Genomic DNA, 220,356 nt, shown 5'->3' on the forward strand with positions numbered 1-220,356 from the left:
CTTTGTAGCATCGACCAGACGGTAACAGTTCAAAGAGGGAGTGTGCTGGATGTGAGGGGTCCAGAGTGATTTTACCAGCACTTTTGCTCACTCTGGATAAGTACAGTTCTTGGAGAGTGTGAATGTGAATGTCCCACTGCAGGTCCTGAGAGATGAATAAAAAGACATCTCTTGCTTCATCTGATTCGACCCCAGGTAGTCTTTGATGGCATTTTGTTGATTTTTACCATCCATCTGGAGTAAAGCAGGCCCTTTCACCTCCCCACAGAATAACTCATATTCTATAATTTGTCACAAACACAGAGTTATCCTGCAATTCATAGTGAAATGATGGTTGCTCAACCAAGTTACTGTGCAAGGGTACTGTGATCAGTGTATATCATTAAAAATATCATCTGTATGTGAGTGAGTGTTTTTGTGTGTGTGTGTGTGTGGGGTGGTAAGTACATATCTGTGAGTGGGTGAGATGAGTGTTATAAAAAAATTGCACATTAACTCAACATTCATTATATGTTGTAAGAATCAGTGCACTAATAAATATATAGTGCACTGTTTTTTTGTGACAAAATTAACTAACTGAATGTGCAATTTTTTTAATAACCCTTTTTTTATAATAGCTAAATAACACTCTTACCTACTCATATACACACTCTATCCCTCTCACATATGTATTCATCTCTCCCCACACACATGATATTTTAATGACACTGATCACAGTACCCTTCCACAGTATCTTGGTTGAGGAACCACATCATTTCACTTCTTGCTGGATAACACACACACACGCACACACAAACACGCACCCACACAAACAAACAAACACGCATACATATATATATATATATGTTAGTGATATCTAAGTAATAACATGCCTGTGTACAGTTCAAAACACATAAGCATGCTGAACTGTTGTTTACATATGCACACAAACATTCAAGTTGTCAACGTTTTAAGTCTTCCTAAAGACAAAAGATGTTTTTTTTTTTTACTTACCAACACAGCAAACTTCTTTTGCTTCGGTTTGCAAACAATTAGGCTTATCTTCTTGTCAATGCTTTTTCCTGGTGCAAAATAATAGGTATGTGACGTATTTGGACACAGGCGTGGCTTGTGACGTCACGCTTGGATGTGGGCGGGGTTGGATGTCCACCGCAGGCTGCAGCGAGACGCTCTTAGGGCGTTACAATGTGTCATTAATCTTGAAGGAGGGTGGGACGTTCACACTAGCCTTTTTTTTTTTTTCTCAAATATACAGAAGTACTTAACTTCAAGCACAACTCACATCCAAAAAATAAAAAAAACAACAACAAAAATAAGAACATGGGGGATAACAAATATATATGATGTATGGTAAAGTATTACATTTTACAGATAACATTTTTTAATATGAGAGATGTTTTTATACATTTCTTGTTTCTGGTAATTGAAGTCAGTGAGTCATAAAATATATTAAGTTCTTTACAAAAAAACTTAAATGAGGGACTAATAGATGTAATTTTTGCTTTATGTATATGGAACTTCCCAAGAAGAATTATCACCTTTAAAGTGTTATCAACTACATCCGATCCAGTATTACAGTTCAAAAAAAGGATCATAGATTCATCTATTTTAAATATTTTGTAAAATATATCAAAAACCAACATAGAAACCTGCTTCCAAAAGTCTTCAGAATATTTACAGTTACAAAACAAGTGTATAAGTGTTTCATTTTCCAGGTTACAAAATGAACATATTGGTGAGACATCTTTTCTAAACTTGTTAATAAAAGTGTTACAGGGATAGTACCTATGCAATATCTTAAAATGTAATTCCTTTACCTTATTTGGCAATAAAAATTTATTAGTCGCTGACCAAATTTTTCCAGAGGAAGGAATGAAGTAAAATTGTTTCCACTTACTAAGTGCTTTTGGGTAACAGCTGACATCTCGAGTAAGACATTTTCTAATGTGTGAATTATTACACTTAATATCCATTATATTAACACCTCCTATAACAAGGTTTAGAATTTGTCGGACAGCTGAGTTATAACTGAGATGTATTTTCACAAGGTGAAGCAATTTATGAGAAATACTTTTCACAACCAAATTATAATCTCTACAGGAAGATTCAATCCCTGAGAAAGAAAGAAATTGCTTATAAGTATAAATCTCACCATCAGTATTCAATAAATCTGAAAGAAATATAATCCCTTTATCAAACCATTCTTTTTTAAATATACTCTTGTTTTTAGATAACACAAATTGGTTATTCCATAGTATGCATGAATGTGGAGAGAAATTATGTTTAAAGGCTAATTTCCATGCTTCTAGTGATTGCTTATGAAAATTAGATAATTTAATGGGAAGTTTACTGTATTTGAAGTCACACGATAATAGAAAAGATAACCCACCACACTTTTCAAAGAACAAACAGGGGATATGAAACCATATAGATTTACTCTGGGCCAAGCAATGTTTAATCCAATTGATTTTAAAAATATTATTAAGAGTACTAAAATCAAGGACATTAAGACCACCCTCTGAAACAGTTCTAATAACAGTTTTTCTTTTCACATATTCAGTTCTGTTTTTCCAAATAAACTTAAATAAGGGCCTATCTATATCTGAGCACATTTTAGGGCTGACATACAAACCCAGAGCAGGATATACCAGCCTCGAAATTCCCTCAGCCTTGGAGAGCAGAACACGTCCATGGATGGTTAGATTCCTCTGAGACCAGCAATTAAAAACAGTTTTTGCTTTAAGTAAACATTTAGAAAAATTAGATTCAATTCTTTCAGATGAACATTTATTAATTACAATACCAAGATATCTAACTGTTTGTTTTACCTTAATTCCACATACATCTGATATATCAGATTGATGAATTGTCATAATCTCAGATTTAGTCTGGTTAACAGAAAGGCCAGAGGCACGCGAAAACAGTTTTAAGGCTTCTAATATAATAAGGACCTGTCTTTTGTCTTTTAGGAAAATACATGTATCGTCTGCAAGTTGACTAATCAAAATAGTGCGATCTACAATTTGGATGCCCTCAATATTTGAGCAATTCACTGTATAAAGATTAAGAAGCTCTGCAACTAACAAAAACAAGAAGGGGGAAATAGGGCAACCTTGCCTAATTCCTCTCCCAATGGCGAAACGTGGTGACGTTCCAGAAGACAAAGACACATTACTAGTGATGCCTTTATACAGAGTCTGTACAGTTTTCACAAATTTAGGGCCAAAACCGAAATGTCTTAAGGCTTCAAACATAAAGGAATGCTCTACTGTATCAAACGCCTTATAGAAATCTAAAAACAAAATAAGTGCATCATCATTAACCAGCTCAGAGTAATCTAAGAGATCTAAAACAAGACGAATATTATTTGAAATGTGTCGACCCTTCATGAAGCCAGATTGTGTGAGTGAGATAACTTCTTCTAAACAAGGTTTTAGTCTCCTTGCAAATAAAGAAGCTAATAATTTTCACAGCTGTTTATTTTCAGCAATTACAGCCGCTAAGTTAACGTACTTGAACACCCAACTCATCAGTTTTAACTACAGCCCTCTCCGATTGATCGGTAACTGAATCAACTTTTGACAGCAAGTTCAGATATCAGGGTCGAATTAGAAGCTACCGACCTTTCAATTTCCAGTAACTTCTCCATGAAAATATCTTGCTTTTTTCCTAGCCTCTCGATCGCCTCCAGGATAGCCGCGTTTGAGGGCTCGGAAGACTGCCGCCGCACTTTCGTAAGAGGGCTGTTGATCGGGGTGTCTGAAAGTGGCGCACAATCCATACTTGGATCTTCTTCAGGAGTGGATTTAGTATAGTCATGCACACGCTTCCCACTGTCCGCCATTCCTATAGGTTTTCTACAGGTATGTTTCACTCATGTGAGATTCGAATAATGTGCTCAGGAGACCGCCACACACGTTCTTTAGGCAAAAAAGAGGTAAAAATGTTCCGCTCCGGCTTAAAGACGTCACAGAATTCTTCAGAAGGTATTTACATTGGTATCAGTAACGCCAAACATTAAGGAAGGTCAAACAAGATCAAGTTTTGCACGAAGGTTTATAAGAGACAGCAAAAGTACGACTACATAGACGCCATCTTGGCACCTCCCCCTCACGTTCACACTAGCTGTGTCCCAAAGCTTTCTGTACACTTAACCAAGGTGGGCTAAATGTACTTGATTTTGAAACATCCAACACTATTTTTAAAATTAAGTGGATACAAAATTATATCCGTTCAAAAGATGAGCTATGGTATTACATCCCTAATATTATTTTTTTTTTAAAAGTTGCTGGTATTGAATTTCTTCTTAATTGTAATTTTAATATTAGCAAGCTTCCCATAAAACTTTCTAATTTGCACAAACAGGCATTGTTATCATGGATGATTATATACAAGCACAATTTTCCCCTCATAAATGCTTAATTTGGAATAATAAATACATTACACACCAAAATAAATATCTTTTTCTTAGTTAATTGGTTTAGAAATAATATTTTGTTGGTTTCACAACTTTTGAATAGTAGTAATGGTCATGTTCTTACCTATACAGAATTTTAATTTTATATACCTGTTAAGGAATTTATGATGGTAATTAATGCAATTCCTTCAGAACTTAGGAAATTATTGGGAAATGATATAGACAAAAAAACTAATTTAGATTTTAGTCTTAAACTGGAAGGTATAAATATAAAAGAACAAAAATTTAATAATCATTATCTTAGAATGATTTGCCATCTTTTTTTTTACTGTCTATGGTTTAGAAAATACAGGATTGCCATAGACAAACACAGTGAGTATTCTAAAATAAGGCCTGTATATATATATATATATATATATTTATTTATTTATTTTTTCCCATAAAGAACCCAATCAAACAAATGAGAAAAATATTTTCTTTGTCATTTATTTATTCAGGAAAATTATCCCATATTGCAGTTAATTTAAAGGTGAAATTAGAGACCATCTGTGCAGAGGTGTTTTCAGTCAGTGCAGTGCCTAACAAATGTCAGTACGTGACCGGTTTTATTCAAAGAACAGATATCTATCACAGTCTGATCATGTTTGTGGAAGTGAATCATGTCATGATCAAAGGAGATTACTGAGGACCTCGGAAAAAGAGTTGCTCATCAGGCTAGAAAAGGTTACAAAACGAGTTTGACTCCAAAACGCCACAGTCAGACAGACTGTGTACAAATGGAGGAAATTCAAGACCACTCTTACCTTCCCGAGAAGTGGTTGACCAACAAAGATTAATGGATGGATGAAACCAAAATAGAACTTTATTGGTTTATATGAGAAGCTATTATGTTCGGAGAAAAGAACACACTGCATTCCAGCTTAAGAATCTTATCCCATCTGTGAAACATGGTGGTGGTAATACCATGGCTTGGGCCTGTTTTGCTGCATCTTGACCAGGACACCCTGCCATCATTCATGGAACATTGAATTCTGAATTATACCAGCAAATTCTAAAGGAAAACTTCAAGACATCTGTTTAAGAACAGAGTCTCAAGAGAACGTGGGTCATTACCAATGAATGGTTAAAGAAGAACAAATTTAATGTTTTGGAATGGAGACAAAGTCCAGACCTTAATCCAATTAAAATGTTGTGAAAGGACCTAAGTTCATAGATGTGATGTGTGGCCAAGTGCGATGACCCATACTCAGAATTTATATATTTAACCCATCCAAGTGCACACACACACATACTGTACACACACCATGAACACACACCTGGAGCAGTGAGCAGCCATTTATGCTTCGGTGCCCGGGGAACAGTTGAGATTTCTTCGGCAACCATTTTAGTATATCTTCTCAGGGGACAATACTACAGAAATGAAACTTGGATATATTTTAGGAGTAGACAATGTGCAACTTGTATAGCAGAAAAGATTTACTGTCCTCTGAAAATAACTTAACATACAGCCATTATTGTCAAAAAAGCTGGAAACAAAAGTGAGTACACCCTAAGTGATAACACCTATACGTCGTTTAACCATGCAAAGCCACATGTGCTATTCATCATGTTCATGATTTTGTCTGCTTGACAGGACTATACAAATTTGTGAATCTTATATTAGAGCTGTTAAAATTTGGTGCTTTGAGTACAATTCTCTCATACTGACCACTGGATGTTCAACATGGCACCTCATGGCAAAGAACTCTCTGAGGATTTTAGAATTAGAATTGTTGCTCTCCACATAGATGGCCTGGGCCAGGGGTGCCCAACCCTGTTCCTGGTGATCGACTGTCCTGCAAAGTTTAGCTCCAACTCTAATCAAACACACCTGAAGCAACTAATTAAGGTCTTCAGGATCGCGTGAAAATTAAAGGCAGGTGTGTTTGATTAGAGTTGGAGATAAACTTTGCAGGACAGTCGATTGCCAGGAACAGGGTTGGTGACCCCTGGCCTAGGCTATAAGAAGATCAGTAACAACCTAAAACTGAGTTACAGTACAGTGGCATACAGAGGTTTTCTAGGACTGGTTTCACTCGGAACAGGCCTCGCAAGGTCGATCAAAGAAGTTAAGTCCTCGTGCTGTGTATCAGGTGCAGAAGCTGGCTTCAAAAAACAGATACATGAGTGCTGCCAGCATTGCTTTAGAGATTGGAGAAGTGGAAGGTCAGCTTGTCAGTGCTCAGACCATACGCCGCTCACTGCAACAAGTCAGTTTGCATGGCTGTCATCCCAGAAGGAATGCTCTTCTGAAGCTGGCTCACAAGAAAGCCCGCAAACAGTTTGCCGAAGACAATGTGTCCAAGAGCATGAATTACTGGATGTCTGATGAGACTAAGATCAACTTGTTTGGCTCAGATGGTGTCCAGCATGTGTGGTGACGTCCTGGTAAGAAGTACCAAGAAAATTGTGTCTTGCCTACAGTCAAGCATGGTGGTGGTAGCATCATGGTCTGGGGCTGCATGAGTGCTACTGGTACTGGGGAGCTGCGGTTCATTGAGGGAAACATGGATTCCAACATGTATTGTGACATTCTGAAGCAGAACATGACGCCCTCCCTTCAGAAACTGGGCCGAACGGGAGTTTTCCAACATAATAACGACCCCAAACACATCACCAAAATGACAACTGCCTTGCTGATGAAGCTGAAGGTGATGGAGTGGCCAAGTATGTCTCCAGACCTGAACCCTGTTGAGCACATGTGGGGCATCCTCAAGCGAAAGGTGGAGAAGCACCATGTGTCTAACATCCAGCAGCTCCATGATGTCATTATGGAGGAGTGGAAGAGGATGCCAGCAACAATCTGTGAAGCTCTGCTGAATTCCATGCCCAGGAGGATTAAGGCAGTGCTAGGTAACAATGATGCCCCTACAAAATATACAAAATAATAAACCCCTGGTATCACTGTACTGTGCCGGAGGGACGGACACGGAGATGTAGATCAAAGAAACAGTATTTAATTCAATCGACACAAGGAATGGCAGAAGACACATGTACATAACGTTTAAGACCCGACAAACACTAACTGATCAGACAGGGACTTAAATCCATTGATAAACGAGGATAATAGACAAGACACACCTGATAATAAATGACAATCAACGGGAGACAGAAACTAGGTGACGCAGAGCACATGGGGAAAGAACACACACAAACAGTCCTGGGATGTGACATCACCTCCCCCTCCCGGAAGACACGTCCTCACGCCAATTAAATTCCAAATGGGTGGGGGGTGGGCACCCTGGAGGCCTATCAGGACAGGCTTGTAAAGGACGAGAAGCCGTACCGGTTCAGGGAACCATGGTGGAGCAGGCAGTTCAGGGAGTCATGACAGTGCGGACTCTGTGGCCTTGGCCTCAGAACTTGACTCGATCACCATGGCCGGAGACGTATAGCCAAATTGATCTTGGGCTGCGAAGTCATTTTAGGACATTGATCTCTGAATTGAAGTTGGGAACAGAAGCCCTCTCTGGGTTGGACTCGGGGACAGGAGCTATCTCTGGGCTGGACATGGGGACAGAAGCCCTCTCTGGGCTGCATCTCTTGACTCTGGTCAGGGGCTCGAGCCTGCACTGGACTTTGGTCCTCAGTGAACCGTCTCTTCTTCCTCATCCTCCTCTTTTGGGCTGAGGTTAAAGAGAATGCTGAAGCTATCATAGGACCTGAGAGTAGTGGTGTGCGATATATATTGTCTGCGATAATATCGTAATTGTTATTTTAACGATATGTAATTGGACATTGAGTATTTTGCAAAATCCAATCCAAAAAAAATATTAAGAGACTTACGTCTTAGACACCATATTGCCTGTTTTTTCTCCATTTCTGGGGTGTGACACCTGGAGGCTTGTGTTCGTTGCGTCAGCTTTTAAGTGCATCGCCCACATCTCAAAATCCAATCAATATCCAAAGTTAGAACCAAGTGCCCATCCTACACTTTTTCTTTTTGTTTCCCTCAGATGTATGTCACATAACAGAAGAGATGATCTGTCATTACTTACATTTCACTGTGACTTTAAGACAATTTCCATTTGACGAGGTTCATAACAGCTCTCATAACTACAGGGACTAGGATGGTTTGCTTTAACATTTGTAACTAAATTTTTCTGCAATATTTATATCAAACTTGGAAATTATTTTCCCACATTGATCTGTTAAACTGTAAATGAATGTAAAACTCTTCAAACTAAATTTATTTTAGCATTTTAATTTAAAAAGAGGTTAAAATCATTCTAAAGCCCATAACAGACTGTTTGTGCCAGTTTTTCAGGTCATTCTGTTCAATCTGTGTGTTCACAAGAACAAAATGTGTAAAGCTAAGTTACAACCACTGAGAACAGTGGTTACAACTCTCACCATCTGCTCAGATATGACAGTTAAAGATTTTTAACAGTTTTTGTTAAATTTTGAGCAAATGCGACATATTAAATTAAACAAAAAAATCTGATTCACAAGAGAACAAAAGGAGGTGACTCAGGTGATGCCAGTTCAGGTCATTAAAATGCAGTAACATAATCAAAAAAAAAAAAAAATTCTGCCTAAAAGTAGTCCAATAAACCGTCATGTATAATAGTGATGCCATCCCGATTTGTAAAACTACTTACAAATAAAACTATACGCTGACAGAAATTTAGGTTTAATTGAAAAAGAAATGAATATAAAAAGAAATACAAGGCAGATAAACACAAAAAAACAACAACACGTGAATAGATCAGTCAAAAGAGACTTACTGTGTGCTAAAAGCAGTATATACAGGCCCTTCATAATGTTGATGAGAGTGTGAAGGCTATGTTGCGTGTTGAAACACCTTATTGCGAGCTATACAGAGTGAAACAGGATGTAAGGCAGTCATGGACGAACTGTGGTTTTCAAATGGCATTGTAGGGTCTCTCAATATGCTAACATACCGTATGTATACATAAACACAAGCAAACTTTACTACATTTAAAAAAGTGAAAGTGCACTCTTCATGCAAAAACCTAAAAGAATAGGAATTATAATACAGAGTATCTAACCTTTTTTGGTGAGATTAGAAAGTTATGTATATAAAGGAAATTATATACCTGTAATAGAGCATCTTGCCACACAGGAAAAGGTCAAAGACTGCAATTTTAATAAACAGTCACAAGATGAAAGATGTACCTTCCTGGTACCTTTTGTAAAAGCTTTTGATTAATACATGATTAGTAACAGGCCTATATATATTTGTGTGTGTGTGAAATGTAGAAAGACAAAAATTGTATTTTCTTTTCATTTTAAGGTCAAAGACTGCCATTTAACTAAACAGCCACTAGATGGAAGACTTACCTTCCAAGTACCTTTTCCAGTGTAAAAGATTTTGATTGATAAATGATTAGTGATATATGAATATTATATGTATGTGTGTGTGAAATGTAAGTAGAAAGTAAAAATAGTAATTATCTACTAATTTTGTTTAGCTATATCTCTTTCGGTTCACTTATAGTCATGTGATTACATAACAATACACAATAACAAATTATTCATAATTTACTGATTCTCCCTAATTTTTCAATAACTTTTTCATATTTTAAATTTTCTTTTGTAAAATAGCCTACCACTAATACAATTCAGTTTTTTGGGCATTCACACAAAGACACGTCTCTAATCATGTAGCTATCATTATACACAGAAAATTGAGAGGCCACAAAGCATTTGACCACTTGATTTACAAAACTCATTTCAGTTTTAACATGTGTTTTCTCTACATTTCAATATTGCATCAACTACTGGTGATTAATTTTTATTTGAATGATCACTCAGTAGGTTATTTAACCATGGATGTCTTTGGAAGGATTTTGTCTTTCAAACACATAAAATGCACATTCATTTTATTTTTTATTTACATGTAATGCAGAGATTCCCCCCCAAAAATTCATCAGCTGAACCTCTTTTACTTAATATATTTATATGAAATACCCCAGAGATTTTAAGGTAATAAGTCAATAATTAAGTAGCAAATTTGCATGTTCACGGTTCTCTGGCGTTGATTAGTGGTCACATGACATGCAAGTAAACATGATGTTATTTTAATATCATTTGTTTAAATTTGACATTTTTATAATTTATTTATTTGCTTTTCCTTAATCTCACAAACCCCCTGCAGTTCCTTTACAAACCCCAGTTTGGGAAATCGTGATGTAATGTAATGTTTAATGCACTTCATGTTGTCAGTAACCACGAATGGAATATTTTCTTTTTCTTCGCATTTTTATATCAACTTACTAAGATTATCCAATTATTTTAGATGACTTTTCACCTAACTTGTTGACACACACACACACACCTAAAATAATACATTTTAAATAGATACATCTCTTGGTGTGACAAATTCCTGTTTAAAAGTAATTAAGAATTATATAAGAATTACAAAATATGACATTTAAAAAAAAAAAAAAATGTAATTTAAGCATGTCACATTGCAATTGGGACAATTCTGTCACTGCCTGATATGTCAGGTCAAACACCTGAATACATTTATTCCAAGAGTCACACAAGTACAGTATCTTTCCCTGGTCTGACAACATTTACACATTCTCTAAATTCTAGTTCATCCACAACTGTTGAATGTCATCAAACTGGCTTGGCCGCTTTCAGCAATAAAACAAATGACTGACTGTCTCACTATTTTTTTTACATACAAGCGCATACCCACCCACAAAAGCTTCCTGTGTGGGGGTATGGGCTCGAAGACCTTGTGCTACAAAGTGTTGGACAGAAAGAAACAAGCAGGCAGAGAGAAAAAGAGAAGGCCACAGACAGACAACAAACGCATATGCAAAAAGGAAAAAAATGAGAGAAACTGAAGTGAGAGATGGAGGGCGGAGAGGGTCACAGTGATACTTCGAGTTGACCACAGAACCTGTGAAATGTTGCTGCCACTGCTTCCGTGACGCCACATCGCACAGTTCCTCAACTCAGCTACAGACCTACAAGAGACGCACACAGAGAGAAAGTGAAAGATGGACTCTTTTCAGAAGCCCACCGATCTCCACAATCTTTGACATGAGAGAGGAAGCTGCTGTGTCACACATCATGCCATGGACACCCAAGCCCACATTCTGAGGGACCTATTGGCCGAAATCGCCAGCAAGGAAGCAGGAGAGGAAGGGGCAGAGAACGGCTTTGCCGGAGAGTTTTTGGTAAGTTATTAACAAAATTTTTAAAAATGGCAGGGTTTCATTCGAGAAAAAGAACATGCGTTCTCAGATTCATGTCATGTGACAGCGCATAGGTTGCAAAAGATGCCCAACACACACCTGTATGAGGTAGCTGTATGCTAGGCTAAAACAAACCAGCTTTTTTTTTTTTTTACATTATAGGCAATGTTTGTGTGGCTATGTGAAACTTTGTAAATTAATGAACTGTGACTGTAAATATTAGCACTGCATGTGCCAAAAGTAAGCTAAAAATAAAACATGTTTGGGCAGTGAGTTGAGGCAATGGCTTAAATGTTTAAGCGTGGACTTCCTCTTTTTAACACGGTAACTCTTACTTTAGGCTTTTGTACAAGAAGTTTTACCCTTGTGTGGTTATTTATGACCAAACTAATTTATTATTGAAGCAATGGATGATTGTCTACAACAAGGGATTTTTGAACCCCAAAGTAGACATTTGTCTCACTTCTGCTTATATTTGTTTCCAAAATAACCTTCATATGCTATTCCCCTCAAATGTCAACTGTTAGATGTTGCATGTGAACAGTCAGGGTGACTGAGAGGAAGTTACCCATGACCCATCCTGAGCTGGCACTCGCTGACTCAAACTTAGCAATACAAAAGCAAAAAATGCAAAAATGCTCATTCACATAAGATGCTTATTATTATTATTATTTACATTTATTTACTTGCCAGACACTTTCATCCAAATCAGCTTACAGTGCACTCAGTGAAACAGGATGTCAGGCAGTGATGGATGGACTGTGGTTTTCGAATAACACTGTGGTGTCTCTCTGTATGTTGATAAGGACATTATATTTGAATAGAAGTACATAAGCTATTTCTTCACCTAAATTAATCCAATGCAAACTTTTTAAAAAGTATGTCTTATCAGTGTTCACTAGGAATTAAACTCATGGCATTGGTGTCGCTAGCACCGTGTTGTTCCTCTACATTAACGATAGTGGAGCAAATGTGTGCTTCTTAGAGTCTATAAAGTAGCATGGGGGGGGTATTTTTATATACAGTAAACAGTACATTCAGTAACAACAAATTCAAAAATTATATTTTAGCATTACAAAAAAAAAACTGTGACTAAAGAGCTTACATATACTGGTGGATTGGCCATTACAGAAACATACAAATATTTTGGTAATCACTAATACTGTTTGGGTAGCGGCTGATGTGGCACAAACCTTATTTACATTACATTTACATTTATTCATTTAGCTGACGCTTTTATCCAAAGCGACTTACAATTGCTATATATGTCTGGAGCAACTAGGGGTTAAGTGTCTTGCTCAGGGACACATTGGTGTCTCACAGTGGATTCGAACCCGGGTCTCTCACACCAAAGGCATGTGTCTTATCCACTGTGCCATCACCACCCACTACCCACCACTTATGGTGGTCTACTGAAATTGATAAGCACTGGACATAAACATACATATCTGTATGGGCTAGATATGAAACCGTTCCAGTTTCTAATATATTTTATGTATGTCTTTACTTCATATGACAGACATTTTGAATATGTAAATATGATGTATATTACATTAATGTATGGCTGTAAAGGAAAATATTAAGCAAATATATTTTAGGAAGTATATTTCGTGGTTATTTGGGGTCATTAGCATCAAAATGTTTTAAAACCTTGCTGTAAAAGAAGGTTACAACACTGGACATTCATGCAACCACCATCACTCCATTTTTAAGGCTTAAAAATGTATCACCAAGTTACATGTTACTCTTGTATCTATAACTAAAATGCCATCCTTGACGGCTTATCACATCTGTACACATGTGCTAAACCCCGAAGTACCAAACCGATTTAGGCCTGTCTTTGCCACTACAGCTTTATCCTGTCCTACAGAACAAAACATGCTCTTTAGTCCAGCCTGAACGCTACAGAGTGTCTTTTATAGTCATTAGCAGCTGCAAAGTGTTTAGTTTGTGTCTTTATTTTCCTAATGTGAAACCAGGCCATGAGGAAGACCTCGTAGGCACTGTCTGCTTTCTCAAACGCATGAAGTGGTCTCTTCCTACTCTACTTAAAAAAACACTTTCAAACATGCTGCTCTATTATCTGTCAAATCGCTGGCAAAAAAGACTCCTGCCAGAATAGTGATTCAAGTCGCTTACGAATGGAGTGTTTACAGGAAGAGAAACTGTCTATTTGGCAGGAACTGTCTATTAGGCATGGAAACCTAAGTTCACATTACACTAAGAACAGAACTAGTGGTCCTCAATGCTGGACTGCAATTTATGCCCACACAAGGGACATATGTAGAGAAATGTCCAGTCTCACTGTACAAAATTCTTGGACAAAACATGAGGGATTGCAAGGGATGGGCTGGTTCCTCATACGCAGTCCTGACTGTTTCGACTCAGAGAGCCCATGCAAATTACTCAGCTTGTTATATTTGCTCATTGCCTGTTGGGCTCACAAGGTAAGCTCAGCTGTGGTCGGAAAGTGTCTTGGTCTGATCAAGGTGCTTGTGCGCAGAAACACACACTCACACAGGAGAGCAATGGTACATCCCACATGCATATTGTGGCAGCAACACACACTCACGCATACACAGCCAGACTTATCTAGTTTTCACAGATCTTAACCACAGGGCTTCAAACTTTAGTCTGTTAGTCTCAGATCACAGTTGAGATGTAAAATATATGGCAAATAAGAGTTTTGAAACACACAAGGTTTTCTCATTCTGCTTTGTCTTTAAAATAATATCAGTATTAACATCTCTGCCCTGAACTTCTGGCTTAGACTATTTGCAATATAAGCAGAAAATAAAATGCCAAAATACTACAAACGTTTTTATTGCACAAAATGATACAAAATCATAACTGAATCTTATTGGTCAAAACAGAAACTAAAGAGACAGTCTACTAAATATCGTGCAGAGAAGACGTACCCCACCACAGCCGCGGACAAACAAGACAATGTGAAGAAGAACAGATACAAAGACATTGTTCCCTGTGAGTATTACATCTGACTATACACAGTACGGTATACCATAATATACTGTACCGTACCATTTTCGATGAAATATTATACACAATATAGAACACATACATACTGTACATATGGAAAGCTAATAGGCCTATCTGTATAGTAATGTCTGATAAACATGTTTAAAAAGCAGATTTACATTCACTGCAACAATATCCTGTTAAATTTAAGGAAAACAAAAACAACGCAGATATGATTACCAAAAATGTAGCTTAAAAATAAAATATTGGTGCATGTGTATATTTTGAGCGTAATATTGATACATAAATTGAGCGTAGCGTTAGTTCTGGCAGGTCACGTTAGTCAAGCTCGCGTCAGCTGACTCTCAGCTGATCCCCATCTACCTATAGGAATACGACACCTATCTAAGCATCCATATACAGTCAGGTCCATAAATATTGGGACATCGACACAATTCTAACATTTTTGGCTCTATACACCACCACAATGGATATCAAATGAAACGAACAAGATGTGCTTTAACTGCAGACTGTCAGCTTTAATTTGAGGGTATTTACATCCAAATCAGGTGAACGGTGTAGGAATTACAACAGTTTGCATATGTGCCTCCCACTTGTTAAGGGACCAAAAGTAATGGGACAATTGGCTTCTCAGTTGTTCCATGGCCAGGTGTGTGTTATTCCCTCATTATACCAATTACAATGAGCAGATAAAATGTCCAGAGTTCATTTCAAGTGTGCTATTTGCATTTGGAATCTGTTGCTGTCAACTGTCAAGATGAAATCCAAAGAGCTGTCACTATCAGTGAAGCAAGCCATCATTAGGCTGAAAAAACAAAACAACCCCATCAGAGAGATAGCAAAAACATTAGGCGTGGCCAAAACAACTGTTTGGAACATTCTTAAAAAGAAGGAACGCACCGGTGAACTCAGCAACACCAAAAGACCCGGAAGACCACGGAAAACAACTGTGGTGGATGACCGAAGAATTCTTTCCCTGGTGAAGAAAACACCCTTCACAACAGTTGGCCAGATCAAGAACACTCTCCAGGAGGTAGGTGTATGTGTGTCAAAGTCAACAATCAAGAGAATACTTCACCAGAGTGAATACAGAGGGTTCACCACAAGATGTAAACCATTGGTGAGCCTCAAAAACAGGAAGGCCAGATTAGAGCTTGCCAAACGACATCTAAAAAAGCCTTCACAGTTCTGGAACAACATACTATGGACAGATGAGACCAAGATCAACTTGTACTAGAGTGATGGGAAGAGAAGAGTATGGAGAAGGAAAGGAACTGCTCATGATCCTAAGCATACCACCTCATCAGTGAAGCATGGTGGTGGTAGTGTCATGGCGTGGGCATGTATGGCTGCCAGTGGAACTGGTTCTCTTGTATTTATTGATGATGTGACTGCTAACAAAAGCAGCAGGATGAATTATCGTTGCTCTCATCCATGCTAGGCTGCATGGATGCGCAGGGAGTTCTTGCCCAGAACAGAACCATACCGCCAATCCAAACTATATGCTAATTGTCAATCATCTTTGACGATAGTGTTCCTGACAGAACCGTACATTTCATTAAGTTAAAATACCAGTCTGCTTGAAGTACCAAAATCTGCTTATACTGTAAAATATACTGATAACTACCGTAATACAGGTGGCAAAATAGAAAACCATGATGAATCGTAAGTGGCTTGTCCATAATATATGGCTAATGCTTTCACATAAATGGTGCACAGAGTCATACACACAGAGACAAGACACCACCAGTGTAACACATAACACTACAACAATGCCATAAATATTAACCAAACAAAAGAAAATGTAACACAAACACCTTCATGCACTGATAACAAAAATAAGCAATTTTTTAAATGTAAAAGTACATTTATGTGAACAGCAGGACTTGTGGGAATGTCCTTGTACTGCTTTTTACTGCAAATTACACAATTCATAGTTGTTACGTGCCAAAACCATATATTTTACAGTTAAACAATTTAAAATTAACAGTTTTTTTTTTTTACATACAACTGAAAAAAAAAACTTCTGTCCTTTCACCATTTCTTAATCTCTTCCTGTTCTAGCTTGAACTATTCTGAACAGTGGTTAAAACTTTGTGTTGTTAGCACGTCTCACAGTATTACCTCCGCTTGCTGTTTTCCTCATTTGTAAGTTTCTTATAAAAGTGAGAAAATTGTCTGCTAAATGTATAAATGTAAATGTTTTTATGTTAGCATTTTAACAGTATTCTGTAAAAATGACAAGCATTTCATTCAGTGCTCTAAATCATAAAGATGTTCTCTAAATGTCTAGTCAACATCTGACAGGAAACATTGTAGAAGTGTATTGCAATAGAACAAACGCTCTAAAAACATCTAAATGAAAATGCGTACATGTACAGTATGTGTGCTGTCTGAGTATATTATACCATAAAATACTGCACTGTATCACACTAGACCATGCCACAGACAAACATGGATAGCAATGTAGAAGATTAACACAAGCTTTGTGAAAATAGCAGTTATATGAAAACCATGAAATGTGTTGATTGTGAAGATAACAAAATGTGCAAGAGATGTTGATGGCTGTATTTTCTCACAGTTGATCACAGCAGAGTAAAGCTCTCCCTCATCACATCCAAACATGACACAGATTACATCAATGCTAGTTTCATTAAGGTAAGGAAGCGTAGGCCTATATACATTTATACACAAAGAGAACTATACACTTATCAGATTAAACAAAACATGCTTAAACGATAACTGACAAAATCAGGAGGATTGCCATTTGTTCTGTATTTATTTCAGGGAGTGTTGGGCTCTAGGGTGTATATTGCCACACAAGGCCCGCTGCCAAACACTGTGCTTGACTTCTGGAGGATGCTGTGGGAATACAACGTACAGGTGAGAGCTTGATTATGTAGTGTACGACTGCTTCCTGTAGAAAACAGGTTAACCTGCTAGATGAGCTTGGGTCAGATCCAAGGAGAAATATACACACAATGAAATCTAAATGCCTCTAACTCTCTCTCTCTGCAGGTTATTGTGATGGTTTGCCGGGAGTTTGAAATGGGAAGGGTAAGTTGTAACTGAGTGTGTTATAGGGGAAATGTTGACAGTCACTGTGTTTAAAAGAAAACATTTTTATTAACCACATCCTTCTTGCCTCAGAATGGTGAGGCAATGCATCATGCATGACATTTTCTTCAACTTCTTTTTTTTTTATCTTGAGCTCCCACCCTTTCAAAACGTTTGATACGATTGCAGTGCTGCCATGCACTCAGCGTATACATTTTCACAACATAGACAGAAGGGAGCAGTTGAGATTGAATGCTGCTTTTCCTCTTTCTTTCAGAAAAAATGTGAGCGTTACTGGCCGGAGTTAAAGGATGGTGTGTTTGTGTGTGAGCCCTTTACCATATACTATGTGAGAAACACCTCTTCCCTCACTCACACCACACTTCCTGTCCTTTATTTTATTTGCACTCACACACACATGTTCAAGCCTGATTCTCAGTATTCATGTGGTATCTAAGACACAACATCTCGAAGCACTAAGTACGATACAAAAAAAGACATTGCGTTCTTCCACAAGGTCACTATGTTTTCTTAATATGTTGACATTTATAACAAACAAAAATGTTACAGACAAATTATCAGTACTGTCAGGATGCACAGATTATCAGTACTATATTGGTTACTGGTATCAGTCTATATTGAATATTTAATTGTGCCAGCTTATGTACCTTAATTTACCTTTGTCATTTTATAGGACTCATCTGCATTAAGAAACGTTGGTTATGATATGAAGTAATTTTTCGTGTAGGTATATAACGTGTTTCACCCGTATTATGAATTAGGGTTAAAGAAATGTCTATAAACTTATCGGATAATGTCCTGGCAGAAAATTACCAGTAACTTTTCGTTTTTTTAGTGTAAAGTTTATCTTTAAAACCCTAATGTGATAAAACTTCTAAATGTAATCTTTAGCAAATCTCAAAAATGAATATCGTTGTTGTTTCATATTGTAATTTATCATTTTGAGCTGCATGCTTAAATTCACTTGTAGCACTTAAAATTTTTTATTTTTATTTTATTATTTATTTAGACAAAATAGTTATGAGCTTATTGTGTCAACCAGAATTTTATATTGGTGCATCCCTTAAAAACAATAATATCATATTTAAGGGTTGTATATTCTGCATCTTTTATCACTAGCTTAGATCTTTAATCAGTTTTCACTATTGAATAATATTAGCCAAAATATTATCTGCAAATTACTGATCCAATAAGCATTCCATGCACATGTTTGATTTTGTCTAGGAGTCTGATGAGAATAAGGGAGAATATTTGACACGGACGCTGAAGGTGACATTTAAACAAGTAAGTAAAATTTCTTGGATCTTAACCTCACCGCACTGAATAATATTCAAAGCTTACCCTTTATACAAAAAGATTGTACATTTCAATGATTGTATTACTTTTCCCCCGTGCTTTTAAAATAAAACCATTTAAAAAAATGTTTTTTCCCAATGTCCTGATTAATTGTTTGCCAATAAACATCTGCTTTATAAACTGATCGCTGGATGTGTTCACACTTCAGTCAAGTTCAATGAGTTTTAAAAATACTGCTTTAGTGTTATGTTGTGGTGACCTATGACTCGTCCATGCATGTTTTTTTTTCAGTAAAAGTATTCAGTATTCAGGTTTAATAGTCAAAAAGACTGTGCAGACATTGTAGTGGAACAAACATAAAGACAGACAGGTGCTGACATTTCTGCAGATGATTTGTAGTGATGAAAGAAAACCACCAAATGTGGTGGTTTAATGACAAGAAACCAGGTTACCAGAAAAAAACAAACAATCTATATTACACCGGTTATTTCCAGGTGTCTCGAACACTGAAGCAGCTGCACTATGTGAACTGGCCGGATCACGGAGTACCCGACTCCATTCCTGCCATCCTGGAGCTGCTGCAGGACATGCGGATTTACCAGGCTCATGATGACATTCCCATCTGTATTCACTGCAGGTAAACACCTGTATCTGCTGGGATTGACTGTTAGGATTGATTTTGCAATGACTGCATTTGAGAGTAAATCAGATAAGTCTGAGGTTATATTGTGGCCATGGTGGAAATTTTGGTGGAAATGAACGCAAGATACTGATACAAACAGGTTGTTTGTAACGGTAACCATGGAAGATGCCCACCTTCAACTTTTAAACAGAAAATGTGTAGGTGGTGGACCAACAACAAGCAAATACCCCAACAAGCATCTGCACTGAGTTACAATGACTTTACATAACAAACAAAAACAAGTGGATATTCGTTTTTAGATTAGCTAAAGATTACATTCAACAGTGTTATTACATTATTAGTGTTGTAAAGATTAACTTTAACTTTTAAACGTTTTCCCACACAGAATATTCTGAGCACCTTATAGGCAGCTCATTGACTTTATCGCTCCACAGCAGCGTTATGTAGCAAACTGCAACTCAAAGGACAATTAATCTAAGTTGCTCAAAAGTGAGAAGAGAGAATTGCGTTTTCCCTGTGGCTCATTCTCTTGAAACTCTTGAATTTGCAGTGCTGGCTGTGGAAGAACAGGTGCATTGTGTGCCATTGACTTTACCTGGAATCTACTGAAGAGACAGGTAAGAGTTCAAAACATTTTACTGAAGCTTTCATTATACTGACAAAATATCATCTATATTCCACAAGGTGCTGATCTTATTTTCTCTTGTTTAGATTATACCAGCGGATTTCAGTATCTTTGAACTGGTAAAGGACATGCGCACACAGAGGCCCTCTGTGGTTCAGACTAAGGTAACCAACTTAGTTTCTCCTTAAATTTCCAGAACCAATAAAAAGTCTCCATTTTACCTAATGATAATTTCTTCTCCCGCTAGGAACAATATGAACTAGTATACAGGACCATCAAATTGCTGTTTGAGAGATATCTGGCAGCAATGGATGAATCAAACAGAGAGGTTAGATATACCATCATTATTACTCACTCTTTATTTCCCTAAATAAATAAATACATAATTTTATTTATGGTTTTTGCTTTACAGTTAGGACACATTATACAACATAGTCAGAGCAATTTATATGGCATGTAACCTTTTTATTTTTTGCATTGTTCAATGAACAATTTAATTTGATCATCAATCAGGTCCCAGCATCCTCTTCTCCTGTCACCTTAAGTAGTGGGAGTGAGCTCTCGGATTTCAGCGACTCTGAATCAGAGACTGGGACATACTTCAGAGCATTGCTTCGAACTGAGCACAGGTATTAGGGAATATCTATCTTTAATACAATACAGATTTTAAAGGAATAGTTCACCCAAAAATAAACATTCTTTCATCATTTATTTACCCTCCTGCAGGTGAATAAATGTACCTTTTTGGTTGAACTATCACTTTAAAGCTGATGTGTGTAACTTCAGCTCCAATAACATCACTAAAGATAATAATAATAATAATGGGCCTGTCCCAATACCCACATTTGCAGTCTTTGCACTTGAACACTTGCCAACTAACATGACGTATTTCCTGTATTTGACCCAAGTGGTCAAGTGGGTGTGAACAAGTATGTGTAGAACTTGTGTGTGACTTTTGGTGACTCTAATCAAAGGGATAGTTCACCCAAAAATTTAAATGACACTATGATTTACTCACCCTCAAGCCATAGGTGTATATGACTTTCTTGTTTCAGACAAATGCAATTTGAGTTATATCACAAAATGTCTTGGGTCTTCCAAGCTTTATAATGGCAGGGAACAGTGGCTAAGATTTTTAAGTTCAAAAAAAGTGCAACCATCCATCATAAAAAGTGCTCTGGGAACACTTCATTTGAGATTACGGTTTATAAACTTTGAAATATGGATATTTTTCTTACACAAGCACATTGCTTCATTCCAGAATGCCTTTATTAACTTCAAAAAATTGCTTCAAAATCTCGACCACCATTCACTGTTATTATAAAGTTTGGAAGACCCAGGACATTTTTTTTATATAAGTCTGATTGTATTCGTCTGAAAGAAGTCATATACTGTCAAGGTCAGCAGGGAGGGACCCAAATGCAATGTGAGTGAATCAAATAAAAGTTCAGGGATGCACAGGGGTGAACAATCTTGAAACAACTCCAACCAGCAGGAAGAGAACTATGCCTCCAGAGGTAGATGGTCTGGAGAACAGTCCCAGTCGGTGACCAAGCCAGGCAGAATAATGGGGAGAAGGCCAGAGCAGAGAACAGTAGAGGGTGCAATCAGAGTGAAGGGACTGAAAGCAGAGATAGATTCACAGCACCAGGCTTGGTTGGCAGACTGCCTTGGGGAACCGACAGGCAGGGAGTCTCAGGCTGGTAGAGCAGGACTGCACGCGAAAATTTCGGACTCTGTGTGTGCAATGGCCTTGAGTCTGAAATTTTCGCACCTTAAAGGCCATTGCACACTGAGTCCAAAATTTTTGCATGCCTTTTTCTGTTTTTTCATATTCCTCATCCTTCCCTATCAAAATGAATACTATACGGATGTGAAAACGCAGAAAATCGAACCTGATCTGAATTGACCTTAATCCTTGAATTGTTTCATGTCAAAGGGAAATTTCACACTTGGCTGGTTTGGTTTGATTAAAACGTTTGATTGCTCTGTTAGTGTGGTTCATTTGAAAAAGTATGAATGCTGCCATACGAACCTTGATACACACCAAACAAGAGTAGGCCTTACTGAGACTTCCTGAAAAGGTGTGCCTTGGTGCACTTCCAAACAAACTCTGGTGCAGTTTCACTGAAATATGATCGGAACACGGACCAAATAAATAAACAAACCTAAACAAACCAAGAACAAGATGTGTATCCTTATGCCTTTTATGTTGTATCTTTGGGTTCAGTTTAAAAAAAAAATGACAGCATGAATGCTAAGCAAACTAGGACTAAATGTATAATTTTTGTTTTTGGTCCAGACCAGAACCAAGAGAAACAAAAGTTTCTACGATTGCGACGGTGTTTGTGACATTCCTGATCATAACAAAATCTTTCACTGTTTTGATAGGAATAATGAGATGGTCCCTATAAATGAATTCAATCACATCACACACAATGTCACTTCTTGGCCACAGCCTCATTCAGAACCATTCAGTCAAGAGGTCATCTCCACAAAACTCAATTCTGCAGACATGCTCAGTACAATGAGTGAATGGACCCAGATTACAGATCAGAGGTCATTCATAGCAGCAACTCCTCAAACTGACTTTACAAGCTCTGTATCTCAAAGAACTGAGCCATCCACCAGCTTTAACACTGATCTCACCCATGCTGCATGCTCAAACTATCCCATCAGCCTATTACAGGAACCGAGGCCAAGTAAGAAGCATCTGGAGTGTGCAGAAAACCAAGATGTCAGTCCTGCTGCCACAGACCACAACCCTATCATCCCCAGCACAGTGTGCTACACTGTGGAAGATCCTTATTTTGGTCCTGAGTCTCCACCAGTTAGCGACAATCACAGTCTTATGGACTCTGTAATTCATGAAGCACGGATGGAGAACCCCTCTTTCACAATACCTAGTTTAACGCTTAATAATCAGCTGTTAGAACTGCCAAAACATGACTGCAATGACAAAGGTATGAAAACTTATGGCTATTTTAGCAATTGATTTCTTAAAACTATTAATGATGAATCACTTATGATAATTTCCTGTGTTATAATTTGTATAAAGGTGCAAATAAACCTTCATCTGATGAAGACACTCCTCCTCCTTTGCCAGAGCGAACCCCAGAGTCATTTATACTGGCAGATGAAATTAATGGTTAGTCCAACTTAAGGTCTAAATGTCTATCCTCCCCATGCTATTTTAGTTGTATTTTATATACATTACTATTATATTAATTTATTAATATCTCGAATTGACTTTTATTTTTATATTTCAGTTTTCATTTTTATATTAGTTGAATAGCTGCATATATTATGTGCTCTTGTCATTTTTATTAGATCTCATTTTTAATGTTTCTGTTTAGCTTTAATTTATTTTATTTCAGTTTTAGCTTTTACTCAATCATATATAATGCATCATTAAGGTATTCATAATGAATTTAAATGCATTTAATCTTTACATACATAATTGTAAACAAAATTATAATATTTGCAGATTCCACTGTTTATCATGCGTTTTAATGCATCATACTTTCTAAAAGTCTTAAAATTATGTTTTATAACTGTGGTTACAATTATATATGAAATCATGCATCATGCAATGCATTATATAGGCTTCATGGAAAGTGTTATCGAAATTTTAGCACTTATTTCTAATATTTAAATCTGTTATTTTAACTTTATTTCAGTCACTGAAAATCGTTTAAATAATAGATTTGTGTTTATTTATTAGTTATAGTAACAATAACAACACTGATTCTCACTTACATAAACTGACATTTCAAGCCATACAGCATATACAAATTAGTCCAGTACATTTTCTATTAACTTAAAGCAAAAGATTTTTTAAATCTATATCACAATATATGGTCTTATTTCCAGATATCAGTGAAAACACTGAGATGTTGACATTGGTGATCCCAACCAGCTCAGAATCTGAGAGCATCAATAAAGGTGAATATTATGCACACTTGAAAATCTGTGTATAGATTTGATGGACATCACCTGTAAATGTTCCCGTTTTCTCTAAAAAGACAGCCCCCCTTCACCTGTGCCCGCACTGCCTGAGAGAACTCCAGAGTCTTTTGAAATGGCCACAGATGAGGGTATGACAATGATGGGCAGGGATGAATCTATAACAAATTTCATGTCCTTACTTCTTTGTACCTTATCAAACTGTAATCTAATTTTCAACAGATTTGGTACAAAACATAACACAGGAAAAGCCACAGGATATTGTAATGAGAGTTGGGAAATCACTAGAATGGTCTGGGCAATCAAATGAAGCTCAGATAGACATGAAACAATCTTGGTCCAGAAGCAAGGTGAGAGGACGCAGTCTAATGAATCATATCGGCATATTAATAGAACACACCAATCTAAACAATGTAATCATAAATAAAATTATTTTCTTTATTTCAGAGCTTAAAACTTAGAATGTCACTTCCTGGTAAGTCAGTCATATATATTTAAGATTTCAACGTCATAGATAAGTAGAGCAAGATATTACTTTTGGCAACAATGTTGACTTCCTCTCTTTTTTTTTTTTTAGCTGCAGCATCATATGCTCCATTCTGCCCTATTTCGATCACAAGTCACAGTCCTCCTCCCCTACTGTACAAACAACCTCAGGGTAAGACTTAGCAGGAATAGTGTATAGTACAATTTTAACTTTGAATATATTCTGCAGAAACTCACAGTTATATACTGGTGTTAAAGCTAGGTGACTATTTACACATGCATATTTGAGGAAATTTTCAAATGCGCCTACTTTCAACAGTGGCTACAAAAATGCAAACAAAATATCATAAAAATCTAGAATTTTGGGAGTCGATTCACTTGTGAAAGGAAGCTAGGCGACGAAACCTTATGTACAACATTAATAAACAAGTCAAAACATTGTTTTGAGCTGAATGCTAGCTGTGGTTGCTCAAAATGAATACATATTTCATGATTAATGACTGTTCTTGTGTTCACTTACCTCTTGTTTCAATTATTGTTTAGCCGCGTTTGTATAGAAGCATGTTGTGATCTGAGCACATCTTTTTGGTGGACTTACCTAGACACTTATTGGTTGCCACCTACTGGTAATAATATAACTGACAGAAAAAGTCACCAAATTAATCAGTAAACGAATCCAAACGAGTCTTTTTTATTGAATAACATTCACAAGAATGCAATTGTTTTCCAGCGTGGATTCGTCTTCAGTTTTACAATCCTAAAGCCTCGTTCTGGATGAATTCATACTTCCTGGGATCCCAGATCTCTGCAGAATAATTTTTGGTTGCAAATTGTATATTTTAATTTTAGTCTCAGGTCTAAAGTTTTGGTTATCAAGTTATCAATCTAAAACGGATTGACAGAAACATTTAAAGCATCAAATATATCCACACATAGGCTAATTCATAATTGATTCTTATGACATTTTAAATGTATAGAAATTCAAGTGGCTTAAAGGTTTGTGGCAACACAGAGGATACATGTTTGTAACTTCCTTTCCATACTATATACTTGTTCTAAAACAACTAGGAGTTTAAGGAAGTTCTGTCAGTGTCATTCTGGTTGATTGTTTTAATATAAACTATGTTTTCATTTAGAATCTCTACTACACATCCCAACACCACGTGAGCAGGCATTGAACTCAGTTCCTGGGACAGGTACTGTGTATCACATACTGTCCAGTGTAACCGTTCAATTTACAGTCTTCAGCATACAACATATTTGCGCTGATTCAATAATAGTCTACGCAACTCACACTAAGTTTTGTGGTTTTGTTTCATAAAGAAAGTGTAACTCCACCACTTCCTGAAAGAACTCCAGAATCTTTCATTTTTCACGCGGAGAAAGGTGCAGTACACAGAACTTACAGTATACTGAAAATCGTGACCTACATTTACTAACAAAACTGAGAAATCTTTTAATTTTATTTTATTTTTTGTTAAAGTGGCCGACAGCAGCGTCCCCTGTCAGCCAGCTGAGGCAGAGCAGCAGAGACTGAGACTGGGCACCTCTTCTGAATGGTCAGGCAGCTCCCAGCCCAGATCATTCCTGGATCATTCTTGGAGCCGAAGCAAGGTTTCGTTGCATTTACCTTTATACTATTACTACATACTTTATACTCACTATATACTAAAAGCTAATTTTGGCAACGTTTAGGAGTAAAGCATATAGACATGGACTAGAAGAAACAAACCTCTAATTTAATTTAAACAGAAATGCTGGGTTATGATTTTCCAGTTGTATGATCAATGCTTGACTCATTCTTGCCAAAATGTGTCATTTTCTAACAGAGCGTCAGGGCAAAAAGTTCAAAACAAGGTAGGCAGGTGTTTCCATTGTGTCCTCCTATACCCTCCTCACTAGTGTCATTACATCATAACATGTACAAGCAAATTTGCCCTCTCGAGTGCACTGAAGTGTAGTGTTTGTTTCTGCGCGACAGATAAAGAGGCCGCACTATTATTGGATCTATGTGTGCACAGCTGTGTTTAATTTTACAGAGTCTCTGTCTGTGGCTCCGCTGACTCTGCCTGTCCCTGTAACCATAGCAACTGGAGGCCGAGGTGAGTGACAGCATGAATCCCTTAACGGTGATTGATGTCAGTTCATGAAACTGCATAAGCATTACTGCATGACCTTAGTTTACCTTGCCCTGTGGCTAATACAGTAGAGCACCAGACGGCACCCAGTGGCCAGCCGGCAGCAATGGGACCAACAGAGAACCAGTCGAACAAGGGGGGAGAGAAAACTTCACTGGTCAGCAAAGCCAGGACCAAGGTTCACCTTCTAAAGTTTCTGTAATTGGTACATGTAAAGTGCATGGCATAATAAGCATGTAAAATTTAGGTTACTGATTATACAAATTTATTTTGTATTATATGTTTCCCTCTGAACCCACATACTGAAAATAACCTGCCTTTAATGCACTTTAAAGGGGCTGTTCACACACAGCGTGTTGTTGTATTCCATTGCACAGCTTTCCATTGTTTTGTTTTTTTCAAACGCCATGTCAAGTTAAGGAAGCTTAACTTTTTAAAACATGCACCCTATCTCGCATTTTTAAACACCAAAACTGATTAGAGGCAGAACACATAGAACACGTTTTTGCATTCAACCACGCTTACTAAGCAGACATGGTTGTGCGCTCATATCTTTTGCCTTTTGCAGTGTCTCATGCATGGCATTCTAAAAACGTTGAGCTGAAGTTAAAAGAAGTTCCTGCATTCTTTTCTATTCTGCATTTCGCATTTTTAAATGGCAGAATGACTTAAGGGCTGTTCACACAGAACATAGTTTTAAATTCCACTGTGCTGCTTCTCCATCATCTTTATATGTACACATGTGCTAGGTGGGTTTAATGTGTAACTGAAGTTAAAAGAAGTTTAACTTTTAAATAACATGTCTTAAGACAGTTTTCTCACTGTAAAAAACACATTCTGTGTGAATGGCCCCAAATGGCTTTTCACACAGAACATGTTTTTACATCCCACTGCATAGGTTTTCAATGTAGGAGTGCTAGACAGATGTTTTTGACCATTCTCCCATGTCCCATGTGCCTCGTGCATGAGCATTTAAGATGCCATGTCAAATAAAAGAAATACTTTGGTGCCGATGGCCTCGTGTGCAGTGCACCAACATGTAGCGCTGTTGCGCTTCGGCCGTTCCGAGTTCGAGTCCCAGCTTGTGGACCTTTCCCAATCCCATCCCCCTCTCTCCCTGTCCCACTTCACTTCCTGTCCACCTACTGTCCTAAATCTAAAGGCATACAAAGTCAAAAATAAATCTTAAAAAAAGAAAAAATTAAATACAAACAAAAAAACACTACTGTGCTACAACTCACTAAATAGACTTGATTGTTTGATTGTTGTGCTTGCATCTTTTGCTGCATCTCCCGCAAAACGTTTTTTTAAAAACACACCTCAATACCTTATTATTTTTTCATTCCACTACCCTGCCTTTGATATTTTTCAGTGTAAAATCACATCTATGTGAATGGTCTCTCTCATGTGAACAGTCTCTGTTGCTTTGGATAAAAGCAAATATTATAAATCTCAATATGTATTTTCTTTTCTTACAGAGTATTAGGTTTTTGAAAGGAAAACAGAAGAGTATGTATTATAACCACTTACTACTAACTCTATTAAAATAAACATGTAAGTCAAAGGACAAATAAGTAGCTGTGTGTGGCTTGAATATCATGTAACTGTCATTTGCAGCAAAAACGGCCCCACCTCCAATCCCACCCCCAGCCCCACCTTCAGGCCAGTCTCCAGCCCCGCCTCAGTCTGCTCCACCACCCACTGTTGGATTCTTTTTTTGTAAGATATTGCCCCCTTTATTATTTAATATTAATACTTTTAAATACAGTACGATTCCAAACTGATGTTCTGAGAGTTTAAAAGCTGCCACAAGATGGAGCTATTCTTCAGTTCTTGTTGATTCCTGGCCTGTACATGACATAGTGACCCTTTTCTTACTCCACAGCTTTTGGATCTCGTTTTGGAAAGCCAAAAGGCCCACGAAATAAGCCAGGAACATGGGTGTAGTTCATGCTGAAGGCGAAAACAGCCTCACAGGACAGTTCAAAAGAGGATTTACTGAGCAAAGTAAAGTTTCTTTCGCCGTGTTTTTTGAAGGATAGAAGCACAACAACTGACCTCACTCAATAGATGGACATATATAAAGATTGGGCTTTTGTAAATGGCTTGAAGGTACTGTAAAGGTATTATGCAAGCAAATTGCCTCTTTAGACTTTAAATACTGAAGCGTGTTGCAACTTTATGCAACTAAAATGTATATAAAATGATTACAAATGTGGAACTAAAGACAAGATAATAAAGGGGGATGAATGTACTGAAAAGTAGACACTTCTGTAATTGCATAGGTAACATTTTAATGTATTTTATAATATATAGCAGTGCAGGCAACCATGGTCAATCATGCTTTTCTATGTCACATAATGCTGGACTTAGTAACTGCGCATTTGGTGTCATGTCTATCTGAAAGGGATGAAAATGACAGAAGATTGGGAATATCTATTGTCAAGTTTGTTTTGTGTCAGCATTCACTCTGCCTTTTCTTATTTGTATATTTTCAATTTCTGATGCAGTGAAACGCTTGGTACACTCATAAAATTGTTTATTTAAAAAAATACAGAAAAAAAGTCTATGCATTCCATTGCATTTTTACACAATTGAAAAGATCCACATGACAGTTCTATTAAATGTAACTTAGCATTTACAAAACATTACTTTGACTATGTTCATAATTGACCATCTAATTAGTCCTTAAAAATCAATGAAATCGAAAACCTTTATACAAATATCAAACAGAGCAACTAATGAATCGAACACACAGAGCATGCCTTGATCCCTAAGTGGATTTTTCCTATATTACAAACGACCATCAAAACCTGATCAACACAAAAAAAGAAGACTAGCTGCCAAAATTCAGGAGAAACATAGAACACTAAACATGTTTATTACAATATAACATGGAACCGTAAGGTATAAAAGCATAATTGTGTGATGCTGAGCAGAAAACATGTCTGAAACTGTATATATGGGAAGATTCATCTTAATGGATTAGTGTTAAGGACACCAATAAAGACATCTTAAAAAAGAAATTTAAGTACTCTTTGAGTGAAAGAATGAAATTATCTTTTCTTACATTAGGCAAAACTATTAATCTGCAGAACCTGTAAATGAGGAAATGCTATTGAATAGTATAGTGAAAATTATTTTTGTTTAGGCTTTCACACCTGCCTATATAATCCTAACCCTAATTTAAAAACACTGGGAAATATAGGAAGCAGATTTGATTCTTATTGCACGATTTTGAATTCTCTATAGGTCGTTTACCACCAATTTTTCTTTATTTTGTTGGCTGTGGTGGCCAATAAAACTGTCTCCTTTAGTTGCTTTTGGATAAGTAGAATTTGTATCACAGAGTAAGCATGATTTTTTTTAATGATAATACATACCCAATCTTTACTTATTGCCAGACTTTATGAAATTCCATCACAATTAATGCTTTGTACAACTTGAATAACATCAATTAGCTTAATAGCAGACAATTAAAGACTCAATAAAAGGCACTCATTTATAGAGGATGCATTTGATTAGGGAAAGCCATTAGATCATTTTGTTGAAACCATAATCAATGTAGACTGTGCCAATGCGATTGGCTTGCTGGTGTGAAATTACATTCAAATCAGTCATTAGCAATACTTGGCATCAACAGAGAAGCACAACTACTGCCCATAACCCTTTCAAAAACACTAAATGCCTGCTTTAAGACTTAATCCCATTCAAAAGAAACACGTCAACATGCGCAAAAACATTACTGACACGCAACTACACTCAGCAAGTGAAAGCTAAATTGCAGTCATCCAAATCTTGGAAAGTCACCCTAGAATGCTTATCATAAATTACTATGGACAACTTCAGTTCAAACACAGGAAACAAGTGTTATGCAATAGCACTGGACATGTGCCTTCTGCTACTATACTTATAAATAATATCAAATGCTTTTTTGAAGGAGAAATATTTGGGTAGCAGATTATGGGAAGAGTAACATATAATAACAGTTTTCTTGTACACGAAAAACAGGAGTTTATTCATGCCTTGTTAATGTATATTACTGAGTTAATTGATATTTGCACTGACTGATTTTCAGAAAAAAAAAATCTAAATCAACAAATGCTTAAAACGGCCAAAGCAACAAGATTAGCTATTTGGGACATTTTTTAAAAGTGCTGACAATGACAGACAAAAACAAAAGAATGATATAAAAAGATCTTTCCATTGTGACTCTAAAACTACTCTGATAGTATGAGCAGAATTGTGTAAAATCTGAATGGAAGCTCGTTTAGATGGTCCATCTAAATCAAGAGACCGTTTTCTTTCCATGAAGCTCATATGAACACATGCCAGAATTATAGATTCAATCAAAACCCAAAAATCTGAATGTATGGATTAGATTGCTATAGAAATTTAAAATAAAGTAGAAGGAGACTTGACCAAATGAAAAGGCATCAGAATGTTGCCCCTGAGCGTAGGTTTGGTTATTTACATTTCCATCTAGTTTTCTGCTAACATCCGGACTTGATGGACTGTGTCTTCCTAGTCAAAAATAAAAACAAAGCACAAAGGCTTCTGCACACAATACAAACAGAAAACATGTCAAATGAATTCATGACCATGATGATCTTAAAAGACTGACTACTCTGGACAAAAATAAATAATTAATATGAACAAACAAATGAACAACCCTCTTGTGGAGGCCAAATCCTATTTCCTGCATACATGAGAGGTAATGCACAAGTTCCTCTTTGATAATTACTGCTATTAGTCATTCAAAAAATAATTAATTTTCCTTCAAGCGAATCCGACAAAAAGATCAAAGAAAAAGCAAATATCTCTCACTTTAAATCGATACCTACTCACTAGTCTAGCTTAAATGCGTCAAATATTTCAGTGACATTACACCATGGGAAAAAAAAAATAAGACTATTGTTCTCTTTTAAGATATGATTGCTGCTCTCCACTTGTGACAGGCACTTTTTTTTTACTTGTTTTTGTTTGTAGAAACCAATTAGCAGATCAACATAATGCAAATGATGGCCTGGGAAACAACATGAAAAGTCCCTCTTGAGAGATAGTTTGTTTCATTTATAATAATAATAATAATATTATATAAACAAATATAAAACAATGCTGAGTAATCAGCAAAAATATATTTCAAATTAAATACTTTGGCTGAGAAAAACCTAAAAAGTACTCACGGGGTCATTTCCTTAACCAAAAGCTAAAAAATAAAAATATAGTCTTCATTTTTAGGCAAAGTCCAGATATTCCTTTTTTTTTTTTTTTACACTGTGGAATGTCAGTCAAGTCTGTTAGGCAAAATAAAACCCCATCCTTCTGCAAAAGAAAGGATTTGGAAGTTATTTGGGGAAATCCGTGGACCTGCTGCCGTCGAGTGAGGAGTCTGATGCAGGCTCGGTGGGAGCCTGTGGAAGCATTTGCTCTGGTGTGGGCGAGGACAGAGGGCAGGGTGCACCGGCGGAAACCGTGTGGGCGGATTTAGCCGGCTGCGGAGGTGCGGGCTGCAGCTCTCTGGGTGGCGTTGCAGGCCTCTGGAAAACCAGTTCGCCCATTTTGGCCACTCCGCCTTGTGCCGTGTCTGCTTGTAGCCGGGCACAAGAGGTGACTTTGGTGTCTGGGTGAACAGGGGATGAAGAGGGGGGAGGACATGTTGTGGAGCACAGGTCCTTTGTCTTAACGTCCTTCGATTCCTCTTCCTCGGAGTAGTACTGCTTTAGACGGATGTGCCAGGCGAGGCTGCACACGGCCGAGACGGTTTTGAACTGGTGGATCACGTTGCGAGGGATGAAGTAGATGTCGTCGTCACAGAGCTGCACGCGAACGTAGCGGATGCCTTCTCGCCGTAACTGGTTGAGTTTGGCTTCATCCACCCACTGGACACACTGAAGAGAGAGGGGCATTATGGGAATGCTGACCTATTTTATACCCGTCTACCTCTATATCACCACTACTATATCTCCACACCTGTTCAGGATCATGAATTTACTGCTTACCCAAAACCACATGGCATTATCAGATCAGATTGTGATCTCAAACTAAACATAAATTATGCATTAGAAAAAAAACGTATTCATTATAAAAAAAAAAGTAGCCCCACATTTTGGTTTTTCCGACAATGTTTTTAACACTTGTTTTGACTTCCTCTGAAACTATCATGCCAGTTCTTATACTTCAATTTAGCTGACAAATAAGTCTTTTTGAAAGAACTGAAATAAGTTAAAAAGTAAAGCTGCTGACTACACAAGTGTTGTCACAACACCCTAAAAACTGTATCAATGTTCAATATTATTTTTGATATCATGGGAAGAAATTGCCACAACATTGACAGCATAAAATTGGAACGGTATCAAAGTTAACTTAATTTTGACCATAGTCAAAAGATTTTTTATCAGCTAAAACTAGCTGAGATTCCCCAGGAATGCTAGCACTAAGTAGCATAACAATAATAATAATAATGATACTAATAACTTAATTATTACTATTAGTATTATTAGCATTAAAATTATTTCTAAGAAATATATTATTCCAATATAACAAATCTAAAATAAAAAATTAATAGTATATCAAAAAATGAGTAGTATAGCAATTATATTTTTCAAATAAAAACACAATGACTGAATTTCTTCACTGCAAGAATTAAACCCTCAAGCTTTTAACTGCAACTGGACCTTTAAGTGTCTGTGACAACAGGTTTACAAATGCTTCTCGTTACAAATCTGTGTGAAATGCTGTAATCATCTGTCTACAAAAATATGGGATATTATGCAAACAAAGAGTTAATGGCTCCGATTTCAATCCCAAAATGCATGGTAAACTCCACAGCACATGCAGGGATGACGTTTACATTTACTGTGAGCGGAGCCACTTAAAACACTGGATCATGAGCTGCGCATGTAAATTATCACAGTGACGCACTTTGCTCTGAAACATGCAGACTATATAGGCCTAGTTATATACTTAAAATACACACTGCTGTGCATCAGTGACAGTGTAATAAAACCAAAAAATTAATACTGAATGTAATACCTAAGAAACTATATTGTAATCCCATAAAAAAGTTCTGCTCAGTACAAAAAAAAGCAAGTTCACTCATAAGTTGTGTTTACACCACTTAACTTGCCATGCTAACCATGACTAATATAAACACACAAGCCCACAGACTGTCCTGAAACAATCTGTTTAGCAGTAACACAAATCCTACCTGGGACACAGGTGGCTCATACAAGTCTAGCTGAAGCCTTTGAACGACGTCATTGAAGTCCTCAGCGTGAAAACAGATCGCATCTTTGGTTATCCGTGGCCGGTCACTCCTTTGGGAGATGAGAACATCAAAGGTCACTTTATCTATGGTTAATTACACGTGGCTTTTTGCGTGCACTAGCATGTGCATATGTCTCTGCGTGGCAGATGGCTGCACTCACCATTCCCCAAACTGCACTGCTTTCAGGACACCCACAGCTGCTGTACTCTGCCAGTCGAAACTCTGGCCAACGTGATCAGCGTGGGCTCGCGTCCGATCCTCAAAGAGGACCTCACGTGGCTCACTGGCTCTCGGTAGGTAATGCAAGTTCTTGACCTCATTCATTGATCTACAAACAAAATGAAAGTGTTTTGTGAGGCGCTACAAACAGCTTCAAACTGTTTTAATCTTTAAAAATTTTTTTTCAAGTGTTCAATTTGCGGTTGAATCAATACCTTCGTCTCTTGAATGGAGATTTGGGCATATCGGCTGTGGGGACCATCTGCTCTCCTGGTCTCACCCACATGATGGGACCATCGTCACTCTGAGACCTGCAGTCAAGCTTTAGGGTAGACAGGCTGCCCCATGGCAAAGTCATCTGCATAAATTAAACATATGCTGGGAAGTTAAAACAATGACGTAGTCTTGCCTTGACCATTGTCTGAAAGTGTGAATGCAATAAATGACTGGATGAAGGGTTTTCTTTTCTGAGCTGACAGATTTCTTATTTATCATGTGACACTGAAGACTGGAGTAATGACTGCTGAAAATTCAGCTTTGCCATTGCAGGAATAAACTACATTTTAAAACATATTAAAATAGAGTTATTATAAATTGTAATAATATTTGATATTCTACTGCATTTTTATCAAATAAATGCATTCTTGGTGAGTATAAGAGACTTAATTTCAAAAACATAAAAAAAAATCTTTCAGGCCTCCAAAATTTGGATGGTATACACATCTCAGCACATAAACATGGACTAAAAAGTCACAAATCTCCTATTTTGATGTTATGGAGTTTTTAAAAGTAAAGAGATGCAAACAAAATCCTTTACATAAGTGTGCAAGACGACACCACACCATTCATCTAGGTCCAAATCGTAAGATACTCTGCTGGCACATAGTGAATTGAAACACACCATTTGCACTAAAAAACACCGTCAGCACAAAGCCTTTCAAACTCACTCATCTGTGAGAGATTATGTCCTAACTCCTAACCTTCAGAAATGGAGACTCCTCAAGCATGTCCAAGAACTCTGGGAAGTAATCGCCCACCTCCTCATCTACTGCACCGACCAGACTGATTTGCCTCATGGGACCAGCTCTATATGTCCCAGAGCAATACGTTCGGCTCACCTGCAACACAAAAGCACTTCAGATCCAGCAAACATCCTAACACAAACCCTTTATCTTAGTGTGCATTTAAAAAAAAAAAAAAAAATACTAAAATGAACCTAAATGAAAACTTCAGCACATGTCTTTTATTTTTAGAACTTCGGTATATACTACTTTTTAGTTTCATGATACAAAAAAAAAAGTTTAAAGGCCCATTTATGCAGAGAAAGATAACTATATTATTGTTCACACCAACGAAACAATAATGATGCGTTTATTAAAAGCACAAGCTGCTGCTTTAAATGATCAAGCTCTTTCAAGTCAGGTGGATTCTGATTGGCTGTCAATGTTTTTATCATCTGGAAGAAATCAATCTGAAAGTGATTCACATTATATTTTTCATCTGTGTCATTATTGTTATAGTTCACATAGAATTAGAACAATTATTAAAACAATACTTATCATTACAGTTATTGTCTATTGTACTTGCCTTAAGGCAAGATTTAGTTATATGGTTTTTAGACTGCCATAAAACTGAAATAACTTCCAGAAACTGTGATTCTCCTGCTTGTTATAAGAATGAACGCAATCATTTCAGTTTGTTTAATCTCAGCAGAAAAAAAGCCTGACCGGCTGCGGGTAAATTTGGTCTACATCACTCAAGACTGTTATTGTACTTTGAACGGCCACCTTTTAACCACCTGACTTGAGCAAATAATAAATGCACCTGCTTTAAAAGTCCTTTAAAAGTGGGAAAGGCTAAATGAATTGTATAGACTTCGTTTAGTGAGCTACACATGATGTATCCTGCCATGGATTGTTACCTGGGAGTGGAAGTTGGCAATCGTGGTGGTCTCAATGTCCTTTTTACCAAGGATTTCCATCTTGACAGGTGTATTTGGGAAATTGAAGGCAAAGTAGTCCAAGAAATCGGGCAGGTAGGCAGCCGCTCCGTGCACCACAGCGAGAGCATAACGTGCGGCTCCTTTAGGGTGTTCAGCAAAGGCGAGATCCAGAAACTCCTGGGCGAATCTTTCAGTGTCCTCCGGTCGCAGTAAAGACAGCTCATCTGCGTAAGCGTGTAGTACAGACGCCCCTCCATTGGCCTGCTTTTCCTCATGGATCAGTCTGCTGAAGGAGGTGTTGGTCTGAAGCCACGAGCTGCGGATGTAGTGGTCTCGGTGTGAGATGAACGGCTTCTTCTCAGCTTTGGGAGCGCAGTGCTCACCTAAGCTCGGACATGGCTTTTCATCTTTGATGTACGCATGCAACACAGGGTCTTCAGAAGATGGCAGAGCATCTCCTGTCAATCCTGTACACAGCGTCTGGACCTCTTTGCTGTGCACGCGTAACTTCTTGCCACGCTCATCTTCACGATGCCGCTTCTTCTTCTTCTTTTTCTTTAGGAGGTATTCCTCCAGGTTCTGGGTTTTGCCATTCTCATTATGGGGCTCTGAAAAGATCAACAGAGATGGTAGAACTTAATAAAACTACTGACTGCTCATAACATCTAGGTCTTTACCCATGTAAAATTGTAAACATGAAAAACTTCACAAAAATTATTTTGTGGCTAATTGAAAAGTTGTTAGATACTACTTGGTAATCAAGTCCAGCAATTCTGGTTATTTGGTCGTCCTGAAAGACGTTATCGCTGTAATACGCTCCTACTTCATATCTAATCCTACATTTACACCAATTTACAGTGGCAACTACTGACCACAGTTTTGAGAACAATACCATAATTACTACAGTTGTTGCTATTACCCAAAAGTTTGGTGGTTCCATGTTACAATGATAGTGACAGATGGTAATACTATGGTACTGTGTTTTAAGGGGAGACACTGTAGGCAAAAACTAAGTTTTTTCATGCACCCGTCAAATTTGAAATTTTGGGCTTTTTGGTTTTTCATAAAGTATTTTTTCAGACTAGTGGAAAGAAAACATCCAAAAGACACTGTTAAGTGTTTCTTTTATAGCACCGTATCTATTTGTGTCAATAGATTTCAATTACAATACATATTTTTAAAGGCCGTTTTCTCAAAACGAGTTCTCTCTCCTACATTGATAAATGTATACAGTAATAAACAAGCTACAGATAGTCCAAAATGCAGCGGCTAGAGTTCTTACCAGATCAAGAAAATATGATCATATTACCCCAATTTTACAGTCTCTGCACTGGCTACCTATTCAGTTCCGTATCATTTACAAAATATTATTACTGGCCTATAAGGCCCTAAATGGTTTAGCTCCTGCGTACCTAACTTGTCTTCTACCACGCTACAATCCAACCCGCTCCTTAAGGTCGCAAAACTCTGGACTTTTGGTAGTGCCTAGGATAGCAAAGTCCACTAAAGGAGGTAGAGCTTTTTCACATTTGGCTCCTAAACTTTGGAATAGCCGTCCTGATAACGTTCGGGGTTCAGACACACTCTCTATGTTTAAATCTAGATTAAAGACACATCTCTTTAGCCAAGCATTCACATAACGCATTTTATAATCTTGTACTGTAGTATATCTGATCAAATGTACATTATTATTATTCTTTAGCTTGGGATGAACAAATTTTTTTTATTTTTTTATTTTTTTTGGCTTAGATGGAACAGCAGCTACGCTAATTATGTTTCTATTTGTCTCTGTTTCTGCCACGGGATTAACATCCCGTGGTAATTAGGAATGACAGAAGCTTCAGTCTGGATCCAACCCCTAAATGATCTGAGATGACCGAACACCTGAGAAAAGATAATGCCAACCCCTCAGAGGACCTCAGAGGATGCCAACGCTCAGACAACATACAGAATTACCAAATGACCACTGGAACTAGTTGAGACCTTACAATCTGACTTTGCTGCAGTTAAATTGAACTGCTGGTTTGTTGGCCAGAGGATTTTGATTTTGATATTGTGCAGTTGCTTTGACACAATTTACATTGTTAAAAGCGCTATATAAATAAAGGTGACTTGACTTGACTTGAGCCATACATCTCCACTTCAGTAGCACTTACACACACCAAACTTTACATCTTTATTCCTGTCTATATCCTCAAGGTTTTTACAGAGGGATTTGTTCATATATAATTTGCTTGATTATATACAACATTTTATTCCCCCCAAAATTGTGAAAATGTATTGTTTTCTGTCTGTTCTAAGTATTTTCTGAATTATGGAGTGACAAAATGAGATAGCCAAAATTCCCTCTGTAAAAACTTTTTACTCTTATATGTCAATAAAATGAAATAAGAATTTTGAAAGCAACTTCATCCAGTGTTTGGATTTTTGTTCTAGAAATGTATGCAAATTAGCTCATATTTCATTAAATGCATATTTAAACCTAACATTTTAGAAAGCTTGCAATAGAAAAACTGTTTGCAATTATCAATGTAATCAATCAACTAGGTATTTTGTTTTTACCCTATTCACCTGCAGTGTCTCGCCTTAAATCTTTACACAGCCGAGTTCAGGCCTGGTCTGTGCCTGTTCAAAACATAATGGCGCATAAAAGCCAGGCTAAATTAAGCCTGCTCTGACCCACATTAGCCCCCAGTATCTAAGCATACAGTAGTATTAGCTGTGTGAATGCACTCATTCTGTGTAAAGACGGCTAAAAACCACTTCAGAAGCACTCCTGTATCAACTTTGAAGCGTCAATTTGGCATAATACAGTATGGTACCGCAAAACACTTGAAATTGTTATGATATCGTGTTAATAAAAAGCCATAGAAGTATCGAGTTACTTAGTTTTGTGAAATTACAGATTAGCGTAGTTACAGCGAGTTTAGTAAACAGTAAACATGACAGCTGTAAAGAGAACGGCTCTAATACTAAGCAGAGAAAAAGTATTTAGTTGCATTTCGGCTGCGGTGAAAAGTTTCTTTCTCAATAAAATGTAGCAATTCTGCTGATCTACACGTACACGGAGCTCTTGTGAATGGGGGCGTGCTCGCGCATGGGTTAGCAGCGGAGGCTAACGGCACTTTCTCCGCTCACTTCTCAAGTTGGAAGCCAGCCAGAAATATAAAATCGTTTGGCTTGAGTCTAAACGCTATTAAAGTTACCTTTCTTCTTCTTACATTCCCCCACTTTAACATTCGCCTCGGCGTTTTCCTTCTTGGGCTTGAGTTTGGCGTCCTTCTCGATGTGTTTGGGCTTGTTATTGGGGGTCTCGGCCTTCGCTACTTTGAGCGGCGTGAAAGTGAAGAGCGGGGAAGGCGGCAGGACCGTCTTCTGCGGGACGTGAGCCGCTGCTGGTGTCACTTTGCGCGGCGGCCATCCGGGAGGTAATTCTTTCTTGACGCTGTGATGGTGATGATTGTTGTGATGGCGGTGTTGCACAGGTGCCTGCTCTTTGCTGAAGTTGCGCGCTTGGTTGTTCTGTTGTTGCTGCGGTGGATGCGCTCGTTGTTGGGCATGTTGTTGGTGGTGATGTAGCTTTATTTTCTTCGCTTCCTTCTCCGCTCTCTCACGCTTGTCATCGGACGGCGAACATTCCCGTTTTTTCTTTTTTTTCTTCTCTTTGGTGGCTTTGTCAAAGCTGTCCCTGCTCTTCTCCTCTACTTTGACGCGCAGTAGATCGACCTGTGCAGCCATTTTGCACGTAAATTTAAAAGGCTTTAAGAGGGATTTATTTTTTTGCGCATGTCTACTGGGAGATGTAGTTCTTTCGTCCGTAGCCAATCGGAGCTCACGCGATTGTAGTTTTCCCACTCGTAGCGCGCATGCGCACAATCGGTAGCTGTGTGGGTGGTGATGGTTCAGGGCTGCGTGCGCTGCTGCACGCACCGCGGCCAGTGACTGACGTAATGCTGTAGCAGCTTCAGGGGTTGGGCGGTTCCGTTTCGTTGAGAGGAGATAACAACCTCCGACAAAAGAGCAGCACACAATATCCTGGAGATAATAGTTGCACGGTGTTGGATTTCTTTGGTGGGCGTTCACACGGGACGCTTTCTTACTAATTGGGCTATTTTTGGTTGGTCTGTGTATACAACATGAGTCAGACGGACGTCTTCGGATATTGCGTCGCATCTGCCTGTTTGTTATTGGCGGCACGAGCGTTGCGTTTTTTAAATCGGCGTGTCAAATTAAAAATAACCATGTCTGATTCGTAAATGAATCGTTCATGTGAGTCGGATCTTTTCAAGAAACCTGTTTACAGAACTGGGCTGCGTTTCCCAGAAGCATCGTGAGCTGAAGCACATCGAAAAGCACATTGAAACCAATGGAGCTACGATCAATTTGGGCTTACGATGCTTTTGGGAAACGCAGCCCTGGCCTAAACGATTTGTTCACGAATCGGACGGAATCATTTTGTGATTCTTTCGATTCAACAGCTCACCGACTCTTGAAACAAGAACCGATGGTAAGAGCATTTTGTGCAATGGAAAAATGTTAAATAAAAATACTGGAAATGCGTTGCTTGTTTGTATTTATGACTAGTTTTAAATAGGTTTAGCATTTTAATGTAAATTATATTTAGGTAATACATTTAATCGCAACAGACTGTGACAATAGGTTAGAAAATAACATGTTTTTATTACAGAATCAATATGTTGGGATGGGACCACTTACAAAAGAATCGCTGAATCGATTTACGATCTGGGTCTTTGATATGAACTTCCCATCACTTTTGTGTGAACACCCCCTTAAATGCAATCAAACGTACACTTTCACTCATGTTTAATAACGTAGGAAATCAGAAACTTAAAAGCAATCAAGAGGCATCTTTTCAGTAAATCTTTATTCATCAGTGCATGAACAGAAGGCCATGACCAGATTAATTTTAACCACTCTCTCTCTATATATGCATATACTCTTAATTACTTAAAAAAATAATGGAGCGATTTATAGATTTTTTTTCCCTTCACGAAGGCAAGTTTTATACAGGTGCTGTACATTGTATTTTTTTATAAACATTTACAACTACCACAATGTAGAGACCACAAGGCTTTTTTGTGTAAGATAAAGCAATGCAAGGCCACAGTATCATACATACAACCTCATGAGATGCACTAGAGAAACAAGCTACAAAAGGGTTGAGGTTAATGATCACGAAGCAATCATAAGCCGTATTAGAAAGTATTCACATTTTTCATCATGACAAAACAGAGAAACGCTGTAGCATATGCAATGTTTTACTGATGTCTGCTCTGTCCGTATGGAAAATCAATATTTATGGAATTTCAAAAATACTGTTACGAAAAAAGGTATTAGACATTGTTATATCTTGCATCTGAATCTGTGCCAATTGTTTGAGGCTTTAAGAAGGCCATGATATAACATCTAACATGTTCGGTACATAATTCAGAGCTACATTTCCCTTGGATATAAGACAGCATCTTGACATTTAATCTGAAAGATACAGATGCACAAAGACACTTTAAATTAATACGAATTCCCAATATTGGGAAAACAATGCAGTATGAATCATTTGATGTGCTAAAAAGAATAAGAAAAAATATATGTTAGATTGGATAGTTTGCAAAAATATATCTGAATTTCTCCCAGTTCTGCTTCACCTGCTAATGATACGAGTGAACATTTGATTCCAAATGTACACACCTTGCAAATGCTCCACCGAGATTAACTGTAAAAGCTATAGCACTGTGAAAAAATATGTTTGTTAGGAAGCTGAAAGTCGTATCGGCAAGCTGGAACACTAATAAGTGACCTGGCTCAGAATGGATACAAATATCTATACCTCTATACATGTATGCGTTTATATCATCATATTCATTTCAATAAATTACATATGCGTCTTCATCAACACACAAGTAGTAAACAATATACTTAACCACAAGTTTCTGGTCTTTTAAAGATGGATATGTGAAAATTCACCGCAAAAAGCTGAATAATGCACAGCCTACACAGCGTCACTTCTCAGGACTGGATCTCGAGGACAGTTGCATCACTGGAAAAGTCTTTGTAAGGACATGCGGCGAATCAGAGATGGAGAATTAGGGATAGTTTACTCCCAAAAAATCTATTTTGTCATCATTCACTCATCCTCATGTTGTTTCAACCCTGTATTTCTGTCTGTCTTCAGTGGAAGATAAAAGATTTTATGGTCCATACACAATATAAGCCAATGGTCATCAAATTGACTTTGTTACCAACATTCTTCAAAATATCTTCTTTTGTGTTCTGCAGAGTCATACCAGTAAATGCTGACAGAATTTTCATTTTTGGGTCAACTATCCCCTTTTTTTTTTATATTAACAGACATTTTAAACCTTCACTGAAAAGCATCCTTCATGTTATGGTCACAGGAGCAAAGAGACATGGATGAGTCTTTAGCTGCAGTCTGATTGGCACAAAACAAAACTGAGGCTCATACTGTAGGTGGACATAAGCAAACGCTGCATGTTATCAGTGTAGATGGTGATAGTCATACAAAGAAAAGACAAAATCCACAGTGATTCACATCAATAACTACTCCCAAATGCATTAGACTCCATGCACCGGAGGCTGAACCCTTGTGGAGCTGGGCACCTTCCAGGGGCCTGGCGTTATAGGGGCTCTCTTGATGGTAGGGTTCCCATTGTGGGGAGTCTCTTGAGGGACGCCCTCAATGTCCTCTGGCCTGTCTCGTCCTCTATGGTCCTTCCGGTTGAGGGTATCGCTTTCAGACCTCTGAGGTTCTGCTGTCTTGTCCCTCTGGTATCTGTCATTGCCACCTCTTGAGACCTCAGGTCTGGTTTCTCCCGTTTCCCTGTCCTGCTTGTGCATAGTGTCCTCGTCTTTGTATCTCCTTCCCGAGTTAGGCTTCAATCCGTCAGTGGCCTTTTGAGGCATTTCCTGTCTGATCCCAATGTTTTCCTTCTTGGTCTTCCTGGGGCTTGCGGATCGAGCTTCTCGTTCACTAGGGTCGTTCCTGTTGTCCATGTTTAGAGTCTTTTTTGGACTCCGTGAGCGTTCTTTCCCATCCTGTCTTCGAGGGAGTGTAAAATTGTCATTGTTGTCACGAGGCATGCTTGGGTCGCTCTTTCTGGTTTGCTGTTTGGCATCTCTGTAATGTTGGTGAAGTTGTCCGTGCGATGGGTCGAAGAAGAGCTCCTCGGGTGGACAGGGTTTGACCTCAGGGGAGTGAGAGACGAAGGATGGAGATGCTGGTGTTGACGGCTCAATGGATGCAGAATACCTTGGAGAGTTTGCAGATGGACCTGTCATCATATCCTTAACATCTGAAATGCAAAACATGATAATAATTAGCATCGGAAGAACATTAAAACCATTTATTTTAAAAGTGCACTGAGTCTGTTTTGTAACATGTAAAAGAGCAAATCAGACTTTTTGGTTAGTAAGATGTTTTTTTTTAAATAAAATGTATTATTTTATTTAGCAAGGATGCGTTATGTTGATAAAAAGTGACAGTAAAGACATTTATAATGTCATTTTTTTATTTGAAATAAATGCTGTTCTAATAATACTTTTTATTCCTAATAATCCTGAAAAAAAATGTTTCATGGTTTCCACAAAAAACATTAGCCTAAGCATCACAATTGTTTTCAACATTGATATAATAAGAAATGTTTCTTGAGAAAGCACCAAACTTGTTTTACCAAATCAGCATATAAGAATGATTTCTGAAGGATCATGTGACACTGAAGACTGGAGTTATGATGCTGAAAATTCAGCTTTGCCATCACAAAAAAAAGTACATTTTAAAATATATTAAAATAGGGAAAATGTTATTTTAAATTATATAGTGCTATTTCATATTACAGTTTTTTCCCCCACAGTATTTGTGACTGAATAAATGCAGTCTTGGTGAGCAAAAGACATTTCTTTCAAAAACATTAAAAGAAGATTTCACTGACTGTGTTTGTTTATTTATTTATTCTTATTCTTTTCTCAGTAATAACCTGTCAAACTCTTTTTAGTCAACCTCATATTCCGTTACACTGAAACCTAGTGGTGTGGATGCAGCATCATATCATGATTAATTTACTTTTAAATATATTTTTCAAATGTGCTGTTCATTTCTCTGTGTAAAACTTTTTTAAGGAAGAAAAAATGACAGAGTGCACGTTTAAACATTGCGAATTGGATTTGGCAAAATCTGCAGAATACAACTGATAGACTGAACATAATTAACCCGTCTTCTGAAATGCATTTCAGCAGAGACATTCTCAATTTAACTGTCACAGTTTTCAGTCTTCAGTGGCTTTGGCCTCCAGATACAGTGACACATATCAAGCAGCTGAAAACGGCTATGAGAAAGAGTCAGACCCAGAATGGCAAAAGAAAGCTGCAATTTTCTATAAAATGATCAAATGTCACGCCACAAGACGTGAAGCAACAAGAACCAAAAATTAAAACCAAGCCGGTAGCTCCTGTCATGGGTTTCAATTTCTTTCTCATTTAACTGTCTGGTAAGAAATATATTTAGTCACATATTTAGTCTCTAAGATTTACCCAGGATGCAACATTCTAGAGCAGTATTCCCAACTAAGAGCATGTGAACTCCAGGGGGTTCTTGAAAAGATTTCAGTTTTGATTAAATTATAACATGTCAGATTACAGTTTACAAATAAAAGGGCTGTCACTGATTAAAATATCTAATCATGATCAGTGTTATCCCAGGTTAAAAATTACACTTCCACAATGTACTTAAAGTGCTCTATTTTCGCACATAAAGTACTTTGTACTTATTATACAAAAAATTATTATTTAGTACTTCTTAAGATAAACTAAAGATCAACTGTATACTTAAGTGTGCTATTGTGGGACACCATGAATATGAACCATAATGTGCTTTTAACATGCTATGTATTTAAAAAAAAATAATTTTAGCTACCACTTGTAGTACACTTGAACCCATCTTTCATAGTACACTCAAGTGTACTACAAGTGGTGACTAAATGCATTTTTAAATACAGGAATAGTATGTTAAAAGCACATTTTAGTTCATATTCAAGGTGTCCCAAACACTTAGTTGATCTTGAGTTTATCTTAAAATAAACTTTTTTTTTACTAAAATAAAGCTGAAATAAAACAAAACACAAATACTGGATGAAAAACAAAAAAAGTTATTAATCTTGCACTGGCAACTAAGTTTCAGATGAAGTACTTCATCTTATATACTTACTTGAAAGCAACAATTTATGCGATAATTGTTTTATAAAATCAAACAAAAATGAAAACAAAACCGGGAACTGCTCTCGAGAATGGCCAATAATCACTGCATGTTTATATAGAAATCAGGAAATTTGATCTGCACCACTTTCATTTCCTTCTTTTCTTTTGAGACCTTCAGAAGCAGAAGGTTCATTTTAAGGCTAATGAAGGGGAAAGAAAGGTAGGGCTGCACATACACAAAATAAGCATAGAGGAGGAAAGCAAAGTTTACCAAAGTTATTAGGGACAGACCAAGAAAAGCAGAGAAGCCTTTAGTGATGCTCTGGTTTCATGTGGAAGCACAGCGTGGAGGAGGAAGAGTTCAGACCTAAACCAGGAAGAGAGAGAGAAAGAAGTGCATAGAACAGTGCCCGGACAGAGAGAAAGAAACCAGCAAAAATTGAGACAGGAAGCAAGAGTGACAGCAATGCATGAAGATAGGAAGATCTGACATAACATGCATATGACCCACATACCCAAATCACCTAATAGGCCTCATTCACTAATAATTGAGTACTTGTGTGCGTACTTATCTATTTTTGCAATTGGTGTCGATCCATATGCATGCGATGTTTAGGCAATATAAAGGTAAGTGTGATGATGAGTGTAATATTTCAGTAAATCCACCGTGGTTATACTCTATATAAGTCTATTTTGTAATAATGTCCTGAACAAGAGTACCCATGTTGCATGAAGTACCTTTAGAAAACACTCTGTTGAGAAAAGATAACCGTCACAATACATTTTCAACGGCTTTTGAAACAGCAGAAGAAAACAAACCAATCTTCAGAAATTTATTTGTTTCTCAGAGGGGAACATGCCGGCTTCAGGGAACTGATTTTTCTCGGTTCATGAAGCAGACGGAATTCAAATGAGCGCTTCTGCACTTCTGAACAAACCTAAAGAGGTGGTTTGCTATGGAGAACGCTTCTCTCAGCTATGCCGGTTCATTGGTCTGTATTGTTTGAGAGGTCAGGTTAAATAGACTCACTATGATCAGGCACCAGGCCCAGTCCGGGCCTCAAAAGCAGCAGCACTTTATTGCCCCCGGCCTGGATGAGCTCAATGGCCCGTGTGTGTGTAATGCCCTGCGTGGGTTCACCGTTGATCTCCACGATCTGATCTCCCACCTGCGAGGTCACAAACACAGATTCTCTGATTCCTCTGTCATTTTAACAAGAACCACTGACAATATCAATAAACTGTATCATAAAATGTTTCATGTTAGAAAACATTTAAAAAATTGTGTATCCTTTTGTATTTTATTAGTTGCATAATTTAATTTGAATGAATAACTGTATTATGTATAATAATGATAATACTAATAATGGTTACATATTTATTGGATTTTATTATTCATTTTTTTATTTTATCTAAAATATACACTACTGTTTAAAAGCATACGGTCAAGCTTAGAGTCAGTAAGACTTTTTAAAAGAAATTTAATGAACTTTTATTCAGCATTAAATTGACCAAAAGTGACAGTAAAGACATTTATAATGTCCGTTTCAAACAAATGCTGTTATTATCTATTGCTATATATAATCTACTCAGAAAATCATGAAAAGTGCATCACAGTTTTTAAATATTTAGACAATTTAAACAATTTCTGAAGAATTGTGCGACACTGAAAACTGAAGAAATGGCTGCTAAAAACTGAGCTTTGCCATCACAGAAAGAAATTACATTTTAAAATTTATTAAAATAGAATACAGTTCTTTTAAATTGTAATAATGTTTCACAATATTACTGTTTTCACTGTATTTTAAATAAACAAATATTAATAATGGGAATAGTTAATAATAAATTTAAAATAATTAATAATAATATATGCATAAAAAATACAGCCTTGGTAAGCATAAGAGAAAAACACACTTTAAAAATCTTACCAACCCCAAACTTTTGAATGGTAATGTATTATTCTATTTTATGAAACATTATGTTCCATTTCTTAATATGACATGTTTCATTTTTCATTTATTATTGTAAGAATGTCTTAAGTTACGGTTCTTTATGTATTATGTGTTAATGTCATGAGAGCTCACATGTATTCTGCCATCTTTCAGTGCAGGACCGTCCTCAGCTAGTCTAAGGATGAAGAGGCCCATATTATACTCCTTCCCTCCTCGCAGACTGAAGCCAAAACCTCTCTGTCCTCTCTCCAACTCCACAGGATAACAGCCCTGAAAAAGAGAGATATCAGTTACATTTTTGATCAAAATAAACAGCTCAACACTGCCCGAATTCAACCTTAGACCAATCACATTACATTTAATTGCACTGTAGATTCGTTAAACTATGCAAATATATTATCACACATTTCTTGCCTTCACCTAAAACACTAAATATAAATCATAACATTCTGTTCTGACTGCAAAAACAAACGGCTCTACCACACCTGTCAGTGCTAATGAGAAACGACACTTTATTTGCATATCTACATTCTGTCATTAGCATTAAATTTGACTTATATTTTGCAAACATTTCCTCCATTTCATAGCTCATAAAATCACTGTAGCCTATAGTATTAATCCTTAAGGTGACAAATTCTTCCATCTCAAAGTTTTACATTTAATTTAAACTTCATAAAACGTGCGCTGCATGAAAATTAAGTACTTAAGTCAGTTGCATAATAAAGTGTGAACTCTATTACTACACAAATTATTACTCGAAGTGCCGTCGTCCCATTTACATCTCACCTGCTTTGGTCCTGAGGTGTTGACAGTCCCCATCTCACCCTGCGGCTGGGATTTGTACTCCGCTCGGGCCATAGCGTCCTTCCTCTCCTCCGTTTCTACACCATTCCTAAATGACACACAATTAAACGCTACTTTAGGGCATTTAATGAACTGCTGCACAAAATGAAAGCATCTCCCTTCTTCCAACGTCATGTTATCCAGCGCAGCTAAGAGCGTTTTTGTTCATGAGAACGTGCAGTTCAAAATCGTAATTTGCACAAAGAGGCTGAGAGTCTCTCTTCTGGACCTCAATGGTCTGCGGAGCTCATTACATCCTTTTGTTGGTCTTAAGTGTGGGCAAAAGCTTCGACAGTGGCTGCCCCTCTTATCTGAGCCTTGACTGTTGAGCGACTTCACAACAAGTCTGCTCAGTTTTATGCTGGAAAGAATGACCTGGACCATGTGCTTGGGATTGAAATGAAAGGAGAGGTCGTGAGCGTTCTTGACAGAGGAGAAAATGGAAAGAGGTAATTGAAATTGGAAAGATGGAGAGGGCAGGGTGTCATGAAGCGTAACATATCATATTTGCAGGGGTCTAGGGCCCTGTCCTTGCAGGTATAAAAAAAAACCTAACTATTTTAGCAATAGTATTTATTATTTGCTAACAGTATATTTGGGTCTCTTAAACCACACATCCTCAATATGTGTAATTTATCTACTAAGAATGTCCAGCCATTGAATGTACACAACCATTCAAGCATTTGGGGTTACTAAGATTTTTTTTTTTTTTAAGTCTCCTATATTAAATACATACATACATATATACACATATATATATATATATATATATATACATACATACATACATACATATATATATATATACATACATACATACATACATACATACACACACATATATATAAAATACATATATAAATACACATATATATAAAATACATATATAAATACACACATATATACACACATATATACATATATATATATATATATATATATATATATATATATATATATATATATATATATATATATATATATATATATATATATACATACATACATACATACATACATACATACATACATACATATATATATATATATACATACATACATACATACATATACATACATACATACATACATATATATATATATATATATAAATAAATACACATACATGCATGTATATATTTCAGAAGAATATGTTGTTTATATATTAAATACATTTATTTATAATATAAATTATGAGATTATAAATATAGACATGTAAATATTTTTTAAATATATACCGTATGTGTGTGTATTTAGATATACATAATAAACAAACAGAGAACACTCACATATATTATGCAAACAAAAACGTTCATTTTGTATGCAATTAATCGCGATTAATCGTTTGACAGCACTTAACGAGTGCACATGACGATGAATGACATGAAATACGCTGTGTTTTGCGCCAACTGGCAACCCGACGTGCTGAAATACAATTGGGTAAACTGGCAGTGGGCGTGTTTCACAAACCGAGACCGACATTCCGGCCCGGAATGCATTTTCAAAGGAGAATAACTGACTGTAGCATTGTTTTTCAGATAAACAAGTACGTTAACTTAACATGTTTCTTAAATATCTGCAAACATATTGTGGTATTTTTATGCTTTAGTAGAGTCAAAATCCTACATATAGCACCTTTAAAGTAAAAGTCAACAGCAAAAAACTGAGATTTGTTTTTTTAAATGAGACAGTAAAATATTTGTATGTTGACTGTAAAGACTGTGACTGTGCGTTGTGATTGAACTGGCCGTCAGGATGGATCTTGTACCTGTCATCTCGGCTGGCAGGCTGCTGTCCCTCGGCTCTGTGCTGGGTGGCTGGGCTCTGCTTGGCTGAACTAGTGCCTGATGGAGGGCCGCTGTGTTCTGAAAAGTAAACAGGATTATCAGTGTGGCAGAAACACATATACACACACACAACACCATCCCAAGTTTCACTTTCAATCCTCAAAGTCAAATGGTTTAATAACCTGTTTGTTACAGAAGAAAAATCAATATGCATTCTCCTGCTTCCTTCTATCAGCTCACTGTTCACTAGAATAATGAAGAGAAATTATATAGTTTCCTCAAAAGCTTACCCTCCTCAGGCACCACTGTGAGGGTAACAGCATTCCCAGCTTCTTTGATGAGCTGCACAATATCATTGTGGGACAGCTCAACAATTGACTGGCCATTCACAGCAGAGATGCGGTCACCCACTTTCAGCCGACCGCAGCGGTCTGTGGGACTGCCGTCTATGATGCGACCAATCTTATGCGGGATAACTGAGGACAGACAGAGATCAATGCTTATTTCATTTATACATCTAGAAGCACCACAATATTTGAGATAGTGATAACTGATACTTATTATTATTATTATTAAATACATTTGATTATTCTCAAAAGGTTTACAGTTGTGTTACATGATCAGGAAAAACACAGTGCTTTACATGGTACATACACTATGAAATGAACACACAAAAAAAATCACTAAATATGTTTCCACAAAAATAAAAGTTTTTAGCATTGATAATAATATGACGTTTTCAAAACAGCATATTTTTGAAGGATCATGTGACACTGAAGACTAGAGTAATGGTGGCTGAAAATTCAGCTTTGCATCACAGGAATAAATGACATTTTAAAAAACTAATATTTCACAATATTACTATCTGGACTGTATTTTTTTTGATCAAATACAGCCTAGATATCACAAGGAAAATACACCCTTCAGCTTCAAACTATATTTTCAACTTTACAGCATAATTTCACAAATAAATCCTACAAAATGTTCACATTCTGAGCTAATGTAACAGCCATTATATCTGAATAAGGCTTTTTGTTACAGCCCTGGGTTTATTACTGTAATACTTCACAGTTAATCTAGCTTTGATTGTATTATTGTAATTGCATTGTACAGTATGTCGCCCCTTCAAGAGACTGGATGAAAGACTTAATGTAGATTTCAGCCACATTTTCAACAATGTTATGAGTCTGTAGCTGCACATCTAACGCAGCAGAACAAGGTGTGCTTTCAGAAGCTGACAGAAAAGTATCAAAAAGCTTGAAAATTAGGGTGGGGTGGGGTGAGATGAAGAGACAGACACAGACACACAAGGAGAGACTAATGGAAAAAAGCTTTGAAAGTCATTTCTAACCTCCAGGAGGAGGCTTGTTTTTAGAGGTGAGGATGACGAATCCGAAGCCCTCGTTGTCCTTGCGCTGAAGAGTGACGTCGTAGGGCTGAGGGTGGCTGTGGCTGGACACCTCGACGTGGGGTGGTTTGGGTGAGCCGTTGACCAGCACTGGAGCATGTGGGGCCTGAGGTTGACCCCCATCATCTTCCTCTCTTTCTGCTAAAGCATATGCAATATTCAGTGTATAAATGAACAAAGATACTGTACAGGTGTACTATTTTTGTACTATTTATACACATGACAAAAGCACAAAATGATTACAAGACTTAAAACAAAACCTGAAAATTTGAAACTTAGATTAGCTGAAGGATTAAGACACATCTGATGTATTTTTTAATATATTCTATTTATTTGTTTTATATTTTATTTATATATTTTTATCCCATATTTATTTTTTATTTTATTTCAGCTTTATAGTATCTAAATGATATTTTATACATTTATAAAATAGTTTTATAAATTCAATAATTATAAGTTAATTCTCCATATCACAATGGGATCGTTTATGTATCAGTGAGGTGAGGTTCATTTTTATTGTTCTGGCAGTTACTTTAAGTGTTTGGTCATTGGCAAGTAATACTGTTTTATACGTAATAATCAAAGCCAAATTTTGCTTTAATAGTGCTAATTTTAGACATCCACCTATTGTATTGCTTTTTAAATAGTTTGCCCGATTCAATCTGGGTCTGATGATTCATGAAGAAAACAATTGGCAAACATCTCTACCAATGCTCAACATGAAGTAAAACAAATGAACAAAATCCCAGTGTGCTTTAACAAAACTGAATGGGAACATTATGAAAGTGTTGAAAAAAACTGCTACGAGGCATAAAGCCAAATTTCATAATGGCTTCATAATTGAAGTTTTTTTTTCCAAATTACCCAGTGTGTGTTGTCTTGAGGCGTCTTTCTTTTATAGTTACTCAGCGCACTGAGTCTTTGTTTTGTTAACACATAAACAGTCTTCTGCTTTGACTGAAAACAGTGGTCATTAAATTTAGATTTTGTGGTTATTATTTTATAGCTCAAGTTGGCCCTTTACTCAGAACTAATGGAGCGAAACGCTCACTTCTCACAGGGAGTGGATCTTTTTTCAGACATCTTTGTGCAATACGACTGAAACCTCCGGAGGATGTCTACAGCTGTCAGAACATAAATGGAAGCATGCAGTTATCCCATACGGATACACAGCAGCAGGGTACGAACCTGGATAGGTGAGCTTTCTGCGCACAGTCAACATCACTTGCCCGTTGCGGGCAGCATTAGTCATGAGCTCCAGAACTTGTTTGTGAGATTTGCCTTTGACGGGAACGCCGTCAATACAGATAAGCTCATCCCCAGCCCGCAGACGCCCGTCCTTCTCTGCGGCACCCAGAGGAACAATTGCACCAATGTACACCTAAAGAGAGATGACATGGTTACAGGTTACATCATTTTCCGTTGTGACAATATGGTGACGAATCGAAGCATGTCAGCACTCACTGGCTGATCTGGTCCCTCTCCACCCAGCACTCTGAACCCAAATCCAGTCTCCTGGTTCCTCCTGATAAACACGTCCAGTTCTTTAGTGTTGGCGGCTGGAAAACCCCCCCATCCCCAGTAAAATTAGCTGTCAGCTACAAATATTTTGGTGTAAATGATAAAACTGTTTCACATATCCACTCCTAGCTCTCTAGAACTCACGTTTGCTGTCCAGCATGGCTTTAGACTTGAGGTAGAGCTCAGACGGGTCCAGTTTTGGGGAGTTGGAGCGGATGGCATGAGGAGGGAAGGGGAGGGACTGGAGCCCAGGTTCAGCCGGACTGGGAGTTTCAGTACTGATGGAACTGGTGGCAATGTCCTGCTTCTGGGCACTGGGAATAGCTGGAGTGATCTAAATGAAGAGACGGACAAACACAGCAATAAACATTACCAAAAATTCATCAACATTACAGCACTTCAGTGAATAACACTATCCTAAGTACTATTTCTGTCATCATTTACTCATCCTCATGCCATTCCAAACCTATATGCATTTCTTTCTTCTGCTGAACACAAGCGAATGTTGATAACTAATGAGTTTTATTTCCCATTGACTTCCGTTGTATTTTTAGTCCATTCAATGAAAGTCAATGGGAACCAAAACTGTTCAGTATAAAATATCTTCTTTTATGTTCTACAGAAGAAAGAAAGTCATACAGGTTTGGAATGACATGAGGATAAATAAATTCTGAAAGAATGATCAATTTTGGGTGAATTACCCCTTTAAATAGGCCATCATGTCAAATGCGTCTTTTTTGACTATTAACTGAAAACATTACATATTGATTAGAAGATCTGCTTAATCATGTACTAATCAAGCAGAAATTATTTTTAATGCAGTCACTCAGAGCGTGTCCTTATGACTCACATTGTTTATATCCGTGTTGAATGCAATGCTATACAAACTGCTCTGAGAGATAATCAACATTAGAGACTGTATGAGAAAGACTTGTGAGAGAAGCCCAATAGGGGCCTGTTGACTCAGCAGCGATGTTTGCTGCAGAAGCTCGTTTTTGTCTTGAAGTGATTCACCACATCGCGCTCTTAAAATAACATTATAGCATTTGGCACTTGCTCCGTGAATAATGTACGACTGCAAGGAACGTGCGTCGCTGAAGAACCCAGAACCAGGCTGATAAATATTTAATCCTGTTTCATCTTCATTTCATCAAAATTCCCTAGTGTGTCTAAATTAAATCCTAAAAACTGAGTAATTAAAAGACATTTAGCTGAACTTACAGGTTTCAGAGACTTCACGGGAGATGTCTGACCTGCAGGCACAAACAGATATAAAGAGGGAAATGAGAATGAGCAAGTACAGTTGAAGAGGTACGTTCCAAGTCTATTTAATAAATCAGAGCCATGTATTGTAGGAGAAAGGCAATTCATCAGTTCATTTAGTAAATTTAAAACCATTAAAAGTGAAGTGTGCCAGTTTTGCATCACTAACGACACCAAATGAAATGAGTATTTCAAACAGGTTTACAGAACTCTCTGCCTCTATCCGTCATTGGTCAGATAAACAGATAGCCCCGCCCCAAACTCATGGCATTGGCTGAGCCAAAGTTAGGCCAAAACAGAATGTTTAAAACAACAGAGATCAACCTATAAATGACTTTCTGTAAACATTGTACAAGCTGGAGAAAGTATTTTAGCATTCACTGTTTTTCTGCACATTTCACTTTTAATACCAATATGAAGATCTTTGCAAAATATTAATCAAGTCAAAATTCTGTCTCAGTGTGAAAAACATAGCACACACTACTGTTCCCAAGTCTGGGGTCAGAATGTTTTTGTTCTTGACAGAAATTAAAAATAATTTTCTAGCAAGGATGCAAATTGATCAAAAGAGACCAATAAAGACATTCATGATGTTACAAAAGATATTTATTTCAAATAAACTTTCTATTCATCAAAGAATCCTGAAAAAAACGATCAGTTTCCACACATAAATTAAGAATTATTCCAGCAGATTAGAATGATTTTTGAAGAAATACGTTTTTAAATATTAAAACTTACAATAATAAAAAAATTATAAAATAATAAAATAAAGTTAAAAAATATTAAATTGAAATAATATTTCACAAAATTACTGTATTTTTGGTCAAATAAATGCAGCCTTGGTGAGCATAAGAGACTTCTTTCAAAAACAAACAAACAAAAAAATCTTACATGCCCCAAACTTTTGCACGGTAGTGCAGAGGAACACACACACACACACACACACACACACACACACACACACACAAAACATTATTGAAATCCAAAATGTTTCAATCTTGAAGCTGAATTTCAGGCTCTAGTACTGTATATATTAATACAATGGAAAACCTTAAAAAAAATCAACACTAGCCACTAAGGGGCAGTGTAACCCACAATGCATTTACTTATACTGGAGAAATAGATGAGAAGACATAATATATACACAATGTTAACTCTGAATACTAACAAGGCCTAGCTGTCTCTATTAAAAAAACAAAAAAACAAACCCAATAACTATGTAGAACATCCACATCTGTGGTATGCTGCTCTTTGTGCAGAATTTGAGCATATAATGGTGTTTGTATAAGTCAGAGAAGAAAAGCTTGCTTATGAATTCGCTTGACCTTTTGTAGCCACAATCCGCTGTCTGCGCTGTGACAGCCGAAACTTGGAAGTCAGTAAGTGAACACAGAACCTCATATTTTCACTTGGGCTCCAGACAAACCACAGACTAGATGCAATATAGATCTGTGTGTATAGCCGGTATGCGCCCGCTGCTGTGCATGCAAATACAAGATTCAGTTCAATTAAAACATTGTCAGGGGTTTTTCTCTACGGGAGTTCAGGAGATGGTATTTATTAGTCTCATGCATATAAACTATTGATAAAGTGTCCACAAACCACAGCAGCACAAACTGAAGTTGTAGAGACTTTATTTCGATTACTTCACAAATGAACTTTAATCACCCCAGTAACCTGCTGTACTGAGATTGTGCAATCCATTTTCGGTGTTACAGAGTGTAAGCGTTAATGTTTTTTCCTTCAGGCGTTAACAGCATTATAGTGATATACGATGATCAGTCTCACTAAAATGTGAGGATCTTTCACTTTCAGCTCTCATCCTTCCTGCTATGTCTCTCACTCTATTCTTCTTCACACATCTTCAGCTTACATAAATCATTTTCATCACAACTTTAAATCAGAGATCTTCTTTACAGGGATGGTTCACCAAAAATGAAAACTCTGTCATCATTATTTACCCAGGCTCATGTCATTCCAAATATGTTTGACTGACTGACTGACTGACTGACTTTCTTGCATGGAATGCAAAATGTTCCAAACTAAATGGGGACCAAACAACATTTGACTTTCTTTGACCCCTTTGACTTTGACTGTATGGAAAAAAACTGCCATTTTCCAATGAAGAAAGTCATTCAGGTTTGAAATGTCATGAGGGTGAGTAAATGTTATTATTATTGTTAACAAAAACTAAAACTATGAGAATCATTTGCATTAATTGCAATAAAAATAATTTTATTATATAATAAATTATACAAAAAATATTAGATGAAAAGTAAGTTTGGTTTTAGTTATTTTTTGTTATATAAATTGGGGATAAACTTTAATAAGCTTCAACGAAAATTAGAAACGTTCCCTTTGCAACTAACTGAAATAAGTGGCACGGGTATATTTGTAGCAATAGCCAACAATACATTGTATGGATCAAAATTATCGATTTTTCTTTAAATCATTAGGATATTAAGTAAAGATCGTGTTCCATGAAGATGTTTTGTAAATTTCCTACCGTAAATATATCAAAACTTCCTTATTTATTAGTAATATGCACTGCTAATGACATCATTTGGACAGATTTAAAGGCGATTTTTTCAATATTTGGATTTTTTTGCCCCCTCAGATTCCAGATTTTCAAATAGTTGTATCTCGGGCAAATATTGTCCTATCCTAACAGACCATACATCAATGGAAAGATGTATAAATCTAAATATAAAAAAAAAATTACCCTTATATTTGTGGTCCAGGGTGACAAATGGAAATAAAACTCAACTAAACCTAAATATAAATATTAAAAATCTGCTATAATGTATTGCGATATTTGCCACTTTTATTAATAATAGTTTAAGCATTTCTATTCAGCTTTATTTTTATTTAAGTTTAGTTTTAGTAATTTCAACTTATTATATTTCAGTTAGTTTCCCAAGCAACATTACTAATTTTCATTTAAGCTTATTAAAGTTTACACATAATTTATATAATAAAACTACTAAAACAAAAATTTAAATGAAAACTGAAAATATAAAAATAAAAGCTAATTCAAAATATAAATAAATACTACAATAGCATATAAATAGCCTTGTGGGCAGTGTGCCAACATACAGTGCCGTTGCACTACGGGCGTCCCGAGTTCGAATCCCAACTCAAGGAACTTTCGCGATCCCGCCCCCCTATCTCTCTCCCACTTCGCTTGTCAGTTCAGATCCGTCTTATCATAATAAAAGGCAAAATGCCAAAAATAAATCTTCAAATATAAATAAATAAATAATACTAAAACAACACTGGAAAATAATTAAAGAATATTAGCTTTTGGATGAACTATCCCTTTAACTGTCACTAGAGCCAGATGAGGCCTGCAATGGGATGTAGTCAAAATAAATAGGAGGCAATTGGACCCCATCACTCACCTCCTCTGAGCACCAGAACGTTGACCTCACTGCCCATGGGCTGGTCTTTGAGGATGTCCACCACCTGTGCATGGGTGAGGGTTTGCACGTTCTGCCTGTTAATTTCCTTTATCACATCCCCCTTCAGCAGACCTCGGCACCACTGCGCATCCAGAATCATCTTCACCTTCTGGCCCAGCGGACAGTCTGCGATTGCAAAGCCGAATCCACTCGGCCCCTTTACCAGAGGCACGCTGACCAGCTCAGGCTGCAGCAGGGTGGTCTCCCCCACCTCTGGGTAGCGTCCGTTGGGCATTGCTGCTGGTGCAGCTGGATGTCTGCCATCGGTGGTCATGTAATGGAGGTCCTGCACGGAGGGGGTCCCATCTGAATGTATGGGCTGCCCGTCCATTCCCGGCATAGCAGTTATTATGTCGCCCGTGCCCTCTTCACTGGAGTTTGTGTCCTCTGGCAACGGGTATCCACGGCATAGGACCATATCCACATACTGATTCACAGGAATGGACTGGAACATCTGGACCACATCTGCATGGGTCTTACCCAGCACGCATGTACCATTTATGTCCACTATAACATCACCTAAACGAGAGACAAAGAATAAGTATGAATGAAGCATCTGTTCCAAACCCTTGCCTTGCAAAAGATCTTGTTTTGGCCATCATCACATGAAAAATTACATTTATTTGGTACTGACAAATTGTTCAGTCTGATTAAAGTCCATAAATTACCTCAATATTTGTATGTAATATGCATTTTGAGTTTTAACTTAGAAGCATTTTAACATTAGATTCAATGGTAATCATTAGTCAAGTTTCTCATGCACTCCTTGACAGCCTGTTTCAAACAGTTGGATACCTTGTTATGGCCAAAACGGCCAAAGGCAGCATTGAATTTCTCCTTCACACATAAGGCGTTCCCAGAATGCAATGTGACAAGCTCAGTGAAAATTACATTCATTCAGTACTGAAATGTTCTCAATAAGTTTTGTGTTATTTTACTATTATTCATATACTATTGGAGTATTTGTTAATATTTTAAAATAATGTTTGTTCTCATATTTTCAGTTTCATTAGAATTTATATCAGTTTCAGTACTTTTAACATTTAACTTATATTTTAGTTTGCTGCTACAGGCAACACTTCTAATTTTCATTTACATTTTTTTTCCAAGTGTTAAATGATCTATTATTTTAATTCTTACGTTAATAATTTAATTTAATTTAATTGAAATTAAATTGAATTTTATTTAATTTCAATTCATGAAAATTATTTTTAACAGTTTTGTGTCACAACAACACTGTTTTTGCACTTAATAGAATATAATGTTTTAGCATTTGAAGTGTTTCCTATGCATTCCTGATGAAAAGGCTGTTTAAAACAGTAAAATAGCTATTTCTGGACAAAATATAAGGCAAAATTGTATGCATCTATAAAGCACTTCCATAATACATTTGCATTAACTATTTTTTTTTTCCAGTACTGAAAAAAAGTTATGATTAAAACAATTACATCCGATATCTGTGCGTTATGAAATTCAGCAACATGCTAACATTTGAAGCATGCACTTTTGAAGTCTGCTGTTTGTGTGGGATGTGAATGACCATTATAAGTCTCTAATAAGATTCAATTTTAGTAAGCATAGTGTCTTCGAAGCTGTATATTGCTGCGAATCCGACTGTGTAGAAAGACAATAGACAGCAAGGCAAACTCACTTGGACCTGGAACATGACCACCGTGTCAATTTGAGCACAAATACAAATCCTGCCAGTGTGTTTAAACTGTTCATTTTGATTCGAGCAAAGAGAGCCGTCTTGGCTCCTTCTGTTCTGTTCACGGGGGAGTGTGTATGAGTATGATATGCAGTGATAAAGAACAGTGCCCACATAACCATTACTCCAGCTAAAGTCAATGATCCGCTCAGTTGGTGCAGTCTATCTAATGGGAAGTGTGTCTATTGATCAATGCAGAGGACGTTGGGGGATTCCTGCATCCTTTTCTACTCCTGACCAATCAATGGCATCCTTCCAGGTTCGCTTCACTTCTTGAAAGTCGCTGTTCTGACCAAGACATCCTGCTGCTTATATAGTAATATTGGCACGGAGCACACAACCTGTCAAAGCGTTGCGAGAGTCAATGTTTCATTCAGCTGATGAAGTAACTGGGCCCGGACTACTGTTAGCCATGAGGTTTTAGTGTGAGTTTAGATATTCTGTTAACAAAACAAGCAAAATACTTCTCACTGACCTCCAGATAAATATAGTGCACATAAAAACGACAAGCACTGACTGAAATCCTCGGTTCCAATCTGTTTGCCTGACTTTAAGTCTGGGGTCAGTAAGAATTTTTTTTTTTTTTTAAAAGAAGTAAATACTTTCAATCTGCAAGGATGCATTAAATTAATCAAAAGTGACAGTAAAGACATTTATAATATTACAGAAAGATTTCCATTTCAAACAAATGCTGTTCTTCTGAATTATTCAAAGAAAGTTGAAAAATAATCTCAGTTTCCACGAAAATATTAAACAGCGCAAATGTTTTCAAAACTGATAATAATCAGAAATGTTTTCGAGCAGCAGAATGATTTCTGAAGGATCAAGTGACGCTTAAGATTGGAGTAATGGCTGCTGAAATTTCAGTGTTGCTATCACAGAAATAAATTATATTTTAAAATATAAAGCACTTATTTGAAATTCTAATAATATTTTACAATACTGTGTTTATTTTATGATCAAACAAATGCAGCTCATCTGAATTTTGCCCATGACAATCTATTATTGCCATTTCAACTTCAATTAATCCTGCCCCCCATAAAAATAAAACAAACTGCTGTTGGCCGCTTTCCATGTCAATCAGATAGTCTCTTGCTAAGTGAGCTATTCTTGGCCAGAATAATCATAAATGAGGACAAAACTTTATGCTAAGTCAAAAGTCTGGTGAATACCAAATGAACAAAAGTAAATAGTGCAAACCCACAATTACGATTAATGTTTTGCCAGGACAAAAAGAGGCTCATAAACAGCCCTCTATGGCTTTTTTGACAGCTTGTTGATCAAACATAAGATTTTGCCTAAAGAAATTGGATGCAGATGAATCTACCCTTCAGCATGCCTCTTTGAGCCAGCTGAAGCATGTTTATTGCACTGCACTCGAATCCAGAATTAAATGTATATCTCGGTTAAACTGTTTTACAATTCTTTGTACAGCCCGATGTCTCCAGGGAGTTGAAGTATAAAAGGAGTTGCTTCTTCACATTGTAATGGAGGGTAGTGGGTGTTCGTGTAAGTGCCGCAATTATCACCAAACGTAACTCTGCGGGAAAGCCAGCTCCCGTGATGCTCACCCACTGATTCTGATTTATTTTATCTACGCGATCCCACTGTGGGCACTTTCACAGGATTATTTACTTGGAATCTAGTAACCCGGCAATGATCCAAGATATGGATGTGGCATCCAGCAATGCGCCACATATGGTACCATTCAAGACTGCAGCGATAAACACCAATGGTCCTGGGTGTTAATGTGCATAACAATCCTTATATCAAATTAAACACCTGATGGCTTATCAACATTCATAAAATAAGCAACAAGTTGCCTCACAAGTTAATGAACAGAAGCCGAGTGGATTTACCCGAAGCAATTTTTTTATTGTGTGCGGCGGGTCCATCTCTCAGGACGTTCTTCACTTGAAGGAATTCATCTAGTCGGTCTCCACCGATGATGGTGAAACCAAAGCCCTGAGGACTCTTCTTCAGAGTTGTGCGCAAGATAGCACCCTGCAGCTGAGATGGGTCCCGTGTGAATCCCCTTAAACCAGTTTCATCTAAAAGAGGAGAGATAGAGTGAGTATGTGAGACTAACAATTCAAAGCTTGTTTACAAAGCAAGACAAAGAGTATGTACTTCTAAATGAGCTGTTTGTATAGAAATTTCTCTAGTTTGTCAAAATGAGCAACATTTACTTTTAAAGTCAGAATGACAGAATCTACTGTGACATATATTCAGTGAAATGAGGAAAAAGTAGGCCGGGACTTAATTCGGTCCATGGGGAATTGATTGGATTGTTGTCGTTTGCCATCGCTGGACAGGATGTCCTGTCCTCATCCAGGTAAACATGCCATTAGAGAAGAGATTTCATTGCAAGGGAATAGGTGCAGTTACTTTGATGATAATTTATTTGCAAATAATGATGCGCATGGATAAATTATTTATACTAAACACTGCAATATTCCATAAAAAAAAACAAGAATTTTACTTTAATCTGAACTGTTCCTGCAGTGCTTCTTACTGTACTACTGAAACCAACACAAAACAGGCTGCGAAAGAAACAGCAGCACAGAGAGAACAAGAGGGAGGTCTGGACTCCATTAGTCATTTATATTGAATAATGCAACAGAGAGAGCAATAGAGAGAGTAAAAGATACATTACTAAACGAGTGAATGATAGTGGGATTGTTCTGTATATATCCACATACACTTCAATTAATTAATTATTGCAGTCCATTCATTACACTCTTCTTCAATTACTCCTAAACCATTTACCCTCACATCAGCACATTTATAAGAGTGTTCTGGTTAGGAACTCCTAACTGATAATGACTAAGAAAATGCTCAAGCAACATTTGGCGATGTTTTCATCTGATAAAATGTCCTCGGATGGGCTGATAATCATCCCTTTTTTGCTCTAAATGTGTTAAAATATAAATAAAAAATTTTTTATAAAAAAAAAAAAAAAAAAGAAAACACAAAAGCCACAAGCTCTGATTTAACAGCCTAATTGCTGTGGGAAGAAAGCTATTCAACAGCCGAATGGTTCTAGTTTTTATACTACAGTATCTTTTCCCTGAGTGCATCAATGAAAAGAATACATAAAATGGATGTGTGCAGTCCTTCAGGATGCTACCAGCTCTCCGCACACAGTGCTCTGTGTAGATGTCTTGTAGCTGTGGCAGTGAGACACCAATAATTTTCTCTGTTGTTCTCACAATCCGGCTGAGATTGTGTCTCTCCTCTGATGCACAGCTACCGAACCAGGACGAGATACAGTAGGTCAGCAGACTCTCTACTGTCCCTCTATAAAACAGGGTCATGGCTGAGATAGGAAGTTCCCCCTTCTTCAGCCTACGAAGAAAGTGAAGGCGTTGTTGGGCCTTCTTGATAACAGCTGAGGTGTTATCTCTGGTAGTCAGCTTGTCTGTCAGATGGATCCCCAGAAACTTGGTGCTTTGGACCCTCTCCACCTCAGAGCTGTTTATAGTCAGAGGGAGATGGTGATGATGGCTAGCCCTCCTGAAGTCTATAACCATCTCCTTTGTCTTATTGGTGTTCAGGGCCAGATTGTGCATGGTGCACCAAGCTGTGAGTTTCTCCACCTCTTTCCTGTATGCCGATTCATCATTGTTGGTAATAAGGCCGGCAACAGTGGTATCGTCTGCAAACTTGATGACATGATTGCTATTAAAACTGGCAGTGCAGTCATATGTCAGCAGCGTGAACAATAAAGGACTCAGAACGCACCCTTGTAGCGTACCTGTGGTCAGTTATTGTTTTAGATGTTAAACTGCCAACTCTGACTGTCTGTCGTCTCTCTGTCAGAAAGTTCATAATCCACCTACACACTCCTGAATCCAGACCCAGCAGCAACAACTTTTCCACCAGTTGTTGAGGCAACATTGTATTAAATGCTGAGCTGAAGTCCATTAGTAAGATCCTGGCGTAGGTGTTCTTGTTCTCCAGGTGTGCCAGTGTGAGGTGGAACAGGCTGGAGATGGCGTCCTCGCGGTTCGCTCTATTCGCAAACTGAAGCAGGTCCAGATTTGTTGGAAGACAAGACCTGATATGACTCATCACTAGACACTCAAAACACTTCATAGCAATGGAGGTCAAGGCTACTGGACGATAGTCATTCATTGAGGATGGATTGGACTTTTTTGGAAGTAGAATAATAATAGAGCTTTTTAGACAAAGACATCCTTTAATTGCTCCGCACAACCTTTTAGCACGCAACCTGGGATATGGTCAGGCCCAGAAGCTTTCCGTGGGTTGATCTTAGTGAAGACCCTCTTGACGCTGTCTACTGTCAGCTGCAATGTCCACGGCTTATTAGTAGAGTACACCTTGATAGATTTTTTAACAGTCACATCATCAGTGCACTTGTTCATAAAACCCAGCACAGCTCCTGTATATTCCTCCAGGTTTATACAGTCACCAGATGCTGCGGTGTATGCTTTTGTGATGTTAGTGTAAAGATGGTCCAGTGTATTTTCCCCTCTTATTGCACATGTAACATGTTGATGGAAATTAGGTAGAGCAGACTTAAGATTAGCCTTATTAAAATCCCCAGCAATGATGAAAATTTCATCGGGATAAGAAGTCTGTAATTGACTGACTCTATTATAAAGTTCTCCCATTGCCTGTTTGACCTCAGAACTTGGAGGGACATACACTGCTATGATGATAATAGCTGTCAGTTCACGTGGTAAGTAAAAGGGTCTGCACTTGACAACCATTTGCTCTGCATCTGGAGAACAGGATTTCAGAATCCAAATTTTCCCAGCTGATCTGTTAAATACCGATCTACCGGCCGACCACCACGCTCTCTGATATCATCATAAAATCACGACTGTAAACAAACTTTCGCCCATATGATTAACAGAGTAATAACTGTTGCACTGAAAAGCCGGTGTCCGCAAAAGCCGCCGCAAGCGTCGGTCGCGCCACAATGTTGATGGATTCTTTTGTGTTTTGTGTTTATATTAAATTATATTACTTTACTGCTTATTCCTGGAAAGTCATTTTATCATGTCAACAATCACAGACATTTTATAGGGAGATCTGAGTTTATACTTTTAAAGTAAATAATAAAATATGTCTTTAAAGTGAGATATACATTACAATTCACAATTTATTTTAATTTTTTTTGAAAGAAGTGTTTTATGCTCACTAAGGCTTATTTTGTTCAAAAATACAGTAAAATAGTAATATTCTGAAATATTATTACAATTTAAAATTATTATTTCCTATTTGAATATTTTAAAATATCATTTATTCCTGTGATGTCAAAGCTGAATTTTTAGCATCCATTACTCCAGTCTTCAGTGTCACATGATCCTTCAGAAATCATTAAAATATGCTGATCTGCTGCTTAGGAAACATTTCTTATTGTTATTATCAATGCTGAAAACAATTGGAACAGTGGAACAGAAAGTTGCTAGACAGAAAGTTCAAAAGAACAGCATTTATTTGGAACTGTCACTTTTGATCAATTTAATGCATCATTGCTTTATAAAAATATTAATTTCTTTCAAAGCAAAAAACTTACTGACCCCACACTTTTGAACTTAACCAGTGATGATGCTTTCCAATTATTGAGAGGAATATTGCACATTTCCAAATTCCATTCTAAAATTACAGGATATTACAAAAACCCCTGGAGGACTGTGGAAATGGTGTAGAAAGTATCCATTAAATAAAAGAGCCAGTTTCATACTGCTCAACAAGTTATGTGAAGCGTAACAGCACTGAGCACTTACATCAGATAATCACACAGAGTTATGAAACAATAGAGACCGCAAGTAGCACTTTACAGTTTCACCTGTTTGATAAATAATAATAAAGCGAAAAGGATGGCTGCATTTTCAGTCTTTCTAAACTCTGCATAAGCTTAATTTATTAAATTTTTTACACATGGTTTGTGTGTCTGAATATATGCTTCTTCCAGTTTTCTTAATTCTGTCATCACTTATGTCATTCCGAATGACTTTTGGGTGAACTATCCCTTTAAGAGGAAGGTGTTCAACACTGACTCTGAATCAGCTCTAAACGGCAGATCATACACTAATTACAGTCATTTCTAACCCAGCCAGCAGTTTTATTTTTTTCTTGTCTCATTTGAGAGTGCCAACAGCATCAGATGAGGCCACATCAATCTCATTAGGAGAGCAGGGATGGATATCTCACCATGTGTGGTGGGAACTGGATTTGCATAACAGCCACATTGATGAGTTGGACTGGCCCTATGAAATGGATTATGGTGATTGTAATAACCATGGCACACATTTGAACTGTGAGTGTGAATTGGTTGCTGGACACAGGTACAAACAAACCCATCCTTGCATATTATTAGATTTATCCCTCCTGTACTGCTGTTTTCACATTCAGCTGGTGTGGGAATTCTGTGAAAAGGGGGAAGGTTGATGTTTATGTTTACCTTATTATGCTTCTTATGCATAAAGGGCCACTGTGTCTCTCATAGGGCGAGCAGATTATGAAACGTCAGAGTTTAATTAAAGGTGTAGTATACATACATATATGTGTGTGTGTGTGTGTGTGTGTGTGTGTGTGTTTTACAAAATTACCTAAATGCACAAGCCAAGCGGCAAGAGCTAAAATGGTTTTATAATTGTTTGAATATATGAATAAAACAAATAAAATGCATCAGTTTTGTCATAACTATCATAACTGCTGGTAGAATTGTATAGTTATGGTTATAATTTTTGATTATTCTCTGAAAACACTGCTTGACTGCATTATATTTTTGTGCACTCGTCCCTGTCCTGTTCTCAGCTAGGTATCACCATCCACTCATTAAAGTGTCTTGGCCAGCTAACAGAGCATAGCTTGGGGGGGCTGCATTCGCTTTCACTAATGAGACAGAACAGACGTCCACTGCCAGCCTTCCACAGGGGATAGGAAGACAAAATCAACGCTCAGAGGACAGAGGAACACACAGGAGACAGTGACTCTCAGGGAGGCCAAACAACAGACAGCCTGGTTTAACCTTAAATTACCTAAAACCGAACTCAGTCATGTGTTGGCCAAACTCTATTGTTCAGTGCAATCATTCAACAGGATGGAATTGCTGGATACTGGGCCAGGCAGTGGAAGATAAAGCAGCATCAATCATTAAATACTATTAAAGACACTAAAAATTTGAAATTACAAATTTAGACAACCAGAATTGTTATTAAGAAACCTCATCAATTAAATGATGATAATAAAATGATCTATCCATCCATCCATCCATCTAGTCAGCATGCAGATTGGGACAAAACAAGTACATGTACACCAGGTGTAAACTCGTGCTTTGAAACCTGAGATGTAAGCAAACACCTATTGAAAACAAGAAAAAAGGTCAGAGAAAAAGAGCAAATGAAAGAGACCGAGCTACTGCTTAGTGTCACATTAGAAGACAGAACAAGGATGTGTAATGTTAAATCATTAGTGAAACACAAACAACAAAATGGAACGCGTGCATAAATATACAAAAGTTGGCGCAGGTGAGCGTAACTAAACAAGAACATGGTCACACATAAATACACACACAGATGGTAAAACACACGCTAGCTGACAGAATTGCTGCATATGACGAAAGAAGCTCTGAGCCTCTGGGATTATCAGAGATCATATTAACCACAGATGTTGATTATGCTCTTCTGATGGAAATGATCTGCCTCTGCTTACACTAACACCTGAGCAGCTCATGCATCTCTTATTTTATAAGCTCAGTTGTCACTTAAACCATGTCTGAACCAGGTGTGGTGTGACAAAGCATCAAGAAATAAATCATATCTGTTCCAAGTTAATCTGAGTTTTTGTCCCAACAAGTCAGGACTTGGCAAGATATTCTGACGTTTGTTTGGTTTCTATGACTGAGAATCACACTGGTGCAAAATCATGTTGTTCCTTCACTTATAGCGAGGACAGAAAAACTACTGGCAAAGCAATTGAAAACATTGGCACTTGTTACTTCCTGATCTCTGTGGCAATTATCACTTCCTAATCTCATGCTCACTGAATTGTTTCCTATCACCATTGCTGAAAAAAAAAAATCAGCCTTATGTGTTTAGGTTGGACTGTTCTGATGGGGGTTGTATGTACATATTACCTGGACAGGCAACTAAAAACGTAAAGACCTTTTTGAAAATGCATTAAATTGATCAAAAGTGACCGTACATTTACATTGTTACAAACAAAAAAATTAAGCAACACAAAGTTCTTTTTCTGACGAATCATGTGACACTGAAGACTGGAGTAATGGCTGCTGATCACAGGAATACAATTTTTAAATGCTTTAGAAAAGACTAAAGTGGTAAAATAAAACAAAAACTGAGGTAATAGGAAATGGGGAATAAAGCAGAAAAAATGTAGAGATTTACTTAAGGGCGTTGGTACTGCTCCTGCTGCTATTGGCTGACTGGTTGGAGACGCGTCCTGGCTGAGTTTCTTCTTGGCTTCCTGCACTGGATTCTCAAACTGAGTCTTCTGGTTGATGTGGCTGAAGGAAAGCGTGAGATAGTCAGTGCAAAAGACCGGAGAGGGCAGATACAATGACACACACGTTTGCACAAATATTAGCAATGCTTATCTGTTTATGAAAACACAGTCTTTGTAAAGGACAAAACCGTATCAGAGCCAAAAGGTAAGGAACTGTGCGCATGCGTCTCTTCCTGTTCGCCGTCTGCTAACCAGGCAGTCACTTTTTCCTTTACCACAGACATTTGGTAAATGAACAGAAAAATAAACAACGTACTGAGACAGAAACTTGGAAAAATGACACAAACTGCTTTGACTTGGGAAGCACGCAAGCCTTTCAACCACACAACTTTGAGAAGCCTATCAAAGACTTTAATTAAATACTGGAAAAGTATTTGAAAAATATGGCTTTAATCAGTATTTGAAAGTAATAATTTTAGTATGATTTTAAAATAAAACCTCCTTGGAATAAGATGAATTTACCTAAAAAGCGAAAAGGTTTAAGATATCAATAAGATCAATAAGATTTCATAGAGTATATTTTTTGTTTTGTTAGTTTTAAAATACACCTCACTAAATATCGCTAGAAATTTAAAAAAAAAAAATTACCATGAATTTAACTTTGGATAAATTCTCGGAAAACATATTTTGAAGTTAATGCGAACTGTTCTTACTTCCACAATGTGACATATTCAAATAAAATGGGATATTCAACAAGATATTAAAAATACAATAGGACTTTTTTATTCATTGAGAATTGATTGGATTCTGTTACAGAGAAAGCTACTACATTTTGATTAAAGACTACAAAGACGAATTATGAAGACAAACATTTCTTTGGTAAAAACCATGCAGAGATTAATAGTTTGCAATAAAACTAGAAGAGTACATTAAGAAAGTCAACAGGGTCAATTTCATTCTGACTTTAGAATTGCTGTTGTTTTAATAATGATGTTTCTACTGAAAAATAAGACAAAAACCTTAATAAAGATTTTTTGTTGTTGTTGCATTGAATCTTTTCATGACCTTCTGAAATGATCAAATAGCAATGCACAAACACACTTGATCAAAAGTGCCACAGAACAGGCATATTTCAAAGCCATATGTAATCGCTGCACGCATACACTCTTGTTTGTTAGCTGCCGAAATGAATCAATATTACCTTGGCAAGCCTTTCCAGAGACATGTGATTCCTCTGTAGAGGTTCAGGCTCAGTGCTGGAGTGTGCTGTTCTATCTCTCCTACCCTACAGGTTCACATAAAGTGAAAAAAGCTGCTCGTCTGCATTGTGTTACTTGGCTTTAACTGTTGTACCTGCCGGTTGTGACTGCACCTCAGGAAGGCTTTTAACAGCCACGGATCTCTCACAAAACCAGTCGGCGTGCTGCGAATTTGTAGAAGAAAGGTACTGTTTGTGCTTTTTCTGTGGGTGACTCATGCTGAGACTTATCCACCCAATCCACAGAGAGCGAGAGACTGAGTGCTCTCAGCTGAACTTCCCCCTTTTGATAAATCAGGCAGAGAATAATGAGGCACTGTGCCAAGCCATATTTAAATAAAAAATAAAACTGTTTTGTTGACTTCCTTGCATAAATATCCTGGCACAGCAGGGATTGACCTTACAAAAAAAAAAAGCCACTAAAATCAAATCCTGTCTCCACTTCCGAAAGCCCTCGAGTCGGCTGTCCTGTCAACAACTTCAATATCCCACAATGCTTCGAGAGCAGAATATTAGCAAATCCAGCCAATTTGATAAAATTGAGTCATTTAAATTTGAGTCAATATGATGATCGATAGGTCACACTGATCAGTCTTCAATTTCAGAAAAACATTAATAAACAATATATTTTTTAAATAATCAGGACAGGTGTTCAGAAATTAGACATTTTGTGCATTTTGTAAAAATTATATACATCTAAAAGTAAAACAATGTGAGTGGATTTAAAAAAAATTGTCTTTGTGTCCAGATCATTCATTATATTGTCATTCATTATAGATTGTTATATATAAAATTTATAATATACTATATACAGTACATACTGTAGCATTAATATAATTACTGTTTAATTACAATATAATATATAGACTTTATTAAACTACATTGCCAAATTAGGTCAACAAATATTGAATACTTTTTTCCTAATTTTTAATTTATTATTTTATTCTCTTACTAGCAAAATAGACGAATGTGGTCATGTTTGGCAAAACTTTGTGTTTATGTCAAGGTTTTTTTAAAATCAAATATTTTTTATTTGATCAAGTTCACAATTTTTAAAAAATGGTTCATTTCCAAGTTAAAAATAACCATTTTGGTGTTTTTGGACACAGAGATGCAAGTATTAAAATATTTAAAAATGATGCTTTATGCAGTGATTTTCATTCTGACATCATTTACATAAATAAATCAACTCATATAAAGTTGCATTATTTTCATAACTTAAGTACAAACCCGATTCCAAAAAAGTTGGGACACTGTACAAATTACGAATAAAAAAGGAATGCAATAATTTACAAATCTCATAAACTTATATTTTATTCACAATAGAATATAGATAACATATCAAATGTTGAAAGTGAGACATTTTGAAATGTCATGCCAAATATTGGCTCATTTTGGATTTCATGAGAGCTACACATTCCAAAAAAGTTGGGACAGGTAGCAATAAGAGGCCGGAAAAGTTAAATGTACATATAAGGAACAGCTGGAGGACCAATTTGCAACTTATTAGGTCAATTGGCAACATGATTGGGTATAAAAAGAGCCTCTCAGAGTGGCAGTGTCTCTCAGAAGTCAAGATGGCAAGAGGATCACCAATTCCCCCAATGCTGTGGCGAAAAATAGTGGAGCAATATCAGAAAGGAGTTTCTCAGAGAAAAATTGCAAAGAGTTTGAAGTTATCATCATCTACAGAGCATAATATCATCCAAAGATTCAGAGAATCTGGAACAATCTCTGTGCGTAAGGGTCAAGGCCAGAAAACCATACTGGATGCCCGTGATCTTCGGGCCCTTAGACGGCACTGCATCACATACAGGAATGCTACTGTAATGGAAATCACAACATGGGCTCAGGAATACTTCCAGAAAACATTGTCGGTGAACACAATCCACCGTGCCATTCGCCGTTGCCGGCTAAAAAAGAAGCCATATCTAAACATGATCCAGAAGCGCAGGCGTTTTCTCTGGGCCCAGGCTTATTTAAAATGGACTGTGGCAAAGTAGAAAACTGTTCTGTGGTCAGACGAATCAAAATTTGAAGTTCTTTTTGGAAAATTGGGACACAATGTCATCCGGACTAAAGAGGACAAGGACAACCCAAGTTGTTATCAGCGCTCAGTTCAGAAGCCTGCATCTCTGATGGTATGGGGTTGCATGAGTGCGTGTGGCATGGGCAGCTTACACATCTGGAAAGGCACCATCAATGCTGAAAGGTATATCCAAGTTCTAGAACAACATATGCTCCCATCCAGATGTTGTCTCTTTCAGGGAAGACCTTGCATGACAATGCCAGACCACATACTGCATCAATTACAACATCATGGCTGCGTAGGAGGAGGATCCGGGTACTGAAATGGCCAGCCTGCAGTCCAGATCTTTCACCCATAGAAAACATTTAGCGCATCATAAAGAGGAAGATGCGACAAAGAAGACCTAAGACAGTTGAGCAACTAGAAGCCTGTATTAGACAAGAATGGGACAACATTCCTATTCCTAAACTTGAGCAACTTGTCTCCTCAGTCCCCAGACTTTTGCAGACTGTTATAAAAAGAAGAGGGGATGCCACACAGTGGTAAACATGGCCTTGTCCCAACTTTTTTGAGATGTGTTGATGCCATGAAATTTAAAATAAACTTATTTTTCCCTTAAAATGATACATTTTCTCAGTTTAAACATTTGATATGTCATCTGTTGTATTCTGAATAAAATATAGAAATTTGAAACTTCCACATCATTGCATTCTGTTTTTATTCACAATTTGTACAGTGTCCCAACTTTTTTGGAATCGGGTTTGTAACTTAAGTGATTGTTTTCGTTGAGGATCAATGTTACACACCCTTTATGCTTTTCTTGTTGTTTTAATCTGAAAAACAGGATAAAAAAAAAAAACTAAAAGAGGAGAAAAGTAAAAGAAAAGGCCAAGGCCAAAACTTCAATGTATAGCAAACCAAGATGCTGTGGACAAAAATGTGCCATCCATCATTCTTACTAGACGATAAATGATATGAGCATACTCACTCCACATAATAAGTCCCATACTGCGGGTCCTCAATCTTCTCCCAGCCATATGGAAGCTCTGCGGAGAATCAGACAGACATATCAGAGACAGCTAGAACAGATGCAAATCACCCATGTGCTTGACACCAGGGGGTCTGATTTTTTGACAGTGTATTTCTGAGAAGCCAAACACCAGGTAGGTCAAGAAATCTGGCTGTATTTACACGCGTGTTTGGGCAGAGAGCAGATCAGAAGGCTGAGCGGCGAGGAAACGCAGGGGGGTGCGGGTATTAGTAAGCTGTACGGAAAATGACTTGTTATCTTTCCCTGTGATGTGAGAGGTGTGGGGAGCCACGAGCCTGACACGGACGTACATTCCCATTGCAGAAAGTGGTGCTGGAATTGCTTGTGTGAGATGACACTCTGATGGGCTCTCAGCATGTCTCCTGTGAGCCATTAGTCAGGCGGGCCGCAGAGAGGCAGGCTAATGTCTCACAGCACGGCTCGGGTCTGTTTACTGTGTGATTCTGTTTTGTGTGTGATTCATGAACCAACTCGGTCTTACCTCCATCCTCGCATTTTTCAGGAGGCTTGGCTTTCTTTGCCAGTCGTGGGTCGAGCCAGGTCGTGGTCTTGGTATTATGACTACAAAGAGAGGGAAAGAAGCATTAGTAAACAAACACCTGAAAGCCTTTCTGAGAATGGACCGTCATTATACTGGAACGCATCTGTAGCTTAACAGTGTAACACTCATAAAACAACAGAAATATGACTAGAGCTCACTGTAACAATGTAAAAATGACAATCAATCAATAAAGCTGCTCAATGATCGTTAAAACCAGATGGCAAACTGTTTTTTCATATTTTCAAAGCAGTGATTTTCAACCATGTGTACACGTGTCAAATGATAAAAATAATCATACTTATACATCATATTATAAAAGCTAATAAACATTCATGTTCTAGTTTTCACCCAATTATAGGTTTTTGATGTGACTTATTAATAATAAAATATTTAAATTAAAACGAAACTCCTTTTTTCAATAATTCAATAATAAGGGTTCCAAAAATGCCACTGATCACATTAAATCATAAGCAAGACTTTTCAAAAACCACTTTAGTTGTCTCTTTTGGGTAGGGGAGAGGACTCTACTCCAAAAGCAAATGTGTTTAAAATCTGAAATATTCATGACAAGGTGCAGCTCGTCCTCCGAGACTCATGCAGGCAGACACGCGTGTGGAAGCAAGGCCCGCTGGGAAGGCTCCATTTAGCCGATTGTTTGCATTGTTCGGAGAATGAAGTATTGATTCGCTGGCTCTCTCTTCCTCTGTGTGGAAAGCAGAGATGCTTGGTTAAGAGCTGCGACCACAGGCACAGGTAATGGACACTGAAAGGAAGAGGCTGGCAAAACTGTAAGCTAGCCTCAGCATCAGCATGCAAGAGAAGAGCCGTTTCAATTCCCAGCGGTCTCTCGAGCTTGATGTGTCTGCAGGAGTACCGGAGTTCCTGTTTACTGAGCGAGCCTTTAGCTGGAGAGCTTCTGTCTACATCTGGGCTCTGTTACAGTAAATCATAGGAGAAATTTGTAAAAGTGGAGCCACAAATTTTTCTTTGCTATACAGCACAACTTCTGCATGGTCCATAAACTTCCCTTCTATTCAGTACACTAAAAGTGACAGTATTTATTAATACACCGTATACATGAAAACAGTAAGTGGAAAAAACCTGGATGACATTCTGCTACCGTCAAGAATCAGTGGTGTGTATCCAACGGACACTTTACTGTCTCATGAGGCCAAGAACGGTGGTGCAGATGACAATGCTAACATGGCAGATGTAGTGGGATCAGACAGTATTCAACCTACACATCTGTATACTTCTAGAACTATAGAATTTATGAACAAAATTGCAAAAGTTTGTGGTTGTTATATTTTTATGTTTGAAAAGTTCTAATGGTCACCAAGGCAGCATTTATTTGATTAAAAATACACTAATGTTGTGAAATATTACAATTTAAAGGGGTGGTTGATTGCAATTTTAGGTTTTTTTAACGTTAGTTAATGTGTAATGTTGCTGTTTGAGCATAAACAATATCTGCAAAGTAGTGGCACTGAAAGTTCAATGCAAACGGAGATATCGTCTTTTAAAATTCTGGCAGTTTAATGCCTACAAAAACACCTCGTAGGGACTACAACGAGTTACTCCCCGGGTCTGTTACGTCACAAACCCAGATAAACCCCGCCCCCGGGAAAATGTAACAAAGGGGCAAGGCCATGCTGCGCTGCTTGAGAGAAGAGGACGAGAAAACTAGGGGTGCACGTAAAAATCTATTCATATATGAACTGTAATTCTGTCTTCTAACGATTCTAATGGATTCACAAGTTTCAAAATCATATGTTCTAAAGTATCGGTTCTCAATCCTGTTCCTCGCGTTGCCCTGCTCTGCATCTCTCTCTCTCTCTATCTCTCATTCAGATTGTCAGCTCAGCTCCAACAAACTGTTCCAATTATACACTTATTTTCACATAGCGATGAGAAGCTGTGGTTTTTAATACATTTCCAATCAATTACCATAGTAATTTTTGAATTATGAATCATAAGTGAACTTTTGCAAACATATTTTTACTTGAATTTTTATTTTGGTAAACAAAATTGACACAATCAAGCAAATCAAATTGCAAATCTGCAAATTGCACTAACATAAAAAAAATCATCGTCCATTCAGTGGACCATTTCTAAATGACATATTTATCATTTTCTCCACATTTAGCTGACCAGATAAGAAGAGCAGTATTTAATCTGCACTGCATTCAAGGGGCACAAAAGAACAGATTTTGCTTATTTCTGCTTATTTATCATTTGAAGATATAAAATGAAATAACTGAAAAAAGTGCTATTTAACACATTAAAATTAGGGATGCTCAGTTCGATCAGCTGGGGATCGGTATCGGCCGATCATCACATTTTATGACTCGATCGGTACTTATACTTTTGGCCGATCTCACAAACCGATCGCAATTTGATGACATCAACGCGTGAGAACGTATGCGTGGGATGCTGCAAGTCATCGCCGGTGTGGAAATGCTATGACGTTTCGAGCTAATTCGTGTACGTTTTGCATGATGATATGATGACTTCTCCATATTGGAGTTTAAATGTTTCTATTTATTTTGTCCTCTCTCTAACACTGGACAATCAAAACATTCTCATCATGAGCAGAAAAGAAAGATAACAGTTTCAAAGTTTAAATTCCAACAGACAAAATTGCTCTGTTGGCTGTGGAGTCAAGACATTTGACAAATATGATTAAAAGATGAATGTGAGACAAAACTACAGAATGTCACATTTTATTATTGGGTGATTCAACACTTCTATGTTTTACCAGCTAAGAAGTTCAGCACTTTTAGAGTTTCATCCATCTATCTGATGTGAGCATAAGTATTGGAACAGTTGCCTCACAGGTCTTTCTAAGTGATCAGCTGTGTCCTGTTGCATTAATTCTTCAGATATTAAAAGCAGGGAATGTGTCGTATCAGTTATATCCATTACTTCTGTATTCTGAATCTTACATTCGATGATGACACACACAAACCAGGATGAAAACGAGGGAGCTGACTTTGAGAGAAAAGCAAGCAATTTGGATGCTAAAAGAAAAGAGGAAGTCAATTAGAGCTCTAGCAAAAACAGGGCATGGAGAAATCAAGAGTTTGGAAGCCACCAGCAACCAACAACGAGCTGATCAGCTGAGAAAACAACAGTAGTTGATGACAGACAAATCATAAAAGCTGTGAAAATGAATCCTAAAAGACGTGTCTATAAAATCACCAACAACTTCCAGAAAGCTGGGGTGATGCTCTGACAATCTACTGTCCTCAGGAGACTTTGACACAGAATTACAGATGCTACACAGCGAGATGCAAACCTCTGACCAGCACCAAAAATAGAAAGGCATGATTAGAGTTTGCAAAAAAGCACAAAGGTGAGCCAGAAGAGTTTTAGAACTGTGTTTATGGACTGACGAGACAAAGATGAACCTTTATCTAAGTGATGGGAAAGCAAAAATGTGGAGAAAAAAAAAGGGAACTGCAATGATCCCAAGCATACAGCCTCATCTGTAAAGCATGGTGGAGGTGATGTCATGGCATGGGCATGCATGGCTGTCTCTGGAACAGGCCCTCACAACTTTACTGATGACTTAATGTATGATGACAGTAGCAGAATGAATTTGGAAGGGTACGAAACCATCTTGCCTACCAATATTCAAGAAAATGCCACCAGATTCATTGGGAAGTGCTTCATATTGCATCAGAACAATGACCCAAAACACCCTGCCAGTTCAGTCAAGGAATTTATAAGGGAAAAGAAATGGAAAGTCTTAGATTGCCCAAATCAATCTCCAGATTTAAATCTGATTGAACATGAATTTCACCAGCTGAAGAGGAGAGTAAAGGCAAAACAAGCAACAATTGGAATTGGCTGCATTAAAGGCTGGGAAAAGTATTTCAAAGGATGAGACCAAGAGTCTGGTGATGTCTATGGGTCACAGACTCACTGCTGTGATTGTGCGCAAGGGATCTGCAACTAAATAATAGCTTTAGCTATATCTGCCTTATGTTCCACCGTCCCAATACTTATGCTCACATCAATGAGTGTGATGAACTCTAAAAGTGCTGTTCTCTTTATTTGGTAAAACATATATGTGTTGAAACGGCTAATAATAAAATGTGACATTCTGTAGTTTTGTCTCATATTCATCTTTTAATCATATTTGTAAATGTCTTGACTCCACAGCCAACAGAGCAATTTTGTATTTACTGTTCCAATACGGTTATAGATAGTAAGAAAATAATTTTGTATTTGCAGCATTGTTGTTTTCTGCTGCATTTTAGTGAAAGTAATCTATAATTTTGCCTCTCACCGTGTTTCTGTTGTTGTTACAAATAACCACGGCAGCTCTTGAACTTGGCGCTGGCGCGCATCCGGAGAGAGAGAGAAAGCGCATATAATATACTTATATTAAGTATCCTGACATACATAATTTTACGCATAAACACCATTTTAAAGGAATATTAAAATGTATAAGGAATAATTTTGGTGATTATTTATATAACATTATTAGGCTACATGTTATATAAAGCTTGAAGCATCAGAATTGGCATTGGTATCGGTACTCGGTATCGGCTGCAAAAATCCTGATCGTAGCATCCCTAATTAAAATAAATAAATAAATGCCTAAACATTTAAACACATGTAACTAACCAATTCCTGTAACAACATTTCTGTCAAATAAACACAGTCCAAATGCCAAACCCTAAAATCTGATAGGCTGACAGGACCGTAGCAAATGTCCTGCTTGGCAATCAAGACTTACTCTATAAAGTAGACCATGCCCGTCTCCGTATAGGCCATCTCCCAGTTCTTGGGCAGAGACTCCTGGCTCTCGTCACGTTGCAGCGTGTTCCAGTTGCGGAAGTCCATGTTGCTGCTGGACTGTGTGTAGCTGGGCACAGCTTTCCTCCACTCCGGTCCCTCCTTGTGTTCTGTGAGTGGAAAGAGCAAAAAGCCAGTGAGACTTTGAGAAAGAGGTGGGGAGAACACACAGGAATGGGGAGTAATACATACTTTAACTCTCTCTAGCACTGCAGAATGGACTTTCCAACCTTCTCAAGAGACGGAGAAAAACAGAGAGAGAGAAACAGAGAGAGAAAGGAGGCAGACAACATGAGCCACTGGATTTGCATGCCAGTACTGATGTTCAGAGAGCCGCCTCTCGGGCAGGGCCAGAGCTGGACAACGCTGAACAGTGAAGCTGATGTGTGTCACATAAACAAATGAGTATGTGAGTGAGACAAACAGTCTGCTTACGCATCAGAACAAGGCAGAGATAGTATAAGAGGGTGAAAATGTAACACTCTAATGTTCCATCCGTCAGTTTAAAGAGACAATTGTCTTTGTTTACTCTAGAGCGCACGTGTTCCTGTAGCTCGACTATAAAATATGGTGCTACTGTAGTCACAAGGCTGATTCCCAGGAAACATTACTTAATAAAATGAATAGACTACATAATTTTTTTATGTATACATAAATATAATTTTATATCTAAACCACCATTCAAAAGTTTGGGGTCAGTAATTATTATTTTTTTTTGGTAGTAATTAATACTTTTATTCAGCAAGGATGTATTAAATTGATCAAAAATACATTTATTAATTGGGGAAAAAAATTCTAAGAAATTATGTTCTTTTGATATTTCTATTCATTAAAGAATTATGTAAAAAAATGTATTATGGTTTCCATAAAAACAATAAGCAGCACAACGGTTTTCATCATTAATAAGAAGAAATAGTTCTTGAGCACCAAATCATCATATTAGAATGATTTATGAAGGATCACGTGACACTGAAAATTAATTCAGGAATAAATTTAATGTGAATGTTTTCAATTTAATAATATTTTCTGTTTTTATATATTTTTGATCAAATGAAAGCAGACACACACATATATATACACATACATATATATATATATATATATATATATATATATATATATATTTATTATTGTATATGTATATATATATATATGTGTGTGTGTGTGTGTGTGTGTGTGTGTGTGTGTGTGTGTGTATGTATATATATACACACACACATATAATGCTTTTGACTGTCTTGCATTACATAAGCTTTTGGTTTGGTTATATATAATGGTAATGTGTGTGTGTGTGTGTGTGTGTGTGTGTGTGTATAGTAATGTATATAGTGTGTATATTATAAAAGGTAAATGCATAATGCAAATGTAGAAGATCTTTTTAAAAGGGTATGTTTACTATAACACTAAATGTAGTGTAGATAATAGCCTTAAAATACAGCCGGATTCAAGCTAAAACTGCTACGTTTAAGCATCCTATTGTTGTGAGACTTACTGCAATATAAATTATTGAAATAATTATTGAAAGTTTTTGGTCTCTCTCAATCAAACAGATAGAAGCTATATACAGTACCTATTAAATACATAAAATAGCTAAAAACATATAAAAAATTGTTGCCAGAGGGTGTTATCAATATGGCCGGGACATTGGGACACTGACAGAGGAAACCATGCCTGTGTTTATGTATGGTTCTGGATATACTGGTTGTACAGTACATGTAAACAGGAGGTGAGATGATGGAAAAAGTATAAGTTGTCATTAAACGGCTTGATATGATTTGCTGACATAGTCATGCTTAAAGCCCGTTCATCGGAATGATTCGAGCCTGCCTCTGGGATGCCAGCATGTGTGGCAGATGAATCAGCACTTGTTGTTCCTTTGCTGTAACCATGGAAGCACCATTCATGACACAGGCAGAAACATAAGCTCCACCATTCAGAAGCAAATATCATAAGAAGCTTGTGCTTGTGGCCTGAAGAAAGAGGCTGAACTCGATGATAAACATAAGGGTAGAATGTGGTGAACATTATTTAAAAAAATAAATACTTCACTGTGTTCACAGGAAATAACGTAACGGGAACAGATGAACACAATGTGTTGCAGATTGAGTGAAACCTAATGGTGAAGGTTTGCTTTCACACGCGGCTATGGAAAAACAACCATTCAGGCCTTACAATTCAGCCTTTCCACAAAGTTATTTAGTGAGAGACTATAAAGTGTATACATTAAATAGTCTGAGGCAGTATCTATCACAACTTGCCTTAAGCATGCAAACACAAACATTATAACCTCACTGCAAAGGCAAGACTAGCCATTTCAGTAATGCAAATTTAATCAATAAAAAACCACAAACACCCTTCTGGGTTACAAAATCGACTCAGTTTGCACTTGGCAAATTCAGTTAGATACTGTTGCCATTTGCATCTCATCCTTACAGTTGTGCCAGAGGGTTTACAAAGCTCTATCCAATCATAATGGAGGACAGCTGTGAGGCATCTTGTCCAACTAGAGACAAACACGGCCAACAAAGCCTCCCTCAGTGCATCCAGAAACCTCTTTTGGCCATATTGGTGAAAAAATTGCATTGCAAAAATTGCATTTCCTCCAGTGACCCTGAAAAACACCTCATGTTTATTGAGGTTACATAAAGCTAGAATTTAAAACTTAAAGCCTAAATAAACTCTTTTCACATTATTAATTCTAAGTAAAAGCCAGTCTGGAGAAATCTTGTTTAAATGCTATCTATTCTGAAGGGGCGATTAGGAAAAGGAAGCCAGATATTGTAGGATATAGGATATCGGTTCTCATGGTGATCAATCATACTAACACAAACAGAACAGTAGTGGACACTGCAGTGGGTTAATGTGCTGTGAATATAAACTTTTTTTGGCAGTCTCTTCCCCAAGCTCACGATCACTGCATGTGAATAATCTGAAGGTGTTCACTGTTCCGTATCCCATTGATTTATGGGAAAGAAAACTTGCTGTGCAGGGAGCATCAGTAAATCCTACCTACTTTCGGCACGCTGCAGTTGAACCTCGACCGAGCTCCCCAGCAGTCTTCCCAAAAACCCGAACTCAAGAAAAAGTACTGTTCTATGAAGTGGGTTAAAATCAAGAGCTAGAAATCTCAAAAAAAGTTATGCATTTTTAAAATTGATCTTATTATTGTAGCTATTTCTCAGGCAATATTGTGGATTTTCAGTATTCTGGAGTGATATGAGGGCTGGCCTACGCATGGCCGCTCTCCGTTCCAATGAAATCACAGAATTAAATTCAAAATGTTTATATTTATACACAAACGCACATTACAGTTGAAAATTTTTGGAAAATACATCCTTTTTTGATTATTTAATTTTTATTTAATAGATTTTAATTTATTTAAATGTATTTATTACTTCTAATAGCAAAGTTGCCTTTTCAGGAGTCATTACTTCAGTCTTCAGTGTCACACGATCCATCAGAAATCATTCTAATATGCTGATTTGGTGCTTAAGAAACATTTCTTAATATATCATAGTTGAAAACAGTTGTGTTGCTTAACATTTTTGTGAAAGTCTTGAAACTTTTTTCATGATCCTCTGATGAATATAAAAAGAAAAGAACAAAATAGCATTTGTTTGAAATATATTTTTGTAACAAAATACCGTATAAGTCTTCACTGTCACTTTTAATCAATTCAATGCAACTCTGAACAGTATTTTATCACCTCAACCTAATCTAGTGTATCATGTCAGTTTAACTGGATAAAAGTGGATGCATGTGTCTCCTGGCAATCAAACCTATGACTTTAGTACTTTAAGTGTCATGCTCTACCAGTAGAGCTTAAAAAAATTAAATAAATCTATACAGCTACAGCGACATCAACCCAGCCCCAGATGGATGGTGGCAGGAATGTACCTTAGGATGGCAATGGGTTGGCTCAAATGTAGTCAATAATGTAAAACCAAAATGACTGTAAAAGACTAATAATAAGCCTGAGGTATCTTTTTAATGAGAAGGTAGAAGACAGAGTGCAGGGGCTGGTACACAACAGTCAGATATAGGTAGCGGCACAGCAGTTACTCTGTGGTGTGCAGAGACTTTTATGCCTCACAGCAAACAGCAGCCTCTTTAACATGCTCATTACTTGAAGTGATACCAGCCATAAACTCATTCATTCCGAGCTCAATATGGTCTATTTATGCCACTGGATAATCACTGAAAAAACTCTGACTGACTGTGCTTTTGGCCTACTTTAAAAGCTCAACTACTGCTCAAGTTTCTGAAACTGCTCTCCTGCAGCTCTTCAGTGGTTAGACTCAAAAACACAAATCATGGCTTTAGCAACAAAATCACATTCTGAGGTAAATAAAGGTAAAAATAATGATGTAAAAATGAACAAGAATATGTAAAAAAAAAAAAAAAAAAAAAAATGTTTTGTGAGTCTATCTGATTTATCAAAAAGAATTGATTCATAAATAGGAGTCATTACTTGCAAATCAGACATCCCCCTTCATGCTGTGGTTGAATAATGAATAAAATACAGTTGGCCTCAACATTAGGGGTTGGCTGATATGTTTATTTCAGGGCCAATACCCATTATTACAGATAAGTAATAAGTAATAGTGATAAGTAGACTGATAACCGATACATATATATCTGGTATAAAAAAGAAAATCAATGTCAAAATTAAGAATAACAAGGGCTCTGACAAAAACTCTTTAAATGCTTTTAAACTATTTTATCGGCAAATCGGTTTTGAAAATGGCTGATACTCATAACCATAAAAATGTTTAATATCGGCGCAGATAATCAGCCAGGCAAATAATCGGTTAACCCCTACTCAACATTCATTACATTGTACTGAACCTAAGGTACAGTAACAGTAATCTGTTCATAAATTTGAACCAAAGAATGACTTCCAGTTGCATGATGGAGTCTGATTTAAACTCAATAACCCCTCAGAGCGATTCATTTTGAGTCCGATTCAAATGTGTACAATCTTTGAGTTTGTGAATCTTACTGACTGATTCATTAATAAGAACCGTCAGTTTATAAGAGTCATTGTTTTGTAATTCAGACACCACCAAATCACAATATGAAATTGGACAAAAATTACTTATGGATCCACACAAAATCGCAATTAGATTTTAAATTGCTGTCAATTTTTTTGGACATCAGCTCTACGAAACCATTACATTATAGCTTCTTAAGGGCAAGCTTTACTGACCGACTGGTCCTGGCCCAATCAACAGAGGATAATTGACTTCCTGCGTGACAGGAAGCAGCATGTGTGGAAAGCAATGCACTAGTCGCACCATCCTTTAGCACCACGGGGCTCTACAGTACTACACCTTCTTTATACAACTGACTGCACATCCAAGGACCCCTCTTGTAAAGCTCTTCATATTGCTCTCACAGGGAACATGATCAAATCTGCCATAACAACTAAAGCTCTATTGACAGCATCTGTGCCCTCCTGTCAATTATCACAGAACGTAAAGTTGCTCAGCTTGCAAAAATGAAGTAAACACACATTTACAGTAATACACTTACAATGAAAGCCTAGCAGGCAGGCAGCCAATACAGTGAATCACACGGTTGGAGAAACTTTGAAACTAGCATGCCAAACTATAAGCTAGTCATAATTTTAAGTATTTAAATCACACTTAAAATATTCCTTTGGAAAAAGTAGTCAGCTACACATATAAAAATAAAATCTTAATACATAAATATACTAATAGATACTTATTGTATACTTATTGTATATATTGTATATTTTTAATATATAAATATTTAAAATAATAAATATATAAATATTCATATAAAAATAAACAAACTAGTATGATGCTTCAGAACAATAGATAGTAGCTTAGCTAAAGGTAATTAGCTAAACGGTAATTAGTGTCTTTGCAAATTTATATCCAATCTTTTAACTTTGCTGAGTTGCATTTGTACAATATTGATTTTTTAATTCTCTTCCATATAATGTATACTAGGCCAAATACGCAGAACATTATAATTCTGCACCAACATACACTACTTTCAGAACCTATATCAACTCACTCAATGCATGCACTCCCAGTCTCACCTGTGAGCCCATTAACCATGGGTGGCCTCTCATCCTCCTCCTCTTCCTCAGGAGCTGCACTGTCCTTTCTATCCATTTTGCTGACAGACGTGGTGCGTTTGCGCTGGACCTCCGCATCAAACTCCTCGTCAAACAGAACCTGGTCCACCAGGTCAGGCTGCACTGGGCTGGGCTCTGCAGGGGGCTTTGGAGTGCCATAGTAATTACCTATGAAAAAACAAAGATACTGTAAAAAGGAAAAACACAGTTTTTTACATTCTGCACAGATCTTTGGAGAAAATGGATTTGAATTAAACAACAATATATTACATTTGAGGAGATTTAAAAACTCAGAATTGCTCAGAGTTAAACTCAGAGTTATAAACTAACAATTGTGAATTTACATCACATTTTTTGACTTTTTTTTTTTAAATTGCGAGATATTAACCAGTCACATTTGATATATAATCTTGCAATTGTGAGAAATCAGTCAGAAAATCACAATTACCTTATTTATGTATTTTGCATATATTTTTTTATTCTAGGACAGAAACAGACAAACAGAATTGCGAGATGTAAACTCAGAATTGCTTGATGTAAACTTAGAATTAAGAGAAAAAAAGTCATAATTGTATGTTATCATCTCACAATTCTGGATCGCAATTATATCTCACGGGGAAAAAAAAAATCAGAATTATTTTTCCTTAGCAGAAACGGATTTCCATATTAAGTTGATATATACCTCTAGTAACTCTATTGTAATTAAAATAAATAAACTAAAAAAGACAACATGAATTTTAATGTTGTAAGGCTTTATTTTTTAATGTTTTAGCATTTTAATTAAAGCTAGATTAGTAAAGTTCAAAAACAAACTTTGAAGTTGGCTTGAAAGCCAGACAAGAAAGTTAGAAAAAGTTTTAAAAGCTTGAAGTTTGAAAGTATTTTTAAGTTTAAAATAGTTTTAAAGATTAAAGTTTGAATGTTTTGAAGGCAATAGAGTCTATTAGAAAAACAGATAGATAAGCAAACTTATTTCATATTTAGTCTGTAGGAGTTTTGAAGGGTGCTCCAATAGTGCTGCGTTTTCGAGGCTTGGCCAGTCAGAACAGAAACTGTAACGACATTGAACCCACAATATATCCTACTGCCTGACGCTTCAGTAAGGCTATAAGTCTTGTTTGTTGTTTGTCAACACTGCAGCTCGGCTCCCCGCAGCGCTCCTCTGGAGCAAGACGCAGCCCTCTCGCACTTTATTGTTATTTATTGGCAACAGTCCTCCACTAGAAACTAAGACTAGCTGTGTGGCGGCTTCTACTTCCAAGAGAGGCAGGAGGTCTATCTTATAAGCTTTACTGTGCTGTCTCATCTGAATAGACTTATTGGGGTGAGAATGGTATCAGTACAACATATGGGAAAGTGCACTTGCTGGCCTACTTTGTCGACAACTCAACAAAATATCGGCTGCAAAACTTGAGATTTGGGAAGACATGACAAGAGTTTGCTATCACAATCTACTCCATTTTACAAGCGCTGTAACATTATAGACACGTAGGACATGAAATTGAAGAAGAGAGCTATTGGTTTAAATTAAACGCGGATCGGATTTACTGCTTGTAAGATGGCAAATGAAAACAGTGACAGGCACTTTTTCTTTGAAATAATAAAATGATACCCCTTCATAACTTCACTGGCTGACTGCAACCTTAAGCGCATCACTCTAAAGACTTCATTAAGCTTATTTACACTCTCGTTTGACATGTTGCATCATTATTCTTCACTATGTGGAACACAAAAATAAATATGGGTTTAAAAAACTCCCCACACAGAGTTTGCTTTAATGTATTCCTAAAAGAAACTGTTCATTTGAATTAATTACATCTTTATTGTGTTAATAATTCACTTGCAGCTGTGAGTGTTATACCTAACAGTGAATTTGTCTATGCAGACCTATTAATTACAGCCTTAACTTTAAAGTGATGATAAGGGAATGAGAGACTTCACATTAAATGATGAATTTGATGAATAAATATTTACATACAGTGGGGATTTAAAGGTTCAAAAATTAGGGTGCTTTCATTTTGCACTTTTAAACAATTTTTGTTTCTTTTCAAATGATGTTAAAAAAGGTACATTGATCAATTATTAATTATTAAGTTTTTTTAAGAAATACTTGAGTATTTGAAATACATGCAAAAAGTTTAAAGGAATACTTTTATTCAGCAAGAACTCATTGAATCAATCAAAAGTGACAGCAAAGACACTTATTATGTTACAAAACATTTTCACATATTTTCACATAAATTATATTCTTTTGAATGTTCTATTCATCAAAGAATCCTGAAAAAAATGTGTGTTCTTGTTAAGTATTTATTTCAGCACACCTATTTTCAACATTGTTTAATAATAAGAAATGTTTTTGACCACCAAATCAGCATATCAGAATGATTTCTGAAGGATCATGACAATGAGGACTGAAGTAATGATGCTGAAAATTCAGCTTTGCCATCACAGGAATAAATTACATTTTAAAATATATTAAAAACAAGCTTTTTAAAATTGTAATAATATTTCACAGTTTTTCTGTAGTATTGATCAAATGTATGCAGCCTTGATATATAATAGTGATATAGTGTCTGTATATATATTCAAAACCCTAGAAGTTCCTGTTTATTTCAAGTCTAAATTAGACTCTGAATCACAGATCTTCAATATGGGCTCAGACTTTTGGACCCTACTGTATCTAATGGAAACATGTTATCGCTGTAGTCTGCAACACAGAAACTATCCTCCAATCACTTGCTGTGGACTTCATGTGGCTGTACAGGAGATGGACAGTGCTTTAACAGAAGTGTGCACTGTCAACAGCCGTTATCATCTTCATCAACAGGCACTACGCCATGCATGAAATAAACCTGCTTACTTCAAACAGTTCTGCTGAGTGTCCTCTCCAGATTTCATAAATGCATAGAAATCTATGTGACTGGAATAACTGAAGTGTCCACAATGGCAAAGGGTTTTAGAGAATGCAGTTATGCAGCGGTAAGTAGAAATAAAAGGATCTATTATGTAACATAACATGCACTGTGGACACTCAATACAAGCGGTATCCCAGGAGTCCATGGGATGAATATCAAGTTACACAGCCTGTACTGTATGCAGAGACTCCCTATGCAGTTTTAATGGTTGTGTACAGTGTCTATTGTGACTTACCATAAATGGCTAGCTGTGAATTTGACCTAAGATATAAATCCCCCCTTTGACACATCAACTATAGTTTATGGAAAATATTTAGGGTTGCAAACAAAGGTAAGAACAGTTTAAATTTTTTAAGAAACACGTAATGGTTGTTTTATTAATGGTTCTCACTCATAAGTTTCTGCCAATGTGAATGTACTAACATAAAATTCTCAACGGCCTACTCAACACAGCAACAACGCTATTGAATTTAGTGCTGTCCGATTACTAAATGAATAACTCTTATGAGCCAGTTATTTATAGTGAATCAAAACATACAGAGGAACCAGTGTGTTCCCATTACTGAACAAATGACTCTTATGAGCCAATTCTTTATGATAAATACAAAAACATATTCTGAAAACGGAACTGTGCACTAGCATGCAGTACTCCTCTTACAATTTTCTCCAAGATGTGGTAAAATATGATGATGCTCTATGCTTTTACTATTTCTAAATTCCTCCGTGTTTGCTTAAATTATTTTGAAACTTTGTATTGCTAGCACTTCTTGTGTTTGTGCCTCAAGATGAACAAGTTGCTTCGGAAGTATGTTACTACATTTTATTTGTCAGATCTCATTGTTTAATATACAGTTAAGGCTAATTTTCGGATTGCGTTCATGTCAAAAACTGATTTAAAAAAATATGCGTTGTGGTACTCTTGTGAATGCACGTCAAAGTCTGACAAGGAAGAGAAAGAATTGTTGAATAAAGTCGTTATTTTTGCTTTCTTTGCGCACAAAATGTATTCTCGTAGTTTCATAAAATTATGGTCACATGGACTATTTTAACGATGTCCTTACTACCTTTCTGGGCCTTGAACTTTGTAGTTGTGTTGCTAACTATGCAGGGTCAGAAAGCTCTTGGATTTCTTCAAAAATAACTTAGTGTTCTGAAAGTTTTACGGGTTTAACATGAGGGCGAGTAATTAATGACAGAATTTTCATTTTTGGGTGAACTATCCCTTTAAGGGCTGAATAACCTTGCTTTAACATTCTCGCCCTGCAATTCCCCCTTATTCAGTAAGGCACTGTAAGACGTGTTTTTCAGGAAATGTCTTGATTATACCTGCGCACGCAGCACAGCAGAAAAGTGTGATCAAATCATGGCCATAATCATGCCATGACACAGCCTCTAGGGTCCCCTGTCAAACAGCGGCCACAGCATGATGGATCGCTCATAAACAGCGCACTGCGTCATCCTTGATTAACGGCCATAAAAAAACACAGCAAGAAGGAGGGAGGGTTGTCCACCGGGGTCTGAGATGATATTTCTTAGCATTAATATGTGGGAGACTGCTAGGTGCTGTCAGAGGAATGGCGATGATTTGAAACCATCTTCCTTTCACCACTGCACACTGAATGGCATACAGGAGGAAAGAGAGACGGGCTGATAGCAGGTAGTTATTTAACATTTGAGTGTTTCATGTCAAATAAATAACACCATGCCTGCACCTGTGTCCCTGATGAACTGATGGAGGACGACAATTCACCCATGACGATCAACGAGTGCAACAAATACAGACTTGCTACTGAAATTTTCCCTGAATGATGTTTACTCTCTCACACACACTCACCCAGAGTTGACTCATCTATAACCTTTCTATAACCTTTACCCACTCGGGCAAAGTTGCAGTGCAATTTAAACATCACTGCACCAAAAATACAAATCAATTCCTGCAGTTTAGTCAGCATCTGCTAAGCTTTGCACAGAATCTTAAACAGTTTAGTATCTTTATTTTTTGTTTTGTACTATAACTGGTGAAAAAGTCCTCAAATATGAACTTGATGCTTTGGTTTGTGGTCAACGTTCAGTTCTACAATGTAATACGCTAAAGAAAAAGTTTGTCACTTGGGAAAAGCACTTCAAAGCCTTGAGTTTCTTCGTGTGGGACACGGAGCAGACTGCTGAAGTATGGACGGATGGAAAACCGCATCGCCCAAAGCCTTTTTGATCCTATTGCGGGATGTTGGGGATATTGTTATGGGCAGTGGGGATGCTGATGTTCAGTGCTCTTGATTCTGCATCTACACAAACAGAAAAGAGCTCTTGCTCTCGTTCAAAGATGAGAAGGGCTGTCAAGCAGTTCTGTGGACATCATTAATGATAAAACTTATCCTGAGGAGAGATCGAAATCAGTGGTGCTCAACCAGAGGGCCTTAGCAAACTTCCGAACACTTTACTATAAGATTCTAACACTAAAAATACTTCTAAAGCATTTTAAGTTCATTTCAACATTTACCAATACAGTATTGAAATCAAAAGTATCTGTTATGTAAAATCAAAAGTATCAACAATGAATAGCTTTTTTTATTTTGTAATCTTTTTTAAAATTATTATTTGATTTCTAGACCTGAAAAAAGCCACACTCTAAAAATATGCTGGGCTATTTATTTATTTTTAACCCAAATGCCGTTTTTTTTTTTTTAAACCAAACGCTGGGTTCAACTTGTTGGGTTATTTTATTGGGTTATTTTTTTCTACCTAACCACTGGGTTGAGCTTGTCTCCGGTGAAACTTCTCAACAATGCAGCTGCTGTGAGCACGGGCTTTTTAAGTCCACAGGAAAGAGTGGTTCTCAGCACCGCCGATTTGGTCTACCTTTTTGGGGAAATAAAGGTTTGTATATATTTTATTTATAAAGTCTTTAATGTGGTGTAAATTAAATTATTTTACGCAATGCAACATAAGAACGAGATGTCAGTCAGCTGCGTTAACAGCGGTCGTTTTGCGCTGGAAACGCCTTTGTCTTGCATAACATAAATGGATTTTATTCATTATAATACTGAGTGTAATTTAGTTTGATGTTAAAATATGTTCTCTAATCTGAGTACTGTTTGTTTTTGGGCAGGTTTAGGAGTCAGTCATGCTATCTCTCAGCTACAAGATACAGAAACGCAAAGCCACGGTCTAAAGTTCGCAGTTCCCCCACGAGTAGCAGCCCTTCACCGGCTCAGATTTCGGCGACACATTTCGGTAAAAAGCGATTACAGGGAACGGTTGAATACACTTAGATTAAAATGCTACTTCTATATGCCTTTTTTATTTCTAAAATGCTTGTTAAACGAGTTTAAATGTAATATTGTAAACTATGCTGTATTCACCCAAATAAATTTAATTTGTCTTCATTTTGTCCATGGGTGTTCTTGCTTAATAATAAATGTTCATCTTTTGTTTATTGCTGTTGCCTCTAGTAATTCTGTGTGTGATTTTTCATTTCCAGCCCATTTTAAGCCAGCAATATAACAATTTTTAAACAATATATTAAACAACCCAGCATGGTGGGTAAAAACGTTTAACCCAACCAGCTGGGTCAAAATAACACAGCATGTGTTCTGTCCAATATTTACCCAGCGCTGAATGCCAAATAACCCAAGTTAGGTTGTTTTTAACCCAGCAGTTTTTAGAGTGCATGTAAATCATTAAAATCTTATAACTCCATGAGCATTTTTATAATGCATATGCAATTTTCTAGTAATGCCAAGCTCTAAAAAATTCTCGCCAAAATCCTTATCCAATAAATCGTGAACAACTGGAAATTCCTAGAGCCTTGGAGTCAAAAAGGTTGAGAACCACTGATCTAAATGATCTCTCCAGGAACATGGCAGAGAGAAAGGGTGATTACCGTAACTGTCGTCATCGCTCACTTCTCATGGAATTGTGGGTGGACGTGTTCTGGTTTATAAACATTGTCTACCTGTGTCACTCTGAGGTGGCCGTCCTTCAATATTCCACACTGAAGCAATCATTAGAAAAGCAAGGACACAAGTAGGAGATTTTCCTCGAGGGATTCAAATGCAAGTTCTCATTATTTTTAATCACTGTTGTAAGACTACGACCCAGTGAAGCATTCAAAGAGGACACTTAGAGTTTACGCTATAAAACTCAAGCATAACCAGTTACCATTGATTACATCACGCTCCGGGCATTTCGAAAAACTGGTCAATTATTTCCTTGGCCTGAAAACAGCAAAACTCAACTCTGGAGAACACATAAAATCGCTCTCTATTGCATACAGACAGCATCATCTTTAGCTTAGAGTTTCTTCTTTAGCATGACCTTGAATTTATATATTTAGGTGTACAAGACTTGTGAATGGTGAAAGCCACTGGAAAGGACATAAAGCCTGAAAATGGACTTCCTGTTTCACACACTACCAGGACAAACCAGTACAAAACCAGGACAGAATCTATTCCTCTGCTTTTAAGGAGATGGAGTTGAACACACTGCAGTCTGTTCAACAATAACAGAACAGGAATGTGCCCACAAAAACCTGTTTTCACAGAAGAACAGAGACCATTCACAAACAAGATCACATATTAGTTTAAGGAATGTTTATGGTCAAAGTCAAGTTACTCAGTGAGGGGTGTTTCTTATATTATATTATATATTATAATAAAAAAAGGAGTCAGCAAGATTTTTAAACGTTTTTAAAAGAAGTCTCTTATCTTCACCAAGGCTGCATGTATTTGATCAAAATACAGTAAAAACAGTAATACTGTGAAATATTATTGTAAATTAAAATAACTTCTCTTTATTAACATATTTTTAAAATTATTTTATTCCTGTGATGGCATAGCTGAATTTTCAGCAGCCTTCAGAAATCATTCTAACGCTGATTTGGTGCTCAAGAAACATTTATCATCAATGTTAAAAACAGCTGAGCTGTTTAATATTTGAGGAAACTGCAATCAATTTTTTTTACAGGATGAATAAAAACTTTTTCAGGATGAAAATAAACTTTTGACCAATTTCATTTGTCCTTGCTGAATAAAAGCATTAATTTCATTTAAAACAAATCTTATTGACCACTAACAGTAGTGACTGAGTAAATGTGAGTAGTTTTAAACAGTAGTGTATATTTATTTAAATATATAATTCAATTATATAACAGATCAAACAAGTCAATAAGTTGCTCTACAGGTACATGGGAAGCATATTTTGAACAAAACAGCAAACAAGTCCACTATTATAAATATATTTATAGGCTCAATAAATCATGCTGCTTTCAGCCATCAAATCCTTGTGCAGCATGTACTGACATTTTTGCCAGATGTCATGGGAAGACAAGAAATCACTAACCAGAATTGGTGAGTGTGAAATTATCTTTCAAGCTAAAATCCTAAGAGTCAAGATATTTCATTGAGATGGAAAGGCCCCAGTAAATGTCACCCACTGTGACATGCGCATCGGACAGATTTACTTCTACACCCTGGAAACTACCACGAGACCTTCCCATTAAAAAAAGGGCACTTAGTGACTCATCGAGGGATCATTAACCAAACCCACCTCCTTCCCACACGGCCAAAGGCTAGGACTTCGCCAAGCATTTACTGGGTTTATCAGTGAGGAACTCACCGGCTTTGAGGCTGTGACATTAATAACTCCTTTAGGCATGTTACAGAGACGGTATGAATCACACAAGGTGAACGCCCTCTGCTCTGAACTATTTCAAGTCAGCAGAGGAGGTATATGCCAAGAGTATGCAGTACAAACATCTAGCACACTTGACTTGTCTCCCTTAATTAACATAAAAAACACGGTGAGTCAGCAACCGATGCTGCAACTACACAGTAATGTAGCCCACATTATTTTTTTTGCTACGGCAATCTAAAGACTTTGAAAGCAATACTTTAAGAGCGAAGGAAACCGATGTTCAACATCAGCTGAGATGACCTAGTTACAGAGCTTGTATTGAAATTCCACTTTCTTCCTTTTCATCTGCAATTAATTCAGCTCGAAAGCTATACAGGCTCCATCCAAACCCCAGACATTTTTCCAAATATCTTCTTTTGTGCTACACAGAAGAAAGTCATATTGGTTTAGAAGGATATGAAGCTGAATAAATGATGAGTATTTATTGAATATTCATTTTTGGGTGAAATATCACTTTAAAATTCGCTTTAAGGGACATTTCTGAGCTGTTGGTCGCTAGTAGGCTTGTCAGTTCAACCTTATTTCCATTAAGTTGAGGTTTGCAGCTCTTTTGCATACTGAATTGGTCTTGTACATCTTTTCACTGTCGTGTCTGGTTATAGGTTTATTCTTATGCACAGTAGATAGAAAACAAGATGCAGAATGCATTACCCTTTCTCACATCTATGAATCTTGCAAACACTAGTAGTTCCTTCTGCAAATATATCAAATTTAGATTGTGTTCTCAACAAGTTGCTGTATAACATGCCCACAAGAAATGATCCTTGACCCTCAGAGCTCCTACACACGGTTTCATACCATCATATGTGCCACTCTCCAGTAGCAGGCCGCTCTCCTCCAGCACACGAAACTCCCCCACGCTGATGAAATTATAGTCCACTCCTGGAACCTCCCCTTCGCGAGGCTGCCTTGTGGTACCTGCCAAAAGCACATAGAAGGATAAGCAACAAATTATTAGAGGAAGAATGCTCTTTTTGTGTAACTTCAACTATGTACATATGTTTTTTTATTTTTGTTACAGGACAATGACATTTTCTTGGGAAAATGTTATAATTTTAAATGCCTTTTAGGTATAGAGTTTTATCAATTACCCTTGTATCTCCCCCATACTTGCAATGAAAACATTAAAGTTATGATGAAATGGAAATGGGGAAGTCGGGGAAGTCGTGGCCTAATGGTTAGAGAGTTGGACTCGTGATCCAAAGGTTGCGGGTTCGAGTCTCCGGCCGGCAGGAATTGTAGGTGGGGGGAGTGAATGTCCAGCGCTCTCTCCACCCTCAATACCACGACTGAGGTGCCCTTGAGCAAGGCACCGAACCCCCAACTGCTCCCCGGGCGCTGCAGCATAAAATGGCTGCCCACTGCTCCGGGTGTATGTTCACGGTGTGTGTGTGTTCACTGCTGTGTGTGTGCACGCGTGATGGGTTAAATGCAGAGCACGAATTCCGAGTATGGGTCACCATACTTGGCTGAATGTCACTTCACTTCAAATAGAGAGAGATCCATTTTTTTACATATTGTGACGTATATCCAAATGCAACAGATTATCAAAAATGACAAAAATTGTAAAGTGGAACTTGGTGTTATGCATTGGTCGTTAAATGAAATTTGAGAAAGTGAGGATTAAAAAAAACAAATTTAAACATGGACTGATGAATTGTTCACTATGTGTGGCCCTGGACCACAAAATCAGTCATAAGGGTCAATTTTGAAATAAGCTTTCCATTGATGTATAGTTTGTTAGGATAGGACAGTATTTGACTGACATACAACTATTTGAAAATCTGGAATCTGAGGGTGCAAAAAATCTAAATATTGAGAAAATCACCTTTAAAGTTGTCCAAATGAAGTTCTTAGCAATGCATATTACTAATCAAAAATTAAGTTTTGATATAATTTAATTTACGGTAGGAAATTTACCAAATATCTTCATGGAACATGATCTTTACTTAATATCCTAATGATATTTGACAAAAGAAAAATCGCTAATTTTGACTCATGCAGTATATTTTTGGCTGTTTCTACAAATATACCCGTGCGACTTATGACTGTTTTTTGTGGTCCAGGGTCACATATATATGACACAATTTAAACACTAATTCCAAAACCCAAAACAAGTACATTTAAAATGTCATCTGAGTTTCACCTCACCTGAAATACACAATGATTTGTAAGATAAATCTTTCCTGTGTATTTAACCTCACTCGTCAAACAACAGCTGACAAAGATTTTAAGATTTTAGACTAAAATTTAAAACTCAACTGCATGAAATCATTAAGCTACATATAAAGAACATGAAATATAAAAATGAGCATTGATCTCTGATCAGTTTGAGTGTTGACCTCATTTTCTCTGCTGTAAGAGGAGCTGCAAACAGAAACTCTCTGCAAACATTCTGTCACTGAACAAAAGACAACATGGCTAACTTTTTTGAGCCTTTATTGTTGTCGTCTATACAAGAGAGAACACAATGAATCATCTGCATCCATATTCTGCTGTAGTGTCTCTTTTTCGATCGTAGCAACAGTTCACACTTTGCTTGCTTCGTCACTAAAGTTTGTCAAACTTGACAGTCACACAGCAGCTACTGTGGGGTGAGAGCCCAGATGCCAGTTTCTGTGCTGAGGAAGATAAACAAACAATTAGCTCTGCAGTTTGCACAAGCTATACACGAAACACCGCCAGATGCTTAAGCACCTTACCATCCACCCCAGCATGATGCCGCACAATCCTGCACTCCTCAGAACGTCACAAAGAAAAGACTGACCCTACTTGGCCCTCTCCTAAAACAATTATTGCTCTTCAAAGACTGCTTTGAAGCACCAAATCTTTCTAAAAATGGAAGTTGGTGTTAGCGTTTCACATATGAATTCTGTATTTTTGTATCATACAGAAGACTGAAGTGTGAGGTGTTTATTTTGTGGCATCAAAGAGGGAATTAATTATATTCAAAACTCATCATGTACTCATGGTTAGCTTTGAGATCCCTTAACAAGTTCTGGAAAACTTTAAAGTCTTAAATCCCCACAACTGTAAAAAAAACAAAAAAACAATCCTTTAAGATTGACCACCTAGGGCACTTTTTTTATTTCTGCATTAATTTTTTTTTTATATCTGCGGATGAGGCAGAGAGGGGTTACCGTTGTGCTATAACGGATATTAATGCCAGCAGGAGGAGGGAGGGAGATGGAGGCTTCAGTCGAGCTTCAAAGATTATGTGGCAATTTGGACTCCAGGCATTCTTCTTTCCACCTTTTTTTGCGAAGGACATGGCTTTAATGACTTTTCTGTCCCCGTGTCCAGAGAGACATGTGCAACAGTTCCATTCCAGAGGTTTTCAGATGAGCAAAGGGTTTGACGGACAGTCAGTGCTTCATGAAGGGAACCGATTTTAGACTACATTTCATAGTGACCACATTAAGTTCTAAAAATAAAGTTGGTCTTCTGAAGCCTAAATCACTATTAAGTTTTTTCTGTGAACTGTAATCAATAAAGTATCAACTCACTGAAATCAGTGAGTCAGTGAGAGAACTGGATCAGTGAACAAATCTTTCTTATGAGCTGATTCTTTTTAATGAAGCAGTTCCATTCATAAACCTGAATGAATGAATCATTCAGACTGACTCGGTCCAATATTTCTATTTTAATTTATTCAACAATTCGGATTCTTCAAAACACACAAAGTGAAAGGGGGTTGAAACTGCATAAATGTGAGTAAATAATGTCAGAATGTTCATATTTAGGTGAAATAATCTTTCAACAGAAAATGTCTAGGCATAGGAATTGTGTGTAATGTGCCGCCACCTTAAGAGAAATAATTCATTCGAAAATGAAAATTCTATCATTATTACGTTGTTACACACCTATAAGTTCTTCTGCACTTTTTATTATATATTTCTTTTTTAACAATAAATAGTTCTTTTAAGAACTTTTTCATGAAAAAACCCTCCCTTTTTTTAAGGATATGTATTTTGAAGAATGCTGGAAACCAAACAACATTGGCATCCATTGACTTTCATTGTATGAACCATAAAATAAAAAGCACAAAGATATTTTTCATATCTTCTGTGTTTCACAGAAGAAATAAAGCCATACAGGTTTGGAACAACATATGGTGAGTAAATGATTTTTCAAATAATTTTCATTTCTGGCTGAACTCTCTCTTTAAAGTTGAGCAATTGAGCAATGTATTATTAAACATTGACTTCTATTAAATGGCAATGCTTCTCCTCGCTGTCCTTCACCTCTACTGTGATTAATAACTTACAATTAAATCATTATTTGATTATTTTACTTGACTGAAGCCTGGAAGATGAACTATGACAGTTCATTCTGACATTACTGCTACTACCGGCGCTATAAAATATAATTAGACCTGTCCATCATCTGGCTCTCAGCCCGATGCTTATGATTATACTGGATGGAAAAGTGTGAATGGAGGACTGTGTGTTGAGTCATGGGCCTGAACAGACCGTAACAATGGCAGTGGATGACATTAGAGATTCCAGGTGGCCCACACACTGAGCCAGTGTCTCATGCAATGTTGAGCCACAGCAAACGAAACATCTGCTCAGGCCTGGTGTCCATTAAAATCCCAAATTACAAAGAGCCACATGCCAGGTGCAAGACTCACTAAATGAAAACAGCACAAACTACATCACATCTCTAAATTAACAGATAGAGACTAAATTTTTACATTTAGAAAAAAAAAAAAAACCTGTAAACCTTGCTGGTGCATAGCTTGCTGACACAACACTGTTTGGCTGTTGAAATGCGGTTGCTACGTGATTAAAGTCATAAAATCCTATTCCCAAGCGTGTGATATTCTGGTCCTTATGGCTCTGGAATTTCTTTGTTGTGTGATGCACATGAGAAAATATTCTGAAGAACATTTTAACAGTTTTTTTGTCCATGAAATGTCCAATGAAGGTCAAAGGGGTCCAAAAAAACAAAACAACAACACATTAGATTACCTTAAATTTCAATACAGGAAAAAAAACAAAAAAACAACAAGAAATATTTTCAGTTCTGTTTCCCAAAAGAAAAAAGTCAAAGAGTTTTGGAATTACAAAAACGGTGAGTATATAATTACAGAACTTTCATTTTCGGGTGAAATATTCCTTACATAGTTAGTATTAAATGTTTTTTGAAATCTCTAACCCTAAGTATGAGCCATATTAATGCTGATAAGTGCCTTAACAAACAGCACTAATTAAAAGATTACACCACAGCCCGAGAGAAAAAAAGGAGTAATTAAGGATGTGTGAGTAATTAAAGCATATGTTTCACTAATTCACTGGTTTGTGGCCAGACCACAGACTGTATTCTGCACAACAAAAGAGCAAAACTCATTCCGTGATTACATACTGGTTTATTGGCATTGATGTTGTTAAGATAAAAGATGGTTGTCTGTTCCAGACAGTCTGTAACTGAAAACTGTTGCCAAGAAATTACTGAGCCAACACTGGCAAGTAATTCTACATTACCCAACAGGTTTAATCGATCATGATTATGTAACATTAGCTCAAATAGTACAGATGTTGGAAGTATAGAATCTGAAATTGGCACAAAAGAAAGCTCTTCAGTAAATTCTATTTGGATGTCAGTGTTTTTAATATTCATCAGCTGGGAAAAAAACATTCTGAAAGTGATTCCAATGACATTGTTTCTCTGTGTTGTTATCATTATAGTTGTGGTATGGAATTCTCTATTCTCATAGAAGTAGAATGAATATTAAAACTCTACAGTTAGAATTATAGTCATCGTCATTGCTGTGAACAGCCTTAAGAATGAAGGAACGCTGTGACTCATGACTCTCAGCTGGGTGAAGAGTCTGTTCTACCAGGTGAGGGCAGAATGGAGAGGAAGAGCATGTGAATAACCCTAGAGAACAGATGCTGAGTCTACTCTCTCTTTCAGCATTCCCTTTAGATGAAATTACTGCGTTCCAACTAGCACTCTTCTGGGTTCTCAAGAGCTGTTTTTGATTAGAGCCTCATTTAAATTCAGCTGAAAATGACCAAAAAGTTCTGTGGGGTTGAAACACCATTTCCAGCTTTGTTTAGTGGATGAGGACAAATATATTTTTTACACAGATCACGGTTCGGATTCCAGTTATCAGATCACATCTGCCCTAATAAAACCAATTTCACCTTTTAAAGGGGTCGTGAACTGAGAAATCAAAATTCCCTTTATCTTTTGATATATAAGATGTCGTTGTGCTATGAAAACATCCTGTAAGTTTCAGAACTCAAAGCTTTCTCGTATTTAAAAAAACAGCTTATATTGAAGGCAGTCTGTCGAAATGTGCCACTTTATGACATAATAGTATGTCTAAACACCGCCTCTGCAGAAGATAATCACACCTGCTTCTACATCACTACCTGTTTAGCCCCGCCCACCGATTCGTGCATGTAGTGTAAATAACAAGAGAGGCAAACGCAGGTCTATGCAGAAACCAAACGATAAACTTTATTTTTAATGAAGCTTCAGTAAGAACTTGGTCCTTTGTTCACTTCAATTTACCGTGGATTCATTTACAAACAAGGCACAATTCGACGCAGGACTTTTAGAAAGATTGAAACTAAAAGACGATGCTGTGACGACTGAGTAACTGAAGAATGTAACCGTAGAATGAGTATCTGTTTTCATTACGTGATCACTATTACTTTGTCTGTTATTACATATCATTTGATATGTACTGAGTATTTATGTTTTTAACCTAAATAAGCATCTATGAAGGATGTAGGCTGTCAAACATACACAACTATTAGCCAATCATAGCAGTGGGCGTTTACTTCCGAGTCTACAATCTGCCAAGACTATTCAAATGGAACATTTAAATGAGGGGGGTCAAAACAGGACAGAAAGTAGTCTATTACTTCTAAATTATGATGTTTTTTTGATGTACGAAGTGGACCTCAGAGAACAGTACAAAATAAAAAAACGAATTATCTACCATGGCATGCATTGGCTATTTAGTGAGCAAAAATGAAGCAACACTCATAATGTGTGTCTTTGAAAAAACTTTTCTTGTGAAAACTTTTCTTGTATTAGAGTCAGCTACAGTGCTGACTCTAATACAACCAGTCTAAAGCCTTCACAGCACCCATCATACCAACCGTTGAAATTATGGACTGAAGACGTGTTACTGACTCCATAATTATTGTCTGAGCATCTGGAGTCATGGCAGAATCATCTGAGTGTGACCTGCACCAACACATTTAATGAGTTCTAAGGATCTGAGCGAGGTCAGACGTGTGAATGTGTGTGGTACTCACAGGGAATGGTGCGCAGGTACAGGTTATCTCTGATCACCTGCTGGAGCTTGTGGTCCAAAGAGCCTTTCTGGAACTGCAGGCTGAGGTAATGACGCAGATCTGTGTTTAACACCTTACCTGCAGAGACACATTGAATTTGGGTAAACTTTGGGTGGTTTGAGTACAAAATCAGCATCTGCGAACTATTTTGCATCCAAAATATTTATGCAAGTTTGTCTTGTGTCACCCATTGATTTTATTCTTCAGAAATTGATCAGATCAAGCTAAACTGCTCTCTATATGTTGAAAAATAGCTTTTTGATAATCTTTGATAATAATGCATTTTTTGTGTTATATTTTTTATATTTGAGTACCAAATCAGCATATTATAATGATTTCTGAATGATCATATAACACTGAAGACTGGAGTAATGGCTACGGAAAATTTAAAACTCAACCAATTATTTTTAAATTCTAATTTTATTTCATAATATTAGTTTTTATTGTATTTTTAATCAAATAAATGCCGCCGTAGTGAGAAGAAGAGACATCTTAAAACCATTCAAATTTTAATTATTATAAACATTTGGTCAGAAACGCAAACATTCTTGTATTGATGATTATTCATTTTCCCAACAACAACAACAAAAAAACGGCTCTTGATGAGAAGAGCATTATTTGCTTAAAAGTTTTGCAAACTGCTATTAAAGTAACTTGTATAATGATATATGTGTAAAATGATGTAAGATTTAAATTTTTATACAGAAATGTGATAATCTGTGACTGAGTTCTGCTCTTAGCAACAGCTGTGCGGGTGACAAACAAAAAGCAAACAATCAAAAGTGAAAAGCTGTCAGTTGCAAATGAGGTGAATATAACTAAATCATTCTAAAATCTGGAAACTGTCCCAGTCTTCCTTCTGATTAAATGACAACCTTGCGATGTGCAGCAGGAGGTCCAGCTGTTTCTAGCGCTACAAAAAAATATTTACTGGCTTCCCTTCACAAGCATCCAGATGTGTGAATGCAAGATGAGCGCTAACTAAACAATGCAGGTTCTATTGCTGTGCTCTTGCAGCAAAAGTGCCAGGAGTTCAGGCGGAGTTCAAGGAAGTGTGGAGGCGGTGCAAGTCATCCTGGAGGAAGGAGGGGAGGAGAAGACCCTATGAATTAGAGAATGAGAGAGTCGGAGCCAAGTTTCCCCTGGCAAATTAAATATGGGAGGGAGGGGAAGAAAGTGAGCAGCTCCAGTCTCCAGCTGTTGGTATTAGCTGATAATCTCTGGGTAGAGAGGATATGCTTTGAAACTGTGCCAGTCACATGACTGCTGCATCAATAAGCATTGTTTCGGACCTCGCAGCTGCTGAACCTGCCTGGCTGTGATCATGGATCCCGACACACTCTGGCATATAATTACAGGTAAAAGAGCCCCTCACTCACGCTACTTCAAAAATGGGTCAAGCTACACCTTTGCAATGTCCTGACATCTGGAATCAGCATGTGCTGTTAATGTGGAGTCTAAAAGTTTGCAGGGCTCAACGCAGGCAAATTTGTTCCTCTGTAGTTCAACATTTTTACTGGACCCACTACAAATGAGTTATTTATTTTATTTTTTAGTATTTTTGTTGTTTAACATTGTTTTTTCTTTGCAAAAATATGCAGCAAGCTGAAGATGAATTGCTGTAATTATATATTATATTTCACAGGCAACCAAACATTTATGTTTGCAAGACATAAATATAAAAGATGTACAAGATCAGTGAATGTAGCAGTTTTTAGAAATGCATTTGAAAAAAAATTGTTTATTAAAATAATTTTCTTTAAAAAAATTAAATGCGAGAAGTTGAAGATATTATTATATTATATTACATTACATTATATTATAGAAAACCAAATGTTGCAAGGGAAAATAGATAAATGAATGAAATTAGATTAATTTGGCAGTGCAGCCGTTTTCAGCAATGCATTTTTATATTTGCTAAAAAAAAATAGTTTATAGTATATCGTAAAAAGTATATCTTTTTTTCTTCATTAAAATGATTTTTTTCCTACAAAAATAAAACATTTTATTATGATATAATATGATATAATACAATATAATATAAGTAGTTTATTTTTGAAAATCATATTAAAAAATCATGTACAAGATCAATGAAAATGCAGCAGTGGACTTGAAACTCTCTCAGACTGGCCCCGGGTCATTGTTAAGTAAACAAAGTGTTCAGATCTTGAAAAGGAACAAACATTTAGAATTTTTCTTCTAACTACTTTATGCTTTGTTGTCATTAAAGCAAAAAGAGGGACAAACCAAATACTAATTCAGTAGGAATGAACGTGAACTTCACTGTAAATTCAATGTTTCAGTCCAACTGAAAAGACGAATACTTCATGTGGCCTTGAGAGAAACGCCATTTGTGCCTCAAGACAGAATAAATACAAACATGTTGTGCTATCTCTGGCTAATTTTGAATGCAAGGTAATCAAAACAAGTCTCTCCCCAAGCAATTCTCTCTCACGGGGAATGAAATGGATGGCCCACTGTGATTGCAGATTAGCCTCATTTCATTGGTCGACTTCGACGCATACTAATTTGCTCCAATCTAAATGTGCTCAAGAGGCCCATCATTTTCATTTAGATTTCTGGAATTAATTCCACCTCTATGGCTGTTTAGCAAGACATTACAGTGTGTGTGATTTTTCATTCTGCAGCGCTCATTTCCAATAGTGTAAAACATGATTTATTGCAGCCGTTCATTAAGGAGTGTCTTGGTCCAGCCCGAGTGCGTACTGAGCTGCAGTGTGAAGTGCTGAACTATGCTGAATGAGGCCAGTTGGGACCGCTAGGGAGGCTCTGTGAATCATACTGTGAGACCTCAAAGGAGAGGCAGGACGAGTGGAGAGAAGCCCCCCAGACTCCTCTTACACTGACATCACCGGCTCCAGCCACCCACACCTGGAAATAATCAGCAGCTCGAGAGCATGAAACGCACTGGGAATGTGGTCAGTATCACACAGGAGGTTATAAATCACACAAGGAGGCGAAGCAAATGAATCATATTTTGAATCGTAGTAATAAACTGTATTTTAGAATGCTTGATCAAAATGTTGATTCTGACCAAGTGGTTTTCAATCTTTTTTGGACTCCAAGGCCCCACTTTGTCCAGGCCCTCCTAAGCTAACTCTATTGCAATAAAAACAAACCACAAAATATGATTTCAGTTTGTTCATTTTCATTTGAGTGTGTTTTATATCATTTTAATTAGGATTGTGTTAATAGAACTACATTTAAAACAAAATTTAGGATGTATTGGGGCCCAACAGCAATTTTGCTAAGGCTCTTTAGAGAACCACTGTTCTAACCCTAATAAAAACACACTAACTTATACTTACTTTACTACTACTTGTAACATAATTTATGATTAGATTGTTGCAACATACTTTTAATATTCTTTTGAGACATTTACTCATATTTTTGTCATTTAAATAAAAACTATATAAAAAAAAGAAACTCAGACGTGAGGAATATATCTACAGAACACTACAAATGTCTACCTTAAAATGAACCAATTAATTTGAAAAACAAAAACAATAACTTTTGCTGTATAGTCATTACATATGTTTTGCAGAAAGCTTTATGCGTGGTATCGAATTTGTATGATGATTAAGGCGGCAAATTCATAGGAATTTGTATGAAAGACCACACATAAGCCCACCCCTAAACTTACTCCTCACAGAAATCATACAAGTGCGGTCGTACGAATTCATACAATTTAGCCACTTTGTAAAATATGTACGAATTAGTCGCGAGATAGCGTTGGCACTTGAGCGTAGAACAGGATATATATTAAAGGCTCATTATGGTTTAGGTCCCCACCCCAATTAATATAAACATTTGATTAGTTGACTAACGGCACATTTACTTTTTTGAAAACCTTGTCCGTTAAAGATGTGTCAGAAAAACTGATGGCAGAAATACACCTTCACATAATTCAGATCAGCTACGTTTACATGGCTTCCATATTCTCCCATATATGAAAATCTTCATAATTTAAGATGATACAAATATAGATGTTCTGAAAAATGTTGTTAACTTGAGGGTGAGTAAATGACAACAGAATTCTAATTTTTGGGTGAAAATGAGAGGGTTCGGGTTAGGGTATTTCTTGAAATGTTTAACATATAGAAACTGAGATCAGTGACAGTCATTTTAAATATGGCATTCAAAATGCACTTCTTGTACAAAAAGTATAATTTGCATTCACTCATAAATAAAAACCATGTCAAACAAGGGCTTTTTATGTGGGGAAGGCTTTCAAAACTAGTGATGGTTTTCACATTAAGTTGTACAACAAGGTCCAAGAGCTGCACTGTGTAATTCTTTGGACATTGTAAAAACGGGAGGAATTTAGGTCAGGCCACAATAGCTTTGCTTCATCCTTTATCAAGTATTGTACAGTAGCACGCAGGAATGTGCTCCATGTTCCCTAGAAAAATTCTGCGTGCTTGCAGTTCATACAAACCTGGCTATACGACGCTGTGCCAAAAGCCTTTACCCCAGATACGGCTGAAGATCTTTCATGAAAGAGTTACAAAATGTCTGTAGCTCTCATTGTTGTGTGTCCTCATACATGCAGAGGAGCAGGAGACATCAGGACATTAGCCAATCATATACATGGACGTGTCCATTGTTATTTTGATTACATTCTCACACACTAACACTCACTGAAACCCCCCACACAGTCATTCTATATCAGCCTAGGTCTTTGTTTACAGAACAAGGCGCTCTTTGTGGCTACGCTGTCAGGTAGCGTTAGCGAGCTGTGTCATATCTCTGGGGTGCCTCCCACTAGACCGCACCAAGTTCCAGTCACTGTACTGCCAGGCTGCCCATGGGAGAGACACAGGATACAAAAGCTCCTTTTGTGCCTCATCATCCAGGCATTAGAGCCATTTTTATCAAGGTGGAGGGGGGGTCAGGCATGGACACAGAAAGAATCCATGACGCAATACCATAGTGCTGCTATTCTTTACAAAAGCTAACTCTTTTTATGTGATTTACAATAGTTATGCTCTTATCCTCTTGACCAAATGACAGTAGTGATCGGAAAAGGTGATTTTTTTCCTCAGACATGCTACAGTAAAATGTCAGGGAGTGGGAGTGTGGAATGGAAGTATACAGACTTTACTTGGACTAGATGCCATATTCAATCTGACCAGGGGCGTAGGAGTGATCTGAAAAGTGAGAGGAGTACATTAAAAACCTTATTAACTTGGCTCATGAATATTAATGAAGTCATGTTTGCCCAGTAGATGATTAGCACTTGCACAGTCTTTCAGTCCACCGCCAAAGTCATTGTACGAGTGGCCGCTAATACTTTTTTTGTTTGCACAGCAGCCGAATGTTAAAAAAATTTTATTACACAAACAACTGCATTGGAAAAGTGGAGGACACATTAACATATTTCCAGCTGACTGTCCTGTACCTTCTGGATTTACAAGCCAAACAACACTACAATACATGCAGAGACGATTACATCAAACAAAGCCTGAGCTGAAACGACTCACCAACATTTGCACAAACACTGCGTGATCCCATGAGTCTATTCTTTATGCATGTCGAAGGAAAAGCCAACTGAATGCACCTCACCACCTTTCCAATCCAACACCTTCTAGTATATCTTCAGGCATGACTACTCTATTTACCAACATCAAACAAAAGAAACACAAATAGACTCTCACATGACTATGAGTTCACAGAAGGAGTCTACATAGTCAGCCACTCACCTGTGTGTTGTACAAACACTGTACATACAGGACACTGCTTACACAACACCGTCACCTCAGCCCTGAAAACAATCCCACATGCTGAGACCCCTTCTTTATTCAATTAGGAGAGCAATATAAATGCCACAGATAAACCATCACCAGGAACTAACAAGGCCATGTTATGACAGTGGTCTGGTGGAGATTCACGGGAAGCCCACTGAAGAGCTAATTAGCCGGCAGAAAGAGGCGCTTGGCAACTCGGGTCCTGCTTGCTCTCTGCTTGTTAGATCTGCGGGGTTTTGTTGGCTCACAGGGCCCAAAGCGAACACACAATTCACTCAAAAGTTTGCTGGGGAATTTTATATTTTGTCTGCATTTGTAACCAAGAGAAAAGAAACGTTTTTTTCTTTCTGCATATAGCGGCCTCCCAAAATAAAAGCCAAACATAAAATTCATAAATTTCATGTATTCAAACTATTCAAGAAAAAAAAACTTCTCAAAACTAAACAAATATTACACATAAATAAATATATAAAGTATGCAATTATATATATATAAATTCATAGATGATAGATAGATAGATAGATAGATAGATAGATAGATAGATAGATAGATAGATAGATAGATAGATAGATAGATAGATAGATAGATAGATAGATAGATAGATAGATAGATAGATAGATAGATAGATAGATAGATAGATAGATGGATAGATAGATGCACATCTTAATTCTTTGTGAAAAGTACATTTTCTCTTAAATCAATTCTATTTTGTTGCATTTTTGTTGCCATTTTATCTAACAGATACATCTATGCTATCTTCAAAAACCAAGGTGAAAGCACCTTTCAGACAGGATGTTATGCAGACATTGAATTCATATGTGTGTTAACGCCTTCCTGCCTCTTCACAGTGCTTGTGAAGGTGGCCTTTTTCAGGTTTTGGGACGCAGCCTCTGTTCCGAACTCCCATGAATCGCAGATAAAGGCTAAAAACAACAGCACCCTCAGGCCATAACACGCCACGACAGTTTCACACTCAAATGCCAGTGTCCTCAATCATCAAACCAGCAGTGAGCATGCCCTTCTTGGCACCGGCACAAAACCCAACCACAAGAATGAGACGAAAATCTGGAGGGAGGAATCAAATATTCACAATCTCACCAGCAACATCTCTTCTGCCTTGAGTTCATAACACTCATAAGTGCACCCATGCTATTCATAATCATTCCCCCAGTGTCACAGGAAGCCATAGATGAAAGGAACAATCACACAATGGAGTCAAGAACAGAGAGATCTGTAGAAATCTCGAGCCCGCGGCTGCCTCCTCACTCCGACCATTCGGCTTTGTAGTGTCTGATGCACCACAGAGTTCCAGATCGAAGCGTCTCATCTCCTCCTTTCCCATCAACTCCACGATGGAACCAAAGAACTTCCAGGAGCTTTTGAAGGTCCTGCATGAACCTTCTGGGAGAAAGACTGAAATGGCAGAGATAGGTAGAGTAGAATCAAAGCTGAGCTTTCTATGATCCTCAAACTCTGTCTGGAGATTTTTTAACATGCGTTTGAAATGGAGAAGCAGGCAGCAATCTCTTTCAAGACAGACAGCAGTGACACTTGAGGCATAATCTAAGTTCTTGGAAGAAACATTTATAACCCCAAGTTACATGCCAGCCACTTAGTGTTGTGTGTGGAGCCACGACCTCGGCCGTTCTCCCGGAGTGTTGCTATGCAGCGCTCGTGCTGACTGAAACAAGGCCTTGTCAGTCCACACGCCGGCCGCTTGAAATGAGCCAGGAGAAGCCTGCAGGCCATCTCAAGTGTGTCTCGTTAACACGCAGATTTGCATAAGTGGATCTGTGATCCTGAATACATGTCTGATCCTGTATCACCCACCTATTTTCATATAAAGTGAATGGAAATAATTTTGAATAAAAGCCAATTTTGTACACCGTATGTGCATACATGGATTATTCCTACTAAGCAGTATATTTTCATGTCTCCATCATATATTATATAATATTCTGGGTAAAATATTCTGGAATAAATATTAAACATCCTCCAGGAAGTGACATTATTTTCTGTGTAAATGTGTGTGGTCAGTATGTTTTTTTTTTTAAAGGAAATTGATTCTTTTATAAAGCAAGGGTGCATTCAATTTATCAAAAGTGACAGTATTTTTGATTAATTTAATGTGTCCTTGCTTGATTTTTTTTTTTTAATTTTACAAAATTTTTCCATTTCAAATTAATGCTGTTATTTTGAACTTTTTTATTCGTCAAAGAATCCTACATATGCATGGTTTATCATGGTATGATAAATCTAATAAATATTAAGCAGCAAAACTGTTTGCAACATTGACAATAAGAAAAGCATTTATTGAACACCAAATCAGCATAGTATATTAATTTCTGAAGAATCATGTGACCTCATTCTTTGCATCACAGGAATAAACAGGAATTACATTTTAATATTTTAACATTTGCAAAAACAGATAACTCATGTTTTTGATTGTGCATTCCAATTAATCTCAATCAAACTGCAGTTGGGTTATTTTGATTAGGTTAAAAAATAACTAAAAAATACAGCTAACTAACACAAAGCACAATAAAAACATGATTGATGCGCTATTGTGAGCTGTTTATTACAAGAAATAAAGTCAAAACCGTTTTTAGGTGAGGTGATGTGAGGTGGAAACAGGCTTCCTTAGAAATCAGTTTGATAATATAGATATTTCAAAATAGGGTTAAAAATATGTAAGATCTCAATCTCTTACTGATCAATGGCTAACCGTAGCACTTTTTTTTATTATAAATCAAAAATATAAACTTCAAATGCCTGAGCTTTCATAAAAAATACTTCTTTAAAAACACCTATAGTCATATTCATTTATACAAAAAAAGTTCTAGAACTTAAGATGCATTGCATAGCAGGAATGACTCAGGTGTACTTGTGTGTGACAACCAGAGGATTAATATCAAAACCACACAGTCTTGTCTTCATGGCAAAATGCCATGTCGCTCTCTCTGTGTAGAGGAAGAGGAATGTTTTCCACTGTCAGATTGACCGAATCTTGTGGTCGCAAATCTCCCTGTTCACCTCGGCTAGGATGAGGGAGTTCTCCAAGGGGCCGCTCGCACTCATTAAAGCCATCCATCACCTCTCTGGCACAGTAACTGCCCATAAGAGTAACCAACCAGTTGGCCCCCGTGAAGTCATCAGGGCGACTAAGCAATGGAGTCGATGTCCAGTTCACATCAGTCTTACTCTCCTGGGAATTGCCCAAGTTCAGAGGCCGCTGATCTGAGAGGGAAGAAGCCAAGCGACTCGTTGTTCTCAGGCTGGTGGAAACTGCCATTCGGTTTGTGATTTAGTCTGTTTTCTTTGAAGCAAAACAGAGCAGTCAATAAGGAAATGACAGAAGAAGAGCAGACTGTATTCAAGCCAAGAAACAAAAAGAAGCAAAATGTTAAAAAATTCAGTTTTTTTCAATGTTAAATCCTTTGCAGAGACAACTATAAGCCATGCGTAGAGCGACTTAGCATATAATAAACACAGTGACACACTGAAAATGTCGCTGTGTTTGTTTGAACAACCCGACATGTCAATTTTTGGCTTAACTCTTGGAGTATGACCAGGGCTCAGGGCAAAAATGCAACCGAAAGCGACAAAAATGCCTTGGATGCTTAAAATAGAGGCAGAAAATGCCTCCATCCACCTGAGATGATGATATTGTACTTAAAAGTATGTTTGGAAGAGTTTTTCCAAGTAGCATCTCCAACATCAGTCTGAAGAATGCAGCACATTGCTCATATCATGAGCTCCAGCTGTTCCCAGGGAGAGGCCTGAAATACGCCCATGCCTAAACAGCATCTGTGCCTGTGCCAAGCTTTTCATTATTAGTGAGTCATGTCAAGACTCAGAAAACTTGTTTATATATACAAATCTCTAAGCCTTAGTTTTGATTGCTCATCTTATTAAAGCTTTTGACCAACATCTCACTAAAACCAGTTTTGCAAATCAACCATCAGAAAGATCAACGTCAGTGGAACAAAAAGAGAAATCAGACAGGTTTAGCTTCAAATGACAAAAATACAGTCAATATTATTAAACATTACTGATGTCTTGATGATTTTGTATCTAAATGCAATAACTTTCTTTGCTTTAACTATAGATACATCTTATTTCACTATATTATAATTTCTCTAATGTATGATGATATATTGTGAATGCACTTGAGCATAGACTTTCTATGCATGTATGCAAAAATATCTAGCTAAGTGCACTGTCATCTTGCATTCAAGTCTTTAAAGAATCTGAGCCAAGTCGGGGCAGTAAAGGAAATTTAAGGCAGCAAAAAGCCGTTCTGCCTGAGATATCACTGCAGAGGACTGTACAGGAACCTTAATTAATCCGAGACCTCAAGCCCAAGCCCATGAGGTCTCAGCAGGGCTGTCACACCCAACTAATCAAGGCCGAGATCTAAATTGATAGGAGATTAGCGGTGTATGTTAAAGACAGGACCAACTGCAGGCATCGAGTCCAAGAGAACAACTGGGGAAAGAGGTTGTGCCATTAAACATCTGGATCATTCACGCACAACACAAAGGGGAAGTTCAAAGCAATGTCAATTAATTAATAGGCTTGGAGTGGGCATCCCTAACAAAGGTAAAGTCTCTGAAACATTTCTTGTTCCAATAATTCAAATTACATTTTCATAAATCGACTGAAGGTCAAGCCATTTCATCTTTTCACACATCTGAAAAGAAAGAAATCTCCTTTGATGTTTGCCATTTTGTAATCTACTCTCATAAAATGGTATTACACATTTTCATTTCTAATGTTTATAATAGGATATATTTTATACCGATCTGTTAAATGTCACACAGAGTTGTTGCATTATTCCGCAGTGAGGATGGAACTGAACCTATAGCAAGAAAAAGTCAGATTCCCTAACAAATGACTCTTGTGAACTAGTTCTTTCTAGTGAATTAAAACCATACTTTGCAATTAGTACACTTCCAAACAAACAATTTACTTTTTTTTAGTTAATCAAAAATAAATAGCACAACCGGTACAGTCTGATTCCTGAATGAATGACTATAAGCTTGTTTTCTTCAGTGAATCAAAACCATACAGCAAAACCAAAAGGGAATGACTCAGCTTCACGAAAAGAGTCATTTGTTCACTAAAAAGATCATTAAACACAGTTTTGATAAAATTTTTCTAAAACAAATTAAATGTGTCACCGCGTTTATTTAGTATTTTTATATACATCTTAAAAGGGCAAATTCACGCAAAAAATTTAAACTTCTTGTAACTTCATAACATTACGATTGAACCACTGTTGTCCCATGGACTATTTTAATGATGTCCTTACTACTTTTCTGGGGTTTGAACATGTCAGTTGCATTGCTGTCTATGGAGAGTCAGAAAGCTCTTTGATTTCACCAAAATATCTTAAATTTGTGTTCCAAAGATGAATAAAGATCTTAGGGGTGAGTAATTAATGACAAAATTGACATTTTTGGGTATACTTTCCATTTAAGGCCACTTGCTGGATTACAAAAATATTTGGATACACTTTATTTTGAATAAAGCGGATACACTTGTTACAGTATAATTATAAAAATAAGCACCGAGTAATATTAATTAACATGTACCTACTATATAATTAGGTTATATTTATTAGGTTTGGTTTTGGGAACAGTTGTTTGTAATTATGCATAATTTACTGCTATTACTAAAGTACATGTTATATGTGATCAAGGACACTTATATAAAGTGTTATGAACTGTCCAAACACACCATTTGCAGAAATAATTTTAAATGTATTATTAAAAAGGTAATTTGTCAATGAAACAGCATTTCTTTTTTTCCCCAGATCATTAAAAGAACAGTTAATAGAATGGGAATTAAGAAGATTTGGAATCGATGGTCTATTACTTTATGAAGCTTCTTTGATGTCTGCACGCTGTCTGACACAAACGCACATAAGCCTCATGATTAGTTGGGATAAGTAACACTAGAACCGCAGGGACACCTTCAATCACACAAGCCGCAGTCTATCCAATGAGATCAAAATTACAGTGCCCTTTTCATCTGCCCATTACATGGTAATATCTGGGCTGTAATGCGAAGAGCCACAAAATTAATGTGAGTGCATTTCCATGCACATACTACCTCATTAAAGAGTCCTCGTCTATCAAGCCTTGCAGTTTGTCAAGAGGAGAGGACATCTTTCTGCTGCAAGACCAGGGTGACACTTGAGAAGTCCACTGTGAAAGTGCCAGCCAGAGAAAGAGAAAGAGCGCCGTTCCCTCAAACACAAAGACACTTCTGTCTCTCAACATTATCAACCTGACCGAAAAAAGGCAATCTAGCTGTCAAGAGCAGGAAACAATGGTTTGTGTGAAGATACATGTTTTCATAGTGGAGCAGGGGGCAAGAAAGTTGTTGCACAACACTCACATATACACTGATGTATTGTGGGGTACAAAAGTTTGAGAAGGAAGTGAATTCCTTGTTTTTGTCTTTCGTTCCTAAAATAAAATCTCATTTCAAATAATTTAATCAAAATAAAAAAGTGAAAATTTGAATAAAAAAGTAAAAAATATAATGTAATACACACACACGATATATAGTCTCTTATGCTCATCAAGACTGTATTTACTTGATCAAAAATACAGAAAAAAAAACAGTAATATTGTGAAATATTCTTTCAATTTCTAATATTGGTTTATAACATAATATACTTTAGCCATTTCTCCAGTCTTCAGTGTCACGTGAGCCTTCAGAAATCATTCTAATATGCTGATTTATTATCAGTGTTGAAACTGTTGTGCTGCTTAATATTTTTTTGGAACCTGTGATCCTTTTTTCTTTGATTCTTTGAAGAATAGAAAAAAGTCCAATCCTGAAAAAAAGTATTACAGTTTCCAAAAAATATTAAGCAGCTCAACTGCTGCCAGCCTTGATGAGCATAAGAAACTTCTTTAAAAAAAACAAACAAAAAAACATAAAAATCTTACTGAACGGCAGTGTATATGTGTGTGTGCAGCTTATTTATGATCTTGCACTAACAATCTAATATCAGTACAATCTAATATTTGTTACTTTGTGTCGAAACGTGTTATAAGCTGTAATTGAACGTATCAATTCTAAAACCTTTCTAAAAGTCTTTCTCCTGTCCTTTTTCCTACATTAAAAACAAATTCTCATTTCAAATTCTAACAGGATAAAGCACTGCAACTTTAAATTTAATTTTTTTTCAAAAAAACAAAAATCTATTAAATTGTAAATATCAATATTTGACATCCCAAACTTTTATTGTTGCCTCAGACTTTCAGAAACCAGTTTGTATCTCGTAATATAATAAACAATGTAAAGAAAGAACAGAAAGCATGTAGGCCTACTTGTATGTTGTATTCCACTAGGGCTCTATCCTCCACACTTGACCAACTGCAATATATCTCTAAAACAGTTATTGAAGGGAATATTTTCTGGACGAGGTCCTGAGACTAAGGGTGTGGTGGTCCATACTGGAGACTGAGGAACATGAAATCAATAATTCAATAAAGTAACACATGGGAATGTCTTTGTGAGGAAATACTGACGTTCTTGAAACAGACTGAAAAAGACCATCAAAAAGGCCATATTTTGAATAAATGTTTTACGTTTACACAGCATTATTGGGGCTTCACAATCTTGACTGCGGCTTCTGTTTTCCACATAGTTTAGTTGCTATAAACTGATTTTTTTTCTCTTCATTATCACAGAGAAAATCCTGTTTCAGCGGTTCCTAAAACTTCCAGATGAGGAGAACCCATTTGACTTAATTACAGCACCTTGACTCTTATTTATTGGAGCAAATGTCCTGGTGAGAAGAATGCAAGCTTTTAGGAGAAAATGATGAATTTAATTAAGTGTGAGTGAACTGTGCTGAAATTCATAGCACACTAGAACATAATCCTCTTTTCCCTGAAAATATTTCCAAACAGGATTGGCTGTGGGAGCTGAAGCTGGAGGGAAGGGAATGAAATGGATAAAGGGAGTGATCTTTTCCCCCCTCAAGTGTCTCCATCTCTCTCTCCTCTGGATCCTGTAACCAAGGAGACCGTCTCTACCTCAAAGACCTTGGTATTTGGGGTAGAGAGTAAAGAAGAATACATTTGAGTATTTGTAGTCAGAATTTATATAAACATGTCTTCAGATTGTACATCTACCTGTGCGGTGCATTTTAAATATAAGGTGTCATAAAATAAAATTGACTTTAAAACAAGGCTTAAAGAGATATTTGGAGCCAGTTGTTATTGAAGTGGATTTTGCATTGCGTTTTAATGTTTTGACGCATTTTTATAATAGCACGGTTGGGCAAATGTCTGAATTTTAGAATTGGCCCCTTTGATCATTAGTGTGAATATTAAATTGAATTGACTGAACCCCAAAGGATGCTGAATTAGAGTGACCGAAAGATGCAATTCAAAGAAATTCAACAGTCATTCAGAGAAGCATTTCATTATTTCAACAAGTTTTGGCATAAACCAAATAAATCAAGAAAAAACAATCAATTTGGTTTAATCTGGATATTTATTAAATCAATCAAAATCAGATCTATTGAATTTATATAGATGTATGACTCCTTTTGGAAGAGTTTATGAAAAGTTAGAAAATTCTGTAAAAAAAATGTTTTCCCACCATGTAAGAAAGCAAGCAAGCAAGTAAATAGAGTGTGACTAATCACATCCAAAATAAAAGTTTGTGCAAAAAATATTTATTTTTGAGGTGAATCACGATTAATAGATTTGACAGCCCTAAAGTAAATAACTAAATATAAATACATTTATTATAGGTTGCATTTCAAATATTTCTTATTAATATCATCAAAGTTTCTGGAAATACCCCATTTTTCATTTTCATGGGCAATAATAAATGAAATGCACTTTGAGTTTTCTTTAATTCTATTTTCTGAAATTGAAATTTTATTTACGATTCTGCATTCTGTTGTTTGGAATACAAAGGGCATTCAATTCAATTGTGAATGCTGCACAACCCTGGTACACAAATCAGTCTGGAGTCGACCTGTTGGGTTTAAAGGTGAAAGCTAAAAGGTGAAAGCATTAAAGCTGAGGGCAGCTTTAATGCTAAACAGTGTTACATTTTCCCTTGCAGAAAAAGATAACCTTCTACTTTCAAGCCTTGTTGGGCCTTTTGGACCCCCTCCCAGGGACAGTTCAGATTTATAGTGGCATGAACGGGTGTCTTGAGAAGAATAGCTACTATATCTCCCTTTTTCAGCCACTCTTCCAGGCTCTGGTGGCTGGTTGTGTATTTAAATAGGCCACAAAAGCAGGGTCTTTCTCTCTCAGATCCCACATGAACCATTACGGTAAAAGGCAGTTCTCTGAGAAACAGGTCAACAACACCTCCCCCCTCACTGACATCATAAAATGTAAAGTGGCACTTTCATAGCATTACAGAGACCAAACTACTGCTGATGCAGTGAAAACAAGTCACCAAACTTCAGGGTGATGTGAGTTTGATTTTGCCTTCCAGCTATTTCCCATTATCAGGCTAAAACACAGTGCAGGGATGAATCGCTACCTCTAATCTACAGCAGCACTCATGAATCAGCATGTGTGTATTATTATTTCCACAGTGAACGGCTGTTCTGTGTAGTCACAGGTGGTGGTATCGCTGCAAATGCTGAGAACAGCGTGCTCTCTCAACCCAACCTGTGATTTACAACTACACATCAGATTACTATCAATCAACACACAGCTAATGCCTAATTTGCTACAGTATGTTTTATTAAAATCGAATAAAACCCTTGTTTTAATGGTTAACTGCATCATCACAAATCTTAAATAGAGGGAGGTAAGCTGGATGGGAAATTATTATTTAGCGATGCACCTGTATCAAATATCTGGTTAATAAAAACAACTGATAATTATTTTCATGTAATAGCCAAAACCCATAAATGACCATATTAAAATTCTATACTATTTAAATAAATTCAAAATACACATTAAATAAATAAAATCAGTTGTTTTAAATGCTACAGGTGAATTTAGACAGCAAAGATTATATTATCTATCTATCTATATATATATATATATATCTATATATATATATATCTATATATATATATATATATATATATATATATATATATATATATATATATATATAAACAGAAAATAAAAAATTTATATAATCTATATATACAGGTCCTTTTCAAAAAAATTAGCATATTGTGATAAAGTTCATTATTTTCTGTAATGTACTGATAAACATTAGACTTTCATATATTTTAGATTCATTACAACACAACTGAAGTAGTTCAAGCCTTTTATTGTTTTAATATTGATGATTTTGGCATATAGCTCATGAAAACCCAAAATTCCTATCTCAAAAAATTAGCATATCATGAAAAGGTTCTCTAAACGAGCTATTAACCTAATCATCTGAATCCACTAATTAACTCTAAACACCTGCAAAAGATTCCTGAGGCTTTTCAAAACTCCCAGCCTGGTTCATTACTCAAAACCGCAATCATGGGTAAGACTGCCGACCTGACTGCTGTCCAGAAGGCCATCATTGACACCCTCAAGCAAGAGGGTAAGACACAGAAAGAAATTTCTGAACGAATAGGCTGTTCCCAGCGTGCTGTATCAAGGCACCTCAGTGGGAAGTCTGTGGGAAGGAAAAAGTGTGGCAGAAAACGCAGCACAACGAGAAGAGGTGACCGGACCCTGAGGAAGATTGTGGAGAAGGACCGATTCCAGACATTGGGGGACCTGCGGAAGCAGTGGACTGAGTCTGGAGTAGAAACATCCAGAGCCACCGTGTACAGGCGTGTGCAGGAAATGGGCTACAGGTGCCGCATACCCCAGGTCAAGCCACTTTTGAACCAGAAACAGCGGCAGAAGCGCCTGACCTGGGCTACAGAGAAGCAGCACTGGACTGTTGCTCAGTGGTCCAAAGTACTTTTTTCGGATGAAAGCAAATTTTGCATGTCATTCGGAAATCAAGGTGCCAGAGTCTGGAGGAAGACTGGGGAGAAGGAAATGCCAAAATGCCTGAAGTCCAGTGTCAAGTACCCACAGTCAGTGATGCTGGTGTTGGTCCACTGTGTTTTATCAAGGGCAGAGTCAATGCAGCTAGCTATCAGGAGATTTTGGAGCACTTCATGCTTCCATCTGCTGAAAAGCTTTATGGAGATGAAGATTTCATTTTTCAGCACGACCTGGCACCTGCTCACAGTGCTAAAACCACTGGTAAATGGTTTACTGACCATGGTATTACTGTGCTCAATTGGCCTGCCAACTCTCCTGACCTGAACCCCATAGAGAATCTGTGTGATATTGTGAAGAGAAAGTTGAGAGACGCAAGACCCAACACTCTGGATGAGCTTAAGGCCGCTATCGAAGCATCCTGGGCCTCCATAACACCTCAGCAGTGCCACAGGCTGATTGCCTCCATGCCACGCCGCATTGAAGCAGTCATTTCTGCAAAAGGATTCCCGACCAAGTATTGAGTGCATAACTGAACATAATTATTTGAAGGTTGACTTTTTTTGTATTAAAAACACTTTTCTTTTATTGGTCGGATGAAATATGCTAATTTTTTGAGATAGGAATTTTGGGGTTTCATGAGCTGTATGCCAAAATCATCAATATTAAAACAATAAAAGGCTTGAACTACTTCAGTTGTGTTGTAATGAATCTAAAATATATGAAAGTCTAATGTTTATCAGTACATTACAGAAAATAATGAACTTTATCACAATATGCTAATTTTTTTAAAAGGACCTGTACACACACACTAACACTTATATTAAAGATACTATAGATATAGAGTTAATGAAAGTTAATGAAATAATAATTTCTGTATAAAAATAATGAAATTATTATTATAAATAAAAATAAATAAATACATACATACATAAACACTTAAAACTACTAAAGTAAAATATACAAAATTATTATTGTTCAATTTATAAATTTTTTTTAATTATACCATGTACAGTGGGGCAAATAAGTATTTGATACACTGCCAATTTTTAAAGTTTTCCCACTTACAAAGAATGGAGAGCTCTGTAATTTTCATCCTAGGTACACCTCAACTGTGAGACACAGAATATAAAAAAAATAAAAAATCCAGAAAATCACATTGTATGATTTTTGAATAATTAATTTCCATTTTATTGCATGAAATAAGTATTTGATACAACAGAAAAATAGAACTTAACATTTGGTACAGAAACCTTTGTTTACAGTTACAGAGGTCAGATGTTTCCTGTAGTTCTTGACCAGGTTTGCGCACACTGCAGCAGGGATTTTTGCCCACTCCTCCATACAGGTGTTCTCCAGATCTCTCAGGTTTTGGGGTTTCAGCTCCATCCATAGATTTTCTATTGGGTTCAGGTCTGGAGACTGGCTAGGCCACTCCAGGACCTTGAAATGCTTCTTACGGAGCCACTCCTTAGTTGCCCTTGCTGTGTGTTTGGGGTCATTGTCATGCTGGAAGACCCAGCCACGACCCATCTTCAATGCTCTTACTGAGGGAAGGAGGTTGTTGCCCAAAATCTCGCGATACATGGCCCCATCCATCCTCCCCTCAATACGGTGCAGTCGTACTGTCCCCTTTGCATAAAAGCACCCCCAAAGCATGATGTTTCCACCCCCATGCTTCACGGTTGGGATGGTGTTCTTGGGATTGTACTCATCCTTCTTCTTCCTCCAAACACGGCGAGTGGAGTTTATACCAAAAAGTTCTATTTTGGTCTCATCTGACCACATGACCTTCTCCCATGCCTCCTCTGGATCATCCAGATGGTCTTTGGCAAACTTCAGACGGGCCTGGACATGTGCTGGCTTGAGCAGGGGGACCTTGCACGCTGCAGGATTTTAATCCATGACGGTGTAGTGTGTTACTAATGGTAACTGTTGAGACTGTGGTCCCAGCTCTCTTCAGGTCATTGACCAGGTCCTCCCGTGTAGTTCTAGGCTGATCCCTCATCTTTCTCAGGATCATTGATACTCCACGAGGCGAGATCTTGCATGGAGCCCCAGTCCGAGGGAGATTGACAGTCATCGAGAATTTCTTCCATTTTCTAATAATTGCGTCAACAGTTGTTGCCTTCTCACCAAGCTGTTAGCCTATTGTCCTGTAGCCCATCCCGGCCTTGTGCAGGTCTACAATTTTGTCCCTAGTGTCCTTAGACAGCTCTTTGGTCTTGCCCATAGTGGAGAGGTTGGAGTCTGATTGATTGAGTGTGTGAACAGGTGTCTTTTATACAGGTAACGAGTTCAAACAGATGCAGTTAATACAGGTAATGAGTGGAGGATAGGAGGGCTTCTTAAAGACAAACTAACAGGTCTGTGAGAGCCAGAATTCTTGCTGGTTGGTAGGTGATCAAATACTTATTTTATGCAATAAAATGTAAGTTAATTATTCAAAAATCATACAATGTGATTTTCTGGATTTGTTTTGTAGATTCTGTCTCTCACAGTTGAGGTGTACCTACGATGGGAATTACAGATCTCTCCATTCTTTGTAAGTGGGAAAACTTGAAAAATCAGCAGTATCATCAAATACTTATTTGCCCCACTGTATATACACACACACAGACACACACACCTTAAATGCATCTTAAACAAATTATACAATACTTTCAAATACAATTTAATATATATATATTGTTTATGAAAATGTTTTAATTTATTTTGATAATATATTAAACATTTTATAATTATAACATAACATAATATATGATATATCCAACACTGACCATTTTTTGACATATTTAAAAAAACAAATCCCTAATATTAGCTAATATGTACTGTGCATCCCTAACTAAATGACATGCATTTCTTGCACACTCCTTGCACACTCCAACTGTTAAAACATTATTTTATTAAGCAAACCTTATTGCATTAAAAGATATACAGTCGTCACTGATGGTGTACAGTGCATGCAGTTCTAACAAGAGCCACCCAAAACTGCCTGGCCAAACAGACCTGAAGAGCATCTACAACAGATTAAAGTCTCAGCCAAACATTGCACAGAAGCCTAAGCACCTGTAGAATATAACCAGAGGAGGGAGAATGTGAATTCAATCCCCAGGAGTGGCTGTGATGAGAATCACCAGCAGCACTATTACATGCTGTTCTCAACATCAGAGAGAAAGAAACGATCAGGGGTGATCACAGGTTTAAAGAGATCTGTGAATTCTCCCACATTCACAGAGCCCAGCAGATATGATGTGTGCTGACCTGTGTCTAGTAATCTTACACAACATACTTATCCTGATGACAGCAGCAAAAGCTCTGTGGTTTTGTACGGAGGAAGAATATGGGCCGGTGCCATATTGACGCCTATGATTTTGTATGGCATGTGTACAGATTCCATTTAAAGTGTCCATCATGAGAGAGGCTTTGGCAGAATTCATGTGATCTGTGAATAATGTTGAGCATAAATCTGCAGAGGCTTGTGCCAAACTCCTTTAAAAGCAAGTCAGCCCATCTCGGTACTGTAATACTCCCAGCCAGCTATTTTTGCTCTAGCACAAATAGCCAAAATTACACCTTTAACACGTTCCAAAGCCCCAGGCCTGGGTTTACCTGCTCTGGCTGCCAGGCTACTGCCGTTTATTAAAGCCTTGTCTATAAATCAGCAGGCCTGCAGACATCCCTCCAGCCCCAAACAGGACAGATTCTCTAAAAACCGTGGAGGTGAGCGAGGACTCCCCTTGCCCATTCTGATGAATTGCCATGGAGATGAGCAGGCAGGCGAGGCGGGTGAAAGACCTTGAGAGGCATTTAGCTCAAGACAGCCAATACTCTTAATAGCCATGGTGGGAGACCAGCAACATGGGGCTCAAGAGGAATTCACATATACAGTATTTTAGGCAAATCCTTTCTAGCGTTTTTTAACTTAAAAAAAAAAAAATTCAAAAGGGCCCAACAATGGGATTGTTTTACTGCTGGCCACCAAATTTTTTTTCAATGAAATTAAATTAAAAAGAAAAATTATATTTATATAATATCTCTGTGTGTGTGTGTGTGTGTGTGTGTGTAAACAAATAAATATAATTTATATAGACATAAAAAAAAAAAAGATAAAAACAATAAAATTACAAAAACTTTAAAATTAAAATGAAAACAGATCATATAAAAATATAAATAAATATTAAATTAATTAATATAAAACTATTATAGTAAGAAATTATCCTAAAATTGCAATAATACATTGTAATTCATGTAAACTCTTTAAAGCTCATCAAAAGCAATTTGCATTTTATACAGTAAATATGTAAATATTTCTGATTTATTAAGAGGCTCAACAATAAATATAATATAAATGTTAATTTTATAATATATTTTATATATTTATATTTCAATTCATTATGTTTTTTTTATTGCAATAAAATATGGAAATAACTGCATATTAATAAACTCAAAAATAATGTGCTAAATTAACACATTCAATGGCAGGAATGTGTCCATTACTAAATCAACAGAGCTGTGTCAGCCATCACAGAAAATGCAAACAAACACACATTGCAATTATTCAATGACGTGACAACAAAGTAAAAAAGTTTAACGCACAGCACTCAACACAGGAGTACACGGCATACATTTTTACTTGACTGACAGCCATAATTAATTCGATTTTCTTAACCTTAATGAAGGGAATCAAACTGTAGCGAATATCATTCTAGCATCTCTTTCATCCACAAGCTTTATTGTACTGCGTCTTATTCAAACCGAACACCTTTATTTCCTCTGTGCACAACGGCGGAACACACAGCAATGGGAATGAGAAAACAAACAGCAGCCTACGTCGCTGATAATAGTCCTGTCCTGAAAGATACCTCCGCTTACTGTTATTAATAAACATCTACAGCTGGCATAAACCTTGAAGATACATAAAAAATAAAAATAAAAAACACTCCCATGTCTCCGGTCATTGTGACACGATTACTCATATGAAGAGAGACGGAAAAGGCCATATGACATGCTAGGCTGATGCAGGATTTTCGTCCTCTGTCACACTGATGTGAAGTGAGCACGGGATACTGTGTATTTGTCATGCCTCAGCTGCAGCACAGAAACCAAAGCACTAAATTAATGAGCTGATTCCCTGACCTTTAAGGAAGCAGCATCTGACAATCCCAGCTATTTTGATTTGATTATTCTTGTAATGGCAAAGCTGAATTTTCACCTTCAGTGTCACACGACCCTTCAGAAATCATTCTAATATGCTGATTTACTGCTCAGCTATTATCATTATTATCAATTATTCCTGCTACTCAAGTTTTAATAATGGTTCTTATTATGTTCAGTGTTTAAAACAATTTTCTACTTTGTTTTTGTGGAAAACATGATAGTATTTGTCAAATAATTCTAAAATACAACATTTAGAAATACAGTAGAAATCTTTTGTACCATGATAGATGTCTTTACTGTCACTTTTGATCAATTTAGTGTGTCCTTGCTGAATAAAAGTAGTTACTGAATGGTATGCATCACGATTTCTACAAAAATATTAAGCAGTACAACTGTTTTTAACATTGATAATAATAAGAAATGTTTCTTGAGCAGCAAATCAGCATATTAGAATGAATTCTGAAGGATCATGTGACACTGAAGACTGGAGTAATGATGCTTTGCCATCACAGGAATAAATTAAATTACATTTTAAAATATATTTGTTTTAAAATATATTATGCTTTACTGTATTTTCCCTCAAATAAATGCAGCCTTGGTGAGCACAAGATACTACTTTCAAAAATATTTTAAAATATTAATTATTACCTTCATCTGCATCTTTAAAACTGACTTATTTTAGTTCTGCAATAAATTAATGTTTGTTGCTCAAGCTGCAAATTTGTCTAAACCGCAGCTCAATTATAACTGAAAACAATATTTTTGTTCTGCAGGTCTGCCAATACCAAAGAAAAAGCAACATATGTTTGTTTCAGAAGTGTAAATAAATAAATCAAATATATAACTTGTCCATGAGTAAATGTCATTCTCAAAATGGAAAAGGATTGTATATAGTACTAAAATTATGCTTCATAATTTTCAACCTAATGTAACTGATAATTCTAACACCATCACAAGTCACTCTTGCAAACATAAACCAAATGTTTAAGTTTGCACTGGGCCCAACAAGTCACATGACACTTCTGTCAAGTAGCCTGAAAACTGTCTCACAATGGCTGCGGGACATCCTTACTGTTGAGCTCTGCTAAATCATCCCTTTAAGTCCAGACTGCATTTCAAAGTAGACAACGTTCTGGATGTTCTGGAGTGTGACACCGACTGCATCTTAATGCCCATCACAAAATCAGTATACAGGTCTTTTAGCTCAGAGCCACTACACATTAAAAAAAATAATATTACAGTCATCACACTTGGCTCAAGACAAGCAATCACTTGCTGCTATGATTAACTGAAAGGAATTTCAACTGATCAACAATGATGAACAATGATCATTTGTTTGAAACGGTGATTGCATATGCAATTAAAACACTCTGCAGAGAATATCAGCGCCTGATTTATTTAAGTTCAACAAAGGAAGAAATGTTCAAGATGAACGCTCACAAGATTAAAAAAAACGAACAATATTAATGATGATGGTAATTAGATTGAACTGGTGCTGACTGAGATGTATTGTTCTGTGGCACGTTTGGCACCAGTATGCAGGGAGGGTTGAGCAACTTCAACTGCTAAAGGAGTTGTGCGTCTATATAATTGAGAAATGATACACTCCCGACCTCTGCCAGCAGAAAGAAAAGACTCCACCAGAGTCAGATTAGCATCTGAATGCCTTCTTAGTACTGTTTTCACTGGATAAGTTTAGCCCCCCAAAGGAATCTGCTAGGATGATAAGACAGAAGCCTAGATGAAGAGGGAGAAAGGCAATCAAAGGAGTGAAGAAAATCAATCCAAATGTGCGTGTGTGTGAGGGAGACGGATTGTCGAGTGTGAAGTTTGTCCGTGACTGATGCCTCTACAGGAGCTGATTAATAAGGCTCTATGTGCCAACCACAATAACAAGGTTTTTTTCCAGGTGTCTATGTTCACAGGCACAAACAGTACTGCATGTGTGAAGAGTTACGAAATGAGAACATCACAAAAATTCCAGTCCCATGTCAAATTCTAGATATATTATATTTGATGCCTAATTAGCAAACCAGTAGGCACAGAATCACTAATATACACTACTGTTCAAATGTATGGGGATTTTTTGGTTTTTAAAGAATTTAATACTTTTACTCCGCAAGGATGCATTAAAGTACTTAAAAACATGGCAAAGACATAATGCTCCAAAAGATTTATATTTCAAGCAAATGCTCTTCTTTTGAACTTTGAAAATCGACAAAAACGTTAAACAGCATGACTGTTTTTAACACTGATAATATTAAGAAATGTTTCTTGAGCTCCAAATCACACATTAGAATGATTTCTGAAGGATCACATGACACTAGACTGATGGAAGGACTGCAGAAAATTCAGCTTTGGCATCACAGGAATACATTTTAAAGTATGTTGAAATAGGAATCAGTTCTTTTAAATTGTAATCATATTTCACAATATTACGGTTTTGAATCATTTTTAGTTCAAATAATTGCAGCTTTGGTGAGCATAAAACTTGAAATAATTAAAAAAAAAAATCTTACAATCATCAAAACATCTCAATTAATTTATTTTAAATGATATATTACGTCTAAGCAAGCAATTTACACCTGTCCTCTTTTTGTGATTTCAGTCAGATTATTTTGTTATCTTTCACAAGTCATTATGTTTTATTGCATCTTTGCTTTTTGTTCAGCCACTTACTCACTATACTTCAAGAGGAACAGTATTTGGCAAGGCAACCTTTTTTTTTGTTTAGTATATACTGCAGCAGTGACCAATTATTCTTCTAACACTACAGGAATCATTAAAATCCTTATAATTCCCATCCCAAGTGATTATTATTTTCAGCTTCTTGACAGTGACATAAACAACCAGCAGTTCACTGCAATAATTATTAAGTTTCTAGATCAAAAGCCAGTTCAACCTTTAAAGTCTGAACGCTTTCTGAATTCTTCCAACCGCTCATTTTTAGGCAGCTCACATCAGGGTTTTCTGGCTGCTCATGCATCTGCTCATGCATATCAGGTCGGTAACAAATACATCGGCAAAGATAGTTGATGATCTGATCCACTCCCTTCAGACATAACATTATAACAGCCGTGGAATGTAAATGATTAAAGACAGAACACGCACTTCAGTGAGGTAAGCATGAGGAGACGCTGCTGCGACCTTATTAGAGGTTCTCGCCCCATCATTTCTCCTCTTCAAGTACTATTCTTTTAATATATTCTGTTCTTTCAACTCTCTGCTTCTCCCCTCCAGAGTTTCTTTTCCTCTGTGCAGGTACATGCTGTCTGTCAGTGCCGGCTGGCTGCAGACCTGGTCTTGAGGGACTGTGTAGCAGTGAGCTCGGTCCAAAGAAGATCTGTGAGCCTATGTGTGGGTTTGTCTGACAGCAACTGTTCTCCAGGGTCTGGACAGCAAAGATCACAATTCCAGGTTTCTCTCTAGGGATGTGGTTAAAAAGGCATGGGAGAACTACAAAGAGTCTGCTGAGAGGGAACCATTAGGTGTTTCTTAGGAATGTGGAAAACAGGTGAATATAATGTCCACAGGACAGGCTAACAGGAATAGTTCATGCATAAATGGCTATTCTGTCATCGTTTATAGTTTACTCCCCTTCATGTTGTTGTAAACGCGTACAAAAAGAACAAAAATATTAGAAAGATTTCAGAAGAGCAGCATTTATTTCAAATGGATATCTTTTGTAACATTATGTCTCTTCAGACATTTTTGGTCAATTTAATGTGACCTTGCTAAGTAAAAGTATTAATTCTCCAAACTTTTGAACAGTAGTGTATGTCTGGGAGGCAGGAGAAAATAACACTGAAGAAAAAAAAAAACGGCCGACCGACCGACAGACCGACAGACAAGGGTCTGGAATGACAAGAAATGAGGACAGAATTGCTATTTATGCATGAACTATTCCTTTAAAAACAGCAAGCACTAATTAGCTACATTACTGTCAACACAATAAACACATACTCTAAAAATAAATGATAAAGCAAGCAGTTCTGTACTGTGGAAAAAAAGACTGTTATTAAAATCTCACTGAATAAATTACACTCAAGTGCAAACTGTTACAGAAAATGCTTGCAGTTTGTAAGGTGTCAAGCTTGCCAAGAGAGTTGCAGTTGTACTTTGACAGATCATGTCATTCAATAGGAGTGAAGAGAATTTCAAACGATTGCTATTTAACTTCGTGGGAGTAAATCTATGGCTGTCTGTGATCGTAAGTGCTGTGTGACAGAAGCTTCATGACTAATGAGTCAAGGCCACAATTATTCCCCTCACAAACTCTGTATTAGTCAACAGCTCATGCGAGGACAGTGCTTTTTTCAGTACAAAAAAATGTCTAAAGCCTTCCCAAACATGTGCAATACAAATATTTAGCACTTGGTCACATGGTTATTTAACACACATGTAAGATACTGATTAGCAAGCAGACGTTGTAAATAAAAGAAATCCAATTACCTGTGATGATGGGCATCCGAGATCCACGTGTGCACGTGAAAGAGAAGAGAAAGTCACTATTAGATCAATGTTCATTCAGTACTCTGCACCACATTAAAAACGCAATTGCATTCAAGTCATTTAAACTGCATTAATATACATGTTTGGTGGAGATTCGATGATTCAGAATGACAGATTCAAGGACAAACCTTCTGTTTTCAGCGACCAATGCTCAGTGAAACGCAAAGCTATTTTTTAGACTAGAGAAACTACTGAAGCAAACACTCTTGGGTCGGGAGGTGTATGAAGTTGTAACACTGTTTGACTTTGAATTGGATTCCTTAAATTACCATCCTGAAACACAGATCACAGGCTCAGACTTCAGAAACTGTCCATCTTTGAGAACAGATGACAAAGCAACCACTTCCACACCTCTGTTTGCCATTACTATCTATGAGAAGATTACAAAGCAACCTCCTCCACCTTTGTTTCAAAACTGTTTAGACATCTAAATACAGGTCTCATGTTACATCACAAGAGATAGTTCACCTAAAATTTGCCATTACTCACCCTCATGATCTTCTTTTTGGTGTGGAACAAACAAGAATAATCATAGGTGACCATCTGGTCACCATCCACTTTCATTTGTATCTGTTCAGGGTGTAGAATAAGTGATTTTACCAACACTCAGAAAAAAAAAGTTCTAAAAAATTTATTTTTAGGGGCACAACAGCTTGTCACTGGGACGGTATCCTCAAAGGAACAACTTTGTACTTTATCTACCCCTAAAAGTTTCATAGTGGTGCCTTAAGGTTACTTTTTACTACCTTAAGTTACAAAGAAGCACATTTTAGGGGTAGATAAGGTACAAAGATTTAATGACAAGTTGTCATGCCTCTAAAAGTAAAAAAAAAATTATACGTTATTTTTCTGACAGTCAAGTTTTATCTATTCAGGCAGCACTTCTGAAACATCTGAGTCAATGATGGTTGTGCTGAAATTGAGTAGCATTCCATAGAGGAAAGAAACTCCTTTCATGCAAAGCATATAAAGCTGGAGTGAGCCTACGTGCCATTCAAAGTGACCTTTTCTGGTGCTGGCTGTCTGCGTTCTATGAGAGCTGTACCGCTTTGAATGCTCTCAAAGTGATGCATGTAATCTGGATGTGGTCTCCATCCAAACAGCTCGTAGCTCCAGAGGGAGTCAGATCTACGGGAGGTTGTTGTATGAGTTTGCCAAAGACAAGCTGAATATGGCTGCTGCCATACATTTTGAGCCTGTAAAACAACTAAAATGACATCAAGAAACTAGGCGTTAAAAACCGACTGTGTTTTTGTCACTGCACATCACTTGCATCTTGACCAAAACTGTTGCATAATCCGCATAGGGAAATCGTTAGCCTTCATGTGAAATTCCCTATTGACTGGATTTCCAAATCTGCACTACAGCCCTATTTGGACGGGACTAGTTTTACAGGGGGTTGTTAGAGAAATTTGTGTTTCACAGATGTATTTTGCGATTTTAATCCTGTCCAAATCTGCCACGTCTGTGTTTTTACAACCTCTTTTATTATTTTACAACCTCAATTATTACAACCTCTGTAATAATTCCAGAGCATATTACCTACTGTTCATTTAGTGTCAGTGATCCTCTGAGAAAATGAATCCCATCCGAATGCGAATGTCTGTGATTGTCGACAATATTTTTTGCCACGACGCATTTCCTTGCGTGTTTTGGACAAGGTGAACTACCATAGACGCTCTTACCGTGTGCATTGTTGATATGTTTGCCTCCCGGCAAAGAAATAAAAAAATAAAAAAATTAAATCAAGAGCCAAATCACATAAATTGTTAAGACTGGCTATTGTAATGTCAGCATCAGGTAAGATTACTCACCTTCATTTCTGAACTCAATTGCATAATGTTTTAATTACATATGTGCCATAATGAAAATTAAACGTGGTTTTACTACAAATAAATAAAAAAATAAAATTGTATTTTATAGTACTAAAGCAACCACACATTAACCATGGTTTTGCTATACTAGCCATATAGCTTCACCATGGTATTTGTATAACTTGTATAACTGTGGTTATACTATGGTAATCAATCTGAATACAGAACGTGTGATCTCTGCAACACCCAGATGTACAAAACAGACCCTCCCACCTCTGTAATAAACACAAATATGTTAGTCTCATCCGAATTGGTACAAGACAATCGCAGACGTCAGGTGATAAGAATCGGCACTCAAAATAGAGTTTAGAAAACTAGTCCTGTCCAAATAGGGCTTATGACCACTTGTGGACTTCACAGACATGCAATGAAAGTCCATCACACCAAAAGTACATATCACTTGCGCTATTCGGGACAGGTCCTTAACCTGAGAATAAGAGCGTTGCTAAATGTGGTGCAAGTTTTTAACTATACACTGCAATAAAACGGCAATAATACAACTGCACGACAGCATTCATTCTAAAGGTAGGAAAATAAGCAGAGCTGAAATGACTTTCACCAGCTGCATAAGGTGGTAATTCAGGCAGCCATGCAACATTTAGCAAGCACTAATTACTCTGGAGGGAGATGGAAGGCCTTCTGTTTGGCGGCCAGCAGCTGCAATCACAGAGCAAGGACAGATAACACGACCTCGTTTGTTTTTCACAGGCTTTAACAACTCATTACCACTCCTGAACACAGAGAAATTACACCCTACTGCTGCTAATGTTTCTCCTCACACTAACAAATGTTTTATAATGCACTCTGGCATGTGTGGCATCAGGAACACAACATTTAATGCAGATATTCTATGGCTCTATTTAAAGAAATGGATACTCTTGGCACATGGATCATTCCTAATCAAGCACACTGCACGTCTATTCACTTGGACTATCACAAACAACAAATCAGTTACCTCTCCACCCTCAATACCACGACTGAGGTGCCCTTGAGCAAGGCACCGAACCCCCAATTGCTCCCCGGGCACTGCAGCATGGCTGCCCACTGCTCCGGGTGTGTGTTCACAGTGTGTGTGTGTGTGTGTGTGTGTGTGTGTGTGTGCATTTGTTCACTACTCGCTGCTGTGTGTGTGCACTTGGATGGGTTAAACGCAGAGCACCAATTTCGAGTATGGGTCACCATACTTGACAATACGTCACGACTTTAACTTGACTTTTTTTTTAACTCTACACCTACCTGGCCTGTGTTGCTGGTAAGACAAAAGCTGGGTTGATGCCTACAGGAAGCAAGCCATGAGCCAACAGTGCATCTGAACAAAGTATCTCAGGTACTGTATGAAAGCATCTGGCACCTCAGGGACCAATTTTGCAACCTTTTTTTCCCATTCTGCCATAGCTTTTTTTCATAGTTTTCAATAAATAAAACGAACTCATGAATACATTTATTTTAAATGTTTATATTGTTTAATATTTAAAACAAACTTTCAGCCTTGAAATATATAGCCTTGAATAAAGTCAAAAGAAAATATAAAAGTCCTTCAAAACATTGAAGTCAACATGATACAGAAATAAAAAACATCTTTCCCTTTCTAACATAACTGAGTGAAATGGCTTCTCAAACCAGGTGTTATCGTTGCTATAGTCTGAGTTTTTGTTAATATTCTTAATTAGATTTTGTCTTTAAATTTTGTTTTGATTTTAAACTAAAAATTTTTTTACTAAGTTTTATTTTTAAGTTTTATTTTATTTAGTTCTAAACAATTAATAAGTTGATAAGTATTATAATGTATAATAAATGTGGCTAGAATTATTCATGAGATCATACAATGCATTACAAGGCATAACTAATGCATTCAAACATTTATAATGCATTATATATAAAGGCTTTACATGAAGTGTTACCATGATTTTTTATTTTAACCACAAACAAGAAAAATAAGGGGACACGACTTGATTTTGTCCAAAGGAAATTCATTGAATGGCATAAAGTGTTGTCGTTTGCTAAGTGCTGTGATCTTTTCATGTGACTGACAGGTTGCTGGAAGGAATAGATTGAAATTCATCTGGCTTTTAGACAAGCTATTTACCCTGCCCTCACACCTGTATACATGCCATCAGAGAAGAGGCGTTGTTGCAAAGGGTTTTTAATGCCCATTGCAACATTCCATAAAAAATAGGAATTACCCATTTTGATTTCATGGTGACTTTGAAGTCTGTTAAAGCACAAGGTGATCCTCAATCATACATCTGATACATCGGCAGACATAAACACCTGCCTTGTTACCTAACCTCATTCTGTTTCTTCAATGAGTTCACCATTGCAGCATCCATCTCTCTCAATCACGTCTGGAGCCAGTGCTGTCTTCTTGATCATTAGAGCCTTGTTAGATGAAAGAGCAGAAGAGAGCTGCTCCACCCTCGGATCTCATGTCTGAGGGGGAGTCAGTATAGTGCGGTCAGGGGAAGGACGTGCCGTCCGTGGCAGGCTGGACCTGTCAACCAATGAAGCTGCAACTGTCCTGGCCCTACAAAAAAACGCTTGTTCCACAATTACCTGAGTGTCAGCATGAAGCACCATCTTGAACCTGCCATCAAAGCTGTCATTACACAAGAAAAGATAAGGACTTTCTCAGAAATCGATGGGACGCCATGTATTTCACGGATGGAGTAAACAAAAATCACCGCCTCACCCTATTAGAGATCAAAATTGTCTTTATATCTCAAACTGTATTCACTTCTGACTTGATGTAAATTGGAACAGACGCAACAGCAGAGTTGACTTGTCACTTATTGAGTGATTTCGATCTCAAATAAGAGGCAAATTACCCAAGTACAGATCTTTAACCACTAGGCTACACCGCCCATGGTACTGAAGCCTATAAAATGTCAAAGCTCCATAAGAGATACGCCTATATTTGCTGAAACAAAGAAGCTCCAGGGTATTACATCACATTTTTATTAGTAAGAATCAGCCTGAATTGTCACAAACTAATCTCAGGCATCTGGAAAGATGCAGAAATGCATGATTAACACGAGAAGAGCTGAGGGAGTTGGGTGAGAATCACGAGTTATGCCTTGAGATGAACGCTAAGAGCTATCAGACATCAAAAACATCAAGAACCTCGCATAACATCAAAAAAGGAACACATACTAGCTTTAGTGAAAAGAAAATGCAATAGCCTTACAGGTGTTTTTCCGTCAAGAATAGTGTTTAAAGGTTATCTTAAACCCCTAAACTATTAAATCTGCACTCGTTTTGTGCCTCGATTCAGGAAAGGATACAACAGCATTATTAACTGAACAAACAGACATCCAGAGATCCTCATTAGAGTGTTTACAACCACCGTTCCACTTGATACTTGATATCACATCGAGCATGAATGTCATTTACTTGATTTCACACAAGCAGCAGCTGCACTACTGGCAGAAAACAGACTGGGATATGTAATGCCTCTTTTTTTACTTCTTCCATAATGGATATTTCTCTCAGAAGGCCATTGAATTCATTCATTGCCAAACTGTCAAAGGAAGAAGTGAAATCCAGCAGTCAGCACTTTCAAACAGAAGGCTTGAAAACTTTTTAAGCCTGTCTGACCTTTTAGACACAGCGGTGTTAATGAAATTCTGAATTATTACAAATTATTTTAATTAAATGATGTTTTTTGAATATAGTACTGTTGATGATTAGAAATTATACATAGGACAGAGAACCTTTGAGCTTTCCTTTTAAAAATTTCTGCAACACCTGACCTTGTGTGAACATGGATTTACACAGGGGAGCGCAGATTCACAGACGCTGATTAAATCCAGTATAACAAGATTTAGAGCAAAAAAAAAAAAAAAAAACTTTTTGTGATGCCAAATGCAGTGCTGTTCATGTTAACAAAGTATTGAAAAAATTTTTTGTTATTTGAAAAAGCTGAAATAAAATAAAATATAGATATAAGATGAAAGGTGCTGCCTTGCTGAGTATTAAAATTACTAAAACAAAATAAAAATAAATTAAAACTAAATAGAAATATTTAAATATTTAATTACATAAAAAATAATTATGTGTCAGTATGACAAACAGCAATATTTACTTTTTATTTAAAATTGTACTATATGAAAAACACAGATTTGTGACTGACAATGCAAAAAAAAAATCTGTTTAATTTAAACTGACAGATCTAACTGAAACAGAAATAAATAAAAAAAAACACTATTTTGATATTTAAGTAAGTAATACTTGATACTATTAAAAGCACTCGCACTCCCAAGACAATAACACGGTCTTGGCGCCATAAAAAGCACATTAAAACCAGCCCAATAATTAAGATGTTGCCTTGTCTAAATCATTAGAAATATATCATGAACATTCAATATTTCGCTCAGCCCTGCTGCCCAAAAGAGAACATTAACTTGTTAACAAACTCTGCTGTTTTGCATAACTAGATCATGATGGATGATAGCTATTACACACATATCATTAGTTTCATGGAGTGGTCGCCTTAAGCAAGAAGAAAGAAAGAAAATGACCATTTTTGCACAGCCCATTAAGGAGAAAACACTTTCAACAAGAGTAAATGTTTAAAAAACGCTATCTACATTCAACCAGACTTAGCGCCATAAGCTAACGTATTGCTCTGTGATTCCGTCACATATGTGGAGTGTCTAAAAAATGTATTTAGACAGAGCTCACAAAGGCAGCTGAAAGTTAAAAACATTTGGCGGGGCGGAGAAGCTTCAATACAGCCAAGCAGAAAAAAAGGGGACGCTCCTTCTCCTCAGAATAGCAAATCATTCAAAAACCAGACTGCTACGACACTGATTTATAAGATCATGACAGAATCCGATCCAAATGTAAGTTCACTGCAATACATCTATTCACTTTCAGCCCATTCCATGCAGTAGTAGGGCAGTTGGGCTGGGAATTTAAGGACTGTTAACCACCCCACAGGAGCCACAACCATACGCTCCTCACTCATTAATTACTTTAGCTAATTAGCTAATCAGGCATTCTGGGAAATGTTGGGTGCCTTCAGCTTCAACTTCTAGAACTAATTTGTGTCAAGGCGCTATTCAGTTACAGAAAAGCTTTAAATTATTCAAGACATTACACCATCTTTGTCTCTCAGCCAGCACGTCTCTTTTGGGTGGGAATGTGTTTGAGGCTGATAGCTGGTGGTACAAGACGGGTGTCATGGTGGACGTCTACATACTATTGTCTGGTGATATTACAAAACGTTTGGAAATGGAGTCGCTCTCCCATTGGCCCTAAATAGCCATTCAGGCATTGAAAAGCAGCTTCATTCCGAGCCAAGATGGCTGTCCCTTTCACCTCTGCAGTGGGACCATTCCAAGCGGCCGGTGAAGTGCCAAGTGAAATGGACTCACTGGGTGTTCAGACATCTTAAGAGAGATTCCAAAAATCACAGGAAGCATACAGTTCAGTCAAAAGGGCACTACAAACAGCATAGGGAACAATGAAACATCCCTCCACTGGAAGTGGACATGGAAAGTTACCCACTATTCAGTTTAATGAAGCTATGCAATTATTCAAGGTTATGCATGAGAAGCACTTATCATGACCACACACATATACCGTAAAACCAAAAATTAATCAGACACTTTGAAGGGACCATGTTTTGCTTAAGTGTTTTTTCTTTAATTGCAAATGCAGCCTTTTTACACTACAGACTGAAGAAAATTAAGCATTGCTTGGTAATTGGTTGACCTAAATTGGTATAAATCTAATTGTGTACTTAAATGGCATATATGGCATTATCAAGATTAATTTGTTCTGACACAGTTTAACTCGGAGTTCTTGTCATATTTTATTACCATTTACTAAACTAAAAGTGAATAACTTTGATATGTGAGAAATGCTGAAGGTGTCTGAATAAATTTTGGTTTGACTGCAGTACATGTACATACATAGGCTACATACGCATTCTATAAATCAACCAAATTACATTTCCATATTAAAGGAACACTCCACTTTTTTTGGAAATAGGATCATTTTACAACTCCCCTAGAGTTAAACAGTTGTGTTTTTACTGTTTTTGAATCCATTCAGCCGATCTCCAGGTCTGATTCAATGATCTCCATAGATCATTGAATCGGATTAGACCATTAGTATTTGGTCATCAAAAATGACCAAAGAGTTTCGATAATTTTCCTATTTAAAGCCTGACTCTCCTGTAGTTACATCGTGTACTAAGACTGACCGAAAATAAAAGTGCTACCGTCACAATATGCAATAACCACTAATTATATGTGCATTATTAAAATGATTAAATTCATTAATTTATATATTTGTACAATATTAAAATTGCATTAAACATACTTTGTGCAAATAAATAACTAAGTTAGAAAGATTTTAGATAAGGGTATTAATGCTTTTACTCAGCATAAACCAAAAGTTGCACTAAAAGACATTTATAATGTTACAGAAGAATTCTATTTAAAATAAATGTAGTTCTTTTGAACTCTCATCAAAAAATCATGAGAAAAAGTATCTTGGTTTTCACAATAATATTAAGCTGCACAACTGTTTTTTTTCTGAAGGATCATGTGGCACTGAAGACTGGAGTAATGATGCTAAAAATTCAGATTTGCATCACAGGAATCAATTATATTTGAAAATGTATTAAAACAGAAAATAGCAATTTATTTTTATTCTTATTATTGATTTATTTGATCAAATTATATTTGATGCAGCCTTGGTGAGAATAAGATTTTTTTTTTAAACATTTTGAACAGTAGTATAGAAAGTAAGGCAGGTACCATATATTACTTATATTGTGTCATATTTTAAACATCCATCTACACAACTTGTGACGTCTGTTTGGTGAGGTTAAAGTGCATTATATTTAACACATTTTATCAAGTGAAGGGAAATATCTCCTGCTTGGTGTGCAGGGAGCAGTAAACACTGCAAAGGAACCCTATAAATAATGCAGGCTTCAGTATGTGTCATACCTACAGAGCTCCACACAAAGTAAAAACGTACCAAATATACTCCAGTTCTCTCTTGCTCTCATTCAAAATAAATGCTAGACCTCAGTCGGTATATCACACTATTCCTATCTAATTTATTATGTTTACATAGAAAGGATCCCATAGAGAATGCACAAAGAAAAGCAGCGGAGTAGCATGAAGACTTATTTACAACCTATTGATGCATCCATGAGTGAAAAAGGATATTAATTAATAATAAAAAAAAAAAAAATAAAAAAAAAGAGGAGGACAGGACTTTTTTTATCCACTGGAACTGATTAAATGCTGAAAGAGCATTACAAACCAGAACAAACTCAAGTGAATGCGTGTTTGCCAAATTAAATGTCTAAATAGCTATTTAGCTACAGTTTAACATACAATAAGTCAACAGCAAAAAATGCATTTTGAAGAAAGTACCCAAAACTTTTTTATTTGGAATAACATGCACAATAAGATCATGAATGTGCATTATGTAAACAGCATCAATTCTGATTTCACGACGACTGTATGTGTTTTAAATCCCCTAAAAATGTCCCTGTTTCTCTAACTAAATAATCACACATGCCTCCATATTAGCCATGTCACATTATGCCATAACAATTTTTCCCTTCCTAAAAAAAAAAAAAAAAAAAAAAAAAAAGCATTTTTACATATTCTTTGTATCCCTCGATTCTCATGAGGCCAGAGACTCTCTTTCAACTGAGGACTCACAATGTGAGTGACAAAGCCTTATTGAATGTTTGTCTCCCGTCGCTCACCTGCTGAGACAAATTTCATATAACTCCGTCTACGCCTGGGGGAAATGTAATCAGAGGACTGGAGTGCCCGCATACAAATAAAAGATCAGTCCCTCTCTCTCTCGGCCGACATAAAGCAAGCGTATGGAAATGGGTTCGCTTTTTCAGGCCAGGCCTGAATGGGAAGAAACACTATCCCTTCACACTCAGGGTGGAGCGGGAACAGTCTGCGACGACGTTCACAAAAGCACAACTCTGACTACATACCGCATCCTCAAAGCCACATAGGAAAAGGCCTATCATTGATGGAAGTTCACTTTGCGGTCTTTGTGCTCTAATGAGCGCTGGCCAGCCAGCATAGCCCTCAAAGTTCAGCTTGATGCGGCTCAGCTAAAAATAACACAAACAATAGAATGGTAGCATGCCTCAAGGGCCTTGAACTATGTGCAGCGAGGACCCTGCCAGTGTGAGAAACAGTCCTTCAGAGTTTGCAGCTCAGTTTCAGATCTAACTCCAGCCCATGCAGATGGTTAATAATAAACTGCTGGTAAAGCATAAACAGAGATTTCAAATTAGCCTTTTTTACTATGCTGACTGATCCTCTTCGCCTGGAAGAATCGCAACATCGAGAACGTCTTGTGCAAGACCTCAATATCAAATAAAAATATGTACTTAGAATAAAAGAAATGACACACAAGAGGACAGTGGTTTTACCACGGGTGAGGGATACATAACATTAAATAAAAAAGGGAAGCAAGAGTAATATGACAAAACCAAAGTTGTACAACTTAGGGCTGCGAGTCTAGAGAAATATAAGGTTAAATTTTCAATTAAAATATTTCCAGATCATTTTTTACTCGTTTATTGGATTTTTTATTATTTTTCAAAGAATAAATTATTTACACTGCTGTTCAAAAGTTTGGGGTCAATATGATTTTTTTCTGATTAAATTAATAATGTATTCAGCAAAGACACATTAAATTGATCAAGTAGCATTTATAATGTTACAAAAGTTCATTAATGTTTCAAATAAATGCTGTTCCTTTGAACTTTCATCAAAGAATACAGAGCAAAAATTCTGAATTATTAACAAAAAAAACAAAAATAAAAAAATCAATATATTAATAAAGGCAGCCTTGGAGATCATCAGAGACTTCTTATAAAAAACATAAATACTTAAAAAAAAGAAGAAAAAACCCTAAACTGGTGAATGTTAGTCTACATGATTATATGTAGCTATCTTTATATATCACAAAAGGTCTCTAGTAAGTTACCCTCCTAGTAAGCGAATCATTATATTTGGATGTGTATGGAATCAAAAAGTGTATGGAATCAAAAAACCCTGTGATAAAGGAAAAACATTTTCAATAAATGTATTAAAAATAAAAAAAGTTTTATTTATTTTACTTTAGGAGTCTAATTTAATCTATTCATTATATGTAAATAATCTTCAACCATTTCAGCTGTATTTTCAAATAAGTTGGCTTTCAAGAGCCATTAACCTGGTTTACCTTGGAAGCATTAAGATACATATTATATTTCACTCTCTGGCAGATATGTATGAAACATATAATCATGTAAGGGATCAGGGGCTCAGCCATACCAAAATGGTTTACCGAAGCGCGAGCCGTCCCCTCCTTGTGCTGCCATAACTTCATTACCGTGGTTTTAAAAGAGGAAAACTGCTCCAAAGTAAACCCTCAAACAATCAGAAACACTCTCGCTCAAAAATGTTTGACCCACAGAATCGCATCACTTTAAGAACCAGCTGTAACCTCACGCAAGCCCTTGCCTCTCCAGCCACACTTTACCGTCATTCCGTGCCTCGAGTTCCCAGCAGTGCAACCACTTCCTCCTCAAAAACATTCCAGATTCCTCAGAGCCTACCAGATGAGAGCAGACGATGATCTGAATGCGATTTTGTAAGACTGCACTTGAGGGGGGCATGACGACAATGCTGCAATACGAGTGATCCTTTGACCTCTGCTGTCAGGTCATGTTGTCAAACAGCAGGAGACACAATGCCGAGCTGCTCCCCTTTGTCTGGAGACCATCTGGGGCATGTTTACAAGCTTCTCCAAGTGGGCTTGTGTTCAACACCGACAGGCCGTCTAATGATAAGCTGCCTCACCATTTACATTTCTTCAAATGTGCTCTTAAAGCAACAGCTCAACTAGAATTGAACAATCTGTCATCGTTTATTCACTCTCATGTGTTCCACATTTTCTTCAAAATATCCTGGCTGCTCATTTCAGTATAAATATACATATCATAAACTTGCCCCATTTGACTTGTGCACTATTCTTCTGAAGTCATATGATACTGTAGCTTTGTGGGAAAAACAGATTGCAAGTTATAAAATCTTGACTAGGCATTCATCCCAAATATATGGTATCATGAGACAAGTAAGCAATCTATAGTCAAATCATTCTGAGTCAGATATTTTCAATGAATCAATTGATCCAATAAAAAAAAAAACTGACTAAATGATTAATCTACAAACCAGACAACTTTCAGATCTAATTCACTGACTCAATGATCTGGTCAATGGTTAAAAACGCAATACTGTGAAAATGTATTATTGAAATTTATGACTTCACCACACAAAATGACTGTCTAGCTAATCACTGAGTCGGATCTTTTTAATGAATCAAGTGATCAAAAATGATTCAATTGAACTAGTTTACTAAAACAATTCAAATTGTTCTAGTTCACAAAGACAGACTAAATGATTAATTCTCAATTCAGGCTGAAATAGCTCTTGCATGACTCAACGATCCGATCACAATGGTTAAAAGCTCAATATAGTGGAAAATAATTAGTAAGTAATTAGTTACTACAGCACATTTATGACTGCACATCACAGACACATTCACAGTATCAACTGATCCAGGTCACAAAAATTATTCAAATTATCAGGTTACCAAAAACAAATTCATTGATCCAGTTCACAGAAATAATTCAACTGAAGCAGGTCACAAAAACAATTCAGTTGATCTAGTGCACAAAACTAATTCAACTGATCCAGTTCACTTTACCAAATGATTCATTTGACTCATACAGCTCTCACATTTAATCAGTAATACAGTCACAACAGTTAACTCATAGTGTAAAATTATTAGTGAACAATCGCTTACTAAACATATGACTGTTCATCCAAAGAAGAAACATACAGATCACTTATTATATTTCATGTTGCTTTTGAAGCTTACAACTCCCCATTCACAATAACTGCATAGAGGTCATCACAGCTGAGTTGATTTTCAGTACAATGACCCTATTGCATATGATATTGCTGTTAACAGTTTATATAAGATAACAAAGCAACTTGCACTTCAAACATAATTTAGTTAGTATCTAAATTTTCTGTCAATTAAAATCGTTCCAAAAGAAGATGATGCATCAAGCTATGCCTCTCACTGTGAACACAGTCAAATGGACTGCTACAAACCAGATCTAACTCTGATATTTAGAACAGGAATGCAAAAGCACTTTGCATCTCCTTGCACAGTTTGCGATGCTGAGGCGAGGCTGTAGGCTGGGCTTCAGAAGCAGCAGCGTGCTGCAGTGCATAACACCGTCCTTGAAGCTCGGCATAAATCAAGGCTTGAGCAAACAAAACTCCAGAGACCTGAGTCTGCCAGAGAAACGATACACTTAATTAACTTATGTCTGCTGAGGTGGGTCTGTGCTGAAAGCCTGTAATAGAAGAAAGATTCCTGTAAAGAGGCTGAGATACCCCAGTGAGCCTGCAGAGACATATGTGGCGCAGCAAAGGCAGTGACTGTGGCACACTGCGCTCTTGAGACGGAGGGCTTACGTAAACTGATAACACAGGTCAATTACGCATCTGCAACATGTCCTCATGTAATAATGAAATAAGGCCAGAACTGATAGCTGTGAAGGAATGGGACCCTCAGAATAGTAAGACGATGTCTATATTATATCAGACTTTCTTTGATGGAACATGGTCATTTACTTTTCTATGGGCTATTGACTAAAATATATACTTTCTATGAGGTACTTTGAAGAGAAAATACGCTTAGGGCCAATCAAGTGCCCCTGACGCATGCAATATCATGGCAAATGAATGTCAGCAAGACTTTATAAAGTTCAAGAGGGAAAAAAATGTGTTTTTTTCCAGTAATATTTTTTCAACAGGGTCATATTATTATATTAAAGTATATATAGACTGACTACAGCACTTGGACATATTTCGACCAAAAATTTAGCTTCGTTTTTCTCCTCTTCACACAATCTTTTTTTTTTTCATTGCATATTTGTGATTGTTGTGCTATTGCAATATTCCATTAACCCCTAGATTGCTTCACGTTTTGTGTCATGAACACATTCCCTCAATTCGATTACAGCTCCCTTGGAAAAAAAAAAAACGATTGTCTCAAGTCTGGTGACAGAATGAATAATTCCAATCCCTGGGGAAAATAAAACATTAAAGATCAGGGTGAGGACGAGAAGCAGATAGTGGAGGAATGGTATAGCAAATGCATTACATGGTCAAGGTCACATCTATGGCAGGTGGGACAAAAATCCCCTGGGCTCGACAAAAAGTGGAATAACTCTCACCTCTCCACCTAAATCTCAAAAAATGAAATGAGCCACAGAAGAACAGTTGGAGGCAGTGCCTTCTGCAAGCTTGTGTGCACATGCGGTAAACACAACTACATGTGTGCGCCGGGGCCAGACGGCTTCCTCTCCTTTAGCCTCTGGCTGAACATAATTCAAGTTCCAGGTACAGAGTGACACAGAGGCACTGGGCAAACAAAGGGAGGCCTTGGAGCCCCGGTTCATTATAAGACTTTGATTGTTTTCCTGTACTAAACAAATGGGTGGATTTAAGTCATTCAAACAGTAGTGGTAATTCCTCTAACAAAAACAACAACCAAGCAATTCTATTTTATAGGATGAGACAGTTCATCACAATCTTATTTAGATTTTAGAGTTATGTAACAGCTCTTTATTCCCCATTTATTTATATATAGTGCTGTGTAGTAACCGATTACATGTAATCTGGAGTATGTAATCATCATGTAATCCAAAAAGTACTTGTAATTAGATTACATTACATTTTAAAATACCCCTAATCAGACTACAATAACATTTTTGTTGATTACATGATTACATATTATTCTCATGGTCACATGACAAGCAGGTAAACAGCTATAATATTGTTTAAGTGTTTTATTTAGATGGTTGTCGCTTGCCATTTTAAAAAGATTTAATTTAATTTGACATTTTTATGATTTAGTTAATTATTAGCTTTTCATTAAACTCATGAACCCCCTGCAGTTTCTTCACGTGCCACAGTGTGGGAAACCTTGATGTAAAATGATGTTTAATGCACTTCATGTTACTAACAGCAAATTGTATGGAAAAATATTCAGGGCAAATTGTATTTTCAATTGCGTTTTCCACATGTGGACACATAAATTGTGACAATCCAAAACAATTGCAATTGCAGATCATGCATTTCTGTTTGTGTTTACGCTTTATCGCAAATGCACAGTGACTGCCAAATTTAAAATGAAAAAGCAAAGTCCATTTGCAACTGTAATTTCCATGTCTTACGAGTTATGAGTGTCATATTTAAACAGCAATATTAATTACCACGTCTGCTTTTTCACTCTCTCTGTGTCGCGCATGGAACCTGTCAAAACTCAAATGGAATTGCAATTTCTTTTGCATTTGAATTTCCGATGTCAACAGAAACCTGTCAATCAATACCAGGGACAGGACTATACTTTGTCAATGTCACAATTTATGCGTCCACATATAGAAAACGCAATTGAAAATACAATTTGCAATTCCTTTTGAAAAAAGTCCTGAATATTCTTCCATAAAATAAAATATACTATTTCTCTTTGGATTTTTATATCAATACGGTACAAGATTATTCTATGTAAATCAATGTGATAAATGAGTTAGGTAACAAGTAATCTAAAAGTAGCCTGATTACATTACATAAAATGTGTTAATAGATTACGTTACTAACTACAATTTTTGTCATGTCATTTTAAAAATGTAATCAAAATAATTCATTAAAAATCTGGTTACTGGCTAAAGGAGTCGGACAAGGACATTTGCTCATTATTTTAGTCTGTAAGAGGAAATACAGTATGCTGCAAAAGAGAAGCTGAAATCTAATTTATCCTTGGTTTAAGTTTTGCTGTTAGTTTTGTCGCAGGTTAAAGACAAATTGACTGGACAAATTGAAAAGGAGATTCAAAAGGAAATGACACATTGCTGCTTCATCCAATTACCTTGATCTAAGAGCTCTCTCCGCTCCTGCCCTGCACTTCTTTTGTTAAAGCACATTCATTACACACCCTGACAACTTTCCTACAGGATCCTAATTTGACTGTCCAAAATTTTTTTGGGGTCATTTTGTTGGCCATTTTTTGGTAAAAGTGGTTTATCATTCCATATGGTTAACATAATCGATAACACATTTCCTGATTTTTCAAGCGCACATAACTAGGTTTAAAGGGTCAGAGAAGAGTGTCTGACCTCGTGAAGTCAAAGGTAATTCGTGGAGGAAAGACTCTGGCCCTGCCGTGCCATGCTTCATCAGTGTGACTGATTCAGACAGCGTGTTCTCATCATGCTACTCTTGAGCGGCCCATTAAGTCACGTTATCTCCTACACATCTGGCTCTCGGACAGCAGCGACCCGCTGAGCGCTCTGGATCTCATTAACGAGACTGGTCAAAGCTCCACGTCATCCTGAACAGCTGCAAATGCACCGTTCTGGCTCTACAAAAACCTGCTGTGAAAGTGGGCCGGTTCTCAGGCACGTTTTCCCATGTAGGCTCTCCGAGTTACAAATCAGCGGATGAAACTGCGAGAGTACGCTGAGGAGTAAAAGAGAGGAGGATGAGGTGAGGAGGAGACCGCTGGGCAATCCATCACCCTCTATCTGTGCTGCTGCGTGTCATGTTTTTTTCTGTGTGTGTATGTGTGTGTGTTGCTTTACTATAACTGTGGGGTGACCAGATTTTAAGGGTGGCGAGTCTGACGACTATCCCAGCCAAAAATTCTTAGGGAATAGGTCCAAAATTAGTCCATTTCATGAATATATATCCATAACAATATTAATAATAATGATTATTATTGGGTTTGATTTATAGTGTTTATATTTAGATTACAATTGCCATCTAACACTCATTTAAATATAATCTTAAAATAATAATATATATTTATATAATATAAATAATAAATTAATCAAAAAGTTAAATGCAAATCTCAATATAAGCATCCATCTTAGATACTTTGATGCCAAAATTAACTTATAGCATTTAAATGACTGATTTCAGTATTATTTTTAATTTACTTCATAGAAAAACTAATACAAAAGTTTTATATCCTCTATACAGTATATACAGTACTATATCAAACATGAAAATCAACATATCAGCTTATCAGTATCAGACAGAATTGTCGTGTTTAAGCAATTCCCATGCATCCTCTGCTGTAAACTATTCCATGCAATGAGCGACAGACATGGCAGGTTTATAGAGCCAACCCTGAGTAAGCGGCCGCTGTGTTAAATAGAAGATGCGTAGAATAGAGACTGCAGTAGCTGAAGGATGAGACAGAAAGTGCCAACTCAGAGATCCAGTCGCAAGTGACTAAGAGCTGATCCACGCAAGCGAATGAGCTCTGAGACGTCAAGGTTGAAGTATAAATTCAGCGAGGATGCGGCAAGACATTAATGCGGTCTTGTTTTACCGCAGAGCTGTGTGGAGACGTTGCAGTGCACGGCAAGTTCACAATACACTCCATTTGTTTTCAAAGCAAGATGAGGAACGACCTTCCCCATAGCCCATACTGCAAGCAAAGCCTGAATAAATCTCTTCCCATTAATTATAGAATCAGGAGAGGAGATGCCATCTCATAAGCCCGTGCCGGCGGGACCACCTGCATTCTGATGCCCTGTATTATGGTAATGGACGGTTACATAGATCACAGGCATCATTTGGAAGAATATTCAGCTGTTATGTAACGGCAAAAGCTGTGACCCTTTAATGGTCCGCTTAGGATTTAGCAGCTCACACATCTTAATATTACAGACAACAACAAAAAAAAAAAAAAGCATAGGAAGTGTGGGAATGAATAATCATGCGCTTTGATGTCAGCAAAAGACAGCTCATGACTGGGCTTTTTGTCACTTATTAATGTCAAAGCAAGCCTGAAAGCCAAATATGAGCTACAACATTTAAGTAATAAAGAATCAAGGGAAGATTTACACATTAAATACTTGGCAATATGAAATATTATGGAAAACACAGGGCGTTATTTATTGAAAACAAGAGAAAAATCATCTGTTTGCTATTTGGAGGGTTCAGGATATTACTTACAATATAAAAGAAACAGCAATAATAATAAAACGTCTTCTAAGCCTGCATGATTTCTAATTCACAAAAGCTTCTACTAACATCAATCACAAGTTTTAGTGGTGTATCATGAAATACGCAATAAATGCAAAGCAAGTGAAATTGAATGCTCCACGAAATCTCTTCATTTAAGCGGCTTCAGCTGACAAAACGTGAAATATAAAAAAAAGATCTAAAGCTTGCTGTTCCAAAATCCCTTTGATACTCATTGTCAACTTCAAACACATTTTGCTCCCACCGCAAACTGTATAATAAACCCACTTGAAATAAACTTATTAATATTTCAAACCGACAGAGTTTATGGTGAAGTTCACCTCGCGTCAACGTTTGTCTTGAAAAAATAGGATTCCTTTAGAGAGTTCTGATGTTTCGTTGTCAAAGAATGACTCCAGAAAGGGGCAAATTCTAGGAGATTTGCTCCAAAAAAACAAGTTATACTAAAGGAAACTAACAAAACCTGGAAGGAAAAGGTTCTTCAACAACCATAGATGCTCCCATTTACCCCCCTCAGGAAAACAATGAGCTTCATTTCATCAGGCCAATGGAAAACATCTGGAGTACAATGCTGAAAAAATCTATTCAGTCTCAGCTGCATGAAATTAATATGATATTTTACAAATTAATGTAAAATTGTCTGCAAGTAGAAAGATTTGGTTGAACTGATCTCAGGTTGTGTGTACAGCAACCGCTTGAGCGCTTTACAACAGTTGGTGAGTTTAAATTACATAAGTGTATTTAGCATTGATTTAAATCAATAATTATTGCCATGTCACAGATAAATGGTTCATATTAAAAGTCTATATTACTTTGTCTAAAAATAAAATAATACCTATTGAAATAGCTAATACAAAAACATTTAATATAATATTAATTAAAAAAAAATTCAATCTATAATTTTAGGCATCACAACATACAGTGAATGAAAAATATATTCATTTTGAGATCTCCTAAAGATCTACACTTAACCGTGTTATTAAATTAGTGTTTTTAAATTTCATAAATCATGCCTTATTTAACACACACTGGGAATACTGGGAATGATATTACATGCGCACTGCAATATCTTTTCTTATGATTTTTGTTTCTATTCTGTAAAAATATGTAAATATTCTTAAAATAATTTAAATGCATTTACAATATAATTTAAGCTGGGGATATTTTTCTGAGGCTATATATTAAAAGGTAATTTTTCTTATCCATTACACAACATAAAATGCATAAAAAATGGATATTCATTTTGAGATCTGCTAAAGATGGCATTTAACAGCATTATTAAATAGTCTTTTTAAAAATTAACTGAGTGTTTGATTACAGCAAAGGTTAAATGTAAAAAATAAGGGAAATGCACAAACATAATTCAATATCCAATATCGACTGATAAACTAATATTGGCTGATAACCAATTTGGTTACCAATTTAGTTTTTTTGCCAGCCACAACTAAACGGGAGAAAGTTGCCCTCACTGTGCACCATAAACACAGACCCACACACACATTCACACAAATCCAAGACAGCACAATCCCATCAGCGCTCAAATTAATGAGGGTCATATAGAAATGAGCTGGGTAATGAGACAATTACCTCTTCCACTGACATTTACACCACTGCTCTTAATAAAGAAAGTCCTTCTGCAGAACAAAAAGAACCCAAGAATAACAAGCACATTCACCCCTTCATCAGGAATCAAAGACAAAGGCGGCGACACACTCTGAGCTCTCAGAAACGGGTGAAGAATACAATTTGGAGGGCATTAGGGGTTGCTGCAGCTGAACTGAGAGGAAGACGAATGTCTGGGGACAGTGATGAGTTAAAACAGGAGGTGAGAGATCAGGCCAGAAGCACAATTACCTGCCCCAGACACATGTGACGGGTTGATTGGGTCTGGAGGGGCCCCATCACTGGCTACAGACCAAGAGATGCTCTCTCTGAACCTGTCACTCACAGACTCTATACTGGCACACAGGGCCTTTATACAACCCTTTATTTCTTAAAGAGAGGTCAATGGCATCAGTCATGTAGTATTTAACACACACTAAATATAAAGCCAGTTATATACTGGGTATGTCAATTAGGGCTCAACCGCTTATCGGCCTGACCATTTATCGGACCCGATATTAAGCATATTTAAGGTTATCAGTATTAGTCATTTTCAAAACCGATTTCCCAATAAAATTATTTAAAAGTATTGAAAGAAAATTTGTCAGAGCCCCTGTTATTCTTAATTTTGAGATTAATTTGATCTGTAAAAATCGGTATTGGCCCTGAAAAACATATCAGTCGATCCCTAAGGTTAATACTGTACATGCACACTGCAATAATTTTTTTTAAACATTTTTTTGTTGTATCTAAATATCTAAACATTGTCACAACAATATTAAATTTACAATATAATTTAAAATATGAAGTGTATCAGACATGATATCTTAAATTAGTTTGAATTTTTTTCTTTAAACAATTTGTTTTCTTGTTTTAAGCATAAAATGAACAAAATTGACTGTTAAGGCATAAAACAATAAATGGGGTAAGAAAAATAATCAAAGTCCACGACAAAATTATGGGCAAAAAAGTATTTTATGTCTGTTAGTCTAAACATTTACATTTACATTTAGTCATTTAGCAGACGCTTTTGTCCAAAGCGAAATTCATGATATTTATTTTATCTATTAAAAAAAAAATTATTTAAGACATGGAAATTTCAAAATGTAAAAATAAATTATTAAAAGAATATTCTAAAATACATTAATATAAAATAATAATAATAATATAAGGATAATATAATAACATAAAATATATTAGTCCATTAATATGATAAATACTTGCCATTTCAGAAAGCAACACAGATGATTATGTGACTTAAAAATCACACGATAAAGGCATGCCTTTGTAAGTATTATTATTATTATTAAGATCAAATCCCAGGCAAAATACAGATGATATTTCAGAGTTCACAGTCCTTTTCTCACAACTCAGTTTGAGTTCTCTCTCAACAAACAGGTTCAACAGTGCATCTAATAGATCTCACCAACATCTAATTTTACCAAGCAAAGGTCCTATCAGATGTCTTTACCCCAGAGATAGTCTGTTACCTTGGTAGCGGTTGTTTGAGGGTGGCAGGAGGTGGGCTCAATTATAACACTGACAATGAACCACTAATCAGGTCCGAACCGGTGTACCATCAATCAATATCCTGATTCTTTACCAGTGAGGCAGTGACAGGTGAATTCACAGTCCTAATACATAATCGTGTTTGCATGTGCGGTTGGGGAGTCGTTGCCAGCTTCACAGACACACAATAGGACACTGTGGTAGTTTTAATAAAGGCTAGACAGGGCGCTGAAGGCTGTCGGAGGGAAGATTACTGCATTGATCTGTTAAGGAGCTGAGAGATTCAGGTAGTTCTCACTCAATCCCAGCCCTTCTGGCAAACATACAGTAGACATCTGCTGACCTTACAATGACTCAATGGACACGTAACTTCATTCAACTGAATTCATCTCACAATTTTTCTTAGTTAAAGTCAGTCCATGTTTTTAAAGTGCAGATGTACCGCTTAATTTACACTAATGTAAAAACTTCAATGTCACACTGCTCTAAATAAATACATACATACATGCATGCAAATAATAAATAATAATAACTGGTCTGTACCTGCAAATTATTTATGATTCTCTCTTTTTGACTGGTCTTCTAGTAAAAACATATGTATCTAAACACCATTAAATCTACTTTATGAAACTGTAAACAAATATTAATATTTATTTTTGGAAAATATATCTTTAAAAAAACTGATTATATTAAAATCTCTATTATTATTTGTATTATTATTTTGTGTGTGTATGTGTTTGTAGTGCTGTGTATGATGAGGAATATTCACTAAAACGTATATATCAATTTAGTCATTAGTACACGGGTTTTGTTGACTACTTTGACATTATCATGGTTTCAACATTGAGGTGGGAGCTGTGGAGTTACACACAAGATAAACTTGCTAATGTGAGCCTTTCCTGTGATGATGAGCCCGAATCACATCACAATTATGATCTCTATAAACAGGTGGTGACGGGGGGAATGTTACATAACAAGCACATCTAACTGCTCATCATTGTTCATTATGAAACCCTGGGGTGTTTGGTTTAATCAAATCGGCTCATTCCCAAACTGTGCATACTGTGAACTGACTGAACCAAAAAAATATTGGCCAGATTGTAGCTTCCAGATTTTCCATTACCTAAAAACACATCCAGTAGGATTAATATAATCCAGTCAGAAATTGGCTTTAACCCAAAAAAAATCTTTTGGGAGAACTTTGGGGAAATGAATGCATATCTAATATGCTATTCTCTTCAAAGACAACCTTACAAATGTCGCCACCAACGTGCAAGCCTGGAAAAATGGTTAAACTTGCATTGAACGTCTTAAATCTCAAAAAGTAATTCAGATTGTCTATGAATTATCCCAAACAAACCACACAGTCTGCTATGACTGTGTTTGGGCCTTGTTATTTTTAAGAACAAAAAAACATGTAAAATTGGAGAATAAAGTTAAAAAATAGAATTTAAACTGAGAAAGACTTCCTTTTTAGACTTCCTTTTTTATTATGACTGTTTTCTTATATTATGGCTTTAATCTCTTAAAGTATTTTTAATCTTGAGACTTTAGGATTTTATTCTTGTAAAAGGCATATTATGATATTATTCTCAAAGCTTTATGAGTTTATTCTCAAATTTAGAAATTTTCTTTATTTTAACATGGCAATGAAAGCAACAAATAATGAAGAAAAGGAGAGTAATAAGCTATTTACCCTCTGGGGCCGGCTATATCGCCGGCGATACTAGCTCGGTTTTTTTAAGATCAGTGCAAAATACACTAAAAATACTCTGTTCATTTTGGTCACACAAATAAGTGTTATACAGCAATCGAAACTGTTAAGTGTCTATTTTTTTTTTGTGTACACTCACGATTACAACAAAACTTTGTGGTTTTGGGGAAAAAAGAAAACAAACAGGGTGCGCTCTCCGTCTTCGCGATCTGTTTATAGTAACGCGTCACTAAAATGAAGTGTAACTCAGCAAATACTCAACACAGAAACATGGGAGTTATCTCTATAGAAAGCCTGAAGTGTCTACTTTCAAATGAAGTAAGTCGAAAACAAACGTTCTGTGATAAAGTAATCCGTATGAAACCAACATGATGTTCAGTCTGTCTAGTCTAACTCATTATTTCTACAAAAACTTTCTATACAAAACTTATTAACCAAGCATTATATTTTTTTTCTAAAAAATGCGAACATGTACATCCATCTTGGTCACATATTATTGTAGCACAGTTTGTGCTGAATACAAAAAAAAATACATGTTGGTCAATAGTATGTTATAAGTAGCTGAAATAAGCACAAATATCAGGGCATGTCAAAACATCTCAAGGGCCCCAAAATTCCCTCAGGCCCCAGAGGGTTAAGCTACAAAGGATGTCACATAAAATCTATGTCATCAACCACTCAATGTTAATCCTTCAAATGTGACAACCAACCAAAAACTACTATACATCCCCCATAACCCTCTTTAATTCACACTGAACCACCTGAACTCTATGTTCCCCTCCTTTTAAAAGCAACAGACTTACTAGTATATCCATTATGGGTCATGCTGCCATAAGCCTGCTGCCAATTAGCCCGAGACTCCAAAGCTCCTTAGCTAAACAGATCAGGGCATATGCTATGTTTCAAGGGGGAAACCACATGTGTATGGGCTTTAGTAACTTTAACTGGCTCTTCTTTCTCCTTATGCGGGTTCAAAGTGAGTTGAAACTGTGCAACGCACCTCCTATTATGTACAAGATATTAATATACATATAAAGATACACATACAGTGTATATATATATATATACACACACACATATACATATCTCACACAATTCACTTATTTTTCATATATATTGCAGTGCTGCTTTATATACAGTATATGTGCACGTGTATGTGTAGATAGATAGATACTGTGAAAAAATTACTCATCGTGATATCAAATAACCTTAAATAATTCATACACTAAAAGATTGAGTACATAGTGTATAAGTGCATAGTGTATAGTGAATCATTTGGAACGCAGCTAGACAGATAGAGTCTCAAGTCAGTCAAGAGTCTTGAAGTGTCAAACTTGTACAGTTCATCTGTAGCTACTGAACTGTTGGTTAATGCTTTAATACGGCTTTTCACCAACAGCAAATCTAAGGAATCATTTATCGATTTGCTTACTTCCCTTGACAGTTTGTGACTAGACCTGCAGCTTGGAACGAAGCCAATTAAGAGCGCAATCAATATCTCAGCCATTGATTACAATTCATGCGGCTGCCCCTTTGACAGGGCTGCATCTCTGATTCTGTAGGTATGCTATATATAATCAGGGGCCGTATGGAGGTCAGATGCTCTCTGAGCTGGACTGAAATAAACATGAGCAGGTTCTAATCCTCACATAGGGTTGAATACCTGACGTGACTGTGGGAACAATTCAGAGAAGCGTGATTGGATTTCTGAGGATGGCTGGTAAATGAATGCAGAACTGCAGGCCTACCTGGAAGAACGTGGAGGCAAAAAACAACACATGTCCTTTACAGGCTTACACAAAGCCCTTCTCCAAAATCAATAGTAGGCTTGTACCTTTCCCTCCAAGCACAATGTTTATAAAGGCCCCTCTGTGTGCCCATAATGAATCCCATCATAAATGAAGTTGCTGAAACAGTGATATCGATCCCTAATGGGCAATCTCCAAAGGACAATTTGTTACTCTTTCATATGTACCTCATTTTGGCAAAATAAAACAGGTCGCTGTTTTTGCCCATTAGAAAAATTACAGGATGGTACGGATCAGTGGTCCAGCGTAATATACTAGAGTGCTTCTGTAAATCTATTTACATACGATTTTCTAAATCAGAGTGCTAATGGCTTAAGGTATTCTTTTCCGAATAAAGATGCTGGTTGTTCCAGATGAGTGGTTGCCACGTGATCCAAAGCCAAACGAAAATCCAATAGTGCACTGCACTGCACCATAATAGTAACACAAGAGTGCAAGATTTTCTCTCGCAGAATACTCTCGCTTGAACCACAATGCAATTCTCCTGGCTGACAGAAAGAACATTTAATACTGTTTGATATCTCATTAGAAAATCATACAAAAACAAATGGTGTACGTCATCTGAACTACATAAATAGTACACTTGAATAAGGCCAGAAACAAGCAAGTATGCAGACGTAAGTGGATGTGTTAGTATGTTTGAATAATGATTTGACTTAATTTGCTGAACAAAATTATAGTGATGCATCAAAATTTCAGCAACCAAAAACATACTGCCGATACAGTAAAAAAAAAGTTTCAGTTTTAGCTATAGTACTTAAAGAGGGCCTAAATCATTGACCAAAACAGTTATCGGTTCACCAATGACCTGAATAAGCTACAACAAGTGACCAAAATTATACTAGAGAAGCAATATGTAAAATGTTCAGCTGAAATATCCAACTTTACAATGACTGGTTCATCACCTGTGAACATGACCTTCAACAGTCAATCAGCACGAAATACTCTTCAAATAGTTGCTCGGTTATAACAATTGACCTGATAGCGAAAATAGAACATAAAAAAAGACATCTACATTAATAACCGCTATAGCACCATGTCACATATACACTAATAATTGTCAAATAAAAATTTCTTGTAGCTATAGGCCTAGTTTTTTTTTTTAGTAAGCTTGCAAGCTAAAAGGTTAGCCTACTAGATTTGCACACTAAGAGCAGATTACCCGGTTAGCTTAGCACACTGATATCTGATTGTTCTGCTAGCTTTGCACACCACTAACTAATTAGCTTGCTATAGGGGTGGGCAATATGGCAAAAATATCATATCACGATTTTTTTTTTTTATATCATGATTTCACAATTTTATCATGATTCTTTGTCATGTTGGTACAGCCAAACTAATTTCCCTATTATAAAGACAAATCCTTTTAAGGTAACAAAATAAAAAAAAAAGAATGGTGGATATTTAGGCCAAAGTGGGCAAAGATGAAAATCTTTCTCATTATTTTATCTTTGTTATTAAAAAATAAGAACAAAGATGCACATTACAAATACACATAATATACAAATAAAACAAACAGTGTTTAGGCATATTTAGGCATATTTAGCAGGAGCATTCAAGAAATTGAATGAACAAATATAAAAATAAAACACTATATAGATTGATTCCTACTAAAGTAACTATTTTTTAGTAAGAGTAGTGAGTTATTTATGTTTTGTTGTTTTAAATTAAAGAATAAAAATTCTATCATCTGTCTGTCGATTCTGGCATAGTGTTTTATATTTATACCATCATTTGCTCACTCAAAATTAGTTTTAAACCTGAATGAGTTTCTTTCTTCTGCTGAACATAAATGCTATTTTGAAGAAGGTGGAAAACCAAACAGTTGCTGGTCCACAGTGACTTCCATAGTATTTTTTTTCCTACTATCAAAGTCAATGTGGACCAGCAACTGTTTGGTTACCCACATTCTTCAAAATATATTCTTTTGTGTTCAGCACATGAAAGAAATTAATACAGGTTTGGGACAACATGTGAGTGAGTAAATAATGACAGAAATTAAATTTTTGGGTGAACTATCCCTTTAAATGACAGTCGGCTGCATGTTTAGTTCTGTCCCTTTAAGACCTGCACGCATCTAATATACAGGCACGCATCCGTTTTTCTCCTAACTGTTTACTTTCATTTTAGACATAGCAAAATGAGTCTATATATAAACACTGTGTGCTTTGACATTATTAGCTCAAAAGATAACTTAGTTGAGTAATCAGGCGCTGTTAGACAGGCTTTTTAGTTTGTGCGCTTCAGGTGTACGGGCTCAGAAAAAGCGCATGTCAGACCAGCGCGTGAATGAAAAGTTTAACCGGCAAGGCTTTAAAACACACGCAAATAATGTACTTTTGTGACTGCGAATAAGTGCAGTGTCCTGCGAGTAATTCTACCACTGAGTTAACACTGAATGGTACACAGACGGCAGCGCCAGAACTACATCTGAAAGAATGTGTGCTGTAGCACGATACTACGATATTTCTTCAAAAGCAGATCGTGGAGACATTTTTATCGTCCACGATCAAAAATCATCATATCACACACCCCTAGCTTGCTACCACTATTCTACCACCATTTATTTATACTACTTACATTTTTGAACAGGCATTACAAAAGACTCCCATTTGGACCAACAATATGTTAAATATCTTCATTTGACAATGTTTAAAACAGGACTGGAATGGTAGTCAATTTAGCCTCCAGTGTTTTGGGTTAGACAACATTTTTTACAGGTGAAGTCCACTGTGTTTGTGTAGCCAGTAAAGACTTGACACTCTGAGGTTAAACAAACCAAAATGAAGCAGAATGACAGGACCCATGGTGCTTTTGGCTAATTGCAGTGGCATTCCCAGCTCAGTGCCCCCGATTCCCCATTTACTGAGGGAAATATGACACAAACACACACACACAAAGCATCAATTATTCTGATGAATGCGCTAGATTTTTGTACTGTCTGAATTATAAAGATCCATTGATCAGCCTGACCTAATAGCGACCAAGAGAAACGATGAAAACCAGTGTCATCAGGACAACCAGTGGCATGTGACAGCAAAAACTCAATCCCTTACATTCAAACTGCAAAATGATTGCCCGAGAATCCCTTGACCCCTATCCAAACCCCTCGATCAAAAACGACACAAATTTTTGCTGGCAATGACACAAATACAACTGCTGTGTTGCACCCAAAGGGATGCCTCTCTTTCTGTCATAGTACTCTAGCTACAGCAGCAGGTGACCAGCAGCCTATAATTACCATAGGGATTGTCCTTCGACACAAGTGCACCACCTGGGAGTCAAGAGTCAAAACTTTATTGCAGTATTGACCAAGTGCAGGCCACCTTACTGCAGCCAAGCATAAACACAGAACCAAAGTCAGGGATCGATAAAGCTGCTGGGAGCAATGCATCGCCCTGATATGCAACCGCACACACATCCAAGTCTTGCACAAACGACACTGTTAAGCCCCCATAGTAGCCCCCCTACAATTTCAGACAGTAGCCGGACGTTTCGCTCTGTTTGCCAATTTAGCACTGAGTCTTTGCTATTGGAAACTCCTAGCAGCATAATAGGATCTGGCCTTATCTGTAAACACATGCCCAATTGAAGGACAGCCTGGAAGAATGAGATTTAGGTATGGCCTGCCCAGACAAACAAGCGTATCCAATGCTGAGGAAACGGTCTCCTGAAGAGCTCTCTGAAGGCTGCCAACAGGCCACGGGGAGCTCAGAGTGAGGCATGCATGGAGAACCGTGTTTAAAAGTGGACTGGATTAGCATGGCCTGTGAATAATGGGTAGGGGTGCACCATTTGTTTGACCACTGCTCTTAATTGGACTGATATTTGCCTGCAATCGCAGACTGGCCGGTGTTCTGTTGTATTTTTAAACTCATTTAACTCAATTAAACTCATTTTTCAGATACAGTAGGTTTACTTAAGTATACATTTATTTAACATCTTTTGTTGGTTAACATTTATGACAGATAATTAGGAATGCTGTCCATTTAAGACGGAAGGTATGCATGTAATAGCCTACTGACATTCATTCAGCTTTCACCCACCTGTTTAAGCTCACTTAAACCATAACGGACTGTATTTCCGTGAGATACTCTACATGAGAGACATGTGGACTGCTGTGTGTGTATTTGAGCACTGAGAACTGATCGCGCACTGTATGAGAACTGAAGAAGTGGAGCGTGCGCGAGAGAGAGCACTTGTATCAACGCGTTTCCACCTATCGCACCTTCACTGACTTTAAGTTAATCGACAATGAATTGTGACTCCCGGGAAAAACGGGACGTCTGGTCACCCACTCCCTAACCCTTTAGGTGCTGAGGCCATTGTGTCAGATCGCTAGTTCGCTAGAAAGACAAGACAGTTAACTTAGCCTATAGGATGTATTTTGAATGTCCGGTAGTCCTCAAATAACATTTTAGTCCCGTCTCGTCTTGTTAATGAAGATGCGCATAAATTTCGTCAAAGTTTTTATCATCAGATATTAGTTTTAGCTCCTCAACATCTCGTCTTAGTCACAGAAAAAAGGTTTGTTGACGAATAATTTTCGTCGTCGTCTTCGTCGACAAAATTAACACAGATTCTAAGGGCCTGAACGTGACGCGACACACATGGTGTCTCAAATCAGAATCTAAAAGATTCAATTCCATTCGGTTTGTGATGTTAACACTGCTATGAAAAAAACAGATCCGAGTCACATATGAGCAAAATTAAATAAATAAATATAAAAATAATTAAGACACTGTCTGAAAGTAGCCTAATGGGGATATCCACAAGGCCAACATAAGAGTCAAAAATTCCCTGCACGAATCTAAAGAAGCCTTATAAAAGTGGACTATCTAGAAATACACACAAGGGCATTCCTGCCCTTCCTTAATACCACAAACTGCCGAACACCTGTTGCAGTTTACAAGAGGAGTTTCAAAGGCTTTGTGTTGAAGTCCTTCGAGTTACTCAACTCTATGACTCTATTTAGTGATGCACAGTATATCAGCATCACATTGGTTATCAGATTTTCACAATTTTATTGTTTATCAGTCTATCAGACAATTCTACAGTTAAATTGCACCTGCCATTATAAATCAACATTCTAACACAAGGGTGACATTGTAACAGCTAGGGACATACAACGAATGAAAACTATTTAGTTTAGCAGTCATTGCTCGATAAGCAACTTTAAATGTATTAACATAAAATACACAATGCCATATTATGCCACCAACAAACATATTTATTCTGAACTAGAAGGATCTTGGGTGATGAGCAAAGCCCCCAAATGTAAAGCATTTCTGTGATAAATCAGTGTTCCTGCCTTTTAGTGCGACTTTGTACAGCAGATGTATTAAAATCCACATCATTTGTTAATAAAAATTGTATTCTTGTTTTTCTCCCAAAAACCTGCAAGAACCTCACTCTTTCTGTTATCGAAGACCTTCATTCATAGAGCATGCCTATCTACCAAAAACAACTGAAATTTCCTCAGTCGTAGGTGGGGAACATGCACAAACACAAATAACATACTCCAAGACCAAGGTCTGATTTTAAATGTAAGATTTTAAAAATGCAAGAGTTTAAATGGCTCACGACACATGTTGTAGTCATTTATACATTGTCTTTAGAAGAGGTAAATATAGCCAAGGCAGCTGCCAGTGAATGCTTGTCTTTGCTAGGCGTTTGCGTATCCGTACATCCTTGACAAAGAGATAACCCACTTCAATGAGCTCCCTGGGGATGGAAATGACAGCACAATAAACAGTGGGAACCATTCACAAGTCATTTTTCACAAGCCCAAACTGCAACAGCAGGGTAGGTAGTAAAATGAGTCATTGTGCACGAAAAACGATAGGGTTGCTTGACACAGCGAGATGCATTAAATATAAATGAAACACCACAGATGGAATAAACGAAGGGAGAGATCCAATTCAAACAGAGAACGCAAGTAATTGTCATAAATGAAGCCCACAAGCTTAATTTACAACACCAAATGAAAATCAGTTTCATAAGTGCTTTGTGCAAATAGTTTCACACGGTGACCGCTAGTTAATAATTAAAACACCACATACTTTGACTAGTGACTAATGAAAGAGAGACTGAAACATTCCTGTGACAAAATCGACAGCCTTGATCTGCGGACACATCTAAAATGTTCATATCCGGAAGTCACGATTGGCTGATTCTTTGAGTTTACAAGTATTGGTGGGCGTCATAGGAAATTTAAGGTCCTCTGCAGGTTTTGTAGTGCTGTGCTGATATGCCTCTGCCTCTAGTCAGGGTGGTTTCAAAGGCCGGTGACGGCGCCATGCTAAGGGGGATCACAAAGAAAGCTAATTAGCTTTCACTTCAGAGCCTCCACCTGTTAACAAAGCCCAGGATGGTCTGAATGAACATCTACACAGACTTTGAGATCAGTTAAACTACGGATCTGTCAGACTGCTGGTAACAAGGTACCTGTGTGAGGATCTAGGTTTTGTTAACATCTGTGAGGTCCATCTCAAACTCGCCCCATCTGTCTAATGTAAATTGAGACGAGTGTCTGTTTTCACACAGCAAAGCAAGCTGAAATGTAACAGGCAGCATTCGTTGCTTTGTTTATAGTTTCTGAGAAAAGATACTGATTGTTCTGTTAATAAAACAGAATGGAAAACCAATTGTGTGTGAATACATTAATTATCTCCCCCTCAATCAGGTGTAAAGGAATGATGGTGCTTTGTCAGAGGCCGTGGAGAGATCTGGAAATTCAGGCTTTGTATGGAAACCCAATATGTACAGTTACTCCCCGAAACCCATAAACTGGAGCAGCTAGTTTTCAGCTGCAGTCATTTTTCATCAGTCGAAAAAGGAAGGACTGTTTTGATGTAGTTAACATGGATACAAACTGAGAATGACCCCCGAAACTGAACCCATTCTCCATTCCCAACATGGAGAATCATACTGACGTAAACTGCAGCTTCTTGAAGTTTGTGTGTCTAGTTTTGAGGCCTAGAGTATGCTCAACCGCTTACATCCATTTCCTGGATATCTTAGTCTTGTAAGTTGTTTTGCAAACAAAAAGACAATGTTGTCTACATATTAGACTAAGTTATCCATTAAGGTTTGTCATTTCTAAACAAACAAACTCGATAATGTGGTGACTTTTTACACATTCGTTTTCTTCTTCCAGGAAACAGAGAAAAATAAATTACCTCAACTACAATAATTGTTGTTTTAGTCGCAATAATTTTTCTATTAGCAAAATAAGACGATCAACATTGCATGCACAAACAAATTAACATTGGCTAAACAAAGTATCTTTACTGAGAAGAACTAAAAAACTATTGTTGAGAGAACAAATGTCTTACTGTATCAAGTTGCCTTATTTTTTTACGATTTCTCAACTATGTATTTTTTACAGTGTGGCCATTATATACATTTTGGTTGAATTTTTGACCAAATTCAAATTCGTTTTCCCTCGATATTTGCGACCTGTGAGCGATGGAAGCTCATGAATCCAGGCTTAATAGATCTAATCGAAGGCATTTCCATTTGAGAAAGATGAGATGCTGTCCGTATTTTCGGAATTCAGCTGCAGTTGCAAGGTCAAAGTGGGAATGTTTTCGTTTAGAGATGATCCGCTGTGTGTGTGTCTCCGCTACAGCTGGCTTTTACAACAATGTAGCATTATGGCTTTTTCAGATTTTTATTTTTTTTTTTCAGAGAATTTTTAAACAAAATGTCTCAACCTTCTGTCAAAATGACAGACTTCTCTCTGGTGGCATATACCAGACTTCTCAAAGCTTTTGGGTTGAATAAGCCCCGCCCCTTTCTCACATTATGATCTGCTTCCATCCAATCAAGGAACCTACCCTACCAATTTTTTTTCCAATAATCTCTTTCCCCTTAAATGTAGCTCACAATGCAGATCTACTGCTAGTTCTATCACATCTTGTCTTCAACATTATCCATTATTCCGTGCGGCCTAAGTGATGTCATCAAAGGAGCCGTTTCAGGGGAAGAGCAAGTTACTACCTTGATGAAATATGAAGCATGGAATATCATGAATCATTCAAAATAAGGTGGATTACACAAGAAAATGGGGTCAATTTTAAGGTCGCATTGACTTTTCACACTCTCAGGTAAATTAATGCAGTGTTGCGTTTGCACAGAATAGTAGTTCGCTCCTATAGCTCAGCCATCGCCATAATCCTCCTCCATATTAACAGGCCTCCTCAACCCCCTTCATCCTCCCCAGAAACAATGGCCCAATTTATTCAGCTTCCTGTCTTTCCCACATCACAGGACAATAAACAATGGCGAAATTAAAAAGAGAGAGAGCTAAAGAGAGCACAAAAGAGAGTGAGAGATGGCAGGTCAGAAAAGGTAAGTGAGAAAAGAGCAGGAAGGACAGACGAGAAAAGACAAAAGAGAAAGGACAGAGGAGAGAAGTGAAACCGGAGATCTGGGGCCATTTATGCGCCCTGCCACCCCACATCACAGGCCAGAGTTTGATGAATGAATGGAAAAGCATCCCAATAATAGAACTGACCAGAGCGGTTGGGATGATCGCCGTGAAGTGAAGGGGTCGGGTGGGGCAGTTGAAGAGGAAAGGTCGGAGCTTTGACCCTGCACTGGACTCATTTGCTTCAAGTGCCAAAACATTCAGGCGAAAAGGTGCAAAGGATAAAGCAGCGGCTATAAACGCAATTACACAATTCCAAACTGTTCGTGCATTCACTTCCAAGAGCCAAACATGAAGTAACTCAAACCCTAAATCAAGTGTGACACACCAACATTTTATTCCAAATGACTGCCATGGAAAATTTCTGCGACCAAACAAATTGAAGCCTCTGAGAAAAGAGAGTGTTCACCGCTCGCTGTTTACACAACCCTCGATCACCAATTTTGAATACAAACCTCTGCTAAAAGCATTGAGTTGAGACAATAAAGCTGGGCATATATTTGCATATCACAGAGCTGGCTGGAGCTAGGTGATAAAACACATCCATAAATCTGGATAAACAAACTGAGGGCCTGCCACACACTGATACAGAAAGGGAGGGCTGCCGGTACTGTGGCTAAAGGCGCGTCTTCAGTCCTTTCAAGCTAATCTAATCAGAGTTAAGTGTAATGAGGCAAAGTGGTAAGCAAGCTGGCAGGTCTACATGATAGTCGTGGCGCTTCATAAATCTAGTAAGAGGAGTTCCCTCGGCGACAGCGATTGCTTTGTTGTTTTGATGTTGTTAGGATAAAACCTCTTGTACAATTAGCTAGACAAGCAGTGCGTTGGAGTCGTGTGCTAAATCATAAACAAATTTTCTTAAATGCATGCAGAAGAATTGTGGATATGCAATTACGTACGGTTTCAGAGACACTGTGCACCTACTTGTTTCGAGGGGGCGCCGTTGAAGGTCCTGTGCAATTGGTGGCCTAAAAAAATCTTGGCATGTTAATGCAGTAATACAGTTCTCATTTAGCATTGCCAGCTCCTTGGCTAGCATGGTGAGTAACAAGGTGAAATGATATAAAAAGGGCAGTTTTAGTTTTTAAAATTTGCTTTAGGTAAAGACTCTTAAGATTCAGGGTTGACGCTTAAAAGATTCTTCAAGTATGTTATATATAATTTCCTATGACAATGTAAATCCAGCAAAATTTAATAAAAATCTTTAATAGATTAGACTGTGGTCAATGGATCTTCATTTAATATTAAGAACTTTTGTGTGATTTTGGAATGTCATTTTCATTGTGCATATATGATCTGCTCCCTGATGATGATCTGGTTACTGAAAATACTGGATATAGTTTCAGCTCACCAAAAAATTGCTTTTACCACAATACCATTTTTTGGATTTAAATGCCCAGTAATCAAAATGCAGAACTGATTTGTAATTGCTTTATTTCTGCCACAATGACACAACTAAATGATGATTATTATGCATAATATTTTACTTACTATCATTAATATTTTTTTTATAATTTTAATTAATAATTGTCATGATATAATATAATGATAATAAAGATATTATTAATACTACTAATATTATTAATTATTATTTACATTAAATTATTTGTATTAATAATAATACATTAGCCATTTAAATCAGTTAATAATTTAGCAGATCATTTTTGTTGTTACTGCTGTTAATAATAGTAGTAGCAGTAATAATTATAATAATTATTTATTATTACTTCTTGTTGTTGCTGCTGTTACTATTAAGTTGATCAACACATTTGACTCAAGCATAAATAGCTGCTAGGCAAAAAGTAAAAAAATTATACAAACAGTACATTAAAAATATGCATTGTTCAAACTATTTTTCCCTGAATGAGGGTTTTCAGCTTTTTAGAGGTTTTGAATTGACAGTTTGAAAGGGCATGACACTTTGGCTGTATGATTTAAAGATGCCCTATGAAGCTTCTTAAAATGTTTGCCAGTTTTGCATTGCTATATTTAAAATGAATCCCATTTCTTGGAAAAAAGTTCCACTGATGAAGCCTTTAAAAAGATGTCCAAAATGTTTTATGCTCTGAACCTTAGGAAAAAGGAAGCTGCTGAGCGGAGTCTGGTGCTGTCAGACACAGTTCATCCGGGCCTCAGACAGTCATAAATTGGGCACTGTCAGTTTGGTCTCATGATACAGGCAGAGGAACAGAGGTGGCCAAGGTCTGCTCCAGCAGCACCAAAAGTCTTTTCCAGTGAGACACAAGCTGCCATGCATCTGCTACTGGGGGAAAAAAAAAAAAAAAGGAGGCAGCTGGAGTCAGACGCACAGAGGGCCTTTCACACCGATCAGAACACAGAGAATCCGTGCTCATATGGATCTCCATACCATCACACAGCTTATTTAATATGATTTATTTCTAAGAAGATTTGTGTTCACGGGCTGCAAAAAAAGAGACTAAAATGAAGGCAGAGGTTGAATTGACTGCTTAGTTTCACTCTAGTTTCACATGGCTGCAGGCCAGGAATGAAGAAATTTCAACAGTACCATCCTCCCATTTCAAACTACCCGTTGCAAGTACTGACCAGCTCCTGTCCAAAGCGCCAGATGTCCCAAAACCCCTCTCATTACGTCCTTGGATCTGGGGCAGGCAGGTTGTGGCTCTCGAAGGGGGTGACTGTCAACAACTATTTCAACTTTATCCATCATCTGGGAGGTGCTTGCGAAGCCGCAGAGCGCATGCTGAAAAAGTGTTGAATCGGTGAAAGAGCTCGACTGTTTCCGTGACCCCCAAGGAGCTCATTTGCAGTCTTGGTGGTGGCCGTTTTCCCTCGATATTTGCGACCTGTGTGCGATGGAAGCTCATGAATCCAGGCTTAATAGATCTAATCGAAGGCATTTCCATTTGAGAAAGATGAGATGCTGTCCGTGTTTTCGGAATTCAGCTGCAGTTGCAAGGTCAAAGTGGGAATGTTTTTGTTTAGAGATGATCCGCTGTGTGTGTGTCTCCGCTACAGCTGGCTTTTACAACAATGTAGCATTATGGCTTTTTCAGATTGCGGCACATAAACAACATACAAAGAGGCTACAAGCATCTACAAACAAAGAAGCTAGCTCAAGCCCACGTTTCTTGAATCAAAAGGTCAACATTCCTGCATGATGACACCATGCTAGTGGTCCACATTCTGTTAATATTTTGAAACACTCCCAACTTTGCTTCTCGATGACAAGCTGGAAGGAATTTCGCAGGGAATTCTCAGAACGACACAATAGGAGTAATACCGAAAGGTTGTGCTTAGGAATGAGGTCATGTATGTGTAGAATTTAGGCATTTTTAAACATTAGTTCAGATGCTTAAGGCATGTTGTTTACTGACCCCTTTCCAGGAATACCTCAGAATACTAAAGATTCTCTTTAATACGCCGATAAATACTAAAAACAAGCGGATGAAGGTGAACGCAAGGAAGAACAAGGCTCTTGGGTGCTCAATGACCCTTAGATAACATAACATAAAAACAATCAGTTAAAGGTTCACTCAGTAAGTTTTTGTTTACATTTTGCTGGTTTTTGTTTGCTCTGGTAGTTTTGGACTTTATATTATCACTTAGGTGTGTGTAGAATTTGAATACATTTTTCATCTAAATAAAGTCTAAATAACAATGATGAACATTTTAATGTGTCAAAGGATTACTGTTTCAAATAAATGTTGTTGTTTTTTAAATCTTTGTATTCATCAAAGAATCCTGATCATAATTTATGTGTCCTCCTTACCTTCAGAACAAAAATATTAAACATTTGAGATTTGGATGCTTCAGAAATTTGGTTGATTTGACATGGAATAATCCTATTCATTTCTATGTGTGATTTTATTATTATTATTATTATTATCAAAAATATTAACTGAGGAGGCACTCAAGTTACAACAATAGTGTTGTTCGGTAAACTTTAAGGAGGTCTGCAGTTTCAATATAACATCATGCAGGGTCTCTGAGGAAAGCGCTGCTGTATGACACAGCCAGAGCAAACACCTGTTAACAATACTCCATTTTAAGCTCCTTCCACCAATGGAACAATGTGTACAAACGGACATTCTTCACATTCCCTTCTTATTTTGAATTCTCTATTCATACAAACACATGAGCCATTACTGAGACCGATATATGCTGACTTCAGTGTATTACCTAGAATTCATTAAGAGTGCTTGTTTACATCTAAATACAAAAGTTGTTCTTCATTTGAGCTAATTACAATTCTTCGAGTTACAGTTTGTTTGGTCAACACTGGCTTCCACATTATACCCAGTTCAGTGTGTTGGTCTGTGTAACCCTGTTAAATAATGCATTTCTGTTTGTCTGTAACTGGAGCTGACTTGTCATAATACTAAACCACTGCTGCTGCAATAGCTCACAGTCTCCCAGCCTACTATTTATTCTATAGATAATAAAGCAGGCTGAGTAAAAATCTGCCTCACTTGTGGATATTGGTGCAGACACATCTGCCTCCAAGCTTCAAATTTATATTAATACCACAGTACTGTCCTTGCATTCAAGTTTATTATCGGAGAACTTGATTTTTATGGCTGAAAAATAGTCTTATGCTTGCTGCATGCCTCAAAAGACATGCAACTCGAAAGCTTATGCTGATCAGGGACTTGAAATGCAGGAAAATCTGGTTCAGTGGTTTATTCACCCATTTAAAACATGTGAGTCAAGAGACTACTCGGACTCTTTTAAAAAAAAAAAAAAAAAGCATGAGGGCCCAGAGAGGCAACAGCTGAGGAGTACTGAGTGAAGAACAACCAGATCTGGACAGAATGACATTACGTCAAATTAAAGCTGATTTCAGGGCTCTGAGAGACTTTTGTTTGAGATGTCGACATGTCTGGCTGCAGAAATGAGGATGCGCATGTAAAGTCGTGACCAGCCAGATAGAAATGATTTTTCTGAGTGCATTATGAGGATTTGGTGGTTGTGTCAAATCCTTTATTGAGGAATAAAAGGACCATATAAAAAAAAATAGAGAAAAGAATATTATATAACCACTTACATCAAGTGTAATTATTGCTACTCTGTGAAGAAGAAAAACTAAATACAAAATTGGGCAAAAGTAAATTTTTTGTAAAAATTTTTTTAAATTAAATTAAATTAATTAAAAAACAATTGTTTAAAAAAAAATGCAAATAGCAGATTGTTTCTAAGCCATTCTTTTCAGATTTATATTGAGTATCAAGGACAACCATGACAAAATAGAGAGATCATTGGTCATTATTCTAATTCTATTTAAACACACAAGGCACACACATCCACAGGGCTAACGATAAAAAAAAAACTCTTTGATCTCTGAGACACTGTTCACATCAAAGGTTGCATTGAGTATTCTAGATTTAACGTCATTTCACTTTGATGGTCTATTATGATATAAATGTTAATAGGCAACAAAGAAGTGGTTGGCTAATGCAGTCCAAGCGAAACAAGATCTATGTAGCATCAGCTAAACTGGGCTTGAAAAGTAATTTGCATTTATCCCCTTTAAGATGAGGATGCACCTGCCCCTTCACCTTGGCTTCAAAGCCGTGGCTAGAATGCTGACGTAACAGGACGAGGCTAGCCAGATCAATAAGCTGTTAACAGACCTAACCATCATGGCTATCCGATACCCCGTGCAGAGATCTTGACATCCAAGAATTCTGATGAGGACATAGTGTACTAATCTCGTGCGGGCAGGGTGTAGAGATGAGCTGCCGCAATGAGATAAGTGGAGCATTTACTGTACGCTGGCAAGGTTAGGAAAAAAATACAATCATTCACTGTCATCTAATGCAGGAGATTGTCTCTAGGCCATCCATTTCAGATTTAGATGGAGTTTACGATAACTCCCTGACAGCCGGCCCATCATGAAGTGCTACTGCCATCGTTTAATGCAGAGTGAGATGTTATGTATCATTTAAAGCTCTTCCAACTGCATGAACAACTCTATAACTCTGTAGAGCCAGGCTAGTTTCAGTTACTGACTATTTGTTGCAAAGCCCCAGACATTTTACAACTCGCCCAATCATTATATAAAGCAGCAGGGCTTCCAGGTGGGACAATAATACATTGACTCAAATCCAAACGTCCAATAAACCATTACAAGCTTTTTCCTATGCCAATTATGCTTTTATAGACACCCAATGAAGCATGGCATCAGTAAATCAGAAAAAAAATATATAAAGGAAGTCAGAAAGTACAAAGGAAGTCAAGGAAAATGTCAGGAAGAAAGGGAGGAAGCTGCAAGACAGGGATGCAGGAAATCAGGAAGAGATAAATGGAAAGAAGTCAGGAAAAAAGAACTGAAAAAGTGAAGAATCAGGAAGGAAGGAAGGAAAGTAAGAAAAGAAGCCAGAACAGGAAAGGAAAGGAAAATATTATTTTATTATTGCTGTCATAATTTATATGACAGTTTTTGGGAAGGAATTTACCCTCTTAAAGAATCGCCATTGAACCACAAGCAAGTTCTCTTTTTAGCTGGTAGCTCTCTCAGCCCACAACTCTCTTTCTTTCTTACTTACTTTTAGTCATTTAGCAGACGCTTTTATCCAAAGCAACTTACAAATAAGAAAAAGTAACAAACTAAAAGTTAACACTCTGTAAATACTCTATACACACCCATTTAAGAAAATACAGAAATCAAATAAAATTGACAAATGCATACAACAACAACAACAACAACATTTCAATAGTAAACATATAAAGGAAAAAAATAAATAAAATAAAAATAAAAAGCGATACTTATATCCTTTGCCAGTGTCCTAGCCCGGTGGAGTCGCACGGTAGAGTCGATGGTCTTTACACTCTTTGGTCTTCACACTAAGAGGGCTTCATACGAGGGCTGCCGCGGTATAATAACCTTATTTATACCCATCTAACAAATCACTACTACAATTCAGCTGAACCCACTTTCCTAATAACCACTAAAAATGGCCAAGCAAGTGCACACACTGACAAGATACGCGATACAGTATTCTTTATCATATATTCAGTATACTTTCCAAGGCATGCTGGGATATTGAGACTCTAGGAAAATGCAGTGATCAGAATAATCTGAAAAACTCACATGCAGCTGCTCCAGTGACATTATATAGAGGAGAGAAGCTGAAAATATCCCCACATCCTCTAAATGTCCTTCAAGGTCAGACTTTGACTTTGCGATGTTTAGGTAAACATAGCAGTGGTTTGAGATTAACACCGGCTAGCAGTCGTTCAGTCAGCGTGCTGTTAGCATGAATTAAGACTCACATTCTGAGGGGATGAGGAATGTTTATACAGGTGAGAGATGATTTCAGCTGTGAAACTAACATGATCAGTTTAAAATAACCAAGAGGCACTTCTGTAAATAAAGCCATACGAAGCACCTGTGATAACACTACATGCGAGTGGCAGGAAACATCTGCCGAGATCGGAATAATCACAAAGTGAGCAAACAAATAGCTACCGTCTACACAGCCTTCAGGACCACACAAATCCTATCAGTGTAATTACCTTTCATCTCAAAAGGGCACTAGAGAGGAACAATCCATATTCCTGTCCTAATTTCTAATTTTCATGCAAAAGCATGCTCACACACACATTGAGTGCTCAAGAGAAGGGCAAGTTATTTGCAGGCATTAAGACTTCAAAAGGCCATCACTTCTCATTCTCCAGTGGTATGCACTACATGCCAGCACAAGAATAATAAAGACCCCTGGATCACAGAAACAGTCACAATAAGGCAAATGGGGGGATATTATACCACAGCCCACCTCTCTGGTCCTTTGAAGAAATAAATTTGGTTCATTAACTTTGTTACAGCGTTTGCTTTGTCCACTCAGGAGACTTCACACCATTGCTTTTCTCATCACATGCAAACAGTGCTGCTGCATAACAGGGCTGCATCTCTACCCTGAAAATAAAGCAATTTCTGTGTTATTGCATTGACTTTTTTCTTTAATAATGGCCATAAATTATTTAAAAAAAAAGGCTATTGGGAGTGAGTTATTAAGGACTATTAAAAACGTTTCGGTCATTCAAAAAAATAATGCACAAGGATGAGAAGCACATTTTCATTCAAATGGTATTTAATCCACACTTATAGCAAGGTTTACATAATCTTTTTTGAAATAGCGAGAGCAATAGCACTGCAGTGAGAGAGCGAAAAAGAAGTTGGGCAATCGAGCTCAAAACACAAACCAAAACAAAAACCAAAACTAAACTTAATTAAAAGAAAGCACAACTAAACTGAAAAAGTAAAAACAACAAAATAAAATGCAATTAAATTAAAAATATACAATATAAATAGAAATAAATTATTTAAATAAAAATAAAACAAAATAAATTTAAAATAGTTTATGAACTAAAACAAAAACAAAAATTAAACTAAAAGCAGAAAAAACAAAACATAAACTGACATAAAAACAAAAAACAAAATTACAATAAAATATAAATATAATATAAAATTAATTTAAAAATAAACAAAAATACAATAAAATAACAAGATAAATTAAAATAAAAATTAAAATTGAATAAAAAATATAATATCAAATAAAAACAACAAAAAAAATTTTATAAATCGAATGGTCCCCTCATCTCACCAAGCTTCATTTTTTTAAATTATTTTTCTCATTCTTCTGCAAATAAATATAAAACAATGTAAAACATCTGCTTTAAATGTGCACAGGTCAGGGATTTTCAACCTGGCAGCGAGCGCTTGGCTTTATAAGCCCTGGAAATCACCTTCCCAGTTCTCTGATGCTTTGTAATGCTATATCTCCTTATCAGCTCCACAGCTGCTTTCCTCCTAATCCAGATCACTTTTATTCATTCAGTAAAGCTCCTTCAAGTCACAACCAAGTGCAACAGGAAATCTCCCTCTTTTTATCCCCCTCACTTGTTGATGACGGGCACGAACACAATCAAACATTCTCTGTTCATTTGTCACTTAATTATTCATGTCCATTCCCCTCACAGCATAAGCATCCTTTCATTTCCTGCTGCCGCATAAACCGTCAAACTGCAGATGATTGCTGCGAATCAGACCGAAAATATCAAAGCCCATACTTGGGGAATGAGATATCAGATCATCATATAGAAAAACACCTCCCAGACTGCTTCAATGAACCTCATCAGCTGGTGGGGCTAAATGCAAATGCTGGCATGGGTCACAGTGACCATGTATCTCTAGGGGGCATAAATATCCAATACAAGCCAATTAAGTCGCATACGACATATCAGTGGAAATAAACACTAAAAGTCACTTTCGGTGATCTCAGCCACGCAATGCAGCAAAGAGAGGAATTATGACGTCCACATTTTAGCCGGGTTTCTACAGGCGCACTGTCATTTCCATTGCCACTAAGACTCCACAGACAGATAAACAGTGCTGGAATGGTGGAATATTCCAGTGACAAGTAGCGGTGAAACAACAGAAGCCCTCTGCATACTCCCGCTGACAGCGAGGCTGATAAAGTGGTTGAGTGCATGAGACGGTTTCTGCAGGGAGAGGGTTGAGATATGCCTTAATATTCCAAGCAGATGCTCCTTTCTTGGGCTCCGCCACCCGAATCCACCACCCATTATTATACATTTAAAGTCACTTTTAAAAAAAAAAATCTGTCAGAACAATAACATATATTCTCAGAAAATGTATCATCTTAATATTAATGGTTGAGTAAGCGATTTCTGGAAGCTAATGTTGATATTTGAAATCACCAAAACAAACACACCCCTACCCCAAAAGGGTCTCGGGCCTATTTTGATAGCTCCGCCCCACACATATGTAATCTACGCAACCTAGGCAACGATTAAGTTATGTGATACAAAGCAAAACGATGTGTTCAAAGAGAATAAAAAAATTATATCAAAAAGATCGGCCCTGTCTGTTGTTTATTAATTCAAGCGGTGATGTTCTACAATGTTGTCCGTTGACGCTGCATGTAATCATGTCACTGGAATTCGAGTGATCACTGTCCCATCGACAAGCACGACAGCGGCCGTTGGCGACCGGATGGGGCGTGTCCAGCGACGCGACAAAGTTCAGAATACTTCAACTTTACGCAAACGAAGAGCGACTTTCGGGATCGACAGTCAATATGAAAAAAGACGGTTGAGCTCATGTGATAGTTCTCCTCTCAGCCGTAGATAAACATACGCAATGGAAAAAAGTAGGCTCTGTTTCACATTCATTTTTGTTTGTATGAATGGACTTAATTCATATTTATATTATATTTAGTATTTTCTTCAGATCGCAGGCCTTCCGCTCCCTAGTTCTCTCCGGCGCTGGAAAGCTGATCCGATATTTACACGGGTCCTACTTCTTGCCTTATCGTTCTGCAAACATTTTCCACTTTTGTTTTTTATCCGCCATCTTTATCTTTCTGTCACTTGGCTCGGCTGTTCACTGAAAGCTCTCTCCTTCATATCATGACATGCACCTTACTGCTGATTGGCTACAAGTATGTTTTGGTAATCGGCCCCGACTCAGTTTTCTAAAGCATTTTTGAAAAATTACATACCCCACCTTTAAAACAAACTCATCTTAATATCCTTTGCAGTATTTCGTCAGTACATTTACCATTTGAAGGAATTTTACATATTTTACATTGAAAATTAGACAAAAATACACATTGAGAACTTTTTTTTTTTTTGCGGTTTATGAAAGGAATCTTTAAAGAAATTAATAAAACGTGTCCTGAAAATGAACAACTTGTGAAGAGCCAAGAGTGAGTGTTACCAACAGAAAAAGAGTTTTATTTGCTTCTTTGAGGCAGGTTGAAACATGCAAACAACAGGCTTTCAATTACACAAGGACAGCTAATAAAAAAAGCCGGTTTGAAGGGAGGATGAAATGAGGATGGGAGAGAAAATGCATTCTGCTCCTGTCAAATCTGTGTAACAGCCGCTGGAGATGATTACCACTGAAAAATGTATTTCTTATTCTGCATTTGTATGAAACTTTGGGAAAGGAACTGAGGGTGTTTGCATAAAAAAAATTGCATGAATGTTGTTTGGTGACTAAGCAATGAGCTCGAGGCACTCAGAGAGATGAACAGACTTCAACAGAATGTTAAAGCAGCTGTGGTATGCTTTTATAGGTGTATGTCAGCAGCAAACGTGCAAGTAAAGTTATACGACCGAGTAGCTGCTTGTGACAGACTGCTCATAAGCTGCGAACATTTTAAAGGAAACCACATTAAAGCTTCCTCACTGTTCTACAAAGCTGATATAACCCCTGTCTACTCCATAAACTACTGTAATCAACCAGCAGAGAACGAAACAGATTTACCTCACACTGCATAGCTGAAGAAAAGGGAGACCCCCCCCCCCCCCCCCAGGAAAAATACAATGCAATAATGCTGAAAGTGAGAAAAATTTCAGTTATGGTTAATAAAATGAGGCATTTGATCCTTTGTCATGACTCAGGAGAGTGTGCAAGTAAAGACAATAAGATCAACACAAGAAAACGTTGCCAACAACACAGTATGAGTATCAAAACAATTGCTGCTTCATAATGCCACACAGCATCATGACAGGAGGACTAATGTAAGTCAGCCTGTGAGTCAGTAATGATACACTTCCTCACCCTTCCTCCACTTGCACATTAACACAATGTGTGGAAACTGCACCATTGCGTTCAATCAAGGCCGCACTCAGACAATGGCTTTGAGCACAATTCCACAGATGTACGTGAAAAAAAAAAAAAAAAACTTAATCTGGCCCGGATGTATGACGGCAGTGCCTTTTTATTCTAATGCAACATCATGGTTATGAAATACAGAGCAGATCCAATGACTCTGCTCAGAGATTAAAAGAATAGTTCACCCAAAATTTTGTCATCATTTACTCACCCTCATGTCGTTCCAAACCTGTATAAGTTTCTGTGTTATGTTGAACACACAAGAAGATACTTCAAAGAATTTTGAAGAACCAAACAGTTGGTCCCCATTGACGTCCATAGTAGGGAAAGAAATACTATGGAAGTCAATGGGGACCATCGCCTGTTTGATTACCAGCATTCTTCAAAATATCTTCTTTTATGTTCGACATAAAAAGGAAAAATAGAAACATAAGAAAATTTTCATTTTTGGGTGAACTATCCCTTTAAGCACTGAAACATATTCAATAATAAAAATCGGTATACTTATTACTGTTTTGTTACTATTAAGGTAAAAAGTCAGAGACTGCTAACAGAAATGTATTTGCAAAGCAATACACTTTTTTTCCAACACATTTTTCACATAATATTACAAACTATCTACATGTCTACAACAAAGGTTACCACCCTTTACAGTTTCTACAGCATGTCAAAATAACATAGCTGTACACACATTCAGGTTCATTTATATTTGTATGCTGTTGTAGGATATCACCTAATATTAATATGCAGCTCCAAATGCACTTCATTTTATATTTTTGTAGAAGATTTTAAGACACCTCTGCTTTGGCTCCAAAACCCTTGACCTTGAGGATTATTTTATTTAGAACTTTACAAAGTAATATTGCTGTCCACATGTAAATGTATTACCATTGCAAAAAGGTATTTCCTGGACCTCCACTGGACCTCTTTAACTGAATACCCCCGATCTTCACAAATGTGCAAAATAGTAAACATTTATTAGTCACATATGTCATAACATTTCTTTGTGAAACCTGGATTTTAGAATTGTGAAGGAACCATATTTTCAGTGTGGTCTTTTGGACACTACTGCATGTGAGAGGGTTGGCAGAAAAGGTGTGGGGGTGAAGAACAGGAAAAAACGGAGGAGGACATGACAGGTTCGAGTGAATATGTGGGAGGCCAAGAAGCATCACGCCATGGAATAGATAAGACTGGAAAAGATGAGCATGAGCCACAAGTCCACTGGGCAGGCAAGGACAGTCGATAAGGAGAAGATCTGTAAATGTACGCTCATCGGCACAGAAAACTCACCGACACATGGCAAACTATGCTAGCTAATTTTAGACCCTTCAAACTTCAACTTTACACTTTCCTTCCTTCTAAAGTTTCCTTCCATTGTTTCCTTATTGTCTTGAGCACCACTTGACTATAACTGTAACTATGCTCTACCATTTTGGCCAATTTTACACCTTTGCAACCAATTCATCCCACTAAAATTGGTATAAATACCAGCAGCAGCTCTGCTGAGCTCAGACTGGCCTAGGAGCCTTGAGCCCAGCCAGAGGATGAAGGCCCTTGAGCTTCATATCAGCCATGTAGAGCACTCAGCAAGTGTTACTTGCGGCTCGAATTTAAGGCTAAATTGTCTCCTGGTACCATCTGATCCCTTTGAGCTGGCCTCTTCTATGGACTCATCAATGATTGAGATGGTATGAATTAAACATAAACTGAGGGACAGAGAGAAATCACTCAGCAACACACACACAGTACACAACACGGCCTCTGATGCAGGAACACTTAAGAAACTCAGTTGATCTTTCTGTAGAAGTAAATATGAAAATGTTTTTTTTTGTGCACGCTTATACTTATTCCTATAGTCTGAAAGTAGAACCTCTTTTAATTGTTTGACTGACTCCTCTTTTGATTAGACTGTGGTCTATATTATGTTATATAGGCCTACAATATTTGTGATGCTTATTTTAGTATGGCTGTATGGCACAGTGGTCAGCTACTGTTGCTACTGCACGTCATAAACAAAATTGGATTTTATTTGAATATTAAAATTCTAGCTGATATCAATAATTAGTGTCATGTTCTGTCTAATACAATTTGGAGATATTTTATCTAAATAAACAAAAAAATCAGTGTTATTTTATATACTATTATCGCTTTTAGCATTTTGACTATTTAATTTTAGATAAAGTTTTAGTAATTTTGATGTTTTTTGTCATTTTCATCAGTTTTTTTTAATGCCAAAAGTTTTTATTAGTTAATTTTTATTTAGCTCAATTAATGAAATATTTTTTATGGTTTTCGTTTTAATTTTACTTACTGTAACTATAATAACCCTGATTTAAGAACACAGCATAAAAAATGGTTATTCATTTTGAGATTTGCTAAAGATCTTTTAAGAGGGCAAATGTAAAAACATAGAAAATGAGCATGCATCTAATATCAAATATCCAAATATCAGATACCGATGATCCAATACATAAAATCATAGCAGATAATGACCAATCATGATATGATGTGTTAAAACAGCCTACTTCTTCCTCTTCTTAGCTTAATATGCATAGGCAACTATAAGAAAACTATTCACAAGTGTGTTTTTTACTTTTTTTAAAGTAACCCCAACATACTTTAGCAACACTGTCGATTTCAAACAGCATACAAGCTTTCAGGTGTCCAGTCCTCTTGCTGAGTCACAAGACAGACAGCATAGCACAGATTTAAGAGAGTAATTGAATCAATTAGACTGTGACTCAGTTCAAAGCTGCAGGCTTTGACAGCTTTAACAAACTCACACTACGTTAAAATAATCAGTAAGAGACATCTGATGCTAACCCGTTCACTAATGCCAATTTACACTGATTAGGAAGTGCGAGGAGAACTACATTTTCATATTAGGTAATCCACTCTACTTCATTTGCAAACCCAAAATAAACAGATGTAGAGAGTGCCCATAGCAACATAAAGCTCTCTGATTAAAATCATCTCCAAAAGAGCATTAAAATGGCATAAAGAATTCGAATGGTGATCCTTCAGGCAGGCTAACATGCTAAATGAGGTGGACAGTGGGCGAAGAGGGGAGGCTGGGAAGTCAGACGACATCTGTGCTGCAGGCAAAGAGGATTACATACACAAAGTTCAAAGCTCTAAATGTTTAGAGTTTACAGAATTATAAAACCTATAGCATCTGCATCAACTTATAATTATGTCAAGACACTGTGAGGTCACAAAACTAGCCTATGCACACACTAAAGGGTCACACTCTCTTAAAAGAACAACAAAAAAGCACTTGTTCACTCTTAACTTCTTATATAATCCGGAGTCACATTCCTGAAATCTTAATGCTTATATTAAGATTTGACAAGTGCACGGTTTGAGATCGTAACCGAAATTCTGGTGTCTAAAACAGATAAAATAGGATTCTGAGTTAGGATGTTTCTGTAATACAATCCACAGACGGGTCAGGTTACACAATAACACGAAGTTATTCTAGATTTCTCCCTTATCTGTTCAGTAACCATGGAGATTCAGTTAGAACATGATAGAATTCTGTCTGTATTTTACGGCCTCTGTTCCTCACCTGTCCTGAATGCTCAGGTTTCAGCTGCCTTTTGTAGATCCTCATTATTTTTCTTCAACAAACACAAGATTAACAGTCTCATACACCTGTAAACACGTGTAACCAGGCTTTATTTAGCAGCTTAAAAAAAAAAACATGGAAGTCTCGAGGGAAAGTAAAAGTATCTACCAGCTACACAATAAATGAAATCGTTGTGGTTGCCCACAAACAGAAAGCATCCAGTAGTACCAAAACTTCCTCATGATGGATAGTCTCAATTTCCTCCTGTTGTGGTAACGGTGATAAATGGCTTCAGTTAAAATCCACTTTTTCCTTGAGAGTCCCATTTAATCAAAATGCCAACTGTGTAATTATAAGCAAATGCTAGTAATAGAATATGAGGTTGATATTGGCTAAAACTCTAAGAGCTGCCTAACTATTCATTTTTCACCTGAAATGTTTTTAACCCAGTTATCTTCTTCCATATTTCAAACTGTACATTTGTAAACTATGAGCTAGCATTCTTATTTGCATATTTATCAGGTCAATAAAATGACAGGACTATAATAATAATAATAATAATATGTGACCCTGGACCACAAAACCAGTCATACGTCAAGTCATACAATCATACCAGTCATACAATGGTGTATGGGTTAAAATGATCAATTTTTCTTTTATACCAAAAATCATTAGCATATTAAGTAAAGATCATGTTCCATGAAGATATTTTCCTAAATTTCCTACCGTATATCCAACCTTAATTTTTCATTAGTATTTGGACAACTTTAAAGGAGATTTTCTCAATATTTTTACAAACCATACATAGAAACCTTACTTATTGAGCTTTTAGATGATGTATAAATCTCAATTTCAAACAATTGACCCTTATGACCCCTATGTTTGTGGTCCAGGGTAACATCTGCGTGGGAATTTTGCCATCCAGATCCTCTCTGGTTGAGTTTTATCATCTAGTCGTACTGTATTTAGGCTACTTAAATAGCGCTTTACAGAATATAATGTTTCAAAGCAGCTTCATATCAATAGACAGGAAAATAACGGTGTTAATGTTGCCAAATTCATCAATTATGAAACGAATTCAATTTCCAGTTGTCACGACACGACAAAGTTTCTCAGACTGTAGCTACTTTAATAAGTTAGGCACTGAGGCAGTTCGTGATTGGTTGTCTGTTGCTAAACATCTTAGCATTCAAGCACAAGCAGTGCAAAAGCGACGCTAATCCTCTTTCAAAATTACAAATATGTAACATAGCTTAACACAGGCTTAAAACTAGCAGTTACTCAGGTTTTAAAAGGAAACCTCGGGTTCAGTGTAGTGTGACAAACTGTTGTCTCGGTAGTTCAGGTTTTAGAAATTAACAAACTAACCTGGCTTTACTGTCTTCAGACGGAGGGGTTCGTGAAAGTGGCGGATGACGGCGAGGGTGTCTCGGTTTGTCAGTCCGCTGACAGGCGTGCCGTTCACCTCCAGTAGCACGTCTTCGGGACCAGGTAGCCTGCCGACATGGCACACTAACGCGTCCGACAACACCTGTCCCAGGTGCGGGAACTCTCCGTGCTCGGCTCCCCCGCGTATCTCCAGCACGGCGCTGAGATCCCCGGCGTTACCCCACGAAACAGCGCATTCCTGCACTTTACTGGACCAATGTTTCTTCTTTTTCAGCGTCTTGGACATGATTAATCCCTCTAGTAAACGAGTCTTTAAAAAAAAAAGGAAAAAAAGGTTATTTCCTTATGCAAAAGCGTTTAGAGCGCTGTAAAGCAAAGCGACTTCATTCCCATGTCTTGCTGAAAAAAAGAAACCTTTTAAAACTTCGAAGTCGGCATCGCTCGGTCCTTGAAATATATTCCCTCTATGGTTCAGTCAAAATTCACGTACATTCATCTGAATTGAATCACGAGCTCACACGAAGGTAAAAGGGCTCTTCATTGCCTTGACAAAATCTATGGCAGACCTCACCGCTCACCAAGAAGTGTCGCCAAATATCGTCTTCAAACGATCTAAACAAGCGCTTTCTAGGAGAAAAAGACACGGAAATAGCAATAAACTACCACCCGAGGCTGGACAGCTTACTTTATCCAGGCACATAAAAATAATACAGCCTCAAATCGCTTCGTAATACCGGCTGATGAATGAAACGCCGTAGAAAAACACTCACATCCGTGTGTAATCCCTCGCGATCAAGGGCGACTGTTGTTAACTTGGGTTCCGCGCACCTGTTCCAATGACATCAGCTACCGGCGCGTTCACGGGAAACGACGAACAACACTGTACCTGGATCTGGAATAGGCTACACGATACAAACTAGGTCCACTGTCCGACGACCTTTGATTCTTGTAGAAACGCCCTCTTGTGTGGCTTGTTGTTGTCTGTGTGGAGCTGTCAGCGCCCGTTGGTCATTAATTGTAGGCGCAGCTTTGCAACTTTGTAGTCATTTTCACCTTGTTACTTGCGCCAAACGAGGGCAGCGACTGTCAGTGGCGCACACCGACACCAATGCAGAGCGGACGAGAGCAGAGCAGCCAATCAGAGCGAGGGGGCGGGCTTTCCCCTACTATTCACAATACTAAACGTAAAAAGCCTCTGCCATGCTGCCAATTTGTTAAAGAAAAGTTATATGTTGAGGCTCTACAGAGTCTTTATACACTAGAGTCTATAGCCTATATATAGATGATAGTAAGTGTAAACGAGGGTTTTTTAAAGCTTTATCCACAGACCCTCAGTGAAACAGTTTTCATTATAAAAAATAATTATTTATTTGTGTAGCAAAAATGCAGCTCAAAGTGTGCTTCACACGAAAACAAATAATAGAAAAAACACTTTTGTTTAATTGAGAAATTCTATGAAACAGAATTTGAATTGTTATATAGACTTATCTTCTTATATAAATATTTCTATTTAAACTCTCTCCACTTCACTGATCACTGGATGTAAAAGAAAATAAATGAACAATTTCATAACATATTGTTCTGTTATTATGATTTCATATGTTGAATGGCTGTGCATATACAGTACCTTATAATTTCACACCACCTGTAATACATTTTTGGACATCAACATGATTTTTGTATACATATAGTGTTATTTTCCAATATCAACATGCCATTTCTTTCTTGCATTAAGAGTAGTTTTAGAAAGGCAGCACAATTAAATACTACTATATAGCAGTCTTCGTATCAGGCATTAAAATCAGATTAAAGCTAAGCTTCCAGACATAATTTTGTATAATAGTGCCACCTGCTGTTGTAGTATAGAATTGCACTCGATACATAGAGTAGGGTAACTTGTGAAGATGCCCCACTTAAAAACAATGTACATTTATTTGTTTTATTAAGTTGCATAAATCAGTATGTACAAAATGATGAGGCAATAGAAACTGAATAAGTTTACATTTCGCACATCAACAAAATTAGCTAGCAAATTTTTCTGTCCATTTTACCTCACTACTGGCAATTTACCATCGGAAAATAAAATAATGTATAAATGAAATTAAATGAATTAATAAATATTGGCCATATTTTTCTAGATATGTAATAGCATTAGCAGCACTATGAATTCAATTCGAATGATTTCAATCAATTCCTCTATAGATGAAATCTACATCTGATCAACTTACTGAATTACTGAATAATAACTCCATAAATTACAATAGACATTACATTAAAAATATCAACACTCGTAACAACTTCAAACTCTGTCACAATTCTCATGCCATCTGACCCAATGAGTCTAAATGTACTTAATCACTTCAAAATAAAAGCAACATTTTTTCCTCAATAAATATGTGTCCACAATTCCCTTATTTAAAAAAATAGACACAAAAACTTAAATATTCAACATAAAGAATTTGACTGCAATTCAGAAAAACAAACCACTCATGGCAACAGTGAAAATGGTTCTTTACTTAAGTTAATCATTAAGTCAGGTGGGCAGTCAGTCACCCTCACGGTCATTGCTCTCAAATTCAAAATCAAACCTTAAACAAGTCGCTTCTACCAAAAGCAGCTAAAAAGATTCTTTTCCACCTTTATTACGGTAAGGTAAGGATGAAACGCACTCACAATATATACACAAATATCTACAATATATGTCTACAGCAAAGAAAAACATTCTTGGAGCAAGAGACAGGAGATATTTATATATTATGGTCCTCAAAGTCTTTCACTTCAGTTCTACTAACATACATGCTGTATTTTTGAAAGATTGTTCTATTGAAATGACTGTGCTAAATGTCATTTGTCAAACCAGTTTTGGAAATGTTAAAAGGACACCCTCATGGCTGTACAGGCCCAGTGCAACAGCTCCTCTGGCTCTGACCCAATCTGTTGTACGTAAGAGTCTATTTTTCTTTCTGTACTTACAATCAAGTCTAACATACTTTTAATGCTTTCACATTTGCTGTTATACGAGGGTAAAATTCTGCTTTGTGTTTGCATGAATGGGCAGATGAAGAAGGATCAGGTCCATTGGCAGTCATCATTATCCCAAGCTTGCTGGCTCTCAGCACCCTGATCGTTGTGTCTCAGATAATATGGTGCTTTATTACCAAAAGATCATCAGCTCAGATAATCACAGGCTCATCTTCAAATGTAAATGGTATGTGAAAGAAAAATGATCTATCATATTGTTTGAATGCAAATATTAGATGTCAAATATTTGAAGCTTGGTTTTTTGAGGGCAAATCATGAGAAATAGTATGTTGAATCTACTTTTAGAAGGGGACCCTGTATCTTTGGACACAGACTTTGGGAACATGCGGCCTGCACAGGATGCTCTGGATCCATGGGAGATACCTGCTCAGTGCACTCTGGAGGGGGTGGAGCTGCTTCAGATGGGACGTTATGGGCCAATCTGCATGGGTCAGCTAAAACAAGACAGCATATCCACTGCTGTAGTGGTTAAAACTCTTAAAGGTACACAACACAAATCAATCATGAAAAGGTGCCTTCTAAGAGTTTACCACAAAATTACAAATGTTGTATATATCTTCTTGTTTCAGATGGGTCAAATCAACCGGAGGCTACTGAATTTGTGGATTTTGTCCTTTTCCACATAGCAGTGAGCAAACATGAGAATATAGTCAAGATGTTATACTGCCAGACACGCCGGATGCCCATGTACCTGGTTTTAGAGGCAAGCGTTCCAGGGAACCTCCTGCATTTTCTCTGGAGTCTTCCAGAGGTAAAAACACCTACAGTATACTTGCAGAAAAAAAGGTACAAAACTGTCACTGGGGTGCTACGCTTTCAAATGGTAGTAGTATGTATGGAAGCCTATTTCTGCCACAGAATAAAAAAAACATTGGTAGCACTTTACAATAAGGTGTCATTCGTTAACATTAGTTAATGTATTAACTAACATGAAAAAAACAATGAACAATGATTACAATTATTACAATATTTGTTAAAGTTAGTTAATGAAAATACAGTTGTTCATTGTTTATTCATGTTTGTTCACAGTGCATTAACTAATGTTAACAAACACAACTTGTGATTTTAATAATGCATTATTAAATTCTGTAATTAACATTAACTAAGTTTAATAAATGCTGTAGACGTATTGTTCGGTCTTAGTTCATGTTATGTTGTTTACTAATATTAACTAATGAGCCTTATTGTAAAGTGTTACCAAAAAAATTACAAAAAAAAAGGTAATTGCAACTTTTTATCTCACGATTCAAACTTTTTTCTCACAGTTTTTGAATGCAGAATTGTGTGTGTGTGTGTGTGTGTGTGTGTGTGGGGGGGGGGGGGGGTCAGAATTGTGAGACAAAATGTCACAGTTACCTTTTTATAGATTACAGTCACAGTTCTGAGAAAAAAACTCCGAAACGTGAAATAAATACTTAGAATTTGGACTTTCTCAGAATTCTGAGTTTATATCTCACAATAATGTTCTTTTTTTGGCTTCTTTTTAATAAAAAATAAAATGGGTAATTGCGACTTTTTATCTCAGTTTCAACTTTTGTTCTTTCGGTTTCAAGTTTATCTCACAGTTCTGACTTTCTTCTCAGAATTTTGAGTTAAGATCTCACAATTCTAACTTTTTTCTCAGAAATGAAAAGTTTATATCTCGCAATTCTGACGTTTATAGTGATAAAAAAGTCAGAATTTTAATAAAAAAAAAAAGTAATCTTAGCATTTTATTTTTTATCCTGTGGCTTCCTTAAATATATACTTTTAAATGAGTATTTAATTAATTAGTAAAATTATACCTTTAAGGAACTAATATGTAGGTATTATTAAATACCTAAATAATTATTAAATAAATTTAGCGCTATTACCTTAGGGTTTCAGCCCAGTGACAGATTTGTTGTATGTTGACAAAGAATATACGTCTCATAACTAAATGTTCTTCTGAATGTAACTCTTACTGAACAGGACAGATGTGGCACAAGTGATAACTTCCAGACGTTTTCAGAGAGGTCTGTTTATCTTGTAGCTCAACAGGTAGCAGCAGGTCTGGTGAGTCGTTTACCTCGTGTACTCATACAGTCAAACCAAAATCATCAGCAAGTCATGTATAAATTCTTTAAATGATTTATTAATGATTTTTCTTAGGACTATTTATACTCCTACCACAGAATTATTCATGGGGATGTCGCAGCCCGGAACATGTTGATTGGTTCAGGGCTCTCTGTGAAAGTCTCTGGATTGGATTTGGCTTTTAAAAGCCGACAGTCCAGAGCGGTGGACAAAGAACAAGAAGCCAATGTACCGGTAAAATGGAAGGCCCCTGAACGGATGATGAGGCTTCCCCTAACAGACAGAAGTGATGTGTGAGTCAATCAGAACTTTAAACAAACAAACAAACAAACAAAAAAAAAAATACTGCACTTTGACCAATGTGCTAAAGTTTTGCTGTCGTACTTCTTCAGATGGTCCTTTGGAATCCTGCTTTATGAGATGATAACCCTGGGTAGTATTAGTTAAATTTATCAAAAAAAGAATATAAAGCAAACAAGTTAGCAGACTTATTTTTACCTTCCTTCTTTGAAAGGGTCTCCTCCCTATCCTGACCTGGATCCATCTGAAGTGCTGCCAAACACTTTAGCCCATTACCGGATGAAAAGACCAGAAAACTGTGGAGCCCCATTGTAAGCAGACATATATTGTAAGCCTTTGTATTTGTTAATTATATTTTACACAACAGGTATATAGTTGTTTTGCTCCTCTATGAACAGTAAGTGTTTAAAAAAAATCCTGTTAGGGGCCGTTCACACGTCGCGCTTAAAAACGCATGGAAAACGTTAGTTTCTTTCTCCTTCTTTCCAAAGCGCTCTGTAGCTTGCGTTCCAGTGGCGTCTGCCGTTGCTAAGCAACCATGACCTGCGCTCTCCATGAAGACGCGGAAGTTTCAGCAAAGGATAAATAGATTTCCAGCACTAAAAATCGCTTGCAGTAGCTCTGCTACTGAATTTATTTAAAAATGTCTATCCCTAGGTTGTACAGCTATAGTCAGCTCTTCCTTCATCTTGGCTGAGCTTTCAATGTTGTCACGGGAAAGGATGAAGGTTGGTTCTTGTCACATGACCTGCGGTGTCCTTGCGGTATTCTGAAAAGTTGGGCTGTATCCGAAATCGCCCCCTATATCCTCATTCACTATTCCCTACATTAGTCCACTCACACAGTTCACTTGAAGGAATCTTTGCGGCTCCGTATGAAGTCGAACAAGCCTATTATGAGCGCGCATACCGCGTATCTACATTTGAAATAACGAACTAGAGCGCGCAAAAAACGCGACATGTGAACGCCCCCTTAAAACAAATGACATATTCTGGCATGTCTTGCAGGTATGACGTAATAAAGTACTGCTGCATGTGGAACTTCAAGGACCGGCCTGTGTATTCTGCCATTATTCGGCTTCTAGACTCGTACAAATACTTTGCTGACACAAAACCACTTTACGCTGGACAGCAAATGAACGTCTGTGAATACAGGAGGAAAGCAGGACTGCCTCCATGAGATCTATTCAATCAGAGAACACTCAACTGATCATTTCTACAGTGCATGAAAATGGCACAACTGATTCAGTTCCATTAAGACTGACATCAATAAATAATAATAGTCATGTCGCAATGAGCAGAATGTCACTAGAGGTCGCCCTATTTCTCGAAACTGGAGATGGCATGCATAGTGGTCAACTAATTAATTTAAATGCTTCCAGCTAGAATTAGTTATTAATGTAAAACCAAAAATATTTTTTGTCGTTTTACTTTTTTTTTTTTTAATTGAAGTGGTGGCTAAAGCCATGTTATTTATCTAAAGTGGGGTGACCATATAGCCTCTTTTTCCCCATGTATTTCCTGGAAGGGATTTCTAAATTAAAGACTTCAGGTTTTGGCTTTATTTTCTTGCTGGCATGCTCTTTGTGGACATTTACAGACATTATAGACCCAGTCATTTTAGGAAATTTAGAAATCCCAGGCAGGACATACACAGGAAAAAGAAGACATACGGTCACCCTGTTATGACAGATTTCTTGTTAACAGTAGGGAGGGGTATAAAAATAGAAATGATAGGCCTACTCATGTTCAATTATTTCTACAACATGTTAATTGCAGTTCAGTATTTATAAGTAAAAAATCTTGGGGATTTTCTTTCTAGCTTTCTAGTGCCTCAGTGTCCCTCATCGCTATACAAGCATTTGTTTATATTGGTCTTGCACCAATTTTCATGTAACTGTTTGCTGAATTAAATGTTCTGACACTTCAAGTGACAGATTTTCTCATTAAAATAACATAAAGCAACATATCTGATCATCTTTTTTTGTCTATTATGGGACAGATCATCATCTTAACGGACTCAGTTTGACTAAACCTATAGTTATAGTTTTTTGCTGTTACACAAAGGTGAAAATCCTGTAGTATTTTGATGGAAATAGATGCCATGGTACACTTTTGAAAAGGTTACACCAGCTACATCCTTTGGTGGTTGACCTCCAAAAAACACAAACAATTTTTCTTAATACCACTAAATTTTAATAAAAAGTAACCACAAGTGGTGCACAGAACACAAAATAATGCCTCGATACTGTTATGTTGCAGGGTGCCAACTTCCCACTGAACCCGTGAACAGTACATAGCAAATTCAATGTAAGATCACTCGCTAAACTCAAGCAATTACTGATAACCGTGAGTCAGGAAGCAGAACCCCTTAAAACAGAGGTTAAATTGTACAGATAAACTCATTTATCAAAATTAAACCAACCGTCATATTGTTACGAGGTATGTGTTTCGAAAGGCCCACCTAATATTATATGGGACATAAATTTTTTTTAAGTCATACATTAACCAGGAAATAAATCAATGATGATAGCCACTACCTTAATCATACTGTAGTGTTTTTACATGAAATTACACAGATCATATGCATAAAAGTCCCTTATGGTCATTATTTTTTTAATTAAGCAGAAATTTTGATTATGATTGAGAGATTTTCATTTTTCAGTTTCTTAAACAACCAAAAAGCAGTTATTCTACAAATATAAATTCCACAGCAAATTTGACAATCTCTGCTCTGCTTCTTGCCTTTTTGATTCATTTAGGCAGAACTGTGCAACAAACACCACACATAGTGTATCCAAGACCATCTACTGTGTCTCTGTCAACATGCCATGCAAACACATGACAATACATGAGAAGCAGAGGTAAAGAGCATTTCTCATTCTTAGCGATGAAACAACAGCAGCAATCAAGATGTCCATAAGCCTCCTAGATCATGTCGATTTCATGAAGTTCATCACCTCAAAACAAAAATGATTTAAAATGTATTTTCTGAGTTTCTAAATTGGTTTGATTTTCCTTTGCAGAAAGCAGAAGGGGACTCTGTGACATATGAGCCTTGTAGGCCATTACAACTTTACACTTTGCTGCTCCACAGGGTTGTTGGAAACAATATGTAGGAAACTGACCATAACAAGTAGTAAACGCATGCTGGAGGAAAGGAGGAGCAAAACACCATGGCAACTCCTAGAAAAAGAGTGGAAAAAAGTTGAACGTAATTCATTGTGCATACTAATTTCCCTATTTTTACATTTAACACGTTCTTAATCTTTAAAAAGCACCAATACCTCATACTACTAAAATCCAATCTTTAGCAAATCTCAAAATGAATGTATTTCATATTGTACTTTATAGTGTTGTGTCTGGATTTACCTCCGATGTAGACCACCTTTTTCCAGGCCTGAGACTCCAGTACTCTGTCATGTGGGTAGAAGTTCTGACTGACCATGAAGAGAATCATGGCCACTGTTAGGATTCTCATTACTGCCATATTTCCTCCAGTCAGCAGAGAAACACACACCAGGATGGCAGAGGAGTAGATGCATGGTAGGCCACGGTACATGAATGGGATTCCTGCAGAAAACAGCAGACACACTTCTAACTGACAGCCACTTTATTTAGTGATATACACAGTTACAAATAGCTGTGCTACTTATATATATATATATATATATATACACGTACGTGTGTGTGTGTGTGCGCATGTTTATGTGATTTATGAGGACACAAATTTGTATAATGACATGGGTATGACAGAGGTATTACAATATGAAGGTGGTTTATGAGGACACTGCCTATGTCCCCGTAATTCAGAAGGCTTAAAAAACATACTAAATGGTGTTTTTTTGAAAATCTAAAAATGCACAAAGTCTCCTGTGAGGGCTAAGTTTAGGTGTAGAGTTGGTGTAGGGCAATAGCACACACAGTTTGTTCAGTATAAAAACCATTACGCCTATGGAGAGTCCCCATAAACCACAAAAACCAACATGTGTGTGTGTGTGTGTGTGTGTGTGTGCGTGTGTAAATAAGTTTGGTACAAGTTCCTCACCGCTGGAGAAGAAGCAGAGACGAGTATAGACAGACAGCACATAAAACATGCACAGGATGTTATCCAAAAGACTGGTTGTCCTTAAGATGAGAGATGTTGCTATTCCAAATGTTGTGAAATCAGCAAAATCATCCAACTTTGCACCTGAAGTACAAAAGACACACACACACACATTGTTGACACTGACACAGTCTTAAAAACTACATTTATGGTGCAAGACACTGGAAAAAACAGCAAGACTCAAAGCAACTGCCATGGATGCCAGCTAGAAATGCTGTCAAACTTAAAGGAATAGTTCTGTTACATCTTCCGCTGTTCTCTTTACGGACTCTTATTTGGAAGTGTTCCGGTGCTCTGTTTTCCTGTCTCCATAGTCACCCTCATTTGTTTTAATGGTAATTCATTAGCCTCACCTGTTCCTCATTAGCCCCCTGTGTATTTATACCAGAGATTGTCTTACTATTGGGAGATGAGAGGGTCTGTATTACTTACTATTGGAGAAAGCATAACAGTTAACTTGGAGCACGTGTGCCGTAATAACCACTTACATTACAACCTTGACGTCATTGAATTTTAGTCAGAGTTGTATGACACTTAATCACTGTTTACGGATACCATAGGTATGAATGAAAAGTGCGCAAAAAGTCAGTGAATTCTCTTATAAAATCACATTTTTTGAAAACTCTAAAAAGGGTTCAATCCAAACGTATTGCTTAGTGTAAAACATGTTGAAGATTAGCCAACAGGCTGTCGATTCAATAAATGATGAGCTGTTTCCTCTAAAAAACTATTTATTCAGTGTAGTAAAGCCTTTCCTCCATTAGTCTGACTGACTGCTGAAGGTCTGGGAACTTTGGTCGCTTTGAATGGCCAAGGCCCGCCCCAAAAGGCCATATGACTGACACGTAAAGCAACAAACACATTTAGTTTTGTGCTGCGTCATGTTTAGGGGTGTGGAAATGTCGCCACAATAACAGACCGGTGTGTAAAACTCTCTGACATATTTTAAAGATTCTATGCAGTGACATTTTTCACATACTTTTGTAAATAAAGTGTTTAGTTGATCCTGATAAGCGCTCCCTCACGTCTCTCGGAAATCCTGTATAATCTAACCAATCCGATGACGACTTCGAAACTCCTGAAGTGTTTCCAGCTAAGTGTACCGTATATGCATCAGACATTCAGCCAGCGATCCATGGGCGTGACGTCTGAGGCTGAGACTATTCCTCCATTGACATCCATTCAAATAAAACGGCCTCTGGTCTCCTTTCCGTTAGCATTAGCCATTATGCTTTTTTGGCTAATGGTTGCAGGCTTGTCTTCTAGTGGCTTTGTTTATACCCCTGTGGTTCAGTCTTGGTTTGTTGGTCGTTGTCTATATATTCTATTGTATAGCTGTTGTGTGGTTCTGCCTGTTTGTTTATTAAATAATCTGCTGCATTTAGATCCTTGCTTCACCTCATTCCTACCAGATAAAGACACACGTTCACTCAAAAATTAAAATTAACCATGAGAAATCTTCATGCTACTCCAAAAGAGCTTATCATAATCTACAAACAGCATTCAGGACTCGCTTTATCGCTATTGAGGTTGCAGTGTTTTCATCAGGTTGGGACATTTGAGTGTGTCCAAACAAATGGGCAGGAATTTCAATCTTGTGGTCAACAATTTGAGCAATGTCAGATATGCTGGAGGTCCAAAGCATCAGGATTTAACAGACAATCAGAACATAATCCCCCTGAATTAGGCTGCTTCATCACAAACAAACTGTTCAATTGACAAAAAAGGGAAGCAAAACAACACCCATTAGTGAGACCATGCAGAACAACAGGCAACAGTATGCAGCTCAAGAGTACAAGTGACTTGGCATTGTGAGGGCACCGCAAAGCTATTTCAGGCAGCTGAGTGGACGTGACCACCTGCACACAAGCCCCTGGTTTTCCACTACAGAGCTGGCAAGGCTGTGTGGTTTGTAAGAGAAAGCCTACGTGTTTTGTTTGTTTGTTTGCTTGATACAAAAACTCAAAAAGTAATAAATGAAAGCATATTTCACTGACTTCATTTTAAATATTACACTAACAGAAAAAAAACTATGGATTTATTTATTAATATTTTTTATTTAATTTAGCAGAAATGTATGGAAGCCCGTTTCCGCCACTGAATAAAAAATTAAAAAGGTAATTGTGACTTTTTTCTCATAATTTCTTGATACAAACTCGCAATTCTGACTTTTTTTCTCAAAATTGCATGATATAAACTCACAATTCTGAGAAATAAAGTCAGAACTGCAAGATATACTTTTTGTAGTCCTGTGTATCTGTGTAATATTATCTGTCCTTATTCTAGTTCTTAGTGGATTCTTACATAATTTAAATTCTTTGTAGTTTTTAATTTAAATTTTTAGTAGTTTATTTAATCCTCTTTCATCTGCGTTTACCTTGTAGTTTGGTGTTGTAACACCATGGTCCTGGTAAAACACACTGTATATGGTGGTAATACCTATAATATGACACTCATTTATTGCATATTTTAAAACAATAATGTAATAAATATATTCATTTATACATTTAATGTTTCAAAATTTAGTTAAAACTATATATATATATATAAAACATTTAAATGCTAATTGCTTTTCCAAGCAATTTTCCAACTGCCTTTTGTTTTGTTTTTACATATTTACATTTGGGTTATTAATCCAATGAATAATTAAGGATTACTGATTAAGGATTACTGTTCCTTTCATTTTATTTATAAGTGGTGCTCTATAAGGGGACTGTAGATGAAACCATCTAAAGATGTCTAATGCAACAAGCCTCACCCCTGGCCCCACTCACTTGTATTGAAGGACACTCAACACTACTCACCCAGTGCAGAACACGCATTTAGTTGCCTAGCAACTGCTCCATCCGCCAAATCCAGCAGGTAACCGATCAGAACCAACCAGCATGCGGGATGATGATGGCTGTGAATAACAATGGTGGCAGGGTCATAAAGAAAGTACAAAACAGTGAGAAAGTTAAACAAAACAAACTTCACTTTAAAGTGCAAACTTTTTTAGCTGTTGTTTGAAATTCCTTCTTTCTACTTTCTAACACAACATTCACTTTATGAATTTTTATTGTTATATTTTTGTATGCATTTGGTTTTCTCTGTGAAATCAAAAGCATAAATGCATACCCATTGAGACTGCAGAGGATTGAGGCCATGCCCATGAGCATGTTGGCAACAGAAAGAGCGTTGGCAGCATTTTTACGGGCAAACTCCTTTAGATGCACCCAGTTAGATCGTTCGTTCAGGAGCAGTTTGTTAGCGTCCTGGAAAAAGGCTACCAAAAAGAAACATGAGCAATTACACAACAGCTCCATTTATCAGTGCATGGTTTGGAGAGTTCTCAGTTACGTAAAAATATATTATGGGAATATGAACTGACTGCATTCCACTAAAGTCAACTAGTTAAACTTTAAAATATCTGTTAATTAACTCTAAAGTGCAAATTCCTCCATAGTCTAAACATGATGTTTGTAATTATTCACTCAATCTCTCTAAAACATAGTAATATCAACATATTAAATAAATGACCAACAATGACTCTCTCACTTATTGCAGAAAGTGTTAAAGCCATGTTTGTTGAAAAAAAAAAGAGAGAGGGAAAAAAAATCTAAATCAATGATTCTCTTTAAAGGATTAGTCCACTTCCAGAATAAAAATTTCCTGATAATTTACTCACCCCCATATCATCCAAAATGTTCATGTCTTTCTTTCTTCAGTCGAAAAGAAATTAAGGTTTTTGAGGGAAACATTCCAGGATTTTTCTCCATGCTAGACAAGATAAGACCCTTATCGCTAGATAAGACCCTTATTACTCAGCTGGGATTGTGTAGAGCCCTTTGAAGCTGCAATGAAACGGCAATTTGGACCTTCAACCCGTTGGCCACCATTGAAATAGGCTATTTCTTAAAATATATTCAATGACACACTGGCTGTCATAGCATGTTTCATAACAGACTAGGGATGCCACCCGTCCCTTAAAATACGGAATCATCCCGTATTTAAAGGTAAAACGATGTGTCCCGTATCAAGTCAATACGGGATGCGATTTGTCCCATATTTTACAAAGGCCAACATATTTGAATAAACAAATAAGTATTTTGAACTGTTTATAATACTAATACCAATTATAATGAAATCAAATTTCATAAGAAGTATTAGGGAAGGTCATTTGCACGTGATTACATTTTGGCGTCTTTGTTTTCATAGTGACAGAGTTTTCAGAACGTGCACCGTTAAAGCCCTTTCACATGCGCTAAACCTGTGCAGTTTAAAACATCTAGAGCTCACATCTGCCCTTTGAACACAAGGCTCTCAAGATGTAGGGCTGAATGAGAAAGTTATCAATGTTTTCGGTCCAGTAACTAATGATGAACGCGGAGTTTGCAGAGAAACATTTGCTTACGGTGGGCTGTCTGACTTAAAGGGATAGTTCACCTCAAAAATGAACATTTTGTCATTGTTTACACACCCACAGGTTGTTCCAAACCTGTAATAATTTCTTTCTTCTGTTGAACATAAAAGAAGATACTTTGAAGAATGTGGGTAACCAAACTGTTTGGTCCCCAATGACTCTGATAGTATTCTTTCTCTACTATGGAAGTTACTGAGGACCAGCAGCAGTTTAGTTACCCACATTCTTCAAAGTAGGCCTATCTTCTTTTGTGTTCAACAGAAGAAAGAACTGTTTGCAGGTTTAGAACAATCTGGGTAAATTATGACAGAATTTTCATTTTTGGGTGACATCCGCACTTCTAAAGGTACAGGATTTTTTTTTGTTAATATAATATTCCATATCAGAGCTTGGTAGACATAAATATTTTATTTGTAGACATGATTAGACAGATCAATTAATAGATTATAATTAATTTTAGACCCTATTTATTAATCATTTATATTAATCATAAATATACATAATAAATAATCATATTCTTACGTGTTGGTTTCTGTTTAGTTCCTGATTTTCCTTATTTGGTTTTTCCTGTTCTGGTTTGGTTAATCATCGTTTATTCTATTCACCTGTTTCATATTAATCATCTTGTTTGCTCATTTGTTTGTTCCTTTAAAAGTCCTGAGCTCTCCCCTAGTCTTTGTCTGAGTTTGATGTTTAATAAAAGGTTAAAGTGTGTTGATGCTACTTTGTTCTCCTGGCCGTTTGTTTTTATTTACTACAACCACTAAAACCGTAACACGTCATATACAATTTGGCATTATAAAAAGTAAAAAAAAAAAAGCTACATTATTTAGATAAAAATGGGACAAATAATTACATAATAATGTAGTCTTAATTTAAGCAAATTAATAATTTTGTTTTTATTAAATTATAAGAATTCATCCCATCCAGGTAATAGCTGTAGAACTATCCAAAAAGACTAACAATAATTAATAATGATAAATAATCAAATTTAAAATAGCAATATTCATGTGTTCTGTTGCAAGTTTGCAGACTTGAACAATGTTAAACATACATTAAATAATTAAGACTAACAGGTTTAGTATAAATATAAAGAGCATTGTATAATAAAGGTATTGTAGTGTAATATTTTGCGAAATGCTAAACTATATACACATATATACATATATATATATATATACATACATACATACTTATATATACACATACATATATATATACACATATATATACACACATACATATATATACACATATATATACATACATATATATACACATATATATACATACATATATATATACATACATATATATATATATGTATGTGTGTGTGTATATATATATATATATATACATATATAAAAGAAAAACATCACCAGCTGTAAATTCAAATCTGCGTTTGCTGGCTGGCACAGAGCCAGAGACACACGTTTTTAAAGCAATACACATTATAAACAATCACATACGATTCTGTTGAGCTTATGAATGCAATGACCAATCAGAGGTGTTCAGTTGTGTCATCGCTAAAACATGCTGTTTCGTCACAGCGTGCGCTGGCTGGTTGGATTCTGAGTAATTCTCTCATCAGAAACAACAAACTGAAGATGTACGAATGTAAGTAAGATATTAGATTATTATGGCAGTTTTTGAGAGTGCTTGAACTCGCTGGACTGAAGTGAAAATGTTCCTTGAAAATGTAAATGTTCTTTGCTCTCTTTTTGTACAATGAAAGTGTTATAAGCTAATCAGTAACTTGCAATATTTTTATTAAATTCACATTAAATACACATTAAATACAAAGTCAGTCATATTAAAAGTATTTAATGGTATGACACCTGTAACTGGTACTTAAGTAAAAAAACGGGCTTTTATGCATAGTTAATAGATTAGTATTAGGCTTCTTTGCCCATCGCTCATTATAGATCAACTAACATAATCTATAAGGGAAAAAAAAGGGAAAGGGTGTGTGGCCAAGTATGGTGACCCATACTTGGAATTTGTGCTCTGCATTTAACCCATCCAAGTGCACATACACCTGGAGCAGTGGGCAGCAGCGCCCGGGGAGCAGTTGGGGGTTTGGTGCCTTGCTCAAGGGTCTCACCTCAGTCGTGGTATTGAGGTTGGAGAGAGTGTTGGTTATTCACTCCCCTCACCTACAATCCCTGCCGGACCTGAGACTCGAACCCACGACCTTCGGGTTACAAGTCCAACTCTCTATCCATTAGGCCACGACTGCCTCATAATTTAAAAGGAAAGGAAAGGAAAGGGAAAGGGAATGGGAAGTGGTGTTTGGCCAAGTATGGTGACCCATACTCGGAATTTTTGCTCTGCATTTAACCCATCCAAGTGCACACACACAGTAGTGAACATACACCCGGAGCAGTGAGCAGCCAATGCTGCGGCGCCCGGGGAACAGTTGGGGGCTCGGTGCCTTGCTCAAGGGTCTCACCTCAGTCGTGGTATTGAGGGTGGAGAGAGTGTTGGTTATTCACTCCCCCACCTACAATCCCTGCTGGACCCGAGACTCAAACCCATGACCTTCGGGTTACAAGTCCGACTCCCTATCCATTAGGCCACGACTGTGCCCCCCCCCCCCCCCCCCCCTCTTTTTTTTTTTTTTTTTTTTTTTTTTTTTTATAAAAGGAGCAAAATGCATTTACTTACATTTGAGAATCGAGATATTTCACAATATATTTTGGGGATATATCGAATAATTTTTTTTTTTTAAATAAAACCCCTGCTGAGAAAAACAATAGACACATTACAAAATTAGTTATGGTTTTACTTGTTATAATGGTCTCTTGGTTGGTCTCTACTGGTAATTGGTTGCCTTCTATTGGTGGCTTGTTAAAACCAATAAATCCTAATGAAATATGTCCCAAAACACACTACAAAAAAAAAAATGATAATAATTTTAATGGTTAAAAGTTGATGGTTTGTAATGCTTTGTATTTGAAATTGAAATTTGTAAAATTTCTGTGATGGTTTTATTGTTTGTTTGTTTTTTCAGTAGGGACATAAGCCTATATCAGTTATACAATGGTATTGTGGCTGCTGTGTGTCACATAAAAATCATGAGAGTCTCTCATTATTTTAAAACCCCTCAAAAATAATGAGTGCATGATGCCCCTGACACTACAATACAAAATTACTAAATGAAACATTCATTTTAGTTGAAATTGTTATAGATTACTTCTAGAGATTGCAGTGGTACATGACATGGTGAAAAATGACTAAATGAATAATATTAAAGTAGGTTAAGATTAATTTTAAAATTGTGCCCCCTAAAATTACAAGTGGCCCCTGTCTGGGCCCCCCAGTTACTGTTGTCTAGAACCGCCCCTGACAGTAATTATGACATTCAAAGGCTAATTAAATATATAAATAAATATATATATATAAAGACATGCAGAGGTAAAAAGACACACTTACCAACAGAATGAAACTCTTGCTCACTTATTAGATATGATCAAAAGAATTTGATTACAATCCCTCTGTACAATAAAACCACAAGGCACTATTACCACATCAAATGACACATTTTTTAAACAGGAATTATGTTTTGGGAAAGAACATTACTGAAGTTATGACTCATTTACAGTTCAAAAAGCACATTGATCTAAAACCATCAGCCCTCTAATCTGACAAACCAAAGCTATCGAAAAATCTTATGTACACACTGCTGACAATTGTTGTTCAGATCCAATGTATTTAAGAAAGACTGTCCATTTTCCCAACCAGATGCAGCAAACTATCTGTAAGGAGAGAGCTGAAAATTAGATTTTTGCTTGTATACATCATGGCATTTGGGCTTTAACAAAAAAACAAAAACATACACATTTGGGCTGCCAGTGTGAACAAGGCCTAAAAGACACCCAGAAACCTCTAGTGATGTTTAAAGCATCAATACCTTGCACTAAAGATTTTGGTTCTGCTTTGGCAAACATTTGATTAAGGGGCTATTAAAAACAGCTGACATCAACATTTTTACAATGAGATGTCTGTCTTTGTGCAAGAAGTTACGCTTACACCCAAGACAAACTGACAATCACGCAAGTGCACTGCAGATTCATATCCTGAAGCAGCATTCTCATAAATCAATCATTAATCAACCATCTCAATGGCCATTTTATACCAAGCACTGTTACGGAAGTTTCACCCAGAAGAGCTATTGAGAATGCTATACTATACAGATAATAGCTAAATGTGTAGTATAGTAAACAGCTAAATCATTCAGATTCACACTGTGCTTCAAAATGAAAAGAATATTAACAGTGAAGGTTCTCAAAATGGGTAAATAAGCATGAAAGACTTGATAAAATTCAAGTGCTTTTCTTTATGTGTGACCAAGACTGTTTTGCCACTGGAACACTGCAGTGATTTTCAATGAAGTCACACAAAGAGGTCTTTGTGTTGGAGAAAATCATTGGGCATAAAAACTAACATCTCAAGTACTTGGATGGGTGTTTTGCTAGAGAAATTCATATAATCGTGTTACATTTTATTTACTATGCAATAAGTATTTGAAAGATCTTTATTGGGATGTTAGTAGAATCAAATCACCCATCAGCAGATACACGTTATGGACAAAAGTATTGGGACAACTGACATAAATACATACATCCAAATACAGAGACATTAATATGGAGGTGCTCCCCTTTTGCAGCTAATGGCTTCCACTCTTCTAGAAAGGATTTCCATAAAATCTTGGAGTGTTTCTGTGGGAAATCTTGCCCATTCATCCAGTAGACCATTTGTGAGGTCAAACATCAATGTTGGACAAGAAGACCTAGCTCGCAATCTTCCAGTGTATCCTAAAGTTGTTCGGTGGGTTTGGGGTCAGGGCTCTGTGTAGGCCAGTCAAGTTCTTCCACACCAAACTCATTTACGGTGTATTTACACCTGTTTTGTTTGGTTCGATTGAAATGAACTCAAGTTCATTTCCTCTCTTGGTGCGGACCTTTTGGGCAGGTGTAAATACAGCAATCGCACTCCGGTGCGCACCAAACAACCGAGACCCATCTGAAGAGGTGGTCTCTCTCCGCTTCCAAACGAACTCTGGAATGGTTCGTTTAAGGTGTGAATATGAACCGGCCTCGATCCGACCCAATTGCAGAAAGCCCGCTCAGAAACACACAGCTCGCGCATATAGTACTGTTGTTTGCATTTCTGTCACTTAAATCACTTGTTTTTAAACTGCAATTCTTAAAAACGCGTGCAAATTATGAGTTTTTGTGAACATAGCGCACAGCAACGTGACATGAGCACACTAAATAGGCTAAAGCTTGCCGCAAAACCCCAGCAAAAGTTACAATGAATGTTTCTGGGGGAAATAGTAAGGAGATATTTAAATTATTTATTAATAAACTAGTGTTTTCTGAGTCAGTGTCACAAAGATGAAGTTAAAAATCCTGACTTGCCATCTCCTCATTGGATGCTTCTTTAGAAAGAAATGCATCTTTACGGATTATAATGAAAGAGTTTTTGTTTTGGATATGAATTATTTAATTTTGTAGTAATTCAAAGCTTTCTATAGATATATTCATCATGTCTGTAAGGAAAATATACACTGAGTTTCGGTTCATTTTTGTGAAGTGCTCCTATTCAAGACAAGGCAAGCACATCTTATTAGTTTTCTTTATTTTAGAAAGGCACAACGTTTTCTTGATATTGTGAGTGCACACAGATAAAAATAAGACCCTTTACAGTTCCGAATGATGTATTATTCTTACCTTTATGAGCAACAATTAAGGCATATTTAATTTGATTCCACTGATGCCAGTGGCTCTGGCTTGCTCAGTTGGGGACACTTAATTTCTAGCGATTATTGTCAATTTGATTTCTCAGATACTATTTAAACTAAACTGATGTCACTGACAATGACATCTCTGAATTCAATAATGAAATGCCTTTAACTGAAAATTGAATGTTTAATCTTATTATTATGACACTGACACTCTATCCTCCAATTTGATACTGTTAAGTGCTTTGACACAATCTGTATTGTTAAAAGCGCTATATAAATAAAGGTGACTTGACTTGATGTCCTGAAGCTTCCACTCTCCGCAAACGCTTGGATATGTGCCTAGCACACATTTATCTACACTGAACAAAATTATAAACGCAACACTTTTGTTTTTGCCCAGATTTTTCATGAGCTGAACTCAAAGATCTAAGACTTTTTCTATGTACACAAAAGGCCTATTTCGCTCAAATGTTGTTCACAAATCTGTCTAAATCTGTGTTAGTGAGCACTTCTCCTTTGCCAAGATAATCCATCCACCTCACAGACCGCATGATTATTGCACAGGTGTGCCTTAGGCTGGCCACAATAAAAGGCCACTCTAAAATGTGCAGTTTTATCACACAGCACAATGCCACGATGTCGCAAGTTTTAAGGGAGCGTGCAATTGGCATGCTGATTGCAGGAATGTCCACCAGAGCTGTTGGTCCGTCCATCCTCTAAACCCAAACTCACCAATCAGACTGACAAACAGAGAAGCATGATTCTTCACTCCACAAAACTTCACGCCACGATTCTTCACTCCACTCCACTCCACAAAAGCTTCCACTGCTCCAGAGTCCAGTGGTGGCATGCTTTACGCCACTCCATTTGACACTTGGCATTGCACTTGGTGATGTGAGGCTTGCATGCAGTTGCTCGTGCATGGAAACCCATTCCATAAAGTTCCCACTGCATAGTTTTGTGGTGATATTAACGCCAGTGGAAGTTCAGATCTTTTTAGCTATGGATTCATTCAGCAGAGGGTTTTTTTCTTCTTTTGCTCACTATGCTCCTTAGTACTCAATGACCCTGTTTTGACTTTATATGGTATATCGCTTCGAGTTGCTACTCTTCCTAAATTCTATCCCTTTCCAATAATACCACTTACGGTTGGTCATGGGGTATCTAGCAGGGATAAAATTTCATGAACTGATATATTGCAAAAATGGCCTCCTGTATTACAGTACCAACTTGAATTCACTGAGCTCTTCAGAATGACCCATTTTTATTCAAAGGTTTCTAAATGGAGACTAAATGCAGGCTAAGTGCTTGATTTTATACACTTGTGGCAATGGGTCTGCCTGAAACACCTGAATTCAATAATTAGGAGGTGTGTCCCAATACTTTTGTCCATATAATATACTATGACAAAAGAAAAAAAAACAAGACATAAATGTCCGCACATGACAATCCCTGCAATTTTCTTTGCCGGTCAACTTTCATTCTTTGGCACATGCTGCTTTTCTAGGTGAGAGAAGCATGCAAGAACACATGCACATGTGTCATTAAGTATAAACCTTTTAAGCTCAGTAATACATAAAAAACTTGCCTAACATTTACAAAGACATCAAAAAGACTTAAAGGTGAAGTGTGTAATTAGTGTCATTAGTGATCAAACCTTCCCCCTGTTTGCTACAAGTCAGCAAAACAGATAGCTCTGCCCCAAACCCACACCATTCATTGAGCCAATGTTGCTATGTCAGGCTGCTCAAACCAACAGAGCAATGTTTTGATAGTGCCTTAAAACCAGTGTGTTCATACTTTTAGGGGGACTCAACCAGTGAATTTTATACTTATAGCTGTCTCCGCATAAGAAACTGGGTGTATTCTAAAGTATAAAAAAATTACACACTCCACCTTTAAAGCCAGGCTCAGACTACAGGATTTTTAGCCCGATTTAGCCCCGATTTCCCCCTCCTGAGAATCAGAGCAAAAATCTTGTCGAGCACCTCGATCGGCTCCGATTATCTGCTAATGTGAGGCGTTCACAGATCGAATCTTACACCTCCTGATCTGCTCGCACACAAATTGGGGCCGCCCTGATCATATCAAACATGTTTGATATTTGGTATTTAAATCGGGATGATGACGGGTATATGATTACGTCAGTACATTCACAATAGCCAATGTGCGAACACAAAACAGCTGCTGTATGGCTCTGTTGGATAGTGGAGCTGTAAATGTGTCTGCAAAATGACTAAATGTAGTGGAGACGGAGGAAACAGCTTCTTGACATTTTGTAGTATCTCGAGTGTCTGTATTAATGTGTTAAACGTATCACAAATGTAAGGAGAAAGAGAAGCACTTGGGTGATTGACTCAGTTTTGAATGAACTGGGTGAGTGCAGAAAGCTGCTAGCTGCTAGCTAACATATGTAAACATCACTGTGAGATCACGTGAGGCGCTCCCTCTGACATGATAATCTTAATAATATCTTGTAGTGTGTGATGCGCCACAATTTAAAAAATCTTGTAGTGTGTGCATGTTTAAGATTTGAGGAAAGATAATCTGCAAAGATTCTCCTTATGTGTGTGCTGCAACCAGATTTCATAATCGGTTAGGATTTTAAAACTCCTGTAGTGTGAGCCAGGCTTAAGGAAGGGTTCCTACTATTGTGTTTGTAACCTGAACTTGATGTGATTCCAAAGCCAGTTGATTTCAAGCGACTCTTCATCTGAAAGAAAACAGTCAATGAGACACAGCATATGCCAACATACAGAATTCACCATAGAGCTTAACGTTCTTTGAGGCAATTAGATCTCTCATGTCAAATGTATTCAATATAAGGTTCATTAAAACGTGTGATATTTGTTGAAAATCTTAAATGAATAAAGCTGCTTATAGCAAGTAGCCTAATATGGACTATATTGGTAGGGAAACAAAATTAAAGCATACACTTCCATTCAAACGTCTGGGGGCCAGTATAAATTTGGAAAAGAAATTAATACTTTTATTCAGCAGGGATCCATTAAATTTATCAATTGGCAGTAAAGACATTTATAATGCAACAAATATTTCTGTTTCAAATAAATGCTGATATTTTGAACTTTCTTTTCATCAGAGAATCCTTAAAAAATGTCTTAAAAGATATTAAGCAGCACAACTGTTTTAAACATCAATAATAGTAAAAATATTTCTTGAACACCATATTAGAATGATTTCTGATGGATTGTGTGACAATGAAGACTAATGAAGAGTAATGGCTGCTGAAAACGCAGCTTCCTATCAGAAATATATTACATCTTAAAATATATTAAAGCATAAGTTATTTTAAATGGCAATATTATTTCAAATTTGTCAGGATTGTGGACAGTCTTGTGTGTGTTTTTGCTCCCCATGTTCTCCGTGACCCAGTTTCTGTCTCCCGTTCATTACGTCATTTGGTTCAGGTATGTCTAGTCGGTAGTCCCTTAATTGTCTTGTGTATTTAAGGTCTTGTTTATTCATTTAGTGTTTGCCGGTTCTTAAATGTCATTCCTTATGTTCTGTGTCTCCTACGCTCCCTGTGTTCCCTGTTGGATAATTAAATACTCTTTGTTGAACGATTTACTACGTTTCCTGGTCTCCTTGTTTCGTGCTCCCCTGAGTAGTGTGACAGAGGAACCAACCCAAAACAGTTACCTCCATTTGTACCCTACGTTTTTCTCAATGTTTTTTGCATGTTTTTTGTTTCCATTGCGTTCCCTCATGGATCCCCTCGTCCGGCCCAAATTCCTCCTCTTCCTGCTGGAGCAGGAGGACAGATCTCTCGAGGACCATACAGGACTGTTCATGTTGTTAGCTAATGCCACCAGCTACCCAGACAACGCGCTCTGCTCATTCTATGATGCAGGCTTGAACACAGCGAGCAGAGCACCGTCTTCCGAAGATGGTCCTTGAGAGGATTTCGCCACCTTCGTGGAGTGGACTCTGGTGAGAAACGGATTGTCCTTCACCATCTGCCCCGTGGATGATCTCGTCGGATCCACTGGTGCAGAGCATCAGCCCGAGCCCACCGATGACGGAGAGCCAATTCCCGCTGTGATCAACGAGCAAGCGCAAAGCCAAGCAACTGAGCAGAGGATCACCCCGGAAGTTGAGGCCAACATGTCAGACCAGGTGCAAGAGCCAGCAACAGTGTTCACCACGAGGGAGCAAGCTGTGGACGGTGTGAATGCGGAGTGGAGCTCCGCCCCCTGCACCATGACTGAGGGTGAGCTGATTATACAGCTGGGATTGCTGGACCTTGAGGGGGATCTGATTGATTGTGAGACAGATCTGGAGGCTCCCGATCCTGAGTTTATCCCTGAAAGCCCGGAGGCTGACAAAGGCCCACCCTCCCATCCGCTTCTGCCTCCTCCACCGCTGTCGTCTGGCAGCCCCTCAGCCCACCATCAGTACGGTGCGAGCGTCGAGAATCCCTTACCTCCGCCTCTAGTCTCCGAGGCCCGGACTCCACCTCGGTCCATAGACCCAGCGGCTCCACCGTCACCCGTCAATCCATCAGCTCCACCGGGCTCCCTCGTCCCTCCGGCTCCGCCTTGGTTGGGTGTCGACTCTCCATCGCCTCTGGACTCCTCTCCTCTGGCCTCGTCACTCCATCCCACCGGCTCCATTGGGCTCCTTCCTCCCGCCAGCTCCACCTTGGTCCTCAGTCGCTCCGGCTCCGCCGCAGATCTCTGGATCTGGCTGTGGCCTGGGTTCTGCTGTGCTCCTCCTACTCCGGGTCCCTTCCTTCATCACCCCCAGGTCTCTGTCTGCCGGCCTCCTCCCAGGTGTCCGTCCTCCTCCAGAGCCACCTCCCAAGCTCCCACCCATTCCTCCCTTGGTTGGCGCCTTCCTGGAGGGGGGCAAAATTTCAGGATTGTGGACTGTCTTGTGTGTGTTTTTGCTCCCCATGTGCTCCGTGACCCAGTTTCTGTCTCCCGTTCATTATGTCATTTGGTTCAGGTGTGTCTAGTCATTAGTCCCTTAATTGTCTGTGTATTTAAGGTCTTGTCCATTCAGTTAGTGTTTGTCGGTTCTTAAACGTCATTCCTTATATTCTGTGTCTCCTACACTCCTGGTGTTCCCTGTTGGATAATTAAAGACTCTTTGTTGAACGAACTGTGTTTGCTTGTGCCACTGTCAAATGGTTTAACAATCACAATATGAATATTTGGAGCTTCCTGTTTACAGACTCTTAGATAACACTAGATAGATAGTAGTAAACATCAAATTTAACATATTACATAAAGAAAGAACTAGAACTTAGTCCAAAGTATAATGAAGCATGAGGTGATGAAAGAGAAGGACTTACTTTTTTTGTTGTGAGTGTAATCTTAACAACTAACAGGAACATCAAAGAGTATTGCAACTATATTTTGCCTAAAGACCCCTGGGGCCCGTTTCATAAAGGAGGTCAAGTGAAAACTCTGAGTATGTAAACCCTGAAATGAGGGAAACTCTGGGTTTTCCGTTTCAAAATAGGAGGTTTGTCAAACCCGAGAAAGCAGGGTAAGTCAAGCCTGTTTTTGAAAGAAAGGTAACTTATACTCAGAGTCAGTTACTGTGGTAACTTACTCTATGAAACTAACCTGGTCAGGAGCAGGTTTTCTTTGGTAAACCCGGAGTTTCTAACGGTCTCCTCCCCCTTTTTAAAGTGTTAGCAAAGTTTAAATACCTTATTCATTCATTCACGCTGCAAAATTGCTTTTCTTACCGAGTATTTTTGTCGGTATTTATTCGGTTTAAATGAGGCTAATCTGATAAATGAAGTTCACTTGATAACATCTTTCTGTGACCTCTGGAAGTAACCCGATAATCAGAATTTCCTTCAGAATTTCCAGTGTGGTTGGATGCATTGATGACAAGCATATCTCCACCATCACACCTTCAGAAAATTAATCAGATTAGCCTACTGTACGGAATGGAAGGATGCAAGATGGAGAGGTAGTTGCTTCAAGATGCCGTAACCACAGCTGTTAAATCAACACAAATTATTCACTTTTTTTTTTTTGGTCATCTTTATTTCCTACAAATACAAAAGCAAAAGGTATTCTTTTTACTTTTGGATTTTAGAATTCTTCCAATTCTTGTCCATCTCCTCTTCATCTGTCAGTGGTGCTGGTGCATGTAGCAGAGTGAGGTATAGCCCCGGTATGTTTGGCTGGCGTCATCCAAACAGGTGAACCAATCAGTTTTTGTACTTCATTATGATTGATTAGTTGTGTAAGTTTTATGAGCCTATTAGTGCCTGTGTTGTGAACATAAAAGAGGTAAGTGTTTGGCTGCTTGGAATGCATCATCCTTGGTACCGCCCCTTTTGTTTCATGTGGCGCGTTGACTGAGTGCTAGCAGTTGGGTTATTCTCCTGTCTGTCATGCATGCTGGCTGTTGGCCAGTTCTCCGCTTAGTCCCAGTTTAAAAATGCCTTTTGTCTGTTCTTATTACTTTGTTTACTGCAAGTAGCTGTAATCCTGTGTGGTGAGCGACCATGTGCATTGCAGCATTGTACCGTTTCCTTGGTATGTATGGAGAGTTTATTGTTTGCAGTGGTAGGCAGAGCGAGGCTTCGTGAAACACTGAAGCAGTCGAAGCAAATGTGTCGAGACTTCGACACCCGTTTCTACGGTGCCACCTAGTGGTCATTTTCAAGTATCACTCTAAAACAGCGTTGACAAAGAAACAATTAAGCGAACTGACGAATTATAAGGTATGTTGTGTTAATCAACCCACCAAGTGATTTGGGGGAGTGGTTAGTGTGCTCAACTGGAATGCTGTCTCCTTGGGTTCGAATCCTGAGTGAAGCAGTCATCTTCACAAAATTATAATAAACAATTAAAACATGTTTTTATTGTTCTGTTCTTGTAATGTGTTGAAACATCAGTCTGACATCTGAATGAGCTCTTTGTGAATAAATAAGTGTTATTTTGGTGATGGAAAATAGACAATAAAATACATCAAGCCACAATGTCTTACTTTTTTTTTTACATATAAAGATTTTTGTTTAAAATAATTAATTGTTCTGCTGTTGATGGACTTAGCCTACTTTTTTTTACATGGAATATTTCCAGCCTTTGAAAAAATCCTCTCAAAAAAACCCATGAAATGAAGATGCGTTAACGCCACTTTTATACTTTGTGGGAGTTAGGTTGAGACCTATGTGCAATTGTGTGATTTGTTCCCGACCCTGTCAATCAAACGCAGAATCGGCAAGTATGCCACGTCTCGAAACACTCGTGACACCCCCCGATGCTTCGAATCGCCTTGGTCACGTGACATGGGTGTTTCGGATCACGCTTCGGATCAGTGTTTCGAAACATCTGTGCTTCGGGATCTCAACACCGCGCCGAAACGTCAGTTTCGCGTCAGCCATCCCTAATTGTTTGCTTTTTAACAAGAATTTTTGAGTAACTTTTTCTGTTCAATGTCCAGCAGGTTTGATTGGACGTCCAGGGGTTTCCAATTATCTCAATGGAAGCCTAACGAACATCAAGTAACTGACTGCACTGCTGCTCTGTTTTGTCTTTTTGTTATAGTTTCAACAGTTTTGTTTGGAGCTCACCTGGGTCCGTTCTGTTATTTTGTTTGTTTTATTTGTGTTTGAAGCACTGGCACAGGATTGCGCTGGTCTGCGTGCAAGTTAGCTGGGAGGCTAAATTTCTGTAATCTGGCTCTTCTTAGGCATTTTATTTCCCCCCCTCAGTGCCAGTGGCTGAGTTTGTTTGTAAACTGTTATTAAATTGACTTTTAATTTGTATGCATGTTTTTTTTTTTGGATTTTGTGTGTGGATTTAGGTCTTTAAAGTGGGAGGGGTTGTATATGGTATCCTGTACTGGTGTGTCCACATGAAGTGCTGTGCTTAACATTTTGCCTTGTTTTTCACAAGTGTGTGTCATGGGTATTGAGTGTGGGGTATTTGAGTGTCATTTGAGGGTCTCTGTTGGCCACCTCCCTCTTTACCTCTTGATTTTGTTATCTTTTTATTTAATCATTTTGTATGTTGCTGGTATTGTGCTTGTGATGTGATTTGAGACCTTGTGTGACGTATTGTATTCACTGACTCTGTTTTTATTAATTGTGTGTTTGAATAAAGTGATTCTTGTTGATATTACTGTCTATATTTTTATGCTCACCCTGCCTTTGGCAACGAGCCTGTGTGCCATTGTATAGGGCTGTTCTGTCCTGGTGGATTCGAAGTGGTGTAGTCGACTATAGGATTTCTCTTATTATTGGTAACTTCTACCTGACCACTTATTGCCACATTTCACATTTGGCATAGTCGGCAGGATAGCCATAGTTCAGGGTGAGCTTGTTGTGCTTTTTTGTTTGTTTTTTTCTTCTCTCTTTTCTCTTTCTTGCAGATGTGGGAAGGGCATTTTGATTCCATATTTTGTATAGAATTGTATTGTGTTTTTCTTTTAAAGGCAGAGCAGCACTGGAGGTCCTTTGTGTGTCGGTCTCCTTGGATGGGGCCAATTTACAGTTGGTAAGTTGTAATGGGAAGGGGAGCTTCTTTTATAAAATGTATGTTATGTCAAATTCAGGAACCCCTGGGCGTGATGTTAAATTGTTGAACAGGAGGTAGGTACCAGGTAATTATTGCATCGAGTTAATATTTTTAGTGTGTTGCTCACTAGCTGTCTATGGGAGGTCCTTAGGTGGGAATGGGAGGGATTTCCGAGGGGGGCCTGGCATCAGAGTTAATTCTCCTTGTTCCTATAATGTAGTATGGGGTGAAAGGGGAGAATGTTTTTAGAGACCCATGGTGCCCTTGTAGAGCTAGGCGAATTAAGTGAACTGTCGAAATCGCAGCAAGCCCAATGGGATTAGCTCTTTGTAAATTGTAGCCAGGTCACAGACCAGGAAGTGTTTGTGGTTCTTCGTAATCGTGGAATCAGTCCTCCTGTAGTAAACCCCATGATTTCTTGAATGTTAGCGACCTGGCTATTTTGCCAAGAAGGGTTTTTTTTTTCACACCTCACTCAACGTCTTTTAAGGTCCCTCCTATGGTTTGAAGATTTCAGGCTCCTGCATGCCAGTTGTCTGAAAGCTAGTGTCCACCAAGCAGGGCAGCTACAGCTCGGTCGTATTGAATGGCAGCTTAAGTCGTTTTTAGAGTCCCAGAGCAGAATTGTTAGCATTGTTGTACCTTTCTCTTTCTGAGCCTCTAAATTGCAGGTGCTGAGTTTTGTAAGGTGTGTCCCAACATTGCCATAAAGTGTGTTCCCAGCCTTGTTGTAGCTGCAATGTTCCGTCAAGGTATGTGGTTGCAGGGTATGGCGGATTGTAGTTAGCATTTTCAATTAGTAACTGTAAAGAGGTCAGTGCGGTTTCTGCATGACATTGTGCTTTTTGAGCCCTATAAATCTGGCCTTCCAGTGGGATTGATAGCCTCACCGTAGGTAAGTTGGGGCATTTCCAATGCCAGTGAATGTGGGTATCACTGGTGCAAAATTCAAGCTTTTGTTCAGTCAATTTAAGTGGCATTAATGTCTCTAGTTTCCCTTCAAGGGTTCTTGAAGATTGAGGCCAATAGCTGGTCGGTACTGAAATATCTACTGTTTGCCAAGGACAGTGGGCGAGGTGGTAAAAGGTGCTATGTCACCCTCTGGTGTAATATCCAGTGCCGTGTCAGTTTTCTTTAGACCTTGTGATGAGCTTTGAGGTTTGTTCATCATCGGGGCGGCGATGCCTGATGTGGGGAAGGAATGTAGCAGAGTGAGGTATAGCCCCGGTATGGTTGGCTGGCGTCACCCAAACAGGTGAACCAATCAGTGTTTGTACATCATTATGATTGGTTAGTTGTGTAAGTTTCATGAGCCTATTAGTGCCTGTGTTATGAATATAAATGAGGGAATTGTTTGGCTGCTTGGGATGCATCATCCTTGGTACCTCCCCTTTGTTTCATGTGGCGTATTGAATGAGTGCTAGCAGTTGGGTAATCCTCCTGTCTGTCATGCGTGCTGGCTGTCGGCCAGTTCTCAGGTTAGTCCCCGTTTTAAAAATGCCTTTTGCCTGTTCAATGGAGGTTTATTACCTTGTTTGTTTTTAGTCATGGGCCTGCAAGTAGCTGTAATCCTGCGTGGTGAGCAACCATGTGTATTGCAGCATTGTACTGTTTCCTTGGTATGTATGGAGAGTTTATTGTTTGTTTTTAACAAGAATTTTTATGAGTAACTTTTTCTGTTCAATGTCTGGCAGGTTTGATTGCACGTCCATAGGTTTCCAATGATCTCAATTGAAGCCTAACGAACATCAAGTAACTGACTGCACTGCTGCTCTGTTTTGTCTTTTTTTATAGTTTCAACAGTTTTGTCTGGAGCTTACCTGGGTCCGTTCTGTTATTTTGTTCATTTTATTTGCACGTGAGTTAGCTGGGAGGCTAAGTTTCTGTAATCTGGCCCTTCTTGGCCATTTTATTTCCCCCCTCAGTGCTCAGTGCTTTAGGTCTTTAAAGTGGTAGGGGTTGGCTATGGTACCCTGGGTGCTTCTCAATATCCCTCCTCGCTTCCTCGCTCCTCAGTCCTCCATCCTATGTCCCGGAAACCGATCGAGCTCAGCCATCTTGAAGGACATCTCAATTCTCTAATTGCACCACGAGGAGTGAGAAGGATTCCAGAGGAGCTATGAGCGAGGATACACAGGTCTTTTTCATCTAAAAACCTCACGCGAGTGTAAATTCTCCTCCCCTTCTCATCTGTTGTAGTAATTTTAATTTATATTTTACCTTTGCAATTTAAATAAACCATACACCTCATATTTCAACAGGGCATCTTGCTTTATTAATATGTATTTTGAATGTCTTAAAAACAAACTTTAACAAAAGGGCAGATCCATTTTGCACAGCTGATGACGCTCTGAAGTGACACTAAAGGGAGCGAGGATATATCATTTCACTTGATTCAATTCCTCCGTCCTCGCATCTTTTCTGTGCATCCGTCCCTCGCATCATGAGGGGGTGGAGTTAAGATGCAAGGAAAGGAAACGAGGATGCACAAATAAGAATTGAGAAGCACCCCTTGTACGCGTGTCCACATGGAGTGCTGTGCTTAACATTTTGCCTTGTTTTTCACAAGAGTGTGAGTGTGTGTGTGTCATGGGTATTGAGTGTGGGGTAGAAATTTGAGGGTCTCTTTTGGCCACCTCCCTCTTTACCTCTTGATTTTGTTTTCTTTTTATTTAATTTTGTATGTTACTGGTATTTTGTTTGTGATGTGATTTTGAGACCTTTTGTGAAGTATTGTATTGACTGACTGTGTTTTTATTAATTGTGTGTTTGAATCAGTGATTCTTGTTGATATTACTGTCTATATTTTTAGGCTCACCCGGCCTTTGGCAACGAACCTGTGTGTCTTTGTATAGGGCTGTTCTGTCCTGGTGTATTCCAGGTAGTGTAGCCGACTACAGGATTTGTCTTATTAGTAACTTCTCCTACCTGACCACTTATTGACACAGAGGTCTTTGTGCATGTCTAGTTCCTCTGCTCCATGTGACAGAAGCCCGGATTGACAAGATTAACATTTATCTGTTTCTAGAACACTGTATAATACTGTACTAAAGGCATCACTCAAGTTGTGTAACTGAACCTCAGCGTAACCAGGTAAAAGTAAAAAAAAACAAGAAATTATTTGGCAGCTATGCAACTATGGGACAAAAAAATCATGGCCCAAATTTTCAGGTTACAGATATATGAGCCAACTGCTAAGAAACAACTATTCGGTTATCTATAAAAACTGCTTTGTCATTAGTTTGCATGTAAATGTGTTTCATCAACCTCTTTATTTATTTGGGGATGGATACATGGTCAAAAATGGGCTTAAATCCAGCTCAATACACTGAGTTAAAGTGCAACTGAGCCTCTAAAGCTGTAGCTCTGTCCTCCACATATGAGGAAGCCCACACTTGTTTTCTTTCTACAGCTTCACATAGTTTCAATCTTGTGCCAACCATCCCAAACCATGCCAAGATTACTGACTGCAAGAACACAGTTAGTGCCACTCATTATTAAAAGAATCCTAAACATAAACAGCCATTTTCTTTGATGTGGAAAGCAGAAATGGCATGTGCCACTGTTTTGCATACTGTATTAATCTACTTACCAGATGTGGGAGTCAGAAGGATCATGATGGTCAACAGATCTTTCCACGTCAAACAGCACTGAAATGAATTCAAAAAAGACGGTCAGCTTTACCAAATGATAAGAACAACATAATACCATGTGCAGCAAAAAACAGGATTTAATCTGTGTTTTCAAGTCCTGCCTCACAGGTTAACCAGCCCACACTGTAATACCATGGTGCTTTTTTGTTTTCCTGGAAAATTGTATGGCCTAATCTTAAAGACCCACCTTAAAACTTAAGGCAAAACACTACAACCATTGTTTTTCATTTTGAAATGGACTGGGACTATTTTGCTTTAATTTTTACCTTCAGACTAGTGGAAAGAAAACATCCAAAATACACATTCAAGTGTTTTTACTCCATTACACTTTATCTATTTGCATCAGAAGATTTTAATTACAATATATAGGCTTTTATTTATATCTTTAAAGGCCATTTTCTGACAATTCTTTTCTTTCTGATGCATTGAGCCAGGAATATCCACTTCATTAGCACTTCCATACACCAAACTTTCCAGATCAGAAAATCATTAACTATTTTTTGCTGGCAGTTTATAGTATTTTCTGATTTACGTTATAAAAACAGATATCCAAAATACTTGCCAGCAAAATGAAACAAGAATTTGAAACTTAATGATGCCTTATTTGCATCTAAACTTAACATTTTACAATACATAATAATAATAATAAACTAATGTACTGTGATCAATCAACTAGGAAGGTAAATGAGTTGATATCTATAAGTTAAAAATTGACCTTATTCACCTGTGGTATCCGGCCCTAAAGCTGGGTTACTTCTATTAATTTTTACATCTATTAATTATAATATAATCACATTTTAGGACGTTCATTAGCCTACTATCACCGTTTTTAATCACATTAGTAGCCTTGTTGTTTTCAGTCAAGAGTTCCTTAAGACCTTCCTGCGATGTTTAACAATATTAAATCACAACCCAGCACCCACCCACCCCCCTCTTTATATATATGTGTCAATGACGTGACGCCTAAATTTTCTGTCCGATTGCATTTTTTCAGTTAAAAATTGGTTTAAATGCATAAAAAAGATGCCATATACAAGAAGAACCTCTCCCACATATATACCAACTTTCATTTTTCAAAAAAAATTTGTTATTTGCAATTGTTCTGTTATTCAAAGTGTCAAAATATCATGTGGTACGACTGTCCGGCCATAATTTGTTTTTGTAAACATCTTTGAAATTACCCTAAATCTATTCAGATTAATTTTCTGCACTATTTGACATTATTTCCAAAGTGTTTTGTAATCCTGTATAAAACTGCAAAGCATTTGTATTTATATTTCCATCATAATATACAAACAAACTTTGTCCGACGATTTCCATTTTATGAAAAATCATGTGGTGCAACCATCAAGAAACTACCATTTTGGGACTTTTATGTTGAAATCCATTCAAAGATAGGACTTTGCATCATATACCAAGTTGCTAAGGACCCATGGAAGCATCAAGCAGGTTTGTAAGTCTCTTTCAAATTTGGAAAAAACTAACTTTTTTAACGGCTAATATGTAGTTACCACATTTGGATATCGTGGTATGACCTCAAAAAAACAATATTAAGTTATTTCTACAAGCATTTATTTTTATTATGAATTTCATAGTGACCTTTAATGGGAAGCTAGCTTGTTTTGTTTAGGTGGCTAATTCTGTGCTTGTAAATTTTGACCGAATTTGAAAATATCATGTGGTGCGACCAAATATCATGTGGTGCGACCACTGCAGTGTTTTCCATTATAGATATATGTCCCAGATTCACAGTTTTTGTGTTTTTATATTCAATTAATGGTTTATATACACAAAATACTTTATTTTAATATAATTTGGAATAGATTTTTATGCAGTTTGGGTCATTATGAGCAGTTTATGTGTCATCTTTGTACAACATGAGAAAAAAATGCAAAGAATAGGAAATTAGAGCATCTAATTTTAGTTTGGTAATTATGCGTTTATTAGTAATTTATTATATATTTATTAATAACTATTTTAATCTATTTTACCAGATTCCACTGTCAAGCAAAGTAAAATAAACGCTCACCATAGGCAGCATGTTAATTCTGACCCTGCAGTCAAGCACAAACTCCAGATGTAATTTTCTGCTGTAAGAAAGATGTTTATGATTTCATCTCAGAACCTGAGCCAGCAACCCTAAATTGACCCTTAGCAAAGACCTGCCCTTAAAGTTGGGCAAAGTTTAGAAATAACTGGATCTAAAAAAATGACTGCGGTTAATGCCATATGCTGAACTTTTCACACATGTTTCTTTAAATAGATTTGTAATGATGTAAGGTCTTTGTGTCATTTGGAGTGACCACTCATCATGTGGTGCGACCAATAATAATAATAACTGTATTAAAATAAAAATAAATTATCTAATTTATGTGGCTGAAATATGAATCACTGCTATAGTATGCTTAAGTGAATGGTATTTAAAAATATCTTTCTCAGTTTTATGCAATTTACAGAAAAAATAAGTCTGCTAACTACAATTAAGGTGGCAACTCTGAAATTATAGAACAAAAATAAGAGATCATTATGTACAGAAACTCAAAAGAAATGCAAATACTTTGTTTCAAAACACTTCAATTACTGAGAACATCTAAAAAATGTTAAGGAAATTAATTAATTTTAATATAAATAATGGTCGCACCACATGACAATTTTTAAGGCTACAGCTGATTAATCTAGATGAAAAAACACTAAAATCACTTAATTAAATTTTTTAATATGAATTTATGTGTACACAACCGTCTTAATGTTTGAACAACTACAAAATATATTATTATTTTTGTATTTTAAAATGTGCCTGTCGAAAATCCTTATACGTCAATGACCCATATATATATAAAAAGGCTAATTATAGAGTTCTGTTTAGTCAGTAACAGACTATGAAATGAATTAAAGATAAAAACTCTTCTTATAATAGACTACTACAGTGATATCCGAAGGCGCGATGAAATCCAATCACGTTTACTCCTGCTCAGGATCACATCTATTATTACACAAGTCTGCAAGTAGGCGCGTTTCCATTACAGATTTGCGCAAAACTTTGGCGATATTTTACAAATGGCGATAAAAAAGTATTGCGAAATGACGGTGTTTCCATTAACATGTTATGCGACAAAAGGATGTTTTTCCCCTCTCGCGATAAGTCATGGCAACGGAATTTGATGGGATTTTGGCTATATTTAATCGAAGGAGGCGTGTGCATGTATCTTTTTCAGAAACGTGTGCGGCGCGGCTTATATAAACACAAGCATAGACTAGAGTGGCTGAGATTAACTCCGGTGGCCGTATCAGAGCCACACTGCGCCACAGACGTGTGCCGTGCCGTGTAAATGGTCTAAGCATGAATGGCAGGCAAAGCCCCTTATACTTGAGAGCGGCCAGTGTTTCTTGGATTATAGTTTATAGGTTATAGTAGCTACATTGAAGAATGAGCATATGACAATTTACATAGTACACCATGTGACCTGTTTATGCGAAAAAACTGTTTCCATTGCACTTTTGCCAACTATTCCTTTTTTGCATTGCCTGAAAAATCACCTCATGCGAGCGTACAGACTTTTTTAAGATATAAGGGTGTTTTTGCGAAATTGACGCGTAGGCGTAGGCCTATTTTCAATACGCAATTTGAAGGGTAATGGAAACGCGCCTACTGTCGCACTTGAGAGGCAAAACTGGTTTTCTCACAAGTTGTTATAACTATACCTGCCAATATACTGATTGATGCGTTATTATTAAGGTTAAGTAGCCCGTATGTATGGTGAAACTAGCATTTTATGACCAAAAATCAGGCTGCGTATGCCTAATGTCTGCGCAAACGCAGTTTCATTAGTTTACAGTAGGCTATAAACAACTGCGCATTCAACATCAGTCAGCCTTATGACACTGTCCAGTAGTAGGCTATATTTGTTATAAGTTGCAGGTTGTGGTTTCTGCCCTTACCTATCGTACAGCATTAAAAAGACGCATCTGATTTTTTTTTTTTTTTTTTTTTTTTTTTGTGATTTATTATGGAAACACTGAATGAATTGTGCCAGTGCTTCTTATTATGCCCCTTAACATGTCAAGTATTCTTCCATTAAGTCGTTAAATTAAGGGTACTGAGAAAAAGCCTTTCAATATAACAACCGTTACGTTGCGTAACGTATACATATAAAATCCATCATAGCCTCATCGAAATGTCTTGTTTCAAAACTTGATATATCGTCACGCTCTGACAACAAACTTACCTTCAAGGTTACAGAAGGATGCGTCTCAAAATTAACGCAGACAGCGCTTTTGGTGGTCAGCTTCAACGACACAGACGGCTATTTATAATTCACATTTAGTTGAATTTGGGTCCCCGAAAAAAACAGTTATGACCTTAAAAGAACAAAGATTAAATTTAATTTACAGACTGCACCTAACTATCACAGACAACGCTTTTCAACGCGTCTCTTTTTAAAGACGTAGCAGGATTCGCTGGAATATTCCACCGGAAATTACGTCGAACAGTTCTAGTTCTTTCTAAACAAAGAGTATAGAAGACCAAGAGGCGAAACTCTGTAGAACGTTACATTGCAGCAGCAGCCCAGCGCTTCCGCCATTTTGGGGTGAAAGCCACTCGGTAGTCCAATGTACAATCACTAGACTAGTGATCATCAAATCATTTTAACAGTTACAGACTTTATTTTAAAGCCTTGCCATTTTTATTTTTTATTTTTTTACAAAACCTTTTGCTCTCCAGAAACCATGTCAGTTTCGGTTGAAAATATTTTAAGTTCAAGTGTTAACATTATAAACACTGAATTAATACCAACATATGAAATTAAATGAATGACAGAAAATTTAGGAATGTTGGACATAAAATATATAACAGTTGACAGTAAACTGTTTTTGCAGTATCGTCTTATATTAATGTCCGTTAAAGGAAGACTGTAAACAAAAACAAAAAAACGTTTTATGTTAAAAAACAAAACAAAAAAACAATTACAGCCACTTTCCAAAATGGTTTAATTGTTTAATTATGACAGACACAGCAATGCATCATGTTCTAGAGATCATCATGTTTGTCGTGTGTTCCAGGGGGATTAAAACGTACAATATATATTCAGACCTAGTGGAGTAATAGTAAGTTTAATAATATAGTAAGTAATTGTAAATGTGTGAAGTTGCATACGCTCATTATAACTATAGTGTCTTATTATGGTTTCTGTGGCTATAGGACCTGCAGTTCCTAAAAGGATTTAAGTTTACTACTAGACTAAAAACAGTTAAAGTTAGCAGGTGCATAAAATAGAGCTATGTCCCACTTCAAAACACAACATACACTTTTGTGAAAAATGACCTGTCAGGGTCTTTGGGAAAACGGACAGATTTTTACTGTCACACTGATAGTTTTTGCAGTGGATTGCCCAACATTGCGTTCTTTTATTCCTTCATTCTCTTTCGTTGTGATTCTGTCTATTTCTGTGAATCTGTGACGTTGTCCAGTTGGAATTTTCACCCCAAAATGGCGGCCGTGCTACAGAAGCGCCACCTAGTGGCTGTTACCCGAAAAGCACCAGAGTTTCGCCTCTTGGTATTTTAATACTCTGTTCTAAGCACATCGCAATTTTAAAAAATAAAATAATAAAAAAAACACCACACGCTGTTCAGCGCCATCTCTATCTAGCCTTGACCATCGGCAAGAATAGGAGGGTGCAGAAGTTGGAAAAAAGTTGGACTTCTGATTCCCAAGTGTGTGTCTGTGTACAGGTTTATATCCTGGTGGCCAGCAGAATAAAGGTGGCTGATCTGGCCAAATTTCACCATTAAAATGAAGTGGCCATGGGAGTAAAAGTGATAAGAAATTGTGGCAACCAATTAAAATTGGCCAGGTGGACGGATAAGAAATTGTGGCAAAACAGATTTAAACAGAATTAAAAACCGGAACTACCAATTATGGTAAGACAGATATAAAACGGATGCACAGACAGATAAAGACATGCGGCGGCTGTCATCTCGGCTTTGTTACTGCGGTCAGGCCAGCCTCCACTTCGAAAAACACGGTCATTCTAGCCGCCACATTATTTTGTGGTGCGCGCATGTACTAGGCATTGCGGTAATAGCTTGTAAAAACTCAGATCAAAGGAAAAGCGATCTCTGGCATTCATTCAGCCAGTTTCTCTGTCAATGAATGAAATGAATGAATGAATAAACTGATTAATAAATAAAAATAATAAGTTTAAAACGGTCTGATATAAATAAATAAATAGACCAATTAATATGAAAAAAAAACAGTCTGATGAGAAATAACAAAATAAAAGCCTTTTACAACTTGCATTTAACCATTTTTTATCTGTAAATACACAGTTATAAAAATAAAAACCCCTGTCTCCACAAAAAACTCCCTGTTTCCACACACCACTTTTAATTCAGATTAATAATCCACTACCCCAGGATGTCTCTCAACCAGCTTCAAGAGGATCTGATGTTGCATTACAAAATAAACGCCCTCCAAAAACTCATATTCTACCTGTTCTGCCTGTGATTATGGATAGCTCTAAAAAGGAAACTCCCTGTTTCCACAGACCAGTTTCAATGGTAGGTTGGGGGAGACCAACCCCTTTCTCGATGAGGAAGGAGATTTCGTCTTAATGTGAGTATCCTCACACACACCGGAGAACTGCTTCGAGCTGCTATTTCGGCCGGTTCGCACATTTGTGGTACAATAGCGCCATCTCGTGGGGATGACTTTTTTATGTGTTGGGCAACACTGAGATCGAAGTCTTTATATAATTTGTGAGAGAAGTGTGAATGGAGCTGTGTGGTGACACTGTTTGTGCACTTTTTCTCACTGTATTCCCCTCTGAAAACAGGGAAACGACATTGGGCTACACCGGGAACACTGAATAGGTACCCCCGACTGCGCCGACAGATAACCTCCGTTTTTAGATGGGGCAGAACTGGTGTCCGGAGGGCTGGCCGCCTGTGAACTTGAACTTAAAGCCACCTGTGACCGTGCAACAAGCTGGCCGCTTACTAAAAGGGAGGGTTTTTTTTTTTGTTTTGTTTTTTTCTCTCTCTCCCTCCTCACAGAGGCGCAGGCTTCCTAGGAAGGACATTTTTAAACCCTCGTCACAGCGCTGCTGTATTAGCGAAACAGCAAGACTGAAGACAGCCTGGCCAGGCTAGACAGGCGCTTCGCTTTTCGCTGTCAGGCAGACCGGAAAGATTAAGCCACAGTGCGTGCTTTCCGTCCACCGAGAGAGCCCTCTTGTCCGGTTTGACGGGCATTACGGAGAACTAGTCATTTTCCTGGTCCGACGTATTAGAGGTGATTTCCATTCAATACTGAGGCGAGCGGCCGCTCGCTCATAAAACTCGAGGAGGTCCGATGGGGCAGAGCCGCAGAAGCATTAGCCCCGAGAAGGCCGTTATTGTCCGCGTCCCCCGGAGCCGGGCGGCCCGTCAATGAAATGGGGATCGGCCGGTAAAATATCCCTATGTGTCGGCCACCTTGAGCCTCCGACGCAGGAGCACGATTATTATTTATATATGATGATGAAAACCTATTTTGTATCCTATTAGTGAAAAGTTGCAGTAACACAAACGTGTTGATTGATAAATATGCAAACACAATTATATCATAAATAATGAGCAGCTTTGAAGTCACACATGCACATAATAAATGCAGCTTCTTAAAAGAGTAAAAAGGCAGACTAAAACCATAATAAACCATATTCAACTTATTCTCTAACATGCATAAATGTAACTTTGATTAGTAATTATTCAAGAAATATTATAATTAATATTATTATGAAGGCCATTGTAGATCTGGGATCCACTCCTTCACATTAAACAATGAGCTCTTAATAGTTTCACATATAAGGGCCCTTAGCTTCATGGGAACATGAGCTTTGGAAGGGCAAGATATCCATTATCACGGAAATACATGCAGTATATTCTATAGGAGATTCTGAAAAACAGGAACAAAATGAATCTCAATCTGCCCGCGAGGTGCCAATTTTGGGGTCTTTCTTTTTTTTATACCACCACCATGTGTATGTTGACCAAATAACAAATTAAGCTCACATGTGTAAATAAGGACATGTAGTGGTTAGTAACTAAAAACATGTTTGTTCACATGATATTTTACAGATGCTGCTGTTGAAAGTGTAAAATAAGCAACTGCAGCAAGAGGTAGAGTGACTGACTGGACCCAATTCTGTCAGGCAGAAAGCACTTTTGTTTTGCACTATTAGCCTACTGGAAACAATGATTGGACATTAAAGTTAATAATAACATTACCTTGATAACATGTCCATAACATTTCACATGTTTAAAAAAAAAAAAGTCGTGACGTATTGTCAAGTATGGTGACCCATACTCGAAATCGGTGCTCTGCGTTTAACCCATCCAAGTGCACACACACAGCAGTGAGTAGTGAACAAATACAAATGCACACACACACACACACACACACACAGGCCAATTTTCAGGTCAATTGGACTTACGCTTGCGTAGTTATAGACATTTTTATGTTTTTTCCATCTTATAGCACCACCAAGTGGCAGAGCTGCACAATGTTTTTTATTTGACCAAAGATTGAGCTCTTACACATGTGAACCAAGTTCGGTGAAGATATCTTATTTTGTTCACGAGTTATAGCTTAGAGTTATGCGAGTATATATATTTTTTGTAAAATTGGCCCTCCGCTTTCAAACGTTTTGTGACGAGTCGAAATTTCAACTTTTTTTTTGTTAATTATTGATATTCTCTGTTCAGAGAATTTTTCTGCACTGGTTTGGTTCAGATTGGGCGAAAAACCTAGGACTAGTTTGCAAAAGTAGGTTTTGGACATAGCTCAATTTTGCAGAAAAAACGTACCTTGCAGCACAAATCTGATTTTTCAGACTTTTGTCCGCCTTGACCCAAGGATTCCAAAAATTTTTGAGTCTACGACAAGCGGTTTAGGAGCTATGAGCGATTTCACATTTTTGTTCGCTGTAGCACCCCCCCATAGGCTGACTGGGGTGAGCCTTTGCGCCTGAGTAGCGAGTCAGACTACTACCTTCTGACAAAGTTTCAGCTCTCTAGGCCTTACGGTTTGTTCTGCACGATCAGTTTTAGGGAAGAATAATTATAATAAAAATCCTAAGTTACAATAGGGTTTCAGCACTTCGTGCATGAACCCCTAATAACAACATGTTTTGGTCATATTTACTATTAATTGCCCAGCTCCCTCTGTCATTGATTTAGCACCCCCTCAGCACCTGCGGTCAATTTTCTGGCGCCGCCCTTGCAAGGTGGAACTAATCCAGCCAATCACAGTGCAGATGGTATAAACAGTATTATGCATGTTTATGAACAGAAATGAAAAGCCTCAAATTAATCAAATCAACTAACTAGAAATAAATTTAACAACCCTAGTGAAAAACGTATACTTGCAGCCAGACTAATTGTCATTATACAGTATATTTAGTAACTTGAAGTGTGCTATTTTGGAACAACTATTTTTGTACTGAGCGTATTTTAGTTGTAATTAAATTATACTAAAGTATTACTTTAAGTGTATTTAGTGTACTTTTATATGCTAAATCGGAAGAACTTCAAGTATATTATAAGAACTTCAAGAACTTCAAGTATACACTTAAAGTGTATACTTCAAGTAAATACACTTTAAGTACATGCTCATTTACATGCTTAATTAGTGATTTTAAAGTGAACTTTTTTGTATTACGAGTACATTACGAGTGTCTTTGAAACACACAAGCAATATACTATAAATGTATTATTGCTGAATCCATTTTTTAAGGTCATTACAATACATACATAACTTCAAAGACAGACAGAGACACATTATTAACAATTCAAACAGTGTTTATTTAAACCTCAAATGGTTTTAGCACTGCAAAACATAAAATGCACCTACCATGTTTTTAAATAAAAGGAACAAACATAAAAAAAAAACATTTTGTAACAGCAGCAACACACAAACTTCACTTTTTTGCTGAATTTGATTTTGATTTGATTTTAGACTTCATTTCAAACATGTAAAATAAATACAATAAAAAAATAACAATTTAATTATACATGTCCAAAAAATATTGCAATTCTATAAAGAATTGCTGTGTTACATTTGCGCTCACACATCAGATATATTTGTGTGTGGAAACTCCGCAAGAACAGCATTTGTTAAAGTAAAAGAGGTAAGGTTAGAGGGCATGTTCATACAACTTTTTCTTTTTACTACATCAGACTGTAAATATCCTGTATTAAACCCATACTACTTAGAATAGAATGAACATCATGATTAGCAGGAATTGTATCAGTATGTCACATTAATATTGCTTCCAGTTTATTAGTCAAACATACAGATACAACAGAAGTGAGTACACCCATGTAGCATCACTATAAATCACGATACAACACTATTCAAGTTGAAAAGTATAGTATTTATAGAACAGATCAGGCTAAATTGTAATGTAGACACATGCCTTTTCTGTAAAGGTGCTTTGAGAAGTTAGTGTATTCTAAATAAGGGCATAAAGTGAAAAAACAGCAGCAGTGCACTGACCCTAGACTTGGTTGACATCACCTCTTGGTTGACAATCAAAACATCCACTAGGTTCCCTCGTGACATTTCCTCTTCCTCCTCAACAGCAATGATGGGGACTGCTGACTTCTGCACCTGGTCAGGCTCCTTTTTCTAAATGCATAAAAAAAAGTGTTAGTATACGTCACAAATCATAAAATTAAGCCTTGTGTGGAAAGACATTTAAATTTATGGTGTGAAGGATCAGAGTAGTGTTTATTCAGTAGGGAGTGTGCCCATTTAAAGCCCTGTAGTAATTTTCACAACATGTCTTCCAGAGCTGTCGATCAACTGGATTTAATTGGGAAAAACATTCAGGGGTGTATCAGCTGAATGTTCTTGAGCTTGAATTGAATTGGGTTTTTCATTAATAAAACAACCAAATAAATATAAATAATAAATCAACAGACCTTTATACAAACCTAAAGCAACTTTTAGACAAGTGCAAGTGGAAATATAACACACAAGACCTTTTTTGTAATCCATATTAAGAAAGCCTACTAGAACTTTCAAGACCCAACTCTTATTCTTCTGATGCATAATGACTCTGAATCAAAGGCAAACTGAAATTTATTATGTTATTCATTCTGCTAATACAGTCCGAATAAAAAATGGTGGCACACTATATTACATCTAACATCCTTTGATATCATAATGTCCTTCATGTGGTGTGACAGAACCAGTATTTGTCTGGGCTGTGTATGCATGAGCTGATCAATGTTCGGAATTAAATTATAAAAATATTGAACTGCTTCAGAAAACCAATTTGTGCTGCTACATTTGCAAAAACAGCAATTCATCCAAAAATGAAGAAATATACTTTAAAAAACCTTTCATAAAGTGATGATTTTCATCTCGCATAACTCTAAAACCCATCAATTAATTCAATGTGAATTGTACTTGCTTCATTTTAGGCCCATAGTCTTGCAGCCATCTTGTTGCATTTGGCATCCCAGCACTCCAAGCTGCCTTTGCTCTGAAAAGATTGATTTCAAAAACATATGCAAGTATGAGTTTCAAATTTAAAAAAACATGAGGAGCAAATAGTCTGAAATGGTAAAATGACGTTAGTAAAACAGCCATCATAAATGCTCACTGAAGGTTCGTCAGTAGATCACGCGTGCGCTGAAGTGAACTAACCCTGGAACATAACCTGCTCCGGAGCAGGATATCTTCAGAGAGCAAGTTACTATGGTTACTTGCATAACCTGAAAGTAACGTCCGATTTTGGAACCCGAAAGCTGAGGTTATTTGCTCGCTTATCCTCAAACAGGCATAGAGAGAGATTTTTGCTTTGTTTTCTCTTATACAATTATGTTTTAATTGCTTTTACCAACATCATCTTTCATAATCAAACTTACTTGTAGCAAGAACCACCCAAGTTGCAAATGCCTTGGAATGAATAGTAATTTAATATAATATAGATGGAAAAGTGGTGTACCTTGCTGCTCATTCTTCTGGCTTTTCAAAAGTGTCTAGACAGAAAGACAGAATCATTATAATGAAAATCCTGAAAAACCAAAAACAAACTTAAATACAACCCCAAAGTAATAATAAAAAATAAAAAAAATCTATAAACTCATTCCATCTTGATAATGAAGTGAAGTGAAGTGACATACTGCCAAGTATGGTGACCCATACTCGGAATTCGTGCTCTGCATTTAACCCATCCAACGTGCACACACACAGCAGTGAACACACACACACCGTGAACATACACCCGGAGCAGTGGGCATTAGGCCACGACTTCCCCTGACTTCCATAATTGTGCTATAGTGAGAGTATATATTGCAATAAACCACTAAATACACAACATCATCGTTGTCCTTTCTCTTTTTAAGCAAACGGCTCCCCCCAGACTGTCTGCAGCATCTGTTATCATTTTTGATCTAAATTCTGTTCATTCACCTCCAGCACTCCACTCATATTTGCCTCCCCCGTCTCACATGGGAAACTGCTATCCACATACAAGAACTGTCTAGAAAATAAAGATTTTTTTTGTCTTGTCTAAGACTTTATATTTTGCTTCTCAAAGTACTTCTTGATGAAGAAATAGGGAAGGTGAGATTGTTAAATGTGACATTTGATCATGTTACATAAATTAGAGAAAACACGGCAAATTTTAATCCTGCAGTCCACCAGGTCACGAGAGAAAAGGCATCAAGCTTTTCATTTCATACAACCGCTAGGACCCATTTCTTACAGCAGTTAATTTCACATTCAAAATGACTTAAAACACTCGATATATGCTTTAAATCAACACATTCTTCCAAAACACCAGCAACAACAGGTAGCATTACACAGTGTTTTCTTTGATATTTTT

At 37.2% G+C, this 220,356-nt stretch overlaps 5 protein-coding genes across 20 annotated transcripts; 2 read left to right on the forward strand and 3 right to left on the reverse strand.

Annotated features, from left to right (window-relative positions):
• Positions 1 to 11,136: 11,136 nt before the first annotated feature.
• LOC306859744 (tyrosine-protein phosphatase non-receptor type 22-like) lies at positions 11,137 to 29,876 on the forward strand. Of its 6 annotated transcripts, none has more exons than XR_013783331.1 (28): positions 11,137 to 11,613; positions 14,505 to 14,613; positions 17,210 to 17,286; positions 17,416 to 17,511; positions 17,647 to 17,685; positions 17,963 to 18,034; positions 18,931 to 18,990; positions 19,497 to 19,639; positions 20,196 to 20,262; positions 20,357 to 20,434; positions 20,518 to 20,598; positions 20,784 to 20,899; positions 22,662 to 23,233; positions 23,329 to 23,418; positions 24,144 to 24,215; positions 24,296 to 24,367; positions 24,459 to 24,586; positions 24,684 to 24,711; positions 24,814 to 24,894; positions 25,859 to 25,918; positions 26,046 to 26,108; positions 26,206 to 26,336; positions 26,552 to 26,579; positions 26,762 to 26,824; positions 26,929 to 27,065; positions 28,339 to 28,369; positions 28,478 to 28,579; positions 28,746 to 29,876. XR_013783331.1 is itself a non-coding variant. In XM_079400973.1 (28 exons), the coding sequence occupies exons 1-28, from the start codon at positions 11,512 to 11,514 to the stop codon at positions 28,805 to 28,807; spliced, it is 2,733 nt and encodes a 910-aa protein (XP_079257099.1). In that variant the 5' UTR covers positions 11,137 to 11,511; the 3' UTR covers positions 28,808 to 29,876. The 6 variants fall into 6 exon arrangements, 4 of the variants coding, with proteins under 4 accessions (XP_079257099.1, XP_079257100.1, XP_079257101.1 ...); XM_079400973.1 differs by having other exon boundaries at positions 26,929 to 27,038; XM_079400974.1 differs by having other exon boundaries at positions 26,929 to 27,017; positions 28,746 to 29,678.
• A 2,230-nt stretch (positions 29,877 to 32,106) lies between these two features.
• On the reverse strand, positions 32,107 to 40,047 carry LOC306859745 (lysine-specific demethylase 9-like). Its single transcript, XM_079400977.1, has 7 exons — positions 39,498 to 40,047; positions 36,271 to 36,899; positions 35,330 to 35,467; positions 34,565 to 34,707; positions 34,291 to 34,458; positions 34,071 to 34,179; positions 32,107 to 32,751 (listed from the first exon to the last, which is right to left on the reverse strand). Exons 1-7 carry the CDS (start codon positions 40,027 to 40,029, stop codon positions 32,209 to 32,211), a joined length of 2,262 nt encoding a protein of 753 aa, XP_079257103.1. The 5' UTR covers positions 40,030 to 40,047; the 3' UTR covers positions 32,107 to 32,208.
• Positions 40,048 to 40,959: 912 nt separating this feature from the next.
• Positions 40,960 to 176,754, reverse strand: LOC306859560 (membrane-associated guanylate kinase, WW and PDZ domain-containing protein 3-like). 3 transcript variants are annotated; one of them, XM_079400636.1, is made up of 21 exons: positions 175,640 to 176,754; positions 99,585 to 99,701; positions 93,103 to 93,222; positions 83,657 to 83,863; positions 77,528 to 77,696; positions 72,721 to 72,800; positions 72,177 to 72,234; positions 67,844 to 67,962; positions 61,319 to 61,510; positions 57,692 to 58,270; positions 54,249 to 54,280; positions 53,172 to 53,361; positions 52,971 to 53,065; positions 52,695 to 52,887; positions 51,450 to 51,644; positions 50,389 to 50,574; positions 50,080 to 50,176; positions 48,255 to 48,360; positions 47,601 to 47,738; positions 46,547 to 46,685; positions 40,960 to 43,619 (listed from the first exon to the last, which is right to left on the reverse strand). In XM_079400636.1, the coding sequence occupies exons 1-21, from the start codon at positions 175,944 to 175,946 to the stop codon at positions 42,883 to 42,885; spliced, it is 4,056 nt and encodes a 1,351-aa protein (XP_079256762.1). In that variant the 5' UTR covers positions 175,947 to 176,754; the 3' UTR covers positions 40,960 to 42,882. The 3 variants fall into 3 exon arrangements, with proteins under 3 accessions (XP_079256762.1, XP_079256761.1, XP_079256763.1); XM_079400635.1 differs by having other exon boundaries at positions 51,450 to 51,647; positions 175,640 to 176,748; XM_079400637.1 differs by lacking the exons at positions 83,657 to 83,863; positions 93,103 to 93,222; positions 99,585 to 99,701; positions 175,640 to 176,754 and adding an exon at positions 77,779 to 77,797 and having other exon boundaries at positions 51,450 to 51,647.
• Positions 176,755 to 178,232: 1,478 nt separating this feature from the next.
• Positions 178,233 to 182,370, forward strand: LOC306859812 (tyrosine-protein kinase STYK1-like). 3 transcript variants are annotated; one of them, XM_079401104.1, is made up of 10 exons: positions 178,233 to 178,307; positions 178,521 to 178,599; positions 178,719 to 178,868; positions 178,988 to 179,185; positions 179,272 to 179,453; positions 180,653 to 180,736; positions 180,833 to 181,050; positions 181,150 to 181,190; positions 181,272 to 181,368; positions 182,065 to 182,370. In XM_079401104.1, exons 2-10 carry the CDS (start codon positions 178,548 to 178,550, stop codon positions 182,234 to 182,236), a joined length of 1,194 nt encoding a protein of 397 aa, XP_079257230.1. In that variant the 5' UTR covers positions 178,233 to 178,307; positions 178,521 to 178,547; the 3' UTR covers positions 182,237 to 182,370. The 3 variants fall into 3 exon arrangements, with proteins under 3 accessions (XP_079257230.1, XP_079257229.1, XP_079257231.1); XM_079401103.1 differs by having other exon boundaries at positions 178,242 to 178,312; XM_079401105.1 differs by having other exon boundaries at positions 178,242 to 178,312; positions 181,272 to 181,385; positions 182,065 to 182,203.
• Positions 182,371 to 183,229: 859 nt separating this feature from the next.
• LOC306859814 (transmembrane protein 269-like) lies at positions 183,230 to 212,069 on the reverse strand. 7 transcript variants are annotated; one of them, XM_079401113.1, is made up of 11 exons: positions 211,705 to 211,913; positions 207,418 to 207,475; positions 197,980 to 198,028; positions 193,250 to 193,324; positions 193,002 to 193,063; positions 188,832 to 188,997; positions 188,282 to 188,429; positions 187,969 to 188,066; positions 185,105 to 185,248; positions 184,429 to 184,629; positions 183,230 to 184,242 (listed from the first exon to the last, which is right to left on the reverse strand). In XM_079401113.1, the coding sequence occupies exons 7-11, from the start codon at positions 188,320 to 188,322 to the stop codon at positions 184,133 to 184,135; spliced, it is 594 nt and encodes a 197-aa protein (XP_079257239.1). In that variant the 5' UTR covers positions 188,323 to 188,429; positions 188,832 to 188,997; positions 193,002 to 193,063; positions 193,250 to 193,324; positions 197,980 to 198,028; positions 207,418 to 207,475; positions 211,705 to 211,913; the 3' UTR covers positions 183,230 to 184,132. The 7 variants fall into 7 exon arrangements, with proteins under 7 accessions (XP_079257239.1, XP_079257238.1, XP_079257241.1 ...); XM_079401112.1 differs by lacking the exon at positions 188,832 to 188,997 and having other exon boundaries at positions 211,705 to 211,943; XM_079401115.1 differs by lacking the exons at positions 193,002 to 193,063; positions 193,250 to 193,324; positions 197,980 to 198,028 and having other exon boundaries at positions 211,705 to 211,958.
• Positions 212,070 to 220,356: the final 8,287 nt, after the last annotated feature.

This window comes from Barbus barbus (assembly GCF_936440315.1).
Source record: "Barbus barbus genome assembly, chromosome: 40".
NCBI classification, from domain to species: Eukaryota; Metazoa; Chordata; class Actinopteri; order Cypriniformes; family Cyprinidae; genus Barbus; species Barbus barbus.

Bases quoted from the DNA above. Each gene is read 5' to 3' on its own strand.
- LOC306859744 (XM_079400973.1), top strand. From the start codon at position 11,512: ATGGACACCCAAGCCCACATTCTGAGGGACCTATTGGCCGAAATCGCC. The intron at 18,035-18,930 runs GTGAGAAACACC...GATTTTGTCTAG, and splicing joins AGCCCTTTACCATATACTAT to GAGTCTGATGAGAATAAGGG. The intron at 20,435-20,517 runs GTAACCAACTTA...TTCTCCCGCTAG, and splicing joins CCTCTGTGGTTCAGACTAAG to GAACAATATGAACTAGTATA.
- LOC306859745 (XM_079400977.1), bottom strand. From the start codon at position 40,029: ATGGCTGCACAGGTCGATCTACTGCGCGTCAAAGTAGAGGAGAAGAGC. The intron at 34,180-34,290 runs GTGAGTGCAGCC...CATCTCCCAAAG, and splicing joins GCAGTGCAGTTTGGGGAATG to GAGTGACCGGCCACGGATAA. The intron at 32,752-34,070 runs GTAGGATTTGTG...CTCTCTCTTCAG, and splicing joins ATGAGCCACCTGTGTCCCAG to TGTGTCCAGTGGGTGGATGA.
- LOC306859560 (XM_079400635.1), bottom strand. From the start codon at position 175,946: ATGTCCAAGACGCTGAAAAAGAAGAAACATTGGTCCAGTAAAGTGCAG. The intron at 83,864-93,102 runs GTATGAAACCGT...GTTTTTTCATAG, and splicing joins GGAGAGTGGCACATATGATG to GTAATTACTATGGCACTCCA. The intron at 52,888-52,970 runs GTGAGTGCTGAC...ATCTCTCTTTAG, and splicing joins GAGAGGGACCAGATCAGCCA to GTGTACATTGGTGCAATTGT.
- LOC306859812 (XM_079401104.1), top strand. From the start codon at position 178,548: ATGGCTGTACAGGCCCAGTGCAACAGCTCCTCTGGCTCTGACCCAATC. The intron at 178,869-178,987 runs GTATGTGAAAGA...ATCTACTTTTAG, and splicing joins CTCATCTTCAAATGTAAATG to AAGGGGACCCTGTATCTTTG. The intron at 181,191-181,271 runs GTAGTATTAGTT...CTTCTTTGAAAG, and splicing joins TTATGAGATGATAACCCTGG to GGTCTCCTCCCTATCCTGAC.
- LOC306859814 (XM_079401109.1), bottom strand. From the start codon at position 198,028: ATGAAGAGTCGCTTGAAATCAACTGGCTTTGGAATCACATCAAGTTCA. The intron at 188,067-188,281 runs GTATGCATTTAT...TGTTATTCACAG, and splicing joins ATCCTCTGCAGTCTCAATGG to CCATCATCATCCCGCATGCT. The intron at 185,249-187,968 runs GTGAGTAGTGTT...TTTGTACTTCAG, and splicing joins AAATGCGTGTTCTGCACTGG to GTGCAAAGTTGGATGATTTT.